This window comes from Dermacentor albipictus, chromosome 1 (genome assembly GCF_038994185.2).
Source record: "Dermacentor albipictus isolate Rhodes 1998 colony chromosome 1, USDA_Dalb.pri_finalv2, whole genome shotgun sequence".
Taxonomy (NCBI): Eukaryota; Metazoa; Arthropoda; class Arachnida; order Ixodida; family Ixodidae; genus Dermacentor; species Dermacentor albipictus.
Genome location: NC_091821.1, coordinates 168,823,240 through 169,111,597, shown reverse-complemented (window position 1 = coordinate 169,111,597; position 288,358 = coordinate 168,823,240). Strand labels below are relative to the sequence as shown.

The window sequence follows — 288,358 nt, the reverse complement described above, 5'->3', positions numbered from 1 at the left end:
GTGGTCATACAACGTCATAAGAAGCGAAGCTACACCTTGTCAAAATATGTGTTGGCTTGCAGAGTGGCTAGCACGCGTCGCCACTCATTTTCAATTACCCTCAATACAAGAAAAATATGCCTTCATTTTTTATTTTGTTCATTTGGGGTAGGAGGGGGGCTGTTGCTTAGTGAAAGCGGTAATAAATTATGCATTAATATTGCCACGTCTAGTCGCTGTAGATGACAACGAAGGAAGCTGGCGAAGCAATAATATCGCTGAATGCAGAGTGTGGCCTAGAAGCAGAAGTGAGGCGAGGTGGTGCGATGGAATCCGGGCGAAATGCCTGATGTGCGTTCTTAGGGCATCGGCACGAAGATATATTGTGATTCGGGGATCAGGCGCGATGACCACAGTGGCTGCTGAAGATGCACATATTGGAAGGCCAAGGCATATTCTCAGTGCTTGAGCTTGAACCGACTTGAGGGCGTATATGTTTGTTCTTCGGGTCCTGCCCAGCACAGATCAACTGGCACACACTGCATCACCGTTCACCTTGCGCAGATATTCTTTTCGACATTATGCTCTCTTTTAACCTAACCCAGATAATAACTGAACCCACGCGTGTACAAGGATCCAGTTCTAACATTTTAGACCTAGTATTTTTAAGCAATCATTTCCCCACCCATAACGCTAAATTCGAAGTTTCAACCGGCTTGTCAGATCACAAACTAGTATTGTGTGAGGTGCCGTATCAAGATTCGCTACCCTCTTCACAATCAACCATTACGTAGAAAGACTACAACAGAGCTGATGATACAAGCATCATTGATACAGCCCCTGGATAACTCGGACGGTTATTCATGCAAAAAGGAAAGTTCGCCGAATCAGAATAACTAAAAAATCTCATCCCTCACAACGAACTGCTCAACAATTAACTTACGCCATGGACGATTTGAAAACAAAAATTAAGAAGGCCAAATCACACTATTTTACAAACACACTTCCTAACTTTATAAAGAATTCTCCCGAAAAATTCTGGCGTTATTTAAACCCAAAAAACGAGACGAAAGAACGACATCTCCTGCGGATAACAAAAACGCTGCGACTTCTTTGAATAATTATTTCTGCTCTATTTTTACATCTGATAACGGAGAACTACCAGGAATAACCTCCGGCACTGGTGTGAAGATGGAACCATTAACTATAACAGAAACAGGAGTACTAAATCTTTTACTAAATCTCGACACAAAAAAAGGACCAGGGCCAGATAACATCCCTAACATATTCCTTCATCGATATGCCGAGTGGATGGCAAAATTCCTAATACTCCTTTTTAACAAACCATTATCCACCTGCACCCTTCCTACGGACTGGAAAACTGCCAAAATAACACCAATACACAAATCAGGAAATAAATCTGATCCTTCAAACTACAGGCCCATATCATTAACCAGTACAGTATGCAAGATATCAGAACACATTATTTTAAAACACGTAAACGCATATCTAGACGTAAATGATATCCTAACCCCTTGTCAGCACGGCTTTCGTAAAGGCCTTTCTACTATTACGCAATTAATTGAATTAACACATGACATATCCAAGAGCATTGATAACCAGAAACAAATAGACCTCATATTTTTAGACTTTTCGAAGGCATTTGACCGCGTGTCACACACTAAACTTCTTGCAAAACTAGAACTAACTTTGGGAAGCGGCCCTATCCTTGATTGGATCAAAAACTATCTTAGTAATCGCACACAATTTGTTGAAATTAACAACGAGAGGTCCGCGACAACTAACGTTACATCAGGAGTACCCCAAGGAAGTGTCTTAGCCCCAGTATTATTCTTAATCTTTATTAATGACTTACCCGCATATGCTTCACAGAATATCAAACTTTTTGCAGATGACTGCGTTCTTTTCCAGGAAATTAAGTGCCTTGATGACCATAGAACTTTAAATAACGCCATAACAGCAGTTTCCCAGTGGTGCAAGGACTGGCAGATGGATATAAATCTAAAAAAGTCTGTTCTATTATCTATAACCAGAAAAAAACATACATCAGCCTTCCAGTACACCCTTAACAACATTCCTCTTGTACCTGCTCATGAGCATAAGTACCTTGGTGTGACACTAACATCTGACTTCAGGTGGGATTCTCACGTTAACAATATCGCATCAACCGCAATAAGACAGCTCTTCTTCATTAACAGACACCTTAAACTAGCACCATCCGAAACAAAGTTACTCGCATATAAAACACTCATAAGACCGGTTCTAGAGTACGCCAACACCGTTTGGTTCCCGTTTACTAATAAACTGATAAAAAAACTTGAAGTGGTACAGCGAAAAGCGCTGAGATACATATATAATAAACACTCCATCACAGACTCGCCAACAGCATTACTGAAACGGGCAGAACTCCTAACCATGCATAACAGAGCTAAGCTTGCTAGACTAAAAATCATGTATCAGTTAATACACAATGAACTTAAACTGCCTATTATGAAATACATATCAACGTCCTCGAATAGAATAACTCGCCATAAACACACACACACATTAAGCGAATTTCCATTCCACACTGATATTTTCAAGTACTCTTTTTTTCCAAGGGCGACACGCGAATGGAATAATCTTAGCACAAGTATCACTGACAGCTCATCCTTAGATACGTTTGGTACCCTGATTGCGCATCAACTATACGCATTGCAGCAATAATTCTTCACATTATTTACGTAGTTCCTTGTTGCCTTATTATTTTAACGGTGTTTGTGCTTGACTATAATTACGGCAATGATGCAATACATTTCTTTTCTTGTTGGCATTATTGTAACCTTGATTGTTGCGCGATTGTTATTACGTCAATACTGACCTTGTAACTGGTCTCTGTAACTGCAATTATCTTTGTCATAACCTCTCCGTTCTATTTATTCTCTTGTGTAATCCCGTAATCAAATTTTTATATGCCCAAGTTCTTTTATTGTATAAGATTTAGTAAGTAACACCTTATACCATGTTCCTATGTATAACATACAGCCCTTCCTGTTACAATCCCTGATGGGATTCACAGTATCAATAAATGAAATGAAATGAAATGAAATAAGCTGTAGCGCATGAACCCGAGGAAAAGTACAGTATAAAGTTGAAGCATAGCTCGCAATGATGCACCCCCTAATTTTCCCGCAAGAAATCTTAGCACGTTGGTGATAATGGTGAGTTGCTTTTTCATGTAGGCACTATGAAGGCTTCAGAACCAGGTCACGATCTATTATTACTCCCAGAAAGCGATGGGTCTTCTCATAACCAATAGCCTGTTCATTGTTTTTAATTACATGTCGGCCCATCGCCTTGCGCGTGAAGGCAACCAGCGAGCAGTTTTCAGATGACAGCTATAGTCCACGTTTTCGAAGGTAGTTTCACGTCAGTGTAACCGCTCTCTGAAGCCTGGCACGTACGTTAGACGCATCACCCCCGACGCACAGATGCAGATGTCGTCTACGTATATTGATAAATGTACGGACAGGGAAGTACATCAACAAGGTCGAGGAGTGCAAGTTTAAAGAAAGTGGGGCTCAGGAATCAACCTTGAAGCACACCGAGGCAAGTACAATGGTGCGTTGTTGTACCATGTTCTGTTTGTACAAAGAAGGTTCTGCCCTTCAGAAAACTGTAAATCCATTGATATACACGGCCCGACAATCCAATGTTCTTGGCTCGAAATCTGAGTTACATGCACGTAGCTGAGAAATTGTTATCAGAAATGGGTGCAGAAAGCTCTATTCACCCTTTAAATTTTTACAAATTGCGTTTTTATCCAGTATTGCACGAACAACCATCATCGCTATGTCCCTTCCTCCACTTTTTTTTTATGCACTGACCTAGGTAGGTATAACGTAAAACTATTCCATTTTGTTTTTATTCCAAATCAGCCATTAGCCTTACGTAATAGGCCAGAATGGCTCGAGTCCAGTTGATATGTGCGGGCGCTACGCCCATATGGGCAGGGCCCGAAACATTTTGAACTATCACGGAGCGCTAATGGGCGCTTTGGAATAAAAACACATTGTCATAGCTTCACGCTATACCAACCCTAGTATCAAGAAGCCCTTCGGTAAAAAAAAAGAAAAGAAAAATACTCTTAACAAGGAGAATGTTGCTTCAGCCTTATGGAAGCAAATGACACAAAATTAGGTCCCAACTTTACGTTTTCTAGCCATATTGCTTTGGTTAAAAAAAGACAGCTTTCGGCATAAGAGTACTAAATGAATCACGGATTTTTTTCTGTAGTAAATGCATTATAATCTTTATACTTTGCGTTCATTCATAGTCAGATCCCAAATGGTATTGCTCTCTGGGGAAGCACTTACAACGGTCACCTCTTGCCTATTCAACACATACACAGCCAGGATATTCGCAAAATTACCAACAGTTCTTTTTATTCTAATGCTATCCCACTACTTCAGGCTAATTTTATTCTCTCTGTATCTGGCTTGTTTAGGAATCATTTAAGTATTATCTTCTTTAAATTACTCAACAGCTTTCTCACGAAATTGTAGACTGCAGATTACACCTTAATACCAACTGCACTAGGTTTGCGCATAATTTCAACTTTCAACTACCTACATATAACACCAACTATGTAAAATTGACATCCTCGTTTTCAGAGACAGAGACAAAGAGGAAAGCAGGGAGGTGAACCAGAGGCGAGTTTCCGGTTTTCTACCCTGCGCTGGGGTGGGTGATATAGGGGTTGTAAAGACGACAAAATTCGAGTGGAGAAAAAAAGGAACAAGAAAAAAAGAAAGCAAATGAAAGAAAACAGGTAACAGAAAAGGCGTTCCAATCACAGGTGTCCACACAAGCCGGTCGATCTCAAGAAGCGCAGCAGCGCTTGTACGGCCTTCTGATTCGACGTTAAGTCACCTAGATGCTTCAGAATTCTTTCTTCCGAGAGAGGTTGGTTGTCCAAATGGTTCAGCATGACGAAAAGCGATTGTCTCTTCCCACTGTACTGCGGGCATTGGCAAAGAACATGACGAATCGTTTCCGCGTCACCGCAATCGCCACATGCTGCGGTGTCGGCCATCCTTATGCGAAATGCGTAGGCATTGGTAAACGCGACGCCCAGCCATAGCCTACACAAAAGGGTCGCGTCTCTTCTGGGAAGTCTTCGTGTAAGTAGGAGGCTTAAGCTTGGATCCAGGATGTATAAACGGGCGTGCATAAAATGCGTTTCATTCCACTCTGATGTAATGCATTGGCGTGCGTGGAGCATCCTTTCAGCATCCGTCCTGGACAGCGGGATCGATAGGCGGTAGTCTTCTGCATGAGCTGAACGAGCAGCTTGATCGGCACGTTCATTGCCGGTGATACCGCAGTGACTTGGTAGCCACTAAAAAATTATTTCATGTCCTTTCTCAGTTCGGTGGTGTATGGCTTCTGTGATTTCAAATACCAATTGTCCATGCGGACCGTGCCGTAAGGCTGGCAGTAAACAAAGTTGTGCCGTCTTCGAGTCGCAGAAAATCGACCATTTGTGTGTTGGTTCGTCATTAATGAAGTGTAGTGCGACTTGAAGCGCTGCGAGTTCTGCTGCCGTCGACGTTGTCAAGTGAGATGTTTTCAACTTGATAGAGGTGGCTTTTGCTAGAGTGACGACAGCTGCGGTAGAGCTCTTCGGTAGGACGGAGCCGTCAATGTATATGCGGGTGTAATACCGGTACTTATCACTAAACAGGAGGAAGGTAAGCTGTTTAAGAGCCGGCCAAACATTGGGAAGTAATCACTGTGAAGCCCGTGGGAATATCCTTCAATGCGCCGTGTAAAGATGCAATCTTTCAGTATTGATTGATGGATCTGTTACATTTATGCGGGGATATCGCTACGCCAGTTGCATATACGGGACACTATGCTCTAATGAGCTTGTTACCGACGCTGCGTGGACAACAGATGCAGAAACACGTGGAAGCGACCACTTCCCCATTCTTATACCACATCCGCGTTTAAAAAGTACTGCGAAACGAAGATACGTGGATATAACAAACTGGCAGCTCTTAGGTTTAGGTCAACAACTGTCCAGTTGAGTGGATTGTGAAGCTCACGTAGAAAAACTCACATCAGCGATACAAGAAACAATGAATATGTGTACAAAACAAGTGCCCATTCTGACGAGTACACATCAGTTGATGGAGAATATGAACACTTGAGGGCTGCAACGAAACAACGGACACAACGGAAGAGTACCTGAAGGAAACGGGACTCCGTCTGTCACCCAACAAATCGGAACTGTTGCTGTGCAGGCCCTCAAAACAAGGCATGAGGAATTTGACGCCGATCGATCAAATACCGATCAAATTACATACGAATGCCGGCCAGCCGATTCCCAGAGTGGACACTATACGAATCCTGGGGCTGCTAATTGAGGCGAAAGGTGGTAACACACAAACTGTCATGAAACTAACGTCCAAAACGGAGAACATGCTCCGGCTGATCCTCAGGGTGACGAACCGCAGAGGAGGGCTCAGCGAGAGCAGTCTCATCAGACTTTACCACGCCTTCCTCATGAGTCACGTCAATTACGTAGCCTCGGCGCTAAAATGGACCAAGAGAGACGCGGCCAAAATAGAGACACTGATGCGCAAGAGCGTCAAAAGGGTGCTAGGTCTCCCGATCACTACAAGCACGGAGCAGCTCGATCAGTTAGGGGTCCACAATTCACTATCAGAAATCATCGAAGCGCAGACCAAGGCACAGGTCGTGCGGCTGTCGACCACCAGGGCCGGCAGGCGCATCCTAGAAGAAGCAGGGATAAATGCCGAGGCAGAGTGCAACGCACGCAAGATTGCGCTCAGCGCGGCGGTCAGGGGCACTTTCAAGGTAGAACCGCTTCCGAGAAACGTCCTCCCACAATTCAACGAGGGGCGCCGAAAGGCGAGGGCCCGAGCACTGCTGAAATCGACCGCCAACTGCCCGGGCCTGGCGGCATTTGTAGACGCGGCCCAGTATGGGCGCAGCGACCGGTACGCGGCCGTCTCGGTACGCTGGGATGGCACGATAATTAACGCAGCATCGGTCAAGGGGGTAACGTCCGAAGTGGCCGAACAGGTGGCAATAGCCATGGCAATGAGAGACCCCGAACGTCCTTACGTCTAGACAGATTCGCGATCGGCGGCAAGAGCATTCGCCTCGGGCTCGATATCCCGGGAAGCGGCGCCCGTCCTCGGCAGCGAAGGAGCCGCGGGTCAGCACATCGTCAAATGGTTTCCAGCCCACATGGGGGCCGACGTGCACCCCGAATTTCCCAACGCCAACGAGCTGGCGCACGGACTCGCGCGAGGACTCACGCACCGCGGCGATCGTGGCGAGCGAGGTGGCGGGGAGGGAGGGGAGCACCGAGACCCGCTGCTCACCTTCAACGAAGTAACAACACACTATCAGCTGTCGAGGAGGACCTTCCCACTCCCCCACGCTAAACTCACGAGACCACAGTCATCGATATTCAGAATGCTTCAGACAGGGTCGTTCCCCTCGAGAGGCAGACTGAGCCGTTATTCACCAGAAGTAGAGCCGCAGTGTCCGGATTGTGGCGAATCTTACTGCTCGCTAGCGCACATGCTTTGGCAATGCTCCGCGTTAAGCGGCACCGTGTTCACTAAACAAGAAGACTGGGTGGACGCCCTGCAAAGCGACGACCACCAGACCCAGCTCCGGGCCGTCCAGAGGGCTCACGAAAGGGCGGAGGCTCACGGGCTTCCCGTCCCAACGTGGGTGCGGCCCGCGACCCCTGCCGCCCACTAAACCAAGAGTGGGTGGGGAGGGGTTCCTCAGGACACATTAAAGTTATTTCCTCCTCCTCCTTGAGGGCTGCAAGAAGAAGAGCAGAAAGAGCTTGTCGCCAGAGTGGAAATATAGAAGCATATAGAAATTCGCAGCAAATCCACTCAGTCATGCGGAGACGACTGCAAAAATTACGGGAAAAAAGATGGCGTGATTTTTGCAATACGCTGTCTCCCCTGACACCAGTTCCACGAGTATGGATGACTATTCGTGCATTAAACGGCTCTGTAGTTCAAACACAACCATTTCATGCTCTCGGGAATAGCCAAGGATACTTCAGAATTAGTGATTGCTGAGGAACTTCGCAGTTTTAACTAGAACAGGCGTATCTATTACTAGGGCTGAGTTTCAATGTTTGGTTGAAATGGCAAAACAAAAAGTTCTTGCGTGTTTTCAGTCGCAGTATGTACAATTAGACTACGAATTCTCTATGATGGCGTTAAAATGTGCGCTTGTGTCTCGTAAGACAAAGACTGCTGCAGGTCCAGATTTCATTACATATGGTATGTTGCAAAACATGGGACCTAAAGGTAGATTGGCACTTTTGGACTTACTCAGTGACTTGTGGAAAAAAGAGCGTGTCCCTGACTATTGGAAAACGGTCCGTGTGATACTTATATTGAAGCCTGGTAAAACACCTCTTTCTCTTGAATCTTTTCGCCCTGCGAGTCTGACAAGCTGTTTACGCAAGGTCATGGAGAAAATGATTGACACTAGGCTGCAATGGTGGTGTGAGCAAACAGAAGCACTTCCAAATCACATGAAATGATTTCGAAGGCGGCGATGCACCATGGATGCAATTTTGGATATCGTTACGTCTGTTGAACATGAACAAGCTAGGGGAAATGTCACAAAAGCGTTTTTTTAGACATTAAGCGAGCCTTCGAAACAGTCAGCCATGCTCATATAGTATATGTAGCTTGCTAGAACTGGGAATTTCTGGATGGGCGCTACGGTGGAAATCCAACTTCTTGAACGGCAGGTCTATATTCAAACAAGTGAAGGAAAAAGTTCGTCTCATAATATTATTCAGGTAGACCCACATGGCAGTGTCTTAAGTCCGTTTCTCTTTAATTGTGTGATGGCGTATTTACCGCGGAGATTTCCACGTGCACTACACTACTCTATATATGCGGATGATATTTACATTTTGGCCTCTGGTTCAAGTACCAGCCTTGTTCAATCAAATTTGCAGGAAGGCCTAAACAATGTGGACAAATACTTAAAGGAAAGAGGAATGGAACTGTCTTACAGTAAGACGGCTGTGTTGCCTTTCACGAGAGGACATCTAAAGGATTTTCAGCTGTGCCTTGAGGGAGAACCTTTGGACATAGTGAAACAACAAAACTTTAAAATTAAATTATGGGGTTTTACGGGCCAAAACCACTTCCTGATTATGAGGCACGCCGTAGTGGGGGACTCCGGAAATTTCGACCACCTGGGGTTCTTTAACGTGCACTTAAATCTAAGTACACGGGTGTTTTCGCATTTCGCCCTCATCAAAATGCGGCCGCCGTGGCCGGGATTCGATCCCGCGACCTCGTGCTCAGCAGCCTAACACCATAGCCACTGAGCAACCACGGCGGGTCAACAAAACTTTCTGGCGGTTATACTAGACAGGCAACTTTTTTGGAATTCTCACATTAAAGCCCTCGAAGAACAAAAAAAACTTATTAATAAAATGTTCTTTGCCGCATATGCAGGCGCGACATGGGGAGGGTCGGTTTCATCTTTACTAAAAGTACATAATGCACTTATAAAGCAAAAGATAGCATATTCTTCACCTGTTCTGCATGGAGTATCCCGTTCATCTGAAGAGACACTCTAACAATTAATAGCTAGGAGCCTTAGAGTATGCTTATGCGTTCCTCGCGCAACCTCGAGTTCCTTAGTATTTGCAGAGGCACGTCATCCTCCATTACCTGTTATGAGGGCGGTTGAAACCTGTCGACACTACTTTCGCGTTTCAGTGCAGCACAAAAGGCACCCACTAGCATGTGCACTAATTGACAGAGACAGGGCGAACATCAATTCGGTGATTCAGGGCAACAAAGATCTACTACCACATCACGAATTTTGGTTCTCAGACATCTCTTACCCTCCATGGCAACTCGTAGCTACAAAAATTGAACTTTCGGTTGAGGGAATTATTCCCAAACGAGATATGTTTATGCTAGCAGCACAACAACTGGCGTTATACGAAATATACGTTCGATACCCTGGCTATATTCAAGCGTATACAGATGGTTATTGCCAAACAAATTCTTCTACAGCTGCCTTTGTCATTCCAGAATAGAACCAAATACACACACTTAAACTATCTCACGCGACGTCATCAACAACAGAAGAGCTTTCTGCAATATGGTCTTTGCTACGGTACATAAATTCAATGCAAAAAAGGGAACAATGGGTCATCCTTTGTGACTCGCAGGCAGCTTTGTCTTCACTTCACAGTGACATCAGCAATTCACAAAATATGGCGTTAGTTAACGAGATACTTATGGAACTCGGAAAATCAAGTGTAGAAAATCGCACAGTAACGTTCCAATGGATACCTGGCCACTGCAATATCCCTGGGAATGTTGTAGCAGATAAGGTGGCTAGACAAGCTCATGTTAATAACGCCACACATGATATCTCTCTAACAAAAGGCGAATCGCGCCGCATAATAAGACAAATATCAGCCTGTGGTTGCAAAGTGACATGGTTTGATCAGAACACGAAATATACCGATTTATTTCACATTGATCCTTCACTTCAATTTCAAATCGCGTCCACACTAAATACAACCAGAGCCTTTGAAACGCTGATTCACTGTCCGCGTCTCAATACCACGCACACAAAACACTTTCTATATAAAATTTCAAGAGCTGATATTGAGGAATGCACTTGTGGCCACGCTGATGAAGATGTACAGCATCTTCTGCTAGGATGTCCACAACACGACACACACAGACAACGCTTAGTTCTTGATTTAGTGGCATTAGATCGCAGGCCCTCCAGCCTCAGGAAGATCTTAGGTCCTTGGCCAACCTATTCATTGCAAAGACGAGCGTCACTGGCCCTTCAAAGATTTCTAGAAGCGAGCAATATTATCGGAAAGTATTGAGTAAAGTGTTTAAATGTGATAGCACTTTCTATCTTTTTCTTTTACCCGACTTTGGCCAATCCAATGGCTGGTTTTTGTAACATCGTAAGACTTTAATCCGCGATTTCTTATTTGCCTTTATTTTTGTCTAACCAAGTGACCGGACTTCGTGTTTACGTAAGTGCACATACGTGACTGGACTCTGTGTTGCTGTGTCACTGAGTTGACTTTTGTTTTAGTGTGGCATTAGTCTACTTACGAGACTGGAATTTGTGTTTTTATGATTTGGAGTTATCTTTCAGTTATAGTGTGACATTAGTGTTCTTATGTTACCAGAATTAGTGTTGTTATGATTTCACTATTTTTGTTACAATTTATTCGTTTTTCTTAAATCCCTATGTGAAAAGGAGTAGCCTGCGCCAATTCGCACACTACTTTCGTTGCACATATCTGAATTGGCACACATTAGAGAAGGAATTAGTTCAATATAGTTCAAAACTTTCCAGGGCAAAATAAAGTAGCCCAGGGCAAGAGATACGGCGCCGCAGGACTTGAGGGAAATCGCAGACTGCGTTTGTGTCTCGTGTCGTTTTCGCAGAATTTAGTCTATCGATGCTTCACGAGAAATAAAACGGGACTTTCTACCGGTTTTCAACGTACCAGTAATAACCGACCATCTCTACACGTCCCTCCTCCTTAACTCTTCCCACAGAGAGGAAAACAGTACTCAGTAAAGTGAGCTCTGCACTCCGCACTTTTACTACTCCAACCTATGCAAAGCTTCTTGCTGCCAAGACTGTGTTACTCTGTCTTTCGGTAAGGTTCGTGCAGCGAGTGCGAATCACGCGCGCCCAGATACGGAGCCTTTAGCCGCCCGTTACTCAGCTTTTCTGACCGTAACATGTCAGCAAAGCAGCTGTATATGTTGTTACTGCTAAGGGACGTCGCTATCGTTTAGTGCCCCGTTGAAGAATATACACATTCTGAAATAGGCGGTAGCCTGAGGCTGTGCGCAAGGGCCTCGGGGATGGCCGCTAACATATTCGCAGAAATGCGCGTGTACATAGCCAAGGCAGCTCAAGGTTTGGAATGACAGACATGCCTGTTGAAGAGAGGCGCCCGAGAAAGAGAACGCTTTCGGGCCACGTTAATGGTAGCTCACTTATCGCTAATGCGAAGCAGAAACTCATCCGGCTCGCAACGCAATTACACACGCGAATGAACCGGCGTCCATAACACGCCCATGGCACTTGGCCCTTTCTGGCTCTGGGAGCGGCCGGTCATGTGCGTGCGACAAGTGTCCAGAATGGGGACGACGTGGATCACGTCTTCTCCCTAGTCGCAGTGGTTGAAAGCGAAATGATGCGAAGCGATTTACGACTGGTCTTGCAACCTTCAGGATGGCAAACAAGCTACTTTTATGAACAAATGACACCAGCGCATAATGATCGCGTGCATCATGCATACCAAGGCGTCCCGTCACGACGCTTAAATGACGGCGTCACACTTTGTACGACTAATTGGTTTTAACGCTCTAAAGCACATATCTAAAAACTTTAGCGTCTCAAACGATGATTAGGGCCGCGGCAAACTGGAGAACTCGAAATTAATTTAGGACCGGGGCTTTAGTAAGTGCGCTATAATTTCAACACGCATGCTTCCTCACGCGTGCCCCATCTCCTCATTTTTGTAGTGCCATCGTCGAAATGCGGCCATCGCTACTGGGAATCATGTTCAACAGCAGCAGTAAGCCATAGCCAGAGATACTCATTGGCGCTCGCGGTTTTGCAAGCGGAGCACGCCGTGGCTTTATGACTTTCACAGTCCCGGAACGTGCCCACTATGCAGGACGTGATCTCGGCGCACGGCATTGTAGGCGATTGCAGGATCGCGCCCCGTACACGGCGTTGCACCTTATGGCAGCCGCGTCTAATCTTTTTGCGTAGGCGAGAATATATCTCGACTTGAGTTGACTGCAAGGTTTGTTGTGCTGGCCCTGAAACTTGCGGGCGCCCGCTAAAGAAACTGGTTTTCCCAGCTGTTTCCTTTCGTCGCAATGGCCTCTGATAAAAACTAAACAGCGCCGGTGCGCAGCAGTTAATCCAGGTTAGATGAGGCACGTGATCTACGATTTTCATCGGCGCACGCGACCCAGAGTAGCCGTGCTCTATATAGACGCGACAGTTGGCGAGCGATAGGGCTCGCCGACATTTCCGTTTTCCATCGGCGCTCTGCATCACGCCTTGTTTCGCCTTCAAACAGTGAGGCACTGCATGGCAGGGAAAACATAGCGCACGCGTGACGTGACTACATTTTATTACGAGGCTACAGTTTTCAGTGTGGTAATCAAACGATGGCGACCTCGTCAGTTGCGAAGCGTAGAGATTGTCGCTGCGGGGTTTCGCCATCAGACCTAGCCCATCGAGTGTTGAAGGAAGTTGACGTAATAACACCGTGACTGATTAATGGGGCTGATCGTCCCAGATCAACACTGAGGCTTTATGAGAGATAGCGTATAGCGGACGATAACTTTTGACCACTCGGGTATTATTTAAGGTGCACCAGGGCTCGGTACACAAACGTTTTCCGCATTCCGTTTCCATCGGAATGTGGCTGCCGCCGCCGTCGTGGAATCGAGCCCGCGACCTCAACTTAGCAGCGCAACGCCATAGCCACTAAGCCAACGCGGCCGGACTAAGCATGAGGTCGCGTGTTCCATTCCCGGCGGTATTTCGAGGAAGGCGAAATTTACAAAAAAAAACGCGTGCATTGGTTGAACATTGAAGAACCCCAGGTGGTCAAAACCAACCCGGAGCCCCCCCTCCCCCCCCCCTTATGGCGTGCCTCATAATCGCTTTTAGATAGTGGTTCTTGGCACGTAAAACCCCAGAATCTTTCATTTCGAAACAAAGCCCCTCAGGGGTGCTCCATGCGCGGAACAAAAAAACATTTTTTTCCTTGCACAACCAGTCGAGCTCCGACACAAGCAAAAGCTCAGCATCTCATCAAGGCATTTCATGAGCGTATTTTCCCCAGGTATAGGTACATATGTAGACACAACCATAAGAACCTTAGAGTTGGCACTAATTCACCTTGCCGAGGAAGTAGGCTCCAATTTAGCAACAGCTAGTCTTTTACTTCTTTCGAAGGTTTTCGCAATGAAAATAATCCTTTGCTGTAGAACACTAACATTTAGTGAAGTACCCTCTCACGGCTACGACAGCCGCCATTCTTGGAAGGTGGCTTTGGAGGAGGTGGGCGGCTCAATGCATACAACGGCCTGGCCTTAACGGAAATCATTATACGTAAATGCTATTCTCGTGGGAATGAACATCGCGGGTCGGCATAGCTGGCTCGGAAAAGCAGGTAGGAAGGGGTAGAGATGAAAGACGTTGGAAGCTCGTTCCCCTATGGTGTGCTGAACCGTGGAGCGACATACCCTCGAATGATTGCATTTTTCGAGACTGGCACGTGCAATGTGGTTTATATGTAATGAAAATGGCCGAGGGGAGCATATCTTGAACACCGACCCAACACGCGCGCAGCGGTAATTGTTGGATTCATGGGACCGAATGTCCCAAAGCAACATCGGAGCTATGACAGACGACATGTTTTGATGATCGAGTAATGTCGTCTTTACTGTATAACACTGACCCTCTTTTACGCTTCTCTGTAAATCTCGAGATCTAATGCACTCTAGACGCGCTCCTACACCGCTTACGCCTCGAGGTAGCCCCTACGCCTTACTTCTTGCATCACATAAACAAAAGGACATCATCAGAGTGCCCGAACTGCAGCACAATGAAAGCTTCTGCCTTACCTGTGGCCACACTTCCCTTTGTTTCCCCCTTTCATAAAGAATAAAGACGCTAATGGGGGGCTCTGGATCAATTTTGAGCACGTGTGGTTCTTTAACGCGCGCACAAACGGGCACCATAGTTACGCGAGCGTTCTCGCATTCCGCCCACGTGTCAAAGCAGCCGATGTAGCCAAGGGATCAAAGCCGCCACCTCGTGCTCAGCGCGCCATGCATCGCATCTCGTCAGGACGTGGCTAATGGTTTCGAAAATTCTCCGTGTGCGCAGACTGTAGATTCACACTGTCTGTCACGTTATCATTCATCTTCCTTTGTCGACAAGACTCACCGATTATTTAATTTTGAACTTCCGAAGTAACAAAAGTTTATTTTGCCTTTGGGCTCATGTGAGTATATATCCACCATCACTCCGGGTTAATATATGGACATATTTTTTAGAGATAGTGCATTTGCTATAGGGATGGCAAAGAGTGCCGGCCGAGATAGTGCGAAGCGCCCTACTACTCTGCACAGGTGTGGGAAGAAACGATACGAAAGAAAATTGTAAAAGGTAAAACAAACACACAAGAGAGGAAAGCGCCGGATGTAAGGTTCCGAATCACAACTTTGACGTCAACACTGTGGACGTATCTCGTCGCTTTGCATCCTTCTGTTGATCCGTGAGACACGTATTCGATTCCCATACGCGTGACGCAGCCAGAAGCGTGTTCTGCGATCGAAATCACGCAAGCACTGTCAAGTGGGAACAGTCTGGGCGTATGCACATAAATGCGTGAGGAAAAGCTGCAAGGGGTGTTCAGGAAACACATCCGTTAGTACGTCATCAAGAACGAAAATGCAAAAAGAAGAGGAAAGAATCACTGGAAAGTTGCTAATTATTGAGAATGTACTTTCTAAGGAAGCAGCTGCTTCGACCACTGCTGACGTGAGAAGAAAACGTGGGCGCCAGCATTGATAATTGGCATGCGGCCTCATACGCCGAGTGAATTGCTAATGTCCGTGAGAAACGCTGTCGCCGAGAGACAAGATTAAAGTCGCTAATCACCACGGCCGTTCTGTTTACCGTTCGCTGGTGTTTCCGTGGTGTTTGAGTTTCAGCCTAAATTTCTGGCACTCGAAATCTCGCCACCATAATTCGGCGCGGCTTCGATCGTGCTGTGACTACCGCTGATGAAACGCCGAGTTCCTCTGGGAAGAAAAGGTGTTGTTATGAAGGTCGATTGCTTGAATTCTATACAAAGCCTGACTGCGTGCGAGGCTGTCGTTCACGTGCCATGCATGGTTGACGTTAGGGCCGCTCACATGTGGGAAGCCTCGCAAGCGTGGCGCTTGGCCCTTCGAATTCTTTTTTTAGTTCAGTAGTATTCATTGGTATTTTCAGCCGCTTTTGACGCGTTTGAAATGAATTCTTGCTTATAAAAAAAAAAGAAAACTAACGCGCGCTATAAACATTGACCTTCATACAGGACTCTTAAGCACCAGCGTTTTAAAAGCGTCCCTTCCTGCAACTTCATCTACAGTGTTGATCTCAGATTCTACGGTGTTTTATGAAGTGCTTCATATTATTTTACTGAAAAATGCACAAATTTTATCCGTCGAGGTGGCATTCAGCGGCGGTGTTTTCCTGGTTTTGGCCCGGAAGACTCAATAATTATTATTAATTTTTAAAAAATCCTGTAAGGATTAAAAATGCACATCTCTGTTCAGCAATGTTCGCGCTCCTGATCTCAGCCGCAAACGTGACCAAATCACGCAGCGCATGCGCACTCGGACATTTTCAGGTCTCGGACGCTCTTGCGTCGTGCCATATGCGGTCGGAGGTGCCACGCCAAAGGGGCATTTGGGTCCATCCCCCTTCGCTTTCGTCGCTCGCTATGGAAGTGTGTCCCGGCGCTCTTGTCAAGTGCGGCATGCTTCAGGCAGCACGCTTTTCTAGCGATATTATGAGCCGTTGAGTGTAAGGTGTCGTGAAGGGTTGTTTAAATTCATTTTCGGTGGCTAGAAGGGTTAACACATGCAGCACGTCTCGGAACCCGAGCATCACGAAGAAACTGTGCCCGAAACGAGGGGATGACCTTCGCCGAGCCCCGTCATTGCAGCCGCGTCCTTGAAAGCGCCGCCCTTGTGACCTACCTCTTATTCGTCTGCTCAAATAATATGCGGGGCCAAACGGGACAAGAATTTTAGACGCCGCGAGGGCGGCTTGGAATGCGCAGCACTTTCTGGTCCTTTCGAGAATGAAATCATTGAATATACGCCGGAGCTGTGGACTGACTCATTTATCTTAATACGTTATCGACTGAAGGAAAACAGAAGTGCAAAGCTGTTTTAGTCACGGCCTCTGTGCGTGCGGGCGCCTCGGTAAGGAAGAAAAAAAAATGAGGCCGTCTACCTATCTCTTCCTTTTGCGCTTATTTACGCAACGTGACGATAACCATCAAGTGAAAGTGGCAGGGAAGGCGACGCGCGCGACGATGGAGCGCGGAAACAGCCTATTCCACCGATAGCGATCGAGACCCCCCCTTCGAGACCCCCCCTTTCTCCCGAGCCTTCGGCTGCTGCCTACCCAACGGCAGCGCTAAGTGGGGTGCGCTCGCGTGCGGACTCCAGCGACAGTTGCGGGACCCTTTGATCCGTTCATATCGACTGCTTGACATTCGGTTGTTTCTACCGCATATCTGATCATATTTCGCCAGTAGGCTCTGTTATTTTGGCAGCACCGATGCGCTCACGAATTCCGCATGAAGTTGGGGTTCAATGCAGCCTTAGGCTCATCGAGGGCTTTACAGCGGGTGTGACTGTTTCGGTGGCCGGCGGCATTAGCGTCCGAGACAGACAGACTGACAGACAGACACACGGACAGACGGACGGACGGACAGGGACGTCACAACGACGTCCTTGTCTGTCTTCCTTAGTCCTTCGTTTTTCAGTTCAGTTGTTCAAAACTCGTCTTAGCTATGAACCAATTGGCTCACTTAAGTACTATTCTGACGCTCCATATTAAGTATGGCATCCTACATACAACGTTTTCTTTTTTAATTTTTACGTTGAAGCCACTGCGTTAAAATATTAAGGGAGTGGTAGGCACGTGGCTATCGAAACCTGTACTCTGTGGGAGCCTCCTCTATTTTTAACTTCTAAGACAAAACACGTTCCTATGTTATCTATGTTTCTGATGTGAATCTCGTCCAGGATGTTTATACTGGCGAGATGATAAAGACTTGTATTGATGCGCCGGAAAGGTATAAATTAAACGGTGATGTCTAGCAGAAGTCCAGGGGCTTATGAGAGCCAGTATTCACGTGGGAAACGCGGCGTCCAAGCCATGGCTCCAGGCCAAGTCACAATCAGCTCGGAGAAGCGATCACTATGCAATTCCCGAGCGTGAAGTTCACGCGTGCGGCGAGGTGCGCGTTGCCAATGAGAACGCGTTCCGTTTGCCCGCACAATGACGGCGTGTGGGAACTGACCTTCAAGGCTACCGAATATCGAGGGAATGCCCACTACAGCGAGTTAGCACCTGCTTTTGCAGTCGAGTACGTTCCGCAATACGCGCACGAAGAACGTCACTACATAATTAAGGATGTCCTCTGGATACACGCCGCCTACTTACTGTGCCGTTACGAAAACAAAATGTCGAGCTAAAGGAAAGAGATAATTAGCCACAGTTTGAATGAACGATGATGCAGGCAAGGGTATACTCGACCAGATGGTACCCGTGTGAACGTTTAATGACGAAAATAATCGCAATTTTCGTACCATATTATTGAGTGCTGCCTAGGGGGGTCCCATTCTGCACCTAGCCGATAGTTCTATTATAATACCGGTTCCGGGTAGTCGAATTCGAAACAATGTCATCATGACGAAATTTTTTTTCAAAATTCCTTTGACGAATATCGTGAGTCCGACTGGCAATTTCCTCGTTTGGGCATTAAGAAGCAAAGCACACTTAGCAGTAATAACACTGTAACATTTTGAAGCCATATTTGTTTGCATTTTCTTGTCGTAGGTGTCCCGACAGATGGTGAGCTCTCATTTGGCCGCATGAGAGAAAGAAGCTTTAATGATATGCGGGAGATGTTAGTCTGGCTGTTCGCCTGACATCTCCTCCGGGTGCTGGATTATGATTATGATAGATACAGTGAAAACACTGTGAATACACACATACAGGGTGTCAGTCGCACAGTCCGGATGTCCTCCAGAAGCAGAACGATGTGTTTATAGCCTTCTGCGCTGTGGACCGTCTAGGTTAGTGCCAGAGGAATCTATAATTTGAAAAAGGGTGATTGTCCAGTCGACAATCGGCAGCTCTTTTCTAGGCGCACTACATAGTCAGTTTAGGAAAACTCAGTCAATGCTACTTTAGGAGCCCTGTGATGTACTTTAACTAACTAACTACCTAACTAACTAACTAACTAACTAACTAACTAACTCACTCACTCACTCACTCACTCACTCACTCACTCACTCACTCACTCACTCACTCACTCACTCACTCACTCACTCACTCACTCACTCACTCACTCACTCACTCACTCACTCACTCACTCACTCACTCACTCACTCACTCACTCACTCACTCACTAACTAACTAACTAACTAACTGACTGACTGACTGACTGACTGACTGACTGACTGACTGACTGACTGACTGACTGACTGACTGACTGACTAACTAACTAACTAACTAATTAACTAACTAACTTACTCCAGATTTCTAACTAACCAACTAAGCAGCCAACTAACTAACTAACTAAACTAGCATACGATGAGACGATTTAGGGGATCACAAGGCAACCGCTTTTGTCGTTGCGTAGAAATAAGGTGTCCAGGGGGCGACTTCAGGGATTTCCGTGATTATTATTGTTAGTTTAGAGTTTTATATGTTTATGTTATGTGTGTTCATCATAAACGTGAGATATGTGTTAAACATAACTTCACTAGCGCACTACTTTCGGAATAGAACACAGCTTGCCGTACTTCAAACTAGACTGCCGTAGATTGTGTTACGGCAAAGAAAACTTCAATGTACGGTACCTTTACCCAAGTGGAAACATTGTCTTGTATTTTGGAGGTATTTCAAGTGACTGGAAATAATTCTCGCTTTTAGCATATCTTCGTAGTAAACCAGCTGAGAGAAAGCTAAATGTTTACTTTGCATGACGATAACTTCAGTATATAAGTGAAATTACTCCCAATCGCTATTTCAGTGACAGAGCAGCTCCAAAATTGCAAGACTCATTATTTCGTCGAAAAACAGCGCATAAGGGAAATATGGGTCACGTTGAGTAAGCAAATTAATTGTGAGAAACTCCACGAGGTGGAAGGAGTTTTAATCAAGCGAGTTTGCATTCCGCTGACTGTATAGCACGAATCTACACGGGTTCCTCAGAAGAAATCCTTGCTTATATTTTCAGGTTAACGCAGACATAACCCCGCGATAATAGGGATAACCTTCCCGGTCATTTCAATTGGTAGAGCAACTGTGTCAAAAGGGAGGTGGTCTCAGGAGGTCACAGGACCAGCAAAATTTCTTTTTTCCCCTGAGAAGCTCCGGTTCCAATGAAGCAGCTTGTGTTTAATTTATAGCTTCGTTCTACTTTCAAGTTGGATGCAAAGTTCTGCTTGCATCAATCTCGTAGCAGTGAAAAAAAGAAAGCCGCTTTCGTTACCTTCCTTCATAGATGTCTGGTATTTTTAGGTAACGGCGTAGATATAGTCCTGCGTTTCCAGCGTGCCAGGCAGCGGCCGGCGAAGTCGGACACATCGCGCCAGTAACGCCAGGCTCACCTAATTTTGCCCGCCTCTGTATAGTTGGACACGTTGAACGTGGCGCCGCCGGTCACGCTGACTGCGCCGGACGCTACACTGCACAGCGTCGAATTTTCACCGGCGTAGCGTGACAGTGCCGCCGGACTATATCCACTCCTCTAGAGGTACACATCGGATCAACTCCAAATTCATTAGAAGTTTACCATCTCATCAGTTTGTCTTCGTCCACCAACTTTAGCAAACTTTCCTTTTGGGCGAACGAGAAAATCGCTTCCTCTCTTCGATTTTAACTTCTCATACTTTCTATCCTTGTATTCGAGATTAGAGAAAATGGCCCGTATTCCCACAAATCTCTTACGCTGGCATTGTTTGTAAGAGGAAATTCCAGCAAATCTAGATGCTTGACATATTATTAGCAAAGGCGGCCAGTCAATGGCGAAAACACTTACGGCCGAAGAGCTTCGCAGATTCGGCCCCTGATCCGTACCTTGGCCAAGAAAGGACACCAGGTTCAGTGGCTTCCAGGTCACTGCTGGGTCTTGGGTAAGGAGCACGCCGATAACGCTACTCGGCCAGCTCTTCAAGGCAGGAAAGAGGCGTTGATGCCGTCATCAAGGTCAGATGCCTATAGAAAACTTCAAGTGCTCGCACGATATATTGTGTTCTCCATGTGGAACGCCCCAAATTTTCAAAACAACTGACCGTACCATCATGGAGTCTTCGCTCTGCCTTCGCATCCCAACTGAATCTGGCGGGGCGAGGCCCTCTTACTTTGTCGGCTATGGCTAGGAGTGGCTTTTACGAAGCCTTTTGCTTCTCGTATCGGAATGGCTGACACCACTTCATGTGATGACCGTGGTCGCCAGGTAGCTCTTCAACACGTTCTCTGCGACTGTCTTCCCTACGATGTACAGAGGCGACCGTTCGTATTTGTGCTATCTCGCTTTGGTCAAATACCGTTATCAGAGCAGAGCATTTTGGAATACCGCCTTCATAAGTCACCGCAGCTGAGGGCGACAAAGACACTGCTTCAGTTTTTGAAGTTTTTAAGGACAACAACTAGGGCTGGATAATTGATCGATCAACCTTCCTATTATTAAATTAAAGCTTTATACACGAGTAATTTTTTTTATCACGACTGATCTGTTAAGCTAGGCTAGCCAATGAATCATCGTCAAACAGATCCCATGTACGCCGATCAAAAAATAAAAAAAAATAACACGTGAGCGCTAGTTTTCACTGGAAACGACGAGGACACAGCGCCAAGCTAACTGTGGATGCCGGAAGTAATTGACGGAGACTTAGACTACTTGTAGTGGTGGTGATCGCAGGGCTTCCTTCTACTCCAGACATAACATCGGTTGTAAAGACAGTGATGTGCGCCCCGGCAACATCAAGGCCACGAGGACTCATCTGCTCTGCAGTTAGCATGACTGCTAATAAGCAAAGGAACTAGCTCTTTACTGCCAGAGAATGTTAACAAGCTTCTTTGCCTCCGCAGCTGGAGCTGTGATTGCGCTTGAATGAGTTTGAAATGCTTAAATGTCCATTTGCGCAGTGTTGCTCAAGCTTTAATAAAGACAACTGTCGATTGAAATAGCCCGGATGTTTCTCTCTTTAAATTGTATGTATCCTGGCAAATCACCAGCTTTTCTTTTTTTCATTTATGTACGTAAATCCACAAATTCGATTAATTAATCGATTAAAAAGTAGCGATTAATCGGGCTAAAATTTTCATCGATGCCCAGTCCTACAACAGACCTGCACAAGGGGCTGTAGCTTGGACTGCTGTCCGTTGGGCTACAAGTGATGCTGTGTTGTTATATTCTGCAGTGATAGTGACCGGCTGTGGTCATGTGTCTGTGCTTCCTGTCTCTCTCTCCCTCTATACTTTCTTATCTTTCCCCCTTCCCCTCCTCCTTCCTCCAGTGCATTGCAGCAAACCAAATTTGCCCTTTTGGCTAACCTTTGCCTTTTCTTCTGTGTCTCTCTCTCTCAAGTTAGCAAAACACTTGCTTGCTTGGGGAAAAAAAACTTTTATTGCAATATATACATTGTAACTGCAGCTTTATTGTAATGTCTTCCGATGTACCACCTCAGCTATGATATTTTAAGGCATATAGCTCCTTAGACGGGCAAGGGCTGGGCTCTGGCTTCAAACAGCGGGCCTGGGCCGGACCCATGCCAAGTAACGAGGCCAGCGCAGTGCTCTAGCAAACAGTACGAAATACGAAGCGCACGAAACTAGCACAGAACACACTAGAACTCCGCGCTAGCCATGAGAACCGTTCTGTCACACGATTTGAACCACTTCAATGAATGCCACCGGATTCACAATGACTGCTACGACACATATTGCACTTTTAGCAAGTAAAGCTAAACATAAGCTCACCATAAAACCACCGAATAAGTTGTGATGCCCAGGTACAGCTCAAACCTCGGATTTCCTCCCTAGGTGCAGTGGCCCCTTGAGGGTACGTCTCTGACAATAGGCAGCACTTTCAGGACCTCTGGCGTTTGTTATCGGGCAGGGATCTCAAACACGTGGCCCATGGGCCTCGGGCGGTCCGCAGAACTCTCAGGTGCGGCCCACGTGGGCCCACTGAATATGGACTGACTCGCCCAACTCTGCGGATTCTTTTTCGTAGTGATGTCATAAGAAGCCAACAAACAAGGACACCAAGGACAGCATAGGGGAAATTACTTGTGCTTACTAAGTGAATTAATGAAATGATAAATTAACGCAAATGAAAGTGGATGAAAAAACAACAGACCGCAGGTGGAATACGAACCCACGTCTTCGCATTGCGCGGGCGATGCTCCTACCAAGTGAGCTATCCCGACGCCGTTATCCCGTTTGCTTTCTGGGGTATTTATGTTTATCTACAATGGTGGGGCTGGCTAACACTCGCAGGGTTAGTTATAGTAGATAAACATAAATACCCCAGAAAGTGGATGGGAAAACGATGCCGCGGTAGCTCAACTGGTAAGTTGCGAAGACGTGGGATCGTTCCCCACCTGTGGCCAGTTGTTTTTTCATCTACTTTGATTTGCGTTAATTTATCGCGTCTTTAATTAGACGTGATAAATTGGGTCAATTAACTACAAGTCATATCCCCTATACTGTCCTTGGTGTTTTTGTTTGTTGACTTCTTATGATCTGACTAATAAAAACCGGGCTCCTTGGTTTCCTTTCTTCTCGTTCATTTTCTTAGTGAGGTAGACGTAGCAGTTCTCGCACCAGAAAAATATAAACATCGGCGATGAAATAACCAAGCCAGATAGACCTTTCAAAGCGATAATAGCCCGCTAACAAGGTTAGGCGTGACTAACTGTGACCATGGTTGTTTTCTACTTCAAAGTAGGTGCGGGTGTGATATGACTCCCTCCCCCCCCCCCCCCTCAGTATATACTAAAATCAGCGGTAGAGTAAATGCCAAGGTAGACTCGTGTAGAAGACGCACTTTCGCCCGCGCTTGGATAGCAGGCAGTTTTGCAAACCGTCGTTTCCCAGAAACGTGTTACAACCACGCTGACCTATTGGCACGCAGTGTCAACCGTGGTCCCCTCTCCCACCTGCTAACTGCGCGACAAGAATTTGTGTGTAATCGCAGGAAAGCACTGCGAAAGAAGGTGCGTGTGTGGAGGGGGGGGGGATTGTAGAAAAGGGGCGAGAAAAAAGCGCCGTTCGCCGAGCGGTGGTGTGCTCGAAGTAGATTGAACGCGACCCGGTTTCAGATATGAGTTTGAAACCAGTGCTATAGAGGGTCTTACAGGTTAGTTTGTTTACTACATAAGAATACATTTTATAATAATCACTTGGATTCAGTCGATACAGGGCTTTCGTTTACGAAAGACGTAATTGAATTATATATGCGACGGGGTTCTGCGCCACTTCATGAAGAGCACGGGTGGTTCGAACTGGATCCACATCAAACTGTACACAAAGGAGTTATCAGCTGCTTGCACTTATCTTTAAACAAGCAAGTTCTGCAGCGTTCTTCATAATCCCCCTCCCTTTCTCATTCGATCTATACGCGCCGGATGAATTGCTTCTGCAATGAAAGCAAAGAGCTTCTTGGAGAGCTTTATTTGGAGCTTTGCGCAACTCCACAGCATTAAAATACAAAAGCATCCAAATAAAGAGAGAAAAGATATGTGGAAACGATAGTCAAGTGAACCAGTGGACAAAAAGAGCGCGTAACGTGAAAGAAATAGAAACGAGCACAAAGAAAACCTGATACGCAAGGCAGTGGTTGCATATATACAGGGTGTTTCAGCGAACACTTTCAAAAATATTTAAAAGTTGCCTGTGGCAGATAGAATTCTAGTTCATGAGCTGGTCTACTCGAAGCGGCGGACAATACTTGCAAAAAAATTCAGATGCAAAATCGACTATTAATAAAAATTCGCTAATGAAGTTTTTATATAATTACAGTATGGCCCACATTGCAATTTGCAGTTGCAATGGATCCACCAGTGGATTCACCTTGCAGTTCGCAAGGTGGATCCACTTGGAAGGAATTTTCAAGATTGCAGCAGTTTCGAGATATAAATTCCCGAACTTTGCGGAGAAATGCATCGGCGTTCCAGTTAATTTGTTAACAAAACGTCTTTTCGTGCACTGAAGCACACAAGTAACTGGAACGTCAATGCATTTCTCAGCAAAGTTCGGGAATTTATATCTCGAAACTGGTGTCGTCCTGAAAATTCGTTCCAAGTGAATCCGCCTTGCGAAGACCCCTGCTAGAACTTGTAAATTGCAATATGGGTCATAAGATAATTATCTAAAAAGTTAATTAGTGAATTCTTGTTAATCAGTCGATTTCGCATTTCAATTTTTTGTGCAAGTAGTGTTTGCCGCTTCGAGTAGACCGGCTCATAAACTAGAATTGAGCTATGTGTCACAGGCATGCCTGTTTCAGCGAAGACTCAAATTTTTGTAAAGGTTGCAACCTTTACAAAAATTTGAGGCTTCGCTGAAACACCCTATATATATATATATATATATATATATATATATATATATATATATATATATATATATACACATATACACACACACATATATATATGTGTGTGTGTGTGTGTGCAGAGAAAGAGAGAGAAAGAGCCGCAGCGGCGTTCTTAAAATTATATCGCTTAGCCCCGTAGAAATATAGCTTTGTGCGCGGAGTTCCTCTGGCAGCATTGTCCTATAGAACTATTTGTGCTCATAGTGGACGATTGGCCAGTCTATCGAGCACCGTGTACATCATTTGCCTCACGGAAATATAGCGTGGGAAGGCACACCCCAGTTGAAAAACACAACAGGAAATTTTAAGAGTCTGTCGTATTTTGGGACGTTGTTTCTGTAGTTCTGTTGCCTGTAGCTCTGTTGCCTGTAGTTCTGTTGCCTGTAGTTCTGTTGCCTGTAGTTCTGTTGCCTGTAGTTCTGTTGTCTGTAGTTCTGTAGTGTGACGTCCTGTAGTAGAAAGTTGTGTAGTTCTTGATCAATATTTAATAAAAAATTGACAGACGTCCGTAAGGTTATGTAAATTTGTTAGAAAAAAAATATATAAAAGTAAAAAAAAATTAAAAAAAACGTCTTCGCCTAGGATTCGAACATGCGACCTCACGATTCCGAGCCCGGCATCTTACCACTGCACCACCCCTGACTTTTTTTTTCTTTCTTTCATGGTATTTATTACAGTAGCAACAACCCGATATTCACCAGTTGTGCATAGTCAGAGAATGGAGAGCACACTGACAGTCACTCAGAGAAAAGGCATCGTTCATACTGTGGGTAGAAATGTGGTTTCACTTTAGAAGGGTGGTAAGGATAGGCACCTCACCAAAATGGGGTACCAGTCCGGCTGGGTATCAAGTCCATCATAAACCTGCTTTAGATGTAGGGTCATTTGGGTGAAATTCACCCTTGTAGGTACAACCGTTTCGGCGTTTCTGTCCATCATTCGCGTTTTCCACAAACTGTGCATTCCGATGAGAAAAAACATATCAAAAGGTGCACTATTATCAGCGGTCGGCAGCAGGTATCGCACAGTATGAGCGTTGATGTCAAAGTCTTTTTTTAAAGTCCGTTGGAGGACATCCCAAAATAGTATGGCGTCGGTGCAGCTAATAAAACAATGTTCAATCGTCTCTGGCACGTCACGAAGCCGACAGTTAACAGAAGAGACAAAGATACCCTTTTTCTGTAGCCATGTTTTAACCGGTATGGTTTCACTATGAAGTTTATAAAAGAACGTTTTGCAGCAAGGGGACACATACATTTTACGAACTCGCTTTAGAACATCGTGACCTGGCCATTGAATGTATAGTGATCGGTAAAATGGAGGCGGAAAAAGCATGCACAATAGATCTTTGTATAACGTTTTACGCGACGCGGAGTACAAGTATTCAGTGGAAAACCGAACTGTCAGGAAACGAATCGCCAAGTAAACTTCTTGCATGAATCCCCACAAGCATAAACGCGAAGAAAAATTCGAAGAAACAATTAAGTCGGGTAACGCATTAACAAGTGTGACTTGCATGAATGACCGAAGTATAGGATGCGATGTATCGCGAAAAAAGAAGAAACGAGACACTATTTGCCGCACATAAAGATGCACTAAACCCAGCCCACCTTCACTAACGGGCCTGAAAATATTGTCTCGCCTCATGGGCTCAAAAGTTGAAGACCATACGAAGGTGGCAAAGATTCGGTGAAAGCGTTGGATGTAGAGCCTGGCACAATGTATAACTTGCAATACATAGTAAATTTTTGTCGCCAAGAACTTAATGCAGGCCTCGGCTTTCCCAAAAATAGAAAGTCGGTGTGGAACGAATGTCTGGGCGTAACTTTGCAGGGCCGAAACTTGTTCTTTCCAATAGTGTGCGCTTAATTTATATGCGTCTAGCGGCACGCCGAGATACTTTGGCGGGACATTGGTCCAATTAACGCCTGCAAACTGTTCTGGTGTATAGCACCATGAGCCAAACCATAAGCCTAAGCTTTTTGCGGAGTTCATTCGTGCTCCTGATACGCTGCCAAATTCCTCTATTGTTGATACTACCTTTTCAACACTCGACTTATCCGTGCAGAAGAACGCTAAATCATCTGCATAAGCTAAGACTTTTACTTCATGACCCAGTATATTGAAGCCATGGATGTAACTCGACTGAATAATGCTTAAGCATAGCGGTTCCAGATAAAGGGCGAATAGTAATGGGGACATAGGGCATCCTTGTTTTACCGAAGAGCAGATGGAAACGGGTTTAGAGAGTTGGCCATTAATAACTAAACGAGTAGTACAACACGTATAGCAAAGCTTAACGCCTTTAAGCACAACGGAGCCAACATTGGCATGCTCCAGAAGTGTAAATAAATAGGAGTGACTGACACGATCAAAAGCTTTAGCAAGGTCTACCTGGAGCATTGCAAGCTGCTCAGTGGAACCGTAACAGTATTGAAGGAGTGTACGGGCGATATGTATGTTGGTTTGAATGGATCGGCCCCTAATTCCACACGTCTGATGGGAACCAATGAGATTTGACATCGCAAATTGCAATCTATTCGATAAAACTTTTGCAAAAATTTTATAATCCACGTTTGACAATGTGATTGGTCGGTAGCTTTCAACAGAACGCAGTTTCTCCTTATCTGCACTTTTTGGAATTAAAACTGTGTGGGTTTTGCAAAAAGATTGCGGAAGGGCGTCTACCTCTAAACTTGCAATAAAAATGTCCAATAATATGGGGCTGATAATTGGTTTGAAAGCTTTGTAAAATTCACAGGAAAGTCCATCAGGGCCGGGTGTTTTCGACAGAGGCAGCTGATCAATAGCTAGTTCAATTTCTTGGATCGTAAGGCTACCACTCATAACTGCACGTTCATCATCCTGTAATGGTTTTACAAGAGATACAAAACTTTCTAAAACTTTTGCATCGTGATCATCCGGAGGGGCACTAAACAACATAGTGTAGAAAGTTTCGAACTGAGAAATTATGTCATTAGTATTTGTTAGAAGGCTACCTTCGGAGTATATTTCCGGAATTACTTTTGAAACAGCGTGACGTCGCTCGTCAAGTAAAGCTTGACGTGTTGGTTGCTCAGACTGCAGAGCACGCCTATTTCGAGATCGAACGCGCGCACCTCTGTAACGCAGTGCATCATACTTTTGCAACTCACATTTAAGATTTTCTATGTCAACAATGTAAGTGCCTGGCATTTCGCATTCCATCTGATAAAGGTTGTGGAGGCTTTTAAGAAGTATTGTTTCTTCATTCTTTCTATAGAATGCTTTCAGCGATCCAATTTCTATAGCCAATGTACGAACCTCTTGTTTAAAGAGTTCCCAAGCTGCAAATAACGGCAAGTCAGTAGAAAGAGAATTTTTTAGGGTCATGCGCACGCGATTAATAAATTCCTGATCATTTAGGAGCTCAGAGTTAAGCTTCCAGAGTGCCCATTGTGGTCGGAAATTAGTTACAGATTTCTCACCAATTTTTGCGATAACCATGCAATGATCAGAGAACGAAACTGGGATAGTAGTGCAGGACAGTTCCCGGGAGAGGAGGGATGAAGAAACATAAATCTGATCAAGGCGGGCATAAGAGCGACCTTGAATTCGTGTATAAGAGCGAGTTCCCTGTCCCGACACTCCTATATCAATGAGCCCTGCACTTTCTATTAGGTTAGATAAAACTTCACCACTCCTGTCCCGCTGAGTGTTAATGCCGCTTCGATCGCACGGATCACATACACAATTGAAATCTCCCATTAACACAATGCAACGATCACAGTCCATTAGACTACGCACAGTATCAAAGAAGACAATTCGTTTTGCAGCGTCATTAAATGCATAGACGTTGACTAATCGCCATGGCACACCCTGCAACACAAAATCACAACATATATATCGACCTTCAGTGTCTACATGGTAACTAAGTGCTGAACAAAATAGGCTCTTTTTCAGAAACAGGAAACAGCCCGCGGATAAAGCAAGAGCGTGTGAAACGCAGACATTATATTCAGACAGAAAAGGTCGCAAAGCCCTTTCTGTCTCGTCATCACTCTCAATCTTCGTCTCCTGCACGGCGACGAAGTCGAGGCGCTTCCTAGACAAAAGACGGCGAAGCTGCGCCTGTTTCTGCAAAGACCTAAGGCCTCGCACGTTCAAAGTTGCGAAGAGTAGTTGCTGGGACAGGGCCATGGTGACTACCCACTATTTAGACTTGATTCTCTATGCGGTCGGTCCTAGAGGGTAACGGCGAGGCTCCCTCCGAACTCTCACCAGGCCTCCTGGACCGTGATCGCCGGCACTTTCCTGAATGTGTCGATGTTTTGCGGCGACGTGCTTTTCTTGTGGTACTGGCCGTCTCGCTGTCCGTGCTTGACTCTGATCTGTTAGTCGGACGGCGCTTCGGAATTGACGTATCCGCGCTACTTCGGTTGTCCTCTGCCATCACAGCGCACGTGTTGAGGTGCTTCGGTGCAGCAGATGAGTCATCAGCGGCTGTCTCATTCGCTAGCTGGGCGGCAACTGGCTGCGTGGTAGCGGGCGCTTCTTTCTCTTCGGTACTTTCCTTTTCCACGGGCAGTTCTGCGATGTCATCCTCTTTAACATGTAGAGGGGCCTTACTGGAACAGCTGGTATTCGCGGAAGAGGGAACGTCTCCCGTTGCATCGAGAACCTCAGTAACATCCATTATGTGTTCCTGCAAGCTTTCTTCTGGAGGCCTTGTCCTGTGCCGTAACTTGTCGGCGTATGTCACAACACATTCTTCATCTGTGTGACCAAAGCGTCGGCAGGCTTCACAACGTGGGGTTCTGCAGTTTCGACGAATGTGTCCAACCTTGTTACAGCGGAGACAAAGCGGGGGCCGGCCTGGAATCAATACAAGGCTCTGCACTCCACAAACGTGTAGCAGATGTGGAACGTCGCCCACGCCGACTCCATCGGCAAGAGTCAACACCACGTCACGATTGAGGGTACGCATTTGCTCCATTTCCGCTACTCTCCAGCTTTCTACTGATATGGACTTCACTTTGCCGTAAGCCTGGAGCGCATCTCGAATGTAATCGTCTTCCAAACGCTCAGGAAGCCATAAAAGCTTCATTTTTACTTCCGTGGGCTCGGGGTCAATAACGAGGCAGCGTCTACCTTTCACGGATAATTCTCCGCACGTGACTAGCTTTGATTTTGTAATTGATGATTTGCACGTCACCATCCACACGTGCGACATCTGAAATTGTCCGATGGAACTTATTTCCTTCAGGTCAATAACGTTCCGAAGGGCGTCTCTGAAGTCTTGGGCTCTGTACGGTCGACCACTTAAGTCAGCATGCAGGAAAACGGAGTCCGCAACCAGCTTACCGGTAGGAAGACGGGGTAACACGACACGGTAGTCATTGCTGCTGGCTGAAGCCTGAGCAGCACCTCGGCCAGGGGCCGATAAAACCTTTGGAGCGGAGAACATGAAAAAAGCGACCGTTCGGAACGCCGTCTTCTTCTTTCTCCTCTGCACCACCCCTGACATGCTTTTCGAGTGTACGTTTTGGCCATGTGAACAGTACGACGTGCCGATGCGCTGATGTTTACATTTGCATTTTGAGAGCCAAGATCCGCTATCACTCCACCGCGTCAAGTGCCGCATCTCTAGAAGAGCAAGAGTGTTCGTACCATCGACAGGTACATCTTGCAGTGCTAGAACATCGATTTTGATGTACGATATCCTTCTTAAATAAGAAATTCAGAAATAGACAACGTTGACTTTTAGGGTTATTACTGCTAGTTTCGATAGTTGTCTCTCGTTCTTTACACTTTTGAGCGCGCATATAATTCGTGTGTTCAATGCAAAATAGCTACATGAACATTCGTGGATGAGAGTTCTTTCTGACAGCATACTGGCTTCTCACGGCAGCACTGTACCAGATTAATGAGATCCAAGCGAGACAGCTTTTCACGCAACTTTGTGGAACAACCCAAATCTTCTTTTCCGCGTCGCATAAGCTTGTGAAATATTCCTGGGAAATTAACTAATGTGTCAGTGTAACAGCACATGTAAGTCCACAGGCCTGTGTGCCACATCTTACCAAAAAAAAAAAAACGGATACGCAGCCATTCCCGCAGATGGTATGATTTTGATCAGCGGCCGATTTTGAGGAGGCCGGTAGGGCGTTGCTGGTGCCGCGTCGTCACGGCACAATTATAACTATTCGCCACGTCGACTTTATTACCGGTGTCGGTGCCATCAGCATTGCCAGCTTCAGAGAAGCGCGATTGAATACCGCGCAAGAGAAAAGTACAGTGTACACCACCGATGCGAAAACATACAATTTTAAAGGACCGCGACGGAAAGCGCTTCTGTTGCGACTTCGGAACTCTTGGCCGTCGCGACCGAATGTTTCTGCTGCGACGTCAGAATTGGTGTCGTAACGTCGGAGTCGCTGTCAGGATATAAAGCTGTTGTTCCGACTTCAGAACTCTTGTTGTCGCGACAGAATGCTTCTGTTGCGAAATCAGAATTTCTGTCTTAATGTCAGAAATGTCTCCCAATTAAGAAATGTCAACAACTTCTGTCGTACAACAGAATTTCTGTAGTTGCGACAGGAATTCCTTTTGTCTTTTCAACCGGGCACTACAGAAGCTTGTCGCATCACACAATTTCAGTGCACTTCTGTTGTCATCATTGGGTACATGTTGCGGCGATAGGTTTCCGTTGTGGAACAGTTCTCTGTAGTACAACAGAAGTTTGTCCATTACTTCAGGAACACTTCTGTTATGACAACTGGGGGCCTGTTGCAATGATAGGCTTCTGTCGTACAACATTTTTCTGTAGTACAACAGAAGTTGGTCGCATTACTTCAGGAACATTTCTGCTGTGACAATTGGGGGCCTGTTGCCACAATAGGTTTCTGTAGTATTTCAACAGCTCTCTGTAGCACTACAGAAGTTTTTCGGGTTACTTCAGGAACATTTCTGTTGGGACAACAGGGTGCCCGTAGTGATGACAATTTTTTCTGTAGTACTACAAAAATCTGTTGTAGAGCTTCAGCTTTCTGTTGTAACAACAGACATACGACAGACTGTACTTCTGTAGTAGCAACAACAAATGTCTGTTGTACATCAGAAAAGTCTGTCGCTGCATCAGGAATCTGTAGTTACTACAGAAAAATCCTGTTGTACAACAGTAATTTCTGTAGTACTACAAAAATCTGTTGTAGAGCTTCAGCTTTCTGTTGTAACAACAGACATACGACAGACTGTACTTCTGTAGTAGCAACAACAAATGTCTGTTGTACATCAGAAATGTCTGTCGCTCCATCAGGAATCTGTAGTTACTACAGAAAAATCCTGTTGTACAACAGAAATTTCTGTAGTACTGAACACAACCTCTGTTGTCATTTTCAACTGGGACACCCGGTGTTTTTCTCGTCCTGACTATGTGTAACACCACAGTAGGGCCTGTCGGCCATTCCAATGAGGAAGCCATAAGATTTGGTGAGTTCAGCGCCGAACCACAAACGGTACAGCACGGTCTGTTCGAGTCGCGGTAAACCCAACGGTAGACGTAGCTGTACATCCGGGGACAACGAGCGTCAACGATACACGGTGAAAGCGTTCGAGTCCCGCAGGGGCAATGCACATTCACGTAACATCGATATTTATGTTTGCATTAAAATCCTGACTTCCGCATGCAGTTTTGTTTAAAGAAGACACCCATTTAAACACATAATACTGAAGTTCCTGCACAAAGCAGGGCTGCACCTATTCATGTACGAAGTTTACTAATACGCCGTCAGGCAGTAGTAAACATATATATATATATATATATATATATATATATATATATATATAACTTGTATAGACGCAGAACTCCCGTTTTGAGAGGGAGCTGACGCGAAGCCAGGAGCAGAGGAAGAGTTCCACAGGAGGGACGTGTAAAACGCGTCACAGGTCACGTGGTAAGATGATTGCGCAATACCAGCTCCACATTTCGGCAGCCATTCACAACTGCACGGAGTACGTGACGGTCGTGTCAGATCACACGCACACTCGTGGGGCTACATCATCCGATGCCAGGCTGGCGACAAATCCGGCGCGCGTAGGCGGCATTTAAAAAAATAGGAAACCTGCGCCGGAGCGTCCCCCCCCCCCCCCCCCACCAAAATGCTGGATCCCAAGAAGTTTCTCTGCGTGGTGGAGGCGGAGGCTGAGTTGGAAGCGAAGCCTCGGCGTTAAGCGTAGTGATCGTGAAAGCGACGAGCGTCCCAAACAGGAAAATAAAAAAAAAATAAAAAAAATCAAGCAGCCCACTAACGGCAATGTGCTTACGGAGACAGACACAGCAGAGTAGATCAGATTAAAGCGGTGTCTAAGCAAGCGTTCTTCAAGTTGATAATTCGAAGAATAAAGGAGGAAACAGGCAGAATAAAAGAACAGAGAGGTCCATCAAGAAGCGGATAGAAGTAGAGATCACTGTTCAAGGAGTAGATAGGCTCATACGGCCAGAAGTAGTTCACGGGTGACCACGGACAGAAAAGGAAGGTCATGTGGATGTCGGTTATCGAATGATAAGTGCAGATCATGCTGTTGCTTTAGAGCCACTCAAGTGTATAGCGTGAGGGCCTGTGTTCAGTTTTTTTTCTTAATGTCACCAGGGAATTCAAATAGGTGAATTTGAAAGGGGCCTTATTTTGGCAAATAAAAATTAGCCTCACATAGACAAGTTGAGCGAGTACGATGCTTGGCTTTCTTATTAAACTACAGAAAACTGAAATAAATATTTTTTTCTCCCTCCCCTGGAAACAAGTCGCAAAGGTTTCTTGTCCAAAACTCTCCAACCGTCAGTGACGTACCGGTGTACGTATTGTCATGCTGGATCATGCATCCAGCTGTGCCGGCTCCCATGCAGCCTTTTCTCTACCTATACTTCTGCAAAAATGTTTCATCACCTATATATGTAGTATTTCCTATTTAGCTTATTACTTTTACAATCAACGTATGAAATATGACACTTCCAGAGGCGATAAAGAAACGCGTTGACAGTTATGTCGAAGCGGCGTTGACAGGCTCAGAGTTAAAGCCATCTTTCCGTTTTCTTCCCTTTTGCGCTGAAGCAACAGCCAAAGGTAATCTTCCTGATTGTGTTTTGAAAAGGTAATGTATCTCTGTGAAAGAATTACCCGAATAGCGCGCAGAAATTTACACAATTCCGTTGCTCGTCTACTCTGTTCAGCGGACGAAGAAAATCACACGGCCCAGTCCACACATATCGACGAGATAAACGTATAACGAAATGTTACATAAAGGTATAATGCGAATACAGCAATTCGTCTCAAATAAATAACTCAAAACAGGGCGTAGACGTCTATGCAAGACGCAATCATATTAAATACGCAACTGGAATGTAAGTTCAAACGTCGGCGTTTTTTCCAGAAATACTTTCAGTTCAACGCTATACTCGCGGTCAACTTTCTGTGGCTATGAAGGGAAAGCTACGGAGGCAAAGCACGCACAAGTGACAGTGCTTCGGAGAAGAGTCCCGCGTTTTCATCTACGTTAGTTTAAGCTGGGGAAGAGAAAACATGAACACATTATTAGTGATGGTTAATTAAGACAAAACACACCACTGAATGGAAAAGTTTATTTTGCGGCTTTTCCCCTTCCGCATCTGGGCAAACGTGAAACTATCGCACGCGGAAGCTGCGTCGATTCATCGTCTGTTCCGAGCAACTGAAAGTACTGTCAAATGCTGGCGGACTTCATGGCGCGCTAACACGTGTGCGGAAGCTCCACCCCCATAGCTTTCCCTTCATAGCCACATAAAGTTGTTCGCGAATATAGCCGTCCGGACATGATGATACCCAGGGACTGCTACAGAGACTACAGCAGTGGCGGAGCCAATACAGGCACTAGCCCCATTAGTGAATTCTCTTTCACTCTTTCAGCTGCATTGAGGCCAGTTGCGGGGGCCAAGGCAGTGTGTTGCCACAGACGTCACGACTGAATTTCACGCCTTCGCTGGCTCGTTTCTCTCGCAATTATACTCACCGTTCAAGAACAACTGCTGTTCACTTATACTTGCCGCAATGAAACTCCTACATGATGTCTATTGCGGGGAGAGAACAGGCGCACAGAACGTCATATGGGGCTTAATGGCGAAAAAGGACGCAAACTGCCACTGGTTCTCTCCCACCTATTCATCACTTCTCCGTGACGTGAGCATGCTTAACACCTGAGCATACTCAGTTGCGAATTTAAAGCCAAGACCATGTCGTGACGTCCCGCTCTTCCGACCCTGTCATCCCGCGCAACATGCTCAAAGGTGGTATAAGTGACCGCGTAAGTTCTTGCGAGTTCCTTGCCTGACGTCGCGATGTTCAGATAGGGTATACCGACCGGCAATAGTAGGCACATTAGTACTGCCGAATGACGGCGCATTTGGCCTCGTCGGACTGTCTCACTTGACGTCTCTCATGTCGTTTCGCGCGGTGGCACGCACGCCATGCATTGCGTTCTCTAGTCTTAAAATATTTTCTCGGCAGGCCCTGATCATCGAATGTCCATGGCATCTAGACAAAGACGCATTGCCTTCACTGAGAGACTGTTACAATGTCAGACAAACCGAAGACCTCATAGAAACGTGGGAGGCCAAGCTCGTCTCCGAGGACCTGGAACAACAACGACGCCTCGTCGCCAGGGCCAAGGAGGCAGCGAAGGCCAGAGGGTTCCTGGAATGAGGAGACCTCCCACCGAAAGTAGAGCCAGGGCTTACTCCAGAATACTGTTTCCAAAATAAAAGTTTATTCCTCCTCCTCCTCGGCAGGCCCTGTATTAACCAGGGGCGTGTCGATAAACTGTAGTCGGGCTAACGTACTGCCTGTCTTTGTTAAGCTTAATCCACTGCGTCCACAAACACCTGTCCAAATGGGCCGCAGATTGCGCATACGGGACTTTTGCGTCATTCGTACTGCACCGTTTCTTTGCAGTTTGATTCTGCGCACGCTAGCTCCGCCTCTGGTTATCAGGCTTGTTTAGTGCTATCCTGACGACGTCCCTTTATAGGCCTCGCGTGCTGCTCTGTCAAATTGGACGCGCGCTGTGTCGAATCGGACACTGTTGCGACCGCCACCGAAATGTATATGTTCCCAGCTCGTCGCAACGCAGTGGTGAGAAGGGCCACTAGCGAAGCGTACCTGTGTACATGCAGAAACAAAAGTCAACATTGGTCCACTGCTGCGTATGGGTGTCACAATCGCTATAAGAATGCAGCCGGGAAGCTGCCCGAAAGTGGAATTTTATCGGTGTCCCTGTAAATCGTACGAGGGTGATTGCAGCCGCCCTGCGCGCAAGGTAAACAAAGGTGTCTTTTCTTCACGCGCTTTCTTTTGCTTGCTCTCTAGGCTATTATTAGAACATAGTGGTGTCCTTTCTTCTCTTTTATTATTGTTAGTGAACGTGCAACGTATCGAAACTTAAGCCACTACATGCAGCTGCACCAAGTAAAAGGCGGAGAGCTCAGCCTGCTGCGTCTGCCTTCGTTGACGGCCTGATCGGACGTTTCCTCCGTTTATCTCCGTTTGTCGCCCTTTTCGCCGTCCTTTGTCCGAGTTCGCACCGTCAAACGTCACTGATCTGACGCCGCGAGCTCGTTTTTAAGATGGGTCAGTATTCCCAAAAAGCTTCGTATGCTAGAATTGTTCGTAACAGAAAATTCTGGCTGATCATGCACGATGCTGGACGTATTATTAGAAACCGCGGCCGGCTCACGACAAGGAGCGCTTACGGACCCCATGCGCTACGCGAATTCGGGCCGGGACCGACCAGTCTTCTGTTCACATCATCGGGCCGGGCTGGCCCGCTTTCTACGCGATACTGCGGTCCGTGCACATCGTTAGTGCCCGCGTCCGCGTGCCGTCCTGGGCTAAGCGGACTCGCCCATGTTGGCTATAAAACGCAGCTTTCTAAAATGAAAGCTCTACAAAACAGGTGTTCCGATAATAACCGGAATGCGTAGCAAGAAAAAAAGTGTGCTCACCTCCCAGCGCACGCCGCATACTCAACGCTTTTCATTTGGGCCACGCACATTGCGAAGATTTCCGACAGACTGCCGATTTCTGCCGATGCAGATACTGCCGATTTCTTCTCTCACGCAATGTACGTAAATAGTGGCGTACAAGTCAGCACCGTCAACTGCTTCGTTTGAAGCACTTGGCAACGTTGCATATCCTACCGTAGCCGCAGAACATCAAACGAGTATTGTTTCTCTATATAATTATCGCACGGCGACCACCGCTGCCCACAACTTCGGGCAAGGTGCGGGGAAATAAACATAGGGAATATGCTCGACCTGGGCACAGTGGCGCCGCCGTACGTGCTCACGAGACCAATGCGACATTTGTGTCTCGTCAAGCGAACCATGTCCTAAAATGTCCCTGAAAATTGTGTATAGGAGCACTAACCGAGAACACTGGCAAACGTCTATATAGCACGCCGATTTCGCCTGCTGTAGAGGTGAACAAGCTTAAGTGTTATGCTAGGATATCTCAGTGTTATCTTGCATCTACGTAATGAGGCAATATACACGTGCGCCATTGCACGTCGTTGCAGTTCTGTCTATGCCGCATACAGAAATGTGAGCAGTAGTTGCTAGCATGTACCAGCAATTTCGCAAGAACGGTAGTGATGCAGAGGCAATGACACGAGCGGGGTCTTGCACAGCGAGTCAATGCTCTCCAGATTTCGTTCCGCAACGCTGCCTTTGTTATTTGCAGTAACAATGCTGTGAAGTCTGTAAGCACACAGACAGCACAGTGTATCACTTGTAATTTTTATTATTTTCTTAAGGGAAAAGCTGAAATTACCCCTTCATTTAATTCCTTTGGAACATTTTGCCTTTGCACATGAAAAGTAGTGAAAATGGAAGGCACGTCTGCACGCTCCTTACGTATTCCTAGACGTAACAGTGACCTAAAACACCGGGAGTTGCCAGTCTAGATAACAAAAATAACGGGTTACGAACACAATTAGCCACCTCACTCAGTCTTTCCTGCTCGACGAGAGTTTACGCAGGGCAGATAGCGAAACAAGGGCTGGGTTTGCCCGTGCATCCTTAGTTTCTTCACTTTTCCACATTTCATATGCTACGCGAGATATTGTTGCGGGTAAATAAGCCTAGTTGCATTCAGCTCGACGAAGCAGGATAGTCATCGCTTTGAATCTTTTCTTGCATTATGCAAGGACAGTCAGTGTGCAAAAGGTGCGGCTACGTCATTCTCGTATAACAATGAGCGTCTCGTTCGCTGTGAAAGAAAGTAACGAGCCTGCTGACTGCGACTGTGGCTAGCACTGCGATGTGGCCGCCACCGCAAGAAAATAAGCGAATTAAAAGCAGCAAGCACATTTTCTCTTTTTCTTTTTTAAGAAAACAGGAGGGAACTCGACGGCTGCAACTGAACGACCTAAAAGTTTCACTTTATGTATATGCACACTTAGCAAGCATAATAAAAGAAGAAATCATTTTACGCAACTCAGGCTAACATACTCATGGGACGAAATTACAGTACAGAGAAAACTAAAAAAAAAAAAAGACGACGAACGTGACCAGGGCAGGCTGTTGTGATGCGAATGATTAAAGAAGACTTGTCGTCTACAACTTCTCACGACCCGCGCGAGGAAGTTATCTTTCTCCACTATGGGAAACGGTCTTCTTGCGTCAGCCTGGTAATAGATGCAGCGCGACGTCATCGTTGGAGATCTCTGTTCGGTCACACGTCCATAACAATCGCGCCGAGGTCAGATGTCGCGTTTCACTCGTTGCGTATTTTGTTTCACGCGAACTGTTTTCGCACCACCCGATGGACGGGAACTCCAGCGGCCGGAGTCGAAGGCTGTCGACCGGGAGGCGGCAATTACATGTGAGCCGCGTCGGGGTGGGGGGCGTCGGCGGTGGGCACAGCTCCCCTTCTCTCTCTATCGTTCTTCCTCCTCACGCCAATCTCGTGCACGGACTCGGAGCGCAGAGAGACTAGCCGTGAGGCCATTGACGTAAAGACACGCGAACGCCCTCTCCTCTGACACACGTTGGGCGAGAGAAAGGGAGGGGGTGAGGTGAGTATGTCTCCTTCACGGCCACAAAGGCCCACCGCAACCAAGGCTGATTTCCATACGCCCGAACGGAGGCGCGCACACACATCACAGTAGGCCACCGGAGGCTTTACCGGGCGCGAGCTTTTAGAGACCGCGGTGCCATCCCAAACCGCACACAGAGAGGCCGCGCTCCGGAGGAGACTGGTGCTGCTCCCGCGCTCACGCTTCCGACGATCTCCGCTGCTTTTGCATCTGGAGAACCACCGCCACAGTTGACGCGACAGCCCCACGTAGACAAGCGACTGTCGTGCCGGCTTACCCCCGAGACACCATGGCGCGGGCGCCGGGCCGAAACGTGTTTCTTCTCCTCCTGGGAGCGTCAGCCGTGCTCATCAGCACTGCCAAGACCGCTGCCGCGCATAACAGCACTGCCGACGCGCTCACTACACTCGCTGCTGTCATCGATATGGCCACGACAACACAAGCACCAGAGCTGAACATGGTGGATCGCATGCGCAAGGCTGTTCGCGAGCGCCTGGACGCTTCTTACGACAGCATGGCCGAGCAGTTTCTGAAGGCCAAAATTTCACGGCAGTGCGCCTTCAAGTTGTTGAAGTTCGTCCACGCCTTGAGGAACTTCGAGCCATGGACGCTGCGAAGTGAGTACCAACTATAGCCGCTCTCTCTCTCTCTCTCTCTCTCTCTCTATTTTCAACTTGAACGTCCTGGAATCTGGACACGTTACTAAGTTTAACTTTGAGTGTCCCTTTTCTCATTGTTTCTTTCCGAACGATGCTGAAAAGCCAGAGAAGTTCTGAAAACTTCACCTTGCTCGTTAGAATGCAAAATGAAGCTCCCACATGTTGCTCTGTAGCCTGTGTGTGTAAAGGACGTGCTTAAGTCCATCCTTTGGCACATGCGCTACTTGAAAGGATACGTATACCGATTCACAGCTCCGGGGACTAGTAGCTTTTTTGTCTGCCGAGTGTGCTTATGTGGACGTGCGCTACATCGACATGGAGCACGAAATAGATGCGCGGAACGAGACTAACAACTCGGCTATTTCTGCATGGCTTGCGAAAACGACAATTTCAAGATTCCACGACGCTGAAGCAACCTTAGCTAAACGCAATATAGGGTTTTCCCAGCTAACGCTGGTAAAGCTGTTCAAAGAAAAAAATCAAATAAAAAAATCATGGTGCAAGATACGATTATAAAATCTACAGTAAGGTGCTCAGTCACCACAGGTCTGACGACCAAATACCGTAGATCCAATAACCGCATCATGCACCACGATTTTTTAACTTTCTTTCTTCATTGAACAGCTTGGCTAACGTTAGCTGGGACACGCGGTAGAACGCCTCCGTCGCTGACGTGTGCGCGAAGAAATTCCACCTGTTGTTTTTCGTTCGCTTGCGTACGCTGAAGAGTGCAACACGCCAGATGGGACAGACTGTACGGGCACCTTCATTGTCGCAGCGCTCGCCTGAAATGTTGCGACACGGCGTCGTATACAAATCGCCGGCTGCGTGGAATCCCAGACGCGTCGCCGCTTAATCAGGCGCGAGACGAACGAGCGCGCCGAGGAGAGACACTCCAGGGAAGCCCGCCCCATTCGTTTCTGCCGGAAAACACCGGCAGCTGGCGGCACAGAATCCCGCGTGGCTCGTTCATTGATCACCGGCAAGCGTTACACAATATCCACGTGGCGTCGAAGGTAACGCAGATTGACGGGCGCCCTCCGTAGAGCCCAGGTGCGTTTCGCCGCTCGGTGCGAATAGCTGCGATGTTGGGGAAGGTTAACCGCTGTGCACAGACAACGGGTGCAAGGGCGCCTGGAGCGGAGCCTTCCGGCACCGCCCGCAACACGCGCCTTTGCGGCCTTCGCGGCCGATTGAACAAACACACGGGAAGGAAGGAAAACAAAAATAGAGTGGGGCAACCGCCGATCAAACAACTCCGCGCTGACTGGCACGGGCGAGACCGACAAGTCTTCGATCGCTCTCAGGGCACCATCTCCGAACGGAGGTCTCAGTCTCTAGCTCCTTATCAAATTGCACTGCGCCTTCATCGCACCATAGCGCTAGACGTAAACGGGAGGGCATCTGCGACTGCGATGACGTTTTGCGGGTGGAATGGGGGCCAACTTTCTTTTTATGCATCTGTGACACGAAAAGGGACCGGACTCGTTGCTAATTGATTTTTTTTTCTTTCGCATGCAAATCTCGCAGCTTTCCTTTTCAACTAAGTATTGCCGAGTGTGGGCATGCACGAGTACGAAGTGACTGCTGACTAAGGCGCGCGTGTGATTAAACTATGTATAAATGATTCTTTTGAATGATTGATGAAATATACATGTTTGCATACACATGATGCACTCACAAAACTGGTCGAGGAAGTTGCACCCGTGCTAATATTTCTTGCCGCAAGGCAGCAACACAGCTTTGCCTCAGGACGCGGGACGTTGCTGAAGGAAAAAAAACAAAAAACAAAACAAAAAAGAAACATACCCGAAAGATGTACGTAATTGAGCGCTGTATGGTTTACTGCTAAATTTATTGATACATTTTCATCTACTGTATCACTGGGAGAATCGCATAAGAATATTTCATTTCTTCGCCACGCGTTCCTCTATAAATGACAGAACATGCTGCATATGAAAGCGAAGTAATTTAAAAACGAAACACATGTCCTAATTTTCTGATGTTCAGCGAACAGCAGAATTCAAGGAGAACAGCTCTTAGGTTTTCACGTTCTTCTGGTACTGACATCCATATGTGATAAGCGAGGCACAAGACGTTTACTTTCTGCATTGCATATAGCATTTCGTGGGGTGCAACGCTGTAGGCTCTGGAAGACGCCAAGGGAGGAAACTGCGCTTTACGAGCGCTCTTTGTCAAAAGCACACCGGACGGTACATGAGCCCAGATCAAAACCTTCTGTAATGTGACCCCTTGACATATCTCTTTACCGAAACCTCCTTCGCCCGCCCCCAGTACAAAAGGAAAAAGAAAAAGAAAAAAGAAACTAGGAAGGAAGACAGGGGAATAGGATGCCGCACCTTCCGAACACGTTGGGAATGAAGTGAGTCGCTAGTGAGACTCACCATCACCGCCAAGCGGCAGCAGCTACGCTACGCGTACAGTGGTTCGTAGAGTCACGAGAAGAGAAGCACATTCGCAAGTATAGTGTTAAGAGCAACACCATATGTAACATACACGTGTGTGTAAGCCATATATGTCTGCGTGCCTGTTGTTATCGTCTCTTTTAAGGTAGAGCACTTCTAATATTTGTGGCCCGTAACTTACCTCCAAGAGGAAGTGGCATACTACGAGTTAGGGGTGGATTAATAGAAGCCCTTTAGCTGGGATGTGCTAGAATCATTGCTGTCGTAAGGCGTCCAATCATGCAACACGGATGACGTGCCTGCCACGCGCGTGACAATTTAAATCACCAGTGACTACACGCAAGGCAGAAAGAAACGGCAATAAGCAGGTTTTGATAACGCAGCATAGATCAGGTTGGAAAATATATTTTCTAGGGTGCTGTGATCAACACAACCACGGTCACATAGCACAAACGTACTCAATGCAAGGCCGCCGGCCAGCTCAACCAATACGTCCTTCTTTTTCTCGAGCGGAAGTCAGCTGGGTGTGCCCTTCGTGGTGATTTGCGTTGATTACGGTGCTACGCGAAACCGACTGCTATGCTTACTTCACTGCAAGGCGAAATTTCACAGCCGCTAAAATATGGTTTGGAAGTGAAAGCCGCTAATCTTACACAACAAAGGTTAGCGAACATGATATTTATTCTTCTGGCTCCGATAAAGTGTTATCAAGTGCTCCAGTATGAGCTTCCTTTCCAGTAAATAAGGACATGTCTTGTGACCCTGCACTGCACGTGCAAATGCGACATGGTTAAGAAAAGTACAAACATATTTGCGATACTCTGCGGATCCTTGGATGGCCTAATACGTTGAATCGGGAATGATATCGTATGTGTGTGCATGTTTTTTTTTTTTGTTGTTGTTTCCGGACTCAAGGAAGCCCGTCGTTGCTTTAGGCGGAATTTCATTGGATTTACTAATTCCGTTTAATGCAGAACACCGGAAAAAAAAAACATTCCGTTTCGTAACAGCGCTCTACTTAATGCTGTCGCTTTGCAAGTAAATGTTGAACTGTCAAAACCATATATCAAAGCGCTTCGCACTTCAAGGCTCGCAGCGGCAATGTGCGCTCACGCACGCGCGTCTGGGTTGAAGGCCAATCTTCAAAAGTACGAACCACACTGAAACGTGACGTGTCATAGTTGAGCGTGATCCACTTATGTTCATCTGCGCAAGCGGGACACTTATCGAATCAGTGCAGAGAAGTGAACGAGAAATTCACAGATTTAAACGGCGAATTTAGGTCTTTAAGGTGACAACAGAACACAGCGCTCCGGTTATATGCAAAGTAACTATACGCTAGACAAGGTCCCTTGCACATAAGCCGTAGCAGCAGAAGAGAAAGGAAATTATTAGAGAGGTAGACAGATAGGTTAACTACAGCAGCATCTTGTTGGCTACACTGTGCTGGAGGAAAGGAACCAATATTTCGTGAGACAGGAGGCAAAATAAAGAACGAAAAGAAGCGCATAATGAGCGCGCAGCAACTGTCGTATTCTGTAGCGCAGTGCGCATGTCATTAACAAGTCTAACAATCTGTTGAAGTTACCTGCGCAGATTTCGTGCGATGGGCCAGTTGGCTATTACCCTTTCCTTTGACAAGGGCGGCTCTTCAAGCCTAGCGCGGTCAAGAACGTTTTTGCACTCTGCAGCGAGCAGTCACAAAGGAGGAGCGTGACTATCCCATCATTTTGCCTCAAATAAATCGGCCTGCACGACTAACCAGTGTCTTTATTAGGATTATAAGGCGGAAACGACGGTAAATAGCTGTTCGAGTCCGTTCGAGACTCCGTGAGGCTGCGCACAGAGTTGTCTCCGTAATCACAACCCAAATAGCACGGCTGAAAGCAGCCGTTCACTGCAAGTCGGTCAGAACGATCGCGTTGTCTCGCATCGTTCACGCTTCACGTCAGGTCTCCCAAGGGCAAAAGTAAAGACTGCTTTCGTTACATCGACGTCTTAAATTTGCTGGGCTATAAGGCCGCTAGGCGCTTGAAGTAATGGCTTGCCTTAATATGTGAGGCCAGAAAAACGGCTGCAGCAAGCAAGAAAATATTTGTACACTAGCAGCATTGGGACGCGCTTCAGCTAAGTATGCGGCTGCGCTTACTCAGAAAGTCCTCTCTCCCTTTTTTTCAAGGATGCTGGCTTCGAGTGCGCTATACCGCTTTGAGGCGGCGGGCATGGCAGCCCTTTCGTGGGTCCCAGTTTTCCTGACTTCTCCATTAATACTTAAAGCGTGCATCTTCTCCGCCGCGCTCATGAAATCGAGTCGGTGCCGCTTGCAAATGCAGCTTCTTGCTCGACGTGGCGAAAGCCCTGGTGTTCGGGGGCTAACTGGGCCGGCCGGAGGCACAGCCACTCGTGAAATGCTCGGACAGGAAGCGTCGCCCGGCGGAGGCGTCTAACCTGTTATCGGCGAACACGCCGAGCGCGCGCGTCTAGCCTTGCGCGCGACCGACGGCGCAGGGGTCCCACCGGAGGCATAGATGCCCGCCTCGGCGCAGTGGGGCACTGTTGCCGCAGGCTGGCCTTGAACGCCGGTCGCGTGCCGCCGGAGAAACGCGGCCGGTGCATCGGACCCGATGATCGCTCCAGAGACGAAAGCCCATTTCTCGAACGAGGGCAGCGGTGAAGGTTGGCGGGCGCTAACAACACGGAAGCCTGGCCTCGGCAGAGCGGAAGCTGCCCAGCCGTTTGGGGCACCCTAGAAACAATGGCCACGAGGGTTCGGAAGGGAAGTCACGGAGTGAAGAATGCAAATGCGTCGCCGCGGGCCGAGGAGGCGGCCAGATGCACGTTTCACATTGTGAGGCTCGAACGGCGTCTGACACCTATCGGCCCGTCTTGAGAATGGGTTCGCTCGTTCCAAAAGCAAATGCGGCGGCGAAGGTCGCTTTAATTAACGACCTTGAAGTCTCGTCCGCTCTGCCAGCACTTGGTACACGATGCGCATTGTGTACGCACGTGACGCAATGCGGATACGGTTTGAAAGCTGCTGGGGATACGCGTATACAGCTCCCGCCGGGCTATAGCCGAGCTAATTTGGAAACGGCTCGGTTTTCCATAAACAGAAGCTGGCTCTATGCACGGTCACACGTCCGCTGCGCACTCGAGCACGCCTTTGGTTGCGCACGAGCGGAAGACACCCGCTGCAGAACTCGCTATGGCGCGTGCTGGGTGCAAGAAATTCCCAGCTTGAGCGGGCATAAGATAACAGAGAAGCTGATGAAACGAAAATGAAGGGTAATTTAACGTTGTCGGAACGTTGCGCAGGCCCGGAAGGTGAAAAGTACTCACTCGAAGTCGTGCAGCCATCCTGGCGTTTAACTTTTAAAGAAGGCGAGGCACCGAGACGAGTTCCTGTGCTGGAGAACGCAGTTTGACTGGATGTGAATGAGTAATGCGCCAGTGACGCTGACATTCTATAGGGCATCCTAATCAAAGTAACTTAACCTAGAGTTCCCTTCGCCTGAAGAACGGTGAGTTAACCGTGCGTGAAGGTCACCAACGTTTAAGAGTAAGCTTCCACTAAGGTTAGCTCGAGGAACATTACGCGTGTTCCGCGAGCAGCCAGCCCAGTGGAAGCCGGCTTTCACACGCAACTAACATGCAAATGCTCGCTTAACTCTGCTGTCCTTGTGGCGGCCCCAACACAAGCCCGTGCCTGCCCCTGCTTTGGTCTGGTGACTGCAATTCATCTCTACTCGGGACCTGTGGGAAAAATAGACCTGATTTTTGGGCTGAAGATAACCTTATATAGTGTCCTTATTTAGCACGCACGTTACGTTTTCTTCCACGAAAATATAGCGCCGGCAAATAAGGACAAAACGTATTTACGCGGAGATTCGCTGAGTACATGCTGTAGGTTCCTGAGAAAGCGGTGCAGTGTTCGTTTCCAAGTCGTGTGTGACCTCACAGCGTTGGAAGCGAGATACGAAGACGCTCGCGCGATGTGGCCTATGGTGCACGTAAGAATCCTCGGATGATTTCTCCTTACGGTACCTCTCATGACCTACATCGCCGTACCGGGCATAATTATTCTGAATAATCAATCAATTATTTACCGTGCGCAGGAACCACCATGATTTCTTAGTGCTGGCGCACACGTACATAAAGAAATAATAATAATATTCAATCAATCAATGAAGTCTTCATTATAGTGCCCAACAACAGCTACGGATCAAGCCTTCACACTGGTGCACTTAAAAAGCAATACGCCAGGCAAAATGTACAGATAAAGCAAATGTGGTAGACAAGACAATGTGGCATAGCGAAACAAATAGGGAAACAGAAAACGAGGAGCCGGACATAACAGGGAGTTAATCATACAACATGATTATCTACATACATACAAAACACAGGATATGAACCCTGAAACGAGTTAATACAGGCACGATGCTTACTACATGTTTTTTTATATCAAGCCATAGGACAGTACCTACTACAATGCCGAACAGAAAACGCGAACTGTTGCCTGGTATTCTTCGGCGGCCCGGAATATCGTACATGATCAAGATAAAGAAGAAGTAGATGAAGAAGAAGAAAACAAGCAGCCCAGTTTTCTTTCCCATTTTTTTGGTGAATGAATGACAATACGTTTGTGAGACTGAACCTCGATTTCCTATGGACGTATAGCAAAAAATGGACCCGGAGCGATCTTGCAGAAAGATGTCGGCCAACCTTAAATTAGGGGAGCAATTTGACGGCGCTCTTCTCTCGAGATGTCTCAATAGTAATACGCGGCCAGCAGTGCACGAATACCGGTGACCCTGGTCCCGTTATGCCTTGGTGCGTGGCGCCCTCGTGATGCAGCACGTGTCCGAGCACCGTAAACGGTCAGAACGGTGCACATTGACGCCACGTTTCCGGTCAACAGCATGACGCGTTTTCTGCGCAAGGACGAGTGCGATGTGGCAGCGTGATGAGTGCTTGTACAGTTCTTCTGGGTATCAAGCTGTGAAGGGTGCAGAAATACAAGAGATGACAAGTGTAAATAATCCTGCGTACTGAAACGACACCACAATGACGACACCGCAATGGTGTCGTCGTCCTCTTTCTTGTGTGTGTTGTTTTTCGGCGCAAGATCTTTTCAGTATGCAAGATCACCAACTAGCCCAGCAGTTAACTCTTCTAAAGTAAATAATCCTGGCCACTCACGGAAGAAAAACAAGCAAAAAAAAGAAGCCTTCCCTCCCCTGGACAGAACCAAGGTAATGTTGTTTGCCGTGGCTTGGAGATACTCTGATTATGTCTTGAATACCGCCTAATGATATGATTGGTATTAATTAATTACTCAACTTCTCCAATGTTATAATTAGGTGAAAAGCGTAGATGAGAAAATTGCAGAGAAACATGAACAACTCCTAACAGAGGTTTCTGCTGCTCAATACGTGCTACATAAAAGTGTCTTTACAAGCATGAAAGAAGCCCGCGAATACACGCAAAATTTCCGCGCGAATGACCGCTTGACGCGCTTTGCGTGTATTTGCAGGCTTCTCTCACTCTCGGAAAAACACTTTAATGTAGATGTACTGGGCAACAGAAAGCTGTATCGGGAGTTTTTCATGCTGTTCTAAAATTTTCTGATTGACACTTTGTACCTAATTATATTATTGCAAAATTTGTTTAATTAAGACTAATTATGTCATTAGGTGGAATGCAAGAAATAATATGAGTATTTCCAAGATACGGCAAACAACATTACCTCGGTTCTGTCCAGTTACGTGGCATATCTTTAAATCTTGGTGCATAATATTTGGGACACCCTCTAGATAAAGAGGGGTTGCAGTTACTTTCTTAAAAAAAGCTTGTTCCAATATGACCTTATAAAAAAAAAGAAAAGAAAAACACGCACACAGCAAAACAACTACATAGCTCCGCCTATGCTTCACATAGCTGTATTATAAAGGTCGTTGCTCCTTGGGTTCTCACGTCAGGTGCAAAAAAAAAAAAAGAGACTACGTGGATAAAAGGTGGCTGTAGGAGAAGCATATGCTTTCTAGACACTTTCATAATGGTTGACTTAAAACTGCCCGTTGTATAATGTGCGTGCATACAGCGCCAATTATATGAGGGGCAAGAAACTTGTCAGGCAATTAAATCCAGCTGCTTGGCGTCACCCTAAAGTCTCAGTAATAACGAAGGTGCCTTAACCATGATATTGTTCTGCTCGTTTATTGGAAAGAAAGTAAACGTAAAAGGATGCTCTACGAGAATAACATCTGACCCGGGACGCGCGCGATGAATTATTTATGAGCTCTTTGTTATAAGAAAGAACAATAGGTCGAGGCGTTCGTTAAACTCGCCTTTCCATGAAATATTTACGAACGGAGCCCTCACGCTTGTCTCGCAGTTAGACGAGCAAAACAAAGCATTGCACAATCGTCCCTTCTCACTCTCGTTCGAACCGCGGCGAGAACGTAAACAGCGACTTCGCTTTCTTTGCACTTGTTGTATTTGTCGCGCTGGCAAACTAATTGGTGCACGGCCGACAACCTTTGTGACGCAGTGACAGACGATGCGCATCAGTCAGCGTGAACAAAAGAACAGCTGCCTCTCGGAAAACAAGTGGCTGCGGGCACGGGTGTTTGGAAATGCATGCCAAAGTGCTTCAATTCGTTGCTGGATATTTCTTTTTACAATTGTTATTTGCTTCGTGTGAGGGAAAGATAGAGGTTGTAATAACAAAATAGGAAACATATGCGGCAATTGCCGGAAGTATTATGTCGTTCCTTTCTTTCTAATGTTGCGTCACAGAGATAGCAGGGAAAGCAACAAACGTAAACAACCTTGGAGGTGTTACCAGCACACAAATATTTACTGACTATATGTAAGATATGTTATAGTTTGCGAAATAAAACGAGTTGCAGTGCTGAATACCTTGTTGGAAATACAGCCATGCGAACTGTAGACTTCAGTGCTGAGTTCTTTTGCCTCTGCTTCACATTTGCAAGGCGTCCCATAGAGCTGTTTATCGTGTAAACAAACCTGAAGGTCTTATACGCACCGAGTATCGAAGAAACGTATCGCTAACGGTGCTCGCATGAGCTCGAGTTCCACCGCATTCATCTAGCGAGATCTAAATGGATGTATCTCTATTAATGCCCGTGTGACAGGCTGCTATACTGTAATGTACAAAGTTTTGATCGCGGAGGACCGCTTCGTAACCTATCCGCACGTGCCCCGTTGATTGCGAGTGCGTCAGCCCAGACTGAAGACCATTTGCGTTATTGTTGTCTCAAGCACCAAGGCATGAAACAGTGTATACGCTGAAAACATTATCCCTGTCATATTGCATGGCATTGCTTACGCGGCAGCGAATCTATAAAATCCTAGACATCTATGCCTATGAGGCAAATTCACGTGCACGCAGCAACGGCTGCTGAATATGTAATGCAGCCAGATGAAACATGATCCTTCACGGCGCCCGATTAGACGCGAAGAATCAACGAATAAAACGCATTCACCTATAGATAGGCATTGCTTCCTCAAAACCGCCCAAAGGTCTGTCGTTTCGCTACCCCTCAATAAAACCGGCTGCTTCGACGTAATAAACGTGACGTAAACAACATGCCTTCGTTTGTTGACCTTCCGATAGCCATTAGGTTTAGTTCGTCGCGTTAAGGTTTCACCACACTATCGCAAACGTGGACGGAAGGTTAAGCAGTACAACGTGAGAAAAAAGAAAAAGAAAGAACGAAAAGCAGTTCAGGCATGCATGCACCGACGAATCACCCATGCCAAGGCAAAATAGAAAGGAAGAAAGAAGGAAAGAAACAGACGCGTTTTCCCTCCTGTGCAGGGCGCTCGATATCGCTGACCTTGTCTGGCAGAGTTTGGCGGAACCAGTTCATGAGCTGCCGGCGGAATTAACGGAGTCGCCACACGACCGGACTGGAGAGCGAAGCGCTTTCGCTTTTACCAACCGATAAGATATGGAAATGCGCTGACATAAATAAGCAGAGTATGCTGAAATGTGCATAAATTTTTGGGCAGCGTGAGGGTGGAAACGAACTAAACCAGTGCTAGCATTATTTAAGGTTTTCATACACTTATGATTAAAGTAACTGAACACTTGAGATACTGTTTAAAAAATGTTGTATTACATATTTGCGTTGAAATATTTGAAAGTGCTCTTTGAAAAATCGTAGCTTACGCTGACACTGCTGTTGCCCTTTTTCAATTGGTTGCTAGTAAAAAGAAACTTGAAATAGGAAGTTTTTTTTTGTTATGTTAGTTTGTTTTTCTCTGTTTGACTGCTCTCATTCAATTATTATTTTCGCTGATTCTGAGTGACTACAGTACATGGCTGAGTAACTTGGGCGCGTTTAAACTATATTAGTGAAATGATCTCGAGAAACTTGCTGCTAGGAGTCAGCTAGTACTCTACCGCTTTAACAGAGTTCCCTGTTATGGTTCAAAAAGTTTAATGCTTGGAATTCTTTGTGTTTGTGTGCTTTCTCAAAAAATATATGTAGGACACTAGGCAAAATAAGGACAAGAGCTCGGTGGCGCAACCAACCACCCCGTTTCAGAGGAGACGCTCATAGAACCCATCCGTCCATACATATTTTCCTGACTTTTCATTTGCATGTCATTATTTGTCAAACCAAACAACTCTTTGCACTTGGGGAGATGGCGGCGGTAACCAATGGGATCATTTAGACTTCCTGCGTATCTAGTACAACTTACGAAGTCTTATAATGGAACGGGCTTCTCATACTAAATGCTTCTTGTACTAGATAAGAAAAACTGCTCGTGTGAGGAGGCAGACGAAGTCATAGAAAATCTTCTATTGCACCGCAGTGACAGTGACAGTGACAAGAACTTTATTAGAGTGTCCTGAGGAACTTGATTGGGGGGAACCGAAGACTCCCCGATCAAGTTGGTGGTTCATGCTTTTCGCGAAGATACATGCTCTGGAGAGGAAGCCAATAACACCAGGTAAAATCCTGGGTGCATGACCGTAATCAAACTGGCAACACAGTGCAGCATGTGCATTAGTACAGTTTTTTAAAGATTCATGATTATCTCAAAGGTACTAAATTTGGTTATTGTAACTTTGATCACGACGTTGTATTTCAAGAAGTTATTCATTTTTTTTCAAGTTTTTTCACATTTGTGATTCTGTAATCACTTTTGTTATTGTGCTCCTGTAGCTCTTGCGTGTGTGCTCGTGTGCGCTGTGTTTTCTGCCAGCAAGGAACGTAATTTGTGCTTAAAAATGAACATTCTAATTTTGTGAACTGCTCAGAAACATTTGTTTTAGTCGTGTGTGCGTGAAATGTATAACTGTTGTCACTTATGTTTTTTTTCTGTTCTTTGTTTGACGTTCATTTTTTTTGAGCTCATCTATGAACTGAAGGAAGAGAAACAGTCGGCGTCGTCTAACAGACACCAACACCTCCTTGCAAAGAGCTGAGAGAAAAAAAATTTAATAAAAAGAAAAACCGCATTCCCCCGTTTTACCGTTCCCACGTTTGACCGTTGTCATGATACGTGCTTTTCTCCTGAGTTGGGCTAAGAAAAGCGCTTCTGGAATTGATAATAAGGGAGTAGGCAGGGAAATTAAAGAACCGTAGCCAGGCACGTATCGCATAAGGCTGACAGAAAGAACGCTGAGGCCACTTTTTCTCCTCCATTGAAGATGCTCTCTTCTTGCGCTGCAGCGCGTATCTTCAAACGGAGTAATCCCACTGAAACTTCTTCATATCGACGAATAACGGGAGGTTAACAGCGATGCGTAAAAGAAAGGGCAGATTTTGTTTACCGCGGGTCGCAAAGCAACCGACACGGCGGTGAGGCGCAACAACTGGCGGTGTAGGCGCAAGAAGACCAATAACGAGTCATTTCTCCTAATATTTTCTTTCCACGACTACTTCGCGCCCACTTTGTCTTCTTAAAGAGGTGCGACAGAGAAGAAAAAGACAGCCGCACATCCGCTTCTTCTCCGCACGTGCAACTGGTTTTTTTCCGTAGATCAAGAGACAATAGGATAACATTCCATTCGCTGCGAAGATGGTCTAATTGGCGGGGCGCTCGCAACTCCACAGCGTGCTGCTTTATTTATTTCGGTTCGCTGTTATCAGTGACAAGTTCCCTCCCCCTTTAATTTACCTTGGCACGTGCGACTACGCCAGCACCCATCAATGTGTGCGCTCGTATGCAAGCATATGAACCTCGCTTGATGCACTCAAATCCTCGATCTTCTATGACATCTCATACGACATGAGAAAAAAGACCCGCTACTCGCTTTTTTTATTCTCCTAGCCATCAAGTAGATGTTTTCTAGGTAGCTTAGCAACAGCAGCATTCTTACGCAACTGAAGACATAGCTAGCCGCAAACATAGCTATTCTCGCCTTTGCTTTCGCGGCGTGTGAGTAAAGCTTTAGGCGGTGTACTGGGAAATTGGTTGCTATGGAGTGATGCTGGTTGAACATACTTCTGCTCTATGTCACTTCTCCGATTGAAACTACACTACAAATAGCTTCGACATGAACTGATTGCAGCGGCGAAAAGATGAAGCCATACGAAGCGTAACAGACACAAAAGCTGCACTTTGTCGCCCTTCATGAACACCAACCACAGCCGGTCTCGCGACGCCAGCAGATTTGCATTTGGTCTAGCTCGCCGGGCGATTGGACTGACGAGAAAACAAGTAACAATCCTAACCCACGGCTCTTCTCCTCTCGCAGTGATCGATGCGTCGGGCAAGTACCCAACCGGCCTGTTCCAGGGATCGCTGTCCGATCTGGGCGCCTACGACCAGTGCATCGAGACGGTAATCCGGGACGAGTACGGGGGAGAGAAGGTGCGCGCCCAGTACTGCAACCTGTACATCAAACTAGGAAAGGACATGTCCTTCCTAGAACACGTGGATGGAGCCCTACGCCTCTCACACAGGAGGGTACGTACCTTGTTTCCAGCGCATGCCATGGTACGCCGGTGTGCCGTATGTTGTCTTTCTTTTTTTTATTTGTCTGTGGAGGAGAGTTGAAGTGCTCCTCACTCGTGCCCTTCGATTGCTCTATTTCTGTTAGTTTCGCACTTGAAAATCAAAGCCTGATAAAAAGATACTTCGTACCGTTATGCGGGAGAGACACGATGCGAGTCGGGTGGCGGTCGCTCTACGCTGCGATCTTTGTATGCTTCGCTAACAGCTGACAACAAAACATAGACTCGTGTCACCTAAGTCATGCAGTTCCCGAGGCCATTGTGGAAAAGACGGGCTTGTTACGTTAATTGCGCTACTTGACATACAAAAGCATCCGCAGACAAAGAAAGCGTACGACAAGTACAGTGCTTTAGAGAAAGATGGGGAACTGATGTTGTTGGCACATAATGACTTGATAATTACTTAATTAATAGGTAAATACTTGAAAAAAACGGGGACATGACTAGACAACGCTATCGCGTGGCCGTGTCTCTTTCTTTTTTTTCGCGCGTTTCCCAAGTAATGACGCAAGTGTTTTAATTGCTCCCCCACAGTCGGAGATCATCTCATAGTGTTCAACCACAGTGAATTTAGTTACAGCTATTGTTCTGGTTCTCTTCCAGTTAAGCTGCGGATTGAAGACATGATTAGAACCAGGTTATGCCTGTACGTTAAAGTGTAACGTATGACGGCACTATATGATGGCTAAAGACAATTCGTTTCCTTTTTTTTTCTTTCATGAAAACCTTTCGTGCAGTAAAGAAAATGCGCATACGACATGAATTGTTTAGAATAAAGTTCTTTAAAGCACTATACAGTGAATGGTTCTTAAAGATGAGGCATGTCATCTACTTTGCCTGAGGAACTTGTGTAAAGTCTATTTCGAAATGGAGAAAGCTCATTCTGAAGTGCTAAGTTGATGTGCTGATCGATAGCCCCGATGTGAAGGATTAAGTGTTAAAAATCACGATGGTAAAAACGTTCGTGATGGGGGACTATGTCCGACAGTTAGTAGTCCGCTTCAAAGGTGACAAAAGTACCGCACGTTCCGAAATGACGTAAATAAACAAAAAAAACGTACCGTTGCGAAAAGGAACGATGTTAGAACAGACAGCCTGGCTTGGAAGGGAACGCTGGCCTTTTCCTACACAGGCACAAGCTGACTGTTCTTCAGCTCATTTCATCTCCGTGTCGGAAACATGTTAGAACACCGTGCATGGCGTGCATTATGGAAGCTATCGGAGCCTGCGACCACCCAAAGCGGCCTTGCTATTTCGACGTGTAGCGAACCTCAGGGAAGTTAAAAGAACACACATAACATTTAGGTCGGCATTACTACACGCATTGAAATGTTGTATAGTCTTCAGTTTTCGCAAGCAGTATTATAGCCTCGATACTTTTCCCGCGGTACTTGACAGGACCGAAAGGATCCGACTTTGTGACTGCCCGGATGACTTATCTGAGGGAGAAATTGAAATACAATAATGGTGGTTTACATCACTACTTTACAAAAATAAAGAGGAATAGCAATAAATGCCATCATTCCGTAACCGATATTCGGAAGAAATTGTTCACCTCATGGAGCATATAAACAATGGAAGCCTTTTCTAGTGTGATGTTTACAACGGACAGCATTGAATCGTACGGTATATCGTCGCGAAGCTCTAAAGTGGGCTTCGTAGCGGAGGGCTTCAGAGCAATGCAGAAAACGAGAGGGTCTTAAACGTGCACCCAAAACAAGGTACGCGAGCGTATTTGCGCTTAGCCTTCATCTAAATGCGGCCGACGTGGTAGGGTGTCGAACCAGCGACGTCCTGCGCAGCAGCAGAACGCCACAGCCACTGAGCCGCCACGGCGAGTCCAGAATTGGAACATGTCTGTATAGTATGCATAAAAAAAATTATGCAGTTTTACGTGCCAAAAGCACAATCTATGTATATATGAGTGAAATGATAATTTCGCTTCGTCTCAGCAAAAAAGCACCCACAAAAGCGGTAATAAAGCATTCAACGTAATTTTGATTTCGTAAATGGGTGAGTACTCTCGATTTAAAAGCAAGGCATACCGGTCGCACTGGCTCAGGGGTCACACCGTTCTATCGTTCAGCGCTGTTCCAGACCGCGGCAACCGCGCGCCAAACCCCCCTCCCACATACTTGCAACACACTACATATACTTGCAACACGCTAGAATGCTGGCAAAATGCAAATAAGACATGCATACTAGCACTTACACGCACATCAAAAAATCCGAGTCGTCAAAATCAAACCGGATCTGTCGACTATGGCGTTCCTCGTAGCTCATGTGCTGCTTTGGGATGTTAAATTAATGTCGCACAATTGAAAGTAGCACGAATTTCAACAAACCAGAACTTTGATGAATTGATTGGAAGCGCGAGGCACGCTTTGAAAAGTGAATTGTCTAAAAGTAATGCGGACAGAGTAGGGAAACACACCTGACAAAAAGAAGTCGGAGTTTTTGTCGAATTAATTTATTTCTCCATCCAGGAAACGTTGCACACTCGCGCTCAATCATCACATTGTGAACCAAGTCGCCCTCAACAGGATTTTACTAGCGCACACATCGCGTTTAATCCAGTTTCTCGCAACTCGCGTGTAATGATGTTTTGTTTATTTCGCTGTAATTTATAATAACCAGCGTATAACTTATGCTCGCGCGTTCCCGCTTAGATTCCATCTGTGGAGTTACGTGCTGATGCCAATGCTGCCGCACTCGCAGGGTCATAAAACAGCCAAAGCGCGATACAGAAAAGCCACACAAACAAGCTGTTTTGCTTTAGACAAGCCCCAGTAGCTTCGGAATATAGGCAGAAATGGGGTGGTGGTGGTTGGAGGTCTCGCACCCCTATCCTTCCTGCCTGTAGAATGGCCACGCCTGCAGACACGCACACTGGACCAAAGGTGCTGTGGCGGGCAGGTAAATGTTGCTTTCCTTTCCCCAAGTCCTTTAGTACACAATGACTTCTAGCGCCCTCGCAAAAGCCACTCTTTCGTTGAAGCCACTCTTTCGCTGCCATATTTTCTAAGGTTCAATCAATCTCACCAAGCAAAACATATATTATCTTAAGGCATTGAACTGACGGCACATCACTAAGGATTATAAAAATAAAATAATAAAGGAACGCATAGGCGGGTTTGTGTGGCTGGAAGAAGTGCAGTGTTGACGTAGGTTTCGCTCACAGTAGTATTGTAGCGGTGTCAGTGGCCTATACGCAGTGTTGAGTCATACGCAGCCCCTTGATGCCAGGCTTCGGTGGCAACATTTCTATTCGGCCCAGAGCGTCAAAGCACCAGGGTACGAAAAGATTGACTGAATTGGCGCTCAGCGCTGCGTACGTATTGAATGCAATGGTAACAATACTACATTGCAAGTCACAGTCACTTAACCAAAAAAAAAAAAATAAACAGCTTGCACCTTGTCAACTTGGTCGCGCATGTTTAGCTCTAAGTCAACGCACAGTGTTCCTTACGCACGCCTTGTCGTGAACCTCGTTACAAAGCTGTCCGCGAGCGATATTTGTTCATTTACTCGGCGGGCCTGCATTAGAACACTGCACCGACGTTCCATCCACGTTGAGGCGCTCATCGCCAACTCCCTAGGCACTCAATCTCGGCTCAAATGAAAACTCATTACGTCCTTCCTGCCGTATGCACTTCAAGAGGCTGCGCAGCGTTCCGCCCTATTTACCTTTCTTTTTTTCTCTCTCTCACTCTCTCGCTCGATCTCTCTTCGTTCCCTGGAAACGAACTGCCTCTAGCAGACCGCAACCGACTGGCCTCCGTTGCCGACGCGGCCGAGTTCCTCTGCTCGGCTGAGGACAACGGTATCGGTTTGCAACCTTGGCACCGTATGAAAGCGGAAAAAAAAAGGAAAGAAAGGAGGGGGGCTAAAGTTGAAATAATGACAAGAAATGCACCGTCGAAAGTAGGTTCGACTAGTGCTCTACCCCGAGTGAACTAGACAGCACGTGGCGGCGTCGTTTCTCGGTAGTCGTTCGCTTATTCAAAGCGGTTCTTCGGAAACCCCGCGCTAGCCACAAACAAAGCGCTTCGGTTATAAATTGCCGCATTTGTCGGCGCACCCATCGCGCTGATATGAACGCGGCCCTACGGGAAATTCTTCGACGCTTTCTCGGCGGAGACCTTGCATTGCAGGATGCCGCACAAAGGCGAAACTATTTTGTCATCAAGCAGCTGTAGCAACATCCGGAGTGGTTTTCCGAAGTAGAAGCAACCCCTTTCGTTGGGTGCCATGCATACAAACTCGATAAAAAAGCATATTACTTTTGACGCTGCCAGCACCGGAAGAATTAATTGCTGGGTATACTTAGCCGTTTTAAAAATCTTCAAGCTATACGCAAAAGTGAGCTGTCAGGTTTCTCCGCATCACTTGAATACTGCCACTAATATAGCGATGCTTGCACTCAAAGTGTGGGAAAAGTAGGGAGCGTGCTCGCACGTGCTCCCATTCTCGCTCTCGGCGCGCAAGTGCCATCTTTCGAACGCAGTATTTACAATCTTAGCGGTGGTGCTTAAATTGTGTGGAGAAGCCAGCTTGAGGGTGTATGATCTACTTTGGGTACGAATGCTACTTACCGGTATCTTAGTTCTTGTAAGATTTTCTACGTCTTCACTGCTTACAGTCAGTCTCAGCGTGCGCGACAGCAACAAAACTGGGCTTAGTGGACAGCGCAAGACCAGATCTGAGCTATCTAATCCGACGCTACGGGGCCGTGACCCTCATTTTCGATGCTAAACCGGAACGAAACTAACAAGGAACGAAACTAATAATGGTATGGTAAGACAAATACGTATGTCGCTGTATATACCTGATTGCTGGCTTGGACGCGTCTGACGTGAAAAACACTTGCGCGTATTCTGAGCATTGCGATAACGCCGTTGGCAGCGCTTCAGCTGCGCGCACGCAGTAGTTCTCAGTTTACTAAAAGGCGAGCGGGCACAGAACGCGCAAAAGAGCAAACATCGTCTGAACCGTTAATAAGCTCTCTTGAAGCATTCACATTACCGCCACTATACTAGTATGGCCATTACTGTGCGTGTGGCCTCAGCTTTATTGATCGCGGTTGCTAAAATTTGGTCACAGCAACATGCTGTGACCTCTTGGGTCATGGGCTGGACCTCTTGTAGCGGACCTCTTGCTGGACCTCCCATTCATTCGCCGATATACTTCAGTGGCTATCACAAGACAAAAGACGGCGCTGCGGTTATCGGAGCTCACACGTTTGAGTGTGTTTGCTATCATTTGCGAAGTGTGCACGTTTCATAGGTTTCGTAGAGTAGGCCCAGTCAGGAGACAGATTGTCTCCTTTTGCCTCTCTTCGGGGGAATTTCTGCTAATGTCCGAATAAAAACGAAAGGTAAATCTAAAAATTCATAATCATCTTTATCGATTCACCCGTTTAATCTGCCTGTGATGCCTCACCGTATTCGCGCTTACCCCATGGTCAATTGAGTAGCCTCGCCCTTTCAGCTAGATCTAGGGACCTGTCTTACTTTAGATTCGCCTTTATATCTCAGACGCACGCGTAAGAAAAGCAATGGCTTATCCCGCTGTTTATTTATACTTTAATTTTGAAGATAATGTCTACCTTAGCGTATTACCCCCCCCCCCCCTCCCCTCTTCCGTATCGGGTATCTGGGTTTCTGGTCCATTTTTCTTGAGCCGATTCCGAATATACTGCAGTCTAAGAAAAGGCCGATCCGGAAGAAGCCTAGTAAAAAAAATGAAGCACTCCTCCTACTCCCCTCACGCGAAGGGTGACGCGATACATTGACGTGCGCACTGACTCCACCCTATTCTCATCCCCAACTCGTTCAAGAAGACATTGTCTTTGACCGACTTCAGCTAGAGGTTGAGACGCCTTCCAACATTTTTTTCTTCCAGACACCAACGTTTTCCAAGTTCCAGAACGACGACATCGTACACGGTGTGAAAATCGGTCTTTGCATAGTCCACGAATGCAAGCCAGAAGACATTGAAGCCATCGCTGGCGTCTGTAAGGAAATCTATATATTCTTTTGAGTCCATTGTATTGGGGCTATGTTCAGTGTTGCGCCATGCCTGGGATATATGTTGAGTCTTTGCCAACATTTCACGATGAAAGCTTAGGGCATGCTGCGTTCGTAACTGCCAGCAATAATGTAAACGTATGAGCTCCAATGGCGCTACATTTCTTGTGAAGCTGGCAATACTGGCCGTTCTCATGGCTGTAGAATTCATCCCGAAGGAATGCCACGTCGATGCCAATGAGAGTTGGGAAACACGAAATAAATAATATTGCATCAGAGCGTGACAACTGGTCTTTTGCAGTTATCACCGGGGATACCAAGGTCACGGTGGCGGACTGTGCCACGAACATACCTCCCGAAATCAGCACTGCGCAGGCGGCAATCATGTAAGTCTGTGCAGGTCTCACAAGGATTAACAGTAGCACGTGCGGGTTTTCCGGTGCGACTTGGAAAAACATGGAACTTTTCTTACACGTGTTCCGCCGAGGAGGTCATGTGAACTGGCCACGTGTATGTGTCACAGGCGAGTAAACGTGGAAGGTACAGTCTGTAACGTAAAAAATGCCTTCGCGAATCCGGCTGCTCACTGTATCAGAAAAATCTAAGAAAGTTTCGAGGTTCCTAATACATCCCCTAATCCTCCCATTTTTTTTTTCTCTTGCACACTGAAGAAGCATGAATAAGATGGTACAAGACAATGGTGTCTATAGGATTTCTTGTATTCCACCTTTTACAACGCTTTCTTTCCCTGTAGTTTGATGAAACAGTTCAGTATAGCCCTGCTCTTCGGGGCTATGACTGAGACTGCGATATTAACAAGTTTATCAGGGTTAACAGTCATTTTACTCTAATATGCTTACAAGGTGCTCACTCTCAGTTTTGTTATTAATAAAGCAGCGAACATAGACCTGTCGAGCTGCCAAAGAGGATGGCAACGTATTTTTGAAAAGGAAAAATAAAACAAAACACCTTGAAGTGGTGGAATGGACCAAAGCTAATGAAAGTGCACAATGAAATTGTTTGCCTCTTCATTTCTTGTGCCATTCTTTATCTGGCTAGTGCTCTTATTAGTAAATTTCCCCATCCTTTACATGACGGTCCTTGCTCTCTCGTCTGCTTGTGAAAAATATCAGCAATATTTAAGAGTTGTTTGTTACTGCTGATAATCATAGAAGAGCACATGTACGCATTAATAAAGAATAAAAACAAACACATGACGCTTAATTTGCACATCGCATAAACATCACCGTCTGGGCTTTCCCCCAGCCGATTACGCCATGCAAGTTCTCCAGACGAATGCTTTGACAGACGGTAGATGCTGGCTAAGCCACCGATGCTCCATCACCTGTCATATAAAAGAAAATGAAGTTCCGTGGAAAGGTCGCAAAAGAAAAAAGAAAAGAAATCTGAAGACTGCTGTAGGGGGGTGAAAATTGATACAATGGTGCTTAGAACTCTTTTTTTGTTCAGTTTCAGTTTATTTCTTGAATAAGTAGATATACATGCTTACACAAGTATACAGAAGGAGTTCCCAGAGCATGTGAACTTGATATTCATTCGCCTGTTAGAGTACTCTGCAAATGGGCAATCTAGCACATGCACACCTGCAACGTTCCCAAATTCAACTTATTCTAAGGTTTCCACCAATTCCTGACGGAGCTGTTTACGCACAAGTGGAGAACAATTGTACCTATATACGTCCGTACTAGCAACGACACAAATAACCAATTACCTCTAAATCATAATGAAGCGTTTTGTTTAAAGCTAAAGTTCACTAGTCCAGAGGCAGCATTTAGGCCTTGAGGCGAATTGCCGCTCAGCGTTCATTCAATAAATCATCACGCTATACTCCAACGCTCAACACCACAAGAGAAGGACGCCAACCTTCTGGCGAAGTTACTTGGACAGCCGTGCAACTGTTCGAGCGAGCGACTTGGTATACGCGCTGTAGATAAAGGAGCAGTCGTGATGCCAAGCAATACACCATTAGAAGCCGCATGTAAGGAAGGGGTTACCTAACCATGCCTCCAGCTTAACTCGTCGGAATTCAGGCGCTCAGACTTAACGACATTGCAGACCGACATTGAAATATGTCCCTTAAATATAAAGACTGAGTCGCCAGGAACCGCGGCGCGCGTTCGAGGGATCGCGCATTTCGCAGCATGCGTCACTTTCGAAGCAGACGGGCCCGAAGACACACCCAAGCATAAATACGAGAAGGTCTCGGGGACTTTGGCATATGTCGCTTCTTTTGACAGTGGCATTCTTGGTCTTGGTGGTCGGGCTTCCCGCCTGACAGGCAAAAACTGTGACGCAACGCGACGCTGTTTTTTTTTTTTGTCTTTTGAGCTGCGCGTCCTTGACCGGCTGACACTATCCGCGCACCTTCTTACGCGGTCGCACTTTCTGTAGGCATATCAGATACCGCTCTCCGCCACTTGTCCCTGCGCGTGCTAATCGTCTTGACAGGACGTGATGACGCACTTCCACGAAAATGACGCCGGCGCGGCTTCGATGGCGACTGTTTATTTATTTTTCGGGACAGGGGACCACCTGTTCTCACCTTCACTCGTTTATTTATGCGCGGATGCACTCCCCGGCCACGTTCGCCCTCCGTCAAAAGTTTGCTGTCGCTGTCACACGCTCGCTGGGATAACCAAGAACCAGTTTGAAACTGTTGGTGTCCTTTAAAAAACAACCATTCGATTGCATAAGATTGAGCTTGGGAAAGAAAAAAAGCGTGCTCCTGTGGTCTGAAGCAAAGCGCACCAGTTGAAGGAAACTTCCTTGGGCAATATATCCACCCCCCTCCTCACATGTTCTCTCGCAACTCTACATGCCCACGGTGCTGATGCGTTGGTTTTGTTGCGTGACTGTTACCTTTAAGGCTCATTACATAATTCCTATAGGAGCGCTTTGGCGAGCATTGATAAAGATAGAAACGTCTCATGCCAGGACTGCGTTCGAGGCATGACACAGCGGAGACATGCCATTTCGAAGCTGGTGCTGCGGGCACTAGGTAAAAAAACGGGGCGCATGTAATATTTATTCCTAGAACAGACCTGCCGGCTCGGCAGTCAGAATATCAAAACAAGCTAATTCCGGTATCGATGACGTCAGAGCTTGCCGCTCTGGGCGCCCAGCCAATGTGCGAGGTGCTCAAGTGGCAACAACGGCGGCGGTCGCATCACGCGGGCGGGGTCTCGTTACGTGAGAAAAGCGCGGGGCGCCCGCTTCCGACGACAGGCACCGCTGCTGGGAATGGCCCCGGGCTCCCCATTCAGGCTGCGCGCTCGAGTGTTGCCGCCGTGGCTGCCCCCGTCACAGTCGGCGCTTGCATTGAGCGGAGTGCGTTTGGCAACGGGACCGATTCTCACGCCAGGTGTAATTCATGCGAACATAAAGCGGGCGAAGGAATGAAAAGAAAAGTCGGAGGCCGCCTTTGCGAGAAAGATCAATGCCGGCCAGACACGATAAAGCGGACAATAAGTCTCGTTCTTGTGTGTTTCTTGGCACGGCTGTTGCGTTTTTTTTTTCTCGAAGTAGTAGCTTCTTTTCTCTCTCGTTTTTTTACACGCTGTGTATTTCCCCTGAGTAGGCGGCGACTCATCGGCAAGGGCGCGAGAGCGCGTGTTTGCCGTCAATTTATCGCCAATAAAGGACGTAGTTCTCACGCAGTAGTGGCGTTGGAGGGAACGCGTTTTCTTAACCTTTCGCAGCATCAGCTCGTGTTCGTGCGGGTCCTGGCTATTCCCCGGATGATGGTAAAAGAAGCCATATACTGTTGATTATGTTTTAGCGCACGCTGTTGGCTGTGCGACATAGCTTATAGCGAATCTATAGGGAGAAACCACTCGTAGGCCGGTGTTGATCATCATTCTTGGCATATATATATATATATATATATATATATATATATATATATATATATATATATATATATATATATATATATATATATATATATATATATATATATATATATATATATATATATATATATATACGCACTGTGAAGTCGATGCCTAGAGCCGCAGCCATTCCGCACGGTCCGCGCGCATGGTACTTTCGCACGTTAGCGCGGTTGAGGATGCTGCACTACGGTAGCGCATGCGAGAAGTCACGTGGTTTTATTTCATATTTCGCGGGCTTTCTTTAAAGGACGTAAAAAATCACCACGCAGCATGTACCGTGGCACACACACACACAAAAAAAATAGATCGCTCGTCTCTGAATCCCCTTTATAACGCAACTAAACGCACCTGGCCCTAAAGTGAATATCAGAAAAGTTGCATGATTTATCTTAGTTAATTAACAAATTTAGCGGAGTATAGAAATACTCCAAGGAGCACCACATGACTACAAGTCACATGCCGCTGGTTTCATTTAGCTGCGGCTAACCACTTTTTCTAAATCATTGGTTCAAGTTACGTGAAACGCCCTGCATATTCAAAGAAGTGCAGGCACACATATGAACACAAAAACAAACATTTAATATCGATGTTTCGGCCGGGCTCAGGCCTTCATCAAAAGATGCTCACCAAATATTTTTCGAATACGAATAGCAAGCATCGAATATCGAATAGTCAAACGTAGTTCATATATTTATAGCAGGAATATTTATTTTGGCATGATTAGGGTATAACTCCTGCACTCACTAGTGCAAAAAATGTTAGCTAACTATCAGGTACGAAAGATCAGTTTTGAGCTCCAGATCAGTAGTTGTCAATAAATAAACTGCACAAATAGCCTCTCAATAGGTTTGTAGCCTGATTACAAACAAGCTTTCAAAGAATGAATGGCTGCTGTAGGACTGGCATTCTAAAAACTCTAAATAAATGATTGCCGAAAAAATACCCCAAGTTGTGGCGGAAAAAGAAATGCTGAAGGGGGGGACTTGTCTACCGTAAACACACATAAAAAAGGCCTGTTCCAAGGAAAACACTACTGACTGTAGCGTGACAAATAAATCTACATGACTAGACACCCACAACCCACAAAATCACAGAATACAAGCAAAAAACCACGGTTGTAATTTAGGCTTCCGCCGCGAAGCCAAAGACAACGCTTACATTACCATTCTGTTTCTGCAATGCATCATAATCTTTCGTCGTTGTTTCGCGTTTGATAGCTTGCGATATTTTCTTTAGCAGACGCAGAACAGTAGCAAGACTTACAGTAGATTGTTGCGATATATTTGGCTAGTTTCGAGCATTCGAAAATATCGTATAGAGCCGTTACGAGCATGAATACGAGTAGTTAGTGTCTAATAGTCGATTCGCATTCGAAACTTCGAATATTCGCCCACCCCTAATATATGTGTTCCCACTATCTTTCAGCGTTTGGGAACACGGGCCGTATTGGTAGGAAGGAAAAAGAAAGAAAACAGACAAAACATGTTACTCACTTCATTTTTAACTCTGCGAAAAAGTCAGATTTTCTTCCATACCGCGGTAAATGAGTAGTTCTTCCGCCCTGTAACATTCAAAATGTAGTGGCGACGCGAAACAGCCAGTAGTGAGATAAATGCTGGTGAAAGCTGCTGCCTGTGACAATGGTGCTTCCGCTTTCCCGTAACCCTTAATGTCCGATAGCAGTCGCTGCATGCGATCAAAATGTGTAAGGGGCTTATGTTTATCCTACTGCGTAACGTGACACATCCAAGGATATGCGAGCACTAAACTGGCTACTGCAAGGAAGACGCTGTTGTTTGCATATCATGTTATTTTGTTCGTACTATTACCTGAGCTCAAGCTTTTTATATATTTCTGAAGGTGTATGCTAATCTTATCAATCATCAATTGCTCAAGCAACAGCTGCATGCACGGTTGCACACTAGGCTAATCAAAGAGATGAGATAGACGGAAAAGCCGCGCTTACCTTTGCATGCTAGGCAGCCGCTGTACGGTATTTTTAACGAATAGTCAAGGTTATGGAGGGATCAGATGAAACGTTATGAAAGGTCGAAAACCACGTGCTTCCGGTTAATCCGCTTTTCTCGTCAGAAGGAAAAGAAATCCAGCTCCTAGCAGTATAGACACCCCTCGGTTGTCGCTTTTCGATCACTGCACAAGCGAAGGCCGAGAAATGATCGAGGCCGAGAAATACTCAGACAAGCGCCGTGCTGGTTTAGTTGAAAGTGAAAGTGGTGCCGTATATCACGTTTTCGCTATACTATTACCGCGTCGCCGATCCTACGGCATTCACACGGGATATTATACCTTAGCGATCGGCAGATGGGTCGCAGGTATTCGACTGAGTATATTCAAATGTCGCGAGCTGTCTGGCATTTCAAACGTGAGGAATGCGGATGCAGGTGTGTGTTTTCGAAAACCAATGAGATGACAGCTGGAAAGCGAAGCCAGCTAAAAAGATAAAGCATAGAAGCCCGCGAAATCCCCAGATACGGTGGCAGCTCGATTAATAGGTCGTTGAGATTCAGAAGTGTGCAGGCTTTTTTTTTTATGCGAAAGCGTCAAAGCGAAAAAGCCGGCGTCTGTAGCAGCGAAACGGCACCTGAATTCCCATTGGCTGCGACGCCATGCGAAGTACGCACCTCGGCGGAGCCGAGCGGGCGAAAGGGGACACCTGCTGCTGCGCTGGTGTGGCATGAGGGGGAGACGGCATTGCCGCGACGCCACGTTACCCTCGCTCTCGGATGCCTGTGTTACCTGCACGTTCCTTGTCGGCGTAAGCTATCAACTGCGTCCTACCTTTGCCTCGGTAATCGCTACGAAGCAAATTAAAGTATAAAAATATAATAAATGCGGAAGGAAAAAACGTTGGCGGTAGCGAGTGGCGAACCAACGACCCCACGCTGACAAGCCGACTTTCTTACCAACTGGGCCAAACGAGCGCTTCCTATATATTAAGCCTGTGCACTCTGCTTGATGGCATCACGCTATACTTGCACCGAAATTTCCATTGCAAGCCCGACGTGACGACAGTGGTCACGTGAAAATCACCGCGGCTCACTCTGGAGCGTCTCCATTAGATGCTGTGGCAATCGGGCAAGATAGCATGACGTCACGGATCGACGTACGTATGCATTGTGCTGTCTAGGAGGCGTTGGCCAAGTGTTTCAATGCCCTCGCTTGCCCGCGAGGAGCTCATAACTCGAAGGACCGCTGAGCGGCGTTCAAGTGGACATTGATGCTGTCGCATTCACAACTTATAAGATGTGCTTAGATGTGTTCGATTTTCTTTTCTGCTACAGGTAGATCCAAAAACCAGCTAAAAAGACAAACACACAACTTTTGCTGCACTAAGAAGTGAACTTCATTGCGCGCGTGAATCCGCTAAACCCCACCAAGTGCATAAGCCAGCACATATGCGAGGTAATTTGAGCTCACGATAAAAACCTTCTTTTTGATCATCTACCAACTCATCTAGCACTTAGCCTTGTTGCCCCTATATTTGCACCCCGCTTGAACAGCGCTTGTGATTATCTTTGCTTGATTTGATGTTCCGGCAAGAAGAAGAAAGAATCTTCGTTAGTATTTGCTCTCATCTTCGTGGTCTTTTACTACTTAATTTTGATTTCGTATGTTACAACCAAGAAACGGGCGTATCAAAACAATGTTACAGTTTTGAGATCAGCGGCGTATCGCGTTAATTCTCTTAGCCGATGAAAACTGTTAGTGTTGTATACATTGCAAGGAACATTTTATTGCGATAGCAATTATATGGACACTCCAGGCGCCTTTCTGCCGTTGCCGTTGGCGTCGCCGTCACCGTGAAGTTCTGTGTGAGTGAAAGCGTGTGAGGGTGAGCCGGCGAACGCGGTTAGATCTCGCGTGCGCGAGCGAGGAACGCGGCCCGGATGCGTGCCCTTTCTTGTAGCACGCGGGCGGCGGGGGGGGGGGGGGGGTGCTCAGGTGTGGGAGGAGGAACGCCCGCGCGGGCCTCATCTTCAAAGCGATCTGCGATGTTTGCAGAGTGCGCGTAGTGCCAGTAGCTTCGTATGCACTGTGCTTTCGACGTTTCGTTCGCGCTGAAGCGAGACATGCATGAAGGTCAATTCGCTCGCTCAGGGTCAATTCATCAATTCACTGAAGAATTTGCACAGCGAGTTTCTGCGCTCATCGAGCGAGATGTTTTCATGTTTACCTCTGCGCGTTTGGCACCGTGCTGACTAACTTAGTTAAAACACGTTGGCGGGCTAGTTGGTTTGAATCCATGATAGAATGTGTAAGTGCGACTGAACAAGGACGTAGAAAGAAGGAGACACACTAAGACAGCGCTGTCTCGGTGTTTCTGTTTCTTTCTACAACCTCGTTGAGTCACACTTACATATTCTATCATTGTTAATTTAGTAAGCGAATGTTTACAAGTTTATATGGCCTATAAAGCTACTATCCTTACTTCGTACAGCGATCTACTAATTTGTTATCGCTATCGGTGCTTCGCCTTTCGGGTGGAAGTGATATTAAAAAAAAAATAACCTCGGCGCTCAGGTCAAATGTAGTTATTGCCGCCGGAAGGAAATAGTGGTGAACTTGTTATGATTTTTCTTTTTCTGCTTTTTCTTTCTTTTTGCTTCGGACCTCCACAGTGGCGTCCTAGGAGTGATCGCATTCCTCATCGCAGCGAGCACAGCGATAGACATGTACCTGAACAAGACACGTGGAGATGAAACAAGAGGTAATGAAGCAAGCTGCCAAACAAAGTTTCTCGCCATTGCTTGCAAGCAGTGAGCACTTGACGATTGTATCCCACCTAAGATCATTTCAAAGTTTCGCGGTACCGGCTCTTAAAACACAGGCTTGTGACGCAATACGCACCATCCGCTCTTTCCAGGAACGGCACTGATAGCACTGTCGAGCTTCTCCCTGGTGGCCAACTCGAAGATGCTGGTGAGGGTGACCGACGACAAGCAGTCGGACGCATACAAGCTACGGTTCCTGCACGGAATGCGCTTCTTCAGCATCGGCTGGGTCGTCCTCGGTCACTCGTACAGCACTTTCAACTTCACCAACATGTGTGAGCGCTGTTTCGCAAGCTGAGTAGAGAATGTTAATAAATAAATAAATAAATAAATAAATAAATAAATAAATAAATAAATAAATAATCACAAGGCAGGTGTTTGTGGCAAGGTGAGAGAGAGAAAAAAGAAAGAAAACGAGAAGGCAGGAATGTTAATCATAAAAGCGCCTGGTTGGCTACTCTATGCTGGATGAAAGGGAACAGGGAAATAGAAAGAAGAGTGAGACGAAAGAAGGTGGTGAATGCGCACACGTGCGTGGAGTGCGCCCTCCTACTCAAATGCGTTCGCACATGCCAGACGTTTACAAAAAGCACAAAACTGTCTTCAAACGTAGAAAAACGAAAACTTATGGCATATATCTGCTTATAAGCAGGACGCTGAGCCCGCTGCGCCACTTGCTGTTTTTGAAGGTTATACACAGGGTTAAGGTACCTCAGAAAGGCTGACCAACGTTTCGATAGGAGGACCTAACTTCGACTTAGGTATAAAAGTATAACCATACGGTACGTAGTATAAAGGTTATAACCTTTATACCACGTGTGCTACTCCATCTGTCGCCCCCTTTTTGATGCTTTTCTGAAGTCGTTCGGTATGAGTAGCGGTCGGTAGCGGTCCCACCTTCTTCATATGGTTCTTTTATTTCCATCTCCCTCAACGTGGGGTAGCCAACCACGATCAGTACTGGTTAACATGCCTGCCTTTTATTCGTGTCTCTTCTATGGGGCTATGAACGTGATAAGATCGGGAAAACATTGCACGACCATGAGTAACGGCCTATAGCCTCTCCATAAGTGAAACTTCAGTAAAATTTGAGAAATATGTATGTCACTAGCGATAATGTTGGGCTAGATAACGTTTGCGCATACGGCGCAATTGGCATTCATAGCTCTTTGGATTACTCCTATAGAATAATTTTGCTTAGCGGATCGAGACAGAGTGAAAGAATCCATGAACGAAAAATTTGTAGAAGTGTTACCCTATTGGTCATCTCTTGCTCATGTCGGATGATTCTCAGGAGCGCGTTTAAGTATTATTGAGTACGATTCTTATGTCATTGCGATAGAATTCCCCGCAATCCACGTAAAATACTAAGCATGCCATAATTTCCTTCTTTGACGCAGCTCGCCTTGTTAACGCTCTTCATTACGGAGATAACATCTTGTTCTGTTTCATCATGGCCGGCTACCTCAGTGTGGACACTTTCTTGTTCCTCGCGTGAGTATGAATACACTTCTCACAAAGTTTTTAAAGAGAACCTTCCTTACTTCCCAACCCTGGGTTTGGCCTGGGTCGGTTAATTGCTGGGTTTCTCACTTCGATGGCTCAGTGTTGGCTCTCACGGATTGCACTATAGAAGCGTAAGAAGGGGCGAAAACAGCCGCGTGTTAGCAAGCTGTCGCTCAATAAAAAGATTCCGTGTCCGATGATAGAATTCGAACCATAGTTCCACAGCGCAGCAGCAAGATGCTCTTCCTAACACAGAGACAAGCGCAATATTACAACACAGTGTAAGAAGCAAGACGCAATGTGTATGGGCGAGAAACTGAGGGGAATAATGTTTGAGTGAGGGGAGAGAGAGAGAGAGAGGCTCTTTATTAGAAAAACAGATTTTTTCCGGCGCGTATACAACCGCTGGCATTACACTCTGTAGAGCGATGGGCAAGGGGATTAAAAAATTCCAGAGTAGAGGAAAAAAAGAGAAGGGATTTCGCATGGGGGTCGAAGCAAGCTTGCAGCCAGTTGCTCTTGTGGAAAGAAATGTAGTCTGTATCATGGATAAATGGCTGAAATGATTGCAGAAGCCTGAACATTTCTCGGCGTTTTTTTCCCCTCGCAAATGAACGAACGAATAGCCGTCATAGTGACCATGAATTTGCGAAATCATCCCTGTTGAAGAAACGCAATACCCAGCAGAAACGTTAGCAGTCCGCCACAGCGCACATGGTCCTCTTACTATTGCTTTCTTTGATGTAAGCAACGTTCAGAGCGGCCTTTCTAATGTGTGGAGCGGGAACTTTTCCTCTGTTTTGTTCGCAGTTTCGTAGCAGTAGCCGCACGATGTCGCTCACCCTAAAACTGCATTGACAACAACTGCGGGAAATCTCACCGGCGACGGGCTTCGATGTAGGCCACTAGTTTACAGGCAGAAAGTTGCATTTCTTCGGTTGTTCAGACTCACATTATCCGGGACCGAATCGACAAAGGTCTCTCAGGCGTAAAAGGTTATCGTATGGCTGACTCTGGGATGGAATACCACGACGACCAAAGGAGCGATAGCCACTGCGCCCGCTATTCAGAAGCTGTCCATACGCATGCGAGCAGCACTGTGAATATGTCTCCAGCGTCGGGTTGATCTTAATATAACAGCGAACAGCTAGTATTCGCTCCTTCTGCATTGATAATCAGCCTCAAGACTATGTGTACACAGAGCGCGTCTGCAACTTCTTGCGCGAAAGCAAACGAATGGTCGCGACACTTTCGTCTTTAGCGGTTGCGCATTAGCGCACCGGTTTCCATTTTCGGGGCGCGTTTTTTCATTAGGGCTTCGTGAATCAATCACTTACGTAGTTTTTATAGCTTTGCCCTTTAAGAACTTTAAGAACTCAGGAACACTCGAAGACTGCTCGGGGACATTTGTAGATGCCGTCAGCATAAAATCCAATGGGTATACAGAAAAAAAAAAGAAACAAGAACATGTGGGGGGGGGAGGTGTTACTGAGTTTCTCGTTATAGCTTGCATGCGACAGAAATGTTAAAAAAAATGGCTGTGGCTTAGGTAAGGTTAAGCCCAGGATGCGAAGCATACTAGCCTTTATTTTAGTTGTTGAACTACTGTTTAGCCTGGTGAACTGCTGTTGCTTGGCTATATTTGGTTCGGCTAGACGAAGAAACAACTCATGCATTACTGCTTCGCCTTCAAGAGTGGAACGCGATAGCGTTCCCGTCGACCCGCCAAGGGGTGTAAGACAATGGGCTACAGGGCAGCGACTACGCGCCCCGCATTGGACGCGGTGAGCGTCGAGCAAAGCAGCGTTCGGCGCGGCAACGAAATGTGCGCCTGAGCAAGAGACGCACGCCTTAGAAACAGCTCGTTTCTAAGGCAACACCGCATTCACTAGAGGCGCTTTTGTACCGCTTTGAAGCATCGTACTCGTGGCTCAGTGGTAGCGTCTCCGTCCCACACTCCGGAGACCCTGGTTCGATTCCCACCCAGCCCGTCTTGCAAGAGTTGAGCCAAAGCCACTTCTCCTCTGTCGTGACGTCACGGTGTCACGTGGTTTCAAGGCGACACCGCCGCGCCTGAGGAGCTGGGTTGAGCTCTCGTAATATGCTTCGCATAAAAATTAAATTATGGGGTTTTACGTGCCAAAAGCACTTTCTGATTATGAGGCACGCCGTAGTGGAGGACTCCGGAAATTTCGACCACCTGGGGTTCTTTAACGTGCACCTAAATCTAAGTACACGGGTGTTTTCGCCCCCACCGAAATGCGGCCGCCGTGGCCGGGACTTGATCCCGCGACCTCGTGCTCAGCAGCCTAACACCATAGCCACTGAGCAACCACGGCGGGTGCAGAAATGTTACAAACGACAGCAGTGTGCGTTTTCTCTTGTGCTCTATTTCTAATCTGCCGCTGAACCGCATTCATCGAGAGAGCTCGCCGCGTATTGAGTGTAGTTTCTTAACATACTACAGCATGCCTGTTCGGCACCCTCGAGTTTCTTGTCATAACTGCATGCAATGTAAAGTGTTACTCATATAGCTTTGCTCAAGCCCATGAAAAACAGGGACCTGCCACGTACAATTACATTCCAGTTATGATGCTCTCTGAATTGTCGGGTTGTTGGTAGCAACTGGAATCTTAGACAACTGCCTTAAGACAACATTTATAAAAGGTGGTTACGTTTGCTTCATAAGGAGCTGTCTCATTTCTTTTTCTTTCTCTCTTCCTGCACAGGGGTTATCTATTGACATACAACTTGCTGAGGGAACGCTCTAACGCTCTCTTTGGTACTATCATCGCCGTTATCAGAAGATACATCAGGTAAATGCATCTCCTGACACATCTGGCCACGAATGTGCGTCAAAAAACTCCTTTTATGTGTCTACAGCTGCTATATAGAATTACTACTTGCATGATGAGGATAAGACGTAGCGGTGCACTTGTGCTAATAAGTGCTTGTGTGTGCAATTGAGTAGGCTTTGCACACAAAGTTATGCGCGATCGTAATCGTTCGGAGATTTTGACATTGCCTTCTTTTACAAACAAGTTTGAATATGTTCATTCCTATCTAATGGAATCGTTACAGCGTTATGCAGTAAACCGATGGCTTTTACTTGGCAGATTCAAGCGAACGGCAAAGAACGAGGTGGTGCGGTTCACTTCAGGATGACGAACTCTCTCCATAATGTCACGAACGTGTAAAGCGACATTCTATTTATAGTACTGTGTAGTCAAGATGAAGAAGCTGAAAAATAAAAATACTAAATGAATGAAACAGGATGAACCAGGGTATAGGGCTAAAACAGTCTGGCCGAAGTTTCGATGAGCGGTTCCGCCGGAGGCACTTGACGATGACACTGCAGCGCGATTCACTCAAAATCGCTTATAGCGCTATTATTGGTCTAAGGTGCGTCTAGCATAGAAAACCAGATTTCATTTGTTTCACTCTAACAACACTTTAGCACACAATTTTGTAGATTGGTATATAGATAAACGTGAACATTCCTGCAGACAAATGCTTGAAAGAAGAACCCCCAATTAAAAAGGAAAGTGCGCTTTCACGTGAGACGAAGAAAGAAAAGTCAATTTTTGAGACACATTGATACGTAGTTGGCGCGTTCGTTCGACGTGGCCTTTTTCATTTTCGTCTTACAAAATAAGCAGTTGTGTTTTATTTCGTTTTGTATAATTTCCTTTTGGTTTCCTTTTCAGGGGAACCATACCGATTTTCTTTTGTATTATGTGCACATTCATTGCGCCGCTGATGTTCCAAGGTCCCACTACGCCGACGCTGTACAAGTTATTCTATAAGGAAATCCGGACGCAATATTGGGCCCTCTTGCTTCAGATTAGAAACTTCACCGGTAACCTCCACATCGTAAGTTCTTTTTTTCTTCTCTTTTCTTTTTGCCACCAAGCTTTTTTACAGCACTATTATTTTTCTTACTGCAACAGTTAAGATGACATTACTAGAAACGCAAAGTTAAGCTTTCGTTTCGCGGATATACTTGGGATATGCAGGCGTAAAAGTGCTTATAATTGGATGTGCGTATAAGGGCATATAAAATTGAGAAAACCAGGGCACTCATCAGCGTGAGTAGTGTATGCCACGCTGATTGTGTAATATATCTAGGCGATATCTGAAAAGGCTGACAACTATTCACAAACTTCGCTAAAATAATAAGTTGTTATATATGCAGTTGAATAAGTATCATCAGTATAAGTGAAGGTACTAAAACACAAAACCATTAAATAGAACATACACTTTACCTCTTTGAAATGCAAAAAAAAAAGAAAAAGTCAAAATCACATCACTTTGTGCAAAATTCCGTCGTCCTTACTCCTCTTGTACTACTTTCCTCTCGTCTGCTCTATCTTCCAGTTAAACTCCCTACCTTCTTCATCGCTTTTATCTCTCTCTTTATCTCTCTGTTCTCTCGTCTGAATTTACTCGACACACACAAAAAGAAAGTCATCGCAACACCCAAGGTGACAGTTTTAGACTGCGTTAGACAAAGAATGGCGCAGACAACGGGGCCGAGGCTGGTGTTTCATTGCTTTAAGATTTTTTAACACTGTTGTCCACCATAGAAGCCAAGCCACCATTGTGTTGCTGAAAGTAATTTTGACGGGAATTCTCTCCACAGGGGATGTACGGTCACCTGTGGTACATGTCGACGGATTTCCAGCTGTTCGTGATCTCTGTTATAGTCATCCAGTTTTTCAAGAAGTAAGTGTTTCAGCAAGACAGCACTTCAGAACTTGCAGAACGTTCATTTCGCTTTTATGGCGCGAAAAGAAAAATAACAGAAAGAAAAACAGGAGTTGTCTGCTTTAAAAAAAATGACATATAATAATAAACATAGAAAGCCCGTCAGGTGGCTCCGAGGATAACGAGGCTGCTGCTGGTTTCCAGCAGTACACTGGGGAAGGCAGAAGAACGAAAAAAGATGACGGATAGCTACAAAAGGTGATGCGCACACGTGCACACGACAGCGTTCATTTCGCACCCAAATGCCGTCGCAAAGTCCCGTCATCTTTAAACCTCTGATGCCCCAAATACAGCACCACATAAAGGGAAATTAGAACAACTTGGTCACTTTGATTTCTGTGCATGGAGAGTACATTTGAACCGAAAGGAAAAAAAAAAGCAATGATACGTTACTTGCGTTAAAATATAAGTAGTACAGTAATTAATTAATTATTTAGTAACTAGTCTGTTGAACTGTCCAAAACTGAAAGCTCGCTCCAGCGTATCAAACCACTACTATGAGTTATGCGCTGTTTCCGGCAAATAAATCAGTTTGGTGTATAAAATTCAGCGTAGCATATAAGACATTCTGGAATTACACCGTTAAAAAGTGTAACATGGTTCGAGTAGCTTTCTCCACAAGAGCACTCGGGTCCTGGGTCCCACTATTTTCTGTTTTGTTGATGATGAAAAAATCTCGGATCAGAAGCATGCAAGACGCTGGAAGAGAACGGTGACGTCCTCTTTTCTCAGTACCAATCTAAAAAATAATGGCCGAAATGACGATACATGACTGAATCACCCTTATTCACCGTATTCTGTTTTATTTGCTAAGAAAAAAAAATGGCACACCGAACGTTTCATGCGTGGGAGGCTTTTTTGTTCGTAGCGCATCGGGTACAGCCCGTAGCCAGAGGTCATTTCTTGGCAGCTAGTAGATTAACGTAGGGTAGCTAATTAGCCTAGAATATAAAACCTACAATTGCGACATATTCGCAGCAATAAGGCCACCTGCCCAGAAATTGGCCCTGCTGTGATCGCAAGGGGCGTTTCTTACGCACGCCTGACAGGAAACATTTTTCTCTTGCAGAAAAATATGGACGACCATCATTGTGTTTGGAAGCCTCTCCCTCATTGCTTGTTCGATATCTGCTTGGCAAGTCTCGAACACAATTTACACACCCTTCGTTCTTCCGATGGCAGACAACTTCACGTAAGACTACTTTCTGTTTCTTTCAACGAACGCCCTTCGCCGTCACCAATGTTACGCACTGAATCCCTCGAGTTCTCACGAGTGAGCTTCCGACATAACCACGCAACGTTAAAGCGGAGCGTTGTGTGGCGGAAACCATGCCGTTAGGTTTGTTTTTTTTGAAAACTAAAAGTTCTTACTTTTGGCATGGCCATAGCGTGGTCGATGTACCGTTCCCGTTATTTGCGCGTACTCTGCGATGAGACAATTTCTTATAGATGAGACAGGGATATTTTTGCTTTAAATATCGTCCTCTGCAACCCAATGAGCTTTCATAACAGTTCATGCCAGCGACCTTACCAGACAAATATTTTGAATCTTCAGTTTTACGAGACTGAACACAGGAATATATGTTACGTGGCATACCATGAGCTATAAATTTAAAGGGACACTAAAAGAAAACAATAAATCAATTGAGAGTGATAAAGTATTCTTTTAAAACTCCGTTGTCATTATTTCACAATAATAGGTCGATTATTACAAGAGAAAACGAAACTCCAAGTTTCATTTTCTGAATTTCGCGCCGAAACCCCAACGCCGGAACATCAATGTGACGTCACGAATTCAAAAGTTTTATTTTTCATGTTTGGGCCATGTTGGCTAAGTAAGAGTTCGCGAAACTTGCCATATTCAGTCTTTGGCTCCTTTAGAACACGACGTAGTCGATGTTTACCGCTAAAAAAACTAGCTGGGCCCTAGCAGCAGCTGTGAAAATATATGACGTCACGGCAAGCTGGTGCGAGAACTCAAAGGCGGTGTGCCGCCCATCTTTAGTGTTTTTCGTTTTTTTGTTTTTTTCCTGGCTTACCAAGCGTCTTCACGCGGTAAGAGTGGTGCTTTTGGCATTGCGGGAGGGTAATTTACTGATGCAGAAGAAATCATTTTTCTCTTCAGTGTCCGTTTAATAGCTCGAAGGTTATGAATCATTAGGTAAAGAAAAGCTCACCAACAGGTACAGCAATAGATGTGACTCCCTTGGTTATTTCAACAAGGAAAAAAGTGACTGAATATATGCATGTCGAAATTTGTAGCACAATTGTAACTTTTACTGCTACTAACACTTTGAAAAATACTTCACATGCTTAGCAAATTTGGCTGTTGGGATAGTTGGTAAATGTGTTGTAAACGTTGCGCTAAGTGGAAAAAAACTGTACAAAAAATACAGGCAAGCCGGACAGGACAGACGCTGTCCGTCTCGCTACTGTTCTGATCCTCCATATGTTTCGGCTCGGCGCTACGTTTACGATTCAGATGCTTGTTCTAAAATGGTCTTGCTTATATATATATATATATATATATATATATATATATATATATATATATATATATATATATATATATATATATATATATAGTGGAGAAATATATGGTGGGTACTTAGCATTTCGCGATGTACAACGCTGTACTAAATCACTAAATAACGAACAATGATTGGAATTTGACGTCCCAAAGTTGATACGTTACAAGTATGAAAGGCTCCGTAGTGTACGATTTCCGAGTAATTTCGATGACCTGCAGCCGTCTAACGCGTATCGAAATAGAACCCACAGTATGCGGGCGTTGTTTTCAAAATGTTTCAAACATTTCTGTTTTTGTCTTGTACTTGCAGGGTCATGACTGGGACGCTCAACAAGTTCTACACCCACCCGTCGTACCACGGCGTCGCCTTTTTCTTCGGAGCGATGACGCAGCTGTTCCTGTACAAGTATCCCTCAGTAAAAATTAGCAAGGTAAGGACAAAGGTTGCTCGTCGCTGCTCATGACTGGAACTTTGAACATCGTTCATGTTACAGTAATCAAGAAAGCATTCGAACAGGCTCTCTCACTTAGTGATAAAGCCTTTGTCAGGCGCAAAACACGCCTTCTGCTTCTGTCGCTTTTCTTTGTTTTTCATTTTTATTATGTGTTACTTAAGAGATGTCGCCTTTATTTGGCGCCGGCTACTCCTTTTCACGTAGAGATGAAAGAAAAGAATTAAACGCATTAAAACTAAATGTCGCAATAACACAAAGTCCAGTCACATAAGTACACTAATGCCACGCTAAAACTGAAAGTCAACTCAGAAATATGGCAACACAAAGTCCAGTCCCATAACTGCACTAAAGTAAACGCAAAGTCCGGTCACACAACTACACTAAGATAAGATAAAGCTAACAGTAAATGGAGCCAAGGAAAGCACCGCGGACATTAGCTGTTGTTGAAATTGAAATGTAGAAAATAATAAAGAAAATGGAAATGAAGGTGGTAGCGCAACGTACACGTAATGTGGAGCTTGTGGGTTTGGTTCCCACCGTGAATAGCATTATGAAACATCGTTCTAGCGACATGGACGAGCAGAGAGGGACAACAAGAAGGCCGGTTTGCACTTGTTGTTCCTCTCTGCTCGTCCGTGTTTGTGCGCTGGAATTATATTTCATAATGCTATTCCCTTAAGGTTTCGTGCTACGTGACGCCATCGGGCTGAAAAGGATGTTCCACATCCATTCACCATGGCTCTGAGTGGCGCTGGCTAACACCCCCAGGGCTAGCTATAGCAAACATAAATACTCAAGCTAATGGACGGATTGATAGCCATCGCTATCGGAGGCTGTGGGTTCGGTCCCTACCCGCGACAAGTTACCTTTTTGTTCGCTTTCATTTGCATTTTCTTTATTATTTTCTACACTTCAATTTCAACAACAGCTAATTTCCCCAATGCTTCCCGTGGTTTTATTGACTGTTGGCTTTATATGATCATGATTAACAATATAGGGCCCTTGGTTACCTTCTTCTCTCGTTACACTAAAATCAGGGCACATAAGAATGCATGGATTATATTCGAATTAAGGTACATGAATCGAGGCATTGAATTGGAGAAAGTCGGGTATAAAAAAAAACTATCCCATAGAATGAGCTTATCACATTTAAACGCTCTACTCAATATAAAAACAAAGGCTACGGCGCTAAGCAGACGGCGATGAAGTGAGACACAAACGACATATACGGGCGCCAACTTCCAACTGTTTATTCACCAGGAACCACGCAATTTTATGCATGAAACCTAAGTGCAAAGTCATCACAGTAGAGATAAACTAACAGGTGGGATAGAAGCTAACACTGCTCGTAATCCAGTGATCTGAACTGAATTATCATGGCAGGTACATATGAGCACCTGTGCATTGCAGGCCTAATCCGAGTATCCAACCAAATGAGGCAGCTGCACGTTCTAATTTTAGCGGCGATTACAGACTATCATTTATAAATTGCATTTCTTTGTCATTTAATGCTTGTAACAGCGTGCTAACGCACCTATTTCCTGCTCTTTCTTTTATTACGAAAACTTTGATTATCCCTTCTAGTGCGGTTTTTTTGCTTTCCTTACAAAGGTAGTTTTGTGCAGGAGTGTCACACAACCACAGCCAATAGCTTCGGAGAATATCGCTCGCTTCTAGAAATCTTTGAAGGGCCAGTAACGCTCGTCGTTGCAATAAGTACGTTATAACTATACATGAAAGAAGTATCCTACTATCATCTACTATACAGAAGATCAGACGCAGCTTGCGCACGCGCCGTTTAGCTTGGTTTTTGCATTTTGCCTTCAAGGAAAGCCTAATCTGAAGCTCTATTCCCCATCTGGGAAAGCTCGCGCGAAACATTTTACTCGAGCGGATAAGGTAGGGAGACTCCTATTCGGCTGCCGTAGCTGTCGCTAAACAGCGGAGTCAAGCTGTGCTGAGGGTGAGTGTCATTTGCCCACAGGTTGCTAGGTATGATAATCCGGTCAGTGACGAGCTTTTAGCGCAGCATGACTTTGCTGTGGGGAACCAACACTGGTCAGGAGTGAGCCACGGAAGTCTGGGTGGGAACTAAAACATTCTGACGCCATATGATAGGGAGGCCATAAAAACGGTCCGATACAACGGAACGATAAGAAACGCTCGCCTGTATCAACGTTTGCTTTAGCGCGATGCGTCTAGTCAAGCATAGAGTTTCCAACATTTACTAGAGAGAACTGCGATCCTTGAGCCACCGTGGGAATGATGGGTAATACACGAATCGTAATACACGGGTACATCGATTGCCTATGACGGGGCTGTGAACGTGTGCCGGTACTCAGAAATCAAAAATAGCGACTGTGCATGCGCTAACTCCACAATACACGAATACGGAGTAGTATGGAAGCGATGTAAGGCACATAATGAAAACATAATTTTAGCATGAACCCTCATACCAAATAAAAGATAGAGGGGGTGAGTAAAAAGATAAAAAGAGTGAAGAGAGAGCAGAAGAGAGAGCGAGAGAGAGAATTGGTACGAGCCGACATGAGTTATGCAGTCTTTTCGCTGGCTTGCTAAGAAATACGTTTTTGTGCGAGTGGGAGATTTCAGCACGCTGTGAAGCCAAAAAACAAAGAGAGAGAGAGAGAGAACCAGTCTAGACTAAAGGCTGGTGGCAGTAAAAAAGTAGTGTGATGCGAAATGCCTGATTTCAAAAGGTTGGCAATCATGACGTGGCCTGTGAGGAGCCGATCAATAATATGTTCCGTTACCTCGGGCGGTGTGTTTTCAGATGTTCCAGGCGGGCATGTGGCTGATGAGCGCCGCGTGCGGGCTCACCGCCATCTTGATCATGTACGACTGGAACCGCGGCGAGCACCCACCCGAGTGGGCCAAGCTGTCATTCGCCTTCTCCGAGCGGCTTCTGTGGTCCGTCTGGCTCTCCTGGCTCACCTTCGCCTGCTCCACCGGCCGGGGAGGTGAGTACTCGCACACGTGCACCGAGATGCGCGTCAATGACGTTAGCGGTCTGCTACAGCTGAACCGCGTATTAAACACCACGGTTTGTCTGAGCAACCATAGAACCACACGTGAGTGTGTGGTCGAAACAGCGCGGTTCTGTTGACTGATCAGTCAACGAATCGATTAATGAATAATTAATTAATGAAGTACCTGATTTATTTATTTATTTACTTATTTATTTATTTATTTATTTAAACGTCTGATTGATACTTCTAGGCTATATATCAGATGTGCTGTGGTGGCCGCCACGGTCGAGAGAATTCTCAGTGCACAGACGCTTTTCAACTCCGTGTTGGTGGAAACGCGGTTGTCGCAATCAAAAGAGAGAGAAGCAGACGGCCACAATCGCAGAGCCGTTGTAACACTTTTAGAAACTGTACAGCACAAACATCTTCTACGCCCGCTTAAGCGGCAACCTAAAGAAAATATTAGAAAGAGGCATCGGTAACGGTTAAAAAAGCTCGTGCGATATTCCTTAACCTGAAGCCTGCGCTGCGGCGAGTGCGCTTGGTCATATTGAGAAACCCAACGTATTGTATTGCTGACAAAAAGAAAAACACAAGCGCGGAAGAATGAAGACGACGAATACAAACGGTTACAGCACCTCTTCATTCTCAGAAGAATACAGCAATATTTAACCGACCTAACATATGCGCACAATCCATGTACTAAAATATTGACCCAAACATGTTAGTGAAACTAAAAATGAAACAAAAACAACGAACATCCACACTTCGGTCACATAAATTTGTTTCAAAACGATGTCTCGCTCTTGTATAGGCGCAGGGAAGGCCTCAATGGTACAGCCCTTTTCATTCTTCTTGTTATGAAAAAAGAAAGCCTCCAATGCCTTCGCTAGCGTTTCTGGCCAGAATTGCTGTATTTAAATCATGGCTCACACCCGCAGGCAGAAACATGTACAACTGAAAGCGCATACTTATCCTCATATGTCTTAACTTTTCCAGCCCGTTCGCTAAGTTAGTCGTTCACACATCACTCAGCCTGACAGATATCCATTTGGAACGAATTCTCAGGACGACACCAGTTTCGAGATATAAATTCCCGAACTTTGCGGAGAAATGCATTGGCGTTCCAATTTGTTGTGTGCTTCAGTGCATGAAACGGCGTTTTGTTAACAAATTAACTGTAACACCAATGCATTTCTCCGCAAAGTTCGGGAATTTATATTTCGAAACTGGTGTCATCCTGAAAATTCATTCGAAGTGGATTCGCCTTGTGAACTCCACGGCTAGAATTTGTAAATTGCAATACGGCCCATAATGCAATTAGTTAAAAACTTAATTAGTGAATTTTTATTAATTAGCCGATTTTGCATCTCAATATATTGTGCAAGTATTGTCCGCCGCTTCGAGTGGACCAGTTCATGAACTAGAATTGCGATATCTGCCACAGGCAACTTTTAAAGATTTTTGAAAGTGTTCGCTGAAACCCCCTGTATATCTGCTGCTATCTCGCAGGCTTCATCGCCAAGTGGCTGTCGTGGAGTGCTTTCGTTCCCTTTAGTCGACTCTCATTCGGAGTGTACCTGCTGCACGTGCCATATTACTACATCCGGTTGAACATCACCAGGGAGAGGATATTCTTCTCGCACTACAGCATGGTGAGTAACCACAATGACCACTGCGTGCGCGTGAGAGCTGCATCAGTTGAGTAGAGAAGACAAAGTGGCGTTATAAACGAATCAACTTTTTTTTTAGAAAAAACAACAACATTAAATGTGCCTTAAACATAGTGCATGCCCATGAGGAACAAAGATTTCACGAAACCCTAGTTTAACAACGAAAGAGATTCCCTCGCCTTGCACGCATCAGATATCATGGGCCAATCTTACGCTAAAATATGCCTTCAATTCGGTTCACGCGTTTAACTCATAAAGTGCAACGCAAAGTGGCGTTGCGTTTTATGCGCAATCCGGTTACTGCGGATTTATTTATCGAAGTCACCGATGGTTGAGTGTTAGCTGCGGGGCCGGAAATAATGTTTTGAGAACATGTACTTGTCGTTCGACTTTTTTTTATTGGCTTTATGAAATCAGGTAATCTTTGTTTTTTGCTGAGTCACAGTGACTCGCATAATAATTGAGCAACGAAAAAGAAACTGTCTCTGGCGCAAGCACGCTCTTGCAAACGGGCCACAGAGAGAGAGAGAGAAAAGAAAAAGAACCGAAGTGATTCCGAGCCCGCGAGTAACGCATGATCTCCTTGTGGACTCCGTAGGTGACCCAATACTTCGGGGCGCTCGTGTCCAGCTACCTGCTCAGCTACATCCTGTTCGTTGCCTGCGAGGCACCCACGGGCCGCATCGAGAAGCTGCTGCTCATGCCCAAGCGGCGGCCGCAGCTGCACGACGAAAAGAGCACCGTCCCTTACGTGGAGGACAAGAGCGACAAGCTTAGCCCGCAGATGTTGTACAAGCCCAAGGCGGAAACGGGCCCCAACGGCACTGTGGCGCCCCCCGGCCAGTCCAGTTACCTCTGAGCATAGACTGTGCGCTCAACGCCGCCTCACTGTATTTATCATCCGCCGGCCGGCCCCTCCTTGTCTCGCTGAGCGCGTGTGGTGTTAGTGCACCAGTCATGTTGGACGTCCGAAGGCTTGGTCACATGTGTACAGAACTCACTACTATGAATGAGGGAGATTAAAAAAAACAGTTGACGGTAGGTGTTTGTTTTGGGCAGAGATGACCTTGTGAAGGAATTTCAGTAATTGTTTGATAGCGGTCAATAGCGCAGACTGGAATAAAAAAAAATCATTTTCTATTGGGTACAAATTCGGTTGACGCGATCCCCTGCCTTCCTCTCATCTATTTTTTTCTCTCTCTCTCTGAACAATTACACACTTCGTTGCCTGTGTGATTCATGATTCACGTTACAAGTTCCTGCCCTTCGGAACACCTTGGATCTGTCGTTAGGTGCCTTCACACAGTAATGTCACGTGACGTCACGTAATGTCATCAACCATGATTGCATTGTTTGTATGCTAAGGAACAATGTCGCGATGCAGCGCTGATATGAACCGTTAGCGATCTAAATTTTATTTCTCCTCTCTCTGGTCATCTCTCTAGCATTCTCTATGAGCGGGCTCTTACCGCGAGGATTTCTGCAGTAAATTATACGTGTACCAGAAAGCGCTGTGTCTCCGCATGCTGCGGTTACGCGGCAAAACATTTAAACCGAAGTGTCGCCACATGCTACAAATTGTAGCAGCGATCATGGGAACTGATTTTTGCCTTTATTTGCCTTCAAATTTAACTAACATTCAGTTCTCCGCATACTGAAAACGACATCGGCTGCAACATTGCTGTGGTCGTGAGAACGGACCAGAAAGCGTAAATCTTGGTTGTCAAGGGCAAGTCCTTACACACTTACGTTTTCGTTTCATTTTGATGAAGGAATGGGGTGAACCTGACTTTTTTTCTATATATACAGCGACAATCGCTTCAAAATTATAGCCATAATGACACCACAAATGATGGCAAGGGTCATATATTCTTTAGAGAGCAATACAAGCTCTTGAATAGCAATTAGGAAATTACTACATCCGAGAGGTTTCTGAAGTTTTCAATGACACTAAGTACGTGAAAAAAAAATGAAGTAAAAACCACAACGACGATGACGAGCCCAGGTGTAGCTTTAATCGCTCTTTTACTATAATATTGAATTGTTCACTACAACTGCTAGGCATGTGTATGTTTGCATGATTTCTGGGAAATATCACTGTTTAGGTCTTATTTCCTGCTCTTCAATACTTTCTGTTCGACGTCGCTTTGCAGGTGGGAAGGATGGAAGCGCGATAAAGGGCGGGCTAACCAATTAATGCTCAAGAATGATGTCGGCTAAGATCTAGGCGATAATGCATTCAAACTGTATATATTCGTGACCGCAGCTGCCATATTTATCTTGTGGCCATCTTGCGTTCACCAATGCTAGTTCATGTTCTCGGCTGTGTTGCACAGCCGTAGTGTATTATTGTTCACCTCCAGTTCCCGCGTGGTATATGTTCATGTAGCGATGTTCACAATATTTGTGGAATAAAGTGTTGTTTGTTTTATTTGTGTGTATTCGCTGATGATTCGTGTATTACATTGCTGAATGAACGGCTCGTGGTGCTCCGGATGTGAAATTAACATATCTTGTACATTGACAATCATGCTGCTCACGATGCTCTAGCGACGTCCTTGACGAGGTATGAACATAAACATGAACACGATAAAGTCATGCGATTTACAGGGTTAGCTTTTTACACGCAGCATGCTTCTGGACTCATGCTTGGGTGCATGTACTTACATTTATCAAAAATCAAGCTCCCACACCGCAGCCGGGCTACTCACTGGGAGGAAGAGGATGGTACCAGCTATGGACGGATCTAGCCTCGCAAAGGCATGCCGACAATTTCTTCGCCCGAGCGTCTGATTTCAATGTGTCCGCATAAACATGCCACAGTTGTGAGCAGGTCTAACGTTACCAAAGCAGATCAAGGGGATTACGCGGAGCTGAGGTAGAAGGCTGACTCTCCCCCACGTTGGCCCTGTATATCAAATTATAATACATACTGCATCATAGTGTTGGTGACGTTTAGTATTGCTTGCTAAACGTCACCTGCAGTGCCCTCGCTGGAAGACTGAGTATTCCACGGCAGTTCAGTCTGTCAAGTCTTGCGCCCATCCACAAATCTTTTTTTTTTATTTCAAATACTGCAGACCAATGTTGGTCCTGGCAGAAGGGGCACAGTCAATTATTTTACAAAACCAGAAAAGCAAGCACGTTCAAACAATATTAGCAGAGAAACAAAAACAAACAAGCAAGAGCAATACAATAATTACAAGCATAAAAAAACCAAACCAAAAGCTCGTGAAACAAAGAGGTGGCGTTCCAATTGTGTTGCAATATTACTGGCTTGAAAAATATGAGCAGGTAAGGCATTCCAATCACACACAGTTCTAAGGAAAAAGCTATTTTTGAATGTGTCAGTGCGAGCAAAAATTGGTGCCAGTGAATGTTCCTGCGTGTGTCTGGTCCTCCTCGCACAATGAGCTTTGACACAATAAGGCAACTAGGCAATGCAGGCAATGATTAAGAAAGATGAGGCGACTAACTTTTCATCGGGAGTCTAAAGTGTGTATGTTGTGCTGTTTCATTAGCATGGAGGGTGAAGCATGTCTTTTATATTTGCCAAAAATATAACGTATAGCTTTTCTTTGTGCACGCTCGAGTTGTACGATGCTTTCTTTATTATGCGGATCCCATACTATCACCCCGTATTCAAGCATAGCTCTTACGCAGTTGTTATATGCAAGTTGTTTAGTACTGGCAGGAGCAGTCCTAAGTTTTCGCTTGAGGAACCACAGTTTCCGAAGCGCAGCAGCAGTAGTTTCAGATATGTGTTTCTAATATGTGTTTTTAATTTATTTGTTAGTGTAACTCCAAGGTATGTATAGGACTCCACCTCCAAAATATTATTGTTGTGAAGCTGGTATGTAAAAATGCACGGGTTAGCCTCCCTTGTTACTCCTAAATGTACCATTTTTTCGATGTTTAACTGCATACTCCAATTTGTACACCAGTGGGAAATAGCTTGTGAATGTGTCCTGCAATATTTCTTGATCTTTTGGCCAGGCAGACACTTCCCTAGGAATAATACCTAGCAAGTCATTGACAAAATTTTTTAAAAGGAGCGGGCCCGAGACACTACTTTGGGGCACACCAGAGGTAACAACTAACAACCGAGAAGAACAGTTCCTATTGGTGACGTACTGTTTCCTATCGCTGAGATAGGCTTTGATCTAGTGAACAATACTAAGAGGAAGGCCAATACGTTCCAATTTAAACAGCAGTATTACATGTGAAACCCGGTCAACCGCTCTGGAGAAGTCTAGGAACAACACATCTGATTGATAATTCCCGTCCAAGACACATCCCAGTTCATGTACAGTCGATATCAGTTGCGTGACAGTAGACAATCCTTTTCGAAAATTACTGTGTATTCTAACGAGTAAGGTTTCACGAATTCATGAGCGCGACGGTTATATCATGTGTCTCAGCGCCGACATTCGCGCAAATCGTGCGCGAGCGAATACAGTGTTGTAAGGAGGCTTCCCATTGATTTAGTCCTTTGGTCCCCTAGGGCTCATCTAAGGTTGCAATCACAAGTAGTGAAAGTGATTCACTATATTTGTTATAGTAGCTGTATTGAGGTACTCTCGGCATCAGCCTGTGTGTTAGTGCTTGACACGAAAGAGTGTCAGCAGCTTCATTTCCGGATGCGCTGATGTGCGATAAAGCTATCAAGTCTGCGTTGCAGGATAGGGCAAATCAGTTCTTCGTAAATTCGCAAGGTGGAGAAAATTACATGAAAATGAAAAATTCTCATTCCTCTAAGAGTAGCATGAAGCTCTTTCTATCCTTAGCGACAAACGAAGACACAAGGTTCTGAAGAGCAATGAAAATACAAGACGCGGTTCTTTGGAGACGTTGGAGCACAGCTCTCCAGGGGCCTGACCGGCGCAAGCGGGAAAGTTGCATCAGCGAGCAGACGCAGATGTGGCTATAGGGCTCGTAAACAGGATATCGAACCGGAACTGAACCGAAAACCAAAAACCGAAAAAAATGTTATTTTTGCTCGACCGGAGCTGAACGGGAACGTTACGTTTATTTTTTTTTTTTACTCCGAAGCGAAACTGAAAGGAAAAGATAACGGTTTTGGGTTCAGGCTGGCCACCTTTTCAGGAAGTTTTCATCGATGCATTGCCTGCGCTTGTGGGCTCAACTATGCTACCCCATTTGTAGATCCACACAACATTGTCGTGACTTCCAAAGTAGCTGCATGGTTAGTGGGGTTTTCGGCGTATCGCGCCAAGGGCCGTGGAGAAGAGAGAGAGGAAAGGCAGGGAGGTTAACCAGAGGCGAGTTTTCGGTTTGCTACTCTGCACTGGGGTGGGGGATATAAAGGCTGGAAAGAGGGCAAGGAGAGAGAGAAAAAAAAAGAACAGGCACAGGTAACAGAAAAGGCGTTCCAATTACAGGAGTTGACACAGGCCGGACGATCTCAAGAATCGCAGTAGCGCTTGCACGGCATTCTGATGCGATGTTAAGTTGCGCCGATGTTGTAAGATTATATCTTCCGACAGAGGCTGGTCGTCCAACTGATTGGGCACGACGAAAAGGGATTGTCTGTGCACTCTGTATATATGCCGCAGGCACTGGCATGAAAATGACGAATTGTTTCCTGGTCGCCGCAATCGACACATGCTGTGGTGTCGGCCCTCCCTATGCGGAACGCGTATATGCATTTGTAAACGTGACGCCGAACCGTAGCCTACGCCAAGGGGTCGCGTCTCTTTGGTGAAGACATGGTGGAAGTTAGGAGACTTAAGGCTGGATCCAGGGTGCACAAATGGGCGTGCATACAATGCGGTTCATTCCACTCTGATGCAGTGAACTGGCGTACAAGTAGGTGGAGCATCCTTGCAGTATTCGTCCTAGACAGCGGGATCGATAGCCGGTTGTCTTTTGCATGAGCTGAACGACCAGCTTGATCTGCACGTTCACTGCCGATCATACCACAGTGACTTGGTAGCTACTCAAAAAAATATTTTATGTCCTTTTTCAGTCGGGTAGTGTATGGGTTCGGTGATTTCAAATACCAACTGTTCATGCGGACCACGCCGTAAGGTTGAGAATAAACACTGTAGTGCCGTGTTTGAGTGGCATAAAATCGACCATTTGTGTGTTGCTTCGTCATTAATAAAGCGTAGCGCAACTCTAAGTGCTGCGAGTTCTGCTGCCGTCGACGTTGTCAAGTGAAACGTTTTCATCTTGATGACCGTCAGGAGCAGACTAGGTGCTCTGTCAACGCCACAATACTTGGCCATTCACATTCGCACATTTTGCACATTCGCCAGACCGGCGTATGTGCAAAATACCCGAAACAGTGTAACACGTATACTTGTTGCATGTCCCCAGTATGACTGCGAATGGTAAACCCTGCTAGCGCCAATTAACACCAGAACGCCAGGTATTCAGTGAAAACGTACCACTGGGCCGTTGACCGGCATATCAATGAAGTGAGTCATCAAGGCTGTATATTTATTTACAGATGCCTAGACTCAACGCTGCGGACGGGCCATTCAAACACGAGCGGGCATATAATCGCATCCAACTGTTCTCATTATCACTCCTCTAGTCTCATATTTTCTCCTCTCCCCTATCCCGCTCAGAGAGTAGCAGACTGCATCACTCCCTGCGTTTCCTCAATATATTATACTCTCTCTCTTTCTCTCTCACTAAATAACGCTTCGCTTCACATAGATTCTAGTATTAGCATTATGTTTGCGTAATTCTTTTGTAATTACGTGTGGCATGAAGAACAAGAGGCGTAATATTTCAGTGCAGCTTAGTCGTAGCGTCGAGTTTCTGTATAAAATAAATTTGTGCTAATTTCATGTAATTATTCTTCAGTTATGCAAATGAGCTTGAACCGGTTCGAACCAGTTTGAACCACTATTTTCTTTTGCTTCGGAGTTGAACCGAAAGAGCCGTTTTCGGTGAACCGGAACTAAACCGGAACAAAAAGAGTTTCCGTTCAACACTCTGCTCGTAAATGACCTTTTTCATTCGCCGTTGCGCCTGGTACCACAAGGGCAATTTTTTAGCCTCTCCTGGGTGGTTTTTTTCAAAACGTTACACTGAGTTTCGGGTGGTGGATGGTGGTTATAAAGTAGTCGGCGGACAACGAGGACTGCATGTAGCCTCATCCCTGACGTCGAATGGCGTCCATGTCGGGCCGCAGATACTTCCTTCATCACGCTGAGACACCGAACAAGCGATAAAACAACATCCACGGCGCGTTGCCATTGCCTCCTGAGTTGAGCACGACACCGAGAATATGAACTTGCCTTCTCTGTTCGACTGGGAAACTTCTCAGGCTGAGTGTCAAGTTCGTCGCTCTTCGGCGCGATTCGGGGAAGAGAACATATATCTCAAGTTGTCCATTCATATTTGCAAGATACGAAAATAAATGAGAACAACATATAAAAAGAAAACTTGGAATAAACAAAGATTTCAAGCCCACATGACAAAAAGGCGAAGAATGTCATAAATCCTGACTAGCATGTGGTAAGCTGGTATTGTGCGTTGATTAATAAATCTAGGACGCCGTCTTGAGCACAGAGCCACTCGCGATAACCCGTCATGGACAACGAAAAGGCTGTGCGATGCTTTCGCCACCACGCCAGCCTCACGCACGTGAGCTTCTCCATGAATTTGGTTTCGCAAGAAGTTAGGCAGACAGGTCGATATGCAATCAGATATGATCGACCTTTTCCTGGCTTTGGTACTAGAAATACCCAGGTTGATTTCCACGATGATGTTACGTTGCTTATTGCCCACGCTCTATTGAAGAATAAGTAGATATTTTCCCGCTCAGATTGGTAAGTTCACAAGCATTTTATTTTTGATGCTGCCTGTGGCAGTGAACAACTTCCTCATTGTGAAGGGGGCGTCCATGTCAGAAGGTGAGAAAGGAGGTGGTCTACCAAGCGCACAGACACTCGTGAAATATCTAAGATAGGTAGGGTTTGTTTAAATGTAAGTAAAAAGTGGCGAAATGCTTCCGTTCGTCTGGCGTGCACGACTACTGACCACACTCCAAATCTCACTGGGAGGAAGTCGGTGACCAAGCGTCTTCTCTATGAGAATTAGCTCGTGCCCTTTACTACATACGCAGGATAAATGCATTGGGGTGAGTTAAAACAAAACGATGGCCAGTTCGATGCACTCAAGGCGTTTAGTACGCAAGCCCGAAACTCGCAATGCAGGCAGTTGTTGTTGCCGCAGTACTAGACCGATAAACTTGGCACCCTTCAATTCATTTCATCTTTTGCCAAAATGAAACTGCTTACACTTTACACAAAACTAACCTCAAAGACATTGTCTTTAATGTTAGACCTGATATCGAAGCATAATTTTACAGCGGAGCTGTCTTAGGTTAGTTTCCAACGTTTTGTGATGCGCGTGGGAAAAAACTATCATGTGCAACGCGTTTACGGGGGTGTGAGCCATTAATTAGGGGGCATGAGCCTATAGGAGGCATGACTCTTTAGGCGAACGACGTGCAGATCACGTACATATCCAGCGAAAACGGGGAAGGCGGGAGATGGAAATTCAAGACGATGAGCAAATCGAGAACAAGGTGAAAACGAGAGCCAACTTTTCGTCAAGTGGACTTGTCTTTTTCAAGGCTACATATGCTTTTCTCGGCACATTATATACAGATGGGGTTTTTCTAAAGTGGAGAGGGCGTAAGGCGGGTGGGTGCGGAAACGAGCCAAGGTGTGTTAGCGGCGAGGGTGTAGAATTGAGAATAAAGGAGCTCTGTGCACAAGGCCGGTGACACGGCCATCTGTCAGCCACGTGTCAACGGCCGCGTGTCAGCCGGCGTGTCAGCCGGCGTGTCAGCCGGCGTGTCAATGGCGTGCACAGCACCCCTCTATTACCTGCTTCGTTGGATATCGTGGTCTATCCTGTCTCTGAAAGAGATAATAGAAGGAGCGGCAGAAACCGGTGCGCATGAAAAAAATAAAAATAAAGTATACTAAAATGAATTAAATAAATAAAGAAAAGAAAAAAAGGAAAGAAAGGAAAACAAAAACAAAAAGAAAACACTAAGTAACCAAACGAAGTGTTGTTGCTTATAGCTTGAAATTTAGCATAGCGAATAGATTCTAAAGCTTCCTTTGAAACGTTTATGCCTATTTGTTGTAATATATTGAACTTATGGATAAAGTATGTTTCTGTGTATTTTCTGCCTCGCGCAAAGCGGAAATTTGACTGCGAAATTGAAGTTCATTAAAGTTATCACCTGGTTGGTTGAAATGCTCCGCGATGGCTTTGAGAAGGTATTTAGTTGTGTCCGCTCGATGTCCATTTAATTTGACGCTCATTGATTGTCCCGTTTTACCGATATATTGTTTGTTACAGAAGGAACATGCAAGCACATAGATCCCATGTGAACTTGTACAAGTAAAGCTTGTTTTGACTTCATGTGTATAACTATTTGCGGTGCTTTTAATTTAATGTCACTAAGAAGGTGCCTGCAGGTTTTGCACCTGCAGGATGTTTTGAACCTGCAGGTTTTGGACCTGTAGGTTTCGCACCAAGCATGTTGCCTTAGACTAGGGGAAATTGGCGGCATACAACATGCAACTTATGCCGACGACATCACCAAATGGACCAACACAGGCGCACTGAGCGAAAAAGAAGAGAAGCTACAGAAAGCGGCCACCTGTGTAGAAAACTACGTTAAAGAAAGAGGACTAGCGTGCTCGACCGAAAAATCAGAGGTCCTACGAGTATGGAGAGGAAAACAAAACCGGATGGTCCCGACCAGCGAAGAAGTGCGGCTTAATGTCTACCTGGAAGGAACACCGATACCCGAAAAGACAATCATAGGAATCCTAGGGATGTGGCTACAATCAAACCAGCGTTGTTCCCACACCCTTACGCTACTAAAAGCCTCACCACTCCAAGTCACACGCATGATCACGCGAGTCTCGAACAGACACCATGGCTTGCGAGAAGAAGACACAATCAAGCTAGTTAGAAGTCTGATGATCAGCCGAATGACATACAGCCTCCCGTACCACGGCCACATCAAGAGCGAAATCCAACAGGCGGATTCGATAATGCGCAAGGCGCACAAAACTGCGTTTCGACTACCCCAAAACACCTCAACCGAAAAACTCCTAGCCATGATACTGCAGAAAACGTACACAAAACTAAGAGAAACACAACGCACGGAGCAAATGTGTAGACTGCAGCAGACACCCACAGGCCGAGCTTTTCTCCAGAGACTCGGCTACGTTGAACAGATACGGGAAATCTCGAGGACCGAAGCTATCCCCTACGAGTAGTGCAGCACGCTTAGAATAGCACCAATCCAAAGAAACATGGACCTCAACCTCCATAAAGGTAAAGCAATGAAGGGGGCTAGTTGGTGAACGTTCATGGTTATATTGCGCTCAGTTTTACACAGACGATATTAAGAACAGTTGGTAGTTTGCGCTACGTCCGTCCACGTCCTGTCCTTCCTTAATATCGTCTGTGTAAAACTGAGCGCAATATAACCATGAAAGCTCCATAAAGGTGGCAGGGCGGAAAGGGCCGAATATCTACAGAAAAATTACGCTCCCCCAAATACAAATGTGTATGTGGACGCAGCCATATACACCAGACAAAGGGGAAGTATGAATGCAGTACCAACGATGGTCGACTCGGTGCTACGAGGGAGAACCAAAGTTTCGCTACAAGACAGCACGGTGGTCAAGGCTGAAGAAGTGGCCGTTGTTCAAGTGGCAGCGGAGGGCTATCGGATCGGTCAGTCGCTAACAATACTCTCGGACTTACAAACAGCCTTCTGCAAGTACTTGCATGACAGAATCAGTCACCGAGCACTCTGCATACTCTGCTCAGTGGACTGTGAAACAATACAACAAACAGGCACAAAACCACATGAAGCGATCACACACAATATCGTATGGGTACCGAGATACAAGGGGGTGGCAGTGAACCAAGAGGGGCACAGGATAGCTTAAGAGTACACTAATTACCAAGCGTCCGAGTTCCAACGTCGACAGCCTCGAGGAACCCACGCCTGTACACCGAGAGTACTCGGCCATTTTAAACAATTACAGAGGCAGCAGGAAGCGGTACCCCCGCCAGACAAGTCCCTTAGTAGGGAAGAAGCTGTCGCATGGAGACATCTACAAATAGCTCAGACCCGCAAGAGCAGCGACGGCTGATCCGGCGGGCACGCGGTGTGGTGCGAGCCAATGGCGCCCTGTACTAAGGGCTCCACCCTACGAGGCAGTCACCCAATCTAATCCAATCTAATTACAAATAAATGTTTTCTCTCTCTCTGTCTCTACAAACTGGGTCGCACCCTGACCTTACAGTGCTAAGTAAAATGCACTCCACGCTATATAAGGACAAATGTCCATGGTGCAATGAGAAACCCACATTATACCACATAACATGGGCATGTCAACAAACTGACGTAGTCCCAATCATATCACACCCAAGTGCGGATCAATGGGAGGAACTGCTGTCCAGCGACAGCTGCGAAGACCAGCTAAGTCTAGTGCGGCGCGCACGACGGACAGCAGAGGCCAGCGGAACCCTGGACTGAGGCCGAAACTTATAGCTATTGCTGGAATATGGCCGAAACTTAGCTATCCCCCAGACGACAGCTAAGCATTCCTTTTTAATAGTGGAGTAGTTCGTTTCTGCAGATGTTAAGGTGCGGCTAGCATAAGCGATAGCACGTTCAACACCATCTTGCTCCTGCACAAGGACTGCATCAAGGCCGATATTGCTAGCATCAGTGTGCAGTTCACTGTCGAGAGGTGTCTGGAGGCACCGCTCAAGCTCGGAGAAGGCGTCTCTCAGCTCCGGACCCCAAACAAAAGGGATATCCTCCTTTGTTAAACGAGTGAGGGGTTCTGCGATCTTGGCAAAATTCTCCACAAAGCGCCCGTAGTATGAGCAGAGACCCAACAAGCGGCGTACGTCACATTTGTTGGCTGGTGGTGGAACTGCTACAACAGCCACACCCTTTTCTAGGTTTGGCCGTACACCTTCATTCCTAACAACGTGGCTGAGGAACTTCAGTTCCTGATAACCAAAATGGCATTTCTCAGGTTTTAATGGCAGGCCTGCAGATCAAATTGAAAGTAATACGAACTGAAGGCGCTGTAAGTGTTGTTCATATGTACGAGAAAAAGAAACAACGACGTTGTCTAAATAGACAAAACATGATTCCCACTTAAGACCTGACAGCGCGGTGTCCTGCTTTTTTGAAAGGTCGCGGGAGCTGAGCATAATCCGAAGGGCAGCGCCTTAAAATCGTACATGCCGCCAGGAGTTACGAAAACAGTCTTTTCGCGATCAAGTTCATCACCTTCTATCTGCCAGTATCCGCTGCATAAATCCATTGAGGGGAAGTATCCGGCATGTCGAAGACGCTTTAGAGAATGATCTATGCCGGGAAGAGGGTAGACATCTTTTTTTCATCAACCTGCTCGCTTTGCGGTAATCCACACAAAAGCGAAGAGCCCCGTCCTTCTTGACAAGTACAACGGGGGGCGCTCATGGGTTGGTTGAGGGTTTAATTACGCCGTCGTCTAGCATTTGCTTCACTGGGCAACGAATTGCCTCTTGCTCCTTTTCTGACACGCGGTAGGCATGCTGACGCACGGGACCTTGGGTCGGGTTTGTTATAATAGGGTGCTTCGCGATGGGGGTCTGTTACTTTTGACGTGGATGTGAAAGAATCACTAAACATGCATAATATACTTCGTATTGACTCTTTCTGTTTGGTGAGAGCTCAGGATTTACATCGACTGTACTGACAACCACGGTGTCACTCTTAACGGCTGAAGAAAGCTCAGCAAGCCGTAGAACCTATTGCATCCCCAATATCTTCAAAGTGAGCAATGGCCGTTCGCTTTGCCAGATGTTCGTACTCACCGCTGAAGTTCGTCACTAAAAGCTCAGTCATTCGGCGGTTAGTTGAATAATGCCGCGGGCGACACAAACTTGCCAAGCCAAGAGCACCGACACGTTTCCTTCAGCGACGCCGCGCTACTAATATGATCACAGTCGCTTTCAACAGTTATGAACATACTATAGTTCGCAGCGGGAGTGTCACGGCGTCATCAACAACATGCAGTGCTGTCTTGCGCGTGTTACTCTCTTGCACTACTGGGGCGTAGTCGTCGGAAAACGTTATAATCAGCTCCCGAACACAGAAAACAGCACCGTGCTCGCGAAGAAAATCCATCCCAAGGACGACTTTTCGCGAGCACTCTCGCAACACGATAAACGAAGCACTGTACGTTGACTGACGGATTTGGAGCCTGGCGGTGCATGCCCCAATCGGCGCCAAGAGATGACCACATGCTGTCCGGAGGCTTGATCCGTGCCCATGGCGTCGTGACTTTTCTCAGTTCAACAGCTAGTTCGGCACTCACAACAGAAAAGTCGGCGCAATGTCCACGAGGGCAGTGACCGGGTAGTTGACGTGAATGGGAATGTCTGCAGAAACACTTTTGTAGTCGACAACATGCGGCTGTGGAAAGGAATCATTGGCGGTCGGCTGGCGTATCGGGGGAGGAGGATGTTTTATAGATCCGTCAAAAGTGGCCCCAGTCCGGAGATCGCAGCTCCTAGTTTCCCCGGCGTGGGCTTGCGGACTTGATGGATCTGCCCCCAACGCCATGAGCGAAAGGCAAGTTTTGGCCAGGTGACGTAGAACGTCGAGGAGATGGAGAGCTGGACTGGCGCCGCGGAAGAGTCGGTGACTGGTGGCTCACCAAGTACTGGACGATACCTCGGGGACGCTCACAATCACAGGGTCAATGTGCGCCTGGGCGAAACCCAAGAAGGCCCATCTGGCGGTATGTGCACTCTCGGTATAGGTGCCCTGCTTCCCCACAATGATAGCAGAGTGGCAAATTGTCTGGAGTGCGCCACACACTGGATTTCTGCACGTTTAGACTTGGGCTTGCGAAAGAAAGAGGGCTCGAAAAATAATGGGAGCTCGAGAAGTACTGTGTCGTCTGTTGCATGGATAGACGAGATGGATAGCCGACTGCGGGCACAAGAGCTCTTAAGGCTTCGGCGTACGTCAGGAGATGGGCTGGCGGCGCGACCAGCGGTTGTACCAGCTGCCTGACCTCTTCACGAACCACATCACTGAAAGCAGTCACATGGGGTTGAGGAGACATTGCATGAACGTGTTGCAGCTCATCGATTACGATACTGCGCACGAGCTTCCTGAGGGTTGTTTAATCAGGGGCGGCCATGGGCGACAAGAGAGATGTAAAGCTGCTCGGGCGCTCATACTTCGACGACCACTGCCGTAGCATACGCTCCATCGTTGTTGCGTCGTTGAAAAATTCCGCTACAGTACCTGGTGGGTTGCGCACTAGATCTGCGAACAACTGCTCTTTCATTTCCCGTATCAACAAGCGTACTTTTTCTTCTTTCATTCAGGAATCAGCGTGCCGCTACAGCCGCGACATGTCCTCAACGAACATGGCAGCACTCTCATTTGGCCTTTGATTCCTGGAATTGAGTGCACGTTCTGCTTGCGCCTCTCGGTCCGAACTTCCGTAGATATGGCGCAGCTGGCCACAAAAGTATTGCCAGGTCGCCAAACTAGCTTCTAGGTTTTCGAGCCAGATGCGCCCCAAGTCCTGGAGAGTGAAGTAGACATACCGAAGCTTCCGGTGGTCGTACCATTCATTGACGCTGTCAACTCGATTGTAATGGTTCAGTCAGTCGTCAACCTCCTCGAACGCGTCATCGTGAAACGACATTGGGGTTCGCGGAGTGCTGAAAATCCACGGAACAGGCAGAGCGGTGGTCTCTCCAGTCTGGTTACTCGTTGATCTTGTTGTCATGGTTGTACACTTCAATGAGAGAGGGTCCTGTTCTGGTGGTAGTCTTAGCTGTCGCCGGCTGCGCGTCGAAGGTGTCGCGATCGAACATGAGAGCTTCTTATTAGTCGCAGTGCATGGAACCGTTTACCCCGCACATCCACCAGGCACGTTACTATATATATATATATATATATATATATATATATATATATATATATATATATATATATATATATATATATATATATATATATAGTTTTCAAGCATTTTTGTCAACCCAAAAATAAGGCTTGACCACTGTATGACCACACCACCACGGCATCACGACCGCGAGTAGATTACTAGTGCCTCAAGCTATTAGGCTGCTTCGCCGACTCGGTTGGCGTAGAAGGCGTGACGGCGACGGCATGCTGAGACCCAGGGGATCAAGCTGGAATAACGACGATGGAACGACAACGATGTCATCATGGCCACGAGCATATATCTAGTGACACAAGCTGTAGACACTTTGGGCCACTGGGTCGGCGTAACAAGACAGACGGACGGACGTACAGACAGACAGACAGACAGACAGACAGACAGACAGACAGACAGACAGACAGACAGACAGACAGACAGACAGACAGACAGACAGACAGACAGACAGACAGACAGACAGACAGAAAGGCGGACGGACGGACGGATAGATAGATAGATAGATAGATAGATAGATAGATAGATAGATAGATAGATAGATAGATAGATAGATAGATAGATAGATAGATAGATAGATAGATAGATAGATAGATAGATAGATAGATAGATAGATAGATAGATAGATAGATAGATAGATAGATAGATGTGCAATGGCGTCATGCGGTTCAAAACTGCTCCCGGACCAGATGGCGTTACATGTGATGTCAAAAAAAACTTAGGGCCGGAAGGTAGAGCGACACTTTTAGAATTACTGAACAATCTCTGGACATTTGTTATCCCAATCCTTAAAACTGGTAAGACACCCGCTTTGTCTTGATTCTTTCCGACCCGTAAGCATCACAAGTTGTCTTTGTGAGGTAATGGAGAAGATTGTGAGTCGACATCAGTGGTGGTGTGGAAACACCAATGTGCTATCTGATTAAGTGATAGAGTTTATAAAGCGCTGCATGGAAGCAGCTGTGGAAATATGATAATCGCGGTGTTTCTAGATAATGAGTGAGCATTTGACATCGTAAATCACATACATGTGTTTGTTAGCATGCTAGAGCTTGGTCTATGTGGATGATCTATGCGATGGATTTCACAGTTCTTAAGTAGTGGGAAAATGTATATGCAAACCAATCAAGGGGAGAATAAATATCACAGCGTCACGTAGGGTGTTCCGTAGAGAAGTTTACTTAGCCCATTTCTCTCCCATATACTATTGACAGCTTTACCGCAAGAACATCCAGCTGGTTTACAATATTCACTGTGCCACGATGACGGCCGCATATGAGCTTTTGGCTCGTGTGTAGATAAGCTACAATCGACGTTGTAGGAGGCCCTAGATATTATTGACAACTTCCTAAACGAAAAGGGCATGGGTCTATCTTACAATAAGACAACGGTAGTGCCTTTTACTATAGGCGACAGTTGAAGAATTTGCTACTTAATCTGGCAGAAAAAACTTTGATGATTGTCAAATAACACAAATTTCTGGGCGTTACCCATGATCGGCAAAGGTCATCGGCACGGATGAGTACACTTGAAAAGGAAGTCACTTCTGTTATGAACGTGCTTCGCCGACTTGTCCGAACAACATGGGGAAAATCAGTCGCATCACTACTGCAAGCTCACAATGCACTCCTAAAGCAATAAATAGCTCAGTCGGCACCCATTCTCCAGGGCTTATCACAAACTTCTAAGAAGAGAATCTAACTTTAATTGACAAGAGAGCTTCGAGGGTGTCTTGGGTTCCTCCGAACTACCCAGAGTCCTTTTGTCATCGCTGAGGCTTGCGTCACCCGCCTTTTCCAGTTTTATTAACAATCGAAACTTGTGGAAGTGCCTACCGAATTCTAACGCTACATAAAGAGCACCAACTAAAGAACTCCTTAATGAAAGAAACAAAAGTTAAATTCATAAGGTTATTCAGGATCATATGACGTTATTATATTAACGGTATAAGATATGACATCGAGATTTGAAATCTGCTGCTTGGAATTCAGTTACCCTCCTTGGAAGCTGACACCTCCTACAACAAGATTGTAAGTCGAGGGAAGCATACGCGAGAGAGACATGTTCATAATAATTGCGCAGCAACTTGCATTGTACTAGGTTTAATCTTTATATCTAAAGTATATGTATCTGTAAGGACGGATCGTGGTAAATTAATTCGTCTGCATCCGCATTTGCCGTATCGGACCTGAAGTTAAACAGACGTTTAAATTGTCTAGAGGGACATCGTCTACCGTCACCAAACTCTCTGCTGTCCTCTCTGCTTTGCGCTTCATAGCGTCAGTAGAGATCTTACAGAAGTGGGTTATTTTTAGTGATTCACAAGCCGCACTCAAGTCACTGTAGAGCACAGACCGAAATGCCTTGAATACACATCCAGTATATAAAAGTATCAAAGAGCACATGATAGTCACTGCTAGAAATCACATTATAGGCTATCAATAGATGCTGGGACACTGCAATTTTTTTAAAACACTGCAGCGTACGTTGTAGTGTTGGAAAATGAAAATACAATAAATATTCCTCTTACCCATAATGAAGTCCGCCTGTTCCTGACACAGATATTGTGTTGACTAAGCACAAACACCTGCTTTGATTAGGAATCAAAGTGCTCAGAGATATTCTTCATAGATCTTAACATTAGGTTGTTCATTCCGCCAAAGTAGAAATAGAAATTTTGTTGCTTTATTTCACCACCTAGGGCTTAGGACAGCATATACGCGTCACTTTTTGAATTCAATGTGTTGCTATATAATCCGTCGGCATTGCCATTGTGACGAGACTGACGAAGACGTGCACCTCCTTCTTGAGTGCCCAGGACACAATACTGCGATGCAGACTGAAAGCTGATGTAATGTTGCTAGGGCATCGGCCATTTAGTCTGAAAAAAAAAAAGAATATTCGTCCATGGCCAATAATGAAACAACAGAAAAAGAGCGCTCGTGGCTGTCTTTTTTCTTAATTTCGTGGAAAATACGAAAATGTAAGGCTGATATAAATATTCGAGCGTAACAACATTGCTATTTTTTATTGCTGTAGATCATATATGGGTACCTCACGTCTGTATATTTGTAACGCACATCTGAATTTATTATGTGCTTCTGTATCTTCATGTAGGTATGTGAGATTCGTCAGTCGCCTCATCCGCAAAAATGTCAACTTATGTGGGTGTTTTCGAACTCTCTCGTGTTTATGGAACTGCGTGTCTCTGAGTGTTCCTTTACTCTTGTGCGGAAGTTCTCAAATGTTTGTCATATTTTCCTGTCTCAGTTTTGCTTGCCCTGCGAAGAGGAGTAGCCTGCGCCATTAAACGCACCACCCTTTCCTTCAATTACGCAACCATAAAATAAGCATATACCTGCTATGCGCACCCCAAGTTATGAACTTGAATATGTACTAAGTTGCCCGACTTCTAGTTCTTTTTTTACTATACCCCTGAAGATGTTTCACATCAGAGGCAAATCATGAAGCGGTGTAATTTTTATGTAGGACGTTTCAACCATTTAGAACAAATTGTTGCTACATCACATTGCAACTGGCGCCTCTTAGTGGATTTTCCGGAAGGTTTCTTACAGAAAAAAGTTGAGAAAATACGCAGCAGATGGCAGCACCATTTCGATAATACGCGCATAGCGTACGGCATTGAGAAACGTTCCTCCATGGCGTATGAGAGGCTGACCTGCCGTCTTGTCAAGCTAGTAAGAAAGTAATGTTAGCTGCCTCCGGCTGACCCGCATCGTTTGGCGCGCTGGTAGAGCCCTCTAATCAACAGCATTTGTGATGACGCGTGCATTGAAATCACGTAGTGTACACGGCATCGTCCCGTAGCAAATCAATGCCGTGACCGCAGAAAGCTGATGCAACAGTGATGCTTTGTTGGTTTTAATTTGTGGTTAAAAACACCATTATTCCCTCTATATTGCAAAAAAGATTTCACAGCCCAGCACGGTGTTGTTTTTGTCAAGAGGAATAGCATCATTAAGATTACCAAAGGGAAACAAGCTCAACTATTCTATCGAGGAAGCACCTTTTTTTTTTTCAGGTCTGCAAAAACTTGTGCAATTGTGCCCATTAAGAAACAGCTTGTGCTGCTTAACAATAATACAATGAACTCGATTTGTGTTCAAACAGACTTAAAGATTTTACGCTTACGACTGTTTCGTTCTTACTCAAATTTAAATTTCTCAGTAAAGTAATCCTGCAATGCTTCATTCAAACAACAACATCAAAGCTAAATAGTCTTTTTTTCTGGTTCGTCCGAATCATTTTAAATCATTCGTTAGCACCTTCATTAGTACACTGGATAAAATTGGATACGGCTTTTTCAAATCAGATGCAGCGCATTCAACCTTTTTTATAATGTCCCGTTCTCAAAGTAAACTTGTTATCTTTTTAGGTTTTTCCCTTTTGTAGCGTCTCCAACATGTCCCAGAATCAAATGAAATTCTTCTTTCCTTCATTACTGCAGTATTTTAATAACGTGGAGTCGCGGCCTCCCTTAGAATGCTGTTAAAAAGGCGATTAGATCCAGTGAAAACAATGTTCTTTCATTTGGAGCGTGGGTCTTCATTAGACCCCATATGAACCATACTTACATATTAAAGCGAAGCTTTCTTTGCGAAACCTCCCGAATTTCCTGACCGTGGTTGCTTGGTACTGCTGCTGTCTCGCCGAATAGCTTATATTAAAAAAGAAGTAACTGAATTACGTGCCTGATGGTGAGAGCGAACCATGTTTCCGCAGCACAGCAGACCAATGCTTCAAGAGTTAAGCCACAATCGAACTTGCAACGTGCCAACACCAACTAGCTCTTCGAGGTGATCGCTACGTGTGTCGCATTGCGCAGAAAGGTGCACGAGAGCACATGCGAGCTCACCCGAGCAGGTGCGAAGGGGCTGCGTTTACAGTTTGTAACGTGGATGATGTGGTTTGGGCGAGGGCCTTCGGTATGACCTCGCACCGGCACTGCAATAACACAGAAACTATCACAGGTTTCTGTGCACTTCATACATCTAGAAAAAGCTTCCCTGTGTGTATATTCCAACATGGTGCGTTGTATTTTTTTATAATTCAGTTTGTTGTTGAATGTAATGAATTGGACAGTTATGTGCCGACTTCTATGATATTTTCATGATGAGCTAAAGAAAGGAAAGCTCAATCAATTTTATCTTTCATTGCTATCAGTTTCACAATTAAAGACGTTTTTTTTTCGTTCCCATTTTACATATGCTGTAGTTATATAAAGGAACATGCACACCCCACACACTGTGGGAATCAATGTTAAGTGGAGAATTTCGCAGCAGCTTGATGTCAGCATCATTAGGGGTGCTGCAAAGTGCTACCGAATGGCGCAACATGTCGTTCGTGTAGATCGAGGAATTGTGCGTGTGATTCGAAGGAGTCTTTGACGGGAATGGTAATGCGACGGCACGACAACGACGACGACGATCCATGACTTGATGACGATGGCTACGATGATGGCACGATGCTTGGTTAATTGTACACCGGTGACGAAAAGTTACAATCTTATCCGTTATGATCTGGGTCCATCCCGAATGTAGTTTACTGGGTAAATCGGGCTGATCCGTAGGTTGGTGCAATGTCGCGTAACATCTGGCTGCCACGAGAAAAGCATAAGGAAGACTGGCACGCTTTCGCAAGAGGGAAGCATATCCTTGTTATTCGATGTTACACGCACACAAACCATCTCAAAGAGCAAGCTGCAAGTCAGAAGAGATTGGTAAGGTTGTTATTCTCTTGTGCTATACATGCGTCTGTGGCCTAATAAATAAAGCATGGAGCTGTTTCTCCGGGAGATGTGGTTTCAAATAACACCATCAGACATGCATATTTTATTGAAAGAGCCTCAAATTAGGCGAGAGAGAAAACTTCCTACCGGAAAGTTGCTAGTTAGAGGCAAATAATCCTTAGCATTAAAATACACAATCCTTGGCCACCACCTACCACGAAAATAAATGAACTTACCCGGTGCTGATGATATGTAAATGGGTCTGGGGTGTACCAGAGTATACTTGGAAGAAGGGAAGAAAACGAAAAGAAATGGTGGCAAAAACCATTTTACGATGACTGTCGACGGTAATGAGTTTAGCATTGAATCAACATAGCGATAGAACGTATTGCCACCGTTGAAACGAGTCATGTATCAGGCGTGTACTGCAGCGGAATTCCTCTTTCGCGCTTCCACAAGAACACGCGCTTGGTCTCCGCATCGGCGCCGTAGTGGAGGACTCCGGAAATTTCGACCCCCTGGGGTTCTTTAACGTGCATCTATATCTAAGTGCCACGGGTGTTTTCGCATTTCGCCCCATCGAAATGCGGCCGCCGTGGCCAGGATTCGATCTTGTGACCTCGTGCTCAGTAGCCCAACACCATAGCCACTGAGCAACCACGGCGGGCGTCGACGTGAAAGAGGTTCGTTGAAGACCGGCTTGTATGTACACATTGATACATTAACAGTGATGCAAGATAGTTCGATGGTTCATTTCGAACCTTGTTACTTTAGCACAGCTTTTCTATGCGTCAGCCATTCGACCACTCACTACCCAGTGACCCAGGTAGGCGGGAAAACGGTTGAATACATACATACATACATACATGCATACATACATACATACATACCTACATACATACATACATACATACATACATACATACATACATACATACATACATACATACATACATACATACATACATACATACATACATACATACATACATACATACATACATACATACATACATACATACATACATACATACATACATACATACATACTGGGCAGTGGGCACTAATGTGATCTTTTACTTGACTGACGGGGCAATTGCCTATGGTTCCGCAATCACGAATCCGATCTTACCACCTGGTCGGCTTTCACGGCAACTTTGGCAGAGGTCATCGGCCGTCTCGCTGTTGCCGGCTTCGTGCTGAAGTCGAGCTTCGACGCCAGGACAGCCTTTGTAACACCTGATGGGCTGCATGAATTTACCGTCATACCGTTCGGCCTCTGCAACGCGCCTGCCACTTTAGGTCGAATGATGTACACCAATCTTCGAGGGCTGAAGTGGAAAACGTTCCTCTGTTATTTAAATGGCATTGTGGTTTATTCCACCGACTTTGCATCGCACCTCTGCCGCCTCGAGCAAGTCCTTGCGTGCCTCTCTGCTGCAGGACTGCAACTAAATTTGAAGAAATGCCACTTCGGCGCTCGCACGCTTACTATTCTCGACCATGTAGTTTCAACAGACGGTAGCCTCCCGGACTCCATGAAACTTAGCGCCATATCCGAGTTCCCTAAACCAACCACCATGCAAGAGCTGCGCGGCTTGATCGGCGTATGCTCATATTTCCGATGCTTCGTCCGTAACTTTGCCTCTACCATTGCCCCTTGACGCAGCTTCTCACCGGCAGTTCTGACCTATCGGCCTGGTCCCCGGCATGCGACGATACATTCCAAGAAATGCGACGTGTTCCCACCTCGCCTCCAGTACTGCGAAACTTCGAACCCTCTGCTCCAACTGAGATCCATACGGACGCTAGCAGTGTCGGGCTCGGCGCTGTTCTTGAACAGCGCAAGAATAGCTTCGAAGAGTACGTCGTCGCGTATGCCAGCCGCACCATTACCAAAGCCGAGGCGAACTAGTCGGTTACTGAGAAGGAATGTCTGGCCATAATTTGGGCTATTGGAAAAGTTCGTCCTTATGTGTATGGGCACCCATTTCACGTCCTGACCGACCATCATGCCCTATGCTGGTTATCTTCAGTAAAAGATCCAATTGGTCGGCTCGCCTGTTGGGCCTTGCGCCTCCAAGAGTACGACATCCGCGTTGTTTATCGTTCAGGCCAAAAGCATTTCGACGCAGACGCTCTATCCCGGTCACCCCTGCCTTCTGGTCTTGTCGACTCGTCTATTTTCAGCTGCGGTGCCTTCGCTCTCAACATTTCCGACATGCCATCAGAGCAGCGCAAAGACCCATGGATATCTTCGCTTACTGACTTCCTGTGAACCAGTCGCCAGCGCCGATCTCTCGGACGCTCCGTCGCCAAGTCGCGTACTTCATCATTCCGGATAACCTGCTGTACGGCCGCAACTACAATTCGAACGGCCGCAAGTGGTTGCTTGTTATACACCGACACCTCCGCTCCGACATTTGCGCCACGTTCCACGACAACCCACAATGCAGCAACGCCGGTGTATTTAAGACATACTCTCGCCTCCAGCTTCGGTACTACTGGCGCGGTATGTACTGTTTCGTTCGCCAGTATGTCCGCTCATGCTACATATGCTAACGACGAAAGACGCCCCTTGTAACCTTTACCAGGTCCCGCGCGAGCGTTCGACCGCATCGGCATTGACCTATATGGTCCGCTTCCCAACACTCCAAGCGGCAGCCGCTGGTTTAGTGTTGGTATCGACCGCGTCACGCGGTACGCTAAAACTTCAGCCTTAGCATCTGCCACAGCAAAAGACGTCGCCTGTTTTATCCTTCAAAGCCTGATTTTACGCCCTGGAGCACCTCGAGAATTACTGAGCGACCGCGGTCGCGTTTTCTTCGCCGACGTCATTTCAGCATTGCTAAAGGAGTGCCGCATCATTCACCGCACTACCACGGCATATCATCCTCAAACTAATTGGATGATAGAGCGTTTTAACAGCACCCTTGGCGACATATTGGCCATGTATGTTTCATCTGACCACTCGCATGGGGATCGCATTCTGCCTTTCCTCACCTACGCTTACAATACTGCCACGCAAAGCACCTATGGGTTCTCCCCTTTTTTTTCTGCTTTACGGACACGAACCTTTATGCACTATGGACACGATTGTATCTTACCGGCCAGATGCTTCGGAGTGGATGCCTGTTGCTAGAGCGGCTGCATACGCCGAAGAATGTCGCCAGCTCGCTCGTTCGTTCCCATCCCAGGACGAGTAGGGCCAAAAGCATCGCCACGATTCATCCACTACGGCTACGTGCTTTGCTACTGGCTCGCTGGCCTGGTTGGGGGTGCCCTCTGCTCCTCCAGGCCTTTCCTCCAAGCTGTTCTCCAATTACCACAATCCTTATCGGGTACTGAAACAAACATCCGCAGTAAACTACCTCATCGAGCCAATGGAAGCGTCTTCCGACCAGCGTCGTCGCGGCCAGGAAATTGTCCACGTCTCCCGGCTCAAGGAGTGCCATGGAGTGCCATGGCCCCCCTGTGTTCTCCTGTCCCTAGGTAGCCGGGATGGCTACTCTTTCGGTGGGGAGTGATTGTACTGAAACTGTGCATTGGGCATGGCGCTGGTGAAAAGAAAAGGACGACAAGAAGCGCTTGCTTGCCCGTTTCGATGTGGCACCGACTTGTTTCAGCCTACCGCTGCAAACTAAAACTAGTGCTGCTAGGCGAACACCCCCGTTGTAATACATACATACATACATACATACATACATACATACATACATACATACATACATACATACATACATACATACATACATACATACATACATACATACATACATACATACATACATACATACATACATACATACATACATACATACATACATACATACATACATACATACATACATACATACATACATACATACATACATACATACGCACGTAGCGTTCGGAGGTACGTGAAATACCCTAAGAATGCTAACGCATTGAAATAATGATTTGCTGGCGAAAGATGACGCAACGCTAGCCAGGTCCTTAGCCCATGTCTACGTCTACGGCAACACCGTCTCTAGCACTGCATCGATGACGTACTCTGGCGATGAAACGTTACAATCCTTCCTAGGATATGATACACTTTTAGTGGCTGCCGGGGCGTTGTGGCATCATTGGTACGTAACCACATCGCCGAGGACGCTGCCCGATTTGCTCACGCTGGAGTGTTGACAATTCTTGCGCCGTTTTAAAGAGTTGATGCTGCAAGAGCGCTTCGTCATCACGTTATACCACATCACATCACGTAGTATCATGTTGAGCCATTGGAATACTCCTGAGAACTCTAACTGTCGTTTGTACAGCCTCGATACGCCATTACAACTGAATTTACTACTAAATGTTTCACCGCATGATGCCGCACTTCTGCGTCGGCTGTAGGTCAGTGTAGCCTTCACTAACTCATACAGCTATGACTTTGAAATTGATGACTCACCGGTCTGCGCTAAGTTCGGATGTGAAGAGAGCAGCGATCATCTTTTGTGCTATGGTTTCCGTTTCGACAAACAACGCCATGATCTCCAGCGCGCCTTGAGTATACTAGACGATCGGCCTTTTACTGAAGCAAAGGCCCTGGGAGCCTGGCCTCACAGCTCATCAGTCCGGAAAGCCACACGTGCTCTGCTACAGTACATGGAGGCAACAGACTTGAGCGACCCACTGTACATACGCCGCATCTTACATAGTACGTGTAAATGATCTCGAGTCACCTCTCCTCTTTTTTCACTCCCCCATCCTAAGGTCGGGGACATCCAAATTGTAGAGCCTATGAGCACGTCCCGGCCTTGTCCAGGCCAGCCTAACAAAGACCAGTCGTTCAAGTTTGACCAGGTCTCTGACGAAACCAAGGACAAGACGCACGTGTCCGAGCACCCCCTTAAGGAGCTCCTGATGACCTTATTAGATGGCTGAAAACGCACCGTTCCAAAGCACGGTGTAGTTTTTAGATTCTGACAGGTGGTTCAACATACAGGGTTCGGAGGACTGCGTCAGCATGCTTTCCCGTGCAGTTAGCAAATAGTACCAGTGCGTGGACCGGCTTCTATCCGAGGGACAGGCATGAAGTGCGGCGGTCGCCTACAGGGAGGTGCCCAACGAACTGATCTGAGAACCACTCTGCCCCGACAGTTCACTGCTCTTCGCGCGGGACGACATGCGGTCATGGAAACTATACCGTATCCAATCTCACCATCCACAAGGAGAAGGACACAGCCTCCTGTGCACTTTATGTAGGAGGGTGTGACAAACGGTGATAAGTTTAGATTTGAAAACATAAGGGCGGCCTAATCTTCGTGTGGTTTCTCCTGGCTGTCAACTCAACGCAAATTACACTTGCTAAATGTAAGATTTGTTTGTCGAGTGAATAAGTCAGAGATTAAAGTGCGTGAGCTTGGCGTGAGCTCTCAACGTTGCAGGGACACAAACATAAATAAAAAAGGAAGCAAAACATTCACTGTTTATCTTGAAGACCCACCACTGCTGGCAACAGCTTCCCGTATGTACCACAGGTGTTTTATTCTACGTACGCGACTCATCCAAGGGCGTACGCGTTGGCGCAGGTTCCGTCTCGATGACGCCGATTGTCGTCGTCGCAGCGGCCCGCTTATCGCACGCGCAGGGCATCCGCACGCGGAAAGTAAAAACGACGCGCGTGCCCGCACCCTCGGGCCTCGCCACGAGCGAACGGATAGGATGCGTACGTGAAATAGCGAGGTGGGCAACCGGTGGCCAGAGCGACAAATCAACAGGTAGCTGAGAGGACACCGCCCGACTCGGGACGCCATGTGAAAACGAAAACTTACAATCACTGAGAAAGTTTCCGTCTGAAAACGCCATTGTCCCAATGAGGAACAACGTCGGGTGGGGCTCCAAATTACTTTCGACTTATTAGGTCTCTAAGCATACACCTAAATTTATGTAACCAAACGTTCCTGCATTTCGCCGAAATCAGTATGGCACCGCCGAGGCTGGGTATCGGACCCACGATCTTGTGCTCAACGGTAGGACGCATACTATGGGCCACCACGGCGGGTTTCGGCGGATTTTATTATACCCATGGAAAATAAGGTGCTCATCTGCAGTACAATAAAGCGACGCCATTTTCACAGAAACTACGGTTCCTTGTCGCTAAATCTATATGAGAGAGAAAAAAAGAAGGAAAACAGCATTGCTCTCGGCTGCAAAGTGCACTGTGTTACTTAAGTGTTACCTGAGTAAAACGAGAACAATATGAACGCAGGAGCCAACAATTCGACATATGGACTTGTCTTTCTTAATGTGGCGTAATTATGTCGCCTTGGGAAAAAAAAAGTCCACTTGTCGAAACGTTGGCTCCTGCGCTCATCTTGTTCTCGTTTTGCTCATCGTCTTTAATTTCCATCTCCCGCATTCCCCGTGCTTTCCCTTAAGTGTTACCTAGTAGCTCAAGAAAAGGATATACCGATACATTAGCATTTCGTGAATCAACGTCGCCAGCAAGCAGTGAGGATGTTAATTTGGACCGGCAAATATCATGTAGAGACGGAGGACTCATGAGTCCCTCTTGGGCTTATGTCCAAGCGGGTACACGAAGCGTTTGATTTCTTACAATGACAGAGACTCGTATTTCAGCTATTTGTTGTCTAAATGTACCCTGTTCTTTACCTCGCGTTTAGTGCCACAATTGTACGCAGAAGTTTGCTTATTGTGCGATTTCTAAACCTAGATGATTATTTACTGTCTTACCCATGAGTGGAAGAAAGCAGTAATTTCCCTTAATTCCTACCTCACGACAAGTGAGCGCCAGTAGTCTTACTGTAATAGTTCAATCACACAAATGGGTATGTTTTCTGTGGCAGAGGCTCGTGTACTGCTCCTGTGCTACATAAAGTTTTGAGGATACAAATATTTCCGCTTACTGTTTCTCCACCTTTCATTTTGCCCTGTTCTGCTGATATTATTTCGGAAAGCAACCGAATTTCTGAAAATACTTGGGCGTCCTACTCACGCTGCTTTTCGACTTTAAATGAAAACACTGTACAATATCTGCTGGTCTTGTTGCTGAACAGTGGCGTAGCTAGGTCATCTGGCACCCGGGGCCCTTAGCTCTTCTGTCCCCTCCCCCCCCACCCCCATGTGTAGTCGAGGAAGGCGAGGATATCGACAATGCTAGAGTGTCTTCAGACGTATATGACACCTCCCCCCCCCCCTCAACTGGCCCCGTGCACCCGCCCCCCCCCCCCCCGCCCGTTGCTACGCCACTGTTGCTGAATCTTTGGATATGACCTAGAAAGAATCTCTCGTTAGCAGCCCTTCTACAAGGCTGCCTCTACTGTCCATTCTATCACGTGCAAACGTCCACCGTCCTTCTCTCGTCTCTCTGTTCTCCTGTTCCCCTCCCCCAGCACCCGGTAGCGAGCCCAACGCTTCTTTGGTTAACATGCCTGACTTCTGTTTCTTTCTCCCTCTCTTGGTCCCGTTCTCTATAGGTCAAAACACACAAGGTGCGTCCTGCCGAGTCGCATCATAATGAACGGAGTTTACAAGTGGCAGAATCATGCAGGAAAGAAATGAAATACGAAAGGCCTTAATGTCATGTTTTTTAAGCTGGAAGTGCAGCCATCTTGGTGTGCCATCTTCCTTTGGGTCTCCAATCAGCTCACCGGAGGAGAGGGCACAAGCTTTGAACTTGCATTGCTACGAGTCGCCGGAAGTGTGTGCTGCTGACACACGTCAGAACAACGCCTACGAAACTGCTGCAACAGTTTTAAATAAGCAGACGCGTTCCTGTGTTTCTTCCATGACACGTTGAAGAAGACGACGAAGACCTGCGCTGTGTTTACGTAACTGTCGCTGTTGCTGGCTGCCACTCACAATCACAGACCCAAAGAACAACTTTCAAGCTTACACACCACGCTCCTCATCTTGTCTCGCGAACATAACGTGCTTCAAGAAAGGCCCACGCAGAACAATCTTATCTCACTTTTCGCAGCGAGGTCTTCAGCAGTGAGAGCTTCGGTAGCGAAAGCTTCAAGAGCGCGGTTGCTATGGCAACGTTGATGTTTGGCACACCAATTCCGGTGCTTTTTTGCGAAAAACTCCACGTGATTTACGTCACACTCTCTTCAACTGATCGGGGCTGGATGGGGCTAGTAGTGGGGCCTCTTCTACGCTTTTCTTCTTCCACCGGCAGAACAGTTTTTGTGGAGGTGACCACCCGGACGGCCATGGTGTGAAAACGATTCAAGTGGAAGCGAAGAATTTAGTTCGCTCCGGCAGTTCTTAAAGTTCGCATTCTTGTTTATCTCTTTGTGATTTCCCTCGCCTTCTTCACTGTTATTTTAAACCATGTGATTTGAAAAGTTGCTCAGTTTTGTGCATCGCGAAGAACACCTCACGGCTCTTGTGTGCATTTGTATTAGCAATGCGAAAGAAAAGCATTCACGCATGCATCAATATGGCTACCGAGCTGACCCTTCTCTTTCCTAGTTAAGGTTGCACTTGCTACAAGATGCTACAAGATAGCTGTCCAAGACAGACAAGGGGGGGATGTTAACTTCGCTCTACTTGCTTGTTTAGCTGGGCGCACCGTAGATACTCTAGAAGGCTTTTTCGTGAAGTACAACATCTGGGCATACTTCCCTCCCTCGGACACCCACTAATGTTGTTCAGTTTTTCTGCGCTTTCATTACTATGCTTCTTGACAAAGTTGTATACACTCGAACCAATCTACAGTTAAGAGAGTAGTATTCCGACACAACAATTAGTTTTATTTTTTATTTCGTAGTAAAATCTTTTCTGAATGCGTAAAAGAGTGCAAGCTGAGTGAAGGGCTATATGAGGTTGTCAAGAACTGCTAGAAATTAGCACCCATGAAAGCCAAAACTGAAACATTGTAATAAATTAAATAGCATCTTTTTAAACAATGTCCTCATCTGTAATCTTTCCTAATACATTGGGAACCAACGCTCCCGATAGACATGTCACAGCACACGTCTGCAGAGATTTGTTTCAACAGCTCACGCGAGAACTTCTTTGAAACGGGGCTGAAAACTTGAAAATTTTCAAGCTTGAAACAGCTGTACTGTTCAAGCTAGAAAGCTTTTACAGTAGAGGCAGCAGCGCCCAATAACCACAGGCGCATACCTTCAATCCGAGACGCGTTTCGATCGACTTTGCTACTCCAAAATTCTCGCACCACCTTTCTAATACTTCAAGCACGAACTTGTTACTTTTGTTAACAATACAAAAGAAATAACAATTGCATGCTACAAAAAGAAAGAAAAGAAGAAAAGTGCTGTAGATAAACGCGTTAGACTAGTTTACTTGCTGCAGTGACATTTGAAATACCTAGCAACCCATAAATATCTAGCTACTGAACCTCTCCAGCGGAGCCGCAATTACGCTGTTGAGTACGCGAGCCGCGCCATTTTTAATGCATACGATAAAACACACCTTGCGCAATTCGATCGAGCGGCCGTGCTTCTCAGAAACTTTCCAGTACCGTATTTTCTGTGCAGATGCGCAAGGCTTCAGAAAGCTGCGACCCTGACCGACTCTGTACCTCTTCAATCAAGGGGTGGAAATTTCATCTGATAAATGTGAACTTGTGGCATTTACGCTTAAGCCCATGACGTGCTGCACTATATTTAATTAATGGGTAAACAGTACTACATACCAGGTCACGCTAAGTTTTAAGTATCATTTTTGATACAGACCTCTCATGAAGCCCACATAAAAATTTAGAGAGGCACTCAAGTCTCCTTACGTGCATTGAATGCGAAGGCAGTATGGCTCTTCCGCGCGATACGTTTAACTTGGTCATGTGCTCGAATTGGGCAAAGTCAGTTTTAAGGGTGGGCACCCCAAATCTTGGGGAGTGGGCCAAGTCAATTATTGTGGAGGGTCAAGTCGATTTTGAACGTCAGTCAACGTAATTTTCGAATTGCGCAAAGTCAATTTTTCGGTGTGGGCCACGGCGTTCGTCTGACGCCGTGGCTGTTGACCATGTGATTTCGCAGAGCGAGCCGCAGCAGGTCCAGCACCGGGAACATGAGGTCATCGCTTGGTCACGTGGGTTTTGGTACCATCGGATGTTAACGCCTGACGCTCGCCTGATTTTCCGCTTCATGGGGCACATAATATTTTTGCATTAAATGTGTTTGATAGGTATGTTTCACATTTTCAAGCTATTTGCCGGGAAGAGTTGGGGGATGTCCGTGCGCGCTATTCTGCCATTATACAGGGCGCTTTTCTTGGCTTTCAGCGGTACAGATTTCTGCGGTACAGCTACGGTACAGCACGCATAGCAAGCCAATGTACGATACAAATTGTGCAGACACAAGCACTATGGATTTGTCTAAGGCTTCCTCAAAGTGCGCCAGTGGCGGTAACTATCGAATCGCTAGAGAACACTCCATCAAGACCCGTATTATAGGTGAAGCGCAAAGCGTAAACAGACACCCTGCTCGGACTCCTTGCCACCATATAGCCTCTCTATGCAGTGTACCTGCGGACAGGCCATGTATCTGGTTCTGCCAAACGGTATCCGCGCATTGTGAATCAATACCTTCCTTTCTTCACGCTTGCAGCGATGTATTCGACTCCTGCTTGGTCACCCCCACATCAACCTCACAATTCCTCGCGTCCGCAAAAAGAAAAGCGACTTTGTCATCGCTGGCTCGTAAACAACTATCCCTACTTCTCTTAAATTAGAAGCACAAAGACTATACAATCACATGTGCACATACTGGGTATTTCTCGGAAGACTGACCAAATTTTTGAAAACTTGCTGTGGCAGATGGCCCAATTCTAGTCCTTGAGCTGGATTACTCAAAGAGGCGGACATTATTTGATCTAGAAAGCTAAATGCCAAGCTGATTAATTACTAACGTTGACTAATTATGTTCTGAACTAAGTTCCTTATGGCACATACTGTACTTTAAAAATTAGAGCCGGCGATACTGCTTGGCATAGGCACTTGGAAATAATTCTGTGGATGACACCATGTTTGAGATACGTGCCATCAAACCTGCGGTAAAAGTGCACGGCCGTTCCACTTACTTTTTTAACAAAACGATGGTTTATATATTGAATCACACAAGTAACTGGACCACCAATGTATTTCTTTGCACAGTTCAGAAATTAACATTTCGAAAATGACGTCATCCTGTGAATTCATTTCAAGTGGATCCGCCTAACGAACTCCCTGGCTACAATTAAATTGAAATATGTGTTGTAAGGTAATTAGTTAGAATTTAAATAGTACATTTTTGTAATTAATCAATTACATATTTCGATTTCTCGTCCAAATAGTGTCCTCCTCCGTGAGTAATCCACCTCAAGGACCTGAATTCTGCTATCTGGAACTGACGATTTTTTATACTTTTAGCAGACTTCTCAGAAACATCCAGTATATATCGATGGCTCCGTCCTGCCAAACAGTTCTATCTCAGCTGTGGTCATCCCAGCGAAAGCCACCATCATCAAGTTGAAAACTTGTTACTTGACAACATCGACGACAGTAGACCATCATGTCGGACAACGTTTTATTGACGACGAACCGCCAAGCAAATGGTCAATCTTCTGCAACTCGAAGATGGCACAGCATGGTTTGTACTGTCAGCTTTGCGGCGCGGTCCACATAAGCAGCTGGCATTTGAAATTACAGAGACCACACATCACGCGACTGAGATGGCACACCGAGTAATTTTTCAGTGTCTACCTAGTTATCCTTACATTATTTTCAGTGAACGCGCCGATGAAGCTGCTGGTTTAGCTCATGCAGAAAACCACCACCTATCAATCCCGCTTTCCGTAGAACGGATGCTGCAAGAAAGCTCCGGATATTTGCATGCCAGTGCACCACATGTTAATGGAATAAAACTTTGTTTTTTAGGGGGTACAGACCCCGTCAAGCTGATTTTTGTGATTTTTGTCTGTGCTCCTGACAAGTGTATTTTTATGCACTATGGCCGAATAAACTCTGACTTTGACTTTGTCTTCCGAAATGCCGGACAATATTCCCTGGCTCCTACCTTAGGGTTCCGGCTTCCATCAAAACTCCCCAGAAGAGATGCAACCCTCTTGTGAAGGTATACTCTAAGCCAAAATTACACAATATTGAACTAATGGAGCCCCATGAGTCACGTGATTCACAGTTTGTACGCCGAGGAACAATGCCACATAGGTACGTGCCGTGTGCAAATTTGGAGGACTAAGCGTTGCACCACGCTGGGGGTGGCTTTTGTTAACGGAAAGAACGCCGTTGATTAGCTGCGTACCTTCACATGGCTGCCGCCCGCTTGACATCTCAAAAACGTGAAGAAGGTCGCTATGGTGTCTTAAAACAGAAGTTGTTGAGCAGAGTCTACATGCTGCGTTGGACTTGGAATTCACAGCACCGCGTCGTTGCCGCCGCTGTAAATGGCGGACGCGAAGATGGTATGCCTGTTGCATTTATGATTTCGCTCCGTGAATAGGAATGGATGTAAGCAGGATTCGAACACAGGTAAGTGATCTCAGTGTCACTCTTTTTTCACTGCAGAGGCACGCTGCGCGCGCGAAATGCACTGCGATACTCGGTGCGGGGTACAATTGCGCCCTGCAAGGCACGGTCGTGCTATGCCTACGCGCAAATGGCTGTCCCTTCTGAGGATAGCTATAGGGGCTCGTTGGTACGGCATATCTATTTTGTTTTAGCGCAAGCTGAACAACATGAACAGCAGAAAGGCACTGTGTGTGTCAAATGTGCCTTTCTGTTGTCCTTTTCGTTCAGCTTGCGCTACAAAAAAATAACATGTTGCTTCTGATTTTGGTACCAGGCTCTCGCTTTTCGTGCCGTGTTGCCTCTTCGCGCTTCATGTGTGCGCACGGTACGAAGTGAAGAGTGCTTCATTTCATATTGGTCTGAATAGACCTGAACTATACTGAACTTACTAGGCAAAAATGAACGTCGTGTCGGCCTAGTGTTACTTCGCCTTTAGTTCAAGCCCGTTGGTAGTTGGTGCATGAACCCCTAGGCTGCAGGTTGGCCCTCCGCTGAACAAATGGCTCAATAACTTGTTGCCGACGGCTGGAAAGGGCTGATGATAGTGTATTTCACCTTAAGAAGAATGTATGCAGTCATTTTGAGAGCGAATGTATGTGTGTATATATATATATATATATATATATATATATATATATATATATATATATATATATATATATATATATATATATATATATATATATAGCGCAGCTGCTGCGGCGAATGACGCCTTGTCAGCATGATATTTTCGCTCTGCGGTTGATCTCACGCATGCTCGCCGAGGGACGCTCGGCAGACTTGTTTTGTTGGCGTCGGCGGCACGAAAGGTGATCGCACTACGCCTACTCATAGTGGTGGCTTGTGTCGGCGGCATTGTCGGCCTATTGTAACAGGGTGCCTATCAGCGACAGTCTGCCACGTAGTCGATCAATCGTCGGTGACTTGCCCGCATCTTGTCAGAACTAGTGTCATGATAGCCCCAGTGTTACTGGGCCGCAATGACATTCCAGCTAAGTCACATAGAATAATAAAGTGACGCTGCCGGACTGAGTCAGAGGATTGATAAAGGGGTGAAGCATTTGCTGTATTAATTGCAGAGTACATATCGAGACATATCCGCACAGGCCGCCATTGGAATCTGAACCTGGCAACGTTTAACGCTAGAACGTTTTCTAGTGAGGCGAGTCTAGCAGTGCTATTGGAGGAACTAGAGGGCAGTAAATGGGATTTAATAGGGCTCAGTGAAGTTAGGAGGCCAAAAGAAGCATATACAGTGCTAAAAAGCGGGCACGTCCTGTGCTACCGGGGCTTAGCGGAGAGACGAGAACTAGGTGTCGGATTCCTGATAAATAAGGATATATTGCTGCAACATACAGGAATTCTATAGCATTAACGAGAGAGTGGCAGGTCTTGTAAAACTTAATAAGAGGTACAAATTGAAGGTCCTACAGGTCAACGCCCCTACACCAGTCATGATGACCAGGAAGTCGAAAGCTTCTACGAAGACGTGGAATCGGCGATGGGTGAAGTCAAAACAGAATACACTATACTGACGAGCAAATTCAACGCCAGGGTAGGCAAGAAGCAGGCTGGAGACAAGAAAGGAGGGGCGGAGGGATATCGCATAGGTTCTAGGAATAGCAGGGGAGAGTTATTAGTAGAGTTTGCAGAGCGGAATAATTTGCGGATAATGAATACCTTTTTCCACAAGCGGGCTAGCCGAAAGTGGACGTGGAGGAGCCCGAATGGCGAGACTAGAAATGAAATAGACTTCATACTGTGCGCTAACCCTGGCATCATACAGGATGTGGAGGTGCTGGGCAAGGTGTGCTCATTTTATTATTGGATGGTAAGATCTCTAATAAGCCTAGACTTTCGCAGGGAACGGAAGAAACTGGTACATATGAAGCCAATCAATGAGTTAGCGGTAAGAGGGAAAATAGAGGAATTCCGGATCAAGCTACAGAACAGGTATTCTGTTTTAACTCAGGAAGAGGACCGTAGTGTTGAAGCAATGAACGACAACCTTATGGGTATCATTAAGAAGTGTGCAAAATAAGTCGGTGGTAACTTCGTTAGACAGGATACCGATAAGCTATCGTAGGAGCCGAAAGATCTGATTAAGAAACGCCAATGTTTGAAAGCCTCTAACCCTACAGCTAGAATAGAACTGGCAGAAGTTTCGAAGTAAATCAACAAGCGTAAGACAGCTGACATAAGGAAGTATAATATAGATATAATTGAACATGCTTGCAGGAATTCACGGTGGAAACCTAAAAGCAGTGAAGACGAAACTAGGAATTGGCAAGAATCAGATGTATGCGTTAAGAGACAAAGCCGGCAATATCAATACTGATATGGATAAGATAGTTCAAGTCGCTGAGGAGTTCTATAGAGATTTATACAGTACCAGTGGCACCCACGACGATAATGGAAGAGGAAATAGTGTAAAGGAATTTGACATCGCACAAGTAACGCCGGAAGAAGTAAAGAAAGCCTTGGGAGCTATGCAAAGGGGGAAGGCAGCTGGGGAGGATCAGGTAACAGCAGATTTGTTGAAGGATGCCGGGCAGATTGTTCTAGAAAAACTGGCCACCCTGTATACGCAATGCCTCATGACCTCGAGCGTACCGGAATCTCGGAAGAACGCCAACATAATCTTAATCCATAAGAAAGGGCGACGCCAAAGACATGAAAAATTATAGACCGATCAGCTTACTGTCCGTTGCCTACAAAGTATTAACTAAGGTAATCGCAAATAGAATCAGTAACACCTTAGAGTTCTGTCAACCAAAGGACCAGGCAGGATTTCGTAAAGGCTACTCAACAATGAACCATATTCACACTATCAATCAGGTGAAAAAGAAATGTGCGGAATATAACCAATCCTTATATGTATACAGCTTTCATTGACTACGAGAAAGCGTTTGATTCAGTCGAAACCTCAGCAGTCATGCAGGCATTACGGAATCAAGGTGTAGACGAGCCATATGTAAAAATACTGAAGGATATCTATAGCAGCTCCACAGCCACCGTAGTCCTCCATAAAGAAAGCAACAAAATCCCAATAAAGAAGGGCCTCAGGCAGGGAGATACGATCTCTGCTATGCTATTCACAGCATGTTTACAGGAGGTTTTCAGATACCTGAATTGGGAAGAATTGGGGATAAGAGTCAATAAAGAATACCTTAGTAACTTGCGATTCGCTGATAACATTGCCTTGCTTAGTAACTCAGGGGACCAATTGCGATGCATGCTCACTGACCTGGACAGGCAAAGCAGAAGGGTGGGTCTAAAAATTAATCTGCAGAAAAGTAAAGGAATGTTTAACAGTCTCGGAAGAGAACATCAGCTTACGATAGGTAGCGAGGCATTGGAAGTGGTAAGGGAATACATCTACTTAGGGCAGGTAGTGACCACGGATCCGGGGCATGAGATTGAAATAATCAGAAGAATAATAATGGGCTGGGGTGCGTTTGGCAGGTATCCTCAGATCATGAACAGCAGGTTGGCATTATCCCTCAAGAGAAAAGTGTATAACAGCTGTGTCTTACCAGTACTCACGTACGGGGCAGAAACCTTGAGGCTTACGAAAAGGGTTCTGCTTAAATTGAGGACGACGCAACGAGCTATGCATGGAAAGGAGAATGATAGGTGTAACCTTAAGGGATAAGAAAAGAGCAGATTGTGTGAGGGAACAAACGCGAGTTAATGACATCTTGGTTGAAATCAAGAAAAAGAAATGGGCACGAGCAAGACATGTAATGAGGAGGGAAGATAACCGATGGTCATTAAGGGTTACGGACTGGATTCCAAGAGAAGGGAAGCGTAGCAGCGGGCGGCAGAAAGTTAGGTGGGTGTATGAGATTAAGAAGTTTGCAGGAACAACATGGCCACAATTAGCACACTACCGGGGTAGTTGGAGAAGTATGGGAGAGGCCTTTGCCCTGCAGTGGGCGTAGCCAGGATTATGATGATGATGACATATCGAAATGGAGGCGTAGACAAACGCAGCGGCTTTGATGTATCTAGGAGCTCCTTTGTCGGCCTTGCCATTCCGCTTTGTGTCGTGCTGTAGACTGCTGCGACTTTTGCATAAAGTGGACTCTGTGTTTCCCATTGAAATATGGCGCGGCGTGATGCAGCGCCACGTTGGCCGTGTTCGGTGACGCATTACGTCACAGTAGTTAAATTATTTGTCTTCGCTTTTTAAGCTACGAACTCAGTGTCCGCCCTGGACGGTAACATACAGCGTAAACAGCTGAGGTGTGGTGGCCATGCCTACTGTGGCCGAACACGTCATGGTTACATGGGCGGACTGGTCTTCTGTACGAACAACTGTGGTAGCAGTGATGCAAGTTGTATTCCGGTACCTCTGTGGCAAATCAAGAACGCAGAAAACTCGCCGAACATATCGCAGTGGGACGCACATTTTCCCAGTTTTCCCCTGAACTGAGCGTAGTCAACGTGTTTTGTTGAGGCGCCAAGGCTCACATAATGGGAGTAGTAAATTGACATTTTTCATTGAGTCTTGTCAGAATCTTTTTTAGAAAATGCCGTGCATTAACTGCTGTAATAGGTAAAAACTTTTGGTCTCATGCTTTTATTTTCCTAGTACGTATTTGAAAATGCCAGTATATTATACTTGCAGGTGTATCCCCACTCTTTGCTAGTTTCTCCTAATATCACGGTCACTGACATAACGTGCCACTAATGGTTCATAATTTCGTTCTTGGCAGGGCCAGAGCATCGTGCGCAATGTGCCAGCTGTGATGCGCTGACGGATGAAATGGCAATCATTTTATCGCATCTTTGGAACAGCTCCAGAACCGAGAGATATGAGTACTTTATGCGATGGATATGTTGCTTGCCCCGTGGTGAGAATTCCTTATTTCGGAACTAAGGGAGGGCAGATGACGCTGAAGGTCATCAGTAAATTATTAGGCGGACCAAGTGGTGCGTGCCTTTCACCACGGGCTTATGTTGCACCTATAGTATTGAAAGCGTGCGTTGAATAATGTAGATTTCTGTTCAATGGAGCGCCGTTATTGTGTCGCTTTTTTGTGCATATTTTGTTTATTGGGCAAGATTCCACTTTCTTTCAGGGCTTTTTGTGTGGTATTTCATGTAACTGTACATACAGAAATAAAAATATTTCGTGTGATGCCCGATCACATTTTGCCACGCTTTGGTGCCGTGTTTGCCAAAATAGTAAAGCAAATAGTAAAGTAAAGTGGGCGTGGACGCACGACAGGAATGATGGCCTCACATATCTTTTAATTCATTCCACAGTTATTCGGTGCCTGGTCCTTGGCTGGGAATGTGATGCTGTCTCTTGTCATAGTGGCGTGCTCTGTAACGTTTTGGTAAACACGGAAGCAAGTTTTCAAGATATCTCTGCCTCGCCTGCCTCATCTTAGCATGGCGACTACTGCTTGACACCAACTGAGATGCTCCCTGTCGACCAGTGTTTCACCGGCAGTGGTACAGTTGACTTCTGCGACGAAGTATTGGGATGGATGATGATGATAAGAGAAGTGGTGAGTGCTTATGTACATGAGACAGTTGCCTCGCTAGAGCCGCTCGTCGAGCTTCACTCCCCTTCCCTCTTCCCCAGTGCAGAGTAGCAGACTAGAGCGCACTAGCTCAGGTCGACCTCTCTGTCTTTCCTATCAATAAATTCTATTCATAAAATTCTGCGACGAAGCTGCGATGGCGGGTGCATTCCGAGCTTCCATGTCCTCGTGCGCTGCTACTCTCCTCTGGCAGGGCAGGTGCGTCACGGGTAACTTGTCACCTGATATCCACTGCACATCTTCAACGTCTTTAGCTGCGCCGATAGCGAGTCAGCTTAACGCAGGCGCTGCGAACAAAATCTTCAGTGGGCATGGACGCACGACAGGAATGATGGCCCCACACATCTTTTTGTTCATTCCATAGGTCAGTTGCCTTTCCATATCATGACTAAAATTTGACGATCTATTTATAATTGTGCTTCCAAATCCTAGGAGCAGTCCTTGGTCGTTTTTTGTTCTTTGTTATCGCTACTGCGCGGCGACATTGACAGCAATCCCGGTCCTCAGAGGGAACAAGCATCGGATACGTTAATCGAAGTTCTGAAAACGTTACGCGATTTGAATCAAATGTCTAAAAGAATGGAGTATAACCAAAAAGCAATGCTGGACACTATTGCAGAGTTAAAAAAACACATCAGGAAATGGTGGCGGATGCAATATCTGAAATTAAAGTAAGACTTGCGACCATAGAAATGCAGACAGGTAATTTTGAAAAATGGCAGCACGAACTTGGCGACGTGCATGGAGCGGTTGGAAGTATAGCAAAACACGCTGCATTCCTACGCTCCTGATGGCATGATGTGGAAAACCGCTTTCGTAGGAATAATCTACTTTCTTATGGTTTAACTGACATCACCACCGAGTCCGATGTTCAATCAGAGCAAAAAATAATGGAGATTCTAACGAACGTACTAAGTCTGAGCATAACTAGTGATAGCATATCACGTGCACATCGTATCGGTAGGTTCACTCAAGGGAAACCACGTCCACTGATAGTAAATTTTGCTGCCTATAAAACCAAAGAAGAAATTTTATCGAACCGTCCCATGCAAAAAGAAATCAGTTCATTGTTAGTGAAGATTTTAGTCCCGCTTCACGTCACGCCAGAAAAACCCTTATCGAATACGGAAAAAGTCCGAATGTACGATTTAAATTAAGATATAACAAACTACTTATTGGTAGAAAATGCTATGGATACGATGCCACTGAACAAAAGGTCTGTGAACTGAAGCCGTTAAGTAATACCCCAGGTGGTGCCGCGGCGTGTGTTCTATCCTTAAAATCAGGACGCAATGTTCCAACAGCGCAGCGATATAGGATAACGCGAGGGGTAGGCATCCCGATCTTACAATATCTGAACTACTGGTTCTTCTTACTAGTATTCATAGCCTCTTACCTAAAAAACGTTATCTCTGCAGCCTAATAAATGACTGTGATGCAGACATAATTGCATTAACCGAAATATGGTTGACGAGTACTGTAACAAACTCTGAGCTATTCCTCTGTAATGAAAAGTACCGATCGCGCTAACACACTAGGCGGTGGTGTTTTATTGCTGTTAATGAACGTTTTGACTGTTTACCTGTAGCCATATCATCTTGCATTGAATGTGTATGGTGCTGCGTTTCTGTAAATGTCAAAAAAGTTGTAATCGGTATTTGTTACCGAGCACCATCATCTGCCCCGATCTTGTGATAGCACGTAAGATTGTTTATGCGAGATGAGTGTTCGCTTCCCCGGAGCGCCAATTTTATTTATGGGTGATTTTAACTTCCCCGACATTTCCTGGCCAGGCACGTACTTGTCCTTGATTAAATACAACTTCCGCAGAATGGAAGCGTTTCGTTGACATATGTGCAGATTTCAACTTGGTTCAGGTTGTTACTTCCTCTACACTGGTAACGAACCCCACATCATCACTTTCAGATCTTGTTTTAACGTCATCAGCAGATATCATATCTAAGGTTACACACTCACCCGGCTTGAGCGATCACGACATCTTGCATTTTTCCATTAGCCTGGCATTTCTGCCGTCCCAGAACAGTATTAAAACGATCCGTGATTATAACAACGGCAACTTCACCGCTATCACCTACGAACTTGCTTTTCGATTTTTTATTATTCCCTGCCTGATGTTGCCGAGTGCTCACTGGATACTAACTGAAAACATTCAAAGAAAAAATTCACGATCTTGTCAACAAGTTCATCTCGAAGAGGCGCGTTTTTTCGAATAACGATGCTTCGTGGTATACTAAATATTTGAAACGCCTATCTAACAGAAGAAAACGCCTTTTTCGTACTGCTAAGCAGACGCAAAGCCAGGCTAAATTGTCTACTGATGCTATGTTCAGACTACGTTCGTAAGGCGCCGATTTTTCGTAACATACGTAAGCGGAAGCGCAACAAGCGTATGCGTCTAGTTCGGACTGCGAACGTAAAGGTACCAACGTGCGCAATTCTCGCAAAAATCGTGGGTGAGAGTGTTGAAGGGTCGGCAACATTTACGACTGCTATGTTACGACTGTTGCGACACAGCCAATGACCGATAAGCTTTCGGCTTTCAACAACCGGTGACGACACTTCCGTCCTCCCGTCTGCAGACAGCTCCGGGCGCGGGAAGTGCCATTCCGCCATTCCGTGCGCACGATTGGCTGTGTTCGTGAAAATTTTTGCAGTGCGCCTTGCGAGACTGTTTTCAGTTCATCTGGTTTATCCGCCGAGGAAATCGATGGCCGCAGATGCGTGCTCCGAACTTCGATGAGTGGTCTCATTAGGTTTTCAAGGAAGCGGAACTGCTGGGGCGACATGCGCATGATGTTATGAAACATCGCAGCGTCACCAACTCGGAGCTTGGCGAAAAGGTTGTGAAAATCGCCGTCCGCGGCCCTGTCGAGAAATACTTGCCGCACCCAAACCCTTCTGCGTCGCCTTCGTCGTCTTTGGGCGATTGAATACATGACTATAAGTTTGTTTTGAGCGTGAATTTCATCGATCTCGGCCAGCGCTCGCATGTTGGCAGGAGCCATATTGGACCGCTGGTGACGTCCATTCTGCAGCTCCAAATTTGATTGGCCTGTTGTAAAAGCCGTAATTTAAGCAGCAGTAAATGTGAACAAAGGTGCCGGCTTAACTGCCGTAACGTTTTTTACAGCCGTTACGTTCGATACGCCAAAAGAGCTGTTACGCGCGTTACGACCGTAGTGTGAACATAGCATTACACAGAAGCTGCGTCGGCCTACTCATCTGCGATAAAGAGCAATAAATTTTCTTTTTTCAATAGTACGCTTCTGAACATGCATGCTTATAAGTAATCCAAAAAGCTTCTGGAATGTAGTAAGGCCTAGTGAATTGACAATTATATCACTTAGCACGTCTTCCGGTGAGCTTATACCTATGCAGCACTGCGCTACAATTCTAAATAATGTGTTTGTAAAAGCTTTCACACCTTCTAGACATAACGAACTTCCAAGGCTATCACGCTGCAATTTTTTACCTATGAATCCCATGAATCAATGAAGAGTGCCGTTCAAATTCCATTATTATGTATTCGCAGAAAGGAATCACGCATTTCCTTTCTTCATAAAATCTACCATCACAAGGCATCTGTTCGCCTCCTTTGGATCCACCCTGCGCCTTATTATTCAGCTCGTCGTAATCAGGTAAATAAAGTTAACGTACCCCGTCATAACACCATCGCGTGCTCACAATCATTCCTTCCTAGGACTTCAATAGGCTGGAATAATCTACCTACATCATTAGTAAGCATCAGTGACTCCACTCGTTTTAAGCATGCACTAATCAACATGAAATAATGTATGGTAGCAAATGGTATAGTTACGACCTCATTCGTGGACATTGTCTGCCTGGTAAAGTGTACTCTTCATGTATTTAATTACTTCATATTATGTAAGTGACTTTTTTGGTTGTTATGTAAGATTACTCGTTCTTTTTTTCAACATCTTTTTTTGTTCCCTGCACTGTGAATTCCTAGAACTGATCCCGTATTGTTTACTCTTGCAATGTATTCTCGCCCCTCCCCTCTGCAATGTACAACTGCATACCTCGAGGGTGTCACAAAAAAATAAATAAATAAATAAGCATAGCTGACATTGCTAGCAGATTTTCAAGCAAGGTGGAAGTCCCAATTTAGCCTACGCTAAAGCGTGGTGTAGGACGGAACGTCATGCTTGAGGACGTAATTTCGGAAAATAAACATTTCATCCTGGGGGATAAACAGATCATAGGAGGTCGGGTTAAATGGATTGTCCTCCTGGTGTATCTGTTTTCACTAACCGTTAGTCTGGTCAGGTGCAAATCAGGACTAAACGTTAGACTGTTGAGGTGCAACTGCATGGGGACAAACTGTTAAATATTGTTCTGTTGGTCCCAAAAGGGATTAATGGTTGTGCCAGCGCAATTAGTCTCCAGTAGGAAGAAGCACACACCCTTTTGACTCTCTTTTGCTTTAGAGTCTTGGGTGTCACGTTTACGAATACCTATGCGTATGGCCGACATCGCCTCCTGTGGCCATTGTGGTGATGCGGAAACGATATGTGATACTCTGTGAGAATGCCTGCATTATGGTGAGCATGACAAGAACTATCCATTTGCTCATTCACTGTAACGATCGTCCTCTGTCCGCAAAAAGAATTCTATACAGCACCCAAAGTACTCGTCATCGCATCAGAAGGGCGTGCGTGCGTTATTGTGCTTCTTGCAATCTACAGGCCTGTGTAAATGCCTATAATAAGAGCACCTTCCTGTGTTTTTTTCTCTTTCTATCCTCTTTTCAGCCCCCACTCCTCTTCAGGGTAGTTCAGGGTAGAAAACTGGAAACTGCTATCAGGTTAACCTCTTCGCATTTTCTCTCTTTCTATAGCTCTCTCTCTCTCTTCCTATATGCCGTGTCATACAGTTTTGCGTGTACAGGTGTTGTTGTACGCTGCTTGCTGTATATGGCTTGTCCCCCTTGTCCGTCTCAATTTTCTTTAATAGCCGGGAAACTCTGGCCAGTTTAGTTGACGAACGCTTCTTTTGACGAGATCTAAGTAAGGTGCGCACACAGAGCTCATGTGCTTACCTTACTTAGCTCTCGTTTAATTTAGCGCTGTTTGTTCAATATCTCAATTTCCTTCGTTAGTAAGGAACGACATCACGCAACACATCACACGTTGCTGCTACTTTTATTGGATCGTACACTCCATTTGGCGAGCAGGCCTATGGATAAGCCCGCATGGCAAGCACGTAAATGCGGAGGAAAATTCGATTTCGACAAAAAAAGCTAACAAAAAGTGGCATAATGGCGCACGTAGTCAGTCGCGCTCGTGAGTCGCGCGCAATCACCCAGAGGAAAAACAAATCGAGAGCCCAAGGATATCCGTCGTGTGCGGATATACACAAACGTGGGGCGAGGAGGCGCCAACGCGAGTATCGCCCTGTGACGCGAAACACGGCCTTGAATTTCGAACAGACTTGTTGCTCGCCACGTTCCCGGCACGCGCCCTCCGGGGCGATCACGTACAAAGTCGCCAACTGATGGGGAAAACTCAATATTTCAGTGTTAATCAGTGTAGTCTCTGTTGTTTCCGCAGATTGAATTGGCGATGCTAAACGTCCCAAGGTAGCATTGGGGCTATGAGGGACGCAGTGGTTAGGGCTTCAGGATTAATATTAAGCACCAGGGTTTTTGATCGTGCACACAAATCAATGTCAACGATTGGGTTTGCATTATAACACTTCACGGGCCGTGATTCTCGGCCCGCGCTCGGCCAGGGCTCGGCACTTGTACATGTTTACCCGCCCGAGCCCGGCCCGGTGGCTCAAAGCGAGCCCCAGGCCAGGCCCAAGCACGAAGAAAATTTTCACCTACTCGAGCCGGTGCGGCCCGTCCGCAAATCAGCCCCGACTTAGAGGAACGAACGTGCTGTGGACAGCAAGGTGTTTCAAATAGCAATAATTAGTGTTTTGTTTGCACGTATTTCGTTAACAAATACTTTAACCTTCAATAATTTATTTTACAAAAGGGCCTCAGGGTGGAGAAAGGTGACCAGAATACAAAGTACGAGGAGCGTTTATTCACCTGTGCCATATTGTATTTATCTTTCTGCAAATACAGCGGTGGGCATCGTCGACATCGTTTAGGAGCAGATTTTTTTAGCTGGCAAATTGATGTGTAGAAGCTGTCCTCACGTTAGTAGCAGGTTGCCATAGCAAGAGGAACAGAAGATGAACGCCAAATTTATCGGGTTTTCAAACTTACACTTTGCGCGACTGAAAGTGTAAGTATGAAAACACTCGCCGGCACATTGACACGCTCTCGGATACGTGCGCGCGCGAACCATTGTGTGCGAGCGCATGTGAATAATGAATGTCTTTACGGGGCTACTTTCACATAAGTGGAAGTATCTGCTCACTCCTCATAGAACACTTGGTGTGTAAGACACACAATTCATGATTGGCGTTAAGTGAAGTTCATAAAGATGTACTCGTTTAATTCTGGCCGAACACAGCGTCGCATGCACAGATGCATGACCCATGCATAGAAAGGCCTCTTAAAGCGATCGTATAGATTCGCAAATATATGTGCACTTGGTTAGAAATTTCATGTTCAAAGCAAGGAAATTGTGCAGAGCGCTTATTTACGATGTACGACGGGAGTGTATAGCTCCATATTATGCACGCGTGTGAGAATGCCCATGGTTTCTTCCATGCTTTTTGACATCTTATTTTTCCCCCTCTTATAACTGTGTAAGCCTTCCAAACGTGTTTGCACCGCTAAAAGGTGGCCATTGGACTACGCGGGGAGGAACGGCAGAAGGTAAACGAGAAGCCCCTGAGCTATCTTTGGTGTTTGTTTCGAAGAAGCTCGGTGCCAACGGCGCCACTATGCTTTTCCATGCCTATCGATTGCGCGCTTATGGTTAGAGGTAAGGGGACGTATCCCTTGGCACGGAAGCTGAGATCTGGTTCTGAACCACATGGAAGCTGAGCCAGATCTCTGAAAGCCAGAGATCTGGCTACGGACCCGCCGGGATGGCGTAGTGGCTTTGGTGTTTCGCTGCTAAGCTCGAAGAAGCGGGATGAATAGGCCGCGGTGGCCGCACTTAGATGGGGGCGAAATAGAAAAGCGCCCGTGTACCGTGCATTAGGTACAAGTTAAAGAACCCCATGGGTGGTCAAAATTTATCTGTAGTCCTTCACTACAGCGTGCCTCATAATTACGTGGTTTTGGCATGTAAAACCTCAGAAATTAAATTAATTTAATAATCTGCTTAAGAGAATACATCGCAGCCCACGCCTTGTTTAAAAGCACTATATATCCGCACATTGCAACACGGCTAAGAGAGTCCCATAGAGCTCCTGTAGCATACAGCCGAATAAGACTACCGCATGCGTTAATGTGGGCACAAACAGAAGCAATTTCTGCGTGTCCATCCCGCGTCGCATGGCAACTAGGAGCCGTGATACAGCACTAAAAAACAAAAAAACACTTCTCTAGTGAATCCAAGTCATGAAATTCCGCGGAGAGGTTTCGTTTTTGTGGACGGCGCCAACTTTGACGAACGTTCCCCAATTTGAAAGCTCGTGTGACGATAAATAATAAATGTAATTGTAAGATTACATTTGCTATTCTGCGACTATAACATAAGACTTAGAATATGAAATAATGAATGCAGATAAATGTACCGAAAAAAAATCGGGAGATATAGTTGCTTTAGTAGAACATTTTCGCAGGGAGAGGAAAAATATGTAACTGGAACGAGCGGCTGACCCACTTACTTCACGCCCGCTCCACATAGATCAAGCAGCAACAAGCAAGACAAATCCGGTGTTTCAGATAAAACTTCAAGTGGCTTGTTCCATAAAAACAATTCTACCCTGATCGCGAAATACTGGCACCGCGGTTCTTGGTTCGGCAATATGCGTACCATCATAACCACTGGGCCATCACGCGACGGTTTTCTGCGGAATCGCGAGGTGAATAAGATTGTCGTTAAGGGTATAGTTTGAATTTGAATTTGAATTTATTTGCAGCAAACACCAACGACCACCTGGCCACCACAACACTGAGCAGCACATGGACAATTGGTGAAGAGTGCAATTATACTGTACAACACACAGTGGAATGTAACAACCTTTCATCTTGCGGGTTCTAGAAATTAACAATCTTCTTAAAAATAGGGAAACAAAAAAGAAAAACGACTTCGAATCAGACATGAGGTCGTAACAGATCCATAAACAATATAATACAATAGAATACCTGAAAAAAAAAGTTCAACGCACGCAAAACAGCATTATATCACAGGTTAACAGGAATTCACTGCCCGTGGGATCCTATTTATATATATGCTTCTCAGATGGCTTAATAAACTATTAGTCAAGTCAATGTTTGTCTCATTGTGCATGGTGTTCAATATTGTGGGTAATAAGAACTGCAGCCTTTGTTTACCATAATTTGTGTGGCATTTTAAAACATTCCCCTGTTCCGGTCTTCCTGTATTATATGTGTTTACGTTTTCTATACTAGCTTGGCTAACTTAAATAATGCGTCATCATTACTTGCTATTGCCAGTTTGTGCTGTCGGCATAGTTTATAAATATGAATTGAACGAACCGGAAAAAGATTATGTTTCTGAAAAAAGGCCTGCTATGTGCGCAAGGAAAGGAGCTTTGGCTATTAGGTGGAATATTTTTTTTTTGTAAATGTGTAATTCTATTTTGGTTTTCGCTTGTTGTAGTTCCTCAGACGAGAAGTACATAGTTCATTTGGGGGAGGAACAGGGCATTGTATAGCAGGATGTTGACTGATATAGGAAAATGAGAAGAATGGCGTCGCACTGTGCCCACGATTGTAGACAATTTACCGACGATATGCTGAACATGGTTATCCCAAGTCATGTGTTCGCCGAAGAATACTCCCAGCATAGTTACAGATGGCACTATATCTATCTGACTATCATTTAGCGTAATCGGAGGGAACTTAACAGTGGATTGAAGACAATGGCTTTGGTTTTTTTCACGTTAATGTTTAGGTAATTGTCAGTTGTCCAGTCATTTATTTTAGTTAGTGCTTACATCTCCGTTCTCGCACACATACAACGGATAGATATGCCGTCATGAGTCATCTTTTGCAGGGAGTCTTCTTAGTATGAATCCGGGGGGGTTCTAATCTGACGAGTACTGGCATGTGTGCCACGGCCAAACTCTTAAAGCGCATTCCATTGCACGAGCAGAGAAACCCCTGAAGTTGCAACTACAATGTGCAAACTTTTGGCATATTTCCGGCATGTAATCGCCCGGCGTTGCAGCGCCATTTGTACGCTCCTCTATGCCCGCTAAGTATTGCCGGTGTTTGTTTCTAGTCCAGCTATTAGCTGGACTAGAAGCAAACATTACAAAATATAATATACGCAAACCGGAAGAATAGAAAATAAAAGAAATGTCGCACAAGTTATGGCAAGCACATGCTACAGTTCTTACTACCCACATTACTAAATACAATTAGTAGAGAGCAGCTCTTTTACATTTCACAACTCTCATTCAAACAACTACGCAGAGTATTACTGGAAGTAACATCTTTACTATAAAATAATACACGTTTGTGCGAAATTATTTCTGATTTGCTTATTTTAATTTTGCTGTTTATCGAAATAGCGTTTGTGTAAGTTTTCTGAAGTTTGCCATACGGAAGTATGTTTTGCTTGTAAGTGAGCCATGTACACCGCTCTGTATATTTCCTTTTTATTTTTTGTTGTTCTTTTTCCATGTTGCAACTACCGTTATGGCAACGTGTGTGTAGGGTGGCCAGGTCCTCTCACGCTGTTTAAACAGCTTTTACTCCTGGTCTCCCGCAACATTGTTGCAAATAAACTCAAATTCAAATTCAAACGTTCGACAGAGGGTTACCAACTGAAGGGAGAATCTCGTGGTGCCCATCTCGGTCACAATTTCGGCCCGGCAATCATGGACTGTAAAATGGACGAGCCAATGCCGGACAAGACGGCAACACGCTGGGAATGCATCGAAAATCTTCGGGCTAGATGGTCATTCACGATCGTCCAATACCAGCGTGTAAATAACAAGATACGAACGTAAAGAGACATACACAGCGCGGTCTCTTTACGTTCGTTCTTGTTTTACAGCGAAGCTGTGCACCCCTACACCCCTATGCATCTGCCGTGTGCGAGGGCGAAAATGTGGGCCGATCCTGGAGGTAGCGCAATACGCGGGGCCGGTGTGCGGTGGAGTTTAAGCAAGCTTCAAGCACTCCGCCCCTAATAATAATAATAATAATAATAATAATAATAATAATAATAATAATAATAATAATAATAATAATAATAATAATAATAATAATAATAATAATAATAATAATAATAATAATAATAAATGAAATAAATAAATCATGATTTCCATCTGTTTTTCATGTTTGTGCGTCAACAATAAAAAAAGAGGAGCGTTGGCCATTCCGGAGACGGTGCAATACCGGGCCCATCCGCGGTTGAGATGAAGCAGGCTTCGAGCACTCCGACCCTAACAATAGTAAAAATAAATGAGAATAAATAAAACAACTAAAACAAGATGCATTGTTTCAAGTCTATGGGAATACAGGGATCGTTTGTGGACAGCCCATGGATACACGAACAGGAGGCACTGCCACATAGGCAAGGGAAAGAAATGAATGCAGTACCACGCATACACCCTTTACTCGCTAGATGACAATGCCGCCGACTGTGGGGACGTCTGTGCCGTACAAACGAAAGACAAAATTGTGTTATCTTCTGCGTATATATCTCCAGGCACACCTAACTGTGATATTGAGAAGTTCATGACCACGCATTCTGCATGGGTTAGCCGTGATGACACTACTTCTGTGATCATTGTCGGAGACTTCAATGTGGACATTTCAAAAGCAGACAAGAAGTGTTTCACTCGGTTTGTGGTAGAATAATTTGGTTTCAAGTGCCACACCAATGCAAGACACCCAACTACTCAACAAAGGTCGTGTATAGGTTAACTGTCACCAAGATTCTGTCTAAGGTAGTAACCAAAGCAATCAGTGTATATCACAGTAATCACAAAGCTATCGTCACTACCATTACCAAATGATGGAAATAAATACATGTACCCTTGTCTAACCCTCTGTGATGTGCTACAGCTTCGCTGGTCCTCCACCTTCACTAAGTGGTATGGCTCCTCATTTTTTACGCTCTGGTATTTGACAGTTGAAAGTATCTTCCATATGGTTGTCGCTTATTCGGCAAGAGCACATGCCAGGGCTCGCGCCGGTTTCGCAGGAACTTCTCCGATGCTGCTGAAAGTCGCCGTAAGAGCATTCTTCAAACACTGAAGCGTGCTCTGCAGCACAATTCGTCCAGCAGAGGCCGCTCTTTGGATCTGTTTCGGTCTGCGAAATGCTGCTGTAGTTGGGTTCTTCGCGTGCACAGATAGAGATAAATAAGATTTTAATATTTTATCGAAGCTTTAATACTCCCTTTTGCGCCTTCACAAAATTCAGAGTTCATGCCTTGTAGTGGTACACGTGTGTTTTAAATATAGATGCAGTTATGGTACACTTATTATTATTATTATTATTATTACTATTATTATTATTATTATTATTGTTGTTGTTGTTGTTGTTGTTGTTGTTGTTGTTGTTGTTGTTGTTGTTGTTGTTGGTTTGGAGATGTAAAAACAGACATATAATCATGGAATTGCAGTCATTGAAACAAAAATAAGACCCTATACGAAGCACCAAACACCATGCTGACAACAGGAGTTCCCGCCAGCTTCAATACAGCCTTGAGTATCGTGATTTAAGATATTTCGAGAATTTTGAAAACATATAAAACCTGAGTTTCAAGCTCTTTGCAGACGTGAACAACCTTTGATGAGCCACTCACCGCGGTGGCCCAGTGGCTATATCGCGTTGCGCTGTTGAGCTCAAGGTCACGGGTAGGATTGTAGCCGCGGCAGCCGCCTTTAGATAAGGACGAAATGCGAAAACGCTCGCGTACTTAGATTTAGGTGTGCACGTTAAAGAACCGCAGATGATACAAGTTATAGCTCGGTCCGGGATTACGGCGTGTCTGATAATCAGATCGTGGTTTCGGCCATAAAGCCTAAACAAACAAAAAATCTCACTTTCGCTCGAAAGGCGAAGCATCGTTTGCGATAGCAAATTAGTAGACAGCTATAGAGTAAAGGTAGCAGTTTTATCCGCCGTATAAATTTGAAAACATTCGCTTACGAACTAAATTAACAATCATGGCGTCACAAGCGCACAACCAAACGTGAACACATCTTACTCGATCACCGCGGAAACTCGCTGTCAAGACGCTAGAGTGGGGAAGCGCCGCAACAGGCGCGAGCGAATTGACCTTCGTGCTGCCTCTCGCTTCAACGCAAACTAAGCGCCGAAAACACGGCGCACACGAAGCTATCAGCACCCTGCGACCTCAGTGCCGATCGCAGATCGCTTTCAAGATAGAGCCTGCGAAGCCGCGCCATACGTAGAAGACGCTGGAGTATATAGTAAAACTCTTGCTTGGGCTAGTTGGTTCATGCTTGAAGTAGGTAAAGGCAAGGCGCAGAAGAGCAGGACTTAGGAAGAAGAACACAAACGACAAGACGGGCGCCACTCACAACTAAGTTTATTTTCACAACAAGCCTGCCTTATGTAGGTAAATTCACGCCGAGTCACGCACAAAACTTTAGAAGTAAAAAACAGCAATCTATCGACCATTCAGGAATGTTATCTGTACAGCTATCGAAAGAGCAAACAAGAACCACACGTGGATCAGCACAGGAGCCAGCTGATCTAGTACAGCCTTTTTCCAAGCCAACGGGCACAAAAAACTATGCATAAAAAGTACCGTCTACACTTCACTACCAACCAATCTAAACACAACATAACACACTTCAAACACCTAAGGCCCAGTCAGTGATAAAACCCGCACGACGATGGAAAAATGACCAACGAATAACACGGAAATAACATGAAAAATGCGTCTATGTACAGTGTCTGCGTCAAAACTAAAATCTCTAATAGTCACTCACCTATAAATTGATAAAACATGTAACCACGCGAAAAAGAACCACGCGACAAACAATGAAATGGACAGAAGTGATGAACGATAAAGGTCTAAGAACAGCGTCTGCGTCAAAAAAACAACAAAAGCCTAAGAACCACTAGAAAATCGTCAGCAAAATAAAAACTAGTTAAATAAAAGGTAGACAGACGGTAAAACAATCAAAATCACTCTAACAAGAGGCCTAAATGAAACCTTCTAAAAAAGTCGTCTCCTTGTCACTAAGCATAATGGACGGCCTGCTGACGCATGCGTTCCCCTCTTTTTTGATGAAAAAGGCTTCCACAATTTCCCGCTCATACCTGTATTTTCCATACTTCAAAAATTTAGTTTTGTCAAAGTGAGGGCGGCAATTAGAGCAGTCTCTGCAATGCTCTGCAAGGAAACTCCCTTCCTTGTTGCGCATATTACGACAGTGTTCCATTGCCCGCTCATTGAAACATCGACCTGTTTGTCCGATATAGCTGCGACCACAGCTTAGGGGTATTCAGTAGGCTACACGTGTCCTGCATTCAGTGAACTTCTTCTGATGCTGGATTGAACAAGCCGGGCGTTTCTCTCCGTTCATGGCACAAAGCTTAGACAGCTTGCAAGGCGCCGAGAAAACAACCTGAACGTTAGAGTTCTACCTGAACTCAACCGCCATTTTGTTTGAGGGCAAGTTTTATGTGCAGAAGAAAGGCATATGCATCGGTTCTTCTGTAGCTCCTGTCCTTTGCGATATCTTTCTATCTGTTGTAGGAACTGACATCAGTAATAATCTTTGTGATCCTCATGTGGTGTCCATTTACAGATATGTTGATGATTTCTTGGTCATTTTGAAGGACGTCCCTGAGCACGAATTAGTTTCTACCGTTGAGAGAACCATGACTATCTTCTCGAACCACCGTCAGGGTCTCAGGTTTACCAAGGAAGTTCCGAGCTGCGGTCAACTCCAGTTCTTGGATATCACGCTAGTGTTTCCAAAGGAAGGCCTATGTTGGATGTACAATCCGCGTTCTTTGAAAGGCCTGCTTCCGTTTGAGAGCGCCCATTCCAAGATTGTAAAGCGTGCAATTGCTACAAATTCTCTGCAAGCGGCTTTAACTAAGTCTTGCATCCATTTGGTGTCAAGTAGCTTTAGCGCTCAAGTGCAACGACTACAACAGGCAGGCTTCCCGCCATGTCTGATTTCAGCTGTCTGCGAAACGATGCTCCAAAAACTAAAGCACCCGCCTCTTATCAGGGAGCCAGTTTCACACAGTTCTGTTGCGGTAATTCCGTACCTTCATAAGGTATCGCACAACATTAAGAAAGTGGCAAGTAGGCATAACGTTCAGGTTGTTTTCTCGGCGCCTTGCAAGCTGTCTAAGCTTTGTGCCATGAACGGAGAGAAACGCCCGGCTTGTTCAATCCAGCATCAGAAGAAGTTCACTGAATGCAGGACACGTGTAGCCTACCGAATACCCCTAAGCTGTGGTCGCAGCTATATCGGACAAACAAATCGATGTTTCAATGAGCGTGCAATGGAACATTGTCGTAATCTGCGCAACAAGAAAGGGAGTTTCCTTGCAGAGCATTGCAGAGACTGCTCTAATTGCCGCCCTCAGTTTGACAAAACTAAATTTTTGAAGTATGGAAAAGACAGGTATGAGCGGGAAATTGTGGAAGCCTTTTTCATCAAAAAAGAGGGGAACGCATGCGTCAGCAGGCCGTCCATTATGCTTAGTGACAAGGAGACGACTTTTTTAGAAGGTTTCATTTAGGCCTCTTGTTAGAGTGATTTTGATTGTTTTACCGTCTGTCTACCTTTTATTTAACTAGTTTTTATTTTGCTGACGATTTTCTAGTGGCTCTTAGGCTTTTGTTGTTTTTTTGACGCAGACGCTGTTCTTAGACCTTTACCGTTCATCACTTCTGTCCATTTCATTGTTTGTCGCGTGGTTCTTTTTCGCGCGGTTACATGTTTTATCAATTTATAGGTGAGTGACTATTAGAGATTTTAGTTTTGACGCAGACACTGTACATAGACGCATTTTTCATGTTATTTCCGTGTTATTCGTTGGTCATTTTCCCATCGTCGTGCGGGTTTTATCACTGACTGGGCCTTAGGTGTTTGAAGTGTGTTATGTTGTGTTTAGATTGGTTGGTAGTGAAGTGTAGACGGTACTTTTTATGTATAGTTTTTTGTCCCCGTTGGCTTGGAAAAAGGCTGTACTAGATCAGCTGGCTCCTGTGCTGATCCACGTGTGGTTCTTGTTTGCTCTTTCAATAGCTGTACAGATAACATTCCTGAATGGTCGATAGATTGCTGTTTTTTACTTCTAAAGTTTTGTGCGTGATTCGGCGTGAATTTACCTACATAAGGCAGGCTTGTTGCGAAAATAAACTTAGTTGGGAGTATATAGAACGCCCCATCCCCTACATTCCTCCTCCCAGTGCCTTGCGCACGACGGAAGACGGTGCGCTGCCTCCCCGCTTTCCCACCTTGCGCACGCGAGATTGAGCCGTCATCGTCCCCTCACCCTCGTACGCTTTCACTCGCACATAAGCATACGCCGCGTGGCGACGATGTTACCGGCCTTATGCTTTACGCGGAACATCACGACAACGTCGACGCCGACGGCGATGGCAGAAATGTGCCTGGAGTGCCCATATAAATGCTGTCGCAATAAAATGCTTATAGTGCCACAGGCTGCCCAGCAGAGTGCGAGCACACGCTTCAAAAAGACATCCACAGCATTCAGAGATACTTCAAAGATACTTCAAAGCCCTAGCGCTCGTCGCGGTGCCGAACGCTGCGATCGTGATCAGCGACTCGCAGGCGGCAATCCGCGGCTTCGCGCGCGGTCGTGTCTCGCGGGAAGCGGCCCGCATACTCCGAATTTCTGACGACGGGGACTCGTCTTCGCCCTCGCAACCCCAAAATTCTACGGTCTTCCTCCTCTGGACCCCGGCACACACCGATGTTCCGCTAGCGGGAAACGAGGCGGCCCACGCCACGGCTCGAGGTCTCACACGCCGAGCCGCCGCTGATTATGTGGCCGTCTCCGCCCCCGAGAGCGGGGCATCGGATCTGCCGGATCGGGACACTACAACAGAAACACAGCAACAAGAAACACACTGGGCGTGGGGCGATCGCCTAACCACGTTCAGAGACCTCACCCAACACTACAGACTCGAAAGACGCAAATTCCCGCCACCACACGATAAACTGAACAGGAACGAGGCCGTGACGTTACGCTTGCTCCAGACACACACCTACCCTAGCCCCGCTATCTTACACCACTGCTATCCGCGTTTGTACCCAACAGACGCGTGTAAAACATGCGGACGCAGAGCAACGCTGCGACACATGCTCTGGGAGTGTACCGGCAACAACGGTAATCAAAGCAGCTCCGTTGGCGACGCGTCCATAATCGCGGCTGTTGCCAGAGTAGAAGGCTCGAGCTCCGTTCTTCCCGACGCCGCCCCGGATGCGGGAGCCGCCGGGGACCTTCTCCGTAGGCGTCGCCGCCGCTGGGAGGCGGCTATCAGAAGTTCAGAGCTGGCAGACCAGCTCTGGGCCGTCCGGCAAGCCGAAGATGCCGCTCGAGTCCAAGAACTTCGAGCCGTCACCTGAGGCCACCACATCAAGAACTGCCGGACTATTCTTTACTAAAGTTTCTTCTTCTTCAAAGGTGTAGAACTAAGATGTTAACGCTAAAGTAACAGTAATATAGAAAATTTAATATCATTTATTAATTTATTGATTCAATCGTCTATATACCTTTCCAAGGTACAAATACAATTTGCCCTTCTTGGGAAGAAAAGTGGGCAATTAGCGTACAAATATTCGAATCTCTTTTTGTTCCAATCTCCTCGTCCAATTTACGTAACCGTCGACGCAAGCATATATAGGGCGGTGACCTGAAGCGCGCAGTCGAACGGTCTCCTCGTACATAGGAGGTCACTTTTGGTTGCTATCAAAGCGAATAGCATTGCCTACCTTGACAGGTTTTTCTTATCTAATTGTCTGACAAGAGCAGAGGGGCACAGAGAAGTGGAGACGGCTTCGTTGGGGCTAGCTAGCGTAGTGAAACTAGATAATCAGATGAGGCAGGTGGTACCGGTGTCTGTGATTGGCCCGCTTCCGCTAACGTTCCTTGCCGCGGGTGGTCGAAAATCGCGGTGGTGTGCAATGGAAGGTTAAAAATGTCACTAAAGCGGATCTTCAGTGAAGAAATGTTGGTACTGCGATGTGGTATACCTTCCGAAAGGCCTCGACCGCGTTGTACTGCCTCGTAACATTTTTTTTATTATACGCAAATAATTTCGTTCTTCCCGGCAGCTCTGAGTGGCCAGTACCAGAGCGATCATTCGGTAAACATCTTCTATTCCTTTCGGAACGGGGTAGTCTGCAGCTATTAAAAAAAAACGCAGTTTTGTTCGGCATATCAAAGCATGTTCAATGCGTAAACGTCACTTTGACGTGATTAGTGTTCGCGGTTTTGCCCCATCGCGTGGTGAGAAAATCAAAGTGAGCTAAGCCCGAAAACATTTGCGCTACAGTGGTGGGCTGATCGCGAAAACGGTGTGGAATCGGTCATAATTCTTTTTCTTTAGTTCCGTCTAATCATGCATAATGAGTGTTTACACGTCATATCAAATCGGGAGCTTTTGCGGTTTTCGTGAGGTCGCGTGGCAGACAGGCGATGGGGGTTAGCGCGAAATATTTTTGACCAATTGTGGAGGACTGATTGCAAAAACAGAACAGAAATAGTTTGAAATAGCTTCACGTGATAGCGCAGCTGTTGACAAAGCTTAATAGGGCTAATGAGCCACTGAAAAGCGACAGAGCATTGGTTGTATAATTTTTTAAACAAAAGCAAACACATCTGCCTGTGCATATGTCCGAAACGTTAATTTATATTGAAAATATTGGCTAAAACACTACAAATATATTTGATCATGCAACTCACATATTACACGCGCAATACTGTGGAACACATTGTATACCAGACATCAGACGCACAACATATAAACTATAGCTTACAGTACAATGAAGTTCACATGCCGCATCTGAGCAACGTTCAAACTTTTACATAGAAGCTTTCCTTGCCTTTTCCCCGTGTTTTGTTGCTTGCCGTCGTTTCCTCGCCGTGTATATATATATATATATATATATATATATATATATATATATAGAAGCCACGGTAAAATCCACGGACAATGTTGTAGCGGTATTCGGCAGACGCTAGAAGTGAGGCGAGATGCACCGGCATTTCGCTTGCTGAAAACGACGGCACATTTTAGTCACACTGTCAACCGTGGCCACGTTGTTGAAGACAAGCAGATTGAACGTGTCGTCGGCAATACCCTTCAAAATATGGGCGATCTTCTCAGCCTCGGACATCTTCTAGTGATCTTGTAGACACAAGGCCAGCACGTCCTGTACGTACGACAAGTAAGGCATAGTTGACGTCTGGCTACGTACCGCCAGTTGTTTCTTGGCGGCAAGCTGTCGAACAAACGGGTTGCGTAAAAGGCCGCGGAGCTGCTGCTTGAGCATGTCCCAGCTGGCGAGATCGTCATCGTGGGTCCGAAACCAGACGCTAGGGGTGCCGAGTGGACAATTTGGGTCTTTGGGTGTGTGTCCGAATGGACAATTTGATGATGGCGGCCGTGTGAGCTAGCTGACAATTTGGGTCACTGGGTATGTGCCTATTCTTGGCCAATACCACAGAACGGATGCGCCACTATCACACAAGGGATAACAAGCATTAAATGTATTTCAGTACGTGTCATAGTTACATGGGAGGACAAGGGGGGGGGGGGCGGAGTTCATGTAGACTTCTCATAGAAATTCTTCCCTCGACGAGCATTGTACATCGCCTTCGTCTTCGTTACGCAGACAGCCAGCAGCTACACCGGCGAGGCTGTGGTTGTGTCATCCGCTGCTGCTGCTACCTCGCTAACTCACACGAGCGTCGCGTCATTTAAATTCCAATATTGCGTTGGATCTGCGTATTTTTAGTATGCTAGATTTTTAACGTTAGTTTACCATTCGGCATAAAAATGATTCTGTGCGTAATTGTGCAGCCTTGTCTCCCACATGAAGTTTTTTTTAAAATAAAGAAACAAATATAGCGGGAATTTGGTTTATGAGTCCACTTGAAGAAGTCTGGCATACAGTTGGCATGAAAACACACGCGAAACAGGTAACATCGATGAGAGAGAGAGAGAGAGAAGGGAAGACGGAAAGGCAGGGAGGTTAACCAGACTGAGTCCAGTCTGTAGTCCAAGGCATGTAAACCTTCAAGTTTATTTCAGTATCGGTAACATTGAGGTGAATGCTGACAAAAAGCAAAAAAAGCTTGACGTGGTGTGCGTCCCCTGTTACATGGTAGGCAGACTATATTGTCACGTGGTAGTGACGGTGAAGAAAGAACACAGTAGCAGTACTGTGAAAGACAAAACTAGCTTTTATTGGGCGAACCTGTGCCCACAAAACAGGCTACACTTAAAGCACAACGATAGCGGCGAACACGGTCGGCGATCGTCGAAAATCTGATCAGCGGGTCAAGCGCGTCGGCTTTTATGCAGCAGTCATCGAATGTTCCAGGCTAATCGTTGGGACCCGCATGCCTTCTGCAAAGTTCTACACCATTCGCGTCACACGATGAAATCAGATAACACAAGGTTCGGCGACAACAGACAGCGGATAGAAGCATCGATAACTTTCCAGAAAGTTCGGATACATGCAAGCGCGTCCCGCGCTGTGCGATAACATTTGTTAGGCGGCTAAACGTGGTCGCCCGATAAAGATAAGTACACGTGTCAATATTTATCTGGATAATCCGAGGCATGAAAACAACCTTTCGGCAAGTGTAAAAAGTACAATTCATGTACTTTTCTATCGGTGAATACACAAAATGAACAATGACATAGTCATGGGTTCTCGCTCTGTTACACAAAAGTAAATTACAAAGAAATAATCGAAATAAACACTAAACAGCAGCAATGTACAGCTAGAATATTCTATAAAAGCTCAGGACACACCATGTGATGATACATGGAAACTAAGCATCAAAATAATAGTGCACGGCACCGAAAAGAAAAGAAAACAACAACAACAATAAGCAGTTAGAGGGTTTGTAGAGAGCCTACTTCGATGACCACATTTTGCTAACATCGGCAGCTTGGGCATGGTCACAGTAGGTGGTGTTGGTCTGCTTCCCACTGTGGCGTAGGGCAGAACGGGTGGCTCGAATCAGCATCAGTGCATGCCAAGGTGGTGTGACAACCGCACTAACGCGAACTCTTCGGAGTGATACCTCCTCGCATGAGAGGTGAGAGCCACACAGAGGTACGAGAGCTCGAGGGGGGCGCCGAAGTCTTTCTTTGTGAATGTCCGTTGTTTTAGCAGGTGGAAGCTTCAGCAAGGGCAGTGGATGTACGGTGGTGGTGGTGAAGAACTTTATTGAGTAATGACAGGAGAGAGTTGGGTATATACGACCGTCAAAGGATGACAGGCGGCGTCGGCAGCAGCGTGAGCGGGTACGCTATAGCTCGTCGAATCGAGGAGACTCGGGTGAGGCATGGACAAGCTGTCGCACAATGGTGACAGTCCAGCGCCACAAGTTACAAAGGGCGCGAGAAGCTTGCGCGGAGTCGAAAGATGAATGTTATAATAGCAGTGCTATGGATGCTTATGTTGCTCGATAACACAGGAACCAGTTGGGTTAGTGATTGAAGAAAATACATAGGGCGTTGACATGTACTGAATCAGTCGTTTTACTGGTCTCCGAGTTCGAAGACTACGTTGTCGTTATCTGAGCTGCGAAGCGTTTAAGAACTGTTGAAAGAACATTTATGAAAAGTGTAACGAATATAGAAGATGGCATGCATGCAGCAGTCGTCTCCAACTCTTGTTTAATGCTGGGACGTATGACCGATTGTTAACTTAGGTGCGTAGCCTGCTTTGGAAAAAATAGTAATTGGGTAATACTTGGCTTCGTGGTTGGTGCCCATACCAACAATTTCTGTACAATTTCAGTCGGATCTTAAAATGGCAAGAAAGATTATGAGCTTAGTTTTAGTGGGAATAAAGTGTCAGCATCCATAAAAGGCGCCGGTTCCCTCGGACCATTTTTTCAGGTAGCCGACATGAACATCCTATGATTGGCGATGAACCTTCCCACGTGCTTGTGCAGAGGGCATGTGGACCACGTGTTCGCGCACGCTTCCTGAATCACATTTGTGGTCGCTGCAGGGAAGGCCATCATTCGTCGGCGGGCGGATCAATAATGGCGGCACATGTTGATCCCACACAGAACAACGATGATTCGCGCGAAATGTTTCCCTCTGTCTCGCAGGTCTTTTTGTGTAAGTGCATGAGCCACAGGGGTCACTTTCACGAGAATAAGGTCATGTAGGTTGTGCTGGAATCGGGCGTACTCAACAGCAAGTTCCCGGAAGAACTGCCGCACCGCATACCGGTTGTCGTGGACCCTGCTTTTGTGTCTTGAGGGTCAGCGCATCCAATATTCGACCGACGTCCGTCACATGACGCCGTCATCGCAAAGAAGTATAGCACCAGTCACGTGTGAGCACCACCGGAGCGGAGGGAACCCCTATCGCTTGGTGCTATCGCAAGTGAAAGAACGCATCAATTGCGTCACGGAGCCGCCGGCACAACGGAAGACGGCTATAAAATGACGCAACGAGTAGAGAAGAGTCGCGCTCATTGCACTTATGTACTGACCGTTATTTCTGGTTCTTTTTATGTATTTCTTTGTCTTGTACTCCTCGTCTTAACATGTAACTAAAGCGTTCAGTTAAGTTCTCCAAAGACTGCCGTCACCAATACAGGACCCCGAGAAACTCCAGACACCGGCCTAGCAGCGTGATGTCGAGGCCTTCGCTTTCTGAAGCACTATGCGTGATTAGCTTCTTTCTGCGTGGATTTTTTGAGTAAAGAAAAATATTTGAATATCATTTAAACATACCTGGTTGTGAGATTAGAACATCCAGAATTAGTTCCACACGATGTGCTACTTCTGGGTGAAATTTGTGGGCCTCTAGCATGAGACAATAATGCGCATATTTTCCCGCAGTACAAGCTCTAAATTGGCAGGCTAAACGTCTGGTATCTTACGACAGCCTGTAAGACAGCCGGTATCGCAAATATGACTACTGCAATTTTCGTACCTGAATGAATGCAGTTACGTGCTCGTTGGAAATCGCACTATGCCGAGCATTATTTTCATTGAGAGATGGTGACATACTGACATGTTTTTGTCGGATGACTACAAATTATATCGTATAAAAATAAGGCTTTCTCTTGCTTAAGCGACCCGTTCGAATTCAGTCATATCATAACAAGCCAACAAACACTGACACCAAGGACAACACAGGGGAAATTACTTGTGCTTAATAAATGAAATAATGAAACAATAAATTAATAGAAATGAAAGTGGAAGAAAAAAACAACTTGCCTCAGGTGGGGAACGATCCCACAACCTCCGCATCTGATCGTTCCCCACCTGCGGCAAGTTGTTCTTTCATCCACTTTCATTTCCATTAATTTATCGTTTCATTATTTCATTTATTAAGCACAAGTAACTTCCCCTGTGTTGTCCTGGGTGTCAGTGTTTGTCGGCTTTTTATGATGTGACTATAGTAAACATCGGACCCCTCAGTTAACCCCCTTTCTTTCCATTCGAATTTATGAGCTCAGATTCGGTAAGTCGTGAAGTTGCGACAGCTAGCAGGGGTAAAATTATTAAAAAAAGAAAAACAACACGATGAACAAGAACTACAGAAAAAGAACTAGCAACTATTACATTCATAGTGCAGGATACAAAATAACAATTATGCGAAGTCCTAAAAAGAAGACTTTATTAGCCGCTATTACCCCTTCTGTTTTGCTGCGTGCGTCACACACTTCGATCATTCCCCTCCTTTTTTTCGCTCTTTCCTCTCCTCAGTATATAGTTGAGCAGGTGACAGCTTAATTTATCAAGATGATCTCTGCGGCCTGCCTTTGTGATAAACGCACAATTTGTTTTTCGGCATGCACAATCAATCATCTAGTTCTAGATACCCGACTTGTCGAAGTGCATACAGATCGGAAGAACAGCTGCACAAATAATCAAATAATCTGAAAGAGACCAACATTTCGGTCAAACGGACGACAGGAACATAAGCGGGCAAGTGCGCAAGCATGGACTCACATATTGCTTTCGGATGTTCCAACGTAGTAGCCTAGCGATCGCCCGTGTTCTGAGCTCTAAGCACAGTATGTGTAGGTAATCTCGCTAATCCCACCGTTATTCAACGTCGTCTTGCATGCGCTCACTGTTCATCACTACATGGCGATAAAGTACTGGGGTGCAACTAGATAATCCCAGATAATGCTGATATGGTTTCACAGCGGTGACCGCATGCCTCTTGACATTGCTGACACCTCTGATCCAGTTCAAGAATGTATGATTTGTTTCCAAGCGCTGAGGCTGAAAAAGCAGGAATACATAGACCACTTCATAACATAAAAATATCTCAATTCTGTTACAAAAAAGCTTGTCGCGAACAATTTTTGCATAATAAACGCCGCGAAGTCAACCGTCTTGATTAATTCTCTAAATAACTAATACCCACGCATCCACTGCTCGTCCGTTGTGCTCCATTCGCTCAAACACTGACAATTCCAACTCGAGTGGATCGAGAGCAAGAGAGTGACTCACTAGAGAAACTGCTGCTCTCTCCCCATCGCTCACTTTGAGGAACGGGAAATCTCCGTGCACAAGGAAGAGATGCAACAGGCGCTTTCAGAAACCAAGAATTAATGTTTTTTTGTTGTTTTTTTTGCTTGTTTGCTTGCTTGCTTGCTTGCTTGAACGGCGCCAATGTCATGCAGCATGAGGAAGTGTCGATCGAGAACGAGACTGTACCAGCGCTGTAAACTTTCCCCTAGTCGCTGCCCACCGCCTTTGCGCGTGACACGACGTGTTTATTCTAGATAGCTGTCGCTTATGCATAATAAATACTTAATGCGTGGCCCGTGCGGCGAGCGGCGTGTTAAGATGCGCCGCTGAAGCGGCCTTGTGTTTTGTTTCCCTGTATCAAAGGTCATAATTCGCGTCATCGTCAATAACACTTGTTTCCAAGTAAGCAGCGACGCGGCAGCGTAATTTGGCGGCGAATAAACATGTGAGCCCGCGTTCGCTTAGTCGGAATCTAGAACCCATAGTACGCGCAGTCATACAAGGGGTCTTGTAAGCACACATCTAGAAACAGAATGTCGCTGTTTCGCTGTTTAACATATTCGGTTCCTTGGTGCGCCACTTAATGCCGACACATGTCCGTATATCTTTGGTGATGTGCATCGTTTACATGCTGCTTTCGTCAGCACTTTTTTGGGGGAAAAAAAGCAGCTTGTTAGCGCGGCGTGATAAAGAAGTATGGTCTGCTTGAGAATGTTTCAACCACTGATAGGAGTCACTTTACCGTCCTTATGCTTATTCTGACCGATCCTTCTGAGATTCTCGTCTACAGATGTGTTAAAGTTTCTCTCGTCAGTCTGCTTTTCTTACCTTTCTTTCAAATATTAATTGCGCAATTCAGCCATTGATTTGTCTGGAAGCGAATTTTGCTGCATCGATCTGTACGGAATAAATAAACTCTTGGAGTAGCCAGAACTTCGTTATAATTAGGCTTTCGAAGTTTCGGTAAGATGTTTAACAAATAAGCTCAAGAAGAACTGCACCCACTTCTATACATTTCCAGCCTTTATAGGGCCGCTCAACAGGCTTGAGCATTACAAAAAGACAAGTGCTGTGCGTAGATCGCGCGCTGGCGATCATGTCTGGAAGCTGTCCGACCGCTGCACGGTCAGGAAAACAACTGAAATTTCAAACGATTGCCCTCGTGGTCATTCTATCGACGTAGCCCCGAGCCAAGGAAACACGCGCAAGCGCCCCTACGTAAGACGCATTGCCTGCAACGTAATTCATCCTAACATGTGACATCAGTTAATCAATTAATGCTGCAGTAGTGATATTCGTGTGTGTGTGTGTGCGTGTGTGCGTGCGTGCGTGCGTGCGTGTGCGTGTGCGTGTGTGTGCGTGTGTGTGCGTGTGTGTGCGTGTGTGCATGCGTGTGCGTGTGCGTGTGCGTGCGTGCGTGCGTTTTAAGGAACACTAGGACGTCCTAATGTAAAAACTGCTATAGGGGGACTTCCTATTACTAGTGCATACATACGTGTACTAGTGCAGCAAGCTGTACTGGTACGGACATGAAAAGACAAAAATGCAATATAGGTCCGGGTTAAGGATACTTTATATATGTTACCAAAAACAGTACTCTACTTCAGGAGTCACCTCCGGAGGGATCACGAAATTTCTCTAATCCAGAAGCTGTCACTGAAGCAACTCCTATTGAGTTGCGAACCTAGATTAATAAAGCAACAATAACCCACACACTACAAATGTCAAGAATTTTTGCAGCGCTAAGCAGTTAGCTGCGAACCAGGTTATCTCCGCAACATCACGTCACGTAACATCACACCGAACGTTCGCCTTAGGCGAGTGGTAGTATATAAGGAGCTCGGACTTGCCCGAACGGAGCGACACATGTGCGTAGACACTGGAGAGATAGTTGAAAGATGTCTGATGATACTTTGTGAATATGCTTTAATGATACCTAGTCGGGGAAGAGGACAGGACATGCGCGCACACAGCAAGGAATGAACGGCGCAGCGTCGAGTGGTACCACGGTTGTGTAGTGGAGTCAATGTGAAAGCATTCTTTGGCGATTGCCCCAGCGAAATCTGTCCGTCACGCGGAAAGTGTAATGTCTGGTATCTGCACAAAAGTGTGTAACTTGCCAAGTTAAGACATTTAATTGTTATAATAGTGTAAGTGTAATTGGTAGCTTTGTAAGTGATTACGATCAAATGAAACAAAAAAATTTATCAGGAGTATACTCATATGATCAGATTTATGCACGCCCATCGGGATTCATAATGCTCCATAGAAAATGCATGGGGATTCCTATAGCAGGGGGGGGGACTGAAATTTTGTAGGGCCAACATAAATTTGGGGGTGGGCCAACTTAAATTTGTAGGTGGGGTAACATGAAATTCTGAGGTCGGCTAACTTGAAATTTGCGGGTGGGAAAACAATTTTTCAAGGGACGCTTGTATTGGCTCACAAGATTCGGTGGCGATGTGGTCACGCAAAAAAAGAAAAAAACTATTACTCCCAGAGAAGAGCAGCTGCGGGAAAGCGCACACAATGGCGCGGTTTGGTTGGCTGCGCGCTCGCGCCACGCGCTCACGCCACTCGCGCAACCAATCAGAGCCGTTTCGCTTCCGACGGGGAGGTAAAGGGCAGAAATGGATCTTACGCGCTGCGCCGGCTTCGTTTCCGTTCACTTGAGTCTCGGAAAACGGATAGGATGGCCACGCGTTGTGCGCTCCCCTGAGAAACAGGCAGCCTTCGACGAGTGGCGGCGAGAACTCGCCCGTGAAAGGCCTTTCACGGGCGAGTTCTCGCTCAGCAACAAGAAGACCCAGGGCTGAGTGAGCAGGAAGCCGAAGCAATCAGACACCGTTATCTGTGGGTTACTTAACCGTGATGAAGGTCCGGTGCCCGCAGGACAAGTTTCGCTTACCCACATTTTCCAGTAGAGGAAGGGTTGGTCATTTTTGTGTATGCTTACGCAAACTTGGTTAATTGCAGTGGAGTTTCTGCATAATTTTTTGAAGAAAGCGTCCTCAGCAAACTGACAACCGCACCGGGTCACCGGTGCCCGCCAATAAAATGCGAGAGCTCTAACCTGACGTCACGTCTCAAAGCGCACAGCCGATCTGCTATCTATGAAATACTTGCATGGGTCGTGCTTAGCGATGCAGTGTTTTCTGTTTTAATTACGTCAAGTACGTTACAGGGGCACATGCAACACTTACATTCACCCTTTTCTGTGGGCTTCAGTCATTTCTAGTCTTTCTCTGGGCAGATTACCGCAAGGAAGGACACCACTGCATCACTAAAGTTGTAACACGATTTGTTGTCATTGTCGATGTTGTTGTTGTTGTTGTTGTTGTTGTTGTTGAAAGGAGGGGCAAATCACATTGACATAGGTACCAGAGTGAAGTAAAGTTTACAGATATTAAAATATTGGAGGATTATTTCAGGCGATGGAAATGAAGCATCGGCCGCAATTCATAGCACTCGGAAAAACGAAAAGAGAGAAAATAACGAAGCATTTGCGTAAATAACTGGCGTTGGTATGACCCGTTAAGACAAAAGAGTAAGATTCTTCGGGACATGTTCAACTAGTCATTTCAGAGCACTCTGGGATCACTCGAATGAGAGAGAGAGAAAGGAAAAACAAAATAAGGGAAGTCAACCAGACGCACTTCCGGTTTGCGACTTCTGCTTCCAACCTGGCTGTGATTAATATTATTCTGATCATGATTCAATTGAATTCTATTGAAACCTTCAAAGAGAAAGTGCGTGATTCATGTCATAGTAGCAGCTAGTAATAGAGGCCATGAGACAATGCAGGTTTATTTGAAGAAAACGCTGCATTTTGAGAAACCTTCTTCGTGGCCAAGGAGCTGGACTCGGTACCGCCGTCTCATTGAAGCAGTGGCTTCGACAGCTGGGCTTACCCGGTGCATGGACCCGCCGTGGTTGCTCAGTGGCTATGGTGTTGGGCTGTTGAGCACGAGGTCGCGGGATCGAATCCCGGCCACGGCGGCGGCATTTCGATGGTGGCGAAAACACCCGTGTACTTAGATTTAGGTGCACGTTAAAGAACCCCAGGTGGTCGAAATTTCTGGAGTCCTGCCCTACGGCGTGCCTCATAATCAGAAAGTGGCTTTGTCCTGTAAAACTCCATAATTTTTTTACGGGGTGCCTGGCAGTTTCTAGCGGAACAGCGCATTACTACATAATTTTGTAGTACTGTGCTGCCGTCAGCAGGGCGCTGATTTTGCTTCTACGAATCCACACGATCTTGCAGATTTCCACAGAACCCCTTTGATTAATTATTGTACAAGCATCCGTGCTTCGTGTTAAAGATAAATATTGTTGTGGTGTGGTCATATTCGCTGCCAACTTGTACTTTCTGGCCCAGTAAGGTGGATGTCCGGGGTTAAATTTCAAAACCAACTGTAAGTTTCTTTTATTTTATTTGGAGGAACTGGCTTGATTTAGTTTATAGCTTTGCGCTACAATTCGGTGGGAAACAACTTGCGCTTCACATATTTACAGCAGAGCTGTAATATTACGCCATTCTGTCTGTTCTGTGACTGTTGCATGCAGAACGTTCAAGCTACGTAGCTGACGTACTTACATATTTCACGCGAACCGCAGTTCCTTGCGGAAAGCAGCGTACAAAAATAGTCGACGGAAAGAAAATCAAACCCGATCATCTGCCAGGAATCACTTGGCACGCGCGTATATGTTAGGGTCAGGTGCAAGTTATCGAGGTGATGAGGAAGTATTGATAATTCAGCAACCGCCATACAAACACATGCAGCCTCACCATTATTTGCTCCGAGGCATACTAAGACCTTACGAACACTTTTTTTTTTGGCGGCATGTGCAACCACATATTAAGTGACGCAGGATATTCGAGGAGCAGGCTACATTTGTGCACGTTTGCTTGAGTTAGTTCAGCTGCTTGCCTATGACATGTCTTCTCTGCCGCGGCATAGGTTACGCGTCCTATCCGATAACAGACACCCAAGTGAAGTCTAGAACCACGCTATGTACAGATGTCCTCTGTTATAGATGCCCATGGCACCAAAACCACCGTATTTGAGAGACCCAGCACGCAATGAGTGGAAACACGGGAAATATTATGATACTACCATTGTATAAAAGTTAATAAAAATTGTAGGCAACCCTAATCTTGACTTAGGTGTCTATTAGTGGCACTCGCACCTCGGCGTTGGTGTTCTTTAGGTTAACTTTAGGAAAACGCAACGCACGATCGAGGTCGGCTTAGGCCCGAGTAAATACGCTAAGAGGGCATTTCTTCGTGATTAAAAAAAAAAGCTGGAAAGATATTGTTTAAGCATATGAGAAAAATAATGATTCGGAGGGGGTGCGAAGGGGTGTAGTCAGCGCTAAATTGTCCGGGTCGTAAAATGTTTCTCAGTCGTCTGACGAAAACACGTTGGTGAGCTAGTTGGTTAGGATTCGTGATACAATGGACAAGCGAACGAGGACAGAGATGTGAGTGTCTGTTTCTATCTTTGTCCTCGTCCGGTCGCGCTTGCACATCGCGTCACGAATTCTCAGTAATTGCATTTCTGTTAAGTTTACTGCAATAAAATAAGGCAACGTCAATGTTGAATGTTGGAAGGCTAGAACGCGCGAGACCAGAGCTGTCGCAGGGCGTTGCTTTGGAGTCGAAGCTGCACCTACTGATTACGATCGATCCGAAACTCCAGAGAGTGGGCAGAGCTGTCCACGTCCATTTTTCGTATTTCGCCAGTGCCTGAACTGCCACAATGCAAGTCCCCATTTCAACTGTTGTTGTGTTAGTGCTGCGCGTTATCTCGACACCACGAATACGTACACAATGCTCGAGAATTGTACTACGGTGCCTAGGTGAACATAGTTATGCCGTCCGCCACGCCAAAACAGTGGTCGCTTCTGAGAAAGAAAACAAACAAACAAAGAAGTCCCAATGTAGTAGAAATATTCGTCAAAGCGTCCTCATTGTTGGCTTATTTATCCATCGTGTTGAATGAAAGCATAGCGCCAAGTTTTCTATCCACTTTGACGGGCCAACGAGTTCAACCCTCAGTGATATTGAAAACAGTCGTCATTGAACGCTTCTCCGAATTATGGCAGTTTAGCGCAGCCGTCGGCGACGCGCCAGTGAGCAGTGCGCGTCCTCTGCCGCTGCGTTTTACGGAATTCAAGTATAAGCGGCGCCTCTTCACTTGAATTTCACTTTCTAAGTAAGTACAAATAATAATTAAAGATACTGTAAGCATTGATGCGGACTTCATCTTCATGTGTTCAAAGACATCATCAACCATCGGGTCGTGTTATTTTTTGCATCGGCGCCATTTTTCCTTGTAATAAAGCGTCGTCTCAACCGTGGTATATCAAGTCGAACTATTTCAAGTCGAACTTTAATTAAGGCACCCCGAAAAGTTTAAAGCAAGAATTAGTGACTGATCATGCTCACAATTACTTTAGCGTACCTCGTTAATGTGCAAGCGCCAATTTGAACTCCCCATCCTTGAGTGTCAATATCATTCTATTCGTTATACTTCCAGCGTTGATATGGGGCGTCAGCTTTTAGGAACAATAGTTCATCTTCACAGTAATGAAACCACCTTCGTTGAAGTAAAGAATTATTAGAAACACCGTATCTTTTTTTTATTTGACCGACCGCTGTGCTAAACATGTGTAGCTTAAGTTTCACTGCTTATGTCAAAATGCTACAATATCTAAACGCTTAACAGCCACCCTGAATTTGCTTAAAGAACCGTTCACTTTGTGTTATGTAGCCCAAATAACCGACCTGCATCCTGAACTTTGGTCAATAAATTTCCATATATTTTATCAGTTGTGTAACTATCATACGAAATATTTTTGTCCATTTAGTTGCATAGCCGACAGAAGTCACCGAGATAATTGACTGGGTTACGCACATATTGAAAATTATCAAGTTCAAGCGATTATTGAGCCCCACTTAATTAGTTTCACAGATCGATGGAGGGAGAGAAAGGAAAAATCGAGGGAGAAAAAGGGGAAAAAAAAGTGAAGGAAGAAGTTATGCAGGTCCCACGCCCTGCAGGAGTCGATATTCAGCGAAGCATGCATTTTGCAGCTAGCATTCTATCCAGCATCGTTTGAGATTCTACACAGAGCGTTACCAGATGGGCAGCGTTGTCTGAATAAGGTGAGCAATTGTGGGTGTGACGCGAACGCGTATAGGACGACAGAAGCAAGATGACGACGACATGTCAACCACTTTCTCTCTCTCTCTGCGGCGAAGGAATGTTGCAAACTGTTCTGTTACAACCTGGGACGATCCCGAACCCAGCGGAATGTCGAATAGCGTCTACGTAACGTTATAAGTTACGAGGAGAGTACTGGAGACTCTGAGCCGATCCCGAAGGCGGTGCAGTCTAACACAGCATTTCGATCGTTACCTGCTACGAGGCAAGAATGGGAGAAACTGGCACACTTCCATTCGTTATGCACGGGAAAGACAGTGGTAAGTGTGCGTCTTAATGAAAACCGGTTCACTGCTCACGTGCTCTCGCTCGTGCTATGTGACGCGACGCACGCACCAGTCGTCTTAAAGGGCTAGTTGCCGTTGGAATTTGTGTCTTATGGGTGTGAGTGTGGAATAATCATTAGATCATCGGGCTGTTGCGTTGGGAGGCCGAGGTTTGATTGCACTATCGGACACTTCAATTTTCTTCTTAAATGCGAAGCAGTTCTTTGCCTAGTCGGAGCCAAGGTTAGCGCAATGTCACGCGCAAGGGCGCGCCAGTTTTGTCTCCGAAATATGTCGGCCGATCCTCGAGCTCGAAAAGCCGCCGGACATAGTGGAATCATTCACCAGATATAGCGCGATTTAAGGCATCCCGATTGGTCGGTACCGGATATTACGAAAACACAGGACATACTGCGAATTAAGGCGGCCCGCGGCGGCAGGTGGTGCACGCGAGCGTAGACGTAAGCTTCAACAGCAAGATGCCGTCGTCATCATTCTTTCGTTGCCATGTCACCGTCATCTTTCCGCGGTTTGTACTCTGTCGCTGCCACTGCGTTGTCATATCGTCGTCATCTCGTAGCTGTCGTCATTATTCCATCGTCATCTGCCATCATCGACATCGTGTACTCATCCCAAAGTTGCCGTCGTACGGTCGCGGCCGTTCCAACATCGTCATTTTGTCTTAGCGATTGCAGTGCCATCATATCTTTGTCGACACGCCGTCGTCGTCACAGCAGTGGAATCACATTAATATCCTCATCCCATATCGGCATCACTCCAGCATCGGCATCAAATTGTCCTTGTGCAGTCGTCGTCACAACGTTGTCGTCATACCACGCTCGTCACGTCGCCGCCATTATACAATCGTCGTCACTCCAGCGTCGTCATCCTATGGTCGTCATATAGTCGTCGTCGCAACATCGTCATCATACCATTGTCGTCACTCTTTGCACACAACTGCGTCGTCTATACCTTTCAGAAATATTTTGCGTGACATAGGTAATCAGGGATGGCGCCCGCCTGAATATTTTTTTTTTTTATCAAGGAGGCCCGAAACGAGGCGAGACTGGAACCTGTTAATCTATCTGGCCTACGATGTCTGCGATTAGGCAAAGAATTATTCGCATTAAAAATAAGGAGAAGGAGACAAGACATAAAGAAGTGACCGTCGTTGGAGTAGCAGGTAAAAACGAAAACGAATGTTCAGCGTTGTGTTACAGATGGCGACTAGTAGGTACTACACGCTATCGCTCTAAATTCTGGGCCTGTCGGTCACTACGATTTCACTTTTTCGTAAGAGAGTGAACATCATTCAAATAAAAATTATTCGGATTCCATGCACTGTGGGAATACATACTATGTGAAGTATTCTGCAGCTAGCTTCTTATTGCTCATCGCTTCAGGTTCTGTAAAGCATTGCAAGATAAGCCAACGACTTTGTGCCAACAGCAGCAAGACGACGACTACGATAGTATGACGGTGATGGCATGACAAATGTTTTTTTTTTTCTACTCCAGTGAGGAACAGTTAATACCGGTTCCGCTGTGACTTAGACTAATCGCAAACGCGGTACAGCGGCTCAGAGCGCTAGCTGCTAGGAGGCAAGATTGAGAGAAATGGTCACGCTCTCGCGTTTATGAGCAACTTGTTGCTATGCGACGTGACGCACGCGAAATCAAGTGGTAAGAATGTCGCGCGCTTCATTCCTGAGTCTGGGGCAGAATCGAAAGTGGCGTGCGCGCACGTGCTCTCACTCGTGCCGTGTCACGCGAGGCACGCTCCAATCGTCTCAAAGAGCTAGTTGCCGTTGGCATTAGAAACGCATGCGTGCGAGAGGGGCCTAATGGTTGGAGCCTCGGTCTGTTGTGGTAGGGGGGCAAGGTCCAATCCCACCGGGGCACGCATGAATTTCCTTTTTATTGAGCAGGGGCGCTATAACGTAAAACTATTCCAAACTTTTCTATTCCAATTCTGCTATCAGCCCTCGGCGATTGGTCAAAAACTTTTTTCGACCCCCCCCCCCCCATTTCACCTGTCTGTCACGCGACGTTACAAAAACCGCTATACCTCCCCATCTGATATGATGCGTGCACACTGATTATGCATGATTTGACAGAAAAAATAAAAACAGTTATTTCTGATTCGACCCCTTTTCGCCATTAGCCCTCGGCTATTGGTAAAATGTTTTCGGGCTGCACCCACTTCACCTGCCTGTCTTGCGACGTCACAATACCGCACGGACTCACCGCGTCAAAGTGACGTGTACGCGATAAAGATGCATTAATATGCCGAACAAAACTGAATTTTTTTCGGAATAGCCGCAGGCTGCCCCGTTCCGAAAGGAATAAAAGCTAGCTGCCGCCGATCGCTGAGACGCTGGCTACTCGCACCTGCTGGAGAGCATGGGTGTATTTGCGTATAATAAAACTTCTTGCGTGACCGTGTAACGTTTTTAAGCACTTTCGACACGTTTACTACCTCATTCTGCCAACTCTTCTTTGCTAAGGGTCAATTTTAGCGTCATTCTTAAGCTTCCGTTGCATGCCGCCGCGATTTTTGACCAGCCACCACAAGCTAAGTAAGGGAAAGCCGACCAGTCGCAGACGCCGGCACCACCCTCTTCATCCGGTTATCGGTTTTCAGTGCACTGGCTCTGCAGTGAATCCCTCTCCACTTGAGCGTTCTCCTCGCTTCTTGTCAGCCAATTAGATACAACAAGCCGCTCAGTGTAGGCAATGTTATTCGTTTTTCAAGCAAACGAAAGGGACCTCCTATGAACGAGGAGAGCGCTTGATTGGTCTGTTCAGACAAGCCTATGGGTGACCGCCCGGTGCTTGCGTCGGTGGTTACGCAAATTTGACGTCAGGAAATTGGAATAGAAACATATTGGAATAGTTTTACGTTATAGGGCCCCAGGGCCCGAAACGATGCGAGACAGGAACCTATTTATACCTGCTTAGAGCTAAGTTTCTGGAATGAGCCAAATAATGTTTTGTACAAAAGCACAGTGGTGATAAATCAAGCTTGAGTATGCACGGCTACCAATCTTTCAGAAGGCTTTATTCGCACTATACTAAAGTTAACCACCGTTTGGTGAATAGGAAAAATAATACCAAATAACAAATCTGGAGATAGTCACACACCTGACAACCATCCGCCCACATCTTTAACCTGCATATGTTGCAAAATGCTCGAGCACATAATCACTCCACACGTGTACAGTTACCTTGAAACTCACAGTTTCTTTTTTTCCAATCAGCATGGTTTTAGGAAGGGATTTTCCTGTGGCACTCAATTATTTGAACTAACGACTGGCTTGCGCTTTAACATGGACTGCAACCTTCAAACTGACCGTATCTTTCTTGACTTTTCTAAAGCTTTTGACCGCGTACCCCACTGTCGCCTAATTTCTAAATTATCTGCCCTACGACTTGACTCTTTAACATTATCCTGGTCTCGTAATTTTCTTTCTTTTTGAGAACAGTTTACTGTTGTTAACAATTTCTCTTCTCCGCCTTCTTCTGTTAGCTCTGGTGTGCCATAAGGCAACGTTCTCGGCCCCTTACTTTCTTAATTTACATTAACTACTTACCCACCCAGATTACTTCCTGCATGCGTCTTTTTGCCGATGACTGCATAATCTACCGTCCTATTCACATGACTGACAATCACTTGGAACTTCAAGCAGATCTTAATCCTATCGCTAACTGGTGTAACAAATGGCTCATGACGCTAAACTTTACAAAGTTCGAGGGGATGTGCTTCAGCCAAAAATATGTAAATACTAAATTTTGTACCATCATAATAACACTATGCTTTCCCACACTTCATCATACAAGTACCTTGGTGTTCTTCTTAAAGAGAATCTTTCATGGGTTCCACACATCACTTATGCATGCGCCAATACATCACGTTCACTTGGCTATCTACGACGCAACTTGCGCAATGCCCCGCCAAACATTCGAAAACTCGATTTCCAAACATTCATTTTGCCATAGTTAGAATTCGCCTCCTCAATTTGGTCCCCTCATCAAAATTACCTTATAAATATGTCGGAAATGATACAAAATAGAGCAGCCCGGTTCATATCAAGTAACTACGGTGTAAACTCAAGCATTACACAAATGAAACTAGAGGTTCTGTTGCCGCCGTTGGATATCCGCCGCAACATCGCTCTTCTGTGCTTACTCCACAAATATATTTACACCAATAAACGAGCCCGGTTACAACGGCAAATACCCCACTCTTCTTCACGCAGATTACATAATCAGTTCAGTTTCATGCGCACATACGGTAAAACAAATGCATTTAATTCATCTGCACTACCTCGTGCCATTCGTCTCTGGAATAACCTCCCTGATAACATAGCCTCCATATCTAATCCCGACACGTTCCGCTCTCAGTTACGCTTTTCCCATTTAATACCGCTCACGAGGGCCCAATATAGTGTATCTGATTGTGCATTTTTGCAATGTTGTATATTATTTTCATAAACAGTATTCCCTTTTCTCTGTTAATAGTAACAAGTGCTCGTGTGCCTTCAGATATTGCTTCGTATTCCCTGTGCCTTCAATATTGTGTACCACGGTAATCTCTTTATAGCACTGTTCCTGCTGGAAATTTGTACTTTTTATACCTTTACTGTTTAATATGCCCCCCCTTACCTTATGCCCTGCTATAGGGCCTGTAAGGTTCTTTTGAATAAATAAATAAATAAATAAATAAATAAATACTCAGGTTCGTGAGGTCTACTGGCCTTCACGATAGACTTTAAGGTCCCCGCCTGCTACCGATCTATAGTTTACGCGCTTACCTTCTTTCTACGCGTTCCTATTTCTATCTACCCATCCGCTCTCTTTTTCTTTGTACACCCCATCCCCCCGTGCAGAGAGAGAGAGAGAGAGACAAAGTGGAGGAAAGACAGGGAGGTTAGCCAGTGTAAGTACTGGCTGGCTACCCTGTGCTGGGGAAAGGGGTAAAGGGAGTAAAAGGAGAAAGAAGAAGAAGAGGAGAAAAAAAAATTAAGGAAATTCACGCAGTACCGCGATACTACACGATACAACACTCAAAGGCGATCGCACAATTCGCAAGTCCTTAGATACTTCAGCAAAGCCTTTAAGGCCTTGAGTGCCGAAGCCCGTCTGGACCAGTGTCCTAGAGCCTTCTCCTCTGTAAAGGGGCGATTGTCCAGTTTTTCGAGCGCGGTTACGAGCACTGTTCTTGGCACTTTGTAGCTGGGACAGTCACAAAGGAGGTGCTGAATCGTCTCCTCGCAGTCGCAGGTTCCGCAAGTAGGGCTGTCGGCCATTCCAATACGGAATGAATAGGAGTTCGTGAAAGCGACGCCGAGCCACAGGCGGCACAGAAGTGTTGCTTCCGCTCGTGGTAACCCTGGTGGTAGCCGGAGTTGCAGACATGGATCCAGTCTGTGGAGACGTTCGTTCGTGAACTCACTGGTGTTCCACAGATTCTGCGTAAGCTCGCGGGCGAGAGAGCGAAGACTTGTGGCTGCGTCTGTTCGTGACAGTGGTAGTGGTACAACGCGGGCACCGTTGTGGGCCCCCGTGCAGGGTAGCCAACTGGAACTACTTCTGGTTAACCTCCCTGCCTTTGCATGTATCATTATCATTCTCTCTCTCTCCCTCTCTCTTTCTCTCTCTCGCTGGTGCAGTAATAAAGATAATAGAAACACAGAGGCTCTATTTAACACCAGCCTCTTGCACGCCCTATACCACATAAGTACACTAACCTACACTTATATTTTAATACACTTAAAAGGACATAACTTCAGTCATATTGTAGTATGAGTTATTATTGATAAACTTCATATCACGCGTATGCATTTAGTTGCCCCTAACTTCTATTTTTATTGCGAAGGGCCTCAGTATAGCTTCGTGACGTGAGTTCGTGTGTTGTATCAAGGAGATGAGGTGATCTAAAGCCTGAATGCAGCGATATCTTTTGTAACTGTCAGCCAGGCGACTTCAAAAACTTTTCTGCGCACAGTCAAACCATGCATTCAGGCCCTATATAGAAAGCAAACGTTGCTTAGTAATAACGCGTGAAAATACTACCAACCGGCTTAACCGGTTGGTTAACCATTCTGGGTAATCATTCTTGTAATTAACCAGCTGGCTGCTTAATTAGCCACCTTGATCGTCAAGCGATCCACTAGCCGACTGCTTGGCAGGTTAACCAGCTAATCATTTGGTGCTATATGTGGTGGTTGATGATCTGGTACATTTAGTGCTGTCGCGTTAGTCCAAAGCGTAATACCAGTCATTCGTGGCGCGCCCCACGTGCCTTAGGCTGGAAGACTATCGTAAACGAAAACACTCCTGCCTGTTTACCCACCCTCACGATTTCAATGGCTCTGCGTAAACGGGGCTGCACCCGCACGTTTCAATCCACGCAGGCGCCCACGTTGAGAACGGAGGAAAGAGATTAATTCTTACGAGGCGCTGACTGCGCCTAATTCCGATACGCACTCCACGTGCTTCTCCTGGCGCTTTCACCAGCGGCGTACTCCGCGTGCCCGCTTGCACGCCAAGGACTTTTGGGGGAAGGCGCGCTGCGAGATGACCCTTCACGTCGTCCGCCGTTTCCCCAGGCCGCACTTCAAGTGCGGCGTCTCACTCCTCGCCCCTTTACGGTAAGTACGCGATGAGGCACGCGCGCGGTGGCCGATGGCCCTTTCCCTTTGACCGGGCAGACGACGAAGGCTATATAGGACTGCTCCCGGACTGCGAACCGCCTCTATAAATTGACGCGACCCGATCATCGTCGACACTCAGCAGTTCCAAGGAACGAGTCACTTCGCTCTCGTTTCACCTACGCCGACAATGACGACGAAAATTTTACACGTTTTCATGAAGCAACGCTCTTGGTGACACGCTTCTTTCGGATATGCGTTTCCCGTTAAAGTTTCGCTCGCTACAAGCTTGGATCGAGAGATGAAACCTGGCCATTGAAGTGTTCCCTGCAGTCAATTTTTTTTTCAATCAGGCAGCTGGAAGCGATTCATTCCGCGCGAAGCGCTCAACTCCCAAGGAACTTTCTTCGTGCACCAGTAGAGGTGACAGAACGTAGTGGGTAGAAGCCATGAAGGTGCCGCGTGTACTAGTCCTGTGCGCCGCAGTGTGCTCCGTAGCCGTGCCTTGTGCGCGTGCCGTTACCGAAGACTCATCGCCAGGGTTAATAGACAAAGCGAAGGCATTCATTGGCAACATGTTGAACAGCAAAGACAGTGCTGTGACTCGGCGACTACTAGAGGCAGATATTTCGCCTTCCTGCACGGTGGGCCTCTTGAAGTTAATGCGTGGTATCCGAAACTTAGACCCATGGGTAATAAGAAGTAAGCATTGCCACTTTTGCATCCTCTTTTTATTGATTGATTGATTGATTGATTGATTGATTGATTGATTGATTGATTGACACCGACATGTCTGAAGATGTGCTTTTTTTGTTGAATGCTGGTGTGTTTTCGTTCAAGTGTAACAATATATTGTGTCACAGCGATGGATGCGCTGTCCCCGCAATACGGCGGGGACAGCGCATTCAAAATGAGCTCAGAATGTTAGAAAAAAGGGACATCAGCAAAGCTCAGCCGTTCTAATTTATAGCTCACTTATCCGGTTTTTAAACTCTGCCTTCCCGTTTGCTTTAGTTCGTACTAAGAAGAATTGAAAGATAACGTAAAGTGATGAACAAAAAGCTACGGAACATGTTTCCTGCAGTAAGACTTTAGGGTTACGTTCAATAACAACGAAAAAAAGTCCAGTATGCGCCCTTCGTCTGTTGTAGTGACTGCCAAGAAAATATTTGGAACATAGTGTTTCCTTGAGTCGCAAAGTAAGCGCCAAGAGGAAACTTTCAAGCCTCTAGTATCGCTGAACGCACGTTCAGCGACAGTAGAAGCTTGATAAAGCTCAAATAGACATAAACACGCTTTAACAAATATGTTTTGTGCCTAACGCGAACTTTCTTTGCAGTGGCGGCCACGCCGCCCATTATATTGAAGGATGTCCTGCCACGCAGATACGAAATAGCACATTGGTCATCAAAATTTGGCTACAAATAAAGAAAGGGAGGCTATCTTTTGTAAACATATACATATAATCATTTTTATTATTTCAATTACATTTCAGGCATACTTTTATTTCTCTGGAATTGCGATATTCGACGCCACATGTCGACCACTCTACTCATTTAGTTAATGCATGGTCTTGTAGGTACACAGCAGAGGCGGCCATCATTCAGCACTGAGTGTCTTTGTTTGGAGAAAAGCATCTGGCTGGACCAAAACAGGCTTAATTACAGTGCCTAAAAGTGCCTTACAACAGGCGTTCACAACACGCTGGCTAAGTTTGAGTGATAGCTGTGTCTGTGATGAAAACGATATAGGGATATCACCCGAATTTTTTTTTTTTAGGTCAAGAAGATTTTAAAAATATGCCTGTTTCAGAAAGCACTGTTGGCCCCCTTGAGGTTGGTTACTGGAAGAGGTGGAAATTCATCATAAGACGCAATAATTCGGCTAGATGACGAGAAAATCCTACTAATTCGTTTTTTGTTTCCTTAAGACACATGGGCGCAATTGTAGAAATGAAGCCTGCTAGTAATGAAATCATATTACTGAGCACAAATTTCGAAACTAGCGTCACTTCTGAAAAATTGTCGCCCCCCCCCCTACTGTACTGATAATTGATTTATATGATAAATGATTTGTTTATTTGTCACTCCTGCAAATTCGAACTGTCTATGTGAAGGCTGTGTGAAATGTTCTGAACATGAGTGCTCGAATAATGAAATTTCTTAGTCGAATAGAATACGAGTGATCCAAAAAAACAACGTTTGAATATCGCATTGAATATCGAACATTATCGCATTACCAAAAAAAAAGTGATATAGAAGATTTGCATGGCCTCCGTTTGGTAAAAGAAAAACCTTTTTTAGATTCTTTGATACATGCATGTAACGCCGCGCGGAACTCCGGTCAATTGAAGAGCTTTTAAATGACAAACAATTGCATTGAGTTATGTAGTTTGACATTACAATGACAGTAACGATCTAAAGAATCGAAACGTCGCCAGATGCATGGAGAGTGTGGTGTTCCTCGAAGGAGATCGGTGAGCGTGATACCACAGGCACCGTACAACGGATGCAACCGTAGTGAGACTAGCCAAGCAATAAATTATGTTGCCTAAATCCACCCAACAAACTTGTGAGCTGCCTACAGGCAAGGCATCCCTTTTGGACAGAGGTTCGCAGGCAGATGGAGGCTTGAAGGGATCAACCGTGGTCGAACTAGGGTTGTGTATCAGGCTCGAGCCAAGGTTTCGACAATCATTTAGAGCTGAGCCAATATTCGGGATTTCGAACGCGAAGCAAATTGTCCTCGCTATTCGGTTGGTATTCAAATGCGAAAATTTGAAAATTCAAAATGGTCAAATATTCGTTCATGTTCGAATATAAGAGAGACTGGTATTTATCGGTGTCTCGGGGTAAGTAGGTCGATGACAGTGAGGGCTGCACCATTAATTCTTCTGAAGCAAAGCCGCAGTTGTTGCCGAGAAGAAGCAGTTCCAGAGCGAACGAATGATACAGATAACTCCTGCTCAAAAATGTTCATTCATTCAATAACAATGCCTCGCATTTAGTAGCTTACCTACGAAGTGACGTTTCTATTTGGGCCAAAGCCTTTCATTATTTAACCAGTTTCACCTTATTTGCATCCCTTTAAAACAATGCGCGGCGCTCTTCTTCAGCGAGCACGACATTCTGTGTACATAACGTGACGTAACGTTTCTTTGTTTCATTAGTTGTCACGGTGCACCAGCTAACTGTAAGCAGTTGTTTCTCATTGACAAGCTTTTCAGTTGACCTGTGTTTAAGAACGCCCCGTTTCGAACGGCATTACATGAACGTATGAAATAGTGTAAATAAGCCACATATTTTATCAGACCGACTCCACACAAACTTTATATTGCACTTTGTTTAGAAATAAGGACATATTACATATTCGATTTGATATGTGAAGGTGGTTTTTGCGAAATATTCGTCTTACATTCGAATCGGAAATATCACTGTTCTAACGACCCTAGAGACATATTTTCGTCTGCGACAACGTCTGACGTCAGAGACGAAGACATGTCCCCTTATCGAAATGTAGGCTCAAGCCCGACACAGCCCTTGTTCGACCATTATTGATCATCCTTAATGACACCCTTAATAAGTGACTCGAAATTATGAAACTAACGTTAGCTACACCTTGCGTTTGTTCATGAACTGGTGCCTCTGCCAAGTAACGACGGGTCTTCTGCAGCAGAATCATTTGAAACTGTCCTACTCCCTTCGGTATTTGTCCCCCAAAACTTCATTAAGATTTGCTGTCCCATATATTTGAACAGAAATTAATATTCAGCAATTTACAATGGTAAATTCCTGAATCTGATACGAATCGAATTGTCTTCGCTTTTCGATTCGTATTAGATTGGAGAATTTGCTATAGAAATTGTCGAATGCTCATTGCTGTTCGAGTATAGGTTACACGGTTTCGCATGGCCAAGTTCTTTTGAACTACATTCGTCACACATTTTTACAATTGATGCCTCTAACATGGCCCTGGACTGAGGGTTTTTAATAAATTGGCAACCAGCAGCACTGAACAGTGGTTGCACAAGTGGTATATGCCCTAAAGAAAGAAGAAAAAGCCTCCCTTAGACGTTATTTAGCTTATTTCAGTAAATTCGCTTGTGCGCTATAGTGCATATCGCCAACCACTTAACGTCCTATAAAGCTGTGTGCTGCCAAAAAAATAGCATTTTCATTTCTGGTGCATTTCCCCCAGGATTATTTTTTGCCGTTGATCTGAACCCCCTGCAACGCATGATGTGTATATTTTTCGAAGCCAAAGAAGCACCCGTACGTATTGCATATAACAACGCAAATTTTTTCATATAGTTTTCTTTTAGAGGCCTTTATTTATTGACGGTTGGCGGTGTACATGTAAACGTTTTTTACGATATCCGTTATCGCTATACTGTGACGATAACGTACGAAAGCCTTCAGCGTTGGCTAAAGCAACCACCATAACTCTCGCGTTTTGGCTTTCACACTTCGACAGATGCATACGATTCAATTTCCCACCTATTTTCATGAGTACTGGATATCCAGAATCAACCTTTCATGAGTGCGTCAGATATCGTTCATTGACTACTAGTCGCTATAACACATGCGATTATGTGGATGTAAACGTACCTCAATGTCCATTCCTGAAGCAGTGTTTTTGATAAGCACAACAACGTAGCTAGGCGTTTGTCCTTGCGTGGAAAAGCTTCCAAAACTGTGAGGTTGTGGTCGGGAAGAATCAACAGTTGCAACAACATAAATTAGGAACTCCTGCTCAACCTTTCACTCGTTCCTTGTTGCCCCTTCACCTTTTCTGTGACGTCGCTCACTCCTTCCGCGGAGCGACTACTCAGTGAGCATATCAGCTAGCTTACGTCAGGCTCCCAGTGCTGAACGGAGGTCGATACATTGCTCACTTCGAAAAGATTTTCAGCCAAATGTTGTGTGACACGTGTACTCCATTCTAGTGAAAGCTCCTAGGGAAATTAATTATCCAAGGCTGGCACTGCGATTTCAATTTTTTTTTACTTGTATTAATTCCACTACTTTTTTTCAAGTTCCACCTTTTTTATACCAGATAACACCAATGCTCATAACTAAATCAGCTCGGATACGTTGAGATTGTGGTGCCACAGCGAACACCAAGACTGCTGGTGAAATCAATGTATTTTAAATGAAAAAAAAAGCGTTTATCCATAGCTTTCTCCGAATAATAACAAAAACTGAACTTAAGGGATCGCCCAGGGGGCCCATCTTCCTTGAGAAGCTTCTGAGTAATACTTATTTTTATTGTCACGACTATTTCAAAAACTCATTAACACCCGAAGCCTCTGCAGAAACAGCGTAGTGTATGACGTGCTGTGAAACTGATCGCTTACCTCCGCCGTATGAGCACGTCAAGGTTTTCCTCAATCTACACCGGGGGCAGCGACCACTGAGAGATTGCCAGGGCAGCGCAGTTAAGCCGTCGCCGTATTGCGCCCTTGGCGGAAAGGAAAACTCTTGTAGCACGTGCTAAAGAAACGGGAGCTGATGCTGCGCAACCGCTAACGATGTCCTTCGGGCGAAGTGCCGATCCCTTAATGCGTCGGGCGATGAAGGGCGCCGCGTGCTACTACGAAAAAAATCTGCAAAATGTGGCGGCGTACGCAATAATACAAAATTTTAAAAGTTCAGATCATGGCTTTGTCAGATGTGTCTAGCATCGTTCACAGAGGTACACGACGCTTCAATGTCAGCACTATTAACGCGGCGGCGTCAAGGGCCCCGTGTCACCGAAAATCCGGCGTCGGCGTCTCGCGTCGAACATCGTTTCGGCAACAGATGTTTCGAACCACGCATACCCAATCACGCAGGCCCTCCATGTAGCGCAAGGAAGTTACTGAACTAATTGAGTTTCCTAAGGCAAAATACGTCAGAAAAATCGTAAAGTACGTCTTACACACAACCTACAGACATGTGGCGTCGGATTGTAATTTGAATATAGGAGAAAGCATATATTCTGTTACACGGAAACTCAAAACACAAACCCCTTTTCCAGCGTTTGTACTATTCATAGATTGGCCAGGGCCAACGAGATTTGTGCGCGCCGGCGCGCGCAAATCTCGAAGGTCATGCAGTGGCGCGCCCGGTTCCTAGTAACGCCTCCGGATGGCGCTCACCTCCGCCGCATCACGGGCCCACCCAAGAGGCCGCGTTTCTACCAGGAAGCTCGCCTTTGTGCATAGCGTTCACCGCCACCGTTTCTCGGTAAACATTACGTTTACGTCAGCTTCAGTTGCCGGGAATCGTGAGAAGCAGTCAAAGATGCTTGAATGCTGTCGTGTTGCACTCTTAAAGGCGAAGCTTAAGTGTCCTCCAAATTTTTGATCGGAAAGTGATGGCGAGATATAAATGTTAATAACCTTTGCTTGTATTCATGGAATGCAACATTTATGCAATACCCACGATACCCACACTGCACAGACGAAGTGCAGACGACACATCAATCCCTTTCTTTCCTTAAGCCTGTCTTTGTGCAAATGGACAGTTTCAAGAGGCGCCGCAGTGGCTAATGGTTTGTGAAAACGTGTCAACAATTCAATCAGCGCACTTTAATGTTCGATGCTATAAATATGCAGGGGCAGAAATCGCCCCCCCCCTTTCTATCCTTCGCTTTTGAGTGAACATTTTGGTATAGTGTTCACCGGTGATTAATTTACGTACGTGTATGTTAAATAATTGTTCTATTATTTTTATCCAATCTCCCGTATATTCCAGTTAACGCTAGCCAAACTGCGCAACAAAAAAAGAAAAAAAAAGACGCTGAGCAAGGGCGCTATAACGTAAAGCTATTCCAAACTTTTCTATTCCAATTCTGAAATAAGAGCGCTCCGTGATTGTTCGAAAACTTTTTTGGACCACCCCCACTTCGCTTGCCTGTCACGCGACGTCACAAAAACTGCGATAGCTCCCCATCTGACATGACGTGTACACACTTATTATGCATGATTTGACCGAACAAAAGAAAAATAATTATTTCTGATTCGACGCCTTTTCAACATTAGCCCTCGGCTATTGGCCAAGAGTTTTCAGGCTGCACCCACTCCATCTGCCTGTCACGCGACGTCACAAAACCGCGAAAACTCCCCGCGTCAAAGTGGCGTGTACGCGTTGAAGATGCATTAATATGCCGAACAAAACTGAATATTCTTCTGAATAGCCGCAGGCTGTCCCGTTCCCAAAGGAATGAAAGATGCCTGCCGCCAATCACTCAGGCACTGGCTACTCGCACCTGCCGGAAAGCATGGGTTTACTTACGCATAATAAAGCTTTCTGTGTGGCCGTGTAACATTTTCGAGCACTTTCAGCACGTTTACGACATCGTTATACCAATGCTTCTTTCTTGAGGATCCGTTGTAGTATCATTCTTAAGCTTTCGTTGCATGCTGCCGCGATTTTCGACCAGCCACCGCAAGCTAAGTGAAGGAAAGCGGACCAATCGCAGACGCCGGTACCACCCCTTCATCCGGTAATCGATGTTCAATGCACTGGCTCGGCCTCATCGAATCCCTCTCCACTTGAGCGTGCTCCTCGCCTCTTGTCAGCCAATAAGATACGCCAAGCCGCTCAATGTAGGCAATGCTATTCGTTTTTCAAGCAAACAACAGTGACCTCCTATGATGGAGGAGAGCGTTAGATTGGTCTGTTCAGACAACCCTGTGGGTCACCATGCTTGCGTCAGCGGTTACGCAAATTTGACGTCAGGAGATTGGAATAAAAACATATTGGAATAGTTTTACGTTATAGCGCCCCAAGTTACAACTATAATATAAATATATGTCTCGGTGTTCGGTCGTCGGGCCTCTGACGACCGAACACCGCAGCACCGTGTTTTTCCATCTCTCTTTTTCGTTGAACAGCTTGGCTAACGTCAGCTGGGACACCCTATGGCGGTTGTTTCCAAAGAACACTTTCACTATATATATATATATATATATATATATATATATATATATATATATATATATATATATATATATATATATATATATATATATATATATATATATATATATATATATATATATTTATATTTATTTATTTATTTATTTAAGTTTCCTGTGGCAGGTAGTGCAATTCTATTCCATGAGCTGGTCTACTTGAAGAGGCGGACATCACTCGCAAAAAAAAATTGATATGCATAATCAAATAATTAACAAAAATCTACTAATTAAGGTTTAAGCTAATTGTCTTATGGAACATATTGCATTTTACAACTTCTAGCCGGGGAGTTCGTAAGGTGGACCCACTTGCAACGAATTCTCAGGGTGACACCAGTTTTGAGATATTAATCCCCGAACTTTGCGGAGAAATGCATTGACATTCCAGTTAGTTGTGTGCCTCAATGCATAAAACAACGTTTTGTCAAGAAAGTAATTGGAACGACAGTGCATTTTTAGCGGAAGTCTACGGCGCGTATGTCGTAAATGGTGTCATCCACACGATTCTTTTCGTGTGGATATGCCTTGCAGTCTCACCCGCTGAAATTGTATATTGCAACATGGCCCATAAGGTAATTAGTCAAACACTTATTAGTGAATTTATGTTAATTAGTCAATTATGCATTTGAATTTTTTGTGCAAGTAATGTCCGCCTCTTTGAGTAGACTAGCTCATGGACTAAAATTCTGCTATCTACGACAGGGAATATTTAAAAAATTTTGAAATTGTTCGCGGAAACAACCTGTATATCATTTGCTACAATATATGTGCTTCAATTCCATTTGCACGATCGCATGCTAGCAGTAATGTTAAGGACTGAAGGGAGGTCCTCAATGTCCTAGGATTACATACAAAGTGAATCAAACATTCGTTCATTGATTCATTCATTTTCCTCGACCATGAGACTGCAATAAGGACACGGCTGCTCCGATGCGCAGTAGCAAGTACGTTGTATTCCGATTCTCTGCCCCAGTGTTCGACGCTTCCGGCAAGTATCCTACAGGCCTCTTTCAAGGAACTCTTGCAGACCTGGGGGCGTTCGACGAGTGCGTCGAGACTCTCGTGCACGACGAATTCGGCAACGAGAAGATCCGGGGCCAGTACTGCAACATGTACGTTCCTATGACCAACGACACGCGGCCCATGGACTACCTAGCATCAGCTCTGCGCATGTCACATCCGCGGGTAAGCGAAGAAAGCAACCAGAGCCCTGCCGCACTTTTTTTAAGCAGGACTTGGCTCTGCGACCACCGTTGATTGCGAGGTGGACGCTGTTTTATGTGCGTGTGCATCACTTGTTGCTCCCTACTCTTCTCCCTTTCCTTCAGTTTCCCCTTCACCTAGCATAGGGTAACATGTACCGGACGCAACCCCGCTGCCTTTCCTTAGAACTCTTTTTTTTTTCCTCTATATCTCCTTTCCGTCCCGCACGTGACTGAAAGACGCACCGTAACGGCTGGATAGAACACATGTGTTCGTTATACTAATGCTGCCGTTGGAGACAGACAATAGTTTTAGGTAGACTACTCACTGACAGCCTATGTCATGCGGATCTCAAAGGAAAAGACGAAAAAATAAAGTAGAATTGAGTACGTCCACAAAAGCATGAAAGCGGCTACTCTACCAGACGTAGTCTGTGCCCCTTAAGGCGCGAACTTTTCCTTTAAATTCACATCATAATAACAAAAAAAATTCCAGTATGTGCATTAGACTTGACATGCTTCGTCAGAAGCCAGCATGTCCCAGTGGCTGATGGCGCTTCAAGGGATATCAAATTATGGGCACTGAAGTAGGAATAAAAAAATTTTACCGAGTATTTCATTCACAGCACAGTCGTTCATTTATTTTACTGTTACTTGTAATTTTCGTCTATTTGTGTGCTTGTAAACATGCAAATAAGCCGTTCAGAGTTTATTTCTCAGTAATGCACAATTATAATGAAAACATATTATGATAGTACACGCGATGAAATTCAGTAAGCAGGCTTTTCCACGTATTTCATTTACACTCAAGAGAGAGACAAAAGAAATATAGAAGGCAGGGACCTTGACCAGAAAAGTGGCTGGTTGGCTACTCTGTACTGGGGTAAGCAAATAGTAAGCCTCGCCAAGTGCTATATAGAACTCTAAAGATGTCTGTGCTAAGAGTGACGGTGTTCTTTCATTGAACAAAGATAGCACCACTGCCCGACTTGAACGCAGCTCTCGCTGCGCATACACTTCAAAAAGTGCGCAGGGTCGGGCCCATATCCTGATCTTTGTGCACCTCGGCTTTTCGTTTTCGTTGGAGCGATAGACAGCAAGAAGGTCACTTAGCTCGCTGCTGCTGCCGCGCTTCCTCACACCACCGTTTTGACAGCGAGTGTCCGCGGTCATCGAGTGTCATTTGTGCGTGTTTGCCTGTGCGCGCTGACCTGTGCTTGTTAATTTAGTAAGCAAGCGAGTGTTAACAAGTTTATATGGCCGACTACTATGCTTACTTCGTATGGTTGTCTACTAATTTGCTATGGCATTCAATGCTTTGCCTTTCGGGCGAAACTGCGACATTTTTATTCTTATATTTGGCATGAAAACCCACATATCAATGAACAGTAAAAAAAAAATAGAGAGGGATCTGGCTGGCAACATCCTACGGGAGTGGCACAACGCCTGCTTCCCTTTATGGAGGAACATATAGAAAAGTATATCCGTTGATAACCATGCTCGTGCTTTAAAGTGTGGTATGAACGGCCGTACTACATGTTTTTAGTGGTTCAGCGCATAAAACTCCAGAATTTCATTTCTTTATATAGATAGATAAAAAGTGCATGAAGCAGGCAAGGAATGCTGATCGCATTAGAAGGCGGGGCGTAAAGCAGGCGCGATTGACCATTGACACCGTTTTCTCCGCGGACGAAGAGCGCCGCTAATATACACTAATCGGCGCAGCGTACTACAGCTGCTGTGCCATGGCCTGCCTGCCTCGACTTTCCCATAAACCGACAGGCACCACTGACCTAAAATTTGCATAGGGATGAGTTTTTATAGTTTGTAGTTTTGTGGAGTTGCAAATAGCATGTCTGGGCCTAATCCAGAGGCTCCTAGGCCTAAGCCCAGCCCGGGCCCGAGTGAAGAATTGCTTACCCGGCCCGAGCCCGGCCAGCAAGCCGGGCCGGGCCCTGGCGTTCGGGTGAGCCAGGACCCCTGCAGTGTTCTAGTATTTCCCTTATCAAGATAGCCGAACTCCATATAGTAGCACTGTTGAAACTGAGCGACAAGTTTTGTATACTTTCATAGTGCAAGGAACGTAATGTAGCTGCAGTTTTGCGCCAATCCGCACACTGACACCTTAGTTCAGATTCTAGCCGGTAAATAGCCGCTCTGCCATCTTGGTTACGTCAGGCGAAATTCGGGGAGGAACGCACTTGCAGATTTGATGTGGGAGTGTGAGAAGTCGTATTAGACAGACCAATTTTGGCTCCCTGTTTCTCAATGCGCACCTAATTAACAGTGCATAGGTGCCTACCCCTTGAATACATGAGCTTGTGCTCAATAGCGGCGCTACCATGGCCAATGAGCAGAAATGCAAAATTCTCGGAAGTCTTGAGTGACCTAAAAGAAGTGCGCTTTTTTATCTGTTTTTTTTTACTTAATAACAGTTGTAAATATATAAACCACTGAAAAACATGGCAAATATTTATGCACATCGTACTTATATTACTTGCTCAATTATATTAAAAAATAGCGTCTGTACCTCAGATGAAGATGCCGAAATCGTCAAAGTGTTTACTCTATTGCACTAACCGTAACAAATTTCAAAACTGTAGGCAAGAAGTCACTTCGTATCTGAGTGACTGCCACAGGATGCGGAAGCACGTGATCACTGATCGATCGCATCGATTGAAGTTGTGTCGATACCCGCCGTGGTGGCTTAGTGGCTATGACGTTGTATGCATGGGGTTGCGCGTTCGATTCTCGGTGGAGGAGGCTTCGTATGGAACGCGCAAACATGCTAGCGTACCGAGAATTGGATGCACGCTAAGGGACATCCAGTGGTCTAAATTCATTCCTGCACTTTGGCGTCTCTCTTATAGCCCTTGCGTTACTTGGAGACAGCAAACCCGATCAATAAATAATAAGGCAGTCTGCGCATTCATTTTGCGTTATATATTGACACGTGTACTCGTTTATCATTCTTCGACCGCTTTTCAATGGCTAACAAATGCTAAACGTTATCACTCGGCGCATGACTTTCCTGTATGCATCGGAAGTTTCTCGAATACTATCGATAGCACTATCCGTTGTCTGCTGTCATCGAACTTTGTATAATCTGGTTGTATGATCGACGCGAATTGTGTAGTACTTTCTGGAAGGCATGCGGGCAAGAGGGGTAACTTAGGCTCGAACCTTTGACGAGTCATGTATAAAAACCAACCCACACTTGAACCGCTGATCAGATTTTTGATGTCGCCGCCTGTGCTCGCCGCTATCGTGCTTTGAATGCCACTCGCTTTTAGGGGCCCCAGTTCGCCCAATAAAGAGTTAGTTTTGTGATACAGAGTTTTACAGTGAAGCTGTCTATGGCTAGGATCTGGAAAAATGATGTGTTCGAGATGTCGACAAAAACAAATCATAATTTGAGCCGATCCTGGTGATGTGCAGAAAGGGTCCAAGCCCAATGGCACTTACCCCTGTGGGCTCGGAGACCTGTAACGTGCCCTTGAACTACGCTTGTCACACATGGGATTCGAAGTCCCAGGCACAAAGGCAAGAAGAGATGTTGTACAGCGAAGCTGCCTATGGCTAGGATCTGGAAAAAAAATGTCTTCGAGATGTTGACAAAAATAATGCGCCGGAGCGATGAACTCCGTTGCCCGAACGCTAGTCTATGACGATGCATGTCGAAACGTCAGTGTATATGTGTAAAGTAAAAAGAAAAATTTTTAAAATAAAGAAAATCAAATAAAAAATTAAACAAACAACAAGGTTAAGTGTTTGTGTCTTTATTCAACTAATATAGCCTAATCGCCACATAGAACTTAACATAGTTATTGAGCAATACAGTTTGGCTGGTCTTCCATCTTCACAGAGTGAAAGGGCTTTTAATTTTTTTGCTACTGTATTCTTCGCCTTCACTACTACGTCACAATACATACAAGCTTTCGACCTTGTTCACCTGAGAGCCTATTACGTAGCTTTGTACGCAGATTCTCGAACTGAGACATCTGCCGTCAGCTGGCAGATAACGGTGGTATTTCCTAGCAACCGACATGCTAACGGGCGAGTGTTTTCTCGATGTATAGGTATTGCCGCTATTCCACTGCATTCGCTTACTTTAACTTCCATATCTCAGGCCTGGACAGACTGCTATGAAATTAGATATGAATACTGGAACTAAACATAAACTTATAGACAGATTTTTAAATTAACTTGTTTTCCACTACATACTACGTACTACAGGCTACATACCACTGGTTTCAATCTTGTTAGGAAGCTGTTTCTTTGATTATGACATTTGCACACCAGCTAATTATAATGCCTAGAAGTTCTTGCAGAAAATTTTGTTTATTTTTCTCTCTTGGTTTGGAGGCGTGAGGTTTGGAAAGATGAAAAAGAAAGCAGTTTCCTTTCCCTTTTTTTTCTCCAATCCTTCGTGTTTTCCCTGTCTTTACAACTCTAGCGAGAAGTCGACGTATGTCGGTTCGTGTATTGGAGGAAAATTCCGAGCACTGGTATTGCAACTCCTCTATCAGCAGCTTTGCTTTACACCCCGCGCATTTCTGGCGAGGGTAGAAGTAAGTATTTATTATGCCATCGGTCAACCCTTAGTCTTTTGTCATTGTTTGCGTCCGTTTCGCATAAGTGTAGCTGCGCACCTGAATGGTTACAAAGCATTTGTTACGTTGAGCCATGAATCTGGGACAGAATCTACGAACTTTTTTGTTCCTAAGTGCTGTGTGCCATTTGCCGACCCCCTTTGCTAATACATGTCAACATCACAGTCGGCTGGGATCTGCTGTTACGAGCGATTCCAGCTTAAAGTCTGCTTCTTTTTCCCCTTTTTGGAATACACGAGCCCTGATTTCCGGTACGATTCGGGTCTTTCTTTCCCCTTTTATTTAGATAGTGGAGTTCGCTATCGGCAGCTCACACGCATCAATGGTTGACGGTGCCCGTCTAGGCATCTGCTTCATCAATGACTGCAACGAGGAAGATACTGAGACTGTCATTAATGCGAGTGAGTATATGCACCCTATTCTTTGTAAACCACTGCATGGAGCCTCGACTTTTGAGCGAGAATGTGTTTACAGGACGCCGAGCTTCCTATGCGCGACTATTGTGCCTTCTTGTTTTGCCTTTCCTCTAGTCTTACAAGCAGCTTCTCATGTGGTAGTGCCATGGCGACCACATATCGAAGGGGGTAATATTCAGGAACACCCATGTACCGTCCATTAGGTGCACGTTAAAGCGATCCAGATCCATCCCCTATGGACTTGGAGAAAAATAAAGAAAGACGGTCTGCGGATATCACGCGCTGCTGTAAAGATCTCAGCCAAATTTTGCAGTCATGCGCGGCGCGTGGAGCTCGCAAGCGGAGTGCCCAGTCACCTTTTTTCTCAAACACTGTCTTTTCAACGGAAGCCTGTTCCTCAATCTTTTCTTGACGCTTTATTTCGCAATATAGCGGATAGCCATACGCGATTGCTATTGGGCAGGAGCTGACATCAGACAAGAAGGGCGTCTGGATCAGTGCGCTTCTTCCTAGTGTTACTGTGTATATTTTCGGACGCAGTTTAATAAACAGGCTGAAATAAGCGAGTTTGCTTTCCAATTTGGATAATAATTACGTACTTCCTACGCTCTGCTGCGGCCGCCGGCGTAGAAATTAAACTTTGGTCACTTTGCTTATCGGTGTCGTAGCCGCCGGGCCTCGCTAATTTCGACTAGTTTTGAACACCTCAGCTAGCCTCAAACCCCGCGAAACTTAAGGTCAAACAGTCTGCATGCTTGTCAGAGCGCGCTCATTCCTGGCCACTCCTGGTTAGACGCCTTGCCAGGTTTCGCTTCATATTGAGCTATTTATAGCGCATCAAAATGCGTTAGTTCGATGTGGCTACTGTACTTCAGTCAAGCTGGTGCAGGACGAAGCTGCTGCGCACCATGTAGCACGGCCAGACTGGAGCATATGAGCGCTAGCGAGCACTGAGGCCCTGTCGTGCACAAAGTTGCAAGTCGCTGCGGTCCGCTACGTAGCGTGGAACCCTGCGGGCGCCGCGGGGTGCAGCGAGGGCTACGCTGGCTGAGCGCAGTGCGGCTCACTCAGGACGACCGCGTTTGGCGCGTTGTAGGCGCCAAATTCAAAAGTATAGAACGACAGAAAGCTGAGCTAGTTGGTAAGGATTCATTGTGCAAAAAAGAGGCGAGGCGTGCAGACAGGACACAAGAGAAGAGAAGTGGACAACACGTGTCGTGTTGTCCACTTCTCTTGTGTCCTGTCTGCACAGCTCACCTCTTTTTTGCATAATGATTCAAAAGTAGTGGCGTCTACATGAACATCCAAAATCAAATTAGGACGGCGCGCCATGGTGACGTTATGTAGGCGCAGCGTTGTTGGCCCGCCCAGTTCCGCCGTAACGTTCGCCGTGCAAGCCATTGAAGGAGCGGAAGCAGATGTTTGATTGCCAATAACTCCGCTCCTGCTGAACGCATAGAACCGGCAAAATATTTCTGAATAAGTCTATTTTTACTTCAAATGCATTTTTCGAGTTCGATAAGAAGTGATTCAGGGCCCCTTTAAAGAACCCCAGGTGGTGAAAATTAATCCCAAGTCTCCCAGTGCCCCGTAACGAGATCGTGGTTTTGGCACGTACGTAAGACCCCGGAATTGCATTTAACTGCGAGAAAGTGAAAATGGTGCCATGACAACTCACCTAATTCGTTTTTTTTTCTCCCCGTCAGTTCTCGGAGGTTTGGTCGGCGTAAAGGTCAGAGATTGCGTCACCAACGAGCCAAAGCCATGGACAATCACACAGATCTCAATTGTGTAAGTCTTGTTGTTTCATTCAGAACGCGATGGAGTACGTTCTCCCCATGAGGATGAAGGAAGCTTTGCTTACTGCTAGACGTGGACTGCACTGTAACAATAACGGGGCAAAATCGTGTGTGATAGCACGGAAGAACAGTTCTTGATCTCGCATGTCGCTGGGCGTTACTTCACTGTTCGATGCCTCCATAGTAGCCGATGAGTAAGGGAACAGTCACTATAACTAATAGTTTCAGGCAACGGTAGCAAATGGATACAGACAACGATGTCCAAATGATAAAGGTAACTATAACCAATCAATACAACAACGGTGGCTAGTCAGTTCAGGTACAAATAGACAACCAGTAGTAGCAATATTAACAAACGCCTTCAGGTTACAAGAGCCAGGTAGAACACACAATGTTAGACAACCAATATGGGTGGCGGCAAACAACCAGTAAACAAAATAACAGCCAAAAATCAATTAATGCATTCATAGCTAACTACTACAGGTATTGTAGACACAACAATATGCAACCAGTGAAGGCAATGCCAAGGCGCCTGCCTCTCGTGAATTGTCCTCAGCTGCGATTTCCTGAATTCAGCCCATCGCCAGCCGAAGCAAGTTCAAGCTTTCTTACAAAGCTGCGTGGTCTTTGTAAGGCAGTGTCTGCTAACCTAAGAAAAAAAAAACTTTTCTTCAATATGTCAGTTAGCTAATAATAGTGCAAGAAAAATTCATCCCGACAATATCGAAGAAAAGTTGCAATTATTACGTTCCTATTCTCTCTCAGGGCTTTCTTGGGCACCCTTGCAATAGTGATCGCCGCTAGTAGCACCTTTGACTACTACTTAACAAAGCAACAAATCAAGAAAGGTAAGGTTTTTTGAAGAGTTTCACGCAAAAATATCCGAATGTTATTTCTTCGTCAATGCTTTCAATAAGAGCAATTGACGCCTTTAGGGATAGATGTTGTAATGCGTATTTTTTAGCACTTAACGGTTGGCCTTCGTATATAGGGCACTCAATATTGTGCGTAATAACTAGACGCAGCATAATGGCACCGTAAGAATACCCAGAGCTTGTGTGGGAGCTGCAATCTCTTTAGGCTGAAAGCTCCTCAAGCCTGCGAAGTACTCCCTACCTCAGTTCACCGTAAGAGATTTTCTAAATATCTCAGAACGTGCGCATAATTACTAGGGGGTTGTTGTATGCTGTGTTGTGACTATCTATATCTGCACATTCCTATGGTGCACTGTTATATCTGCAGGAAGTGAATCTCAAATGTAGTTTAACGTGTTGTAGCTCGTTGTGGATCACACGTGTGCACAGTGCGTGACCACGTTCTATTTTCTTTTATTTTTTCCTTTAAAATAATTTAACATGAATGTGGGCACAATGGCCGTGTAAATTGTGCGCATTGTGCTGTACAATGTGCTTGTTCGAACTATGTGTGAACATATTGGACTTTCATTTTGTATCTTAACTTTAAGAGTATCTTTTAAAAGGCCACCTGTGTTCGCTTTATATTGTAAGGTTTAGAAAAAAAATAGTTGGCATCATATTTGATATCAGTGTCTCCTACATTGTTAAATAAGGCTAAATTTCATGTTAAAGGAAAGGTGCTATTAGTGAGAGGTCGAATAAGTTTAACCAACATCATAACCCATATGTGCCAATATTCGACGCGCAAAGTTTCTTGAACAAACAACTTTTAACTTTCAAGCAAAAGCATCTGCTTCAAGCAAAGGTTTTCCAAACAGGCATTTCATTTCGTCAAAGGACAGTTTGCGGATATCAGTACAAAGAAACAGCTTCGTGGAGAGTGCTACCAATCGGCCAGTTTCGCACATGAGCCAATGTGTGTGAGGCTGCGATGAGATGTTAAAAATAGAAGCAGACGCTACAGCTAGATACTGGAGGCTAATTATTACAGCCGGTTTGACACCATCATAAGGAAATAAATATCCGACAGCACTTTCGTGTAACTCTTCAGCAAGCTCCTTTCAGGCACATGTTTTGTTGAAAGGTCAGGACAATATGCTTACAATAATGTCGTACAAGTGTAAGCAAAATACTCTTTCTGGAAAAACTGACTGTAAATATATTTTTCTTCAGGACCTTTACAGAGAGCACTGTGTGCTTTTTCATTAGAAGCCAATATACAACTGCTGTTGAACGTAGAAAATTCAAAGGAATCGGAAGCCAGCTCCTACAGGTTTCTTCATGGCATACGTATCTTTGCCATATTCTCAATTGTTTTTGGTCATTCGTACAGCTTCTTCGACCACTTAGCTTTGGGTAAGTGCAAAGTAATGTCTCTGAACTCGGACCTTTGTTAGAATTCTAGGAATAATTTCATTCAGGTATCTAAAATAAACTTCTGCTACATTCTTCAGAATAAATTTGAGATAATTCGCATTAAATAGTTGCATAGTTAAGACGTTACGATTCACCATTTGCTTGAGTGGAACGAAATAGTAAGCGAACATCACCGTTAGCCTTTGCGCTTATAAGTGACACCCCATATCAACGCAAATGTATGATATTGAGCCTATTCTTGATCCTGTACAGCCTCAAGAAAAGTAAGCTTGAGACCTTGTAGAATATACCGAAGTTAAACAACAGAGTTCGGGTAGGCTTTCATTATACATACTGCAAAATGTGCTTCAGCAGTGCGAAACAGAGATGCAGTTTGCCGTTCAATTTTGCTTTCTTCTTTTTTACTGCGCGATGAAGCTAGCGTGAAGCAAAGTACGTTTTCAGCAGGGCAGAAAACATTTGTACCCCAAACTGACACGACGAGGCTGTGTAGCAAGATGTTGTTCTATTAGATATTGTCGAGAAAGTTGAACAACTTCAAAACTCTAATTGTTGCGAAGTGCTTCAATAGAACAGTAGAGAAAATGCTGCTGCATGTTAATACCTGTCATCCAAACTAAACCTCCTTTTTTCAGCCAGAACAATCAACATTCTTCGTTTTGCCGACACACTGGGATTCAGTTTTGTTATAACAGGCTACTGGAGCGTGGACGTCTTCTTCTTCCTCAGGTACGAATTCACCACCAAACAATGCTTGCAGCAAAGTTCGCAGACATAGAGCATTAACAATGCAAAGGGGGTCGAATTCGCATTTTCGAAAGGCCAGAGCAATGTTTCACAACAAAGTCAAGCAGACTTATATCATGCAAAACACGGAACGCTGTTGTGAGTGGATGCTCGCTCACTCACTCACTCACTCACTCACTCACTCACTCACTCACTCACTCACTCACTCACTCACTCACTCACTCACTCACTCACTCACTCACTCACTCACTCACTCACTCACTCACTCACTCACTCACTCACTCACTCACTCACTCACTCACTCACTCACTCACTCACTCACTCACTCACTCACTCACTCACTCACTCACTCACTCACTCACTCACTCACTCACTCACTCACTCAATGTCACATCAATAGAACACAAACACAGGAACACTATAAAATAAAACAGCGTGCTAGTAAAGACATCAGGATCAAGCTATAATGTAGCGCAGCCGCAAGCCTTTGGCTTTGTGTATGTGGTGCCGTTTCATGCTGTGTTACTCAACACGGAAAACTCAGAGGGAGGTGATGGTATTGCAGCAGACGGGGTTAGCCTGGCATACATAGCCGGCAATTGTTCCACCTGAGCCTCCTATGAGTGTCACTTTGTGCGTCACCAGGCGTCGAAGAGCCCCGTGTCTCGAATGAAGGCAAGCATCAGTCGTTGTGCACTCTTCCTGATTGCCGCAGGCCCTCCGGGGAAAACAACGTCTGCAAAGGTTCTGTGCGAAAGACCACCATTCTTTTGTAAGCTGTCGACCATCGCTTTCCTTGCTGTGTCGAACTGCGGGCATATCCAAATGAAATATTCGATGTCGGCGATCTCACCACAGAGGGCACAGAACGGGGAAGCGCATCGTCCAGTCTTGAATAACCAAGCCGGTTCGAATGCGGTACGGATGCGGTACGACAGCGTTGCTTCTTCCCGAATAAGTCCATGGGTCACACAGGCTGGGTGTGGAGTCTGGTGGATCTGCCTAAAGTGAATGCGGATTGCATTCTTAGGGTTCTGAAAAATCTTTCTTTGGCGTTCTTACTTTCGGGACACGTCGGTGCCCGGCGTGCAAAAGCGTCAGCTTTTTCATTTTCTTCAATTCCTACGTGGGATGGGATCTATTGAAATTTTACGTTAAATCCCTTGTTAACTATAACTTTGATCAGTGCCAGAGATTGCCTTGTAAACTTGCCTCGAGGTAAGCCACGGTGTAATCGTTGTAACGATGATTTTGAGTCCGTCAGCACCACGACGTCGCGTGCCGAATAAGTGCGAAGTTTTCGCAAGGCCGCGGTAATGGCGGGGCTTTCTACTGTTGTAGACGACACTACGCGATCCAGGCGGCCACACCATGACACATCAAGGGAGGGTATGCAGAATGACGCTGCGCGGCTGTCTGTCTGTGCACACACTGACCCGTCTGTGTACACTTGTATAGGTGGCGTTGAAACGCTGTGCTCAAGTGGTCTAGCACAAGAAATTTTGCTTCGGCAGTTGAAATGGTGTGTTTCGCCTGCAGGTAGGGTACACTGACGCTGCATGTAACGTCCGATAAAGACCATGGCGGGTCGAGGTGATTCCGTTTAGGCCACTGCAATCCTAAAATCGAAAGGTGTTCAGCGCCGCATGGAAATGGGAGCGGGTTCTTGCTCTTAACCACCGGAGAAGCGCCGCGCCTGAGGGGAACTCGCCCAATCTTGAAAGCTGCATCAGCAAAGCCTGAGATGCCAAAATGTGGAGTGGAAGAGACTCCGCTTCATTATTAACTTTCTTGTTTGGACCTGCATGAGGAACTCCCATCGCCAAGCGAAGTCCATTTCAGTGCACTTTCTCCAAGCGCTCGAATTGGCTCGGTGATGGTGATATCAGCGGCAGATGATAGAGAATGCGGCTTGTTATCAGTGCAGCGTTTAATTTAAGCATATACATAGGATTGTTTCCCTAACGTACACCTGCCATGCAACGAGGTGCGTTGACTCTTTGCACTGATGTAGCCACAACATCTTCAACTGCGCGTTGCCATAGTAGCTTGCTGTCGATGGTGATGCCCAGGAATCGAACACTAGTTAAACGGCGAACTTGATGACCTCTAATATTCGGCGAAAGGCGAGTTAACTTGCGTCTCACTCCCGGAAAAAGCATGAAGGCAGATTTTCCCACTGATAAAAATAGGCCAACCATCGATAAATCACGATCGATGACGGAGATTGCACCCTGGGCTATCCGGGTCAAACGTCTGTGCTGGTACCCCGAGATCCAAATGCAGATGTCATCTGTGTAGATGGACATTTTAACAGCCGTACAGTCTACCTTCAGTGCGTCTGGAAGGGTGGTCATGGCAACGTTAAAAAGCAAGGGAGATAGGACACTTCCTTGTAGGACGCCGAAAGAAATGCGTCGTTTTTCACTCATGTTTCCGAGCTTAACCTGAACGATGTCGCTCTTTAAGAAATTCATGGACGAATCGAAGAGCATTTCCAGAGACACCCAGAGCTTGCAGTCCATTGATGATGCCAGTGTGAAACACACAATCATATGCTCTGGCAACGTCCGTAAAGATGACGAGTGTCGAAAGGCCATCGACGCGAAGGTGCTCGATGTGGCTTAGTAAATCCAAGACACTGTCCTGAACACTCAACTGTGGGCGAAATCCGGTCATAAACGATGGCAGTCTATTTCCTTGCTCAAGATACCAAGTTAATCTCGTACATATTCGTCTTTACATCAACTTTGGCACGCATGATGTTAGCGATATTGGTCAATATGAGGCAAGGTTCGCTGGATCCTTTGGAGACTTGAGCAGTGGCTCCACCAATGCTGTCTTCCATGTTTCAGGGATCTCTCCTGTTCTCCAGACGGGATGAAATATGTCCAGAAGAGCTCGCCTTCACTCGTATGGTAGAAGTGTCAGCATTTTATTGCTGATCAAATCGGAACCTACAGCACACCGTCTTTTTATTCTGCTAAGTGCCAAATCCAACTCACGAAAGGTGAATGGTGTATCCATCGCATGGAAAGATTTAGATGACAGAGGGTTCGCCATTCCTGCTGATCTGCCGATGTGTTTACATCTGCAAAATCATCTGCAATGGTTCGTAAATCTTTTCCTTGCTTTAAAGCAAGTGAATCGAATGGCTTGTGTGGGCGAATCTTTTCGGATGGCTAGGCTATTGAGTACAGCCCATATCCTGGTCATGGGAGTAAATGCCGACAAGCTCTCACAGAAAGCAGCCCATTGAACTCTTCTTAGCCTTTTTGTGTGACGGCGGACGACAGCGTTTATCCTGTTTTATTCAGTTTTCGGAGAGAGATTTCTCTTTTTTCTGATTAGTTTCCGCTCTGTTCTTATATGCGCTGCGCAGAGATACATTAGTTTCAAGTCAGGAGTAGGGAAACCACCGGGAAGTTTCAACACTGTAGTAACCACTCTCTTTCTCCGCAACATATGTGAGAACAGCTCACCAGGGGATTCATCCAACGTTTCTCTGTATGTATCCCAGCTTGTCACAGTACATAATGGTCGACCAGCAGTCTGAAATCCAGTGATGATGGTGAAGATTGGGAAATGGTTGGTGCCCATCCTGTCTGCGGCCATTGTTGATGATACCAAAAGGTATGTAGAATGGAATACGATGTCTATGGCACTTCATGAATCTGGTAGCCTGAAGGAAGTCGGTTTGCCATCGTTCGTCACACATAAGTCTGCAACATCCCTCTGCTGCGGGAATTTCCTTGCCTCGAAAATATATATTTTCTCCCCAAAGAGAATGAAGTACGTTAAAGACCCCACAGATTATTCTGGGCGAAGGGCAACGAATGCAAAGGTTCTTTAGAAACGCCTCCATGGAGACCTTCCTTCGTGTACTTACATACACCGACACCACACTGAGTTTTCGGTTTCCTAGGCACACTTGCACAGCGGCGACTTCCAAGGCGGTACAGCAAAGGTCTTGCACTGGTAAGGTGATGTGAGGTACTTAGCACCTAATGTATATCATTGCACTTCCATTTGGAAGTGAAGGTATACTGGCGTTGTCATGTTGGATGTAGCCTGGGATCGTCCTTCCATTTGGGAGACCAGCCTCTGAGAGGGCTAGCATGGGTATAGGCATGTCTCGAAGGAAAAGACTAAATTCGCACAGACGCTGTATAATACCACCGCAGTTCCATTGCATCATTAAGGACACTTCTGAACGGCAGAATGGGCCAGCTGGGCGAGAAATTGCCATTATGCTACTAAGGGTATGCGGAAGTAGAGCAGAGTATTACTGACTCAAGAGCCAGCACTGCTTCCAGCATATCCTTCGTTGAACTCGCAGGCATTTTCGTGACATGTGAGTGTAGTTCCGTGAACAGAGCGCGTATCACGTGTTGGCAGTTTTTCTGCTGAGTGCTTCCAACTGGTACTTGAGGTCGGTTCACTGCGGCTGCATAGGTGCGCTTTTCGGACTCTTTTGGAACATGTTCTCCAGCGGCGTTGACCAGTTGCGTTGGCTCAATAACTTCTTTTGACGGTGTGAGACGCGAGAAATTAGATGTGTAATCTGCTTCGAAACCACTTAGTTGTGGCGCGCTGGACGTCTTCTTCTTGTTCAATGGCACGGTTGCATGCTTTGGACTCAAGACAGACATCTTATTTCTTCGCTGAGCAGCTGTCCTTGCAGGGCATCGGCCGTAGCTAGCTGGGTGATCGCCGCGGCAGTTTGCACACACAAAACTGTCTTTACTTGCACACGTCTTAAAGACACGAGGTTCCCCACAGCACTTGTATCTCTGCTACCCACGACAGTACTTAGCTACATGTCCGAAGCATTGGCGCTTAAAACAATGTGGTGGTGTCTCCACACAGTCGACGAACTCGTGTTTCGTAAAACCGAGGTTAATCTTGTCCGGGAACTCAGAATTTGGAGCAAATGTGTGAACGACAGAGTGAGTGCGCCTTGACTCCCATTCAGATGACGAGGTTTGGATCCGACGGATGATTCTTCGCCCATGATATACTCCCTGAGGTATCAGATAGGAGAGCAGCTCTTCATCCGAGTACCATTTTGGGACTCCCCTAACAATGCACAAGAGAGAGAGAGAGAGAGACAAAGAGGAGGAAAGACAGGGAGGTTAGCCAGTGTAAGTAACAATGCACAAGTTTTTCATGTAACTGTGTGGAACACGGGAAGGTATGGGCATGCCACCGATATTCTTGGTCTCTAAAACGACGTTAGCTTGTCCCTCTGTCTCTACATCCAAGAGCAATGCTCGCTGCGTTGTGAGATGGCTCTTGACTGGGACTCCACCGAGAATCGTTTCAATCTCAGAATATAGTATAATAGGGTTCACTTCCTTAAATCACGTCTTTTTGATTAAAACTTCTTTCTGGGCGAGTTGGTGCACACTTGATTTGAAAATTATAAGAGCGCTAACACATGCAAACACAAAGGAACAAGGACGGGAAAAAACACTGTGTCTCGTCCTTGTTCCTTTGTAGTTGCATGTGTTAGCGCTGTTATAATTTTCAAATCAGCTCTTTCTGACGTGCAGTGATTACCACAAGAATGGCCACCGTCCTGCCTTTACGATTGCGCACGATTCGGTAGCCAGCCTCACCCATATCTACGTCTGAAAGGTTCGCCTCGTCGCGGTCCCCGATGATTGTTGACTCGCCCTCAGATTGCACTGTGTATTGTCGTTTGTAGTCAGGCAGGCTTGTACAAACAAGGTGGCGTGTTTCATTCGGTGTCACCCCTTGAGAGGTCATGGCGGAGTGTTTGTCGGTGCAAGCTTGGGTCCTTCTAGAACCATGTGAGGTGACGGGTGGCACAGTACCCCTCGGTCTCCGGTACGGAAGGTATCTTTTCGAGTCGTCCGACGTCTTGAACAGTTCCGGCCAGTTAGATGACCAGAAAATAGCAATAAATGCAGGCAGAGCTACTTACACAGGCTGCAGCAGCTTTGTAGTCTTCCTCCCTTCAGAGGGAAGCAGCACGTCCTTATAATAGAGTGTTTTAGTTGAGCGTCTTTACGGTACGCTTTGCTCCGAGCTGGCCCGCTAAGCCACAGTGGAGCGGCGGGCGATTTTCACGTTTTAGTAGACAGCTTTAGTATAGCGTAAAGCAGCAAACGCAAAGAGTTAGAGTTAGCGTTAGCGTTAGCGTTGCGTGCACCACACTGCGCATGTGCTGTACGTACACGGTGCTGGAGCTCTTACGTACGTACGCTATTTTCGAGATTTAGCGGTGAACGCTAACGCACGCAAGGGGAGCCTTACGTACGGCAACATGGCGGCGCCAGTCGAAGTGAGAGCAGCCCGCTTCGCATCTATCGAGTCGTCGGCCTGCACTGTTCGACTCATTCGTTCCCCACTAATGCTCGTGTTTGCTTTAGATTTGTGTGATGATGCTTCGACAGTGGCGCACAGGTGACAAATGGGCGTTGTTTGCGATATACATTCTCGATTATCGACGCAGTAGGCTTAACAAGAGGGTTTGCTAATGTTTGCTCATGTTTGCTGTATCCGCCTCGAGATGGCGCCCAAGTGTATTTCGCTCGTTCGCTTGGTGTAAAGCCGCATGTCAAGCCGATGCATGTCACGTTTTCCGCGGCAAAACACAGTAGTGTGGTCGGTGCTGTGGTCACAATGCGTCTGCTTTTTACCGATGACGACGATATGAACCTCCTGAAGGAGGTTTTCGCCTTGAACCCATTCGGACGGACGTCAAGATGGGCGTCCGTTGCAAAAAAGTGGAAAGAAGTGGGAAATCGGAAATCGGGAAGCGAAATTGCCGGCGAAACGTCCCCTCCGGAATAGCTTCGATCTCGAGTGGATCTTGAGGACACGTAGAACCTGCGCGGTCGCTCTCGTTCCCGAAGCATGAGGGCGTCTATATCATCACCATCATCATCATCATCATCATCATCATCATCATCAGCCTAGTTACGCCCACTGCAGGGCAAAGGCCTCTCCCATACTTCTCCAACTACCCCGGTCATGTACTAATTGTGGCCATGTTGTCCCTGCAAACGTCTTAATGTCATCCGCCCACCTAACTTTCTGCCGCCCCCTGCTACGCTTCCCTTCCCTTGGAATCCAGTCCGTAACCCTTAATGACCATTGGTTATCTTCCCTTCTCATTACATGTCCGGCCCATGCCCATTTCTTTTTCTTGATTTCAACTAAGATGTCATTTACCCGCGTTTCTTGCCTCACCCAATCTGCTCTTTTCTTATCCCTTAACGTTACACCGATCATTCTTCTTTCCATAGCTTGTTGCGTCGTCCTCAATTTCAGCAGAACCCTTTTCGTAAGCCTCCAGGTTTCTGCCCCATATGTGAGTACTGGTAACAAACAGCTGTTATACACTTTCCTTTTGAGGGATAGTGGCAACCTGCTGTTCATGATTTGAGAATGCCTGCCAAACGCACCCCAGCCCATTCTTATTCTTCTGGTTATTTCAGTCTCATGATCCGGATCCGTGGTCACTACCTGCCCTAAGTAGATGTATTCCCTTACCACTTCCAGTGCCTCGCTACCTATCGTAAACTGCTGTTCTCTTCCGTGACTGTTAAACATTACTTTAGTTTTCTGCAGATTAATTTTCAGACCCACCGTTCTGCTTTGCCTCTCCAGGTCAGTGAGCATGCATTGCAATTGGTCTCCTGAGTTACTAAGCAAGGCAATATCATCAGTGAATCGCAAGTTGCTAAGGTATTCTCCATCAACTTTTATCCCCCATTCTTCCCACTCCAGGTCTCTGAATACGTCCTGTAGACATGCGGTGAATAGCATTGGAGAGATCGTATCTCCCTGTCTGACGCCTTTCTTTATTGGGATTTTGTTGCTTTCTTTGTGGAGGACTACGGTGGCTGTCGAGCCGCTATAGATATCTTCCAGTATTTTTACGTATGGCTCATCTACACCCTGATTCCGTAATGCCTCCATGACTGCTGAGGTTTCGACTGAATCAAACGCTTTCTCGTAATCAATGAAAGCTATATATAAGGGTTGGTTATATTCTGCACATTTTTCTATCAACTGATTGATAGTGTGAATATGGTCTATTGTTGAGTAGCCTTTACGGAATCCTGCCTGGTCCTTTGGTTGACAGAAGCCTAAGGTGTTCCTGATTCTATTTGCGATTACCTTAGTAAATACTTTGTAGGCAACGGACAGTAAGCTGATCGGTCTATAATTTTTCAAGTCTTTGGCGTCCCCTTTCTTATGGATTAGGATTATGTTAGCGTTCTTCCAAGATTCCGGTACGCTCGAGGTTATGAGGCATTGCGTATACAGGGTGGCCAGTTTCTCTAGAACAATCTGACCACCATCCTTCAACAAATCTGCTGTTACCTGATCCTCCCCAGCTGCCTTCCCCCTTTGCATAGCTCCTAAGGCTTTCTTTACTTCTTCTGGCGTTACCTGCGGGATTTCGAATTCCTCTAGGCTATTCTCTCTTCCACGATCGTCGTGGGTACCACTGGTACTGTATAATCTCTGTAGAACTCCTCAGCCACTTGAACTATCTCATCCATATTAGTAACGATATTGCCGGCTTTGTCTCTCAACGCACACATCTGATTCTTGCCTATTCCTATTCCTATTCCTATTCCTATTCCTATTCCTATTCCTATTCCTATTCCTATTCCTATATCATCCCAACTTAAAAAGGACACGTAATATGAGTCCCACAGAACACTCGATCGCGGCATGCTAAGAATAATCGGTGCGTTTCGTGACTCTCAACAAAACAACACTCAAACCAAACACCTACATGCGTAATGAACGCATCGACTGTAGCTTTCGATAAGCTTGACTTAGGGACACACTTGCGGATTCGGCATTGGATAAGCTCGACATATCGTGTGCATTTGGCTTTCCAGTGCTTTGTGCTTTTACATCTAGATGGCGCTGTATTTGTTTGCGTTAACATTAACGCTTTTCTCCGTTCCGCTATTCTAAAGCACTACCTTGTGCCGCTCAGTTCAGTCTCTCTTTGCGTTAGCGTTGCGTCACACGCTAACGCTAACGCAAGCATTTTACGCTATACTAAAACTGTCTAGTTATACGTTTAACATAGCGGAGCGGACCTTCCTAAAGCCCCTTAAACTTCGTAAAGTTTCGACACTCTCCTCCTCCGCCTTCACTCCTCGTCGTTTCTCCTTTCTCTCACGCTCCCTACTCGACCTTGGCGCCGCCTACACTGCTCAAGCGTAGCAACGGCGCGAAGATGCGTTCCTCGCAACTTTAGACGCTTCTCGAGCAAAAATGGCGCTGATGCACGGCACAAAGGCCCACGTGATGCTATTAGGCCAATAGCGACGCGGCGTCGGCCTCGGCCACAGCGCGCGAGGTGGAGGCGGCATGGTCAAAGCGTGGCACTACTTTACGAAGTTTAAGGGGTTTAGACCTTTCGTAGTTGCAGCGCCCCCTGGCAAATTCAGGGTAATGAACGAAAATAAATACACCTATTGATCACCCTTTTACAATAAAACGTATATATGTATATATACAACTTATTTCTCCATGAAGTATCAGACGGGTGCTTGTAATGCGTTACCGGTATCCAATGGAAAATAAAGCGCCGTCTTGGGGAACGCCACCTGATAGCCAGCGCGCTTGCTTTTTGCATCCAATCCAATCCTTTCTGACACGAACGCGCTGCGCGGCACGCTCCGCTCAGGCAGCTTCTAAGCGGACCGTGTTCCTCGCTCCGCTAGCCCGCTTACGGCTAAGCGGACGGCGCATGCGCATTCCCGCTTCCGCTCCGCTTAACTGCTTAGCGGAGCGTAAACACGCTCAACTAAAACACTCTAATGCCACAATGGGAAAAAGTTTATTGCATTACGTATCTCTGTCCACAACTCTCTTCTGAATGTAGCTATGTTTTCTTATTGGCTTTCGCCGCTTTACTCTCGCTTTTCCCCCGTCACTGCAAAGTTATAACTTGGCGGCTAACTTTACCCCGCAATATCATTTCTTAATATAACCGTTGTCTGAATATGCAAAACTGGCGTTTCAGGAACCTTTTATTTGTCTTTACAGTGGATTCCTAATGGTCTACAACATCGACAAATTATCCAGGACGCACATAAACCGATTTTACATCTGGTTAGCAGCAATAATCCGCCGACATTTAAGGTAAACACTTTCCCCTTCCTCCTCTTTTTTTGTTAGTGCCCAATGAGTGCCTTTTACTGTGAGCTGCGCATTAGCATAGAATGGTTGTATGGTGACTCTGACGGACCTATATTCCAGAACTACTACCCCAGTGTTTTTTGTCATCATGTGCTGCTACCTGGGACCAGTGGTTGCATCCGGTCCTAACCTAAAGCCATTGATGGAGAAAATTTATGATGAGTTCAGTAGGGAGTGGTGGCGAATTTTGCTGCAAGTTCGAAATGCCGGCGACCGTACACGACAGGTAGGAGCATTTCAGCAACAAACGCGTGCACAATGTTGTCAAATATAAGGCGGTGTCCCAAACGAGGTCCTAGACCTCACTCGTTTACTTTTACTTTATGAATAGTACTTTAAAAAAAAACAAAGAAAGAATAAGGCTAAGTCCATTTTTCCGCCTTTGTACTCACGAAAAAGAAAGGTGGTGTTTCCCTAACTTCAAGGCATGTTCCTTAGTGCCTTGCATTGTATGAGCCTTTGGTGAATACAGTGTAATGTAATGAAAGTTGGGGAGTTATTTCTGTATGCATGCTTATTTATATTGTGTTCTTGAGATGGGCATTCCGGACCGAATTAACACATACTACTCTGATTTAATCAATTATATTTTGCTAATTTTCATGCGCGCATTGCGAGCATGCGTTGATATCAAGCCAGCTCTTATAACCTATCATTCTCACGCGTACTGTATGAATGCGAATTCTTATTTTTATGTTTTTTTTCTTTTGATTAATTAACCATTCGCATCCTCTGTATACCATTAAGCGAAAAGGAGTGGTCGGCACCACTGTAGTGCGGTTAAATCTCCTTCAATATTTTCATTTCAACACAAAAGAAACAAAAAGTAACAAAAAGTAGAGCAGTAAACATCGCACGATTCGTCCTGCCACTGCAGCATCCGCCTTCGCCTTTCCTTGGCATTTTTTTTTCTGCCTGTATTACACCGGAAACACCAAAGTATTCGTACGTTAAACTAAGCATAACTATAAAGCACGGTTAAATATAGTCAAAGCGGTGTTGCATTTATAGGGCCTGTGACATTGTGGAGAGCCTCTATTCATTGGCTAAGCCCCGGTTACGTCTAAGCGTCCATAGTGCAGCTCCCATGTGGCTGTCTTGTCATAAGAATTCAGTATCTTTTAGAGTCGTAGTGAAGGACAGCGCGCCTTTCTGTACCCAGGTGCTGAAAGAATACAGCCGAAGTTTCTCTGGTACATAGCACACAGAAAAAAAATGTATTGTTTTGCATTGTCGCGTGCCAGAGGGGCATTAGTCATGGATATCGGTAATAACAAATCACTAAATAACAACTCATGGTTTTGAGGTTAACAAAGAAGCTCTAGAACAAGTTGGTGACCACGCAAAGAGTGATGGAACGAAAATGGCAGGAGTAACACTAGGAGACAAGGAATAGAGTGGCGTGGATAAGAGAGCAAGCAGGGATAGCCGATATCCTAGTTGACATGAAGAGAACAAAAATGAAACTGGGCAAGCCATGTAGTGCGTAGGGTAGACAATCGATGAGCCATTTCAGTGAGAGAATGGGTGCCAAATGTGGTGTAAAGGTTATAAAAAGGGATAAGGTGCCTCAGAAAGGCTGGCCAACGTTTCGATGGGAGAAGGTATCTTTGTCAAAGGTGGCCTCGTCCTACTCGGCAGGTTAGTTTTAACGGGTCAGTAGAGTGACGTCACGCGCGGTCTTTGTCGGTGGCGGCTGGCTGTGAAGGGAGGGACTGCAAAGAAAATGAACGCTGTCGCCTGACATCTCTAGGCGTGGTTTTTAAGGTAAAAGAAGTGGCGCAGTCGAGGACGGCAGAAAACTAGGTGGGGTGATGAAATTAGGAAACTTATAAGCGCAAGTTGGGAATCATCTGGCGCAAGACAGGAGTAATTGAAGATCGCAGAAAGAGGCCTTCGTCCTGCAGTAGAGTTAAAGAAAGTAGGCTGACGATGATGATGATGAAATAAACAATTAGGTGATACGCGCGAAGTTGTGGCTGCAGCTCATAAGAGGAAGTGAAAGAGAGAAAGAGAACAACTTGGCGTATGCCCGGTTTGCGACTCTACTCAATTGAAACCGGCTTAAAGGATGGAAAGAGAGAAATGCAGGAGAGAAGACAACAATTGGCTTGCGTCAGAAGATGAGTTGAGTTCAGAAGATGTCACTAGGGTTATTCGACTTCAGGAACCACAGAAATGAAGGCGCTGCCTTTTGAGCTAGCGACACATGTGGCCAGAAGTGGCTGCTAACAATATACAACTGGCTGAAAGGCCTCCGCAGTTCTTGAAACTTGGTGCGCATTAGCCGAGCGCCTCCACACACTGCTCATGTTGTGGGAATTCCCTTCATAGCAGCACGTCGAGAGCTATAAACGATGCCCCCCCCCCCCCATCTGGCTTTCATCATTATAACAAACATTTTCAGTCGCTTTGTAGGCATTGTTGGTAAAAAAATGGGTGCTACAAGGTAAAGCTATTCTAAACTTTTCTATTCAATTCTGAAATCAGCCCTCCACAATTGGTCAAAGCATTTTCGAGTCCCCACCCTCTGCGTGTGTCTGGCACGCGGCATCGCGAAAACCGCGAAAGCACCCCGTCTGATATGATATGTGCACACTGATTATGCATGATTAGACCGAACGAAGGAAAAATAATTATTTCTCATCAGACGCCTTTTTCGCCATTAGCGAAAAAAGGTGTCGTTTGATCAATTGCTACTCGTCAAAACTTTTCAAGCATTGCGCCCACTTTGCCTGCGTTTCACATGACGTCACAAATCCGCAAAATCTCAGCGCGTCAAAGTGACCTGTACGTGTTAAAGACGCATTAATATGCCAAACAAAAGTGAAAAATTTTCTTAGTAGCCGGAGACTACCCATTCCGAGAGGAATAGAATATGGCTACCTGTCGGTCGCTGTGGCACTGGCTGCTCGGATCTGCCGTGGAGCATGGATTTATTTGCGTGTAATCAAAGAGCTTGTGGGGCAGTATAATGTTATCCAGACCTTTCGGCACGCAATAAACATTGCTCTGCCGACTCTATTTTGCTGAGGATTCGTTTTAGCAGTATTTTTCACCTTCCGTTGCACGCCGCCGCGATTTTTGAGCAGCCATCGGAAGCTAAGTAAGGGGAAGCGGCCCAATCGCAATCGCCAGCACCACCCTCCTCATCCGGTTATCTACTTCCCCTGTGCTTTTTAAGCACAGGGAAAGCATACTTACGCACAGGGAAAGCGTAAGCATGCACCTCGCCTCTTCTCAGCCAATTAGATAAAAAAAACCTGGCAATTAGGCAGTGCCATTCGCTTTGAATGTAAAAGAAAGTGACGTCCTATAAACGTGAAGCGTGTTTATTTGGGTTTTTAAAACACTGCTGGTTACGACCCAATGCTTGCGTCGGAGGTTACCTAAATTTGAGGCTAGGAGATTGGAATAAAAACAGACAGGAATAGCTTTACATTATAGGGCCCAATGTGCAACATTCCTACTGTTTTTGGGCGTAAACCTTTCCCACAAAAGCATCACAGCTGTCAAATTAGAAACAAAGTGAACATTGTGATATCAATAATTTGAATTTCATGTACTTTATTTGCACTGCCGGTAAGTTCTCATATATATATATATATATATATATATATATATATATATATATATATATATATATATTATAGCTGAACTGTCTTTTCATTCTAGGAATTTCTAGGCTTGCTATGGTTCATATCAGCAGACTTCCAACTCTTCATGGTCGGAATGCCGTTGGTGTTGATTCTTAAACGGTAAGTATACTTCACAAAGGTTGCAATGACATTATTTTAGGAAAGAAATGAGTCTTCATAATTTATTGTGGATATTATGTCTCGTAATTTCGCCCTTGTCATGGTAGCCCTTCCGCAGCCATAGAGAGAGAAGCGTTGAGACGCGCAATAAGTGCTGAGTGGATTGAGATTTCACGCCCTTAAGGCTGATGAAGGAGGAACAACCACCTTTTTTAGGAATGCAGGCATTTGGCAGGCAAAGCTTGTCAGGTTGCAAAAGGGACTCGAAGGCACCAAATCGACCGGTCGGAGCAATGCTTCATTCGGTCAAAACGTGCTATATACGAGCAACTTAGTTCAGCAATTCAACTGAGCCGATAGATTCCCCTCACGGACTTATGCAATTCGAACACGCTTATGGCTGACTGAAGCACATCAACATTTCGTAGAGTAGGACACGGGCAAATTAAGAAGAAATAAAAAAATGAACAGTTACTTTCGCATAAATGCACGTATAATAAGAATGCAAAGACGCATAGCGCGTATGATATGCATAAGAGTGTAATAGAATTGCAAGAGCGGTGATTATGCAGAACAGAAGAAGCTTTTAAAGTGAACAGTATAAAGTGCTATGCATGCAACATATCAATGATGAAAAATTGTTAGGGTTTCTTAGGACGCAAGTAAAGTTCTGACTTAGTTTGTCGCAAGCGGAATGCAGTTTTATATATTAGTTCAAATATATTCTTTGCTCGTTCACTGGCTTCTTACGTTTGCTACGTGAGGGATGCAGCAAAAATGTCTTAAGGATCGTTCTCTCAGCTCAGGGTAATTCAAACATGGATAATTAGGATAGGTGGATTTCAAGTTTCGTTAGCCCGCTAAGATTTCATGACATCTTAAAACTGGCTAAATAAAGAAAGCTTAGAGTACTTACACTTCCTGGGGCAGAGTTGTGCAGTAATATGATGTGATAGATTTCATGACTAAATAAGTAAATGTGTATTCCCCAAAGTTAGGACGCAACCAAAGGCAGAAAAAAACCTTTAAGACAGGAAAGAGGGTAAGTTTCTCCTGTCGTAAAGTTTTTTCCCGCCCTTGGCTGCGTCTTAACTTCGGGGATTAAGATGAACTAATTGGCCCGGCAATAGGTCTTGTAATGAAGTCGTGTCGTTGTTTAGCATTGAACAGCTGCCTATATACACGGTTATCACTGCGAGATCACTCCACTGGCAATTTCTAGTGAAAGCAACATTTCGGGTTATTAAGTCAGTACGGTTGAAGATTAAATTTACGAAAGGGGAGAAATTCCAAAAGACAAGTATATATATTGCCGCGACGCCATCTGTGTCCAACCACGTTGACGATGAAGACGACGACCTCGTGTGTGCAAGCGAGGCGCTAGAGAAGAACAAACCTGGACTGAGCGCTTGCCCTAATTCTCTCGAATAAATACCGCTCTCCGCTTTTGTCTCTAGTGAGCCATGATATTATACAGTGATCAAGACATAGATCGATTGTAGTAAACGAACAACGAGACGAAACAAACAAAGAACACAAGAGTGGGAAATGCTAGCGCAGTGCCTTTTTCTTCTTTTTTTTCGTGCGTTCTTTTTCCTTTATTTCTTTTTTTTTGCCCGGTTCAAGTCATGTAGCTATTGCGTTCATCGTCTGTCACACTTGATGATGAACTTACCGACACAGTTTGTCCCCTTACAGTCAACTGCGGCACTATGTCGGCTATTGCAGCCAATTTCAGCGCAGTCTTGGTATGATAGAGTTGTCAATAAACGGTGTATATGTAAACTGTAAAAGTTTGTCATGTTCTTGAATACTGTCTTTTTGCATCGATGCCCGCGCCAAGCGGCTCTCAAGTCACTTAGCAATCGATGCACGAACATGGTGAATGCTAGGTTTTCACTGAAAGAGCTCAAAATGACCAGCCAAGTGCATTTGGCGAAAATACCAAGACACTGCAAATTTCCGGGTAAGGCTACCGGCTGATGCCGCAGCGCAACAAACGAATAAAGAATTTTTTTTTTATTTCTACATCGAACTATTTAGCTGCCCTGTCCTATAAGAACCAACGGATAAGTTAAGTACGTGGTTTGAGCATAACTCAAGAGTTCAGATATCTTTCATACATTGATTCGTTTATTGAAACAAACCTTTGCTTACTTTATGCAGAAGCCCAGAAACATTTGGTCACTCCTTGGACCCAGGTTACGCTTATGCGAGACACTTATATGTGACAGTCGTGTGTGTGTGTGTGTGTGTGTGTATATATATATATATATATATATATATATATATATATATATATATATATATATATATATATATATATATATATATATACACGACGCTCAGAAACTTCTGTTACATACAGAAACATGACACTATGTTTTTGGTCACGATGATCGAGACACGTGCTGTCGTCCTCTTGAACGCCTCTGTCGTGGCAGACCAAGCCACCTAGATATCTGCACTAAACAGCCACCAGTAGCAAAACTGCCCATACTGTCGCAGTTTGATTGCATGTCTTTCAGCCTTGAAAGCTTATTTGGCATGTAGTCAATAAGCACAGTGAAAAAAACATACGCGTTTTGCTCTAAGAAAACTTCTAGAAAACATAGGCATCCTTTGCCGCTATTAGAAAATGCACTCTTAACCGCCGCTGTTTTAACTGCATTGCACATTGTTCATGCCCATGTGTTTCCTGTGTACATTCCTTAGTTAAAGTTTGTAGAGAATGACGGGAGCGAAATAAATACATTTTCCTCTGGCACGGTCGTGCAGCCTGGCATTGGGACAGGCGCTGTATTGGTCAAACGCTCGCACGCCTACTATGTGACTGCACTGGGCTCGCGAGTGTGTTCGCATGCAATGCACTTTGTTCACACACTCGCGAGTTTGTTCCCGTGCAAAGCAGCAGCCGGTGCTTTATCGTCTTTAACACCAACATTTATTGTTTATCACTAAATTTTATCTAACGTTACTAAAACAGTAAGAGAAAATATTCGTGTTTAATGTAGACGTTTGAGTGAGCTAGTAATTCAGTGAACCATATATCTTCGGAGAAAAAAAAAGAAATGAACAAAAACAATTCACCAAGACGTTTTTGCATTGCCGATTTTGCAAGAAAGGCCTAGGTGACTGGTCACCTTGCCTTATCCTAATGCTCTGCATTGCTTTTCAGGTACTACTGGGGCAAAATCACAGCCTTCGGCATAGTGGGGGCCGTATGTTCGGTCATAGCCGCATGGCAGTTGCATGGAACTAAGTATCCACCCTTTATGATGCCCATCATCAGCGACATTAGGTGAGCGGGAGCCTCGACGTTTTACTCCGCCGACGTATAATAAAATATTATTTTCTTAATGAAACGGGCGGCTAGGCTAGTTCTTGCATGTTCATCGCTAAACAAAAACAAGACACGACGGGAGAGAAAAAAAGAGGGCAGTCTCCTCTCTTGTCCCGCCTTGTCTTCTTGCTTGGGTTTTAGCTATGGAGCAAGATATAGTCGTATACGTTGCTACCCAGCCCACACCGAATGCTCCACAGATACCCGAGAGATTCTTCAACCGCCATTTGAACGCACCCTGTGGGTGTCTATACTGCTCTACGTTAGAAAGGAAAAGGCGGGCGCCTACTGTTGAGCTGTTTTTATCGCGAGGTCTAACTACGTCAGTCAGAAACTGCCACATTAAGCGATTCGAGGGTATTCTAATAAAGTATTTCTACTGCGTCAAAAAGGCGTGGAGACATGTAGACGATCATTGCTTCAGAGATCCTAGCATGCAATTGATACTTAATATATCTTCTTTTTCAGCATAGCGAACAGCTACTACTACGACGTTTATGTGTGGCCTTTCCACCACGGAATGTGCTATTTCGCAGGCTGCATGGTTTGCTTGCTCGTCCAGAGATACCGGCATGTAAAGATTTCAAAGGTGATTGCCCACATTCCAGATAGTATACCCCTCACGGCTCAGACAACTACAGCTGGGCAGCACAGGGCGAGAATTATATCGCTGTAATGCATTAAATTCAACGGATAGACAAACATTCATACGCGCGAAACGCAGACGACTGCTCTTTCGTTCTTCCATCTTTGTACTTTTGAAGTATGTGATATTACTTCCCTAAACAAGCGAATTCATATTTTTGCCACTCCGACACCTAAGGGTGGCTTCACAAAACTTTTCATTCGTAAGTGCTCTCTGTCATTGGCCAATCAATTCGCTAATACGTCCAAGATCGCGATTGGCTAGCCGCTGCCTTTACAAACAGCTTAGCTTAGTATTTCCGTGAATACACAAAAAAGCGTCTTACGCTAGAATTCTTCGGAAAAAAAAAATTCCAGGCATTCACGACGCTGGACACATTAGTACCGAAGGTGCGGCCAGCCAATGGGTAATATCACTTTCGAACGAAAACCTTTGTGAAGGTGGCCCTTAATTGGTCCCTGATCGTTTAATCTGAAAAGCACGAAATACCAGCAACTTTTCGTCCTTCCTAAAAGCTTGGTGGGCGACTCATGCTCTTACCGCCGCATATATTGTGTCTCCCAGCTAACGCTAGCGAAGCTGTTTAAAGAGAAAAATATATTAAAAAGACACGGTGCAAGTTGTGATTATAAGACTCATGCTGTTCGCTCGTCGGAGACCTGACGACCGAGCGCCATAGAACTTATAATAGTACTTCACACCATACTCTTACCGTTTATTTTTTCTTTTATCAGCTTACTAACGTTAGCTCGGACACGTACCCTATACCGCAGTGTTGTAGAGGCGCTTGAAACTAAATTATTTTTATTCGTTGTAATAAAGGTATAGGCTCTTTAGAACGAACACTATTTTCGCGTAGGCTTGAAACGTCTCTTTGAATTAGTCGTATCAAAGTAAATAAACAAGACAGGCAATATTCGCCAGTGCGTTTCGACGTTGGCGGTTTAACACAGGGTTCTTGTTTTTCTGTTTTCTAACAGCTGAAACAGTTTTCCATGTGGTGCCTGTGTGCAACATGTGGGCTCACGTGCCTGTTTATCAAGTACGACTGGTGTCGCGGCCGCAACCCAACTGAGGAATGGGTAACGCTCCTGGTGTCGATCGCCAATGGACTCTGCTGCGCCGTATTCCTAGCCTGGCTGGTATTCGCCTGCGCTGCTGGCAGAGGAGGTGAGCCTGAAGTTCTGGCCAACGGCGCCTACAGTTCGGATTTGTTCGCTGGGCTCGTTCGAAGTGTCAACATGCTGGCGACAACTTCGATTTGGGGGAGCAAAAGGACAATGCAAAAGGCAGAAGGAACAAATTCCAGGGATAACAAATAGATACGCATTTTCCTTCTTCAGCACAGGCGCGCTATACAATTTCTAGGAATATAAAAATATATTCACTATAATGCTTGTACAAAGAAGGGAAAATCGCATAGTGAACAAGAATTTTGCATAGTATAAGTACAGCGGAATTAAATCATAATACATGTTGAAAAGAAACAAATACGTCATAAAGTGGTGAATAGTAGGAAAGTATTTGTACATTTGAAGGACACAGTGAGTTCAGAAGCGATGGCAGTATGTATTGTAACATTAGTTTGCTCGTTTGTGAGAGATGTGCCATGTCTGATGATGACGCGTTGAGTAGTCAGACGGAAGTGTTTTTTGTTAGACTCGACAGCTGCTCAAAGAAAGGGTTCTTTTTGCGCTTTTTCAACCTATGGTGTTTCCATAAAGTATGATTGTACAGTGAGTCAATTTTCTGCAAGCCAAGTATAGTAAACAGTGGTTCTGTATGTGCATCAAAGGGTGAGTTTGTAATAGCGCGCATGCCTTTCCTTTTGTGTGTGATATACTTGAAGTTTCTGAATATTTGACACAGTTGCTTTTCCCTAAACGAAGGAGCAATAGTTAATATGGGAAGGAAAAGTACACTTGTCAATATCTAAAATGCACTTGATGGGCCGCATCTGTATCTCGCCTGCATCACAACGTTTGCTGTTTCACATTGACAAAAACGTGCTATGAATCTCATTTATAAATATTTGTTTTTAAGAACCTGTTTTCATGACCCGTCGAATGAACGTAACGTAAGCTGTGTGGTTTATGACTCGTATTATCAAGATAACTACGGTAATCGTTAAAACAGTTGGCTAAATAACTCCCGAAAAGCAGTAGGTCGTCAAGCATTAACTCTTCAACGCATCGTTTCTGCTGCTTCCAACGGCCGAGCACACTCCTTTTCATGACTTCTTCATTAAATAAGTTATGCAGGTAATTCCTTTTAGTTTGTGTAAGATACCTAGGGCGCTATAACGTAAAACCATTCTAATGCGTTTCTATTCCAATCTTCTGACGTCATATTTGCGTAACCACCGACGCAAGCATCGGGCGGTGACCCGCAGGGTTGTCTGAAGAGACCAATCAAACGCTCTCCTAAATTATAGCTCCCTTTTGTTTGCTTTAAAAACGAATAACATTGCCTAGACTCAGCTGCTTGTCTTATCTAATTGGCTGACAAGAGGCGAGGAGCTCGCTCAAGTGGAGAGGGATTCTGTGAGGCCGATCCAGTGCATTGAACATCGATAACCGGTTGAAGAGGGTGGTGCCGGCGTCTGCGATTGGTCCGCTTTCCCTTACATAGCTTGCGGTGGCTGGTCGAAAATCGCGGCGGCATGCAATGGAACGTTAAGAATGCTGCTAAAACTGATCCTCAGCAAAGAAGAGTTAGCAGAGTGAGGTCGTCAATGTGTCAGAAGTGCTCGAAAACATTACACAGCCACGCAAGAAGCTTTATCGTACGCAAATAGATCTCAGAATCTGCCCAGGCGGCGCTGCGGAAAAACCCGTCACCAGCGCCCCCATCGCAGACTTGGCGCGAACTGTGTAGTGCAAAAGGGCTGTCCGCAAGCGAAGGTGCATAGGCCACAATGGACCCTCCGCTTTCGGTTGTGTTGAGGCACGGGTTCCTAAAAAATCAAGGACATGGAAAGCTTCTTCCACCCATCCATGCTTCGGAAAGGGAGGCAGCTCAGCAGGGCGAAGTACGTGTACAATAAAAAAAAAAAGTCTCAGGTGTTATTTCGGTGTGCTGCAATTAGCAAGTACAGAGAGCATCAGGTTTGTTTATAGGCATAGCATAAAAATCTAAGCATTTAGAATTGGTTCATATTGAAAATGTCCTGAACACGAGACTTAAGTGTCTCCTACATTTTTATGTATTTTATCGTAATGTTTCTCTCGCAATTATATACAGAGAGTAAATCCTTCCATAGCCTTTTTCAGTGCAGCAAACAGAAACCGTTTTCCAAGGCAGCAAACAGCGTGCGAACATAACGAAAGTAAGCTTCTTACAGTGCCTACGCGCCGCATCTTTCTTTCTGGCAGGGGCTACAGCGTCGCTCAGTAGCTTTGAACTTTTCGCAGATGCTTCAATTCAACAAGCGCGCACAAATAAATGTAAATAAACACATCTTTTTCTTTACACACGTGAGTTACTTCGCAATTACACATCCACTGCACCTACAGCAACCTTATCGCTCACATTTGAAAAAAGCAAGCTCAGCAAATTGCGAAACGTGCTTGTTGAATCGGCGCAGGATATACAAAATACCGAAACTAGAGATGAGCTCGCGATACAACGATGCTCTAGAACAGAATTTTGAATTCATAAACGAACCAGAATCTTTGGTTAAACTGACTTGCCAAATCTCCCTGTTCCACTTGTTGAGTCAAGCGGAGGCGGACGCCTGTTAAAAGGCGGAAATATCGATGGCACATACGCAGGATGGTTCGCAACGTTGTTTTTTCTGTTGCCAACTAAGTGGCGGCTGCAGATTCTTGAGTTTTCGCTTGGTTACCGTGCTCCTCCGTCACAGCTGCGCAACACAATTACAACAGAACAAAATTGTCGCAATTTCTCATGCGAGCCGCTGTGTTGTGGGGAATGCAAGTAATTCTATTGCCCAACAAGTTGAATGGCCCGTATCCAGCGCTCTCGCCTTTCCCATTCATACGATCGCGATGGATATCGGTAAAACTGAACGTTGTTATTCAGTCCTTCACTTTCATGGCAATTTACAACGCAACAGTAGCGTCGATTGCGGCGTTTCTTCGTAGCGCGCGGAGCTATCGAGGTTGCCGTCGTTTCTGCCATGAGTCTGACGGGTGAGCCAGCAAGCGCTTTATGGCAGTTTGGCGGCGCGTCCGACTAGCGGAGAAATTCATAGCTCTCTGTCTGGGTGTTAAATGCGCAAAACACACGCAATAGGGACCAAAATCTAGTTAAATCGTTGTTTTGCAGTCACTAGCTGCAGAGGCAACTTAGCAGGTGAGTGGGGCGTCGCACTACACAATTACTGCCTCTTCGCACCGGCAGGTGGCACTACGCGTCTTGCAAAACTCCAGAGTCTGACGACTATAAACCTATGCTTTCTAGTAGGTGCGAGTAGCCAGTGCCTGAGCGATCGGCGGCAGCCATCTGTTATTCCTTTCGGAACGGGGCAGCCTGCAGCTGTTCAGAAAAGTAGTTCAGTTTTGTTCGGCATATTAATGTACGTTTAACGCGTACACGCCACTTGGACGTGATGAGTTTTCGTGGTTTGTGGCGTCGCGTGACAGGCAGATGAAGTGAGTGCAGCCCTAAAACTTTTGGCCAATAGGCGAGGTCTAATGGCGAAAAGGCGTCGAATCAGAAATAACTGTTTTTCTTTTGTTCGGTCCAATCATGCATAATCAGTGTGTAAACGTCATATCAGATAGGAGCTATCGTGGTTTTCGTGACGTCGCGGGACAGACAGGTGAAGTGGGAGTGGTCCAAAAAAATTTTGACCAGTCGCGGAGTTCTGATTGCAGAATTGGAATACAAAAGTTTGGAATCGCTTTACGTTGTAGCGCTCCTATAGTCACCATTTGCGAAAAACCCTAAATGTCTTAAGTTTTTCAATAAATAGCTCTAGCCACTAAGTGCATTCGTGTATTCTAGTGTGATGTAAGAAACTGTACCACTACAAGGATTATCAATGTGTTCTGCAGTAATGTACAGTCGACAGCAAAATTTTACGGACCCACGCCGAGCCCGTGCCTTCTGTGTATTCTGCTTCTACTTCCATGCCACACTGCCTCTCCGTGCCACCTAGCCGTGCGACACGTGCCTGCGAGAGTAGCGTTAGGCCGGAAATGAGTGCTCTTGTTTTTCGCCGGCGCATCAATTTTCTTGTGCCTCATGAGGTTTTTCCATTTCCTGATTCTCACGCAAAGAGCGCAGCCCAGCGGCCCACGCGGCTAGTATCAGCAATATCAGTTCCAATAACTCGAGGCGGAAGTGACGGATGCGCGTCGCCACGCCTGCCGAGAAACGCGATGCGTGAGAAAGCGACAGCTAGAGAAGCCTCGCGCCGAGCAATACAAAAAAAAAGGAAAAAAATAGACGCGCCGGGGAACAACAAAAGCCCACATTTCCTGCCTAGCGCTGCTCTTGACGGCTGCTGACATAACGGAAGCGTTGCGGAGAGGCCATTTGGTACACGCTCGCATGATCCGTAAACTTTTGTGGTTGAGTACATTAAACTAACAACTCTGTGTGTCTCTTTACTCACTTCGTAGCGTGTTCTTCTTTGCGCCATTTTTCTCGTTATAAATTGTTCTTGTTGAGAAGTATCTGTTGTGTCCGATGAAGATGTTACGGTTACTGCTTCAATTTAATGAGTGATGTGTTTACTTGACATTCCGCAAAAGGCCTGGTGTCGAGATTTCTGTCCTGGAAGGCACTGGTTCCTCTGAGTCGTCTCTCGTTCGGCATCTACTGCATCCACGTGCCCGTCTTCTATTTCATCTTCGCCCTGGCCCGTGAGAGGACATTCGTAGGGAACTTTACAATGGTTAGTTCGCTTTTGTACACCCTGAGTAATTACCTGAGGATGTTTCTCAGAATGTAAACATACTACATGGACGTTCGCTGCACAGCGTGACAGCACCTCGCAGCAGTAAAATATTCGGGGCCTCTCAGAGCTGTGTTAGTGCTCATTGGATGGACAGAAATGTTGTTAGCCTAGGTATAGCGCATAGCAGCGTTCTGGTCATGGACTTCGCTTAGTACACACCCCTATAGTGCCATTTTTAGGCGTGTTTGCGCGTTGGTTGTTTTAGTGCATGCTTTCCTTATAGTATGTGCATTAGGTAAGAATGTGATTTGCTTCACCTTCCCAAAGGCTCTTAATGTGCAAAGAAATGGCGTTAGCTAAAACAGTCGCCTGTCTGAATATATTTATCAGGGTGCCAGCGATGGCCTCAGCCGACCCCTCATTACGGCTGAATTTCCCCCTCGGCTTGAGGCCTCAGCCGCGGTTCGACCACAATGCTAGCCTCGTGATAGAGCATCCAACTCGTATGCTGGAAGTACGCATGCGCCCGGAATGCCGAAAGCGTACCGGTTTTTCTAATGAGATGACATGTGGAATGTTTGTTTGCTTGTGGGCTTTCTCGCATAGCAAGCTTTCTTCTGTAAATATTTCGTGGTGTGTTGCAGACCTTTTAGAAACATATACGGCCTTGTAGCAAACCATTAGCAGCAGGAGACAGTCCGGAGCTGCTGTCTGGAACATATTGTTAAATTGACAACGAGCACACACCTGGCCGGTGCACAACCATTTCAGGAACTCAACGTTTAATCAGCTGCTAAGCAGAAAAATGAGACATCCACCAAATCGGAGCAATTGCTACAAAAGAAGCCCGTACGGGTTCCTCGAAACAAAAGCCTCGCAGTTGGAGAAAAATTCGTCCTGGTCCGGGACGAATTAGCCATCTTAACGTAAGAGAAGTTAATACGAACAGGAGCCGCCGGAAAATTGTGATAACCGATATGAACAGGTAAACCTCACGAAACCGGCTCATGGACCCCCTTGTTGATGCCACTGGAATGGCTGACAGAGAACGTGAATGCAAGACGGTCCTCGCTAAATAACAACGCTTATTTCCGTAAAATACGCATATGTGCTACACTTTGATTTAAGTGTATGAGAGAGTGTATGACCCAATGTGTGGCCTAATAAAATTACGCGCATACACGTTAAACGGCTGTGGCAGATAAGCCACTACCACCAATTAGGATGCCTAATATGGGGAGACAGACAATACTTGCTCGACAAACTACAGTGTACAGTTAGCTAATAGGAAACCTTCAGTAATTGAAACTGTATTAATTTTGTTTACGGCACATGTTTCAATAACGGTATCGAAGTCGGTCAGTGCTCGAGGCATTTCTATTTAGTAGAAATCCCGATAATAGCATCACTTTCTAATGATAATGTCTGGAAGCAATCAGGCATAAGCAGTGCTATTCTTCTTGCTGCTACAAGTGGTTCTTAATAATTCTTGCACTACCAGAAAAGAAGGCACTTGGCGTACAATTTTTCGCCGACCAGACTGCCTGCGACGTCGTTGCAATTGCCGGTCGTTATACAGTGGTCTGCTTGCGAATCAATTCACTCCTTCTAGTTTTGGCTATCTTGCATGTATTTTGCACCTGTTTGTTTCTGTTGGCTTACAATATTTACGAAAGTACAGATCTTGCCATTTAGGAAAATGACATCGAACGGGTCGCGTGCTGTTCAGGTGCTACTGTCGCTTGGAGTCTTCGTGCTGAGTGGCATGTTCAGCTTCATCGTGTTCTTGGCCTGCGACGCTCCGGTGGGTCGACTGGAAAAGATGGCGCTGATGCCCTCCAGCCTGCAACACAAGGATCTCAAAGAACACAAAGCCGCGCCGGCGAAGTGCGCAGCACAGAACGGCGCTCCGTCCGAAATGGCTCCTACGTGGATAGGGGATGACCAAAAGCGCCTGGAAGCGGTTGTATCGATTGTTGACAACAGCCGCTTGTGAAATATTTGTCCAGTTTTCTTTTATGCTATGACCGCGTGTCCCTGCATTTTGCGCAATGTTTATGTAGCGTAGTAACGTCGGCGCCCCACATTTTCAGAAACGCCAATGCGCAGCAGCTTAACGCCTGAATAAATATTCTCACTTTGCCTTAACGAAACCGACAGACACCACTCAGACCTATCGAAATTCTAAAGCACAGAAGCAACCGTTGTGAGAATGGAGTTTTCTACCCGATCGAACTGTGTGGTCGCCATTTCTCACCACACTGTAAACTAACCACCACTGTGCTACCTTATTAGAAAAAAGAGGGATATGACTTACCGTTTTTCGCGCTACAAAAAGTTGTACAGTGTTATCACAGTACCTAGTGCCTTAAAGTGATACTTGGTCATCCCTTTGTGGAAGTACATTTTATGTTGTTACACAGCGTTGCAAATGACAAATAGATGCTGGTACAGATACACGAAGAAGTTCGCACAGCATGATACATGCAACTTGTTGAGGTCATAGTATATACAACATAAAGTGCTAATCAATAAGATACAGCAATTCAGCAGACGGCACCACATTAGGAAGTAGCAGCGCTAAACTCGTGTGTCTAATCAAGTTCTTGGACAATATGTGTATGCATGGGTTTATTACCTGTAATATTCGCCTCTGACATAACCGGAAAACAAAACAAAACAAACACTCAAACAAACAAACAAACAAACAGATAAGCAAAGGTATCCCTGTACTATAGAAGTATTCAATCAAGTTTAGTGTCGTTCTTTCTGACTGATTCAACTGACCGCTTCACATAATGTTAAAACGAGGGTATTTCTAGCCTGGAGAACATAGTGCACTGGGACTGGTTCAGTAACATTCCTATTCATCGATGGAACTTTAATCTAAGCTTTTTCTTGACATACTACTAGGATGACGTTGCCTGTTCCCTGGATACACTTCCACAGAAGGAAGTGTACCCTGTTAATTTTATGCATGTATCATTCATGTCGAAATAGTCCGCCCACTATAACGATGCACACCATACCAAGTGCAGTTATCACCTTCGCCTGACGGCAGCTCTGTAGCACAGAATGCTTATGAAAACAACAAGCTTTAAGTGCTACAGTAAAATAAATACGAGAAAATATCATAATGCACTTTCGGGCCCGTTGGTGGGTCTTGCTAAGTGTACTGCCTGAAGGACATGGAGCGTGTGATTTTCATTCCGTCCGTCTTTCCCTCTCGCGTTGTGGATACAGGACCACAACATCCTTCTTTAACAGCTCATCGCTACCGATGAAATGGCAATAATAACAGATATATATTTTGTGTTCCTTTATGTGTTAAAACAATTTAAAACATCGGGTTAATAAATCTATGAACTTGTAGGCTGGTAATTATTCGAATTAAGCTATTTTACTATAACAACTAAACAATTCGCCCAACTGACAGTCCTTCTGCGCTGAGATTCTTTCCTTTTATTTTTTTCTTTTATTTTTTGTTTAACCTGCGTCTGGCCTTAAATGGTGGTGTATTAATTTTGTGTTAGTGCTGGATGTTGTGCATGTGAAACAACTTTCGTAAAGCAAAACACGACGCTGTAGTCTACAATCGTGTTATTACGCAAGGTTAGTCAAACAGACTGTTCATAACCTTATTTACTAATATTTATTATTTAGGATTCTCAGTTTGCTATGTCGTATGTAAGGTTACGGCAGACGTAAAAATTCTGGAAACAATTGCTTTTGCAGGTGTGTAGAAAATGAATGGAAATTAGGAGGATGCGGAAAATATTTATTTACTGATGCAATTTATTACTAAATGTTTCAGGGAAGAGTTTCATAGATCATATTAAACACTGAACTGCTAAGACGAGCACAAGATATTAGCGATTTAAATATTAACTAAATTTTGTAATTGCGGCCCAAATAAATCGCATTTGCTAGAAATCCTTTAAATATAACACTTCCGAAAGAGACTTTCGGAAAGACGCTGTTCCATTACATTTTACGGCAATATAGGTACCTGCAGCGTGCATAAATGTTAGCTGGGGCAAAGGTGTATAATTCGCCGTGCATTTTCGTCCGTTTGTTTTCCATACTGACTTGCTTCAGTTTGGAAATTACAACATATCGTCCAATGCTTTTAAGCAATTATCTAATATAGTTTAGGTAAATATTCCATTCATTACTGATCATATTGACCTTAACGTCTGCCGCCACGAATGTTGTTTTGTCCAGTCTTGAGGACAGTTCTGCTGCTGTTAATAATCACTCAAAATATATTATAGAGAGTAGATTTCACAATACTTCCATCTCCAATCCGTAAAACAAAAACTGAAATGTGGCGCGAAATTCGCCAGCATGATTACAATAATCAAGATGCTTAAAGTAAGAGAATGAATGTTATGAGTCCTCGTGAAACATCGTTTACGCTGCTTTGATAATGATAGATGCAGTGAAATAAGTACATCTATAAAAAACCGCACTGGAATAAGTGTGAACCGGCGCCATCTGAATTAGAAAGCCGGCGTCTGCAGTAGTAACAGGCGTTTTTGTGCGTTTACTTCCGAAAGCGCCATCTCAACCAACATCCTCGTTGTTCTCAGTGTGTGCAAACTTGATGTGTTTATTGCGAACTGCTGTGGTAGAGTAAGCAGTGCTGTTGCCGTAAAATATAACCATGGAGTTAATCGAACGCACCGCCTCGTGGTAGTTGCCTTGTGAAGCGCGCAGTTGCCAACGTCACGGAGGGTTGGTCGTTGGCGGCCGAGCACACCGAGACAGCGTTTCGAGCGCCGCAAACTTGCATGCGACACCTGTCAACAGTGAACGTCACCTTGAGACTGCAGCACTGCCGCTGGCGAAGTGGGTAGTTACATTTGCTGTCGACAGGTGACGTTGTTCCAGTGGCCAAGGCCAATGAAGTGGGCCGACGCTCCCCTGCGGAACTCGCACGTTCGGATTAAGTCTTCGTGACGAAGGCGTACGTACATCGCTCGGTGAAAGCCCAGTTAGGTCCATCTTTATGAAGCTTCCAATGTTTCGTGTCTTACAAGCAGGAGGCAATAAGAGTTGCTGGTGTTGTTGCCTTAACTTTCATAAAGTGAGAGGCACTTCATGTCATCTTTCTTTAAGGAAATATTTAAGGAAAGATCTACGGACGATTTTGCCCCTCATGGTTTTTTGTTTAATTTTTTTTCGTAATCATTGAACGCACCTCATGTTCGGGTCCACAGTTTGTGGCCCTCTGCCATCGTATCTCACCGCCATGATGTTGTATTTTGTGTCATGTGTATTCTCATAAAGATATAAACAACCATTGAAACCATGACGCTATTGTGCCCTGGAGTTTCTGTGATGTTATCAGTGATAAGAAGAGCTGCCAGTTTCGTACCTACTGCATTTCAAGCATTTACCGTTGGAGTAACTCACTGGGAAAGTCGTTTAAGTGTAGGCAGTCTTTTTATGTTTCTTTACTTCTGGCATGTAATTCTGGCATGTTATGAAGCATGGCACCGGAGATAGAATGTTCGCATCTTACAAGAGAAACCTTTTTTTTTTGAAAAGTTCTACCTGATAAATGGTGTAATCTTGGCGTCAGAGGGAGGCTCGGCAAGCTCAAGGGGACCAAGAGTTGGCCATGTGAGTTGTCGTGGGACTTCACAATTTCTTGCTCTCAAGTGTCGAAATGGTGTGCACTAAGAAATAAAAAAAATACTAGCTGTAATACCTTAGATGAATGACGAGACCAGTCTGATATGTTGCAAGCAACGCAGAAAGAATGAAAAACTAAAGCAAGACGGCAAAAAAAGTACATTATGTCCAACATGTTGGCAGCATTGAAAATATTTTTTTTGATGACAACTACGCGATCTTCGGCGCATAGTTCGTTAACTAAATGGACGCAATCACATGTTGCAATCTGCTCAGTGGCCAAATCTGCTCAGTGGCCAACCGGACACCTAATCTGGTTAACTCCTCTGCCTTTCACCTCTTGTTTTCTCTCTCTCACTCTCTCCGCCAGATCGCCACACCTTCTGCTCTCCCAAGACACAATTCAGAAACCAGCGTTGCTCGTAAATAGAAGAAAAGAAAATCCAGAAATGCCACGGATCTGATTAATCAATCAGTCTTTTTAATGCACCCAGGAACAACACTGAGGTCTGGGTGCTGGTGTACAAAAAAACAAACAAAAAACCTATAAAATATAAAGCAACTACGACCAAGAGTTATGGGGTAATAAATATAGAATGAGAAGAGGCAAAAAGGAACTGGGTAAGCAGCTGCATGATGAACAACAATGCAGCAATAACACACAATTGAGAGACTTATTATTATTAATAATAATAATAATAATAATAATAATAATAATAATAATAATAATAATAATAATGGGTCCGGCTTGTAGATGTCTGACCTTCGCTTTTCTACGATGAAGACACAACTGATCCTTTCTTAGCGGCGTTCTAGCCCCCCCCCCCCGTTTTTTTTTTTAATTCAACGTTACTAACCGATGTAGTCACCGTGACAGTGCTAACTGCAACACTTCTGCTTCTGAAGAAACCTGGAGCACCTGTCATGTCGCTACTGCTCTCATCAAGACGCCACATTTGTCCAAAATTGGGCCACACCCAAGCCGCCCTACTGGCTGCTATCTGTGAATATATGGTAATGACCTCCGTGGCCCCGACCATACATCCCTGTTGGACTTCACTGAACATAACAAACTATACATGTAAAGCGTTCAGCGATCCAAACGCGATAATCTACCCGCATGGCGGCCGGCGCATTCGGAGTGGGGACAGTGAACTGATGCATTGTGATATACGATGAAAGCGAGGGCCTTTGTAACGAAATTGTGGCGGAATTTGGCGCTACAGCGATCGCCCAGCACTCATCGGTGGCGCAAAGAGCGCCGGCCGCCATGAGGGTCGATTATCGCGTTTGAATCGCAGAACTGTCTACATAATACATGCATGCTTCACACGTTTTATGCCGCAGGGTAAACCTTAGGATAAAAAAAGAACACTACCCTTCCATCGACGACGAAATATTTATCGTTCGCATTGCTTTGAGGCCTTTAGGTGATCGAACTTTAGCAGGGGAGAAAATCTTAGCACCGTTGTCTGGTGCGTTAGCGCTCAAAAACCCCACCATGCAGTGCTGCAGCGTTTTTTTTCTGTTCCACAGCTCTAGTTAGCGCTTGTGACTGAGTGAATCCTTGAATCTGCGTGTGCGTGCGTGCACTATTTCTGCTTCTATACTCATATTTTTGTCCGCTGTCACAGTGTATCGTAGCCAACCGGACTCCTTAGGCCAGCAAACTCATTCATGAGTCAACTCACGCAGACTCGGACTCACACCTACTGGAATTCACCACGACTGGCTCAGACTCATACCTATTAGAATTTACTTGGGCTCACCAAGACTCCGACATACACGCACTCGCACTCACTGGGGCTCCCTCAATCTTGTGACTGTGAATCTGAGTCAGCCTCAGGGAGTCAGTGAGCCAGGCTGAGGTTGATAATGGTGAGTCTGCGTTCTATTGAACCCGGCTGAGTCTCCGTTCGGTGAGCCTGCGTCTGAGCGAACCCCAAGTTAAAAAAAAAAATGAGGCAGGACATATCTCACCATGGTTATCGACGTTAAGGCGATTAGGATTCAAGCAATGTAGCAACACACCACATCTTTATTTGCAATATGTAGTGGTCATTCTGGGATGTCCATTGCTTCGGGCACGTCACCCAATGCACAAAGCCCACGCGAGGTATTTAGGCAATAATATACCTTAATAAAGGCATTAAACGAGTTTTCTTTGTTGTTTACGGAAATGTTAATTGTGACTGTTATGCAAAAGAAAACGCTAATGACGGAAATGTTTGCACAAAATGATCCAAGTGGAATATACTTTACGCACTTCTCTGTAGCAGACTTCTTGACTTTTCTGTTGCTGACTCGATCACTTTTTTGTAGCTCAACGCATGAATGATCAAGCAGGACGAGAGGCAAGAAGAGCCAACATCGCTCAAGGCATGTTGACGTCTCAGTTGGTCTACGTACCCATTCTGAGGCATTGGTCAAGAATGACCAAATACCCAGTAGCTCAAGCTTTCATGCGATCGCGGTGATAGCAGCACACCACAGTGGGGTTAGCAACTGCAGAATGCTAATCGCATGCAACTTATCTTGGAGAGTGAGTCTGAGTTAGTTCTATTCAACCAGGTTGAGCCTTGCATAGGGCTGAGCCTAGTTCACCTCTCTCCTTCCTTTCCTTTGCCAGATCTCTTTCATGCGCACAAAGGCGGCAGCTACCCCGTTTCTCGAGGTAGTGAGGAAAGCAATAATATACGACTGGGAGATTCCGAGCAATAAGGAGAACTAAAAAGAGTAAATGAGGTGCTGATGTTGTGTGAGGTATACGCGAGGACGGAGTGAGAAGAAACGTCAGATTAACGGGAGCTGAAATGAGGTCTTGATGTTGTCTGAGATGCACAGGCTCGCAGACGAGAATCGCTGTGTAAATCACTCCTGCAATTTCGTCTTCGTCGAATTGTGGTTTTGATGACAGCTACAAACTTTATTATGCATTGGCACTGTTCATCTCCCCTGCAGCTACAGCGCCGCTCGCCTTTCCTTCAACAGCTTCACAGACGCATGTTTCAGCTGCGATGTTCCGGGTTCCTTGTTTTGCGAGGAAAAATACATCGGCAGCTTTTAATTATTGCTTATTTTCTTGTGCCATCGTATGCGCTAGCTTCGTTTGTTGTTTTTCTTTTGCTGATTTTAACGTTTGTTTGTAGCGTTCCCAAACTTGGCTTCTTGCCAATCACTTCCTTGAGTATAGTCAGCAAGGGAAGAGCAACAACTCACGTCGGGCACGCGCTCCACACACGTGATGACATAAGCTTGTAATGTTACTAATACATATAAGTTAATAACACTAATTATGCTAATGTGTTCTACCTTCCGTTTGGTGCGTACCTTTCGTTTTATGCGACACTACATATTGCAGAACCGATTTATGTGTCCCCAAGGAAGTTTTTTGCGTCTGTTCGTCCTCGTAATTTTCCCGACATCACCTTTTCAGTAAGCATGCTCATTGTCTCTTTTTGTAGGCCACGTTTCTCGATAAGTTCACGATGTTCCAGGCTCTGGACGTTAGGAACATGTTAATATATATTTAACTTCGAGCTTTCGGGAACGTTTCTAAGAAGTGCACTTTGTGGCATGCATCTGCCGCAGAGGCTCAATAATAACGGCGTTCTGCTGCTATATAAAAAAGAGGTCACGAGTGCGATTGCCTGTAGGATCAGACTCATTGTGATGGGGATGAAAGGCGGAAACGATCGTGCACCGAACAGAAAGGGCGCTCGTTCAAGGGTGACAGAGTCAAAATTAATCAGGAGCTTCCCGCTGCAAGGTCACCCAGAGTCCTCGTGTTATTTTAAGACATTAAACTCAATGAATGAATGAATGACTCTATGGTGTAAATACACTGTACGAAGGCTGCGTATAAACGCGCTGCTCGCGAATACGGCACCCCAGTGACTGCACAAGCTCTCCTGGCGCCGGGCTGTCGCAAGTAAGCACGACGCCATTACATGTCTCACAGAGAAGCTCTAAGGACAAGTAGTAGCTTCGGTATGAAAAGCGTCTACGTTTGCGATCCTTTTCTGGATGCATCCGCTGGTGCTTCAAACGAAAAATTTTGCATTGATGTTGCTCTCTGTCTATATACAGGGTGTACTATACAGGGTGTTTCAGCGAACACTTTCGAACATTTTTGGCAGATAGCTCAATTCTAGTTTATGAGCTTTTTTTTATTGATATTATATAAGGAGATGTTGGCGCACAGTTTAAGGCGCCGGCTACTCCTCATCTCTTGAGTCGTTCCGTCATACATAGTACAGGGTTCAAGGTTACATATCAAATAGTCTTTTCACACAAGCATCAGGACTTATCACGCAACGTTTCCACAGGAAGACTATGATGTAAGGAATACATGGTACATACAATATACAATGTAAATGTCTCCACACTTATGTAGATGAAAGTCTCAAAAGTACAAAAGATATTGTCGCCTAATAACACATTGTCTAGTCAGCGGGTGGATATAATTACTCAAGCTGCATAGATGTTACCCTGTGTTCACATGATCTAGTGAATGGTGTGGGATGGACAACAGATATGGAAACGCGCGGAAGTGATCATTTTCCCATCCTTGTTTACCACCCTAGCATGCACTGTGATATCAGGCGTTACAGCAGGCTAACCAACTGGCAAGCTTTTCGGTACCGCCTGTACAGATCAAATTAATCAACATGCAACAGTGGAAAAATTTACAGAATTTTTGCAGGACAATATGAACATATGCACAAAGAAGGTCCCAATTCCAAAAGATTATGCTGCAGTTGACGGAGAATATGAACACCTAAGAGCCATCCGACGTCGATCCGAAAGAGCATACCGACGGAGCGGAAGTTTAGAAGCATACAGAAACGCTCAGAAAATACACAATGTAATGCGCAGACGAGTGGAAAATTTAGGCAAACGGCGCTGGCGCGATTTCTGCAGCACGCTCTCTCCTCACACGGCTGTCCCACGAATATTTCTAGTAATTCGTTCTTTAAGTGGGCCTGTAACACAGAGCTTCCCATTTCGTGCTCTCGCTGTAGCTCGGGACACGTGTGAAATAATAGTTGCAGATGAATTTTGTGAGCTTATTTCCAGACCTGCTTTTTCATCGCAATGTGCAGAATTTGATATTTCAGTAGTGTTGGCTAAGCGAAAAATTACTGCTTGCTACTGGGCCCAACATCCTCAATTAGATCATACTTTCACATTAAGCGAGCTTCAATGTGCAATTGCATCATGTCGCCAAAAGTCCGCTGCTGGGCCGGACGGCATTAAGTACAGTATGCTAAGAAACCTCGGACCGACAGGTACAAATGCTCTCTTAGACATCTATAATAACGTATGGATAGAGGAAACTGTACCTGAGTCTTGGAAAGTCGGTCGAATCATACCAATTTTAAAACCTGGTAAGACGCCCTTGTGCCTTGAATCCTTCCGCCCTGTTAGTTTGGCAAGTTGTTTATGCAAAGTAATGGAGAAAATGATTGACGCGCGACTTCAATGGTGGTGTAATGAAACGAATGTGCTGACCAACTACTTAGTAGGTTTTAGAAAACATAGATGCACAATGGATGCAATATTAGATATAGTAACCTGTGTGGAGCACGAGCGTGCACGTCGGAACATGACCATAGCAGTATTCCTAGACATCAAGAGGGCATTTGACACTGTTAGTCACGTTCATGTTTTGCTAAGCATGTTGGAACTTGGTCTGTCTGGCAGGTCCTTGCGATGGATGTCTGAATTTCTATCAGGTCGCAAAATATTTGTTCAGACGGGTGTAGTTTATGAGCTAGTCTATTCGAAGTGGCAGACACTACTTGCATGAAAGATTGAAATGCAAAATCGACGAAGTAACACAAATTCACTAATTATCTTTTTAGATAATTATCTAATAGCCCATATCGCAATCCCAAATTTCTAGCAGTGGACTTCGCAAGGCGGATCCACTTGGAACGAATTCTCAGGACGACGCCAGTTTCGAGATATAAATTCCCGAATTTTGCGCAGAAATCCATTGGCGTTCCAGTTACTTGTGTACTTCAGTGCATGAACCAACGTTTTGTTAACAAATTAACTGGAACGGCAAGGCATTTCTCCGCAAATTTCGGGAATTTATATATCGAAACTGGTGTCATCTTCAAAATTCGTTCCAAGTGGATCCGCCTTGCGAACTCTATGGCTAGAATTTGTGAATTGCAACATGGGCCATAATGAAATTAGTTATAAACTTAACTGGTGAAAATTTATTAATTAGTCGATTTTGCATCACAATTATTTGTGCAGGTATTGTGCGCCGCTTCATGTAGACAAGTTCATGAACTAGAATTGTGATATCTGCCACAGGCAACTCTTAAAGATTTTTGAAAGTGTTCGCTGAAACACCCTGCATGTAAAAACTCAGCTTTTCTCACAGTCGAAAATTTTGTTGTAGTTTACCTTCTAGCGGACAGGGTTTCGCTTCTACTCGATAATTTTAATGCATGAGATTGCGTTCACATTGTTCTGTGCAATGAGTTCATGTTAGCAGCAATAATTGAAAGAAGTGGATCAGCATGCATGGGACAGACATCCTTGGTTACATTGTCCGCATCCTCTTAACGAGAAAAACATCATTATTCATCTTGATTGTGTTTTTTATTTTTTACTGTGACAGCAGTTGAAGAAGCTGGGTTCGTATAGTGACTAGCGTTCGGTGTTCTACTGTCTGAATAATTTTTCTCACTTTCTCTCTTGCAAGTATGCGATAGTGTTTTCAGCGCATTAGAAGTGTTCTTTTGCAATTAATATTTCGTTTTTACTCATCTTAAATTGCATTTTCCCATTAAGGAAAATAATGTAGCTGGAGGCGTGCTGCTGCTGAACTCTTTAGCTGGCTCCCAGTCAACACCTAATGGGTTTGTGTTGCTCACCCATCCACCCGTATGCCCTTCTGCCCTTCCATACGTTCCATTCCCCCGCGGCGTGTGCCGTAGACGTCGTTGTCATGCACCCGTCATGCCATCCCTCCAACGTCATCACCTCCTAACCTTTAACTTCACTGTCAGCATATGGCAAATAATTACATAACCTTGCCCATTGCGCGCGACTGTATGCATCACGTTCGCCTGACGAGTTTGTTGAACTCGCCAGGCGAACTGTTGAATGTTGAACTTCAAGAGAAACATGGGGCGCCCGTTATTATGCATAATCGACTATATATCTTATTTCCTTTCATACCTTAGGCGAGGGCCTGTTCCATTTCGACTAATGCCGCGCCTGGAGATCGAGTTGATGCCATTGCAGAAATATGTACATAAAAGACGGGCACCTCTGAGCTATAGTGTAACTCTCAAGCTTGGTATAGTTTCTGCGAGGTTTGGAGCAAGCTTGACGCTGTCCTGGAAAGTGGTGGCGTCTGTGCGTCTACATTGAGTTCAACGGTAGGCAGTACGCTAACGGCAGCGCAGTTTATGCGCTATGGAATGGATATTGAAAGCGCTTCTCTCAGCGCAGCAGTCATTGTCAGCGTTAGCTCTCCTATAGATGTCAGTACACGAAGTACCATCGCCACGTCGCCGTATAGTCATCGTCATGCCGTCATTCTTTGTGGACGTTGCACACAGTTGAGGGAGTCTAGGGGAGTTGGCGGAGTGTAACTACTGACGCAGTAAGTGAGCTCAGGCGCCAGAAGAATCGGTGAATTTCGGCTAAGATTTAAACCAAAGTGTTCCTCGCTTAATAATTCAGCATATTTTACTGTAATTTGGAGACTGATCACGTACATGAGAAACATCGTCCGGTCATTCTTGTGCATACGGAGCCCACACACTGTCTGGCACGGAGTCTACGATGTTGCCGCAGTTGACTGCACCCATTATGAGACGATGGTGGCGACGAATATTCACGCGTCTCGTAAACAGCGATACCACTATTGAAAGAGGAAATGCGGTGGGTGTTCCCTTTCCCGCGATGTGGCTCCAAGATAGTTGCATTACCGACCAGGACAAACGCGAGCGTGGTGTATTCACACTCTTCCAGGAAAAACCCGCTCCGCGTATGCGGACGCTCAAGGACGTAAACCTCATAAATACGCGGCGGTGAAACAACCTGGACGCGTTCGCCAGAGGCACAGCGCCGGGAACGCCGTCATGGTCCCCCTGCCTAACTTCGCGCGCGCGTTGACCTTCGCGATGCTCTCGAGTGAACTGTAAAGCGAAAATAGCGCGACACTCTGAATTTCCACGCTCTTATCACGCTGCATAACCTCCGTTGCCGATTAACAGGGAGATTACAGCTGATGCCGCTCTGCGCGCAGTAGAGCCATGGTATTTGGTGACACCGTATCTGTATAACGTTGTGCGTAGAACTTGGGATATAAGGAAATGCCATGTAATGTTTGGAGTGCGACGAAATTCCGCGCCTCGGGTGTGCTTCAAGGTTTTTACTGAGAGATAAGAAAGCGAGAAGTAAATGTATGAAGGTGAAACAAAACCGAAATGAAACTGACCCATACCCTTTGCATGCTCTCTCCCACTCCCTTCCTCTCTTCCATTCCCAGTTTAGGAGATACCAAAATGCCGAGACTAAGGCTTGATACCATATTCCAGTCAAATTGGTCTGTTAAGGCCCATGACAATGCTAAACACTAGATGCAATGCAGCGCAACGGTTTCCCAGAACATGTAACTGCCTTTGTTTCTGAGTTTCTAGTAGCTGGAGAGTTTTATTGCTCTAAGCAGCTATTTGACGTCGAGATGTAGACACGAGGAGTTACTCAAGAAGCAGCTTTTGGCCCTGTTTTCTTTAATAAATTGATGAAAGCTATCACATCAGTATGTTCATGACAAATTTTAGGCAGACTATACTGGGTTTTTGGTGTCCGCGAGCAATATACATTGCCACTATTAAATTCTCCTGGTTTCACTTGAGTCATAAATTAGAAGACTTCATATGTCTTTAAATCTCAAGAAATGTGTTCTCATTTGTCCAGTTTTTCTTGTCTATCGTACCATCGAAAAAAAAGAAACATATCTCAAGCGGAATCATTAAAATGTCTAGGTGTGGTATATATCATAAAAAGCTTAACTGGCGTGCTTATATTGAGCCTGTCGCGACCAAAGCATCGCGTGCTCGGCAAAGAACGCTGTGGTTTGCGTACGAACGCTCTTCGCCTTGGCAACCTGAAGAAATGCATGATAGACCCATATTAGAATTTGGTTGTGTCCTGTTTTCTGGTGGTCGAACATGTAAAATGGTGCTAGGAAAAGAAGTTCTGCTAGTTCGCTTGAGGCTTTACAAGTTACTGGTAAATAATGCGGTAAAAGGGCCCCTAAACCACCTGCGATAACTAAATAAGAAAAAAAAAGTCACGTGCTCCTCTCCAGGCTTTTCCTGTCCCTTGTTCACACGTCATGACGCCAACACGGTTACACACGTGACGTCACGAGGGAAAAAGCTGCCGATTGGTCCTTATACGAGGAACATCAGTTCCGATCCTCCTACTAGCCCGTCTCTTCTATACAGTCGCACGACCACTCTTTCTCGTCGTCTCACTTGCCTACAGCGCGTAATCATCTGATTTCACCTCGCATAACATGTTTCGTACTGCACACGACGCGGCAACCGCGTGTATCCGACAAGTGGCGGAGTCCAGCAGGGCAGCAATTTTGTAGCGATGCTTTTTCCAGTGCTATACAGTTTCGTGCTTTTCGCGCTTCCTCAGTGGTAAGAGCGACGCTTCGCCTTCGTTATCAATAGAATCAGCCGGCCGTGAGCGCCGCCGAATGAGTGGCATAGAATCGAGCGGAAGGCATCGCTACAAATCGCGGTCCAGATAAGCAGAAGTTCACGCTGTTTTCTAAAAAAAAAAGCAAGAGAAAAAAAAGTAATGAGTCCGGTAATGACATTGTGTCGATGTGCCTTCTGTAGAAGTACGCTTCGAAAAGGAGACCACGCCTGGTGGGAGGGTGGTGAAGGCGAGAGAGAAACCACTCGCTTGCCTTTGAGCTCAGAGTTGTTCAGAGGCCCGCAATTGTACCGTACCAGGAAGCGCGTTTAGCTACTTTGGACTCACGAATCGGTTTGCTCCCTGTCCGAACTTATAAAAGCTGTTTGGACCTGTTCATAGAATATTTCAATGTGTATCTATCAGCGGATATTATTATTATTATTATTATTATTATTATTATTATTATTATTATTATTATTATTTACTAACTTTTACTTGCACAAAAGGTGCTTTTTGTGCAGGCATGACGAACTCCATTAGACGTACGCAAGGTGTCCCACGTACCTTGAGCCAAGATTTTAAAAATCAATGTCGCGTCGGAAGGAAATTGAACCAAACGCATACTATTCGCACTAGCCTATAGTAACTCAGGCATTTTTCCCCATAACTCGCTTATTGTTTAAGTTTAATTATTACCCAACTTTTCAATTACTGACTGAGGAACGCAAGTATGATACGCAGATTTGTAGAGCACTTGCAGAAGCCAGCGATCCAGTTGTTTCCTGTACGATACGGCTCACGTAGTCCTTTATTCCGGGTTGCAAAGAAAGCCCGAGAAATACGAAAAAAAAAACACGTGACGGAGCGCTTGCGCAGTGTTATCGTGCTGCTCTCAAGCGTGCGCCGGGCTCCCACCTTGGACCCACAACAGCAGGAGGCAGCAGAACATACTAGGTGACTACATAGCCTATCAAAATAGCGCATACAAAAAGCTATACTTCTAAACAAAACGGATTTAGCTGAGATGCAACACCGCAAAAAGAGAAAATAGCACAGAGAAGGAAAACATGTCATCAAGAAAATCATTAAACAGTCGCGTAATAAAGGCGATGCAAGGAAAAAAAAAATCGGCGGACCACACGCTTACATGGGAATCGGCTAAGCAATACTTTCCTTGATGTTTACGCAAATGGTAAAGCGAATTTGCAAACGCAACGCTAATGACCAAAATGTTTGCACAGAATGACGCAAATTACGTGTCATTTACGCATATGAAATGGTAATGGCGCAAATGCCATGCAACGTTTAACCAAACGTAACGCGATCAGGAAAGTGTAACATAATGACGTAAGTGTTTCGATGCAGGCGCTGCTTCTGTTTCAGGGGGACATAAATATACCTTAAATATATACTTTTTTTTTAGGTTACGCATCGTCAGAAATGTGACTGTTCGTAATCGCCGACGTGACTAGAAAGACCTCCAAAAAATCAGCAAGATAGATGGCAGTGATAGAGCGTACGACCAAGTGTGACATATATGTATACCTTCACCGACGGCCAAGGTAATACAACGTAGGCATGACGATAGCGGTATGGCGGCATTGGGATGACAACGCTTTAATGATGACGACGGAACGATCACGATGGAACAACGACAGCCTAACAACTGTGGCATGACGATGACGCTATGCTGACGACTGTATGATTACGAAGGCGCCTCAACTGCATGATAAAAACGGCGAGAATACAAAATAACCACGATGACGACGTGATGATGAAGAAGTGACGGCAATGGCATGTGACGAAAACATGCCAACAATGGAATGACGGGGATGGAATTACGACGATGAAGTCACGACAACAGAGGGACGACGGCGGGTCGACGACGATGGAACCACGGCAGCCTGAGGGTCATGGCATGACGACAACGGAATGGCAATAACGGCATGCCGAAGACTGCATGATTATATGACGGCGTGGCAGCTCCACGACGACGTGAAGACGACAACATGACCACGATGGCGGGACGACGACGAAGTTACGAAGACGGCAAAGAAGTGACGACAACGGACTGGCGATGAGAGAACGACCAAGAGGACGGCCGACAAAACATGTCGATGACAACAAAATGACGACGGTATTAATGAAGGCGACGAATTGACGATGAAGGAATTAAGGACGGTGACGACGTGACGACGAAAGTGTGTTTCGGAGCTCACGTCTGCGTTTGCGCAGATCATCTGGCGCCCTGGACCGTCTCGCTTTGCCCTGCATGCGGTAATGGTCTGCACTATGTATACCCGGGACGGCAACAGTGCAAGGCAGCAGTCAGCAGCCATCACCGGGCGCATTCCCCAGTGGCCCATATGCAGTGGCTCAAGACGGGGTTAGAGGCAATGAAAGAACTTGAATATGGCTCATGTATCTGGGAATCCTGTTCTACAATATATATTTCTTCATTTTTTGACGCTATTCAAAATAGATCCGGTCGTATTATTGCATGCAACTACTCGCGCAGCACAAGCGTCCCAGCAATAAAACTTTCTCTCGAACTTAGCGTTTAGACAAAATGAAGCTCGACGGTGCCTTTTCCGCAAAACATTCTTCCATATTCTAGAGCTAAAGCGTGAGGTTGTCTCTGAACCCTCATACATTTCCTCCCATAGCGATCACAGTTGAAGGTTATTGTGCGCTGCTGCCGTACAATCCAGTATGCGAACTACCAACGACTGGAACCACCTCTCCACCTTCATCACTTGCAATCCTGATGGTTCTTCATTCAAGACCTCCATTACTGCATTGTATAAGTGTTAAACTACTCCTCTCTGCAACGACATAGAGGCCCTGAAGTATTCTAATAAATAAATAAATAAATAAATAAATAAATAAATAAATAAAAGCTTCCCTCTGAAAAAGAAGCAAGAAAAAACTGTCTGCAGTAAGCAGGTCGAGCAAGAGCAGACAAACCAGGGGACATACACCGTACAACCATTCCAAACTGTTCTTATTTCATTCTCCTGACGTCAAATTTACGTTACCACCGACGCAAGCATCGGGCGGTGACACTCAGCAACGTTTGAACCGGCGAATCAAACGCTCTCCTCGTTTATAGGAGGTCACTTTTGTATGCGTTCAAAAGAAATAGCATTACGTACCTTGACTTTTTTTTTTTTACAGTGAAGCTATTTATGGCTAGGGCATTTTTCGAGTCCGTCCTCCCTGCCTTTGCCTTATGACCTCTCTCTCTCTCTCTCTCGTGTCCGTCAACAAATCTTCGTGTGCAAAAGCTGAGCTCAGGAATCTGACGCAATATCGCTGGATTCTATGCAATAGCTTATACGTCCCATCACTTGCATATGCATTTCAATAGATTAGTTATCAATATGCACCATATTCAGAGTTGAATAACTCATGATTTTTTATCTAATTGGCTGACAAGAGGCGAGGAGCACGCAGAACTGGAGATGATTCCGATGGGGCTGAACTAGCACAGTGAAAGCCTGGGACAAGGGAGGTGGTGCACAGTGATAACCTGGGACAAGGGAGGTGGTGCCGGCGTCCGGGTTTGGCCCGCGTCCCTGTTTAGCTTTCGGTGGCTGATCGAAAATTGTAGCGGCGTACAACGCAAGATTAAAAATCACGCTAAGGCGTATTCTCAGAGAAGAAGAGTTGGCAGAGCGATGCCGTATACGTGCCGAAAAGGCTCGATAACGTTATGCTACCACGTAAAATATTTTATTAAACGCAAATAAACCCATGCTGCCCGGCAGCTCCGAGTAGCCAGTGCCAGAGCAATCGGTAACAGACGTTTTCTATTCCTTCCAAAACGGGGCAGTCTCCGTCTATTCCGAAAAAAAAAAAGACTTTCGATGGTTGGCACATTAATGCATCTTTAATGCATATACATGTAACTTTGACGGGAAGTGCTTTCGCGGTTATCTGACGCAGCGCGACAGAAAGGCATCGTGGGCGCAGCCGGAGAACTTTTGACCGATAGCGGAGGGCTAATGGTGAAAAAGGTGTGGAATCAGAAATAAATATGTTTGTTTCTTCGGTAGAATTTTTCATAATCAGTGTGAACACGTCATATCGTATGGGAAGTTTTCGTGGTTTTCGTGACGTCGCGTCGCGTAACAGACAGTCGAAGCGGGGGATTGCCCGAAAAATGCTCAACCAATCGTGGAGGGCTGATTGCATAAACGGAATAGAAACAGTTTGGAATAGCTTTACGTTGTACCGGCTCTGCTACACTAAGCTTTTCGTTGTTACAAACAAAAAGCTTAGTAAATTCGGCCCTTGGTTGCCCTAGCTCTGTGCCATCCTCCTGCGTATACCCTCACTCATTAAGACAACGTTGTGCTTGTTATTAACGTGTTAACTCGACAGCCTCTAGCTAAAGAAAACGACCATTTAAATGGTCGTTTTCTAATAATAATATATGGGGTTTTACGTGCCAAAACCACTTTCTGATTATGAGGCACGCCGTAGTGGGGGACTCCGGAAATTTTGACCACCTGGGGTTCTTTAACGTGCACCTAAATCTAAGTACACGGGTGTTTTCGCATTTCGCCCCCATCGAAATGCGGCCGCCGTGGCCGGGATTCGATCCCGCGACCTCGTGCTCAGCAGCCTAACACCATAGCCACTGAGCAACCGCGGCGGGTATGGTCGTTTTCTCGATATATGCCTAACCATAAAGCAACTAGCATTCGTTGTGAGGACCGTTTCTCGTATTTAACTCCTACAATGCTGAATTTTTTTAGCACACTCTACCTTTGCCCCCTTCGTAAAAAATGTGATAATAATTATTATTTCCTCCACATCAGACACAACGCTCAAGGTAACCTGTCGATAGCCTACAGCTACCTTTTTTCCGCAAGACGAAGCACCAAGAACGCCCCGCTCATATCTCTAATAAAACTGTCATGCATTGTGCCTACGCTCTAGTCACCAGCAGCCTTGGAGAACCCATCTCATGGGGCACACCGCTGTGACGCACATCCTGCGAGTCCTCTGGCCAGAGCGCTGTCGCAGCTGGTCACCCATGTCGACTCGGAAGCCGAGGAAGCCAGGCCACAGCAGTGGGGCTTCAAGGACCCTCCGGGGGAAAGAAGGAGCGAGTGTAGCTCTAGGTTTCGACGCAAATCGCCCGGGGCGTCATCATGCATGAAAAAACCCTCCTCTCTCTCACGCAGCTCCGTTGACATTACACGGACAGCCGTGCCGCATTTGTTCCTGTTGCCCCGGACCTCTGTGACCCGCCCTTTTTTCATGAAGCGCTTTTCTAAGAGGCGTGAAATAACGGACACAAAGGCCGAGGAAAGGTGATGGTTTAGCTCAGTATCAACGCCACGCCGCCGAAGCGACCACAGATATTCCGTCATCATAGCCAGCCTAAGGCCGCCGTCGAAGTCTGGAGAAGGTTGGCTCTTCCCTCCTGGACGCGAGTCCGTGGGGTGCTTAGGTTTGATTCTGGCAGGCTCGTACCACGCGTAGCACAAAGTGGCGCCTAAAACAGCAGTGATAAGACACGTCGCGAGAACAGGTGTATCCTATATTCAACTGCAATCGCCTTCAAGCAAAGATGCGTCCATACCCGAGCGTCCTTATTATTCTCCTCTGCATTGCGGGGGCTACTGTCGCGACAACATCGGCACTATCCGCGGAAGCTGCGACGGCAACGACTCGGCCCAGCGAAGAACGCCCGCCCGCGGCGCAACCTACGCCCGAGTTAGTGCAGTCACTGAAAAGCGTAGTGGACGACTTCCTGGGTAACCCGCGTAGCCCTCTGGCAAGGAGGCTGATCGGTGCGAAAGTCTCCTCCGGCTGCAGCGTGGGCCTCATGAAGCTGCTGCGGGCTCTCAGGAACATGGAGCCCTGGGCGTACAGGCGTAAGACTTCTTCTTTTTATTGCCTTTTTTTCCTCCACCTAACGAAATCGTCCTTTCGCTTTGTCCACAAAAGGAATGCGACGTTGTGCACGCAGTTCCTTTATTTAAATTTCTATTTATTTATTCTGTGGCATCTTGATTGCGTCTACTCTGCAGATGCAGTCAAGACGCCTTGACTAGCGATGACTACCGTTGGTATTGTGCAAAATTTTCAGCTAGGCTCATTAGCTCCGTATACCGGCGTTAAGGTAAGTGCGGACGAATAGACAGTGCTGCATACACAAAAGGCTATTTGCAGAAACGTATTTTTCACAGAAAAAGAAGTCAAGTGCTAAGAAGTAATCAATAATAATTTGATGCATTAACCAAAATACACAAACTTCTAATTATGTAGATTAAAACCCATGTCGGACTTACGAAATTGTAGCCTAGGTCCATCTTCTGGGCCTCTCCGTGCGCTAGGAATACCGATTAATTCCCAAATCAAGCGACGAAAAAGGTCGGTCTTCTAAGTAGTATTTTTACCATACCTCTTCCTTTGGTACTGAATCACCCGCCGTGGTTGCTCAGTGGCTATGGTGTTGGGCTGCTGAGCACGAGGTCGCGGGATCGAATCCCGGCCACGGCGGCCGCATTTCGATGGGGGCGAAATGCGTAAACACCCATGTGCTTAGATTTAGGTGCACGTTAAAGAACCCCAGGTGGTCAAAATTTCCGGAGTCCTCCACTACGGCGTGCCTCATAATCAGAAAGTGGTTTTGGCACGTAAAACCCCAAATATTATTATTATTATTGGTACTGAAAGCAAAACTCTGCTATAAGGGCAATTCCGCTTGCGTTGTTGTTGGTTTGCGTTCCACATCACATACATAATGTTTGATGTTAGTAACGCAAGAAGTAGAGAATTAATTCGGGCTTTTCAGACCTATACCATGTGAAGAAAACGGCAGATGAACGTTGTTTTGACACTTTCTATGTTTAGGATTTTATTTGTTGGTTATTATTTCTTGATACGGCTGCAAGACCAGATAATACGCGAAAAGTTTATGTCAACAACAACATTAACTATAACTTCTTCACAGGAATGTACTGCAGAGCTTTGTTACGGTGAAGCTGACTTCGTTTTCTCCCTCCTGAGTCGTTGAACTGTGTTCACTTTGATCAGGTGTTCGTTATTGAAGTATTCCAAAAGTAGTACACTATGACTTGGTGACATTGGGCTCCCGCAAAAGCTTAGAAGGTTGACTGTGTTGGGATTTGTTTTAATTATGTCTGGGAGCCATGACTCTTCTGGTATAGTAAGGAAATTTTGGCAAATACCGAAACAGTTGGAGCGACTTGCGCGTCGAATAGGAGATGCCACACGTGAGATATGAGCTACGCCATGTCATTCTTGGCCTAAATAGACATTTTTATGCTACGTTGCTGTGAAGAACACTTTCGTGTGCGCAAGAGGATTTATGCAAAGACGCAGACATGTTAGATGACCAAAGAGGCCAAGAATCTGATACTTGTGTTGGAAGTACAGGGGACGATGTTAGTGGTGCGAATACGACCCGACAAGTTGACAACATCAGCAGCACAGAACAATTGTGAGCGCTGTAAAAGATTTTGGAAACCAATGTAGTTAGAAATATTTCTCAGTTAGCATAACTATATAACTGTTTGCCATTAACACATATGGGCTGTCTATAGGGGTTTACACTGATGTCTCATATATCACAAATTAATGCAAGTGCTAAAACATTATTGAATCACGTATTAAGTGGGAACAACAAAATATTCAGCACACTAAATGGAGATGATGCACATGCCCACTGCACACACCTTCTTCAATATGTTGCTCATACTACGATAAGAATGCAAAATCGACGCGATATTAGCTGCTCATATCAGGCATAAACCAGGTCCCAGAGTATGAGACTACAGAGGGAGAGGAAAGGCAGGGAGGTCAGCCAGATGAGAGTTTCTGCTTTGGTACCCTGCACTGAGCTAAACCTCCACTGCATGAAGGCACTGCAAAGCAATTTGTGTTGTGTAATGTGCATTGCTTTAAAGGTTATCCGGTATCTTTATCAAACAAAACTTTGACTGCGTACGTGCTTTTAAGCGTTAGCGGGCGTACTTTTGTCGGTGAAAGCAAGACATTGAGATAGCGTGCAGCACTCATTTATTATAGTCAACAAAACATGATTTGTTCCTATAAATAAATGTTGCGTTAATGAAATCCCGCAGCTTATCTGTCCGTACGTGAGTTGATAACCTTGCAAGAGTTAATGGAAAGAAGGCGGAAACGTTGGCTCCAAGGGGTAGGCATACCACTTAATTGCTACATTGCTCAGCGAGCATCGCCTTTAATGATCCTGCTGTCATAGCGAACAAAACATTTGGTAATCCGTCACTGGAACAGTGAACTGGACCTGCGCGTCGAATGAAGTCATGCTTGGCGGCCCCTGATTGGTTATGCATAACGACTCCGAGGAATCAGTGAAGCTTCCTGCTTTCTCCAGAAAGCTGGAAGCACGTGTGACCACGTATGGCCGTTTTATATTTGTTTCACTGGATTGACGTAGCCTTCCTGCAACAAAGGGCTTAATAAATTAACACAGAGACACATTGTGTCGTATTTCTAATCTCGTATACACGTGCAGCAACGTGCAGCAGACAGCATGTCTCATCCAGAGCAGCTCAGGCAATCTCGAGCTCGCGCCTCCAGGACGACTGGAGATGTGGCTGCAGCGCCGGGCATTTCTCTTCACTACATTCGTCCCCCATAAGAAACGGAGCCATCCCGGTGACTCATGGTGAACATAGAATCACGGGTTCGTCATACGGCTTCAGGCGTTGTACGTGGACGCTTTTACGACCACGACAGCGTTGGTCCGTAGGTGGTGTGACAGGCTCGACAATATATAGTTCACAGGCGATGTCTGCGCTACAACATGGTAGGGTCCTTTAAATTTGGGGACAAGCTTGGATGAGAGTCCAGTAGGAACAGCAGGAACCCAAAGCCACACAAGGGAGTCCGGAAGAAAATGACAATGCGGGTGATCATCGTCACGTCAAGATTTTTGTTGCCATTGGTCGACGGCTGTGAAGGAACGGGAGAGCTGACGGCATTCCGCTGCGCGGCGACCAGCTTCAGAGACATTCGAATGAGTCGTGTCTGTATGGAAGAATTGTGTCGAGGGTAGTCGAAGGTTCGCGGCCATAAAAGAGGAAGAATGGAAGAGGAAGAGGAAGAGAAGTTCGTGGTCGCCTGTGGTGCAGTGTTGTAGGCGAACGTGATGAATGGCAAAATGAGGTCCCAGTCAGTGTGATCAGAGGTGACGTATTTGGAGAGCATATCGCCAAGGGTGCGGTTAAATCTTTCCGTCAGAGCATTAGTTTGAGGATGGTAGGCGGTGGTGCTGCAATGAACGATGCGACATTCAGCAAGGAGAGCGTTTACGACTTCGGAGAGGAAGACACGTCCTCTATCCCTCAAAAGTTCGCGAGGTGCACCGTGACGGAGAGTAAAGTTTTTCAGGAGGAAGGATGCTATATCACGAGCGGTGGAGTACCAGTACTCACCTACGGGGCAGAAACCTGGAGGCTTACGAAAAGGGTTCTGCTTAAATTGAGGACGACGCAACGAGCTATGGAAAGAAGAATGATGAGTGTAACGTTAAAGGGGGGGATATGAAGAGAGCAGATTGGGTGAGGAAACAAACTCGAGGTAATGACATCTTAGTTGCAATCAAGAAAAAGAAATGGGCATGACCAGTGCATGTAATGACGAAGGGAGATAACCAATGGTCATTAAGTGTTACGGACAGGATTGCAAGAGAAGGAAAGCGTAGCAGTGGGCGGCAGGAAGTTTGGTGGACGGATGAGATTAAGAAATTTGCAGGGACAACATGGCCACAATTAACACACGACCGGGGTAGTTGGAGAAGTGTGGGAGAGGCCTTTGCCCTGCTATGGGCGTAGCCAGGTTGGTGATGATATATATATATATCACTTGAAGAAACTTCGTGTGACCGCGAAGAATTGAGCGCTGAAGTGACGGCGTTATATAGTACCTCATTTATATATAGCTATATATATATATATATATATATATATATATATATATATATATATATATATATATATATATATATATATATATATATATATATATATATATATATATATATATATATATACCTCATAGTAGGAGACAGTTCATTTTTACAGCCTCTCAGTGGTGTAATCTTCCTTCGTGTAACTGTCGCATACTTGGCTATCACTAACACTGCCTCGCCTTCCCGGCGACACTGTGCTCTCTCTCTCTCTCTCTTTCTTTTTTTTTTCTGTGAGTTCGAGTATAAGCGCTGCTGCGCGTCACTGCTGTTGATTCTGATTTCGAGTGAACCCGGCTTATCCTCATGTTGGTTACTAAGTGAGTTAGTAACCAACCACATCCATAAAGTAGCGCCCTCAAATAAGCTGATTGAAAGCAACTGTATTGCCTATCGCAAACCCGAAGAGACAGTGCATCACCTTGATAATGGTACGGAAGGAGCACCAACAGCGGGTTTCGTGGCCTCGCAGCTAATCCTTCCTCTCATTTCTACGTCACACTTATTATCCGTCTCACAAGGCCTACTGGTCACATTGATAACCAAAGCCCCTTCATAACGTGGCCGAAGCTCCGCTCTGACCACGCATGAAATGCGAAAAGCAATGTATTAAACATAGAGTCTTTCAAAACCCCGCTTTGCTAGCGCGGCATCGAAAGTGTACGCGCGAAGCTATATTTGGCGCCAGAAACTTGCTTCGGACCAAAGCCAAATTAATGTGAGCGTTTTATTTTTAATGAAAGTGCATACGTGCTGCAAAAACAGGTTCGTGTAAAAAAAAATGGACGAAATAAACAGACCGGGAAACGAACAGCGTGTACAGAAAAGGCAAAACCCATGCGTTAAAGAAAGTAAATATACTACTTCTAAATGAGCCGTATCGCTAATCATGATGTCTGGCCAAAAAAAAAGAAGACCTTCATATTTCAGTGTCCCCTTATTATCTATGAATTCGTAAGCTCTGTTGAACACCAGCTGCTGCCTAGAGGACGTGTTCGAGTAGGTCTCCTTTTGCAGCGACGCAGTACTGTGTCCATTTTATCACATTTTCAGCGGCTAATATCCGTGTTCTTTGCCTTGAACTAATCTGACATCCATGTCAGTCATGTAAGCACGATCTTTGTCCCCGTTACAAAGTGCGAAGAAAAGTGCTCGTGACCGCTCTCGCAAAACTGGACAATCGCCCCTTTACAGAGGAAAAATCTCTAGGACATTGGTCCAGACGGGCTTCGGCACTCAAGGCCTTAAGGGCTTTGCTGAAGTTTTTAAGGACATGCGAATTGTGCGACCGCCTTTGAACGTTGTAGCGCGTAGTTTCGCGTTACTGTGTGAATTTTCTTTTTTCCTTTTTTTCTCTTCTTCTTCTTTCTCCTTTTATTCCCTTTACCCCTTTCCCCAGCACAGGGTAGCCAGCCGGTACTTACACTGGCTAAGCTCCCTGTCTTTCCTCTCCTTTGTCTCTTCCTCCTCCTTCACATAACCCCAAAGAAAGAAATAGAGTGGAGAGAGGTCAGGTGACCTGGCCGGCCAATTTACCGGCCCGTGCTTTCCAATCTACTGCGCATGAAAAGTCGCATCCAGCCAGTTTCGTGCTCGACTGCTGCTGTGTGCGGGTGCGCCATCTTACTGATACCATAGAAGTGAAAAAGGTGACAGCGGGACTTGTGAGAAACTCATCCACCACTCCTTAAAGGATTTTATTTACGTAACGCTGTCGTCAGTGTGTGATCGAAGATGGGGCCGATTGTAGCACCGGCGTAAATTCCGAATCGCACATTGAGCGAACACTCGGACTGGTGCTGATTGCGCTTTACCCAGTGTGGATTGGAGTCCCTCCAATAGTGTGCATTATGCAAATTTACCTAGGCATTTCTGGGAAAATTGACTTCATCTGTGCACAGTATGTTGCTCAAAAAGTCTGGTGACTCATCAACTTTTGTGAGAACCCAATACCAGAAATCTAGACGATTCTACAGGTCCCTATCTTCCAAGCATTTGTGCTGGTTAAGGTGGTACGGGTGAAAGGCCGTGATTTAGAATATTCTAAAAGGATGACTTGGAAATTGGTACCTGTGCGGCCACGTCCCGCACGCTAGCATGAGGATTTGAGGCCATAAATGGTAGAACATCCATGCGTAGGTTAGGACTCAAAGATGGAATTCTCCGCCGCTGTTTCTTGAAGCTGCCGGTTTGTGTCAGGTTTTCATAATATCTGATGATAGTTGATGCGCTTGGTCTGCCGTCACACTTCCATGAGTGATTTGCGGCCTTCCTCTTGTTGTCATTTGCAGATCCCAAGGCAAGGATAATTTTTACCATCTGCTCATTAGAGAATGACATGGTGACTGGGACGAAAAAAAAAAACGCACCTTTAAACATTTGCACTGACGTTGTCGATTCGCTTTTGTAGGGATAGCTTTTGTTGCAAGAAAAAAGAACATCCGTGCACTTTATCTACGCTAAGACAACAAATACCACAGCTTGCTTCCAACTAACACCAAACGCGACGTGTTACTTCGGCCAGGGTGCGGCAGTTAAGACACTAGCTCGATCACAATGTTTTTCTTTATTTTCTTTATTTCGTTCTGGATTGTTCAGAGGGAGCCTGTTCAAGGGCGTTGCTTTGTGATCCGGGTGGGACCGCAGTCCCGTGGTATTCTACATATTTCGCGGGTTTTATTTATCAGTCGGAAAAAAATTAATACGCAAATAGTACCTCGCTGGAAATACCGCAGTTAGATGTCCCTTCGTTGTGCTTTCAAATGTCTCCTTTACGCTTTAAAAATTAGGATAGTACGTGTTGAGTTAGATAATTACAATTACCTAATTAAATCTCAGCAAAGAGAAGATTACTGGCAGCTACACCACCGTACTCTAAACAATATGCACTAAGTTTCCTTTGAGTAACGAATTGCTCTTTTTTTTTACATCTTGGTGCATGATATAGTTAACTGGGACACCCTGTATAGTATATTTATGACATTTGCATGCAAGTGACGATGTTTCCATCCCTAATAAATGTTCTAAATTATTCGAAATGCATTTTTTTTCATGAGTCGTTAGCAGTGCTTACTGGAAAGAGAGGCAATACTGAGACACGCAACATTCACGTGCATTTCACACGCCATTGATAAAAGACTCTGCCGAAGGGGTTATTGAAGTCTTTAGGGGTTTTCTTCTTTTCAAGGTCAAAAAAGCACACAAAGAAATTTGAAGCGTTTTGAACATACATCAACATATTCATTCTCTAGGTATAGGCTATCCATGCCTTTAGAAATAACTTTTAATTGGCTACCTCCATCTCTTTCAAAAATGTGGTACACTTTGTCCTGTGTGTAAAATTAGACATATTCTGTATGTGCGTGGTGTTTGCAGTGGAAATTTAAGCAATGTTGAAATGAAAAAATACGGATGAGGCAGCCGCCGCTAGCGCTTTATAATGCGCGTGTGCTCCTATTATCGCAGAAATAAAGGGAAAATAGCAATTAAAAGCCGTGTACGTCCGCGCCAACAATGATGCAGTAAGCTATTAGCCCCAGTAACCCAGTAAAGTTTCAAATGGAAAGGTCGAGGGAAGTCAAAGGAAACATCAAATAATTTGGATGACAAAGATCTTGTAATGGCACTTTAGGTGTGTGTATGGGAGAAGCGGGCGTGGGCTTGGGCATCGCCCGGCGAGGCTTAGCCCCCCCCCCCCCCCCCCCCCCGAAAAACTCCAAAGGGCGCTCGGGCCCCGGAGCCCCCTCGTATAGTCAGCGCCTATGCTTACACCACTATGAGAAACGCAAGTAAAGAGAAGAAAACAAGCTGCAAGCCTTCCATGCATTTATCCCATTTTAGGCTGGTTGACTCAAACGACCACAGAATGGTTTGAAAGCATCACATTTGCCTAGTTCATTGCTCACACAGCGACTTCGCAGTGAACCTCTTATCTACGCTCTTGTTAAACGCTCTTCAAACATTACTTCATAATTTGTAGAAGCTTCCTCCATTTATTATTGTAAAATGGGATGTCGACAGCGTGTAAAAGAAAGATGGAAGGTGCAGCACGTCTGGCAGCAGTGAACACAATTTAATGACAATGCATAGTATTTGTGGCGAAGAAATTCCCCGAAAGTCTGACAGAAAAAGAAACGTCACGCATGGGCTCTATGAATATGCAGTCGAAGTCCCGGTAGCACTTAAAGCATAGATATCTGAAAACCTCGTAAAATGTAACAACTCATTCATTCATTCATTCAAACATACTGAAGCCCCAAATGCCTATTGCAGGAGTGGGAGTCCGAGATACAAAGATGGCAAAGAAGAAAAGCAAGATGCAATGCAAAATCAATGGAACGCAATGTAATAAAAGGAAGTCAGCAGGCCATAAAGATCCATCTAGACCGAGTAACTCATTCCACAGTTCTATTAGCCCCGAACTGTTTGAGTAGCGCCCTCTCGCGTGTGACGTCAGAGGAGGGGGGGGGGAACTCCGCTGCTGCGCTGCACACGAGCGCGCACGCTACGTGAAGGCAACAAAGGCGCAATAAATATGTTCACAGGAGTTCCTGCGTTTACTTCTTTTTTATGAGAATCTCTTTATTCTTACGCTCAGAAAGTGATGCCTTCCGAGTGGCCTCCGGTTGTCTAAAAGGGTGTTGAACAGAAACAGTACCATGCTAACCTGAACAAATAATATTTTTGCATTAGAAAGCGGTAATGATATGTACTTGCAAGTGAATAGTGTGAAGCATGCTTGACAACTGCGAAATATGATAGAGCGTGGTACAACTAATGTTCGAGGTAAGCCACTTGTCATTAAAAAAAAAAGACATCTTTCTGATCAGAAAAAAGTTTTCTATATGCAACACCAATTAAATAGAATTATGAGCGAAATTTAAAGTGTGCATTCGTCTACAATGTCACTTAGTCGACGCGAAATTTCGCGAATGAGCCCTTTGATCATGCTTCATTTTCAAGCTCCCATTTACTCGCTCGGCGCGATGTTTTGTAACTGAGTCAAAAGATCGTGTCGCTGCCCCGAGGGCGGTGGTTACGCGGTCTTTTTTTAATAAAAAAAATTACATTCTGGGATGTCAAGTGCCAAAACTACCGTATGATTATGAGGCACGCCGCAGTGAACGACTGCGGATTCATTTTGACCACTTGCGGTTCTTTAACGTGCACCTAAATGTACGTATACGGGAACGTTTCTGCATTTCGCCCCCATCGAAATGCGGCCGCCGCGGCCGGGGTCGAGTCGGCGACCTTGAGCTTAGCAGCCCAACGCCATAGCCACTGTACTACCACGTCGGCTGGTGATATAAAAGATACATTAAATATACAACGTTTGTTGCCTTTCTAACGCTGTCATTTATAGAAATAAAAATGAAAAGAAAAATACAGACAGTAATTGGGGAGCGCCGTGCTACGCGCGACGCAGTCAGAGCACCAGAAATCGAGTCAAAATGATGATATATTCTAGCCGGAGGCTTCCCGACTGACCTCACCGGAGCTCCGTTAACAGCGCCGCCATAGGACGCGCATTACGTCAAAAGAAAAAAGAACGTAAAAAAATGTTTATTTGAATGCCTGGTTGTGGTGATGCAACGGTAATATATATATGACTCATGATGACGTGTAGTGGATGTAGGTCTAACGGGTGTGATGTAACTGCTGAGAAGATGATATATATATATATATATATATATATATATATATATATATATATATATATATATATATATATATATATATATATATATATATATATATATATATATATATATAGTCATATAATGAGAAGCCAACAAACACTGACCGGGTCCCTCGGTTAAAACCCTTTCTTCTCGTTTATCACTTAACGAGGGTCTCGAATCCGGCAACATTGATGCCTTCAGGTAGCATATGTGGGTTTATTGACCAGTTGCCTTCACCCGAAAAGATCACGTTCTCGTGACGCCTGCGGCAAAAAAAGACGTTCCACGTCCGCCGCCAAGGTCTGTGAGTGGGGGCGCTGGCTAACACTCCCAGGGTTCTACTAGTACACATAAATACCCCAGAAAGTGGATGGGGAAACGCCGCCGCGGTAGCTCAATTGGTAGAGCATCGCACGCGACATGCGAAGGTTGTGGGTTCGGTACCCACCTGCGGCAAGTTGTTTTTCATCCACTTTAATTTCCAGTAATTTATCATTACTTTATTTCATTTATTAAGCACATGCAATTTCCCCTATGTTGTACTTGGTGTCAGTGTTTGTTGGCTTCTCATTATATGACTAATAAATATCGGGTCCCTCGGTTAAAACCCTTTCTTCTCGTTTATATATATATATATATATATATATATATATATATATATATATATATATGACTCATGATGACGTGTAGTGGATGTAGGTCTAACGGGTGTGATGTAACTGCTGAGAAGATGAAATAGTGGGGAGTTAATCGCAGCATTAAAAAACTTAGTGCGAAAGCCTACATAACGGTAAGAGAGACGATATAAAAGGAAACGCAGAGGCTGGAAGACAGAGCCCGCAATTACTACTGATAATTAGCAAGTACTTACCTATTGAATTAAAGAAATGATAAATTTATGGAAATGAAAGTGGATTAAAAAACAACTGGCCGCCGGTGGGATATAAACCCACGTTTTCGCATTACGCGTGCGATGCTCTTACCAATGGAGCGACCGCAGAGCTAGCGGTTGGAGCCTAGTCATTTCTTTGTTTTTGTGTATATATATATATATCGTTCCCCACCTGCGGCAACTTGTTTTTTCATCCACTTTCATTTCCTTTTACTTATAATTTCTCTAATTCATTTAGTAAGTACAAGTAATTTCCCCTATGCAGTCATTGGTGTCAATGTTTGTTGGCTTCTTATGATATGATTAATAACAATCTGGCCCCTCGGTTCTCTTTCTTCTCCTTCATATATATATTTCGACTATCCGATGAATCCTATGAATCCTATTCATCGCTTGATCTCGCAAGTGTGTGGCCATAAGAGGCAAAAAAATTTCCGGAAAGGATAGAATGAGACATATCCGTCGAAATAAACTATGCGGTCTATTGCTGGGCCACAGTATATTGTATGGTACGCCCTTAAAAATTATGACACATTGAAGCTAAGTAACCATTATGTTCGCTTTATATTTGGAGGTAAATTTTTATGGAGAGATCAAAAAAGGGCATAAGTAAGAAATGGTAGGCGTGAAGTGAGCGTAAAATTACTTGGAAAAGTAGCATAAACCGAGATAGTTGCTATATCACAAAGTGACTTCTTTTTTTTCAGTGTTAGATGCCTCAGGAAAGTATCCCACTGGGCTATTCCAAGGCACTCTTTCAGACGTGGGAGCTTTCGACGAGTGCATCGAGACGGTAGTGCGGGATTTCTATGGTAGAGAAACAGCACGAGCCCACTACTGCAACGTGTACCTGGATAGCAACGTCACTGATGTGCTCCGGTACCTGACTCCTGCCATCACAATGTCCCACCCTAGGGTGAGCAACAACCATGGCTTTCGCCGAACAGGCGCCTCGCGTTTTGTTGCATGCATTGCCCATGGGAAATGCCGGTGAGAACCCATTTCAGAGGTATCGTGAACAATTCATGTGGGAAAACAAAGAACGGTCGCGACAGTACGCCTAACATGCATGCTATGCCAATGCCACCTAGTTGCTCGAATAAACGCCCATTTTGAATGACATCAGGCTTTAAATCTTGCTCCAGCCAAGATAAGCGAGCCTGCGTAAACACCGCCTGCAGTGTACATTATTCGTGAGCCCGAGTCCTGCCTGGCTGACAAATGTGCATCCTGTTGTTGCCGTCTCTATGTGTCAGTAAATGCATCGCGTCTGGCTTGACAATCTTGTATTTGCGGACAGGAAATCCGCTTTGACCGTGGATGAATATGTCGTTTTGCGACCAGTGACTTGTGCCCGCTAGTATTACTTGCATACCCATTCACGGCCCCCCAAGAATGATATAGGCCGTTCACTTAAAATCGGGAGGGATAAGGAATTGGGGACGCTCTATGAAGAACTGAGCCGAGCAGGAACGGAAAGCCCTAACTTCCCAAAATCTTGCGACACTGCCAATGGCCCGCATGAGGTTTGGTAGCCTATATGCTGTTCTCCAGTGACATATACTTCACGTCCATTTCGTCATGCCCAAACAGCAACCTTTTCGCGATTTCGAAATCTTGTGAACCGGCGAGAAAGAAAAGTCACATTTTCTCATACTGCGCTCATTTCAGGGTCCAATTTCTACCATTTACCAAAGTTTGTGGATATCTGTTAACTTCAATTATTGTGATGGTGACGGATATACGTGGTGTTTGAGCTTGCACAACGCATTCCAGTTTCAACTTGAGCAGAACGATAGGGCTGAAGTGGTGAGGTTGCTTTTCTCCGGGCGTATCCTCAGCGCATGAGATACAAAAGTTGACCGAGCGGAGTAGCGGAAATATTTTTTTTTGTCTGCGCGAAAACAGACACCACCCAAAGCACAAGACACGGACAAGCACAACAACGTACGGGATGATCATTTTTAAGTTTTCACGGAATTTTTAAATGCGTGCCTGTTGGAATTAACATAATGCTAGTCCTTGTGATGGATTATGCAGAGAGGTGGACATTCCTTGCACGAGAAATTGAAAAAAAATTTCTAACAATTAAAAAAGATTTATTAATTGGCTCATTAATGAATTACATGATGGCACATATTGCAATTTAAGAATTGTAGCCGGAGAGTTTGCAAGGCGTATCCATTTGGAATGGATTTCCAGAATGACACCAGTTCGAAGATATACGCCATCAAACTCGCCGTAAAAACTTCATTGTTGTTCCACTTACTTTTTTTTACAAAACGTTCTTTCATGCATTGAAGCATAAAAGTAAATGGAACGCCCATGTATTTCTTTCCACACTTCGGGAAATAATATCACGAAACTGGTGTCGTTTTGAAAGTTCGTCCCAAGTGGATGTGTCTAGCAAACTCACCGGCTACACTTCGTATAATGCAATGTGCGCGATAAAGTAATTAATTAAGAAGTTAATTAGTTGAATATGAGTTTCAATTTACCGTGCTAGTAATGTGCGCCTCTTTAAATAATACAGCTCAAGGACAAGAATTATCCTATCTGCCACAGGCAATCTTCAAGTATTCCGGTAAACCTAAAAATGATCACCCTGTATTGTAAACCCCACCAACTTGCCCAGCAACAAGCGTTTCTAGAATAGACGTCCTAAAATATTTAAGTGTAAAGTAGTTTTCTGTACGTGTCCGACCATACGGTCTGTCGGGAAGCCTGAGTGAAAGAGTAAATTCAGAGGCCATGAATACCACAGGTCCACCAAACTATCGTATTATTCAATTGCGTACCCAAGTAACCAGAAGCATTACTCGCCTGCCAATTTATTTGAAATGACTCTTTCATAACTGCAGATGCTTGGCGCTTATATAGGTATTTACGGTGTACTCTCGCCCTTCTCTAAATCTGTCGAAGCGAAAAGTAACGTTCAATGGGGTTTCGTTAGAGGCATCTTCAACTGATATGAAATGATATCTCCGAAAGTATACTCTGAATAGAATCTATCGAGACGGGCACGCACAGATATTTTTCATTTGATGCAGGCCATCGATTTTGCCTTAGAAAGTGGAAACAACAAGTTCGTCGAAGGCGTACGCATTGGATTTTGCTTCATTAGCGACTGCACTGAAACCGATATTCAAAGCCTTCTGGATGCACGTAAGTATGCATCAAAGGGCCGTCAACGGGCTCTTGTTACCCGAATGCACATGCAGCACGTCTGCAGTGGGACACGAAGGCAGTCACCGCCTTTCTTTTCTCTATCTCTCCTGCAGTGGTGCAAGGAACGATAAATCTCGCCGTGACGGACTGTGTAACCAACCTCAAGCCTCCGATGACCAAGACGCAAAGTTCGATCGTGTGGGCAAGAATACAATTATTATGCAGTTTCTCGAGTTGCCTCTACAAACTAAATTCACTTTCGGCAAATAAGCTTTACTTGCAGCCAACAATAGTGATTGAACCAAGTGAATAAATGCTCGCGAGTAATTTGGTGATAGTGAAGTTTAGTACGTTAAATGTAAGAACTTATAAATCGCTATATTATCGTGACATTCAGAAACTCTTGTAATGCGATACTTTCTTGTTTAAAATCTCAGGTACCGACACGTTCTCCATCGTTAACCTCATCGTAAAGAAGTAAAAGCTAAGAAGAAAATTAAATTATTCGTACAGCGCCACTACATGGCGCGTGTGTAAAAAAATATATATCTCACTGATAAAAAAAAAAGAAGTTCGAGTTCTCCAATAAACATAACTGTGTGATATCTTATCGTGCAGGGCCGCCCTAGGAGTCCTTGCAGTGGGCATCTGCCTGAGCACCGCCGTTGACCTTTATCTGAGACGCACCAATGCGAACCAGAGTGAGTCTCACAGGTGTACATACTATACACAAATAGTAAAAAGACTACAGTATACGTAATATGCGGTATTTGCATGCAACATAATATTTCGAAACTCATACACTATTCTGCACTGCGAACAGCAGTTATGAACTATACAGGGAACGGACTGAACTGGTCTGTCCGTTCTCAAGAAGTTGAAACGATTGTCATAAAACAAAAAGATAGCGTAATAGTGTGAGGAATTGAGCCAGCGCGCAAACTGGGCTTTAACTCTTTTTTTTCAGCTCCTTCATGATGCCATCCGTTCAAAAAGGATGGATTTATTTTTTGTTATCTTGTTTATTTTTTATGTTAAAAAGTAACAATATAAGCGCATTGCAGGCAGTTCCGTGGACTGCATCAGATTGGACGCGAGATCGCGGAGTGCACTTAGAGCACAGTCCGCGACGACTCCAGGCAATATCGACGTCCGTTTGCTTAAATTGAGTTCACTATGTTATTTTGCCACAAGTGAACGAAATGTCCCGTTAAATAGTTCTTCACCTTTACATTGCTTGTTTTTTTTTTCTAATATATAGATGCTCGAAGCTAGCACGACTTGTAGGGAAAGTAATGCTCCTTCCATTGCCACTTTAATGCGGCCCTTTCTTTTGCGTCAGAACGCCTCGCCGCTGTGCCACTAAAACAGTGCATGAAACGATGCACCGATAGAGCTGACCGCAGCGGAACAATCGTGCAAGCTCGCTCTGAAGAAATGGGTCATCTGCGCAAACTTTAGAGCCACGTACTTTTGCTGTGGAATAGACATAATTTACTACACTTGGACCAGAAGAGCGATCTTAAAGCCTCGCGTTTCGACGCCATTAGGAGTCGTTAATGTGCCACGATCACAGCGCACCGTTGACTTCAGTACGTCCGGCACCGTTCACAGCCGACGCAAGGTTTTCTCGAGAACATGGACGCGTTTGAACGCTGCTGCTCGCTCACTGTCTCGTCTTCTGGCCCGACAGTTGCGGCATGTACTTGTGGTTCGCGTATGTTCTTGTTTTCCCCTTTAACGTGTGTTTCATTTTACCAAATTTAATCGCTTTGCGTGGATCCATCGGCTCGTGGACTGGGTATACCAAATGTCTATGGGCTTTGCAGGAGTCGGGATTGTTCAGCCCATGTACGTTGTTTCCTCCGGTTATATTATGAGAGCTCGCGAAAGGTGGTGGGTATTTAATAAATCGTCAGGAAAAATTAAAAGTTCTTTAGACAAATATTGTAGGGCTCCTGCTGCTTTTTGGCAAGTAATATTTGGCTCAGGTGGTCAAGGCAGCACTGAGCCTCGTCTAATCGGAAAATATCATAGTTATTGCTAGAGACAGTGCGAACCAAGGAAGGATTTTGCATTGTCCAGCGCTGCATCTATTAATTACTACCACGGCAGCTTTCTTTAGCGAGCGGGACGATTTATTCAGTATTAAAAAAGTGGTTCAGACATACTTGAATGACGGAGTTTGAAAGTGATATTATTTTTGCCTGGATTGATGAAAAACTAGCAATGCCCAAGTTCCTGAAGAGTTTGATGTTATGCATGGTATTTCACGTATTCAGAACCAAACTAAGGAAAACTGGCGCGTAACATCAAAGACTAATATTATCACCGGTGTGTTGCTTGCAGTCCTTCATAGCTATATACTCAGAATATTTGCTTTGTGTTGCACGTTAGCTTATTTAATTAGTTAAGATCAAAGACACCATAAATTGGATTATGCAACCATATATTATGTATAAATGTCTTCTAAAAGTAAGGCCAATAAATCTTTCTGTTTTCACAACGAATTTGCTGACGCGGCTTTTTGGCTTAAGCTGGATGCCGGAACGCTCCGCTCCTATGCGTACCTCATGCAAGTTTCGTATTATGAGAACGCTTGACAGCACTACGTTTTCAGGAACTCCAATGTGCAGTGACATTACTTCTTCATATTTAACGGACATTCATTGAATCCTGGAAAGAAGATAACTACCTAAAAGCAAACTTTATGGAAGCAACTTCCTCGGATGTTTCGGGGCGTGCACTATAGCTTCTTGAAGTACAAGTTGTCCCTTAAAAAAGAAATATTTTATCTTCTCGTGTAATTGACCGTAATTTATTATCTTTTTTATCAATCAAAACTATCTACAGTTTTGCTGAATAGCTTAAGACAACTACACTGTAGAAAGGCCTACATCTTAAAGGGTGTTTTCTTGTCGCACTGGTCGCACATGGAATTTCACATGGAGAGATATCAAATTCTCCTGTCGGATATTTCAGTGTGCCCAAGGCTGTCAGAATAAGTCTAGTCGGAGCTCTGTTGTCGTCCTATATAGATGTGCGTAGGGCCCTAACGGTTAGGGTGTGACCAGTGCGACAAGAAAACGCCCTTAAGGGTGTAAACATTTTTACGGCGTAAAAACTATTGGTCTTAAATGTGTATGATGGAGGACTTTTTTTTTCATTTCGGCGCTATTCACGTGGAACACTCAGCATGTTTGTTGAAAGCGTTATATAGGCATCCTAGAAGTGTTCACCGTCGTACAATCATTGATACAGTGTTAAGAAACCTTTCACGTTGTGTATATGGCTGCTCGTTTGCACGAGATTACTGAAATAATGTGCCCGACATAAACTGCTGCCTTCCTCAGCCGCTCTTACAAAGGAGGTGTTACCGCAGATTCTGTAATACCTCCTACAAAGCGATGGCACTAATATGACGTATGCCAGAACTATCTGAGGAACCACGCCTGCGTATTTGCAGAAAAACATGGGCAAGTAGTGTACATTCTTACTTTGTTTTTGTCAAGTATGAACGCCTGTGTATGTCATATGTGTTTCGTTGCCATGTGCTTTGTGCTCTAAATGGGATACTTTTGTAAGAACTAACAGCACTTTACAAAGGAAACGTACCTTATACATACCTTAAAAAGTTCGTAAACTTGAACGTTTCTACAAATTATGTCAGGAAAAGTAGATGTTATATATTACACAAAGTTTTGTGCTTTGATCAATCAATAAAGTTGCCAAACTTTTAAATACTGATTAGCAAGCTTCTACAAATGTCCTTTTTGTGTTCTTGCAGATCTTATTACCAAACTTTTGACAGCATTCTCTCTGCGAGCAAGCTTACATACTCTGCTCACTGGGGTAAAGGACCAAGAAAGTGATGCCTACATGTACAGATTCTTTCATGGTCTGCGATGTTTCAGCATGTTTATGATAGTCTTCGGTCATTCGTACAACATATTCGATTTCATCAATACCTGTAAGTATTCGTGAGATGTTTTTGATGACATATTGGTACTGGTCACATATTGTTAAATGTGTGCGTATAGGAGACGTTGGAACCATGGGGGATAATTAATATTGTGGCTTTCCGAATGTTTCGTTGGGCAACATGAAACCTCTTTCACGTAGTGATCGATAATAGCCGAGACTAACGACATGGCAGCCTCCATCCATTTTCTATTAATGGCACCGGGCTGAGGTGAACCATAATGATGGGCGAGAAATGCGGCTGCCTTCTTTCGTTTGAAAAATACCTTCGGTACCTCCGAGCCCTGTGTTGAGCAGTGCACTATAAAAGAAAGAAAGAAAGAAAAAAAGAAAGAGACACGCAGATAGACAGACTCACAAGAAACAAGGTATTGGCGAGAGCAGGGAAACCCACAAAAATTGGATGGTTGTTCCTTAACTTTTAACATCACGTACGAGCGGCGGACTTAACACATTCTAACCCCCCCCCCCTCCATCTTCTCCAAAGCACCACTACAAAGTTCAGAAATGAAATATGGACTTAAAGAAAAAATATTGTTTTGGGACCCATGACGACTGTATTCTACCTTACGTTCCTGAATTTACGACGACCTTCTTGACTGCATCGTTTGTTGTGACCACAAGTAATGTTAATGTCGTCAAGGCGATTAAAAAAATTATTAGAAGAGGCAATGTAGAAGCATCTTTTATTAATGGAAAAGTACCAGATACGTACTCTTCCATTAATAGAAGATGCTTCTACATTGTCTCTTGTAATAATTTTTTCGCATCATTCGATATTTCAACTGTTTATATTGTCTTATTGAATGTCACTTCATGCGAATAGCACTTCACTTTTCGGTGTACCACCGCGCAGCTAAAGCGACATTCGGTCAGGCGCAGCGCCCTCGCTACAGATGACTGAGCTTTGCGCTCGTAAGATAGATGCATTATGTGTTCCCTGCAGCAATCCTCAAATAAGTACACATTTGGACATATGAAACCTACACGAATGAGCTCTTTACACTTGCTACTGAGCACAGACGCACATTAGGTGAGTAGTCATTGAGCGGAAGGACAATTTTATAGGATGATATTACTAGTACGAAAATCAATACATGTCATGGGGATTACTAATTACACCCTCCTCCAGGGCGCCTAAAAGTTTATACGACTGATTTACCTACACAGTCATTTATCTAAAACAACCAGAAAAACGTGCACTTTCCCTCAACCATCTCAAGACCCGTAGCACTCAACCTCATCATCCTCTTATTCATAGGCGTGTCGTATCACGGCTCTGCCAAGCTACGTTCATTAAAGCATGAAAGTAGCTTGACACTTCTGCGCACCGCCGTGATTTTTTTTTTACTGCGGTGAAATAGTCAATGCTGTCGTCGCCTCTTTTTCTTATACCGAACGTAACCACAGTTTTCTTCGAAAAAAAGAAAGAAGGATGGGGAGGGGGAGAGGGGCAGGGGAAGCACAGCTAGCTTTGATTAAAAAGAAAGGCTGAGATTGCAGTATTACCGACAGCACTCCTAACAACGTAACCTGCAGTTGCCCCATTGAGGAGGCAACTTGTAGAGCGGAGCACTAACTGCCCTGTCGCTGCGGCAAAAGTCAGCAGCGCCAAAAGATAACAAATTAGGGGCAGCCATCGAAAGCGCGAAATGACAAAGAGGTACTTCGAGGATAGTTCTGCGCAAGGAGGTGAAGTGCCGGCAATAAACGAGAAAATTATTAATCGTTACTTCATTACACAAGGAGCAATTGGAAGCTGGAAGGTTCTCTGGGACTGGACATTATGCTTCCTGTTATACTCTCTCTCTCTCTCTTGATCCATTGGCACTAGGATACCGTAATAGGAACGTGTGTGACGTCATATCTATTTTTTTAAGCGAAACAAAGAGACTACCCGGTTAATATTCTCAGTGCTTGTTTCTCCAAACCCCGAATGTCAAAAATAATAATATTACATATTTTATATTATAGTCCTAACATTGATATGAAAAATTATTATTCATTTACTATATTCTCCTTAATTTACAGAATTCCTTTTAAGCTTTCCTTTTTTTTTCCTACTACCACCCTATTCAGGGCCGATCCCCCTTAGTGGGTCCACTCATACCGTCAGGCACCAAACGAAATTAAACCGGTAAAGGTAACAATTTAGGAATGACGTTCTACAGCGCCAGCTGGTCAAACTCACCTCACAATGAAGAAAAAGGCATCGATCCGCGTGTCACAGAAAACTTAAATCCTAGAAATTGTCTTTAGACATTAGCGTTGATGACCCAGAGTAGTTTAAAGATAAAAGGTGCCTGAAACGAGCCTTCGCCGAAAGAGCAACATAAGGGAGAACACAGTGGACATATCCAACCAGAGACCACAAAACTTGACAATCGACACGCTGTTCTCGGCGATTAATTTCTATAATCACCCCATGGTTCCGTTTCTCCGTCAGGACTTGTTCCTCTTACAAGCGCTGCAGTAACTAGTCCGAACACTATGTTACTGATGAAATCGCAGCCGCTTTCTTTTTTTACAAGTAAATTTTTAAATGAAGTTATGCCTCGTGAATAGAGCGTGGTGCCAAGCGAGCAAAGCAGCACACCTCCTTTCGGCAAAGTTTATTCTAGCAGTACGTAAATTCGCGTCAACCTCGCGCAACGCGGATACTCAAGTCCGCTTACGAAGCTGTTCCTTTTCTTCGGCTACTGGCTTGAACATTGACCTGAAAATTACGTTCAAGAACTGATGCCATCTTTTTGAAGTGCAGGTGAGACTTCAGTCGAATGTGTACCTGTAATGTTTTCGACCATGCTCTATCCGACAATATCCGCACAGCGGATTCATATCTTCGGGAAGTGTAAACCGACCGGAAGAAGCGAATGTGTGCTTGCAATGCGTTCTTTCTCTGCGTGTTCATCAGTGTACTACTTGGCCTATAAGCTTACGTGTAAGCTACCGTGGATGTGTTGCATGACAAGCATAGGAGGCACGCGCCGCAGCTCTCGAATGCAGAGGATGTTGGCTCGTTGCCCGCCTACTGAGCATGTCAGGAACAAATATTCGCGTTGGTAGCATTGGTTGCAGCCATAATGCCGCCTCACTCACTTTATTTCGCAAAAATAATTTCTCTCTGCATGATGACTTTTCTATGCACGACGGTGTTACATCTTGAAATTTCCCTTGCCCGTAACAGTGGTTTCGTCTCCTCCCACAGCCTTGGTTCAGTCTCGGTGTAATAGCGCTGCATTTCCATGCCCCTGCGGTGGCCCAACTCAATGACGTGAACTTCCTGTTAAAGCTACTTCGTCGTCACGAGTGACTGCGTTCGATCATGCCGTCTGTCCAGGCCTGTTGGTCGGACAAGGAACAACGGGCTTATCTCAAGCGTCCGAAAACATGTCCTTCACTGCTAATCCCCTGCATGCGTAAAGGGACGCGTTCAAGTGAATTTAAATTTTGGGTGTATGATGTAGACCAAAGTGTAAACGCCACCACCACCACATTCTCGCGCCAGTGCCTCCCTAAAGATTAATCATGGCGCACTCAGGTGCGTAAACGCGAGAGCCATTTCGCACTTCAGTGTCTCGTTGTCGACATCTGTCGCCTCCATCTTGTGGACCTAAAAACCCAAACCAGCCATCCTCAGCCACCTAATTATAGTCATATCCAAATAGGCAAAATAACGTTCGTAACCCAGCCAAACCAAAGGCATCGTGGGACTCCAGTAGCGGCTTTTATAGTGAATGCAACCAATAGCCTGACGGATACTGAGTCGAGCTGGATACGTCACCAGCTCGGCAACTTTTTGAACGCTCGTTTTCGACAAGAATGTCTAAACGTGCATGAAATCCTGGGCACGTTGTAGAGACAGTTTCGATTCCGAATTTAGGACTCAAATGTATAGTACAATCGTCTTTTGCTTTCCTTTAAATGGCGGAAGCATGCAAATGGTCGGCAAAGTGGTCGTGCACGGTATATTCTGCTGCAACAGCCATGTTACGAAAACGTTAAGCACTTACAGACATCTTCATGTGTTCTCCTAACAGCCCGCATGGTGAATGCTCTGCATTATGCCGACAACGTCAGTTTTTCTCTTGTTATGACTGGGTACTTGAGCGTAGACGTTTTCTTCTTTCTGAGGTAAGTGACGTTCCGTTAACTCAGGTTTCGGACTGCTCTTACCATCCGATTCTCTGCCATACTTCCAGAATAGGTTGCGCCATTAGACAACAAAACAACTAACTACATCTTGCTGCGGCTCGTGACAAGATTAACCCTATTTATAAGGGCACGAGCTATAATTCAATCTGAATGAAAGAAACGTAACTGGGCTTGGGATTCATATTTTATTTGGAATGTGAATGGGGTCGGCAATATTTGAAACCCCTTCTCCCTAAGAATAAGTTGTGAAGCGCGAACGATATTTGTTAGACGTGAACCCATGGCGCTAACTCACCACCTTGTTTGGAAGCTGGCGCTGTGTGTGGCCAGTACATAGTCCGTGTGCGTGGGTTAGTGGCACCATATCCAACACTTTCCTAAACATTTTAGTAAAGGTTAGTGTTACTGAGGGATACGTGAATGCATAACATATTTTTATAAAGTGGACGACGCCTCCACAGATTTAGTAGGAAGCAAAGTAACTTTGCAAAAAAGAGCTCAGGAATGTCTAATGCCAATTTTTAACACACACACACACACATACACGCACAGCATAATAATGAATGCATATATATATATATATATATATATATATATATATATATATATATATATATATATATATATATATATATATATATATATATATATGTATTCATTATTATGCTGTGCATTGTAGTCTATTCAAGAAGCATGCGCAATGACCACTCTAAACTGGCCGCAATACTCCCTTAACTATCATGCATGGCAGACATCGTTAACATTTCCACAGCAGTAAAGCTCAAATTTAATACTTCCGGCCATGCCTAATTATTTACAGAGTTGGGAACAGCACTTACACCGAAGACCATCGAACACTTGAACCCTTGAGTGGCTGCTTTAATGCGTGTTTTTGGCTTTCAGTGGCTTTCTTCTCGCTTACAATATTGAACCAAAGCGTGACAACAGACTACTGACAGGACTCATTGCCATCGTACGGCGTCATATCAGGTAAGTTAAACTACTTTGCACTGTATAAGCTCGCAAATTAACTTATATAGTCCCAAAAGCAATGACACATAGAATATTTTCCACGTAACAAAATCTTAGGTTGTGTAAGCAAAACCCCAATTTCAAAAACGAACATATAAGGGCAGGTAATATAATCGTACTGATAATCATCGTCCAACGTGGCTGTACGTATAGCATTTTGTTTGTCTCATATTTTGTTAGCGTCACGTTATTTGGTCTGAGTTATTTACTATGTATGACAACCCATGCTCAATTTCCTTTCTTGTGCACGTGAGGTATTGTAAATAAATAAATAAATAAATAAATAAATAAATAAATAAATAAATAAATTGAAGAACGCATCATCAACTGTCGTTTTTCAGAACATATTGGAAAATTATGATGAAAAGTGTAATTGGTCGCATTAGGGGGATTGCATTGCGCTACTTTTTCGACCTACCTTTGATTTCCTATTAATATACATGCACGGATCGTTTTCTGCACGCCAATGTAGTGAGCTGCACCCCATATTTTCTTGTGTACTGTGCGGGATTTCACTTTTCGTCATCATTATAAATGGTTCATGGAAGTTAAACGCCAACACTTCCGTCTGTTGCGTCTCGAGATATATGCGAATAAATTCGGGCTGGTTAGTTCGCGTTTCCAGATTCCTTAGTAATCGTGTCAAAAAAATAAAACAAGAACCTTACACCACATTTCCCAGAAAAAAATCACTAGGGACAAATAAACAGAAAAGTTAAGAAAGCAAATGGCAAGGACACTTTTAAATACACAGGAAGCGCTGTAGCCAAAGTGAGGTAACCCCTCGGTGCGCGCTGTTCAATGTGGGAGCCGGCGTTTGGCTTTTACTCCACATTTCCAGCAGCCTTATGCTTGAGACATGAACAAGTAAAAAGTAGTTACGAAAAAGTAACACCATCTTCTCGCTCACGCAGCTTTGGAGCCGCGCAGTAGGTTCAGTCCTCCGTTACACTTTCAACGTCGCGTTCACATTTAGCTCGCACGGTATATGGACGGAGAACACAGGTACGCAGCCGGTGTGTCGAGGACTGTTGTCACACTACGGTTGCAAATCATTCGAGCAGATAATACCACAGACTAACACTGTTTGCTCTTCCATGGCACTAAGGGACCGAAAATGCAAAAGACGGCACAGAGACCATCCGTTGAGCCTCGTATACGTTACATGAGCGATGTACTGTATTACGGTTTAACTTACAACGCCTCTAATTTGGTTTAGCAATAATGTATCGAGTGTTTTACCCACACGCTTATTCTCATTTCAGCTTTGTTGCTGAGCTCTCCCTTCACTAGAGCTTGTTGTGGCATACTTGTGTGGGGCATACGGATGGCATGCTTCCCTAAATACTAGGCCGAAAAATTAGTTCAAATCCTGAAGAATAACATCAGAGATTTTCAGCTAAATAACAAGTATGCATGGGTAAAGTAAACATTTTTTAACGACTATGTGATGAAATTAATGAGATCGTATGAAGAAAAATATACGATGTTAAAAGCTACCTCCTAGATTACCGATGCCGCACTGGTGATGCTGCATTGCCGACGTTAAGAACACATGTGATGGCATTGTAGCATAGGCCACTGCACAAGTAAACGATATCGGCCAACGAGTAACTAGAACGCTGTACAGAGCGCTTGTGGCTCCGAAGATAATTTTTGATAAAAACCAATTAGGTTATGGCAATTTATTATTGTAATTTCTCAGTATGTTCAGACGCCATCACAACTATATAGGTATATCATTTCTTGAGTGGCTACATGGTTAGTGTGATCACGTGGACTGATTGTGTGCTTAGCACAGGTTATTTGCTTAGTGTGCCTACCAATGTGTCCAGCTGTGACTATTGGTGCTTGGTATCAGGGCCGTGTCCATAATGCGAAAAAACTTTTCACATAACGGCAAATACTAGTATCAGCACCGACTTTTCCTAACCCTATGTGCCGGGAAGAATTACCAATACCTTCATTAAAAAATTTAAATGATTCTGCTAGAGCTTGAGAAACCCACTGTTCTTTAAGTAATATAATTGTGTTGGAACAAAATTTTCGCTTTCTTTTTCTTTCCTTCAGGACAACAGCCCCTGTTCTTTTTGCCATGGTGTGTTGCTTATTGGTGCCACAAGTCGCATCCGGCCCTAATCTGAAGCCACTCATGGAAAAGTTTTACTATGAATTTCGTAATCAATGGTGCCATATTTTGCTACAAATACGGAACCTATACAGCGAAACTGAAATTGTGAGTATTGAATTCTTTGTTTATCACACGCCGTGCTGTTACTTAACAAACTTTTCACGAAAGGCCCGAGGCAAAAAATGAAAGGAAGGGGAGGGGGCACATAAAGTTTTAAATTTTCTTGCACACGCCTAAAATGCTGTCGAAATTGAACTCTTTGTACTTACCAGGGCGCAAAAAAAAAAAAAAAAACATGTGCAGTTTTTCGAGAGTACGCGGAAACGATTCGCCCAATTGGTGCTTATAATCTGTCCTCTGCGCAAGAAAAAAAAGTGCGCATCATTCTGAGAAGTTGCAATCTACGTCCTTCACGTAAAAAGGACACGCCCATTGGTGTTTACTGCAAGCCGCCAATAAGGGTGTCGGCACCTAGGTGCATCTCGAGGCACGGTATGTGCGTGCTAGCGACGACATGCCTAAATGTGTTCCAGAATGATATAATTAACGCTCAATATACAAGACGACATGTGTATGAGAAATAACGGAACCTTTTTTAAGAGCTGCAGCGATACACTTTTTTATTTCTGATTCGTTGTATTATAGCTGGAATTTTAGCGCTTTACTAAAGTTGGATTTTGTGACTAGATATTCAGTTTTTGTTGACTGATGCTCACTCGTGTATACGAACACACGATACTTTATTTTGCATAACCACTGGACCTCCTTTGGTTTCTTTTTTTTATTTACGCGTGACGTCCTAGCTCAAAATTAAGCACCTGTCTATTGTAATCAATTCCTTGACGTTTATTATACGCATTCCTCTGACCCTTCCCTAGTTTATGAGTTCAAGATCTACATAAAGAGAGCCTAAATTTGAGTTATTTCAGCGCTACTGTGATTGATTGATTGATTGATTGATTGATTGATTGATTGATTGATTGATTGATTGAATTTAGTGCCCCAAATTACCGAACACAGATTATATGAGAGGTGCCGTAATGGTAGGCTACGGAATAGTTTTGACCATTATAGCATTCTTATACGTGAAACGAAAGCGTGGCAACACGAGTGTTTCCGCATTGGCGCAATGTGCCGGAGAATCAAGAAAGAAAAAATAACCATCCCCCCGCAGGCAGCTTGAAGCTACCAAGGAAGCTAAGACGGGTCTCTTATTTGCTTATTTAATGTTCACGTGCTTCGAGTTGTCAATTAATTCTGTCTCGTCATACCATCGGCTAGTCTGCGGTTATCTTGTTCGGTAGAGTGTCATTTCCGGAAAAAGTAGATGTACCTTGTTCGATACCCATTCAGGGGGACGGGGTACTTGCTCAGGTGGACATCTATGACATTATTTTCAGTTTTTTTCGCTATCTAATAGATCAGAAGTGCAGGCAACAAAAACAAAATGCTTGTCAATCGACATTTTGAAAGGATCCCTGTACCCTTACAGGCGATCGCTAGCAATGCGATAGTTATTACGAATATAAGTTAAAGGTATCAGAAAGCCCGGAAACTTTGATACTAACAGAACAGACGGCTAAAACACCACCGACGAAATGCAATTGTGCACACGTAAGGAGCATACACTGTGAAGTATCAAAAGCGTGCCATAGTTTACTACTTTGACGTAAATAAGCAACAGTACACTATGATATTACATGTTAAGTGCAAAATACATCATTCTCTCTCTCTCTAGTAGAAAAATGTATCTTGTATTTTTCTGTTCTTCGCATACGCAGAAGTAGGCTAAATTGCATGTGCGGAGAATAGAGACTGCAGTACTTCACATCCTCCGATTTTCCTCAATTTACTCGCGAAATCTTTTGACAAAAATCGCAGGGCAACTTAAAGGACAACGACGGTTGCGCAAGAGAGCATGTAAAGAGCAGGCTTCTGCACGATAGCTCAGTGGGTATCGTCCAACGGTCACAAAGCCATCTATTACCACGGCTCTACACGGGCCTATACTGACTCGAACGATTGTATTCGGCTCAGGACGAGCTCTGATCAAAGTACCGTCAGGTTGGTCAGGCAGGTCGCATAAAATTTTAAAATCAGGTGGTGCACATATTGTTTGTGTGTGCCGCTGTTAATGTTTCCGCCAACGGATACTACAAAGTGCCGTGGGAGTATCACTGCTAGGGAAAGTGCCCCATCTATCGCTCTCACTGCTTCGAACTTTAGACACAACTGCATCTTTTTTTTTTGTCTATACACTTTAATTCGTCCACAAGAGCGTTAAATGTGCAGTTTTTTTCTATGTGTTTGTTACCACTTTTGTATAACAGAATAGCACTGCAGGTTCGTAGCTCCCTGTTTATTTCGCGAGCATTGAATGCCCACTTACGAACTTGCCATAATAAATCTTACAGCGAACTTTACTACAATAGAACCGAAACGCTTGAGATAATTGAGCAATGCAGTGTGATATCCGCTATTTCTGCGAACGAAATCAGGCACTGCGTTCGAGCCAATGAAAAATGACGTTTTACGCCTGCAGATGCAAAGGCGAAATACTCGAACTTTCTCCATCTCATATATCATTGGCGCAGTTTCCTTTCTGAAATACTGAAGTACTTTATCACATATATTTATTTCTGAAATATTATTTAGCACAAGGAAGAAAATTTTTATGAGCGCGTGCTTTTTTTCGCCGTGCAGGGAATGTTCGGCCACCTGTGGTTCATTTCAGCAGACTTCCAGTTATTTCTTTTGGCTTTGCCTACTATCCTCATACTTAAAAAGTAAGTAAATGAACGAGTGAGACTTCTCTATATGGTAGTGGTAACGCAAAAGAAATCTTTGATGGCTTCATAGCTCAGATCTTGCGTTATCATAAATTTCCAAAAGCTAGATGCAGTTATTCGTGCAGTTAGTTGTAACATGAAATCAATCAATAAACCTGAAACCCGCACCTGAAATGCCTGGACAGGTCACAGCAAGTGTTAACTTTCTTTTACTGAAAGTACGTAATACACCACTTCATGCTTATAATTCATTTTTTTTTCGACGGCACTAATTCCTAGTTAATATTCCATCAAATACACGCAGAAATATTCATGCCAGTGCGGCCATTATACCAACATAGCAGGCTTCAATGTTACTTAGTATTTCACAGTATTTTTTTTCTCTCGGATAAAGGATTGCTGTGAAATAAGTGACCAGGCAATAAAGAAAGTAACGCCAACCTCTCCTTAAATACATTTATTAAAAAAGAAAGTATTAACTGCCAAAGAAGACCAGGGTGGCTCGCTCATGTGCTTCGCATTTCGTTTCAGATACTACTGGGCCTTAATCGCTGCTTTTTTCAGCTTCAGTCTGCTGTGTTGCTCAGTGACAGCATGGCAAGTGTACAATACACCTTGCCCTCCTTTTATGACTCCGATTGTGGCAGACATCAGGTAAATTCCCATTCAGTACAAAAACGAAATAAGAATTCTATTCCGATTTCGAAGAATCAGCACAGGTACCGGACATCCTATGTTCTCGAGCAAGACACAAGGCTTAGCTTTCAGAACAATAAAGAAAGAAAGAAAAAAAATAGCCAGCACGAAATGCAGCCTGATAGTTTAGGATCTGAAGGTTTTGCTTTTGCTATATGGCACACATACTCAAACTAAGGTTAGCAAGAAATTGAAAACGTTCAGAATTATTGGCTGAGTCTGGGTCAGGTCTGAAATTTAAAAAAAAACAATGCGATTGCAGCTTTTAATAAAATAATAAATACCCGACCGCTTGGCTCTTATGAGAGAGAAGGCTGGTAATTTTACACCAACTGCTTAAGCAATTTTTCAGTGTGCTCTATAGTTGCGAATATCCATTGACACCTACGGCTTACGAAGGATACGGTCTATGCTTGCACAGCGCTAGTTACTTCAGGATGTATAACATTCGGAGCAGGCATCTTGGAACTCCTAGGACTAGGGTGAGTGCACATACACAAATAACCAAGAAGGTGGACGGGGAGACAGCCACCACCGGGGCCCGTGACATGCGGAGGTTGCAGGTTCGGCTCGCACCGGCGACAAGTTGTGTGCCCTTCCAATTTCATTTGCCTTTTCCATTATTAAGAGTACAAAGCTTGCCCCAAATGTAACACTTCATCATATTGTCACGTGGTGGTGACGTTGAATAAGACAGTAGCAATACTGTGAACAAGAAAACTAACTTTTATTGGGCGAACCTGTGCCCACAAAACAGGCTACACTTATAGCGCAACGATAGCGGCGAACACGCTCGGCGATCGTCGAAAATCTGATCAGCGGGTCAAGCGCGTCGGCTTTTATAGATCAGTCATCGAATGTTCCAGATTAACTGATGGGACCCGCGTGCCTTCCACAAAGTTCTACACCATTCGTGTCACGCGGTGAAATCTGATAACACAAGGTTCGGCGACAACAGACACGCGGATAGAAGCGTCGATAACTTTCCAGAAACGTCGGATACATGCAGGCGCGTCCCTCGCTCTGCGATTACAGTTGTTTAAGCGGCGAAACGTGGTTGCCCGATAAAGATAAGTACACGTGTCATTACCCCCCTCTTAAAAAGCATCGACCCGATGCTGCAAACAAACGAAAGTAACAAAGAAAAGCACTCGTATCAAAGAAAACAACAAACTAAGGAAGTTCATCAGCGTCCGTAAAATGGTTTAAGGCGCACCACGTGGACCACTTCAGATCGTGCGCGGCGCCGCTGTGAGTGCGAAATGCCGTCTGGCACGACCTCATAGTCTAGTGCGCCAATACGTCGGATGACCTTGTAGGGTCCGAAATAGCGTCGCAGCAGCTTCTCACTGAGTCCTCGCCGGCGTATCGGGGTCCATACCCAAACACGGTCGCCGGGCTGGTACTCGACGAAGCGTCGTCGGAGGTTGTAGTGTCGGCTGTCGGTACGCTGCTGGGTCTTGATCCGTAGGCGGGCGAGCTGTCGGGCTTCTTCGGCGCGCTGGAGATAGCTAGCGACGTCAACATTCTCTTCGTCAGTTACATGCGGCAGCATGGCGTCAAGCGTCGTCGTCGGGTTCCTGCCGTAGACCAGCTTGAACGGCGTGATCTGTGTTGTTTCTTGTACCGCCGTGTTATAAGCGAATGTTACGTACGGCAGGACGGCATCCCAGGTCTTGTGTTCGACGTCGACGTACATCGCTAGCATGTCGGCGAGGGTCTTATTCAGCCGCTCCGTAAGACCATTCGTCTGCGGGTGGTAGGCCGTTGTCCTCCTGTGCCTTGTCTGACTGTATTTCAGAATGGCTTGGGTGACCTCCGCTGTAAAGGCCGTGCCTCGGTCGGTGATGAGGACTTCTGGGGCGCCATGTCGCAGCAGGATGTTTTCGACAAAGAATTTCGCCACTTCGGCTGCGCTACCTTTCGGCAGTGCTTTTGTTTCAGCGAAGCGGGTGAGGTAGTCCGTCGCCACGACGATCCACTTATTTCCGGTTATTGACGTCGGAAAGGGTCCCAGCAAGTCCATCCCGATCAGCTGAAATGGTCGGCAAGGAGGCTCGATTGGCTGTAGTAATCCGGCTGGCCTTGTCGGCGGTGTCTTGCGTCGCTGACAGTCTCGGCATGTTCTGACATAACGGGCGACGTCGGCGGTCAGGCGCGGCCAATAATACTTTTCTTGTATCCTCGATAGTGTCCGGGAAAATCCGAGGTGTCCAGCGGTCGGATCGTCATGTAGGGCGTCCAATACTTCTGGACGAAGTCCTGACGGGACAACAAGAAGGTAATTGGCGCGGACTGGTGAGTAGTTCTTCTTCACGAGTAGACTGTCTTGAAGCGTGAAAGAAGATAATCCGCGCTTAAATGCCCTGGGGACAACGTCGGTGTGCCCTTCCAAATAATCGACGAGGCCTTTAAGGTCCGGGTCCGCTCGTTGTTGTTCGGCGAAGTCTTCCGCGCTTATTATTCCAAGGAAGGCGTCGTCATCCTCGTCATCTTGCGGCGGCGGGTCAATGGGGGCACGTGATAGGCAATCGGCGTCTGAGTGTTTTCGTCCGGACTTGTATGTTACAGTGATGTCGTATTCTTGTAGTCTGAGGCTCCACCGTGCCAGCCGTCCAGAGGGATCCTTTAAATTCGCTAGCCAACACAAGGCGTGGTGATCGCTGACGACTTTGAATGGCCTGCCATATAGGTAAGGGCGAAATTTCGCTGTAGCCCAAACGATGGCGAGGCATTCCTTTTCGGTTGTAGAATAATTGCCTTCCGCTTTTGACAACGACCGGCTAGCGTAAGCTATCACGTGTTCATGTCCATCTTTTCTCTGGACTAGGACGGCACCGAGGCCTAGGCTACTGGCGTCAGTGTGGATTTCGGTATCGGCGTGCTCGTCGAAGTGCGCAAGTACGGGCGGCGACTGCATGCGTCGTTTGAGTTCTTGAAATGCGTCGGCCTGCGGCTTTTCCCACTTGAACCCGACGTCACATTTAGTTAGCTGCGTCAGCGGCTCAGCGATGCGCGAAAAGTTCCTGACAAATCGCCTGTAGTAGGCACACATGCCAAGAAATCTACGCACTGCCTTCTTGTCGATGGGCTGCGGGAACTTTGCTATGGCCGCTGTCTTCTGCGGGTCGGGGCGGACTCCAGATTTGCTGATCACGTGGCCTAAAAATAGAAGCTCCTCGTAAGCGAAGCGGCACTTTTCCGGCTTCAGAGTAAGTCCTGATGACCTGATGGCCTCTAGTACTGTTGCAAGCCGCCTAAGGTGAACGTCGAAATTTCCGGCGAAGACGACGACGTCATCCAAGTATACGAGACAGGTCTGCCACTTCAATCCTGCTAAAACCGTGTCCATCACGCGCTGGAACGTTGCAGGCGCCGAGCACAGTCCGAATGGCATAACCTTGAACTCGTAGAGGCCGTCTGGGGTGATGAAGGCGGTCTTTTCGCGATCTCTTTCGTCGACTTCTATTTGCCAATAGCCAGACTTGAGGTCCATGGACGAGAAGTATTTGGCGTTGCAGAGCCGATCCAATGCGTCGTCTATCCGTGGGAGGGGGTATACGTCCTTCTTTGTGATCTTGTTCAGACGACGATAATCGACGCAGAAACGCAGGGTTCCGTCCTTTTTCTTCACCAGGACAACAGGGGATGCCCACGGGCTTTTCGACGGCTGGATGATGTCGTCGCGCAGCATTTCGTCGACTTGTTCTCTTATAGCTTCGCGTTCTCGCGGCGAAACGCGGTAAGGGCTCTGACGGAGTGGTCGAGCGCATTCCTCGGTGATTATGCGATGCTTGGCGACTGGTGTTTGTCGAATCCTCGATGACGTCGAAAAGCAGCCTTTGTATCGTCGGAGCAGACTTCTGAGCTCCTGTTGCTTAATCATAGGGAGATTTGGATTAATGTCGTAGTCTGGTTCGGGAACCACAGTCGTCGGGGTAGATGCGGCGGAATCCGAGAGGACAAACGCATTACTTGTTTCCAGAATTTCCTCGATGTACGCGATCGTCGTGCCCTTGTTGATGTGCTTGAACTCCTGGCTGAAGTTTGTCAGCAACACTTCAGTTTTTCCTTCATGCAGTCGAGCGATCCCTCTTGCGACGCAAATTTCACGGTCTAGCAGTAGACGTTGGTCGCCTTCGATGACGCCTTCTACGTCAGCGGGTGTTTCGGTGCTGACCGAAATAACAATGCTGCAGCGAGGCGGGATGCTCACTTGCTCTTCGAGCACACTCAAGGCGTGGTGACTACGAGGGCTCTCCGGCGGTATCGCATGATCTTCCGACAGTGTTATTGACTTCGACTTCAGGTCGATGACTGCGCCGTGTTGGTTGAGGAAGTCCATACCGAGAATGACGTCTCGTGAACACTGTTGGAGGATAACGAAGGTGGCAGGGTAAGTCCGGTCATGAATGGTTATTCTTGCTGTGCAGATCCCAGTCGGCGTGATGAGGTGTCCTCCAGCGGTTCGAATCTGAGGGCCTTCCCATGCGGTCTTAACTTTCTTCAACTGGGCGGCGATGTGTCCACTCATTACGGAGTAATCGGCCCCTGTGTCGACTAAGGCAGTGACTGCGTGGCCGTCGAGAAGCACATCGAGGTCGGTTGTTCTTTGTCTGGCGTTGCAGTTGGGTCTTGGCGTCGGATCACGGCTGCGTCGTGTTGAACTGAAGCTGGAACGTTGCGTCGTCAAGTCGTCTTTCGTCGGTGTAGTCTTGGCTTCCCGACTTCTTCGGGACGGCGGCGTGTCGTCATTAGGTCGTCGAGATGGTCTCTTCGTCGTCTTCGTCGGCGGCGGAGGATCTTCGTCAGTTCGACGAACAGCAACCGCACCTCCATCGGTTGCTGCTTTTAGTTTTCCGGATATGGGCTCGCAGAGCGGCCCCGGGGTGGGTCGGTGTACGGTCGGCGCTGCGGCGACAGGTAGCGGCCTGGTGACGGCGAACGGGACGGTCGTCGAGGGCTCCACTGAGTGGCGGCGAGGTAGTCGGCGATGTCACGTGGGCGCTCTCCAAGCTGTGGACGCGGCGCGTTGACGGCGAAACCTCGCAGTCCCATCTCTCGGTACGGGCATCGTCGGTAGACGTGACCTGCTTCTCCGCAGTGGTAGCAGAGCGGGCGGTGGTCAGGAGCACGCCAAACGTCTGTCTTCCTCGGGTAGCTGCGCTGGGCGACGGGTGGGCGTGCTGGCGGCGGCGGTGGTGGTCGACGGAATTGCGGTGTTACGGGGTCCTGGCGCGGTCGTGGAAGGAGACCTTGACGGCGGGCGACGGCGGCGTAGCTCATCGCTTGCGGCTGAGGCTGCGGCGGTTCTGGTTGCACTTGAGGAACTCCAAGCGATCGGTGCACCTCTTCTTTTACGATGTCGGCGATCGAGGCCACTTGAGGCTGCGACGAAGGCAAGACCCTCCGCAGTTCCTCGCGCACAATGGCCCTGATGGTCTCGCGCAGATCGTCCGTGGCCAGCGATTGAATTCCTGCGTAGTGGGTAGAGCCTGTACGGCGGTTGAATTGCCGGTTTCGCATTTCGAGTGTCTTCTCGATGTTCGTCGCCTCAGAAAGAAACTCTTCGACGGTCTTCGGTGGGCTTCTTACCATCCCGGCGAAAAGTTCCTCCTTTACCCCACGCATCAGTAGGCGGACTTTCTTCTCCTCGGCCATATCCGGGTCGGCGTGGCGGAACAAACGGCTCATTTCTTCCGTAAAAATGGCAACGTTCTCGTTTGGTAGCTGCACTCGGGCGTCCAGCATAGCTTCAGCCCTTTCCTTGCGCACGACGCTTGTAAAGGTGCGTAGGAAGCCGCTACGGAACAGGTCCCACGTTGTCAAGGTCGATTCCCTGTTCTCAAACCAAGTTCTGGCGGTGTCTGCTAAGGCGAAGTAGACATGCCGCAGCTTCTCGTCGGAGTCCCAGTTGTTGAATGTTGCGATTCGTTCGTAGGTCTCCAGCCATGATTCCGGGTCTTCAGTCGCTGCTCCATGGAAGGTTGGTGGGTCCCGAGGTTGTTGTAGGATAACAGGGGACGCCGGGGCAGCCATTGGCGTTGTCTTGACCACGATCTTCTTTGTCGTCTCAGGTAGAAGTCCGTGCTCTGGGGGCAGTCCTTGCAGTCTGCGGCTAGCACGCTGGTCTTCGGCGATGTTGGTTCTGTCCTCGGGCTTCGGGCTTGGGTCGCGACTTTGCGGGGGCGTTCGGTACATGAACGCACAAGCACCTCCACCAGATGTCACGTGGTGGTGACGTTGAATAAGACAGTAGCAATACTGTGAACAAGAAAACTAACTTTTATTGGGCGAACCTGTGCCCACAAAACAGGCTACACTTATAGCGCAACGATAGCGGCGAACACGCTCGGCGATCGTCGAAAATCTGATCAGCGGGTCAAGCGCGTCGGCTTTTATAGATCAGTCATCGAATGTTCCAGATTAACTGATGGGACCCGCGTGCCTTCCACAAAGTTCTACACCATTCGTGTCACGCGGTGAAATCTGATAACACAAGGTTCGGCGACAACAGACACGCGGATAGAAGCGTCGATAACTTTCCAGAAACGTCGGATACATGCAGGCGCGTCCCTCGCTCTGCGATTACAGTTGTTTAAGCGGCGAAACGTGGTTGCCCGATAAAGATAAGTACACGTGTCAATATGTAGTTCCACACTTGAATTTATGAACCAATAGATCTGCCCTATCTTTTCCTCTGCCTCATTTTCCATAGGCTTCGTATGCATGGTAATCATTTAAGAAAATCTACCGATGGTTACGATACTCCCAAATGCAAAATTTAAATGCAGCTCTGTGTGTGTTTCCATTTCACGATATTTTGGCTGGCGCGGATAATCTGTCTCGTGCGCTACGTTCCAAACGGAGCCAAGTATGGCTCGTTTGCCTCGATAATCGATAGATAGCGAGAGGGGCGCGTGGGTGACACGTGGGTGCGATTCACAGCAGCCGCCTCAGACAGACCGCTACTCATGCGGCGCTTTGTTTCCATACAGACGACGCGCGCTACTCTGCCGCCATATCGTAGCCATCGTCGCCGCAGAGCCCGTCTTGCGCGGCACTACGTTTTTTTTTTTGTTTTTTCTGACGCTCTCGTTTCACCAAAGACGAGAGCGGCCCTTCGTCGCGGGGAAGCACTGCCACCAGTGGTCAGCGGCGACAACACCAAAGGGAGTGTCAAGCCTTACGCATAGCCGCTCGTCATCGACACATGCAGGAGCAGTGATGCACGTCACACACGCTTGTAGCACGGACTGGCCTCAGCAACTGACGCCGCGGACGAGTGTAGCCCTCCCCACCTCACGGCACCCAGGCCCCCCCCTCGGAAACGCAAATGAAATCGCCCACGCGGCTGCGGATGCTGTGGCCGCCGAAACTCGGCGGCCACAGCCGGCTCTCCTTCAGCCGCCGAAACTCGGCTCCTCCTTCATTTTACGCCTCATGGTTCCGCTGCAACCTTTTCCTGCGCCATCGCTTGTCTTTCATACACCGCTGCGCTCCGCGTTCGCTTTCATTCTTCGCAGGGCTCGTTCTGTCGGTTTCGCCGACGCCGTCAGACAATGCCGTTGCTCGCTGCAGGAACAGGCGCCTAAGAGCTGCGCTCTTAGACAGACCTCGGTTCTCTAATTTTTCTCGAACATTGGAAATAGTTTCACAGTCGAAGATGTAACGGCACTTCATTACTCTTGAGGAAATCAAAACTAAAAGTTTTCTTCCGTGTTTCTGTCGTTGACTGTAAATAGAGGGTATACATGAATATTATCAGGACATTTAGCGACACATCCTTAGAAATTGGGCTTACGTTTGCTAACATTACATTGTAATCATTACCATTTTGCCAGGATGAAATTGAATGGAATGTATGCGTTTACGTCCATCGTTTGTAGCAACCACAAATGAGTAAGAAAGAATTTAAATAAATCTGGAAATATCAACTTCCATAGCTTGCTGCGTCCGACGGGAATGCTGAAAAAACCAATTTCTGATTGACCTCAGAGAGGGCAGCCCGATCAATTCATGTGTCCTCACAGCCAGCCGATGTGAGGAAATTGAGTGCGTTCCCCTGTGCGTCTGTTGCAGCAGGACCACAGCAGTCATTTATTTGTAAACTGTATTTCTGTTTAGATTCGCCTACAAGTCTCGATGCCCCATGTTCGCTCTGAGGGAATCTTCAATATTCTCATTCTATACCACTGAGAGAAAATTTTAATTAAGTACTTTGTTTCAGTCTCATGCTTTCCCTTAGCTGGGTGACACACAGATTATGATATTGCGTATAACAGTGCAAAGAGCGTTATCCTATATTTCTCTACGCCGCATAACAACTTTGGAGGATTTTTACATTACTTATGCCACTGTTCTATAATTAGCAAAATTCTTCCGTTTTGCACGCAACATTTACGTCATTTTTTGAGTGTAACATTTATTATATGCCGAAGTCTGCAGACAAAGTATATGTTCAATCAGCTCGACTATGTAATATACCCGCTGCTATTTCACTACACTTTGCACACTTGTGAGGCAAAAGAAGAAATAAACTTTTTTTTTAATCTGCAGTAACTCATACAAATACTGTGTATTCCGTGCATGTTCAAAGTGCATCTGGTCTATAACGAAATCTCTTCTTCCTCAGCATCGTCCTTGACACATTGAACTACGTGTACGTTTTGCCCTTTTATCATGGGATGTGCTACTTCTCAGGATGTGTGACGTACTTGTTGCTGAAGAAATATGGGCAAGTGAAGATATCACAGGTAAATAATTATGCAAGCTTTTATGTGCTCTGCTTCTGAACATCCAACACTTCGTTTTCATTATTTATATAGGCCCACAGCAAATGGCGCTTCCGCCTACCTTTTTTACCTTCGCCTGAAATATAAGGACACGAAAAGACCATTGTGGCAAATATATGTACGAAAATATGTTGCACTGGAGCCCGTTAGGAATCCTCACGGAGGAAGGCTCGATTTCTTTCTTCTTTTTTTTTTTACCCCAAACAAACTGGCCGCTCCCTTATGTGCCTATTGAAGCCGCACGAAATATGGTTTTTCAGCCACGAAGTGTGAATGATTTATTTATTTATTTATTTATTTATTTATTTATTTATTTATTTATTTATTTATTTATTTATTTATTTATTTATTTATTCATTCATTCATTCATTTATTTATTTATTTATTTATTTATGTTCTTGTTTATTGTCGTTGGTGTTTAGCCAAGAAAACATTTCTGAGTATACTGGCGGTGAACCTTAAATGCTGTGATGTTTTTCTCCTTAAGACGAAGCAGGTTGGAATGTGGTGCCTGACGCTTACCTGTGCCCTCGCAACTTTGTTCCTAAAATATGACTGGAACCGTGGACATGGTCCCCGCGGGGAATGGATAAAAGTTCCGCTAGCGTTCATCGACAGGTTGATGTGGTCGTTTTGCATCGGCTGGACAGTATTCGCTTGCTCAACGAGAAGAGGAGGTGAGAACGTAGCACGCATTCCTGAATACTGATTTCTTTTAAAAGTAATAACGCATTTAAAGTTCACGAGAGCTTGCTGGTCATACTAGTTTTCATGACAACGTATTATCTTTTTCGGAAAACTGCTGAAAGCAACAGAAGGTTCGACTACAGCGCGATAGCTCAGTGTTTAGGGCGTCCGCCTCCTAACTGCACACTTTCGCAAAGAACGCGAGTTAGATAGAGATGGTCAGCAAAGTTTCGTTTTCCTTGGCCGTATTGGAGTAACCATGAAGCTGAGAGGAGGTGGCCTGATGACGACGACGGTGTAACAGACAGGGCGGACACAACAAGCCCAGTTTTGAGCGGGTAACTGCCGTCGTTGTAAACATGTACTCCAGGTTGCTTTCCTTGGTATGGGACTTTCAGTAGTTTTATTTATGATTAACAAAAGCAGCTTCTGTTCACGGGGCCAGTCTATAACAACAGATATCTGCGCCGCAAACATTACCAATACCCACTGACGATGACAAGTAGAGCACTGTAAGCACAATAAGCTCTACGACAACAAGAGGCGATATCAAAGTGCATCAAATGAAAGGAAATGATGGGAGCACCACAAAGATGTTGACCCCCCCAAAAAAGCCATAACCGCTACACTGTAGAAGAAGAGTTGGTTTCAGGGGTCCATTGCGAGTGGCTGTGCGCGCTTTGTAACCTTTGGCAGTGTCAAGTGTGAAGTGTGCTAGAGCCTGCAAAAAGCAAAGCATAATGCGCCCTGTTGCCTAAGTAAAAAAAAAATGAGCACACACAACCGCGTCATAAACCACGACACCACAAACATCACGTTGGTAGTCGTAATATTGTATCAGGATGCCAAGATAGCACGTTCTTACACGGAGAAAGTCGTGGTCCCATGAATGTGCAAATCAGCTTTACAATATATAGCGACCGTATGTACCACTGCGGTTCGTGGCTACATTTGGGCATGGCGCCAACGCGTCATACTGGCTCACACTCTCAAATTACTTCAGTAAGAGGCTGTGGTGGGTGGGCCATTGTGAAAGTCAATTCGCAGGTTGTTTTGTAGGATGCTTTAAAGGATGCAAATTTGCTTGGGAGGCACATTACAATAATTGCGGAAGTTGCAGCCGTTTTCACAATCAGTCTTTTTCTTTTCTTTCCTTACAGGTCTCCTCTGGAGTTTCCTCTCTCGGAGAGTATTCGTTCCACTGAGTCGCCTATGCTTTGGAATATATATCGTTCATGTACCGCTGTTTTTTATCAAGTCAAACATAGCCCGAGAGCGGATATTCTATTCGCACTTTACCTTGGTGAGCTGCAGTTCTTGTCCATTCACTCAAGCATGACGTAAATTTTGAATTTCCTTTGAGCGTTGAAGCTTTCCGCGGTAATTCAGTGGCAGATGATTTCAAATCGCTTTATATGCGATACTTGAAAAGCGTTAAGACACTGTGTATCAGTGGAAAACAAACCTTGATTCGGTCTATCTCACAACGAGAATATTTCTGAAAGGAGTGCTCTAACTTAATAACGTCCAATGTGCACCGGCAACGCAAGTTCTTGCCATATGCGAGGTATAACTCAAGTAATGCGGAGAACGTCAACTACGATATTGTCCTACGTCAAGACAGAATATGTTATCTCTATACAGAAGCCAATGTTACTTGAGTTCATCCGCCTCATTTACAACGGACTCATCTGAAGCCTTTCTTCTTGCACGCAATTAGGTTTGGCAAGAACAAATGGAAATGTGCTTAATAAAACTGAGCAGGTCGTTCAGAATGTTCTATAGGAGGGACGGATGATGAACAAAACATCAACACTTCTAAATTCTTCCAGAGTGCCTACCGCTAAGTGTACAGCTAGAATTCGAATTCATTTATGCGAACAGCAACTGGTTTGTAATACATAAAAATGGAGAAGAATGGGTAATCAATTAATCAATAAATAAATGAAAGTAGCACAAAAAACAAAGTAGCGACTAGAATAAACATTGGAGGCAACTTAGGTTATCTGCCCAATGCAATAGCTCATTACAGCAGAGTGATGAATTGAACACGTTGCTGGAACTTTATCCAGACAAACACGCACGCACGCACACACACACACACACACACACACACACACACACACACACACACACACACACACACACGCGCGCGCGCGCGCGCACACACACGCGCGCGCGCGCGCACACACACGCACACACGCACACACAGACACACGCACACACGCACACACACGCACACACAGACACACACGCACACACGCACACACACGCACACGAACACATGCACACACACACACACACACACACAAAGGCGGCGAACTACACAGGACAGGCGCTGACTCAGGAGAGGCAGCGCCTGTCTATTTTGCGAGGTTTTCTCTGCAGTAATAAATTGCTACAATGCAATAATACACTGTTCCTGCTCGAGCCATAAGATACCAAATAGTTTGTTTATGTGCTGATTTGTGAGGCCTTGAAATTATATTAAAATGTTAAACCATAGCTTATATAACGTAAGAATTCCGCTCCAGTTTTCTTATCATGTACCACTCCCGACTGACCGATCGTGCTGATAACGTAGGCAAACTGTCACTCCGACGACTCGGTAATGCGTAACGGATAAGAATGGGAATGGGTTCGCTATGGTATCCTCACTCTAGGCATGAAAGTTTCTGTAAAATGCCACCTTTTTAATTAGTTGAGTCTAGTGCGGCCAGTGCCCGTGGCCAGCAAATTTTACGATTTGCCGAACGTTTCGCACATGGAAAGTTTCTCCCGTTTCAAGTCATGCTGCTAAATTACTGCGGTGCTCAAGCTGCGCATTCTCCCGCCGAGACTGTTCGTTTAGGCCTTCCATCTTTTGTTTGAAATACCAATGCGAGAAATGCACGCTGTAAATCACGCAATTCGGCAGTCTTAGATACTATAATACGTTAGTAACACTGATTGCTTTCAAGAAAGGGGGCAAGAAACTTCATTACTCTGTTTTTCGTGTTTGAATTCTTCAGTGAATGTTCTTTTTTTTTTCTTCTAGGTGCTGCAAACATTTGCTGTGTTTGTGGCATCGTCGCTTCTAAGCCTGGCGATGTATCTTGCCTGCGAAGCACCAGTGGGCCGTCTCGAGAAGATGTTTTTGATGTCAAATCGCACCGAAGAAAAAGCTCACCACATTTGTGCAGGAAAACAAATCAACGTTATGCGAAAACTTCCCTGCACAATAAAGGACACGGAGAGCGGGCACACGAAGGAACTAAAACAGAACATTAAACAATACTCGAGTCATTTGTAAAGGACTGAACCAGCGTCGTGTGTTGACTACGCAGTTACTCTAGGTACGGTGTCATGCACGTTAGCTTCCTTTTGGACGTTTTCGGCACCTTGAGTACTTTAACCTCACACTTTGTTGACTATGAGCAAGGCAACACGCACTGTGAGCATCGCGGGCAGTTCTTGACACGTCCTGCTAAATCATGCTGCGGACATTATTGGTTTCGTGCACGATCGATGGCGGCGCTGCTAACGGAGCTCCAGTGCTGCCGTCGATGTCAGCTGGCCTTTGTCGCCTGCTACGCTCAGGCTACAATGGCTTCACTTACATTCTTTTGCTCGCGCTCTGAGTGCCAGCTCGCGTAGCACAGCGTTCTCTATTTACAACTTTTGTTTTCCAGTAGTCATTTCATAAATGTCAGCATTAGGAGGTGGAGAAACGTAACATATTTAATGCATTTTCCATATAACCACAGCCGTCGCCGTAAGAGACAATCTCATGACTCAGACACAAAGTGTCCCGCCGAGGGATTCAACTACTATAGAGTCTACGCAACATTGGAAACTAAACACGGTCTCAGGGCTCATTCGCAAACTTAAGCGTCGACTAAACGGCCCTGTAGTTGAACGCAAGTTTTACGTTTCGCTTATTATTCTAGTCTTTCGATGTTGCATATGTGGAGTTTTTGCAGACAAGAAACATCTGATGAATTGAGTGGCCAGTACTCGCGCCGGTGGCTTAGCGGCTATGGTGTTGCGCTCCAGAAAACGAGGGCGGCCGCATTTCGATGGGGGCGAAATGCAAAAACGCCCGCGTCCCGTGCATTGAGGGCACGATAAAGATGATGGTCAGAATTAATCCGGAGCCCTCCAATACGCTGTGCCTCATAATCAATTCGTGGTTTTAGCACGTAAAACCCCAGAATTCATTCATTCATTCATTCATTGACCAGTGGTTTATCTTGAAAAGTGTAGTTGCGCCACGCTCGACGACATGATTTATGATTTATAGCAAATAAATTTCATTACGAAACATCGATGCGAAAACTTTATGTTCATTTAGCTGAGCATGATTATAGTATTTTTGCACAAAGCACCTTTACGCGACCAGAAACCATTCGGAAAAAAGAACACACCCTAACGGAACAAAATATATGGAACAAAATATATTGAGAAGAATGGTCGAAACATGTTTGGCCAAGGTTGTCGCCGGTTTTCATCACGCGAACTCGCCTGCGAACTATGTCCGCTACCCATGTCAGGAGCAAAAAAAAGAACAGTCGGGTTAAGCTAAGCAAACTAACGTGCAGGGACTCCGCTGAGTCATGATGGAAGTAACCCATTTTCTTGTGCAGATGAGCACTGGAGCACCTCACTACGCAACTTTGTCTGCTTTCCCCACTAATTTTGTCCGTCCTTGCACCAAACGTTCGAACCACAGCGAACTTCTGGATGGGCGGTCGGCGACGCGCATGAACATATTGGCGGCGAGGAGTTACGGAGTCGGCATCTATCGGAAGCGCCTCTCTGGCGTAGTATGAGGGATCACGTGGCGCGCTCCTCATAAGTTTTGCTATCAGCGCTCGCTGAAAACATCACGCGAGAGCTCTCCCGGACATTTCTGTAAGTACTTTCGAAACGAGAGAAGTTTTCTACTGTCTAAATAATAATCTTGGGCAAACTGAAAGCACAGAATCGTTTACAGACGCTATCTCTTTACCGAATACGTACAGTGAACGCCACTGCGCGCGGTCGCCTTGATGGAGTCGCCCGAAGCGGCTTCTTGCGTGAAAGGTAGGTAAACGTTGAGCGCAAACTATGTGAAATAGGTTCTTATAGTGTTTGTATAACTAAATGGAGCGTAATACTATGAAGCCTCAATGCGGCGATCGCACAGATTCGCAGCAACCGACTGCGCGTCTGCATGCTTGTCCCCGCACTGCTTCGCTTTCGCCGCGTGCGCGTTTTCGCACCGTGCCACGAGCTTTAGGCCGCAGAATATGAGCATTTGACAGTATACAAGCAACCATTGTTGCGTGAGCGCTATCAGAGCTGTTCAAAAATAATTTTATTTTAGAGACTTCGACGCCTACGGGGAACTGTGATGTGCCGTCGCGAAGATTCAATCTTTTTTTTTTCTTCTAAGTTCTTTGACGTTTCAATACTATTTCTCGAGTCACTTGCGTCGCACTGTATGTTTATCGGTGTTCTCTGCATGCGATTTCCCGCTGCTTCTTTTTTGTAATCCAGTGCATTAATTCATAACACAAACATGACCATATGCCATGCTTTTTTTTATGTGCTTCTTACCGCTCCCTTTCCACTCCAGTGAACTTGTCAGTATCTATAGCATCGACAAGTTCATAGACCAAATCGTTATGACATTAGTCGGGCAGCGGACTCGGGCGAGCGTCTCAGTGCGCGTTTCCCGAACATTCCAGACCCAGCGCCGTAGCAGAAATCTTCCTCGCGTCTATGCTTGCAGCATACCCGAGTTGCAGCCGATGACTGTTTGCCGGTTTTGTGTTTCGCGAGCCAAGCTTCACGCAGCTTCTTGTCCTGCAGCTACGTGTGAATAAGGCTGACACCGGGCTCCGTTGCGTACGTCCGGCACTGCGGCACCGAGCAGTAGCCTACCATGTTGCGCGCCTTCAAAGTCAGCCACTACCTATTGTAGTGCTTTCAAATGTAAAGGAGACGCTCGAAGCGGGAAAATCTCGCCACTAAATGAGGACCGCAGCGTACGAGGGAATTCAAAGTCTCTTTTTCAGCTCACTTCGGCGCTCCCGAAGCAGCCGACGCGGCCGCTATGTCCACGTGATCCCTCCTAGCACGACACGCCGACGGTGGCGCCAGCATTTCCAGTGGTGGAGCTCGAGGCCAATAGACCAAGCTTGCTTCGATGCGACTTTGGCCAATTTTCTGGTATTGAAACCAACCCTCTAAGTAAATATAATCTTTTCAAACATCACTTAACCTTAGTAAAACTGTAGCGCGCGCAAAGAATGAAGACCACTGGTAATTTACGAACAAGCCCAACCACCTGTGTCCTTCGTTCTTTGTGCATGCTACAGTTTTACAATGAATAAATACCAACTCATACAGCTTTCAGTTTTTCTGCAATCACTTTTCCTTTCCTCTTTCTTGTTTCTTTTTGTGTTACGAAAAGCAGAGACAAAGAGAGAGAGAAGGGGGAAGGAAGGGCAGGGAGGTTATCTAGACTTCGGGTGTTCTAGACTTCGGGTGCTCACTCGAATGTCCGATATTTCGTTTGACACCAGGGCTTCCAGTGACATCGACACAGATTGTCTGTTAAGGAGCTTCATGTTGACGGTGTATGAAGCACGGGCACAAATATGATGGTATTGGCGTCCGGCCTCTGGGTGTGTCTTACTGTTTGTGCGCTTGACGATGAAGACGTCCTGGTGTTCCTTCTCTTAGCTCTGCGGCTCTGCACAAGCTGGAAGTCGCCATCAGAAGGGTCTTCACTGCTGAGAGAGTAAATATGGGTGTCCTTGCTGTCGCTCTGTTGACCGATACGCTTCCTGAAGGTGGCCGCCACTGACGTCGCCGTCGCCGGCAAACGTGCGGGGTGGTCTACTTCCATCACGACCGAGCAGGGAGCGAGGACCAGCGGATGCGCTTACATTTTCACAACAATAGCCGGAGCTAGAATGAACATCGCTGTATCAAAAAACACTTCGTCCTGTACACAAGCAAACCTTTTATTATGGCTGCCTTGTTTGCAAGACACGACAGACGAAGGCCCAATGCTGCACTTAATTCGCAGTCGAAAAGGTACCTACAATGCATTATAAACACTTGACAAATACAGGATGGTGTTTCCGGAAACAACATGCATAGTAAAAAATTGCTGCGCTTCTGGCACTGGATATCTCAAGCACGTTTATGCGGTGCGCATCACGATAAACAAAAAAGATTTTTGAAAAAGGTGGGAACAGGCAGGAACTGCAAGACGCAGAGGCAGAGTTACCCTTTTGAGTTGATGACAACTTGCTCAAAGAAATAATAGCTTAACATCGCGACCGTCTGAAGTATTGAAGGGTGCCTCGTTACGTGTACGTAACGAGACACCCTTCAATACGCTCATGAAAGCAGAAACAAGAAATGCCTGACGTGACTCAGACAGAATCAGAAAAACAGCTTCTCGTTCTTTTCCAATTTAGAAGTGAGGAGAAGCTTCTAGGTAGATTGATTGCGCAGAATCTACAAATACAGCATACGGCTGCTCTTCTTTGCACACTATCTTTCATCCGATCATCTGCGAGCACTTTCAGAAAATTCAGTTAGCTCGTTATACCTGAATTGGAATCACGTTTGAAAGGGCATCGTTTTGAATGTAGACATGCCAAGAAGTTTTGTACGTGTCGCAGGACACTGAACTCTTCACATTACTTCTTGCCTGGCAAAAACTTTCTCAAGCCTTGGAAGGTACAAAAAAAAAACATTGAAATAAACGTGCTCATCGCGATAGACGTAAACGCGGAACGGAAACCAGCTATTTCGATTGGCTACAAGAGCTCTGCGCATGCGTAAACACGCCAGTCCCGCCTAGTATCATCTACAGATAGGCAAAAGGAATGCTGCAATGGTGTGGCTCTTAATCACAAATATTCTCGTAACCAACTGTTCACCGGGATAGGCCAACTATCACCTCGTTATGACAGCGATCACTGCTATCAGCGACCAACCCGGGAACTCCAGTCAATGATCAAACGCTCGAATCTGCGAGAATCTTTGCTGCTACGAAACGGCATGTGAGTAGGGGCCCTATAACGTAAAACTATTCCAATATGTTTCTATTCCAATCTCGAGCCTGACGTCAAATTTGCGTAACCACCAACGCAAGCACCGGGCGGTCACCCGTAGGGTTGTTTGAACAGACCAATCAAATGCTCTCCTCATTCATAGGCGGTCACTTTTGTTTGCTTGAATAACGAATAAAATTGCCTACACTGAGAGGCTTGTCGTATCTAATTGGCTGACAAGAGGCGAGGAGAGCGCTCAAGTGGAGAGGGATTCGATGGGGCCGAGCCACTGCACTGAAAGTCGACAACCAGATGAAGAAGGTGGTGCCGGCGTCTACGATTGGTCGGCCTTCCCTTACTTAGCTTGCGGTGGCTGGTCGAAAATCGCGGCGGCATGCAACGGAAGCTCCAGAATGACGTTAAAACGGACCCTCAACAAAGAAGAGTTGGCAGAATGAGGAGGTAAACGTGCCGAAAGTGCTCGAAAACGTTACACAGCCACGCAAGAAGTTTTATTATACGCAAATACACCCCTGCTCTCCGGCAGGTGCGAGTAGCCAGCGTCTGAGCGATCGGCGGCAGCCATCTTCTATTCCTTTCGGAATGGGGCAGCCTGCGGCTATTCCGAAGAAAATTCAGTTTTGTTCGGCATATTAATGCATCTTTATCGCGTACACGTCACTTTTACGTGGTGAGTTCTTGCGGTTTTGTGACATCGGGTGACAGGCAGGTGAAGTGGGTGCAGCCCGAAAACTTTTTACCAATAATAGCCGAGGGCTAATGGCGAAAAGGGGTCGAATCAGAAATAACCGTCTTTTTTCTGTCAAATCATGCATAATCAGTGTGCACACATCATATCAGATGGGGAGGCATCGCGGTTTTCGTGACGTCGCGTGACAGACAGGTGAAGTGGGGGGGTGGTCGAAAAAAGCTTTTGACCAATCGCGGAGGGCTGATAGCAGAATTGGAATAGAAAAGTTTGGAATAGTTTTACGTTATAGCGCCCTAGGTTGCCACGTCTAGCTGACGCCACGCGCAATGTAGAGGCGGGAGATGCACACCGCTTTGATCGTGCTGAGGTCAACGTTGCAAAAAATGCCAGTGGATACTTTGTGGCTTCCTCTCATTGTGCACACAGCGAGCTTCGCACTTTTTGTTCGGACAGTTGATTGCGCCGAAAAGACATTTCCCGCAGGAAACGTAAGTCTTGCAGCAGCATCTGACGATGTAAAGCGTAAGGTCACTGCAATGTGGGCGCATAATGCTAGCCTAGGTACTACAACCCAAGGAAAACCAAAGCCGAAGTTCATAGATCCTGCGCGCGATTTCATCAAGACGCAGATGGCCAAGTGCAGGAGATGGGATCACTCGCAACTTGCTTCAAGCAGACATATCGCTTGGATGTACCCTTGGAATGTTCGAGTTCATGAAATCTTTTCAAAATTTGGAACCATGCGCAATAAGGCGTGAGTAAGCCTTCTGAATGAAATCGTTTATAAATGTTGTTTTGCGGATTCACAATGCCAAAGTAGTGAGAAGCTTTACGTGCGCGCTGCCGCTTCCCACCTTAGAGAAAGAGAGAGAGACAGAGGAAAGGGGAAAGGCGGGGAGGTTAACCAGAGGGGAATATCCGGTTTGCTACCCTGCACTCGGGAGAGAGGGGAGGGGGAAGTAAAGTGATAACAAAGTAGAGATAAAGAAAGAAAGGAGCATAGACACAATCACAGTCGGTCACTGTCGCCGCATACTGGCTTCGCACAGTGCAGTAGCACTTGCAGCACTATAAACATCTGTTCAGGCTAACAGCCGCTTTCCACTTCTGTTGCCTTTAAAAACTGCAACAGTGCCCTCGTCGCCCTCCGCTGCGATGGCCCCCCTTGTGATGGAGGCATTTTAAAATAAGTCCCTCTGTTAGAGGTCTTCGGTCAAAGCGCGCTATCGCGATTGCGAGCGGTCGTCTCTGTAAATTGTAGCGAGGGCAGTCACAGAGAATGTGTTGAAGAGTCGCCCCGTTACCACAGTCATAACATGAGGCGTCGTCGGCCCATCCGATTCGGAAAGAAAAGGACTTGGTGAAGGCCATCCCTATAGCCATATTCGACAAGGCAGGGTAGCTTCGCGACGGCAGAGTCCAGCTGGAATGCAAAGGTGTAGAGAGGAGTCGAGGTTGTGCAGCCGGTTGTTTTGAAAACTTTCTGCGTTCCACAAGGAGAAAGTGATATCACGGCTGAGCATTCGAAGTTTTCTAGCGGCATCTGTCTTTGGTAATGGTATCGGGTCCTCTTCGCCGCCTTGAAGAGCCGACCGAGCAGCATTATCGGCGTGTTCGTTCCCTATGACGCCGCAGTCCCTTGGAAGCCACTGAAATGTCACGTGGTGTTCTTTCTCAGTCAAGGCATGGATTAGTTCTCTAATCTCAAATACCAGTTGTTCATGTGGTCCACGCCGCAGGGCTGATAGCAATATTGAATATTGACTATATGAATATTGAATATTGACCATCTTCGGGAGGTTGTTTTTGGCTGATGAGACGGAGTGCAGCGCGAAGAGCTGCAAGTTCCGCAGCCGTCGGTGTCGTTGGGTGACATGTCTTGAAACTGATGGCGGTGGCTTTCGCTGGGAAAACCACGGCTCCAGAGGAACACTGGGGAGTTGCCGATCCATCAGTATAACTATTCCCACTTTAGAGTTTCCTACAATATACTAGAAGTAACTCTGGCGCTGCAATCGTTGAGCTACCATGGGAATGATGGGAAGTACGTAGATTTGTCTGATCTTCGTGCTTGTGGATTGAGACGTTCTTGTGGATTTGTTTATTGCGCTTTGTATGCCTTCATTGTCGTAAATTTCAGAGCGATCTATACTTTTCTAAGTGCAGAAGGCGCTGCGAACACGCACAATCGCTACTAATTGCAACGGTTCAGCTTGTTGAGGTGGCCAAATCGAAACGCGCCAAGCGTCTCAAGACAACGGCTCGCCCGCGATAAATCCATAAGGGCGTTATATGTCGCTAGTCGGTGCATGCGTCCGTGGCGTAATGGTTTCAATATGAGGCGTCTGTGCTATAGAGGCCCTGTGTTCGAATCCTGCCGTCGGATGAATTTAATAATGTTTATTTAATTATGTATTACGCAGTACATAGTCGAAGATGACGCGTTTACAAAGTCACGAAACCATTTGAAGCCAGAAAGACGAAGTTTCGGCAAATACATGCACTTTATCTAATTCCCGTGCTGGCTCAACCGCCATGTCCCGCCATACATGTCCCAAATTGCGGAGCTAGTAGATCTCAGTTTACCATGGCGGCGCCTGCATGGAACGCGGAGGCCAATCGCCCTGCGGTGCGCCACCACGCACAAGCTCCAAACGAGCAAATGCATCATGACCGCGAACGAAGCACGCGAATCGATTCGGGCCCAACTTGTTACGTGAAGGCGAAAGCCTGCTGCACACTTGGTAATGCATTAAGCTATACAATCGGGGACCAGACTTCTTGCAAAACATATAACGAGCAGCAGTGTGAAGTACACATGAGGCGCTTTTAGGTCGACCTCCTCAACGACCCATCAGAGCACTTAATGTACCAGCTAAAGGTGCAGCATGCTTGTCGCCAGCAAGTGTTACAAATGTGAAACACAAACCGAACAGAATTATGTTGCATCCTCTCAGCAGGGGAAAGCAGCACTCGCGGTTGAACGCCTTGCTCCCGCCGCTTCTCACGTCGCTCCTCGTTTCTCGCTTGGCGAGCATACGAGGCCGTAGCGTACTCCTGAGGCCTACCGCGCAATCCGCTAGGCCCCGGGCGAGCGTCCTCCATTGCCGTCTCTCTCGGTTCGCACATGGTTCGCATTCGACTATCGCTACAACCGCCACCGCCACCGCGGGACGTCAGCGACGCAACACCTGTTTCTCTGTGCGCACCGCTCGTCCCCCTCTCCAACCGCCGCTCGCTCGAAGAAGGTCACGTGTATTTTTTTCTTTGCACCACTCGACTAGAGATCGCGTTCTTTTTATTAGAGCGCAGCTCTTTGGCGTCCGTTCCTGGGTTTCGCGTCGTCGTCGGCGTTGTCGTCGGCCTCGTAACCAGCTCCGCCCCCCTTTCATCCCCCCAGCGCTAGCAGCGACCGACTGATACCGCTGGATGCCGCTTACGCCGCTAGAGAGTCAAGATAACGTGACTGCATAGAACACCGTCGCCGCCATGCAGAAAGAGGAGGAAAGGCCCCCCCCCCCCCTGTTCTTGTGTGGCGGATAGGGTGCTCTTCAGTTGCCGACGCGCCTGTTATTTCACGCAGGCCCCGGCACGTCGACGAATACGTGACCACCTTCCCACGGCTAGACCTGGTTCTTAGCGCTGCGAAGCGAGGGTATCATATTGTTTGTGTCGGCATCGGCGGCGTTGTCCCTGAAACCAGCTCCGCAGCTGGGGTTGACTCACTATCGGCGTCAGCGGCATCAGTCAGTCGCTGCTATCTCTTCCCTCCTGCCTTTATCGTGTTGTCCGCTTGCTGCGCGCGCTTCTGCCCCCATCGTTTGCCGTTGGGTGTACACGCCGCCCCCCTCCCCCCTCTTCCTGCGCGTCTCCGGTTGTCAAAGCGCCGGCTCGAACTTAATTCCTTTCTTCGCTCCTCCTCCAATGCAACCCCTGTGCGGTGGCAATCAGAGAGCCAGATCGGTGGCGGCGGATCTGTATATGTGCACCGCCCGAGCCGAAATTGCCGCTGCCGTTCGCCCTGTGCGGTGGCAGTCAGAGAGCCAGATCGGTGGCGGCGGATCTGTATATGTGCACCGCCCGAGCCGAAATTGCCGCTGCCGTTCGCCACTGCGAAATTATCTGCCAGTTCTTTCTGAGCCATGAGCGAGACGACCGATGGAAGTCCTCCGTCTGCTGCTGCTGCTGCTGCTAAACGAGCTGCCAGAGCAGAGGCCCAGCGCCGTCGCCGTCAGAATCCAGAGGTGCGTGCCGCCGAAGCAGAAGCTTACCGTCGCCGCCGTCGAGATGATCCAGGAGTACGCGTCGCCGAAGCAGAGGCTAAGCGCCGCCGCCGAGAAGACCCTGCCGTTCGCGCCGCCGAAGCGGAGGCTCATCGCCGCCGTCGAGAGCAACCAGCAGTAAGCGAGGCTGAAGCAGAAGCTCATCGCCGCCGCCGAGAAGACCCTGCAGTTCGCGCCGCCGAAGCGGAGGCTCATCGCCGCCGTCGAGAGCAACCAGCAGTAAGCGAGGCTGAAGCAGAAGCTCATCGCCGCCGCCGAGAAGACCCTGCCGTTCGCACCGCCGAAGCGGAGGCTCATCGCCGCCGTCGAGAGCAACCAGCAGTAAGCGAGGCTGAAGCAGAAGCTCATCGCCGTCGCAGAGAAGACTCTACCGTTCGCGCGGCCGAGGCCGAGGCCAAACGCAAACAAAGGCTCGCAAACAGTCAGGGTGCAACAAATGCTTTCCGGCGACAGTTTACAGACAATCCGTTTGGAAGTGTGTGTTCAGTGTGTGATCGGCTCTGGTTCCAAAATGACGTGAAACCGCTTCCGGATACGTGCCGTGAGAATCTCCGGTATGTGTTTCCCAACTCGGACTTGTGTCAATTCAGACTGTGTTCTTCATGCATGCAATCTGTGCGGAAAGGTGACATTCCTCATTTTTCGACAACAAACGGTTACAAATATCCCTCGAGGCCAGCGCACCTTCCACAACTTAATGCGGTGAGTGTAAGACTCGTATCTCCGCGAATCCCATTCATGCAAGTGCAACGACTGATGCACGGCGGAGGCCAATATGGCATTAAGGGTCCAGTTGTGAACGTTTGCGTTGACGTGGACGAGATGGTTACATCGTTGCCCCGTGCCATCGAACAAGACCGCGCTCTCAATGTGCATCTGAAGCGGCGTATTCTCGCGAAGACAACCTACTTGGCGGGGGCAGTGAGAAAATGTGATTTGCTGCCGTGGCTCAAGGTGCTTTGCGATAGCACACTATACAAGCACTACAACATCAAGTGCGACTTTGCCCGTTTGGGTGATATCACAGAAGTGGACAAGCAGGACGAAATTGAGTCGCTCCCGGAATGCGCGGACCTCAACGATCCCATCCAGGCGGCCACAGCCATGACGTTGGCTCAGCACACCTTGATATGGGATGAAGACAAGTTTCTTGTCATTGCTCCCGGTGAGGGAAAGAAGCCCCTGAGCATTCTTTACGACGAACATGCGGAGGAGCTCTCATTCCCACAGATTTACCTCGGTGAACCACGCCGAGTGGACGCCAGTGCCAAACCAACCGTCTTCACGCACGCCATGAGCGAGATCCGCAGGTCTGATCGTCGAGGTGCCACCCCACAACACGTACTGTACATGGCCATGAAAGTGTTTAGGCACCGAGTAGCCAGCGACATGTCTGTGGCCTTCCGCAACGTCAGAGCGGTGGAAACCCTAACGAAACAACAGCTACTCGACAAGGACTTCGTTCAGGAAGCGGTAGAACATGACATGGCTTTTATGCATGGCATACCCAATACCGTGCAGTACTGGGCCAGGCGCAAGAAAGACCTCTTTGCCATGATCCGCCAACTGGGTAAGCCTACGGCGTTCCTCACACTGTCTGCCTCGGAATTGCACTGGCCCGAGCTGTTAGTGTTGCTTCAGCGACTTCGCCTACAACCTGATGAGACTGCAGTTGCCGTAGAGGAAATGAACAGCATTTATCGTGCCCAGCTAGTAAATGACGATCCCGTAGTCTGTGCCATCTACTTCGACCGCCTGGTGCGCATCATTCTAAACATACTCCAGAATACCCGGATATCCCCCTTCAGACCATACGTAGTGGTCGACTACTTTAAACGCATCGAATTTCAACATCGCGGGTCGGCACACGCGCACATTCTTCTCTGGCTTGATAATGCCCCCGATGAGGACCTCTCCATGCACATGCCCCGAACTCTGGAAATGGCCACTACTCTGCTTTCGCTGGACACCACGTACTTGAAGCGGGAGCGCACGCAGGTGCACCAACACACCTACACCTGCTACAAGCGCAACAGCACCAAGTGCCGCTTTAACGTCCCCTTCATGCCCATTGATGAACCCATGGTCGTAGTGCCTTTCCCGAGTGTGGAGAGTGAGGTGCAGAAGAAACTCATCGAGATGCTCCAAATCAAGTACCAAGCCATGCACCAGGCTTTGGGAACGACCAACTATGATTCACTACAGCAGTTCTGGGAACATCACGGCATCACGGACAGGGAGCAGTACATTTCGGTTCTCCGAGCAGGTACACCTCGTCCCACCGTCATGCTACCCCGTACCGTGCAGCAAAAGCGGGTTAATTACTTTAACCCATGGGTGGCGTCCGTTCTAGATTCAAACATGGATCTTCAGATCGTGCTCGACACGTACGCGTGTGCTGCCTACGTGGTAGAGTATGTAAATAAGGCCAATCGAGGTATGTCCAATCTGAACCGTGCGGTGCAAGAAATTGTCAAGGATAAGGGGGACATGGATTACACGCAGGCACTGAGGCACTTGGGCGTGAAGATGCTCAATGCGATCGAGCTCTCAGCACAGGAGGCCGCCTGGTGTTTGCTCAAGCAGGACATGTCGCAGGCTAGTCGCAAAATTGTCTTTGTAAACACTGCCTGGCCTGAGGAAAGGACGCGCATCCGGAAGTCTAACGCTCAAATGGAGGAGGAACGCTTGGACGAATCTAGCACGGCCGTTTGGAAAAGGACTATGATCGAGCGCTACGAAGACCGCGCGCCTGAATTGGAAGCCGTCACTCTGGCAGAGTTCGCTACAGACTACAACATCTACACCTGCAAGAAGAGAGTTCAGCGAGTGATACTTCGCTACCGCGGTTACTCCATCGACGATTCAGTTAACTTCAAGAGAGAACATGTCCTACTCTTCTTTCCGTTTCGTAAGGAGGTGGACATCTTAGACCAAAATTGTTTCGAGCGGCTATACGAGGAAAACACTGACGTCATTCGGGAGCACAAATCACGCTATCAGAGTGATGTAAATATTGAAGACCTCCGTGCGGTTTGTAATTCCCTGATACGACCCAATAACGAGGAACGGGAGACGGCTTCTGAGATTTCCGATGTGACCGTGCACCCGGCAGCCATGGAGAACGACGACTCTGATCTCCTAGACATTGGTGCAGTCGAGTCCAATGCCCCGTTTAAGCAATGCCCCGCCGTGTGCACGCGCCAAGACGTCATGAGCAGAGATCAGTACCTGGACACCATGCGGAAGACAAATGATGAGCAGTACGAGATCGTCCGAGAAGTCCTATACCGACTGACAACTCCGAACTCTCCACCACTGCAAATATTCTTCACGGGAGTGGCTGGATGCGGCAAAACATTTGTACTGCGCCTGATCATGGACCTCTACAACAGGTACTGTAACCCTGCTGGCCCATACAATCTAAACGCATATGTGGCTTGCGCTACAACAGGAAAGGCGGCGGTGGCACTAGGCGGAGTAACTGTGCACGCAGCGTTCAAGCTTAGCCTCAAGACAGACAGCGGACTCAGGGACAACGAGTTGAACACCTTCCGCTATGCTTTCAGGAATGTCAGATGCGTGATTATTGACGAAGTTAGCATGATGTCTGCTGATATACTTCACAGAATCGACTCGCGGCTCCGCTCCATCACCTGCAAATATCTGCAGCCCTTCGGAGGGTTGGACGTCATTCTCTGTGGGGACCTACGTCAGCTTCCCCCCGTTCGTGCAGCTGAGGTGTTCAAGCGCGTCAAAACAGACGACGTGTTTAACACAGAAATCTCGTGGCACCATCTCGCCTACTTTGCACTCATTAAAGTGGTACGACAAAACAATCTCAGGTTCTCCACGTTGCTTTCCAAAATTGGAGATGGTGTCGAATTAGACCCCGAGGAAATCTCACTTATCGAGAGTCGGTTCGTTCCACAGCAGGAAGCAGAAGCTTCTTGCCCCGGTGGCATACGCTTGTTCTACTCCAACAAGGAATCTGATTACTACAACACAACAAAGGCCATAGTAGCACAGGATAATGCTGTACCATGCACGGCACAGGATACAATCGTTGGGTGTAGGTCTATGCAAGAGCAAACAGAGGCCATGCGTAAGGTCGAAACGTTACCCAAGGCCGAAATAGGAAATTTGCCAGCAAATATAATGCTGTGCATTGGCAAGCCTTACATGATCACCCTCAACGTGGATGTTTCCGATGGCCTTGTTAATGGATCGGTGGGAACACTGAAATTCATCGAAAACGACACCCATGGGAAACCGCTACGCATATGGTTGCCGTTCGGGGAGCTTGGCTCCAAACTTGCGATCGGAACCGTAGCGGCCGCAAAATCACACCAGTTACGCAAGCTCAACAGAAACATTCAACCGAACTGGATACCGATTGAAAGGCGTACCGTCACCTGCGTTATCGATAAGAAGACGAAGGTATCGGTAAGAAGATGCCACCTTCCCGTTGTGCAGGCGAGCGCCATTACCATTCATAAATCCCAGGGTGGCACATATGATGAAGTCGTGTACTCCTACGCCAAGAATCATCCACAGAAGTTGGTATACGTGGCACTGAGTCGCGCTACAGACATCAACGGACTCTACCTGACCAATGTTGACAACGACTTCACATTCTACCACGGAAAAGCCAATCCGGACAGAAAGCTAGCCGATGAATTTCGTCGGTTGCAGTCCCACAAACTTGACACCATCACCGCCAAGTGCCTCGCCATGACTGAACAGCCGCACTACTTGTTGATCTCCGCTCTTAACGTACGCTCCCTTGCCGCACATGCCAAGGACGTACACCACGATCACATTCTGCGCCATTCGTCTGTACTTTGCTTTGCTGAAACCTGGATGGATCCCGAAGAGCCTCTCGAAATCATAGATTTCCTATACTGCTGTGGTGCTCGCAGAGACCACAACAGAGCGGCGGGAGTCGCTATCTACTTGCGCACAGGTCTCTCTGCAATACCAGTCGAAATGTTTGGCACGTCACATGAAGTTGGCGAACTGTGCGCCGCAAAGTTGCCCAACGGCTTGCTGGTAGTAGCTGCCTACTTCGCCCCTACCGCACTCACGAAAGACGTCGTGCACTTCCTGCAACTCGCATTAACCGTCCATCGATCCACACCGATGTTAGTAGTGGGGGACTTTAATGTTGACATAAAGACAAACAGCAATTTCCTAACACTTATGCGGGAGAACATCCCGTTCCTCTCGCTCGTAACGCGTCCCACGGCTGTGACAACCTCGCGAGGCACTTGTATAGATCTCGTCTTTGAGAATCAAGCATTGGTGTACCAAGTCGAACATATATCAGTCTATTTCTCCGACCACAAAGCTTCCTTCATGACTGTCAAGAACTGTTAGTGGAGTCTTTGTTAAAGGAATACGTGTGAAAAATAAAAAAAAAATTCTGTGATAGCGCATACATGTGTTGCTCGATTTCTTTGCCTCAATCTATCGAAAAGGTGAAACAGCTTATTTGCTGCGCTCAAATTTCGCATTAGGAAGTAACGTAATCGTCGGTAATTTTTTTTTCAAGGCCATCGCGCAAGAGCCACTTAAGGCTTTCGCCTTAAAAACAGCTTTTGAAATCCCTGCAACATAAAGCAGAAGGAAGCTGTAAGTTTCTTTAGCTAATACATTGCGTGTTCGTTCATAACTTTTGAGCCCTGTTAGCGTTATTTCGCACCGTATCCGTAACTTTGATAAAAATTGTGAAAGTGTGATTTATCTTTGCGGTCGCGTTTCTGAAAGCTTTCTTACACATTGTCAGGGGGGGGGGGGGGGGGATCTGTACTTAAACGAACAGAATATAGGACCGGAAGGACTAATGTGACCGTATGTTTAGTATAAAAACAATGGTGTTCAAAGTAATTGTACATGTACCTGCTTGTTTTGGTTTCGCAATCATAAGCGAGTGCCTTTTATGGGTTTGCTTTCCCTTTCAGTTTATTCTGGTAGCTGCATTTCATTCACATCGTTGCACGGTTGCATTCGTTGCATTCACCACCGAAAAGACTTTCGCGTTCTCATCCAGATCCTGCGACAAGCATTGATGCAAACTGTGCACACGTACGGTAGCGAGAATGCAGTTGGCAGTGTGCGGTGTTACGGACTTGTACCGCTGCACCACTATTACGACTTTGTGGTCCCGTAGCGCTCGTCACCCGTTTCGTGACAGAGCGTTGGTAGCGAAGACTCCGAGCCAGGCGTCGATGAGAATAACGAAAGGGATTTTATACATTATATACAGGTCATTGTACAGGACAAGATCGGATCGGCACTGGGGCCGAGAGCTCACACAAACGCGACTGTTCCCGCACGACGGCGTCCGGCGAAAACGCGTGACACATCTCACCCCAGTCGGGAGCGACACTGTCTCCCGGTGGGTCGGCGGATCCTGTTTTCGAGGCGGCCTCCTCGCCGCTTTATAATCCCCGAGAACCATTGTCACTCAAACGGCCCAATACAAAGTCAGCACACGACGGTCGTCCGAGGGGTCCAACCAGCGACCGCGCTGGCCACCCGGTTCAAAGTTCGCGCGCGGTGACCTCCAGGCAAAGGGAGGTGCGGCGCCGGGCTGTCTGGCACACGCTGACACGTCCGAACACGCTGCTCGCCGAGGCTTCTCCCGCAGGACAGCGCTGCCTGACGGCTCAGCATCTTGCCTTTTCAAGGGAGAATTTGGGCGCTCGCAGGATAAATTCTGCATCTTGCAGATTCGGAATCCGGGCTTGTGGTAATGGCACAACAGCATCCCCGCCCTCAGATAAGGCGCCGGGAAGACGAGCTGCCTCCACGTGGCTCGGATGCCAGGCGCGCACGTTCGTCAGGCTCGTCCAAGTTCACGTCCAGTGTCGGGACGCCAGGTAACTTCACGTGCCCAGGTCCGACTCGCCAGGACAGGAGCTCTGCTCACCGCGTCGTCGCCAAGGCACCTTGACCAGCTCCGCTCGGGTCGTTCCTAAGACCTTGCTTCTCGCCACTGGTCCCGCTTGGTCGTTCTGCAGCTTGCAAAACCGACCGGCAAAAGGCAACACCCAACACGAACAAGTGCCCTCTGTCTCCCGTCAAACACCAGACAAGGCCATAATCCAAATCAACCTAACTAAATCGCTATCCCCTTTTGCTCCCGCTGCAACAAGAGGCAGGTGTACGATCTAGCACACAAGGCTCAAACAATCAGTTTTCAAATTAACAACGCAACAGAACAGACAAGAAACAATTATTAATCAGCAATAATAATTACAAATGGAATGGTCCCCTTGAAATCACTTGGACCGAAAACATACCACTGAGGAAGCAAATGAGGTCATTCATTTTTCCCGGCGATATTTTCGCGGAATCCGAAGCTGCTTATATTTGCGACCCTGCTTATCCGTGTAGCGGCGGTACAATAAGCCAGATTCCTTGCCAAATGAAACCCCTTTTTTTTCACTCCCCGTTTGATGCTCTTCCTCAGATCGGCTAGTGAACAATCTTCCTGTTGCTCGCGAATCAGACTTTCTCTTTCAACTGCAGCCTGCTCCTGCCGGCTGGCGGAAACCGGAGCGAGTGTGGAGCCCGCGTCGCCTAATTGACCACTTGCAGAAGTCGGAGCGCCACCTAGCGCGAAAAACGGGAAGCTTGCGCCTCGCCGCTTGGTTGGAAAACATCCCGGCTCCAGCCTTGCTTTGGTACGGCGGCATCGAGTGGCGACGTTGTGTTTGCAGAGCTTCTTTCACGTTTTGTGAAAGCGTCGACGTTCTTTGGTACTTGCCATATATGACCTGCCTTAAATATGATTGAAGAGGACTTCATTCTCTTGCCGTTTTTGCAAATGGGACGGACAGCTGACTTCTCAGAGCGCTGGATAATGAGCGACAATGCGTGGGGTTATCTTCATGCCAACACTTCGTGCGTTTGTCAAGCACACCGCCGATGGGCTTTAAAAAAAGAGGGTTAAGTTAAGCACATAAAACTTAACGTAAACACCGTGGACCTTCCACTTGGCCTCATAGGAGCTACGTACACACCATCCATGAAGTCGGGCATCTACGTGGTTACAGCATGGTTCACAAAATCCATTGTCGACATTGCCGGAGAGCACTGTGAATGTGTGGCCGGATGAGTGCTTTATGCCTGTCGCATTCCCCGAACTCTTAGTTGTTGCATGGAACAACAGGTGTACACGTTCTAGCTTGCAAATTTGATATTCATCTCGTGCTGTTTCGCCAAACTGCTGTGTTGCATGCTTGTGGTTTACGAAGCCGTATCCCAAATTTCGCATGCGGTAGGTTATTCAGTTTGTTTTTGCGAGCGCTAAGGTCTCAAAGCTTACGCCAACCTATTTTATTATATGTTATATTAGCTTAAATATGGGCAGCGCGTGCGTCCGCAGGCCTGTACGCTCCCGCTCACTCGCGAATACTCATCAAGGCAGATAGTTTGACGAATGGGTTCGAAGTCATGTTGGAAGAGAGCGCAACACAACTGACATGTACGGAAAAAAAAAGACGAGCGCAGACTCACAAATGACATGACGTACATAGACTGGCCGCATCTGTTTGCGCCGTTCTCCACAAATCGCTTAATCGTACTCGCATCTACTCAGGGTCACTCAGTGACGAGCGCGAAGGAAAACTGCATTCTTTATATTTAAAAGCCTCAATGGGCCCTGCCAGCACGTCGCTGGCCTTCTGTTCAGCGTTGCAGAACTGGCAGGAGATGACAAGGGAATAGAAGTTGCCTGCATAAGCCACAGATCCTAGAATGCAGTGTTAGCTGCCACGGCGTGCCGTCCGGGTTCGACCGCTTCACCGCTGCCGTCCGCAAACTTCTCCACATTAACCTTCGCGGGCGGAAATCTGAAGAAGTTACTATTTCCATTTTCATAATAATAGCTCGTGCAGCCGAAAGCGACTCAGTTGGCCGGCATGTCACGCCCGAGCAGCGCAGTTTGCTTTCCAACCACGGAGACGGCGCTCACGAAGCGCCGCCCCGCGGCCGGTTTTTGCGCATGCGCAGTCGTACTTCTGCAAGTGGTCAATTGCGGCGTCGAGTCTATATCGCGGCTAGCACTGCACGCGTCACTCCCACTCACTTCCAGGACCCGCTCGTCTAGGCCAGCCTCCGAGCTCTGCCTCTCCCGTGACTGCTCGCCACTCAAGTTACCGTGATCGGTCCGTGTGCCGCACCGCCTTTCGCTCACCGACGCTAAGTCAAGTTCCCTCGACAGCGGGCGCGCTTTGGATCGCGTGGGGGCCATGTACGCCACGTCGGCAAAGAATGATTTGCCCTGATCCCTCAGCAGCTGCTACGAGTTATTTGAGAAGAGGTAGGAAAATTGCTCCGGGAGGGCGGCTGACACAGCGGCTTCGGTGTTAAGTTTCCCAAACTCTCCTTCAATGATAACCGTTGCGATCGGTAAACAGACACTCTCCTTCTCGGCCACTTGCCGTATCCTAACGCACTCTCCCGTAAAATCACTCGAGGAGACGAAAGACGGGTGAACAACGTCCATAGTTGCTGCAGAGTCCCGCAGTGCTCGGCACTTCTTGCCGTTTACCTTAATTTCCTGCACATAGGGCTCCAATAGACGTATGTTTTTGTGAGTTTCCTGTATCGTTGCAAAAGCAATTCTCTCTGGGCAGCTTGCAGCGATGTGCCCTTGCTTTTTGCAATTGTAGCAGGTTAACGGTTTCCGTTTTTCAAAAGAACGCGTCATTTCGTTTCGCTGTTTCGGACCATCGTCATCATTCTGAGATGCATTCTGTCCTTCCCTTACAGTTTCTTTGGTAAGGGATTCGTCGTCCCGAAACTCGCGACGCGTGATTTGCTTCCGTTCGTCGGGCTTCCCGGAAAACCAATCTCTCCTATCAGCTTTTTCTACGCGCACTGCCTTGCTGTGCAAGCTGCGGCGTGTGTAATACTCTTCCGCTAACTCTGCTGCCTTGTTTAGCTTAACATCCTTTAGCCTATCTTGCAGCCAGAGCCGGACATCCTCATCAATGCAACGGTAGAACTGCTCCAACGCGATGCATTCGACAATTTTGTCGCGGTCGTCGTAAACCTCTTCGCCCTTCAGCCATTCCACCAAGTCGGCTTTTAGACGAAACGCGAAGTCAACATTCGACTCCTTACCCTTTTTTGCATACCGGAACCTCTGCCGGAAAGCTTCGGGCGACAATTTGTACTTCCGCAGTAGCGCTTCCTTCACATCACTGTAGCTCTCAAACGCCTCTTTCGATAAGCAAGTTATTACGTCTGATGCCTCCCCAGGAAGCAAGGCTAACAGATTCTGTGCCCAAAGGGATCGCTCAATGCTATTCCGTTCACACACGTGCTCAAATTTCACGAGGTATTTGGCCATATCCTCTCCGACGACAAAGGGTGGAAGCTGATCTCGTATTCTTGGAACATTAGAAGTAAGACTAGGCGCCGGCGAGTTATTTCGGATCTCCAACTCTTTCATTTTAAGCTCGTGCTCACGTCGCTCCCTCTCTCTCCTTTCCTCCTTTTCCTCCTCGCGAAGTTCCTTTTCTCTCCTTTCCTGCTCACAACGTTCCTTCTCCTCCCTTTCCCGACGTTCATTTTCTTTCCTTTCCTGCTCGCAACGTTCCTTCTCCTCCCTTTCCCGACGTTCATTGATATCCGCCCAGGCCTCAGCGGCTTCCTCAGCCGTTACGTCCCCAGTCCTCATGACCTCAAGGATCGCATTCTTTCTTTTGGTTGAGCCCAACTCAATGCCCAACTCCTCACAAATTTCGAGAAGTTCCTTCACCTTGTACTTCTCCATCGTTCACACTGTCCTCCTGCTGTTTACCCTTTTTGAATATACCTGCCGTACGCTACTATAACACTACTAGTAAGACATATGCAAGTATTTCACACACTGCCCTGTTTACCCCCTCAGCATCCCCTGGTTTTAAAAACACTCTTACTAGGCTTGAAACACACAAGGTTATCACAATGCAACACCAAATCCTTCCCTAAGCTACTATAACCTGTGTCAGAGAAAGTCTGGTGTTTGAGGTAAACTTCAGGCACTCACCGCGCCGAGGTAGCTGATGCCGGTCAATCCCACCGCTGCCACCAGTGTTACGGACTTGTACCGCTGCACCACTATTACGACTTTGTGGTCCCGTAGCGCTCGTCACCCGTTTCGTGACAGAGCGTTGGTAGCGAAGACTCCGAGCCAGGCGTCGATGAGAATAACGAAAGGGATTTTATACATTATATACAGGTCATTGTACAGGACAAGATCGGATCGGCACTGGGGCCGAGAGCTCACACAAACGCGACTGTTCCCGCACGACGGCGTCCGGCGAAAACGCGTGACACATCTCACCCCAGTCGGGAGCGACACTGTCTCCCGGTGGGTCGGCGGATCCTGTTTTCGAGGCGGCCTCCTCGCCGCTTTATAATCCCCGAGAACCATTGTCACTCAAACGACCCAATACAAAGTCAGCACACGACGGTCGTCCGAGGGGTCCAACCAGCGACCGCGCTGGCCACCCGGTTCAAAGTTCGCGCGCGGTGACCTCCAGGCAAAGGGAGGTGCGGCGCCGGGCTGTCTGGCACACGCTGACACGTCCGAACACGCTGCTCGCCGAGGCTTCTCCCGCAGGACAGCGCTGCCTGACGGCTCAGCATCTTGCCTTTTCAAGGGAGAATTTGGGCGCTCGCAGGATAAATTCTGCATCTTGCAGATTCGGAATCCGGGCTTGTGGTAATGGCACAACAGCATCCCCGCCCTCAGATAAGGCGCCGGGAAGACGAGCTGCCTCCACGTGGCTCGGATGCCAGGCGCGCACGTTCGTCAGGCTCGTCCAAGTTCACGTCCAGTGTCGGGACGCCAGGTAACTTCACGTGCCCAGGTCCGACTCGCCAGGACAGGAGCTCTGCTCACCGCGTCGTCGCCAAGGCACCTTGACCAGCTCCGCTCGGGTCGTTCCTAAGACCTTGCTTCTCGCCACTGGTCCCGCTTGGTCGTTCTGCAGCTTGCAAAACCGACCGGCAAAAGGCAACACCCAACACGAACAAGTGCCCTCTGTCTCCCGTCAAACACCAGACAAGGCCATAATCCAAATCAACCTAACTAAATCGCTATCCCCTTTTGCTCCCGCTGCAACAAGAGGCAGGTGTACGATCTAGCACACAAGGCTCAAACAATCAGTTTTCAAATTAACAACGCAACAGAACAGACAAGAAACAATTATTAATCAGCAATAATAATTACAAATGGAATGGTCCCCTTGAAATCACTTGGACCGAAAACATACCACTGAGGAAGCAAATGAGGTCATTCATTTTTCCCGGCGATATTTTCGCGGAATCCGAAGCTGCTTATATTTGCGACCCTGCTTATCCGTGTAGCGGCGGTACAATAAGCCAGATTCCTTGCCAAATGAAACCCCTTTTTTTTCACTCCCCGTTTGATGCTCTTCCTCAGATCGGCTAGTGAACAATCTTCCTGTTGCTCGCGAATCAGACTTTCTCTTTCAACTGCAGCCTGCTCCTGCCGGCTGGCGGAAACCGGAGCGAGTGTGGAGCCCGCGTCGCCTAATTGACCACTTGCAGAAGTCGGAGCGCCACCTAGCGCGAAAAACGGGAAGCTTGCGCCTCGCCGCTTGGTTGGAAAACATCCCGGCTCCAGCCTTGCTTTGGTACGGCGGCATCGAGTGGCGACGTTGTGTTTGCAGAGCTTCTTTCACGTTTTGTGAAAGCGTCGACGTTCTTTGGTACTTGCCATATATGACCTGCCTTAAATATGATTGAAGAGGACTTCATTCTCTTGCCGTTTTTGCAAATGGGACGGACAGCTGACTTCTCAGAGCGCTGGATAATGAGCGACAATGCGTGGGGTTATCTTCATGCCAACACTTCGTGCGTTTGTCAAGCACACCGCCGATGGGCTTTAAAAAAAGAGGGTTAAGTTAAGCACATAAAACTTAACGTAAACACCGTGGACCTTCCACTTGGCCTCATAGGAGCTACGTACACACCATCCATGAAGTCGGGCATCTACGTGGTTACAGCATGGTTCACAAAATCCATTGTCGACATTGCCGGAGAGCACTGTGAATGTGTGGCCGGATGAGTGCTTTATGCCTGTCGCATTCCCCGAACTCTTAGTTGTTGCATGGAACAACAGGTGTACACGTTCTAGCTTGCAAATTTGATATTCATCTCGTGCTGTTTCGCCAAACTGCTGTGTTGCATGCTTGTGGTTTACGAAGCCGTATCCCAAATTTCGCATGCGGTAGGTTATTCAGTTTGTTTTTGCGAGCGCTAAGGTCTCAAAGCTTACGCCAACCTATTTTATTATATGTTATATTAGCTTAAATATGGGCAGCGCGTGCGTCCGCAGGCCTGTACGCTCCCGCTCACTCGCGAATACTCATCAAGGCAGATAGTTTGACGAATGGGTTCGAAGTCATGTTGGAAGAGAGCGCAACACAACTGACATGTACGGAAAAAAAAAGACGAGCGCAGACTCACAAATGACATGACGTACATAGACTGGCCGCATCTGTTTGCGCCGTTCTCCACAAATCGCTTAATCGTACTCGCATCTACTCAGGGTCACTCAGTGACGAGCGCGAAGGAAAACTGCATTCTTTATATTTAAAAGCCTCAATGGGCCCTGCCAGCACGTCGCTGGCCTTCTGTTCAGCGTTGCAGAACTGGCAGGAGATGACAAGGGAATAGAAGTTGCCTGCATAAGCCACAGATCCTAGAATGCAGTGTTAGCTGCCACGGCGTGCCGTCCGGGTTCGACCGCTTCACCGCTGCCGTCCGCAAACTTCTCCACATTAACCTTCGCGGGCGGAAATCTGAAGAAGTTACTATTTCCATTTTCATAATAATAGCTCGTGCAGCCGAAAGCGACTCAGTTGGCCGGCATGTCACGCCCGAGCAGCGCAGTTTGCTTTCCAACCACGGAGACGGCGCTCACGAAGCGCCGCCCCGCGGCC

At 45.8% G+C, this 288,358-nt stretch overlaps 5 protein-coding genes across 5 annotated transcripts; 4 read left to right on the top strand and 1 right to left on the bottom strand.

Annotated features, from left to right (window-relative positions):
- Nucleotides 1-29,711: 29,711 nt before the first annotated feature.
- Nucleotides 29,712-30,887, bottom strand: LOC135905765 (uncharacterized). Its single transcript, XM_065436819.2, has one exon. The coding sequence runs from the start codon at nucleotides 30,726-30,728 to the stop codon at nucleotides 29,712-29,714; it is 1,017 nt and encodes a 338-aa protein (XP_065292891.2). The 5' UTR covers nucleotides 30,729-30,887.
- Nucleotides 30,888-39,646: 8,759 nt separating this feature from the next.
- Nucleotides 39,647-84,789, top strand: LOC135905726 (nose resistant to fluoxetine protein 6-like). Its single transcript, XM_065436703.1, has 15 exons — nucleotides 39,647-40,236; nucleotides 53,443-53,654; nucleotides 59,606-59,717; nucleotides 60,032-60,116; nucleotides 68,285-68,373; nucleotides 68,530-68,712; nucleotides 69,838-69,931; nucleotides 72,673-72,759; nucleotides 73,651-73,816; nucleotides 74,586-74,668; nucleotides 75,780-75,902; nucleotides 77,551-77,671; nucleotides 80,490-80,676; nucleotides 82,198-82,340; nucleotides 82,957-84,789. The coding sequence occupies exons 1-15, from the start codon at nucleotides 39,909-39,911 to the stop codon at nucleotides 83,215-83,217; spliced, it is 2,274 nt and encodes a 757-aa protein (XP_065292775.1). The 5' UTR covers nucleotides 39,647-39,908; the 3' UTR covers nucleotides 83,218-84,789.
- Nucleotides 84,790-92,998: 8,209 nt separating this feature from the next.
- Nucleotides 92,999-206,372, top strand: LOC135905725 (nose resistant to fluoxetine protein 6-like). The gene is made up of 16 exons (XM_070538791.1): nucleotides 92,999-93,110; nucleotides 159,120-159,161; nucleotides 168,095-168,306; nucleotides 173,223-173,337; nucleotides 175,059-175,143; nucleotides 175,917-175,999; nucleotides 177,242-177,424; nucleotides 178,081-178,174; nucleotides 188,246-188,341; nucleotides 188,459-188,624; nucleotides 192,074-192,156; nucleotides 195,335-195,457; nucleotides 195,968-196,088; nucleotides 197,126-197,315; nucleotides 201,869-202,011; nucleotides 203,744-206,372. Exons 1-16 carry the CDS (start codon nucleotides 92,999-93,001, stop codon nucleotides 204,008-204,010), a joined length of 2,115 nt encoding a protein of 704 aa, XP_070394892.1. The 3' UTR covers nucleotides 204,011-206,372.
- A 16,738-nt stretch (nucleotides 206,373-223,110) lies between these two features.
- LOC135905764 (nose resistant to fluoxetine protein 6-like) lies at nucleotides 223,111-264,643 on the top strand. The gene is made up of 15 exons (XM_065436818.2): nucleotides 223,111-223,238; nucleotides 234,625-234,833; nucleotides 236,968-237,082; nucleotides 237,199-237,283; nucleotides 237,704-237,786; nucleotides 240,873-241,055; nucleotides 245,107-245,200; nucleotides 246,125-246,211; nucleotides 248,324-248,489; nucleotides 251,088-251,170; nucleotides 251,705-251,827; nucleotides 260,505-260,625; nucleotides 261,152-261,341; nucleotides 262,512-262,654; nucleotides 264,389-264,643. Exons 1-15 carry the CDS (start codon nucleotides 223,190-223,192, stop codon nucleotides 264,641-264,643), a joined length of 1,986 nt encoding a protein of 661 aa, XP_065292890.2. The 5' UTR covers nucleotides 223,111-223,189.
- A 13,638-nt stretch (nucleotides 264,644-278,281) lies between these two features.
- Nucleotides 278,282-279,752, top strand: LOC139056082 (uncharacterized; the record flags this gene model as incomplete). Its single annotated transcript, XM_070533937.1, has 1 exon — nucleotides 278,282-279,752. A coding segment is annotated over exon 1 (1,287 nt), but the record flags the coding sequence as incomplete, so codon positions are not given.
- Nucleotides 279,753-288,358: the final 8,606 nt, after the last annotated feature.

Coding starts and splice junctions, on each gene's coding strand:
- LOC135905725 (XM_070538791.1), top strand. CDS start 92,999: ATGGTCGACTCGGTGCTACGAGGGAGAACCAAAGTTTCGCTACAAGAC. Junction 178,175..188,245: donor GACGTCTTCTTCTTCCTCAG/GTACGAATTCAC, acceptor TTGTCTTTACAG/TGGATTCCTAATGGTCTACA. Junction 188,342..188,458: donor ATAATCCGCCGACATTTAAG/GTAAACACTTTC, acceptor CCTATATTCCAG/AACTACTACCCCAGTGTTTT.
- LOC135905726 (XM_065436703.1), top strand. CDS start 39,909: ATGGCGCGGGCGCCGGGCCGAAACGTGTTTCTTCTCCTCCTGGGAGCG. Junction 59,718..60,031: donor TGAAGCCATCGCTGGCGTCT/GTAAGGAAATCT, acceptor GGTCTTTTGCAG/TTATCACCGGGGATACCAAG. Junction 68,374..68,529: donor ACGTGGAGATGAAACAAGAG/GTAATGAAGCAA, acceptor CGCTCTTTCCAG/GAACGGCACTGATAGCACTG.
- LOC135905765 (XM_065436819.2), bottom strand. CDS start 30,728: ATGTCGCACGTGTGGATGGTGACGTGCAAATCATCAATTACAAAATCA.
- LOC135905764 (XM_065436818.2), top strand. CDS start 223,190: ATGAAGCTGCTGCGGGCTCTCAGGAACATGGAGCCCTGGGCGTACAGG. Junction 237,284..237,703: donor AAGACGCAAAGTTCGATCGT/GTGGGCAAGAAT, acceptor CTTATCGTGCAG/GGCCGCCCTAGGAGTCCTTG. Junction 262,655..264,388: donor TCTATTCGCACTTTACCTTG/GTGAGCTGCAGT, acceptor TTTTTCTTCTAG/GTGCTGCAAACATTTGCTGT.